The sequence below is a fragment of the Schistocerca serialis genome, chromosome 2, assembly GCF_023864345.2.
Source record: "Schistocerca serialis cubense isolate TAMUIC-IGC-003099 chromosome 2, iqSchSeri2.2, whole genome shotgun sequence".
Taxonomy (NCBI): Eukaryota; Metazoa; Arthropoda; class Insecta; order Orthoptera; family Acrididae; genus Schistocerca; species Schistocerca serialis.
This window is the reverse complement of record NC_064639.1, coordinates 1,161,681,241-1,161,969,598: the sequence shown is the minus strand read 5'-3', so window position 1 is coordinate 1,161,969,598 and position 288,358 is coordinate 1,161,681,241. Positions and strand designations below refer to the sequence as shown.

Sequence of the window (288,358 nt, the reverse complement as noted above, 5' to 3'; positions counted from 1 at the left end):
TTAGTTACTACATGTTTATCAATAAAAGGTACCTTAATTACTCCGGTTATCGGCAAGACCATTTTTAACTGGCTTCTTTCAAAGTCAACAACACTCTGATATTTCGACAAGAAATCTACGCCAATTAAAACCTCAATACTGAGATTGTTTACAATTAAGCATGGATGATCAGTTATATTACCATTAATATCAAAGGGCAGCAAAGCTTCTTGCTTTACCGTTTTTGACACCTTGCCATAAGCACCAATTATTCTTAGTCCTGATACCCTCATTACTGTAAGCTTGTCTGTACCAGGTAATGCATCAAAGAAGGTCTGAGATATCGCACTCACCTCACTTCCACTGTCTAAGAGACAACGTACATTGATACCCAACATATTCACTATTATTATAGGGTGGCTTATTCTAGGTTGTACAGGTGGTTCCTCAAACTCATCCAATAGTTCCTTTTGGATTTGTCTCCAACTAAAGTGATCGACATCTGTCTTCATTACATTTAGGTCAAAGTGTGTAGGGGTTTCCTGAATTACATTTTCAGCTGCCTTTTCCAGTCGGTCTATTAATTTCAAATCGAAACACCGCACGACTTCATTACATTTAGTTTCCTGAACATGACCCAAATTACTGTAGTCTGAGCGATTCTGCGCCTCCAGACCGGGCATAACACCAGTTACAGCTAAACCATTTTCACTATTACCGTCGGGTTCCTTCTCAAGTGACAACTGGTCACAGCTACTGGGTTCATCGACCCCCAACAGGCTACCCTCTACATCCTCATTTACCTCCTGTCCTAAATCTATTAGTACAGTATCAACATCCTGCACAGGCACTTTAGATAAGAGCACATCATCCTCATGGTAAATATAAGCATTAATTTCTTCTGCTTCTTCACCTGACAATTCAATATTTTGTAGCTCTTCCCTACCGTTACACTGCTGCGCCTTCTCTTTCTCTTCCCACTTAGAAAGCGTCTCTAGCACGGTATCTATCAAATACTGTGAGTGATCTAATATTTCTGCTGTATCCTTAGATGCTACCGACCCCTCATCTACATGTTCAGTCTGAGTATTCTGATCTGTCTTATCAATTACTGTAATTACTATCTTAGGAAAAGTAACCGCCCAGTGAGCGCCAGTGTCCTCATAGACGGGAACTAGTTTTCCTGCCTTGGCCTACTACTGTTTCCTTTATTTCCATTGTAGTTAACTGGCACAGCATTGCTTTCCGCACTGTTGTTTACCTGCATAGTTTTGTTCAGAACAAAATTACTATCATTTGGATGCCATTGTTGGTTCTGATAATTATTTCTCCAATTCCTACCTCTCTTAGGATGGCGAACACCTACTGTTCTGATGTTTACATTGCAATTCTGCTCGTTCTTAAAATTACTACTAGTGTTATTAGCATTTCTGTTGTCACGTGCTTGCTCCTCATTGGCAGCAACACGTTCTACACGTTCCAAATATTCAATGAAACGATCCAAATTGTCTCTAGGGGCAGATATAATTCTAGTTTGCCAGTACCATGGCAGTTTGGCTTCAAGACCTAGTATTATCATTTCAGTGTTTAGCTTTTCGGCCAAATGTGACAAACGTGAGATCCATGACCTAGCAAACTCTTTAATAGATTCCTTGCCTACATTGAAGCGTTTTCCACTCCAAAAGTCTCTCAACACTTCATTTTGCTTATTGCTAGACCAATACTCATTAATGAAAGCTGTTTTAAATTCCGCTAATGTTTTACACTTCAGCATAACATCAGCTGACCAACACATGGCGCACCTGCTAAATGGCTTCTAATAAATGAGATTTTCTCTCGTTCAGACCAAGTTGGTGGAATCACATCTTCAAAATCGTTCCAGAAATCTAGCAGGTGGATATTTTTATCTGGATCGAACCGCAAGAACTGCCGACACCCGATAAAAGCGGCGTTTGCAGCTACAACTTGTTGCATACTACCATAACCAGAAGTTACTGAAGCTACTTTACTCTCAATGTTATCAATGTTAGTACTAATATTTTCTACTCTCATTTCAACATTATCTACTCTTTGCACAATATGAGTAGTATCAGTTTTGATTGCGTCTACTTCTGCTTGACATATGTTTACTTTTATATTAACATCTTTAAACCTATCTGAGCACAGTTCAGATTCCGCCTCAATCTTTTCTGTTAACTTGTGCTCCAGCTTCGCATCTTCCATTTGGAAGTCTCTGCGAACCTCAGCAACTTCGGATTTTACTGTTTTATACATTTCAGAAAATTGTTGAGCAACCTTTTCTTAATATCCTCATGGTTGTAATCAATTTTATAATTTAAACTGTCCAGATCCTCTTTCAACTTATTGCAGCCAGTCTTGAAGGAAGTTTCTAATTCAGCTTTATTGGATTCTAATTTATTCTCCATTGCCTTAAACCGTTTAATAAAATTGGTTTGGCTGGCCACAATCCTGTTATTTACCTCAATTATAACAGATTTTAACTCAGCTGTCATTCTAGCATTACTGGCTGACATTTTTGCATTACTGGCAGCTATTGCTTGTAATATTACATTTAAATCAATAGCCCCAGTATCTTTGGGTTGCTCACTAGCTGGCTTTTTATTACACTCAGGTGACGAAAAACTAGCTCCAACACCAGAATCATCAAAACTGAATGAAACTTGTGATTGATCAGTCATATCTAACTTCTCCTTTTTAAACTCTACCATCTCTGATGACTGTTTCGTTTTTAACTCATCAGATAAACTATCATCCAATAAATTAACAATTTCTAATGTCTGCTTTACTACAGGGGTCTCTATTATTGAATCATTGCCCCTTTTCACACTACTGTCAGGAGACAATACTTCATATTTCACTTTAACATTACTGCTTTCATGCATATTTACACTTGAACCATTGTCTGGATTTACAGTTCCCTCACCAGACATAGGTTCTGATTTAAAGATAACCTCAGCTTCTTTTGGCGGTTCCATCGCCGACAGTCTTTTAGTGCAGGTTACTAAAATTTTTAACAGCTTTTCACTTAACTTAGTTCCTTCTGCACGACGTATGGTGTTGCCAGCGCGGCGTACCGGGATTACTGATGCGACGCGGCGTGTTGAACTGCAGACGGCACTCCGACGGCTGCTGTGTGTTTGCTTGGCCCGCAACTGCAGGCGCGGCTACGGCTGCTCCGGCGGACGACTGTGGTGCGGCGAAACTGGCTTCTCGCGATGCCGGCAGCGCCGCTAGACTCAGTGCCAGCTCCGTCAATCCAGATGTGTTGTTAATCCAATTGCGTCGTCCACATGCACACATAACACTATCACTGTTCTATTACTCAGTTGCGTGTCGCATTTCACTCCCGAATCCGAATATTTAAAATCATTTTCACTTACTCAGTTTCTTTCCTGGCCGATGCACCATATGTGGGTGGCAGGTGGAATAGTTTGCTTTTTAAAAATGTTCCTACTATTTATTTATTTAATGCTACTGTTTGCCGTTCTCAACACTGGCTCTCTAACTACAATATTGGCAACCAGAAAGTGATTAGCAAAATGTAAAGCCTGTAATTAGAATTCCTAGTGCCCACTTCATCTGAGAAATACATTTTTAGCTACAGCTTATAGTTCTGAGGAATGAGGGGATTGTCTGGGATTCGTAATCAAAAACCGATTTTCTCTAAAATGTTCACTACATTCTGAAAGTCACAGACCAAAAAGAATCCACACAATCCAACTACCAGAGCAGTTCAGAGTCTAATGCGCTGATGCAACTATAAATGTTCGAATTAAATGTTTAAGTGAATGCTCGCCATAATTTGATGATAATGTTCATCAAACGCTAAGCTAAACAATGGTAGAATGTCTGTCCCACGGTGGCACATGAAAATACGACATACGCAAACTGAAGATAAATCATTAAAGTCATCCCAAAATCAACACTTCACTCGAAAACGATTTCATGGTTACGCGTATCCCGAGTACCTTATTACGGCATCCGAAGCTGTTTATAGCAATGATACCGACGCGACGCGACTCCCGGCACAGGTGGTGCGCTAATCAGCGTCTGGAGACAACTGGGGCCTTCTTTCCTCGCGCAGGATTCTTGTATATAAAGCCGCGGTGCGGACGGCTAAGGGAACGTCTGATCAAATCCGCTCTCCCGACTAGCCGCTGGGCTAGTAATGTACCACTTTAAGTTACTGGATAAATCATTGCTTCCTTTGCTGATGGTCAATGAAGCTCTCAATTTAAATGTGCAACCAGCACACAGGTAAGTAATCATACTAAAAGTCTGGCGTGGCTAAGTCAAATATTTTAGCCGAGAGAATTAATTTAATTGCACTACACGCAGTAGACGAGCTCTGAACTTGCCCTTTGGAGATACGCTATCACTATAGTTTTATAGTTATTCAGTTGAAACTTCTCACATCTTTATGATTATAACGGATCTCCCTTCTACTTAAATTTAAACATCCTAGCTTTATTTATTCGCCTACTTAATCTACCTTGCTTCCTTAATTTTTAAGACAAAAACCAGAATATCATGAATTTCAACTAAAATTTTACTTTGCGAGATCCAGAATACTGTTTCTGCTAAATTATTATGAAAAAGGAATCTAAATATAAATTTTTAAGTTTCTAGCTCTTTTCTGTTGCGCCAATGATTTTTACAGAAAACATCCAAATTTCGAAAATGGTTAAAGTTATTGAACTGATATTCAACACATATTGATTTAGTATTACTCCTGACATGCTAGAAATGTTTCAGGTTATTTACTTGATTTTTAAAGTATTGCGCAACATTTATGACATCAGAGCTAGTTACAGTGGACTGGTTGGCACACAATGGAAAGACTGATGTGAATTTTATACGGCGTGAGTAGGCTGCTTTCCTACGACTCGTTGACAAAAAACCTTTTATTTTTACATTTGAACCAACCTGCAAGGTTCGCAGGAGAGCTTCTGTAAAGTTTGGAAGGTAGGAGACGAGATACTGGCAGAAGTAAAGCTGTGGGTACCGAGCGTGAGTCGTGCTTCGGTAGCTCAGTTGGTAGAGCACTTGCCCGCGAAAGGCAAAGGTCCCGAGTTCGAGTCTCGGTCGGGCACACAGTTTTAATCTGCCAGGAAGTTACACAATGGAGACTGACGTGAATTTTATACGGCATGAGTAAGCTGCTTCCCTACAATCAGTCGCCTCTTTCGAATCTACTCTGGTAGATAAAAACATGAAATGAGCATTTGTTTGGCAACACTTGTGTCAGTAGACAAGCGTCAACACTTCGAGCTAATACATTAAAGGAATAGAACGACATGGAAGTTTCATTCTTCTCATTGCGTAAGATAGCCGGGTACCTAACAATTTCAGCGCCTTCAGTGCCCTCCAGGTGTTTATTTCCAAAGGCAGACTACAAATGGCTCTAAGCACTATGGGACTCAACATCTGAGGTCATCAGTCCCAAGGCAGACTACACTTTACCGAAGACACCTAATACACTCCTGGAAATGGAAAAAAGAACACATTGACACCGGTGTGTCAGACCCACCATACTTGCTCCGGACACTGCGAGAGGGCTGTACAAGCAATGATCACACGCACGGCACAGCGGACACACCAGGAACCGCGGTGTTGGCCGTCGAATGGCGCTAGCTGCGCAGCATTTGTGCACCGCCGCCGTCAGTGTCAGCCAGTTTGCCGTGGCATACGGAGCTCCATCGCAGTCTTTAACACTGGTAGCATGCCGCGACAGCGTGGACGTGAACCGTATGTGCAGTTGACGAACTTTGAGCGAGGGCGTATAGTGGGCATGCGGGAGGCCGGGTGGACGTACCGCCGAATTGCTCAACACGTGGGGCGTGAGGTCTCCACAGTACATCGATGTTGTCGCCAGTGGTCGGCGGAAGGTGCACGTGCCCGTCGACCTGGGACCGGACCGCAGCGACGCACGGATGCACGCCAAGACCGTAGGATGCTACGCAGTGCCGTAGGGGACCGCACCGCCACTTCCCAGCAAATTAGGGACACTGTTGCTCCTGGGGTATTGGCGAGGACCATTCGCAACCGTCTCCATGAAGCTGGGCTACGGTCCCGTAGACCGTTAGGCCGTCTTCCGCTCACGCCCCAACATCATGCAGCCCGCCTCCAGTGGTGTCGCGACAGGCGTGAATGGAGGGACGAATGGAGACGTGTCGTCTTCAGCGATGAGAGTCGCTTCTGCCTTGGTGCCAATGATGGTCGTATGCGTGTTTGGCGCCGTGCAGGTGAGCGCCACAATCAGGACTGCATACGACCGAGGCACACAGGGCCAACACCCGGCATCATGGTGTGGGGAGCGATCTCCTACACTAGCCGTACACCACTGGTGATCGTCGAGGGGACACTGAATAGTGCACGGTACATCCAAACCGTCATCGAACCCATCGTTCTACCATTCCTAGACCGGCAAGGGAACTTGCTGTTCCAACAGGACAATGCACGTCCGCATGTATCCCGTGCCACCCAACGTGCTCTAGAAGGTGTAAGTCAACTACCCTGGCCAGCAAGATCTCCGGATCTGTCCCCCATTGAGCATGTTTGGGACTGGATGAAGCGTCGTCTCACGCGGTCTGCACGTCCAGCACGAACGCTGGTCCAACTGAGGCGCCAGGTGGAAATGGCATGGCAAGCCGTTCCACAGGACTACATCCAGCGTCTCTACGATCGTCTCCATGGGAGAATAGCAGCCTGCATTGCTGCGATAGGTGGATATACACTGTACTAGTGCCGACATTGTGCATGCTCTGTTGCCTGTGTCTATGTGGCTGTGGTTCTGTCAGTGTGATCATGTGATGTATCTGACCCCAGGAATGTGTCAATAAAGTTTCCCCTTCCTGGGACAATGAATTCACGGTGTTCTTATTTCAATTTCCAGGATTGTAGATTATTACTGAAACAACTGTATGAAGTATTGTTTTTGAGTGTCCACGCGGAAGAAGAATGGGAAGTTTAGATGAAATTTAACGTATTTTCTTTTGGATGCAGTTCAACGGTTTCTTCAGGTTCCCTACTTTAAAAAAAATTATTTGTAATGAATATGAAAAATATTGCCTACCTCTTACATTTTTATAATTGCAAGTAGTGAAAATCGTCTGTCTGTTGTAGAAGGATTTTAAAAACAGAGATGGAGAGATTGGAATCGATAGAGAGTATCTGTTGTTGTGGTCTTCAGTCCTGAGACTGGTTTGATGCTGCTCTCCATGCTACTCTATCCTGTGCAAGTTTCTTCATCTCACAGTACCTATCTAGCGTAATGTATTTGTCAAAGATAAGTATCTACACTTCAGGCAACAGACAATTTTGTTTAGGTAGTTACATGAGTACGACACTTAAAGAGTACTACTCATAGATAAATTTCTGATGCTTTCTGCTCGATACTGCATATCTACAGACGAAGATATAAATGCGTTACGCTAACATAAGATTGGCGAAATTCCGAAACGCGTCTTGATATGAATAAAGCTATACAAAACAGTGGCTGGTTACTATATTTCGTCTAGTTATCCAATAAACAGCCACAAAGATCAACCAAGATTGATGTGGATGAATTAATCTTACATTGTCGATCTAAAAGTTGCCAACCATAAGCTGTCACGTACTTAACTGTATCGTTCAGCTCCAACAACCAGAGCGTAGACAGACCATCTGACCAAAAGCCACCGGACGTCAAATGTAATGCGGAATTTAACACTAGATGTCACCAGAGGCGGACCCGCCAGTATAAAATGAGGCGGGTAGTATTGTGTAGCCCGAAAGCAAACAGTAACAGCAGAATGGGACGGACAAGAGAGCGCAGGGACTTAGAACGTTGAGTAGTGACTGGATGTCACCTAAGCAACAAATCCATCAGAAACATTTGAGCCCCTCTGAAACTGCCCAGGTCGGCCGTTGGTGAAATGACTGAGAACTGGACATGCAAAGGAACAACTATAAATCAGGGAATGGGTTAGAATAGCTGAGCAACTCCTTATAAGCCACACGTATCTTTAGACAATGCTAAGCGACCCTTGAGGTGGTGTAAAGAGCGAAGTCGATAGTGCATGTCTGGATTGAGTGATATGGGGTGATAAATAACGCTACTCTCTAAGCGCCTTGTGACATTCGCTATTTTTGGCTTCATTAAAACAGCAAATAGTTAATACTTTCAGCCAGAAGGCGAATACTTGTTTATAAAGAGTGATTAATGTATAATAAGGCGTCGCATAGCGACGGTGGAATTTCCTAAATAATGTAATCCGTCGTCTTTGGGCTGAAATATAAAGAGAAGAATACGGATCGATTTGCGATCCTTCACTATTTTGTTCACCGAGAACAAATGAAGCCTTGAGCGCTAAACACTTGTACTGTTTTTCTTAAGTAAGACGGACGCAGATTTGCGGCAGTCTGATCTAATTTTTACTAAATGTATAAAAACGTGTTCCGTCTAAGTTTGAGTGAAGTTTAAAAAGAAGAACTGTTATAACTTATCGTGACGACGCACGAGCGACTCAAGAGGACAATGGCTATCTACGAGGGCCGTTCAGAAAGTAACCTCCGGTTGATTTAAAAAAATACACCAAGTTAAATAAAAATATTTTAATATATACATCTTACAACTACATCTTTGCACTATTTTTCTACGTAGTCTCCATAGCGATTGAGGCACTTATCGTATCTCTTCACAAGCTTTGAAATTCCTTCTGCATAAAAATCACCCGCTTGTGCCTGGAGCCAGCCTGTGACCGCATCTTTGAGCTCTTCGTCGTCATCAAACCGCTGTGACCCGAGCCATTTCTTCAAATGCATGAAGAGGTGATAATCACTTGGCGGCAGGTCTGGGCTGTAAGGTGGATGGTTGATAACGTCCCACTTGAAGGACTCAAGAAGGGCCGTTGTTCTGCGAGCAGAGTGAGGACGGGCGTTATCGTGCAAAAAAACGGTACCGGAAGTCAGCATACCACGGCGTTTGCTCTGTATAGCCCGTCGTAACTTTTTTATTCTTTCACAGTACACGTCTTGATTAATGGTCGTACCACGTTCCATGAATTCAACCAACAACACCCGTTTGGCATCCCAAAACACCATTGCCATCAGTTTTCTGGCAGAAAAATCTTGCGAGGCTTTTCTTGGTTTGGTAGGCGAATTTGAATGAGCACCACGTCTTTGAATGTTCTTTTGTCTCAGGGTTCACGTACTTAATCCAGGTTTCGTCACCGGTCACGATTCTGTTTAACAATGGTTCTCCTTCGTCCTCATAACGTGACAGAAAGTCTAATGCAGAGGCCATTCTTTGAGTTTTGTGGTGGTCGGTAAGAATTTTGGGCACCCATCGTGCACAGAACTTACGGTAACCCAATCTTGCTGTCACTATCTCGCACAAGAGAGTCTTAGAAATCTGTGGAAAACCAGTAGACAACTCCGACATTGAGAAACGTCGATTTTCACGAACTTTTGCATCAACTGTCTGAACGAGTTCGTCAGTCACCAATGATGGCCTACCACTCCTCTCTTCATCATGAACGTTTTCTCGTCCACTTTTAAATAAACGTACCCATTCACGGACAACTCCTTCACTCACAACTCTTGGTCCGTACACGGCACAAAGCTCACGATGAATAGCTGCTGCAGAATATCCTTTGGATGTAAAAAACCTTATGACAGCACGCACTTCACATTTGGCGGGGTTTTCTATTGCAGCACACATTTCAAACTGCCACAAAAACTAAACTAGCGCAGGTACGACGTTCACTCGACCACGGCTTGATGCCGACTGACCTGTTGAGTGCGTGAACGCACAGATGGCGTCGCTACTCCCCCCACAACCCGCACTGTGACCAATCGGAGGTTACTTTCTGAACCACCCTCGTATATAAAAGAGCGCTCAAGGGACACGAAACGGACATAAAAATCGACCGTCATTGTTGTACTAAGCATAAAAATTTACCGTCATTGTTGTACTAAGCACAAGCTACGATATATGTTTTAGTTATAATAAATATTTGTTCTGGAAATAATGAATTATTTAGCAGTGCTCATTCCTATCATCTCCTCAGTATTATTTTCATTTTAATTATGCGTTTTGCTAAGATTACAGACTCCAAGATCAGCAGTCCAATGCGCGTGTTACATTGACAAAAAGAAAACTATTTTATCGTCTTCTTGCATCAGCTTCAATATTGAATTTCCCTTTTGTGTGATGTTACAGTTGTTTTTGCGCCCTTAAGAACTTTCTGGTCCCTTAGGAAATTGTTTTGTCATAACAATAACTTCACAAACGGGTATGATCGTATCTACGATCGTGAAGTAATTAGAAAGACCATAATGCAATTTCTTAATCAATAGCACGCTAGCTGTGACTGCCTTAAGGCACGCGAAACTCCAAGTTAAGACTATTCACATTTCGTAATGCAATATCTTATGACAATGGTCAATCCATGATTCTTACGAATATTGTGATTGACAAAACGGTAAACGAAATCTCAAATTCCAACTTTTCCACAGAATAACATCACTTTTATTTTATTACATCACAGCCTTCGACGTTACGTGAGTGACGCCATTCCAGGACGTTGGACTGGAAGACAAGGAGCAGAGACGAACTTCATCGCCGGTGGCCTCCCAGGTCTCGAGACCTCACACCTCATGACTTCTATCGGTGCGTTACGAAAAAAAAAAAAAAAACTCGTTTTTATCCACTCTATGCCTGAGACTCTTGCAAGTCTGCGATATCGCATTGTTGAAGCTGTGAATTCGATAACGAGAGACCAGCTGCTTAGTGGGGTACGAAACGAGCCACCGTTTCGATATTTGTCGTGTAACACATTGTGCTCACATTGAATGCATCAAGATTTGAATTATTCTCTTTCCAGAAACATTGCAACTGTGTTTCTATCTTTTGTAGTTTGGAAGCGATAATTGTCTGAAATCTGTTCCTTCATTTGAATAGTGCTCTGTTTGTATTGCAGCGCCGCCCGCAGGGAGGGGGAGCGAATATCCGTTTACTACTGGACTGCATTACAGCGCGATCGCTCGGTCACTGTGTGTTGCAGGGCTGGTGGACAGCACCCGCTCGTTGCTGCGAGCGTGCCGCCCCTTTCTGTGGTGCTGTACCGTTCTGGGACTGATGCCAGCCGCCATCAACGTCGACGGCGACACCGGCGAAGCTACACTCCAGAGGAGTGTCTTGGCGACAACGTACTCGTCCACCGTGCTTCTGTACACACTGACCATGTGTGTACTCGCAACTTTCCACATTCTGCACGAGAACGTGTACACACTAGCAGCGAAGGGGTACTGCGTGGCACACATCCTGAGGTTATTCTTACCTGTCGAGGCGATTGCGGCCGAACTGCTGTGCAACGTCGCCAAATACCGTCGTGTTTTGAACCTCGTAAACGAATTCAACGCCGCCCTCGGCTGCCACACCGGTCGGCGCCAAACAGGAGCGATTGCAGCCGTCTCGTGTGAGCTCATCGTAATGACCTGTATTGCGGCGTATTTCTCGCTGACGATTTATCAGGGCAACAGCGGTGAGCGGCGATTTTTCTTGACTGGAGGGTTATTCGGAACTTTAATTATAATCGGCAACGGCATCAAATTTGTAAATATGACGCTGATGCTCGGAGGAGGATTCCGGAGACTGAACTGCAAGTTGAACGAGATGTGCCGGTCACAGCAGCACAAACGTGAAGGCTGGACAGATTCTGCGAGGCGGAGAGAGCCGTGCGCACCTGCCTGCACAGACCGCAGGCGCCCCAAAATCCTAAACAAGTCAGGCCCGTGTACGCTGTCTGGCCACGCCTTACTCCGTGCTTACAGCCTCCTGTGCGAGCTGGCCGAGGCTGTCCTTTCCGCGCACGAGCTCTTCCTGGCGCTGTACCTCCTTATGGCCGTGAACACGGGCATCTGCGCCACATTCGTTTTGGCGACGAACGACACCTCAGATCCGCTGAGAGGCTGGGCCTCGGAGTACTACCCGGCGCTGGTGTTGGAGCTGGTGCTGGCCTTCGTGGGCACCCTGGTGCTGGTGGTGGCCGCGCACTGCGCCTCTGGGGAAGCCGCCCACACGGCCGACGCCGCGCTGCGGCTGCTGGCCGCCACGCGACCGCCCGGTGAGCAGGAGGACCTGCTGCACCTCAGCCTGCTGGCCACGTCCGCGGCTCTCCGGCCGCCCGCCTTCCGCCTCTTCAGGACTGTCTGCCTCGACCTGGGACTCCTCCTCAGCTTCGTGTCTCTCCTCACTACCTATTCGGTGCTTCTGCTGACTTTCCGGTAGATTTTCGGTGTCGTAATCTACAGTCGGAAGACTGTCTCGATAATAACTTGCTAGCGAATAAAATAGCAACATTAGGAAGGATAGCAATTAACTAAATTATAGTTGTACGCATGTGGCTTGATACACAGACTACACGATTAAGTTTCTAGATGATGTGGTGGTGATAAATGTGATACACAAAGCTGCCACCTCTGAACTGACCTTGGATTATTTTTTATTTTATTTTTTATTATCGTATGCATCAATTACAAAAAATGGCTCTGAGCACTATGAGACTTAACTGCTGAGGTCATCAGTCCCCTAGAACTTAGAACTACTTAAACCTAACTAACCTAAGGACAGCACACACGTCCATGCCCGAGGCAGGATTTGAACCTGCGACCGTAGCGGTCGCGCGATTCCAGACTGTACCGCCTATAACCGCTCGGCCACCCCTGCCGGCCATCAATTACAGCAATACATTTTTAGCAGAACAAAGAAATATATATAAAAATGAACATGTGAAATTATATCCAGTACACAAGTTTTAAGACGGCTCAGACTACACTCGGATGTTGATGGACTCGATCCACAGGAGTGCCTCGTGGGATGCTCGATGGAGCTTCTCAGTGCCACCAGGGAAGCGTCTGATTGGACAGTCATTCACAATGTGGCTCATTGTTTGGGTGTCACCACAGTCACATACAATGTCACTCGAAATGCCACACTTGTGCATGTTGTATTTGCACCTACCCTCTTCAGTCCGATATCTGTTTAACTGCACCCACACATCCCTCGCTTGGTGGAAGCCTTGAACTGGAACTGTTGGACTGTCTACAAGTTGGTGGTTTCGGGTTCTTGTAGTTTGCTTCTCACGTTTCCACTCTGCGTCCTGGTCTAATCCTGTGGATAGCCTTTGGACTCCCATTTCATACGCTGCTCTTCTATATTTGAGGTGTTTCCTGGGCAGCGATAGCAAATCGTCACGAAGAGGGATCTAGTTGTTTTCAGAAACTTGCTGACAGAGGTTGTAAAGAGCAGCCTTTCGACGGAGGTTTGGTGGACAGATGTTTGAAAGGACTGGTAGCCAGCAAGTAGGTGTAGACCGGACTGTACCACTAATTACTCTCATAACTTAGTTCAGTTGCACGTATACTTTCACTACCTGGGCGCTTTGGAGCCAAAATGGTGCACAGTATTCTGCTGCAGAGTACACAAGTGCGAGGGATGCTCCTCGGAGGACTGATGTGGTTGCTCCCCATGTACTGCCTGCCAGCTTTCTCACAAGGTTCACTCGTGTTTGTATCTTCTTGCCCAAGTTGGAAAGGTGTTTATTGTATGTTAAAGTTCTGTCCTGAATGAGTCCCAGGTCACTTTTTTCGCCTTCGAATGCATCTTCATGTGCCTCGATCACTGATGGTGCTCCCTGGGAAACTAATTGGTCCTGTCCAATTAGGCTAACTCTCGCAGAAGGCAATTTAAAGATAATTCCAACAGCGCTTACGAAATTAACGACAATATGAAACACTATGCAAACGGCACTGTTCAGAGCCAACCTGGAAACGTGCTCAGAATGTTGAGCTTGGACGACACATGCAGATGCATCGTTCAAAGCTGCTTCAACAGTATACCACAGAGCATCAGTTCTAGTGGCTCGGGAGTGCTGGGATGCCAGTCTCTCGACAGGCCACGGTCGTATCTGTAATGTGTCTCAGAGCTTTGTTGTTCATGCTGACTAGGGCAACAGTATCGAGGTGGATCAGGACATCAGGAGCTACATGTCGTCTTGTGTTATCTTGTTGAAAGATAATAAATAGCACAGGGATCTAGAAGATGGGTCACGGCCACCGACCTTCAGTCCAGAAATGTAACGAATGTTGTCAAAATTACCGGCTATGTGAACCAGCTGTGACTATGTGTCCAATAGCACCCCTATCATGCTGAAACCGAATAACCGTGACGAGTGGAATCTGGAATCGTTCGTTGATATGTACATTGTAATTCTGTACGAAGAACTGTTTATGTTCTGGAACGACGATATGCTGCAGGTTTTATGCAACCTGCAGCGGCTTCAATTACCACAGGTAGGATTTTTGTAATCGCTCACTCGCTACGTGCAAACTGTTGGTCGTACAGAAAAAATAAACAGGACCGTTCTACAGGGAATTTAATGTGCGGAAGCTTAGCACTGGATACGTTTTCACTAGAGGCCGTATTTTTCGAATTATTCCAGAAAAACGTACAAAAGTGACCTACAAACATGCTTTTCTCGAGTAAATCGAAAACCTTGGCCTCCAGCGAAAACGTATCCGAGTACAAAACTCAACTACAGTACATTTACTACAAAAAGGTCCTGTTCATTTTCTCTCTAGGACTAATAGTTTGCATTTAGCAAGCAAGGCATTATAAAAATATCACGTGTGGATTTTGAAGTCGCTGTTAGTTGCATAAAACCAGTCGGTGGGAGCAGCCGAATCAGCCTGTATATTTCTGTAGATGGCTTCAGCCCTGTGCACTTTGTGTGGCTGGGCTGAAGTAATAATCAGTTGCATATCCAATTATGTAGCACACTTCATTTCCTTTCGACGTTTGTAATATGGGCATTTTTGTGGTTATCCAACTTTAATGGCTAGTAGCACATATCCTCTGCGACTCTCTTCATCTCTGCACTACTGAAACCTACGTCCACATGGCCCTCTCCACTGCATTCAAACGTTGGTCTCCGACATTTTTGAACCCCGATCCCTTCAATCACTTGGCTTCATTAGCTAAGTAACTATTTCTTAATATCACAGGACATTTCCCTTCAACCTTTTGTTAATCAGATGTGTCACACAGCTATTTTCTCACCGAGTCGATTCAGTGCTTTCTCATTATTATCGAAAATGCCCATTTAGTCTTCAGCAGTCTTCTGTAACACCACATTTCAAAAGCTTGTTTTCTTGTCTCTACAGTTAAGCGTTTTCGTTCCATTTCCATCCAAGAGTTTACTTCAAACAAACACTTTCAGAAAGTTCCTACCTCTTTAGTTTATATTCGGTGTTATATTATTTCTCTTTACCAGAACCGCTTTTATTGAAGTTGCTGGTATGGATTTCATATCGTATTACCTTCGATCTACGTCAGTTATTTTGACACCCATTTAATACGACTACATTTCCTTGGTTTCCTTTCATACACCATAAAAAAACACAACACTCCTATGTCTCCTTATACTGACTACATTCTGACAGTAGTTCTGATTGGTAACAGTATTTTTGTTGCTATTTAACCAAGTTCTCAATTTTAGTAACATGATCCAACTAACCATTACATTTCATTTGGCTGTGAATGATGGCCTGGTTGATACGGATAAATGTTTCCCATAAGTTTCAATGTAACCTTTAATTACCTGTTACTAACTGATTTTGGCTATCATCTATGATTGTAGAATACCTAACATTAGTCTTGTTCCATAGGTTCTGGAATGTGGGAAGTAGTCGAAAACGTACATTTTATTTCATTTAAGTGCAGTTCAATGAAATGATTAGTATTACAACAAACAGTCGTATTGTAATATTAAAATACCTAAATCATTAAATTTAAGAGATTCTCTGACGATTTTCTTCAGTGGAGTAGCAGTTACCGAAAAAAAATTCTGTAATTCAGTTTCAATGACATTACACATATATTTAATTGGTTTTCTGTTTATTGCGTTATGTGTGTCTTTGAACTTCAAATCTGGTTTTCTTACTGCTAAAAGGTCATTAAGTGACGGACTTCGGATGGAATCTTGTAATACCCCACCTTTAAATAGTTGGCTGATGACTCATACCTAAATAAACCTCTCTTTCCTGTTGACAACCTTCGTTTCCTGTCTTAAAGCTATGATTCGAATCGTTTTGTGGTATTTTCTGTTACGCTACAGCATTCCAATAGACTTAAAAGGATACTGCGATTTAGTTAGTCAAACACATTTGATAGGTCACACAATACGCCAATAGTTTTTAATTTATTGACTAACAAATTAAATGCTTTCTCACTGCATTTTTAAATAGCCTTTTTAGTATTGGAACGCTTTAGAACTCCAAACTGTGATTTTGACCGGATACTACTTGTAGTTATATGGTTAAGAAGCCACTTGTACATCTCCTTCTCTAAGATTTACGCAGTGCTGGCAAAAGTGAACTTGGATGGAAGTTTGATGGTATTATTTTATCTCTGTTCTTATAGAGGCGCTTAATGTCAGCACATTTCAGGCAATCAGAAATTGTTCCAGTGACACATGACTGCTTACACAAATAAATTAATGTGTTACTAAATAGAGAACAAAACTCTTTAATCAACTTACCAAATATTTTATAATAACCGCTAGATTTTCTTATTTTAAAGATTTTAAGGTAACATTATGTCTTTTGACATTACTGAAACTGAAATGGCTGGTCTGTAAAATTCCATGATAGCATCTGTTAATCCTGTAGCTTGTTAAAAAGTTTTGTGACACTGCTGACATCAAATGTGCAATTTACTCTGAAAGGTGAGAGCTTCTTCTCATCTCTAGTTCTACAAGTCACCTGCTTCACTATATTCCGTATTGTCTTTTTTTTGTTGCCCAATGTAAGTATCCATTTTATCATAATGCATTTCTTTGATGTATTCAGTATTTTGCAGTGTGTATTGTAATGTACTATGACTCAACATAAGAATGGTATCTGAATTACAGGTAAAGTTATCTCTTTGTTCAGAAGAATATCTTTATTCCTTGAACAATGTGTGGTTTTTTGTTAACTCTGGTCTAATCATGTTAATTTTTGGGGTAAACGGTTTTCATGTAGGGGAAGGACTTTATTAATAAGTGTATTGTATCTTCAGTTCATCTCCTGAGCGCTGTATGCATCACTCCATTACAAGTCCTTTTAGGAGCACCCTAAAAGAATTAGATTTTGACTTTCTGACAACTCTCCTGAACTCAGATTTAGTACACTGCATATCCTTTTCAGCATCATCGTTTCTATAAGGAATTACATGTTACGTCTCAGAAACCACTGACTGTTGATTTTGTAATACAATATTGTTCATTTAGCATTTGTGTTGAGATATTATTATTGACTGTTTTCAGCCATTAGCTACTTGTGAAGGTTGCAGCAGGAATTAAGTTGGGCTATAGTTTAGTGAATGCAATAAATTTGCACTGGAAGTGTCTCTAGGAGAATCCGTATTATAATCACCAACAACATCTATTTACTTGTCTTTTCACATTTAAATAATCCAGTAGACATTTTAGGTGATTTATGATAAGATTAGATTAAATTTACTTTCAATCCAATTGATCCATAGTGCGGAGGTTCTCCAGGATGTAGATCATGTCAGAAAAATAACAATACATGACAAATATTTACAACTCAAACAAATAATCTAATGTACCATTACACAGGTCCCAAGTGGCATGGTTGTCATTTTTTAATGAACGCTGTATAAAAGAACCATTTTACAAATACTAAAGCACTGAATTTAAAATAAAAAAGCTTTTTATTTATTCGTAAGGTAATAAACATGTAATACAACTACTAAATACTTATTTACAATGAACACATTACTCCACTGAACTGGTGCAGAGGTTAGATTGTACTTATATATATATACACACACACAAATCAGTTGGTTCTACTGAGAAATTCATCAATGGAGCAGAAGGAGTTGGCCACCAATAAATCCTTTAGGTTTCTCTTAAACTGAATTTCATTGGTTGTTAAGCCTTTTATGGCTGCTGGCAAGTTATTGAAAATGTGTGTTCCTGAATAATGCACACCTTTTTGTACAAGACTAAGTGACTTTAAATCCTTGTGAAGATTATTCTTATTTCTAGTATTGATTCCATGAATTGACCTGTTGGTTTGAAAAAGTGATATATTTTTAATGACAAATTTCATTGAGGAATAAATATATTGGGAAGCAGTAGTTAGTATCCCTAGTTCCCTAAACAGGCTGCTGCAGGATGTTCTTGAGTTCACACCACATATAACTCTTACTGCACATTTTTGTGCCCAGAAAGCTAGAGCTTGGCTTGATGAATTGCCCCAAAAAATAATCCCATATGACATTATGAAATGAAAGAAAGCATAGTACACCAGCTTTTTCATTTTTATATCACCTATGTCCGCCACAATTCGCATTGCAAATAGAGATTTGCTAAGATGCTTCAGCAGTTCTGAAGTGTGCTCCTCCCAGTTGAATTTATTATCAAAGTGTAATCCCAAGAATTTAACACTGTCCACTTCTTCTATCATCGTATGTTAGGCATATACTTGCAGGACACCCCTTACAAGTTCTGAACTTCATGTAGTGTGCTTTTCAAACATTTAATGACAAAGAATTGGCTAGGAACCAGTGATTAATGTCCACAAATATATTATTAGCTGACCTTTCTAAGACTACACTTGATTTGCTATTTATTGCAATGTTTGTATCATTGGCAAACAAAACGAACTTGGCTTCTGGTAATGTTACTGATGAATGGTCATTGATATACACAAGAAAAAGTAAGGGTCCTAAAAGGGAATCTTGTGGGACCCCACATGTAATTAGATCCCAGTTGGATGATGCCTGAGAGCTTGATACATATCTCTTTCCTAATAACACCCTTTGTTTCCTGCCAGAGATATAAGATTTGAACCATTTTGCAGCATTCCTGTTACATTATAATATTCTAATTTACTTAAAAGGATATTGTGATTTACACAGTCAAATGCCTTTGACAGATCACAAAATAAACCGCTTGCCTGCAATTTTTTGTCTACTGAATTAAGCACATTTTAACTGTAAGTGTAGATAGCCTTCTCAGTATCAGAACCCTTTCGAAATCCGAACTGTGGCTTTAACAGTCTGTTATCTGATATAAGATGGTTATAAAGCCGATTGTACATTACTTTTTGTAAACTTTTTGAGAATGATGGCAAAAGTGAAATTGGACGGAAATTTGATACTATTTCTTTATCTGCATTCTTAAACAGTGGCTTAACTTCAGCATATTTCAACCATTCAGGAAATATTCCACTGATAAATGACTGGTTACACAGATAGCTTAATATGTTACTTAACTCAGAATCACATTCTTTAATTAACTTTGGTGATATTTCATCATACCAACTAGATGTTTTTGATTTTAAAGATTTTATGATGGATATTATTTCTGCTGGGGTAGTGAGGGTCAAATTCATATTATGGAAGTTACTTGAAATGTCTGGTCTGAGGTATTCCATAGCAGCATCTACAGAACCTGACAACCCCATCTTGTCAGTAACAGTTATAAAATGTTTGTAAAAAAGCTCTGCAACATTATACACGTCTGTCACCAATGTATCATTTACTCTTAATGCTATTTGTCCCTCTTCATGTCTGGTTCTACCGATCTCCTCCTTCACTATATCCCATATAGTCTTTATTTTGTTATCTGATATGACTATCTTTTCCTTGTAATATATTTGCTTTGATGTCCATATTACAGTCTTTAATATTTTGCAGTATTTCTTGTAACATGCTATAGCATCAACATTGGAACTGATTCAGATTGACAGATACAGTTTTCTTTTTGTTTTACAAGATACCCCTATTCCTTGAGAAACCCATGGCTTCTCTGTAGAGTTGGCTCTAACCTTGGTACGTTTTGGGGGAAAACAGTGTTCGAATAAGGTAAGCACTTTATTAGCAAAAGCGTTATATTTTTCATTCATGCCATGAGTACTGTAAACATCAGTCCAGTGAGTGTTTCTGAGGAGTGTCCTAAAATAATCCATTTTTGGCTTATTGATTACCCACTTGAGCTCAGATTTAACAGTTTTCATATCCTGTTCAGTATTAACATTTAACAGAAGGAACTGCATGTCATGGTCCGATAGGCCATTGACTATTGGGTTTGTAATATAATTTTGTTCATTGGACTTTTCTATAAAGATATTATCAATGGCTGTTTGTGAGCAATTGGCTACCCTAGTGGGGAACTTTACAGTGAGAATTAAGTTGAATGATAGTGATACTAACTCAAATAAGTTCTTATTGGGAAAGTCTGTAAGGAAATCTACGTTGAAATCACCAGCAACCACTATTTCTTTGTTTTTGGTTGTTAAATGGGCCAGTACAGCTTCAAGGTGGTTTACGAACAGATTAAAGTTACCTGTAGGTGCTCGATATACAGTTAATATTATGAAGGATTTTTTGTGAAATTCTACTTGTTGCACATACTTCCATGTGCTGTTCTAGGCAAAATTTATGAATGTCTATGTTCTTAAATTTATGAAAGTTCCTGATGAATGCGGCAACTCCTCCTTTCTCCATTTCTGATCTACAAAAGTGAGATGCTAACCTAAACCCTGTAACACTTAAAATTTCTATACCAGTGGTCACATGATGTTCAGACAGGCAGATTATGTCAGCTGGGTTTGAAGACTAATTCATCTATGCAGATAACTAATTCATTAATTTTATATAAGAGTGACATTTTCTGTGTGTATTTGGTACACAAATGTTATCATGAGGGAACTGTTCTGAAATTGACCGTCTCTTGCTCGTCCTTCCATTTACTACTCCAAGTAAAATTTATTGAAGTCTATGTTATTACATGTATGACAACTCCTAGTGAATATTTATGTGTTGCTCATTTAACTTGCAAGCGGACTGCTAAAAGAAGATTTAGAATTATAATAAATGTTCGTGTCATGTACAGTTTAAAATACTCGTGTAAATTTTAATGTATTTGACATGCCCATCATCTGTAGTATTTGGTACTATTACAGAAAAAAATGACCAATAAATAAGCAAATAACAGTAAATATGCGAACTTTCCTATTGCAGTTCAAATACTTTTTGCTGGAAACGTGGATTACGTAACAGAAGTTAATTCTCATACAGATTTGTCAACATATACGTTGTCTAGCACGTTGCGTGAACGGCTGTTAAGTCACAAGGGAAATAAAACGAAATTCGACTGAAATTTTTTGAATTCCGGTTAGTGTAGATTTTGCCATAGAGCAGCACATATGTGATGCGCAAGTGAAACATTATTTAAAAAATACAAGTCAGAAAATGAAATGTCCAGTTACCAGCTAGACAAGACATTAATTAATTTACAAAGAACAAAATTACCTTACATATGATATTTGATGCTCATGAAAAATGACCTTATTTGTGCCAGATAATCACAACAGATTTACTCTTTCAGAGATGTTGCATCGTCTTCCAGATATTAGGATGAGTTAACCTGATCACGAAGCATTAACATCTATCGTGCGGTAGAATTGTCGTATAGCATTGCAGAATAATTATTACCGAAAATAATGTTAGCTGTTTGCCTGCTCATATATTGGACTCAATGCATTGTTTTCAGACACTTCAGTCTGGAGAATAAGACGTCCCAGTTGTCCAAATGTAGGATTTACATAACACAATATGTGTGACATAATCCCATCATTAGATTGTGTAAAGTTATATAACTTCGAAGTCACGGTGTATTTCAGAGCCCAATTACATTGGTGGCAGTTGCTACAAAGGCAGAAATGCTAGCAGCAACACTCGACCATAAATCACAGAACTAGACACATCGCAGAAGAAGTAGCAGATTACTACATAAAATCTTTCACGTCATCCAACTCATACACGGAGGTCGAATCGAATAGGGGACGTCCACAGGCGACTGGAAGCGCACCAGACAGGGAGTAGACGAAGGACCCACCGTACAATTTAGGTACGGTGGATCGTCCTTATGTCTCATTGGCATCAGCGCTATCATTTAATCCAGCATGTGAAAACCCCACTTAGTCCGTACGTCGAGAAGTGTCACGTGACTTTGTGTGGCAACCCACCATCATAGTCAGCTCTGACATGGTGCCTGGCCTCACTGAAAGTGACTCTTGAGAATTTTATTTCCAGTAATTTAGTCGGTTATACTACACAGGATAAGCAGGGTACACAAACATACAGTATTAACGATATCTTCCACCCAGCACAATGAAGTGACAGGAGTCATGGGATGGTAATACACACATGCATACCGCAGAGACAGGCTGGAAAGTAAAGGGGGAGGCGTGTTTATAGCGATAAGAAGTGCAATGGTATCGAAGGAAATTGACGGAGATCCGAAATGTGAAATAATTTGGGTGAAGGTCACGATTAAAGCTGGCTCAGGCACTGTAATTGGATGTCTCTATAGGCCCCTGGCTCAGCAGCTGTTGTGGCTGAGCACCTGAAGGGTAATTTGGGAACTATTTCGAGTAGATTTCCCCACCATGTTATAGTTCTGGGTGGAGATTTTTATTTGCCAGATATAGATTGGGAGACTCAAACGTTCATAACGGGTGGCAGGGACAAAGAATCCAGTGAAATTTTTTTGAGTGCTTTATCTGAAAACTACCTTGAGCAGTTAAACAGAGAACCGACTCATGGCGATAACATATTAGACCTTCTGGTGACAAACAGACCCGAACTATTTGAAACAGTTAACGCAGAATAGGAAAACAGCGATCATAAAGCGGTTACTGCATCGATGATTTCAGCCGTAAATAGAAATATTAAAAAAGGTAGGAATATTTTTCTGTTTAGCAAAAGTGACAAAAAGCTGATTTGAGAGTACCTGATAGCTCAACACAAAAGTTTTGTCTCAAGTACAGGTAGTGTTGAGGATCAGTGGACAAAGTTCAAAACCACCGTACAATATGCGTTAGATGAGTGTGTGCCAAGCAAGATCGTAAGAGATGGAAGAGAGCCACCGTGGTACAACAACCGAGTTAGAAAACCGCTGCGGAAGCAAAGGGAAGTTCACAGAAAACATAAACATAGCCAAAGCCTTGCAGACAAAAAAAAAAAAAACAAAAAAAAAAAAAACACGCGAAGTGAAATGTTGTGTGAGGAGGGCTATGCGAGTGGCGTTCAATGAATTCGAAAGTAAAGTTCTATGTAATGACTTGGCAGGAAATCCTAGGAAATTTTGGTCTTATGTCAAAGCGGTAGGTGGAGAAAAACAAAATGTCCAGACACTCTGTGACCAAAATGGTACTGAAACAGAGGATGACAGACTAAAGGCCGTAATACTAAATGTCTTTTTCCAAAGCTGTTTCACAAAGGAAGACTGCACTGTAGTTCCTTCTCTAGATTGTCGCACAGATGACAAAATGGTAGATATCGAAATAGACGACAGCGGGATAGAGAAACAATTAAAATCGCTCAAAAGAGGAAAGGCCGCTGGACATGGTGGGATACCATTTCGATTTTACACAGAGTACGCAAAGGAACTTGCCCCCTTCTTGCAGCGGTGTACCGTAGGTCTTTAGAAGAGCGTAGCGTTCCAAAGGATTGCAAAAGGGCACAGGTCATCCCCGTTTTCAAGAAGGGGCGTCGAACAGATGTGCAGAACTGTAGACCTATATCTCTAACGTCGATCAGTTGTAGAATTTTGGAACACATATTGTGTTCGAGTATAATGACTTTTCTCGAGACTAGAAACCTACTCTGTAGGAATCAGCATGGGCTTCGAAAAATACGATCGTGTGAAACCCAGCTCGCGCTATTCGTCCACGAGACTCAGAGGGCCATAGACACGGGTTCCCAGTTAGATGCCTTGACTTCCGCAAGGCGTTTGATATAGTTCCCCACAGCCGTTTAATGAACAAAGTAAGCGCATATGGACTATCAGACCAATTGTGTGATTGGATTGAAGAGTTCCTAGACAACAGAACGCAGCATGTCATTCTCAATGGAGAGAAGTCTTCCGAAGTAAGAGTGATTTCGTGTGTGCCGCAGGGGAGTGTCGTAGGACCGTTGCTATTCACGATATACATAAATGACCTTGTGGATGACATGGGAAGTTCACTGATGCTTTTTTCGGATGATGCTGTGGTATATCGAGAGGTTGTAACAATGGAAAATTGTACTGAAATGCAGGAGGATCTGCAGGGAATTGACGCGTGGTGCAGGAAATGGCAATTGAATCTCAATATAGACAAGTGTAAAGTGCTGCGAATACATAGAAAGATAGATCCCTTATCATTTAGCTACAAAATAGCAGGTCAGCAACTGGAAGCAGTTAATTCCATAAATTATCTGGGAGTACGCATTCGGAGTGATTTAAAATGGAATGGTGATATAAAGTTGGTCGTCGGTAAAGCAGATCCCAGACTGAGATTCATTGGAAGAATCCTAAGGAAATGCAATCCGAAAACAAAGGAAGTAGGTTACAGTACGCTTGTTCGCCCACTGCTTGAATACTGCTCAGAAGTGTGGGATCCGTACCAGATAGGGTTGATACAAGAGAGAGAGAAGATCCAATGGAGAGCAGCGCGCTTCGTTACTGGATCATTTAGTAATCGCGAAAGTGTTACTGAGATGATAGATAAACTCCAGTGGAAGATTCTGCAGGAGAGACGCTGAGTAGCTTGGTACGGGTTTTTGTTGAAGTTTTGAGAACATACCTGCACCGAGGAGTCAAGCAGTATGTTGCTCCCTCCTACGTATATCTCGCGAAGAGACCATGAGGATGAAATGAGAGAGATTAGAGCCCACACAGAGGCGTACCGACAATCCCTCTTTCCACGAAGAATACGAGACCGGAATAGAAGGGAGAACCGATAGAGGTACTCAAGGTACACTCCGCCACACACCGTCAGGTAGCTTGCGGAGTATGGATGTAGATGTAGATATGCAGGTGGCGGTAGTATCGTGTACACAAAGTGTAAAAGGGCACTTAATTGGCGGAACTGTCATTCTTCCTCCAGCGATTCGTGTGTAAAGGTTTCCCTCGTGATTGTGGCGCACGACTTTGAACGCGGAATGGTAGATGGAGCTGGATGCATGAGACATTCCATTTCGAATACATTAGGGAATTCGGTATTCCAAGATCCACAGTGTCAAGAGTGGGCCGAGACTACCAGACTTCAGGCACTGCCTCTGACCACGGGCAACGCAGTGGCCGAAAGGGCCTCACCTCACTTAACGACCGAGATCAGCGGCGTTCGTGTACAGTTGTCAGTACTAACAGATAAGCAACACTGCATGTTATAACCGCAAAAAAGAATGTGGGACGCACTACAAACGTATCCGCTGTGACAGTGTGGCGAAATCTCGCTTTAATGGGTTATGGCAGCAGACTTCAGCCTTTGCTAACTGCACGATAACGTCCGCGGCGCATCTTCTGGTCTGGTGATCAGATCGATTGGAGCCTAGACGATTGGAAAACCGTGAAGCGAACCGGTGAGTCCCGATTTCAGTTGGTAGGAGCAGATGGTAGGGTTAAGAGTGTGGCGCAGACCCAAGTTATCAACAGCGCACTGTGTAAACTGGGGTGGTGGCTCCATAATGGCGTGGGCTCTGTTTACACGGAATGCTCTGGGTCCTCTGATCGAGCAGAACTGACCACTCACTGGAAATGTTTACGTTCGGTTACTAGGAGACCATCTGCATCCATTCACGGACTTCATGTTCCCAAGCGATGGTGGAATGTTTACGGATGACAATGCGCCACATCCTCGGACCACAATCGTTCGCGATTGGTTTGACGAACATTGTGGTTAATTCGAGCGAATGAGTTGGCGCCGACGTGAATCAGCATCGGACATTAACCTGGAGGTCATTTCGCGCACAAAATCGTGCACCGACAACACCTTCACAATTGTGGACTTCTATAGGGGGCAGGGCAGCACGGCGCAGTATGTCTGCAGATCACTTCCAACAGCTTGCTGAGTCCACGCCACGCCGAGCTGCTGCGCTACGCTGGTCAAAAGAAGATCCGACACGATATTAGGTAGTATCCCATAACTTTTATCACCTCAATGTAATTATCATCAACGAACTATTTATCTGAAACAAGCTTACATTATAAATCATGTAAATTATGCCTTATATTGGATAACCGTCTGTAACTAATTAAATCAACAACAATGTATAATGTGGTCGGATGACTGTCAAACTTTTAAACTCGTAATTAACATCCACGAGACTTTGCAGTCCCAGTGTTTCCGGCCTACACATTCCTACAGCATTACTGCAGACTTTGGGCAACTGCACAACTGTAATTCAATGAGAACAGAATTATGACGCTACAGGGAATAAAATATACCTGTAGACAAGAAAAGTGATGGTTAAGAAGGACAACGTCGTAGCTGGCGCAACTTCTCGGTGGTGGATGCAACCTAACTAACACAACTGCAGGACACGACGTTGACACCCGTCGTTTAGGCAGCCGGCAGACATGTTTGATGGAGAAGGAATCTCAGCGTTCGGGAGTTCACTAGCACGTACAGGTAAAAGTTACAAACTGAACGCCAATTGCGCTAGAGGGGATACTGTTAAGTAAGCACTGTGATGTTAATGCTCGCCACGTTAGTATCATTATAAAGCCTGGAGTCGTACGACACGTTATGCAAAAGGCTTACTGTAGAACGTTGTAGCCTTAAATTTAAAGCCCTGTAAGACGAAAAAGATAGAGGAAACTAGTATAACTTGACTTCAATTTCACCAGTGTTCTCAAACATTTTAAAATGATATATGATAAATGGTTTCTTAGTGGTCTGGAGAAAATATTATATTACGCAAATCATCACTCAGATTTATAAAGATTTCCAATGAATACAATAAAAATTAAAGAACAGAGTCTTTCTGAGACGTAAAGGGCGTCATTAATTTACAGTATGTGGTTTCTCAACACATTACATTTAAGGAGTATAGCCGTAGAGACGCTGGCACCCTTTGTTTACATTTTCGACGTAAGGTGAGCAGGTCAGCGTCATCCTCATGACGTCACAAGTCACGCCCCTTATAAATCACGTCATCATAGCGATGTCACAAACCATAACCTTTTTCAATGACTTCACGTTCGCACAAATTTAAAAAAAATGCAAAATGGCACTAATGGAAAATTTTTACATCTACCTCTACATGGATACTCTGCAAATCACATTTAAATGCCTGGCAGAGGGTTCATCGAACCACCTTCACAATTCTCTATTATTCCAATCTCGTACAACGCGTGGAAGGAACGAACACCTACATCTTTCCGTACGAGCTCTGACTTCCCTTATTTTATCGTGGTGATCGTTTCTCCCTATGTAGGCCGGTGTCAACAAAATATTTTCGCATTCGGAGGAGAAAGTTGGTGATTGGAATTTCATGATAAGATTCCGTCAGAACGAAAAACGCCTTTCTTTTAATGATGTCCAGCGCAAATCCTGTATCATTTCAGTGACACTCACCCACATTTCGCGATAATACAAAACGTGCTACCCTTCTTTGAACTTGTTCAGTGTACTCCGTCAGTCCTATCTGCTAAGGATCCCACACCGGGCGGTGGTTTTCTAAAAGAGGACCGACAAGCGTAGTGGAGGCAGTCTGCTTAGTAGATGTGTCACACGTTGTAAGTGTCCTGTCAATCAAATGCACTGTACGGTTAGCCTTCCCCACAACATTTTCTATATGTTCTTTCCAATTTACGTTGTTCGTAATAGTAATACCTAGATATTTAGTTGAGTTTGCGGCTTGTAGATTAGACTGATTTATCGTGTAACCGAAGTTTAACGAGTTCCTTTTAGCACTCATGTGGATGACCTGACACTTTTCGTTATTTAGGATCAACTGCCACTTTTCGCACCATTCAGATATCTTTTCTAAATCGTTTTGCAGTTTGTTTTGATCTTCTGATGACTTTATTAGTCGATAAACGACAGCGTCATCTGCAAGCAACCGAAGACGGCTGCTCAGATTGTCTCCCAAGTCGTTTATGTAGATAAGGAACAGCAAAGAGCCTCTAACACTACCTTGGGGAACGCCAGAAATCACTCTTGTTTCACTCGCTGACTTCCCGTCAATTACTACTAACTGTGACCTCTCCGACAGCAAGTGACAAATCCAGTCACATAAACGAGACAATATTCCATAAGCACGCAACTTCACTACAAGCCGCTTGTGTGTTACAGTGCGAAAAGCCTCCCGGAAATCCAGAAATACGGACTCGATCTGAAATCCCTTGTCAATAGCACTCAACACTTCATGTGCGTTTCACAAGAACGATGTTTTCTAAACCCGTGTTGATTGTGTGTCAATAGACCATTCTCTTCGAGGTAATTTACAATGTTCGAAAACAATATATGTTCCAGAATCTTGCTGCATATCGACGTTAATCATATGGGCCTGCAATTCAGTGGATTACTCCTACTACCTTTCTTGAATATTGGTGTGACCTGTGCAACTTTCGAGTCTTTGGGTACGGATCTTTCGTCGAGCGAAAGGTTGTATATAATTGTTAAGTTTGGAGCTAATGCATCAGCATACTCCGAAAGGAACCTAACTGGTATAGAGTCTGGACCAGAAGACTTGCTTTTATTAAGTGATTTAAGTTGCTTCATTACTCCGAGGACATTTACTTCTACGTTACTCATGTTGGCAGCTGTTCCTGATTCGTATTCTGGAATATTTACTTCTTCTTTTGTGAAGGCATTTCGGAAGGCTGTGTTTAGTAACTCTGCTTTGGCAGCACTGTCTTCAATAGTATCTCCATTGCTATCGCGCAGAGAAGACATTGGTTGTTTCTTGCTGCTAACATACTTCACATACGACCAGAATCTCTTTGGGTTTTCTGTCAGGTTTAGAGACAAAGTCTCGTTGTGGAAACTGTTATAAGCTTCTCGCATTGTAGTTCGCGCTAAATTTCGAGCTTCTGTAAAAGATCGACAATCTTGGGGATTTTGTGTCTGTTTGAATCTGGTATGTTTGCTTCGATGTTTCTGCAAAAGTGTTCTGACCCTACATCGGGGCAGGTTAGGGATGATTCGTTCGTCGTAAATGTTTGATCACTGTCTCTCGGCGTACTGTTCGCTACAAAAGTTCCACCTACCTCAGCATGGTGTCAGATCACCTGCCCGTTTCTCTGCATACGTAGATACTGTCCAGACGATGTTAAAAGCAACGTTGAAGAAAAACACCGTCGATGCTTGCGTTTGCTCTGGCGCGTAAGCTCTGGCGGCAAGCTATCCTGTAATATCTTATAACACAATTTTCGGGTGGAGGGCGACTGCGTCATCTCATTAGAAAAATGACAAAATTCTGCGAGTTATTTTATTTGTTTAGGTTCAAAATTAAACACTTTCCTTCAACCCGAATTTAATTAACGAATAATATCACTGTCCTCAAAAAACGGTACAAATGGCTCTGAGCACTATGGGACTTAACTTCTGAGCTCATCAGTCCCCTAGAACTTAGAACTACTCAAACCTAACTAACCTAAGGACAGCACACACATCCATGCCCGAGGTAGGATTCGAACCTGCGATCGTAGCGGTCGCGCGGTTCCAGACTGTAGCGCCTAGAACCGCTCGGCCACCCCGGCCGGCCCACTGTCCTCAGCTCAGTTCATACAACCCAGCACACACACACACACACACACACACACACACACACACACACACACACACACACACAAGGCAGCCCGGAATTATAGTCATTACTCTGCTACAATATACGAGTTTCACATTCGGTCCTTTTTCAGTGGTTTTCTAATAAAGAAATTGCTCGCCAAATATTCCATAGACGAATATGAAACATGCTACGTGTAAATTTACAAACGCCGAAAGTTCACAGGCGGTTCTCTTTCCAAGAAAACAATCCAAAAACTTCCAAACTTTACAAAACTGTCCGTAAATGCAACTGCTATTACGGCAACACAATCTGGACGCGAAATTCCAATAACGTCTTCATTTTACACATTATGCAGACGGACACGTTCAACATGACCTGCACGTTCAATAGCTGCCCAGCGACTCGGCAATGCTGCTCCTTCCACAGCCTATAACTACCTGGCAGTTTGTGGGAACTACTAAATTTTCATTAGTTGATCAAAATGACTAGCCAATCAGAAAAATTGTTCGAAATCATTCTCGAGCCAAAACTGGCCTGCGCTAATAATTATTCACAGATGCGTTTACGTGATTCCAACAGGCAAATACTAAAATAAGATTTAATAAAACCAAACGAAAAGAAAATTAATCTTGGAATAAATTTAGAATACGATTTTATTTTCAACCGTTATTCTGGATGCCTCCTAACAGAGTACACTTAGAGTACACTTTGACATACATCATCAGCAAAGTGGGCACAAACATCTTTCCCACGCTATGATTGCGAAATGTATTACATATATTTATTCTTGAAATTCAACGTATGACCAACATACACACTCTCACTCACTCTCATTTACTCCCACAATATTAGACACAAATAATAATTTTGTCTGATTTTTATATTACGAAAATGTGAAGTAGTTAGCGTTTTTAATTTGAAAATCCAAATAAATTGACCTGAGATTTTGTGAACTTCAGTAATGATTCCAAATGATACTAAAAGACAAACTGTTATGAATCCTAACTGAATACTACAAGTGTCGGTTTGGGGTCTTTTAGGTAATTTTCTCTAACTCTGAAAGTATGCCAGCTAGAAAGCTGAGATTTTTACACTATCTTCTTTATAATAAAAAAGGGCCGTATATTGACTTTTAACTAAATTGAACAATATTGAATATAGTTTATTTAGATTCTTATGGGCTTGAACATTCTGTCGCTCGAATTGACAGGTAGCGCTTCCCACGGCTAGGCTAGCGACAGGTGCGAATGAGTGCCGCTAAGATACAAGCGGCTGTTTCTGTCACCGCCAACGGCTCCAAAGCTACGAGCCGTACTGAAAAGAAGTGCAATAAATGCAGTTGCGTATTGACTCGCGACGTTACAACCCGTTTTGTGTACCAAGGAGGACCAGTTCTGTCGTTTGTTAATTTATTTGGTATAATCTCTCAATTGCTGTCGATAATATTTCTTTGAATTCAAGCCACATCTGGTCTACACTTTTATTATTAACTTGGGAGAAATGGAGATTGTCTCTCAGGAAGGCATCAAGTGAATTTTTATCTGCTTTTTTGAATAGGTATATGTTTTGTTTATATTTGGAGGATTTGGGGGTTACAATACTCGATCTCGCTACGATAACCCTGTGTTCACTAATCCCTGTATCCGTTTTGATGTTCGTTATTAACTCAGCATTATTTGTTGCTAAGAGGTCAAGTGCCTTTTCACAACGATTTACTATTCGCGTGGGCTCATGAACTAACTGCTCGAAATATTTTCAGAGAATGCGTTTACCACAATTTCGGATGATGTTTTATGCGTACCTCCGGAATTAAACATGTATTTTCGCCAACATATCGACGATAAATTAAAGTCACCAACAACTATAATCGCATGAGTTGGGTACATGTTTGAAATCAAACACTCAAGTTTTTTTAACCTTGCAGCAACTGTATCATCTGAATTGGGATGTCGGTAAAAGTATCCAATTATTATTTCATTCCGGTTGCCAATGATGACCTCTGGCCACACTAACTCATAGGAAGTATCTACTTCAATTTCGCGAGAAGATAAACTACATAAATACTAAGATAAACTACTTCTAACAGTAACAAACATGACACCGTCAACCGAGTTTAGCCTATCCTTTCGAAACACCGTTAGGTTCTTTGCAAAAATGTCGGCTGAGGTTGTCTCCGGATTTAGCCAGCTTTTGGTGCCTATAAAGATTTGAGCATCAGTGCCATTTTGCAGGGTGTATACGTGGACAAGGAAAAAAAATTCCCGGATTTACCGGTTAAAAATACACTTTCTCCCGGGTGAAGATACACTTTTTCCGCGTTAAGTGACAGTATACTCTTATTCGGCACTGTAAGACTCACCAATCCTTTGAATATTTATGGTTTTAAATACCGGAGTAGAATTTCCCGGCACTTTAGAAAACGAAACTCTGGGAGGAAAAACACGTTTTGAAAGACCTTTCGCCGGCCGAAGTGGCCGCGCGGTTCTGGCGCTGCAGTCTGGAACCGCGAGACCGCTACGGTCGCAGCTTCGAATCCTGCCCCGGGCATGGATGTGTGTGATGTCGTTAGGTTAGTTAGGTTTAACTAGTTCTACGTTCTAGGGGACTAATGACCTCAGCAGTTGAGTCCCATAGTGCTCAGAGCCATTTTTTTGAAAGACCTTTGATGTGCAGCATATGTACGCTGCATATTTTCGTATTACGAAAGTATAAATTCGAATTCACCAAACACTGCATGCCACTTTCCGAAGCACTGAAATCGAGCTTGCGATGGGCTTTTGTAAGCCCGTCATAGCTAATGTCACGTGATCTCGCCAGCTGATGACACCACAGGACACGTGATGTTGTCAGCAAATAGCAAGATCACTCTTAAGTAGCGCGAACACACAAATAAGAAAAGTTAATGGTTTAAATTAATATACATAGCTTTCACATATAATATTGGTCTCGAAGATTAATAAGCTGGAAGAGAAGCTAAGCTTCTACATATAATGTTGATCTTTTTTGCGCTTGTTACACTTTAAGATACATCACACAAACGTGCCAGTAAAATTTTTAATGACGACGTAAATGTCTGATCTTCTGGGCTCGAAATTCATCTAAATGGTCGTCCTCAAAGAGTTGATTTTTAAATGAGAGTCAAACGCTTTGTGATTTAAGAAATCCATCGTACATTCTCGCACATAGCTCATCTTAAGTAAAAGGAAATCTGCTTTGAATGTAACGCTTTTCAAACCACCATTCGTAATATTTTCGTTCGTTTCTGCAGTTGCAAGAGAGCGCCAGATAACAAGCGTCACTGCCCTTGCGCACCTACGATGAAGCAGGGAGCCCGTATGTTCGTACGTGTAAAACATTAAAAGATCTTACATTATGTCATAACAGAAACAAGACACCAGAGGATACTTCCAAGAGCGTCGGAATTTCGTGACCCATACTAAAAGCATAATTCAGCTTAAAATACACATTCGTATGTAAATTTTCTTGGAGTACCAGTACTGTATTATCTCATGTTTGGTTCTTTGTTATGGTATAATGCCATACGCGCACTTGAAATGAAGTGAACAGTTGAAACTAACCAATAGTTTGAAATTAAACACGTAGTTTCAGATAAATTGACTGCCTCAACAGAAAAGGTTAATAACAGCCAAATCTCTCTAGCAAACCGGCAAAAATAACTTGATTGTTCTGTAAGACGATTAATGTTTGACTGTCAGAAAGGTGAAAATAAAATCTAAAACTAATAACATATTTTAACCTTCCGTAATAACGCGAACGTATTTTCATTCATTTGATAGCTCCCGGCCACAAAAATCCGTTTTGTTATCATTTAACGTGAGAGCAACAAACGAAGAGAAAACAACAAAATCACTGAACGTAAACACAGGTCACGTGGAGACGACCCACCTCCCCACCACAACTCAGACTGCTCTGTGCATCAGCCCCAGAGTTACTGTATTTCCGAACCGGGGCAATAATAAGTAGTGGCGCCCAGCCACACTTCTGTAACCAGAAGCGGGAGAGGGTACTACCCATACGCGACTCAACTGCGCGTGCGCAAGAGTCCGCACGCAACTGCTCAAACAAATCTAATTTAGACAGTTGTCACGCCACGCTCATCGGAGGCAATTTGTTGTTACAAAGCATTGCATAGTCTTCCTAAAGCCTTTGACACACTTCGTGTTGGCAGACGCTTCTATGAGCACCCATTTGTTGTTGTATACGGCGCATTTCCTTTCAAACTCAAGTTTTATTTTCGTTTTTTTTTTCTCTCGTACATGTTTTGTTGCTGCAGTATTATTCTGCAGTAGCGGTATACAGTAATATCCTTTGTTAGAGTATTGGTTCTTACCAGTCAAAATCACAAAAATTTAACTGAAAACTAAAACAATGAAAATTTCCAGGAATTCTAAACAATTCCCGGGGTTTTCCCGGTTTTCTCCCGGATGAAAAAATTCCAGGGATTTTCCTGGATCTCCCGGTTGTCCCGGGTCGTATACACCCTGTTATCAGCACCTGGAGCTCTGGTACTTACCCAAGACAGCTACGACAATTTACAACTGTTATTCCGATGGTTCCTGTATCTACGTTCTTCCTGTGTTCGGCCTGCACCCTTTGTGACTGAAGCCCTTCTTGTATTTTCCCGAGACCCTCTAACCTAAAAAACCGCCCAATCCACGCCACACAGACCCTGCTACCCGTGTAGCCGCCTCCTGCATATAGTGGACACCTGACCGACTAGTGTGCATTAAAGCGGAACAAGTAACTACACTACAATATTTTTACGAGGCATTAAAACGAAAAAAGAATGACAGGTGGGAAATTAAAAAAAAATAGTTACAGAAAACAGACAGCACCAGTGCAGCGTTTTTCACCAAAAACTAAATAGCCAGTCTGTGTATGTAGCCTGCCAAGTGTCCAATTAATCGCAATGCTCCCTTAATTCCAAAAAATTACGAAAGCTTCTTCACCTGATGTGCGTAAATTCGCATCACTCATACACACACGCACACGCACAGCATCACATTCCACCTCTGTACCCTGTATTTCATGTTTCTGTTCCTTTCTGCGCGCGCGCGCGCGCGCGCGCGTGTGTGTGTGTGTGTATTTGTGTGCGTGTTTACGTTAACTAACATACTACCGTACCATCAACTCTCATTTCACTTGTGTGCTCACAACACCAAAAAATTACACATGGTATTTCAACATCTGCGTCCTCATCGTCATCACAATTCAAGTTTTGTAAATGGTGATTACATCTTATGCATATTCAAGGAGTATCATAGTTAATTTACTGCTTCAGTGAATTTTCTCTCTCTGTAATGCCTATTTTAATGAGGCATCAGCATCATAAAACAATGAAGTCAGAATGGGAGAAGAGAAAAACAGAGAAAAAAATCATGCATTTTCATGCAGTAAGTCACATTTGCACACATACACTAAAATCACGGTTAACTTTGACTTGCAGCACGAACTACTTGCAATCACACAGTGGAAACGTCCGAATATAAGAGATATTCTAATTCATCTTCAACACTTTTTAGAAAATCACCTGCAACACAGTAACTTGTTACAATTCGTGTAAATATGTGAGACATATCCACCAGCAACCAAGTTTTGAGAGCTGTCTCCACGTTAATAGAAACGAGAGGACACGGAACTGCATTTGGTGGACAAACTGTATAGAATAAGAACACACATGGATCTTTTAAGCTCTACCCTTTTGTGGCGATCAGCTTGTAATATTGGCACTATTATTCTGCCTGTATGTTCCATTTTCCTTTGAAATCGAATACGCTCTCTCACCACCTGCTTCCAAGATATGAAGCGCACTGTCTGACATGCGAAATCCCCTGCAATAATCAAGCGAACTGTTTCAAAAGTTTGTGAATTTTCTCAATGCACCTTTTGTCGATATCTTTCAACTGACTTAAGGTTTTCATACTGTGAGAGGTCCATATATGAGTCGCATTTTCATTGGGAGGTTAGTCACTTTAATATTGAGAGGTTACGGAAATTATGTATTGGAAAGATACACTTGGTGACAGCTGGCCAGGATTGTATCTTTTGTGAATTTCTGAGAAGTTATATATCTGCACTTATTTATCTAATGTTAAATGTAGTTTGCATCTGGCGCAACGCATTTACTAATTTGTCTTCTTTCACAGATCATCGGCAACTTATTGCTCTTTGTTGTTATTGTATTTGTTCCATTTTTGCTTTGTCTTTGTTTGATTTTATGCCTACCTTTGACTAGTGAAAATGCCGCGAAAAACTGCTAACAGTAAATCGCGATGCGTAATGAGTGAAAAAGCCGACTTGAATAATTTGACTGCTAATACTAGCGACACTCAGTGTCATAATGATAATCCTCCAATTACTCAGTGCATGCCGACCACCAGTAATGATTCTAATCTAAATGATGAGCAAACAAATTCAATTATGTCCACAGCAAATCTAACGACAATTGATGACGCGGCACGTTTCGCTACAATGAACGCTGCCCAGTTTGACACACCTGATTTGCAAAATTTACACAGTTAACAGATAAATGTTTCCAACGAAGACGAACACTGTACTCAAAATATGTCAGATTTATTTGATTCCAGTTAGTAAGCCTTTTCATGAATCAGACAGTGACCAAATAGTTACAAAAAACGTGACAAATGCAGATACACCATCACACAGTACAGAGAATAGAGTCCCTAATTTTGCATGGATTAAGTTGTGGCACTATTGCTACAACTTAATGAAAAACATGACAACAATTACAAACAACTTAGTGAACAGATTACAGCCGTTGTCGTGCAATGTCATGATACCAAAGAACAGTTACGTGAGGAAATGAAGGCTTGTGGTAGGAATAGTAGTGAAGAAATTAGATCTGTTGCACAAGAAAAACATAATACACATGCAGCCACAACAAAATTACTTAGAGATGAAATCAGTACAGTTGCTAAACAATGTTCAGAAAATGCAACACAGTTATGCGACGAGTTTAAATTAATGTCAGCATATCTTTCACGCACTATGGATGCGAAAGTCGACAAGAAATTTGAACAACAGAACAGCCAAATTGAAGAACGTTTTAATCACCATCTACAAAAAAGTGAAACGAGTTACCGTAAATTCATACAGAAACAGAAACGACAGAAAGACAAGCATAAGTTGTTTACAAAAGCAAAAACGTACATAGACACCAACATTGTTAAAGTATCAGACGAAATCAATACTATCAAACAGTTTAAACTGAATTGCATGGTGAAATCTCCGATCTAAAAACAAAAACAAACTCTAATATCCAGACTTTGGAAAATAAGTACACAGTAGACTTTCAAACAGTGAGCAACAGACTTGAACAACTGGAATTAATATAGGATCCCGATGACATTAAAGCACACATTAAGAAATTAAACAAAACCACACGTAAATGCAAAGACGTGACACAAAAAATGACGATCAGGTAAAAGCACTGACTGAAAAATTTGATGAATTGGCCAGTCATATTGACGCTATCGAAAATAACAATGACACCAAATCAGACGATACGTCACCAGTTTCGTTCAATCGAGCAACCGAATTCCAAAATATACAGCAGACAATCAGTGAGATATGTGCGTCCAATAATAACATTACGTAGAAAATTGTCATCTTTAAAGCAAGAAGTGACAGTAATGAAAAATGTTTCAGCCTCTAACACGTCACAGCATACGCCACATTCTCAACGTTTGCCACACTCACACAGCCAGTATAACTTAGGTAATTTACAGAGAGTAGGTGACTTAGATTCCGAACAGACACAGAAAAACAGATTCTTATACAACCCTGATCTTGCTCCAACATTTAGAGACGATAATTCTGACTACAAGAACTTTTTATCCGTTAGGAAATTTAAGTTATTTGAGAATGACAGAACACAGATTCACCCTTTGGACTGGATACAACAATTTACTTTTGCATTTCCAACAAGTTGGCCTCTAACGCAGAAACTAAAATTTATTTGCAGATTTTGACCTCAGGGGATTCATTACACTTCGATGAATATGGGCCGTAGCGTGATCAGGACCCCGAGCCGTAGTAGTGCTATTTATTCTTTAGTTTTCTGCACTGCTGCCTTCTCTTTTACTATCCTTTATATCTATCAAAACAGCTCTTCAACTATCGATCTAGCTAGGATTAGGAATGAGTAAAGAAAACCTGATATGACAAGTTTTACATGAAAGTTTTCATTAGACTCTCCAGGAATGACAACTACCAGAACTTTAATTTTAATTATCAGTATCGTCAAAATTATCACAACAGCAAACACATTTTGGCTACAATAGAGGCTTTCCCCACAAAAACAACAAAACTAGCTGGATAGCATACCTAACCAACAATGTAATGTGCAAAGTCAGCCAAGCATTAATGTCTCGCCGCCTACGCGTATAGCGTCGGCTCCGCCAAATAGCAACAAGGTACTCACTACGTACAGAACACACATCATTTCAACTCCTATCGCAACGCGCCGTATTGTATCAGCGCAAATTTAATAACAGCAGGTTTTGCCAGCAGCAGAATCATCCACAACCACAGATTATCATGAATGAACCAGACAGTCGATATCATCCCCAACCTAATACGTCAGTACGAAGTAACAGAACAGCATAGATAATTGAAACGCCACAGCATCCTCCCGTAAATAACAGCACGTCAGAAAGAATGTGATTAGATACAGTGCAGGCTGCATCTTCCAGCTACGTAAGCAATACTTGTGATACACAGAATCTTTTTCATGAAAATGTTATTACTTTTGAAGACATCAGAGACACACTTTTACATGAAAAACGAGTTATACAAAAGAACCATTTCCCACCCTGATATTGTAGTAAAGATTGGATCATCCACAATTTCAGCAGTAATCAATTCTGGATCACCTATGTCAGTTATAAATGAAGAAACTTTCAACGACTGTAACAAAGAGAACACCTATCCTACGTTACCATTAGGTAAAAATAAAGTAAAAGGAGCAGTATCTGGTAAAGGAGTAGAGGTTAAATTACAGATACACTTATCGTTTTGTATTACAGGTCATACGTACCACACAAAATTTTGGATTGTTCCCTTATTGACAACAGACGTTATTTTAGGTACGACGCAATTATTGGCTTTCGAAGTTCCTACGTAATGTTAAAGGATAAAAATTACAACTGGCGTTAGAATTTCAGCGTTCTTTACCAGCAGAAGAACAGGCAATCAATCGGACAGAGGTCATTTCCACATCGCGTAACACAGACTGTCATTCCACATTGTTCACAGATATGTATGTACACAACTACAATACACAAGACGAAGCCGATTTCTGAGAAAGTAAGACAAAGCAATGCAAATACAGATGACGAACGTACTCAACTACGCAATATTCTTTTACAGCTGTCACCAGTTTTTGACAACATCCCTGGTACTCTGTCCGGTTTTATGTATGAATTTCAAGTTAAACAGCATGACAAATTTAAATCCAAACACTATCCCATTCCATATATCCACAGAGAATAGTCAAGAAAGAATTGCAAACTATGCTATAACAAGGTATGATGAACCGGCAGTTTTTCTGGACATAAATTCGCTCCATATTGTTAAGAAAAAGGACGGCTCACATCGCTTCGTACTTGTTTCGCGTCATGTCAACGACATTGTTATTAATGAAACAGATCGCCCACAGACACTAGAAGAACTTCTACAGAAACTTCATGGTACTCCTATTTATTCAACATTAGATTTAAAATCGGGATTTTGGGAAATTCAGCTCCATACGAACTGCAGAAAGTACGCAGCATTTCTCTGTTTTGGTGATTGTTGTCAATTTTGAAAATTGCCATTCGGTCTAACAATTTCTTCAGCAGCATTTATTCGTGGTTTGAATAATATACTTCCGACAGAACTTAAAGACAGAATCACAACGTATGTAGACGACATCCTTATCGCAGAAGCTAAGTGGTCTGAACATAATTTGATTCTTGAACAACTGTTGCAAACTTTTCGTGCGCAATGGCTCACAGATAATCTTAGCAAATCGCAGTTGGCAAAACTTCCATAACATTTTTTGGACATGTAATTTCAGCAGAAGGCATTGCGCCTGACGCCGAAAAACTTCAAGCTTTACGTGACATTAGTGTAACCTCCCAACAGATAATTTCCGTAACCTCGCAATAATAAAGTGACTAACCTCCCAATAAAAAAGATAACTGATATACAACCTTTCAAAAGAAAGCTCGTAATGCAACCTTTCAATAATTAACTGACTGTGAATCTAAACTGGTAAATCTGGACGTCAACAGTGATGCGTCATGGCCCTGAAAAATCATTCTGAATAAATTCTTACCTCGATGCTGTCGCCGGGTTACGCGTATCTATCTTCTCCTATAAGAAATTTTTTCTGGCACAGCCCAGTGCAATACTGGCCACTAGATTTTGTTATGTTAATGTATGAAAAACAACTGATTTACTTTACGATAATCAGCATGACTATGGATGGGAGAAATTAGTAAAAACTTTAAATTCAGATGAATGACTGTCGAAAGCTATTTTTATAAGAAAGATTATTATTGAAAGGTTTTTGAAAACATTTACATGGGCTTTGATATAACAATAGTACAAAAATCAGTTGTAGCTATTAACATATGCGCGCGGTTTTTGCTTTTACCTTATGCTACATCGCTCAGGCACCGCCATCGTTCTCCACGATCGGCCTTGATAATTCCATAACTCTACTGCTGTTCTCGGGCCACAAAACACCACTACTGGACTGCATTGTCCGAACTCCAGGACACAAGTGCTCCCTGTGCTGCGCGCTACTACTACTACTGCTGCCGACACTACTCTGTGGTGTGCGATTCTATTGTAGCTTACATATCGCAGGGAGAGCGTGAGCAATCCATCGAAGTTACATCTGCTCGAGTGCGCTAGCAATAAATTCCTCAGTCATGGACCTCTTACATAAAATATTATTGTTCTTTATTGCCGTGCGCATATGTTAATTGCTACAACTGATTTTTGTACTATTGTTATATCAAAGTTGCAAGTAAATGTTTTTAAAAATCTTTCGATAATAATCTCTCTTATAAAGATAACTTTTGACAGTCATTCATCTGGATTTAAAGTTTTTACTAATTTCTCCTATCCATAGTCACGCCGATTATCGTAAAGAGAATCAGTTGTTTTTCATACATAACAAAATCTAGTGGTCAGCATTGCACTCGGCTGTGCCAGAAAAAATCCTGATAGGATCAGACATGTATACGCGTTACCCGGCGACATTATTGAGGTAATAATGTTCAGTTTATTCAGAATAACTTTTCAGGGCCATGACGCAGCACTGTTGACGTCCAGATTTACCAGTTTAGATTCACAGTCTGTTAATTATTGAAAGGTTACATTACGAGATTTCTTTTGAAAGCTTGTATATGAGTCACACTTTTATTGTGAGGTTAGTCACTTTATTATTGCGAGGTTACATAAATTATCTACTGGGAGGTTACAATACATTCTGCAATTGAGTCTTTCACTTCATTTTCTGCAACCATTGTAAACCTGAAGCAATAACAATTTACGTGTGCAACAATAAGAATGCAGTGAGAATGTATTTACATCTGTTGGACGAATGTTACGAAAACAAACACTCCAAACCAACGTTTCACGTAAGTCACATGAAACGAAAATCTGTAACGCAACCATCCGTCTGTGGCGTGTTTATAATTATGTATTATTTATATTTTAGGACAATTAATATGTAAAAAACACACCACATGTCATAAAGAAAGCGTGTAAACCGTCTGAGGATGAACCACAACGATTCGAAATCGGTAACGGTACCCTTTGAATAAAGAAACTGAAAGTAAATTTGTGGCTGGTTGCTGTCCTAACACCATCAACAAAAAATAACAAGTGATTCTCGAAGTTCCTCTTCGACTGATATTATTTCATTACCATGTGAATTATTGCCTACCAATTTCAAAGCTAGCTAGAAAACTAATCTCTCTAGTGATTAATGAGGGTTATTCCAGTGGGCATAGTCGATATATCTTGATGATTTGTTGAGCAGTGTATTCACATCTTGAATGTCAAGTTTATTTTTAATGTCGCCATACCCGTCCATCCCCACGCCAATATATATGTCATCATCTCTCAATAATAATCCAACACTTTTATCTATCATGTGTAACGACATTGGTATACTTATGGCCTCTGTCGGAATTCAGTGGCCTATGGGAGAGATAGATTTGCTTACAAGCGTTTGTAGTCCTGACAGTTTCACCATAATTTCGAAGATCTCGTGTTGTTTTACTCTGTTTACTGGGTTTAATTGTAAACGATGCATTATATAATCCTCTCGTTCCCTGGTACCTTATATTGAAAATTAGTTAATAATATTCGGCACTATTTACCAACGAATCAGCAAGCTTACAAGCTTCTGATAATAGGCTAAATCTGATGTGCATATTGTCTACTGCTTTACTAAAAAAGTGATGCTACAACACTATCTGTTTTCCCTGCTATAATTTTTTTCTTAACTATTCTTTATTTCCATCATCAACATCATCATCATCATCATAATCATCATCACCCTCATCGTATTCACCTCCTCCTTCTCCTCCTCCTCCAATGTCTCCTGCTCCTTGTCTGCCCTTTGCTTTCATAAGTACCTAGTTTGCTTCGGCTTTAAGGTATCTGTATTCTTCTTTTTGCTCTGACCTCCCCTTTCAGAATATTTGTCCTTGAATGAATTTCTCTAGTAGTTGAAAAACAGGTCTGATGGGAGGATGAACGTCATGCTTGTTGGATCACCTCTTCAAAGACAGGTGTGTTAACATGATCACCAACAGCTTCTTTCGGTGCAGTAACTTTGGTTAGATTCATTTCCTCTCTTTAATATGCCATGCAGACTGATAAAAGGCTTTTCAAAAATTTCAACAGCGTTTATAATCAGTAAACGTTCAGGAACAAGTGAGTTTGCTTTCTCTTAAATCTTCTGCAATTAATTTAGCTTTGTTTGCCTTCCTTACATATTTTCTAACGATGTGATCATTATATACAGGGTGTCTCTCTTGACAGTTGTCAGGTATATTTTCTCTGGTGTTTCGGGAGGTATCTGCTATTTCGTTTTTCCGTCGTGTAACTGAAGTCAGCCCAAACAAGTACTGCTCATCACGTCTTTTGTACGACACCCAACATCGATGGAAAGCGTCGATTTGTTTCCCATTACAAACAAAATTATTTTTGAAGAGGAATTTTAAGTGCCCGTTCGGCAGAGCGGTCCCAAATTAGTCTAGCGGGATATTCGTTTTATCGACGTGTGTTAAGAAGGACAGTAAATAACCAGTACTGCCACGGCGACAACACAGCCCTCTCACTCGCTGGCTGATACCGCCATGCAGAAACGCGCTGCTCAATCTGTGCTGGAGTACTGGTTATTCTTCTAGTCTTACTGTCCCCTTTAATAATCATTGTGCTGGTAATGGGAAACAAATCGACGCTTTCTGACGAAGCTGGACGTCGCATTAAAGACTTGGTGAGCAGAATTGGTTTGGCCGAATACAGACACACGTTGCAAAAACGAATTGCATTGCAACTATCTGCCGAAACACCAGAGAAAAGGCGGCTCACACCCCATAGTAGAGAAACCCCCTATATATATATATATATATATATATATATATATATATATATATATATGAACTGTAGATTAAAACTGAAGAAACTGCAGAGATGTGGGAATTTAAGGAGATGGGACCTAGATAAACTGACAGAACCAGAGGTTGTACAGACTTTCAGGGAGAGCATAAGGGAACAGTTGACAGGAATGGGGAAAGAAATACAGTAGAAGAAGAATTGGTAGCTCTGAGGGATGAAGTAGTGAAGGCAGCAGAGGATCAAGTAGGTAAAACGACGAGGGCTAGTACAAATCCTTGGGTAACAGAAGAAATATTGAATTTAACTGATGAAAGGAGAAAATGTTGAAATGCAGTAAATGAAGCAGGCACAAAGGAATACAAACGTCTCAAAAATGAGATCGACAGGAAGTGTAAAATGGCTAAGCAGGGATGGCTAGAGGACAAATGTAAGGATGTAGAGGCATATCTCACTGCCTACAGGAAAATTAAAGAGACCTTTGGAGAAAAGAGAACCATTTGTATGAATATCAAGAGCTCAGATGGAAACCAGTTCTAAGCAAAGAAGGGAAACCAGAAAGGTGCAAGGAGTATATAGAGGGTTTATATAAGGGCGATGTACTTCAGGACAGTATTATGAAAATGGAAGAGGATGTAGATGAAGATGAAATGGGAGATACGATACTGCGTGAAGAGTTTGACAGAGCACTGAAAGACCTGAGTCGAAACAAGGCCCTGGGAGTAGACAACATTCCATTAGAACTACTGACAGCTTTGGGAGACCCAGTACTGACAAAACTCTACCATCTGGTGGGCAAGATGTATGAGACCGGCGAAATACCCTCAGACTTCAAGAAGAATACAGGGTGATTCAAAAAGAATACCACAACTTTAAAAATGTGTATTTAATGAAAGAAACATAATATAACCTTCTGTTATACATCATTACAAAGAGTATTTAAAAAGGTTTTTTTCACTCAAAAACAAGTTCAGATATGTTCAATATGGCCCCCTCCAGACACTCGAGCAATATCAACTCGATACTCCAACTCGTTCCACACTCTCTGTAGCGTATCAGGCGTAACAGTTTGGATAGCTGCTGTTATTTCTCGTTTCAAATCATCAATGGTGGCTGGGAGAGGTGGCTGAAACACCATATCCTTAACATACCCCCATAAGAAAAAATCGCAGGGGGTAAGATCAGGGCTTCTTGGAGGCCAGTGATGAAGTGCTCTGTCACGGGCTGCCTGGCGGCCGATCCATCGCCTCGGGTAGTTGACGTTCAGGTAGTTACGGACAGATAAGTGCCAATGTGGTGTCGCTCCATCCTGCTGAAATATGGATTGTTGTGCTTCTTGTTCGAGCTGAGGGAACAGCCAGTTCTCTAACATCTCCAGAGAGTGTGGAACGAGTTGGAGTATCGGGTTGATATTGCTCGAGTGTCTGGAGGGGGCCATATTGAACATCTCTGAACTTGTTTTTGAGTGAAAAAAAACCTTTTTAAATACTCTTTGTAATGATGTAGAACAGAAGGTTATATTATGTTTCTTTCATTAAATACACATTTTTAAAGTTGTGGTATTCTTTTTGAATCACCCTGTATAATAATTCCAATCCCAAAGCAAGCAGGTGTGACAGATGTGAAAATTACTGAACTATCAGTTTAATAAGTCACAGGTGCAAAATACTAAGCGAATTCTTTACACACGAATGGAAGAACTGATAGAAGCCGACCTCGGGGAAGATCAGTTTGGATTCTGTAGAAATGTTGGAACACCCAAGGCAGTACTGACCTTACGTCTTATCTTAGAAGGAAGATTAAGGAAAGGCAAACCAACGTTCCTAGCATTTGTAGACTTAGAGAAAGATTTTGACAACGTTGATTGGAATACTCTCTTTCAAATTCTTAAAGTGGCAGGGGTAAAATACAGGGAGCGAAAGGCTATTTTCAATTTGTACAGAAACCAGATGGCAGTTATAAGAGTCGGGGGGCATGCAGGGGAGGCAGTAGTTGGGAAGGGAGTGAGACAGGGTTGTAGCCTCTCCCTGATGTTATTCAATCTGTACATTGAGCAAGCAGTAAAGGAAACAAAAGAAAAATTCGGAGTAGGTATTAAAATCTATGGAGAAGAAATATAAACTTTGAGGTTCGCCGATGACATTGTAATTCTGTCAGAGACAGCAAAGGATTTGGAAGAGCAGTTGAACGGAATGGACAGTGTCTTGAAAGGAGGATATGAGATGAACATCAACAAAAGCAAAACGAGGATAATGGAATGTTATCGAATTAAGTCGGGTGATGTTGAGGGAATTAGATTAGGAAATGAGACAGTTAAAGTAGTAAAGGAGTTTTGCTATTTGGGGAGCAAAATAACTGATGATGGTCGAAGTAGAGAGGATATAAAATGTAGACTGGCAATGGCAAGGAAAGCGTTTCTGAAGAAGAGAAATTTGTTAACATCGAGTATAGCTTTAAGTGTCAGGAAGTCGTCTCTCAAAGTATTTGTATGAAGTGTAGTCGTGTATGGAAGTGGAACATGGACGATAAATAGTTTGGACAAGAAGAGAATAGAAGCTTTCGAAATGTGGTGCTACAAAAGAATGCTGAAGATTAGATGGGTAGATCACATAACTAATGAGGAGGTATTGAATAGAATTGGGGAGAAGAGGAGTTTGTGGCACAACTTGACAAGAAGAAGGGATCGGTTGGTAGGACAACAACAACAGCACACACACACACACACACACACACACACACACACATATATATATATATATATACATATATATATATATATATATATATATATATATATATTTGTGTGTGTGTGTGTGTGTGTCTACATTACTGAAGCAATGATGGTCAGTTTACACTATGATTGCAATAACCTCTTCCGATATTAATGGGTGACTGCCATTACTCCTCTGGATAGTAAGAGTCAACTGTTCCACTCTGTTTCTCGAATACGTTGCTAATTTATGTAGAATTTGGGGCAATATGGACAATTTAGAGTGTGACTGCCATTACCAATAGACACTATTTGGTCGGATAATGATTGCCATTTTACAGGGTGAGGAAACGATAGCCAGCTTGCAAAGTGACTGCTTTTACCCAGATGTTAATGGGTGAGAGCAGTATGGTCTGTTAACATGGTACCTGTCTTTAACCAGCAATCATGGTGATTACCATTGCCATCCATTTATTCAACAACTAAGAAATTAATATGACTTGAATCCTTAATAATTCGATATGAAGTAGGCCTAACCTTGATGCTATGTAATTGTTAGTATTTCAGCAGAAGCTGTGAAACAGGCGATTAATTGTGACCTGTGCTATGGCTTTGCTTGCTTCAAATACTCTCTCTGTCTCAACATCCTACCAAAAACCGTCAAGATGGCCAGAATGCAGCGGCGCTGTGTTCACCATTGCAAATGACGGTCATTTGTCAGGGTGACCACCGTTATCCTATACACACTAGTATGATGGTTAGTTTACAGTGTGAGCACCATTACTCCAGATACTTCTGGGTGGGGCTATGATGTTTCTTTGGCAGGGTGTCTGCCATTACCCACTGGATACCACTGGGTGCGCAATAATGCTCAGTTTACAGAGTGGCAAGTATTACCCCCTTTACAGTATTGGGTCTGACAGTGATGGTCATTGATGGGGTGGGAGAATAATAGTCAGTTTACAGGGTGACCGCCATTACGCCCTCATCATGCTAACTACCATTACCCTGACACAGGTTTTTATTCAACAGTTAACTCCCTAATAAACAACATGTGATAAAATGTATGGGTAACCTTGATGCTGCATAATCATTAGTATGTCAGCAGAGGCAGTGAAAGGGGCATTTTATTGTATCATCGAAGCAGTAGCCAATAGTCGTCTTGGGCAGACTAGTTTCCTTTGCATAAATTAGCATCTTGCCCAAAAGTATCTGATTAATCTGTCAGATCTTCAACCCAGAGGCCACTCTGCTGCAGTATGAAAATGCGTTTTTCATATGGTTGATGTTTCCATATGACTACATTATTTATTACACTGCATGTGTTAAGCATGTGTGTTACCGATACATCTGATGTGGACAAAACAATGTTTGGTGTATCTGTAACTATTTCATTATGTTACATGGCTCAAGCTTCTTGCTAATGCATTTGATTCAGCTCGACAAAACATCACATGATACTGGTTCCTTAGAAGACAAGCATCAGCAGATCTGAACTCGCTGACCAAATACTTTGCTTGTTGGAAGAAGCTGCAGCTTGTCTTGGCTTGTCTGTCTGAGAAGGCACACACACATTTGTGTTGAGTCAGCAGAATATGGCTTGCTTTGATATTGCAGAAATATTAATTTGCTGACTATGCAGAAAGATAGGCAATGAAATGATGTAGCTACTTTGCTACTAATAGCAAACTGTTGATATTGAGCCATTATAGGAGTTGTTAAATGCTTCCTTCAGATCCTCACAACTCTAAAAAAAAAAAAAGTATGACCTATACTATCAATATTCTCACTTCACCCATGAACAGATTTTATTTTTGTTTTTATTTTACTGATTTCTGTAGAACCACTCTATCTGTTTATATAATGGGTCATGATATTACCATTTTTGAAGTTGTAACATGTTTTGATTTATTACAATTATATCTCAGCATAGTAATAGAATAATATTAATAATTATTATTATTTTTATTATTGTTAAGTAATGGTAAAAAGAAATGTATATTCATGAGTGTGCTCTGTATCAGTATCAACATTAGTTGAGAGACTACATAGACATGTATTGACTAAAGGTAAAGAAAGTGGAAGTTTAACGGGAAGAATGAATACTGAACATATGATATTTAATAGAGAGGGCTAAGCCCAAAGAGAAAGAGTTGAAATGAATACTTCCTCTTATAAAATTATTGGTACAGTTATGTATACATGTGCATATGCTCTGTAATAGCAACAGAGCTTGTTAGTGTGCCACATCAGTCACTCTTTTTCTTGGTTTCTTAATATTTGGAAACAGTCTCTTCAGAAAAGCACTGGCACTGTTCACAGCATTGTATTACACATCATGTTTTATGAAACTATATACTGATTACTTGCTGTAACTGAGGGATACTTGTTTCTGATTCAGTGATGCAGAATATGAAGTAGTTACTGGGAGTACAAAATACATGCATCAGCAGCTGTCTCCTAAAAATATGTAATTGTGACAAAATTCAGAGCAGCTGTCATTGCTGTCTACCTTAAGGACTGCAGAAGACTGAAGATCGACTTGAGTTTCCAAACTCTGGACAAGGTGCAGTAGGCGAACAACATGGACATTGTGGATATTTGAAATCTACTTCTAACATGTACCTTATTTCAGAATCATGTGGTACATGGTCATAAGGAAACACACCTTTTTATCAATCAAATTAAACTACTCATTGAGGCACAATTTTCTAGAGCACATACCCCAAAGGAATCTATAGACTTAAATTTTGTGTCACTCTAATATCCCACTGCGATAGATTTAGTGGATGATCTATATTCCTCCACACTTGCTATAATCTAGAATCTAGTTTGCCTAGATTCATAATTATAAAATGAACAGCATATTTCATTAGACTGTGAAACACAATTGGCAATGAAAAATTTGGTATATAATTTTAATTACATCTATCACATTTTGCTCTGTGAAATCTGCTTGTAGCATGGTAGTGACCTTGTGTTCCACTTTGGCTTACCTGAATGTTCCTTGCAGATGTGGCAAATTTCTGACATTTAGAACGATTTATCCTCTTCAGGAGTAATAATCATTTACATATTTTGCAGCAATTCCATTTTAATGCACTCTGCAGTGAGTTACATCTGTTTGGTAAACCATTCCATAATTTCTGCAGGTCATTACAAATGAAACTCAGAATATGAAATTTAGTTTAGTAGGAGGTTGACCATTGCTCTGACAGATTATAATAGTGATAAAAACATCATTCTGAAACATTTGAGCTGACCTGTGTGAAATTATACTACACACATGAAGATCTTCACCGAGAGAGTAAGGCACAAAAGGTAACAAAAGCAATGCATTTTCATGATGAAGTTACAATATTTGACATAAAAATATGTATTATATATATATATATATATATATATATATATATATATATGTGTGTGTGTGTTTGTGTGTGTGTGTGTCTGAGAGAGAGAGAGAGAGAGAGAGAGAGAGAGAGAGATTAATTTATGAAATGGCGCAGGTTTATGCAGTTCAGGCAGCTTAAGTATTTTTTTAACACTGATCCTTCAGAAACATTTGAACACAGCAAAAAAATTCAGTGTGTGTATGTTTATTTGTGTGATAGTAATTTACACAATTCAGGCAAAGAATCTTGTGTAATTTTTTGGAAATACTGTAGTACTGTGGTAAATAGGAAGATGCTTTTAAACATTGGGACTATATATACTTACTGGCTGTTTCGTTTTAAATAAAAAATAGTACACTGTGACGGCTATTTCATATTAATGAATGCTAATTTAATTTCCAGTAGCACCATCTTTGTTTCATGTTAATATCCAGTAATAAAAACTGCAGTGTGATTGGTTGTTTCATTTTAAAGGACAGTAAAGTACATTTTATTTCCTACAAGCACCAGCTTTCATTTTTTAAAATTTCCTGCCAATGTGACAGCTTTCAAAAAGGGCACAGTTTGTGATATTATTATGACGTAGTAAGTAAGGGTCCATGTTTTGCGACGTCATGGGTATAGCGCTGATCCCGAACTCCACGTCACAAACGTGCTGAACCCTCACTCCACATCACAAACGTAAACAAAGTGTGTCATAATCAAAGTAGCTAGACTGTTTTATTGCAGTGTGTTGAAAAACCTTATACTATAAGCTAATGATAAGAAGCTTGTTATATGTACTTGAGAAAGACTCAGTGCACGGAATGCTTTTTGATTATTTACGCATATTTCGCTTTTAGTAGGTGTTAAAATCAGTACAACCAACCATTTTTGCAGGACGAAAGGCGTAATTTATCTTTATAAGCTACTATAACTTTTAGGCGAGAAATACAACAGCTATTTTCACTACATCCAGCATCTTGTCAAAAGTGTTCCATAGTAATTGGAGACTGGTGTAGGAAAGGCTTGCAGGAGCACTGTAAGGAGAAGAGAGTAACTGTTGATCATTTCAATAAGTAATTGTTTCTTCTCCTGTCAAATGACGCAACTGGATTCGTAACACCAAAACTTCCCTCCATCATTGTGCTGCATATGGTTTGTGCTAAATCGTAAGTGTTCCAGAAGTGTGTACCGGTCTTCAAGTGAAATTTTGTGGTGTAACACATAATCAAATTATAATACTTTTTATTCCAAGTGTACATACAGATACTTACTGAACGATCTTGAAACTTTATTTCAGTGGTTGTGTCTTTGGTATAGAAAATATGTGTGCAACTGTGACACATAGGCAAGATTATACAGAAAAAAGAAAGAAAATCTGTTAGATCCGACTACGTTATTCGTGCTGCCATCAGCTTTGTGGTGGGCGTACTGCTTCTTTTAATGTCCGGATCGTCGTATTCAGCATATGGTACTTCAGCCAGCATTTCGAAACCAATTCGTTCAGCCAGTACCTGTGAACAAAGACCCAATTACAATGGTATCCAGATCCCAGCCACCCGAAATCGCAGTTAGTGCTGCATGCCATAAGCAAGAAATGAGTTTTCGACAATAATGTATGTCGAGGATGGTGGAGAGCTTAAAGAAAGGCATATAAGATAAAGAATCTCCAATCGGAAGAGTCCTATTGAACAGGTTTAAGCCAAAGTAACTATAAGGTAAGAAGACAGAAAGTAGGACTTTATTTCATCCCTGATCTTTGAAGGTCATGAAACCGAAAAATCGCTTCCATAGCTATTCCCTTTTCCCTTCCTTATCTTGTGTAACAGAAGCACGTCGATGATATTTGAATCTTATTGGCCATGAGGATGAGATACTCTTGCCAAAGATGGAGAAGAGCTTTCTGTCTTTAGTATCTGAGCTTAGCCATATCAGCTGCCCTCAATAAATAGAAATCTCTGTGTGTATAAAGCATAAAGTCTATTATGCAAACAGTAATTCAATATTCCTTTATAAAATTGTTAATCCATTGTGCTTATTGTAATTTATACTTTTTTTTATATATCAGTATCACAATCTGATGAGTCGTGGATACACTGAGGACCATACTCTCCTCTCTATTCATATTATATAATTCTGAAGGTTTTGATTTTACATTTGATGATAGAAAGTGACAGAAAATAACTAATTATGTGTTAACATTGCCAGCAATTACTCGCCAATTGAGAAGAAACAAACAACTGTCCATAGATCTCATTGTGTGAGCAAATAGAAATCAAATTCAATACGATTAATTAATGTTATTGAAGACTGCTGCAGTTGTGAACAGTTGATAAATTTTTCCCTTTTTGTTGATTGATTTTCTTTGTTTGATTCGCGAAATCCGAAATTTAAAATTTAAACTTCTCACAACAGAAACATACGTTACACATCACCTCGTTCAACATGAGAATCAAATAGCGCATTAAACTATTTGCACCTGTGGGTCCAAAATACATTGTGTGATTTAATAAAACATGGAATTTTTCTGACTGAAGGCGTTGTTATTCACACTACCTGTGTTTTAAATGTTTTGCTGTGACCCAACTTGTCCCATTGATAATTTCCTACTATTTCCCGGACACAGCGAACGTACTGCAAATCACCTAGCCTGACGTATTCCGATGACCTAAGAAATTCTTAAAGGTTGACAGCGCTTGTCTCGAAACGCTTTGAGTATAAAGTGAAGCTGCTGACCATGAAACGAAAACTATGACGTGGCTCAATGTCCAAGTGACAGACCATCAATCCAGAGGTATGCAGTCTTGGTCCTGGGATTATTTCGGTTCTTACCGCTTCTTCCATCTCTGGCAAAGATTTGTTGATGTGAAAAATTCCACACTGCACCATTATCCAAAGTCCACATTGAACTTTAGATCCTTCTGTATGTGAAGATAGCCCAAAACTTTTTTTTTTTTTTTTTGAGACAATAGTCTTCTGATTGATTCGATGCGGTCTGCGACGAATTCATTAGAGGCAACCTCTTTATGTCTTCATCTCAGCGTAGCACTTGCGCCATACATCTTCAGTTATTTGTTGGACATATTACAAGCTCTATCTTTCGCTATAGTTTCTACTCTCTAGTGCCATAGAGGTAATTCTGTGGTCTCTTAATTCAGTTCCTACGAAATGTTTCCTTCTTCTTATCGGAGTTTCCCATACGCTCCTTTCTTCTCCGAACCTGCGGGGAGTCTCTTCATTCCTTATCAGTCACTCACTCTTCAACTTCCTTCCACAGCACCACATCTCCAATGCTTTGGTCATCTTCTCTTCTTGTTTTCCCACAATCCATGATTAGCTACCATACAGAGCTATGCTTCAAACGAACTTTCTTGAATATTTCTTTTTAAAATTAAGCCCTATTTTTGATAATACTAAATTTCTTTTGGTCACGAAAAACCTCTTTTCCTGTGCTAGTTTACTTTATACATCCTCCTTGCTTTGTCGGGCATATGTCACTTTGCTTCCAGGGAAGCAGACTTCCTTAACTTCGTCAACTTCCTAGTCACCAGTTTTGATGTTAAGTTAATCGCAGATCTCGTCTCTACTATTCATCATTACTTTAGTTGATCCTCGGTTTACTGTCTAACCAAGTTCTGAACTCATCTGACTGATATTTCCATTCAACTTTTTCACTTTTACTGATGATAGCAATCCCAGCACCGAATAATATTATTAATATTATTTTGCCTCGTATTTTAATCCCGCTACTGTACTAAAGGGGCGAAATGCAGCATTCCTTACACACTTTTTAATCTGAACACTACGTTCTCTATCCAAAATTCTTATTGCACCGACTTGGCTCATGCACACAAAGTATACCATCCTATTCCTATATTTCATTACTATCTTCCTCAAAATATCGAATGCCTTTCACTATTTTACTTTGACGAACGCTCTTTCTAAATAGACAAATCTTACGAACATGTCTTAATTTTTCTTAAGTCTTGGTTCCAGCACTGCCTCTCTGGCGCGATTATCTTTCCCAATGCAAACTTAACAGTTTTCTAACAAATGCTCAACTTTCATTCCATTCTTATGTATATCTTTCTTGTCAGCAACTCAGATTCGTGATCTGTGATGTCGATTGTGTTATAGTTCTCACACGTATCTGTCTTTGCTGTCTTCGGGATTGTGTGGGTGATATTTTTCAGAAATTCTCATAGTATGTCACAAATCCCATAGACTATACACACCAAGTCGTGTGTTTGCTAATTCTCCAAATGATTTCAGGAATTCCGAATGAATGTTACCTGTCCCTTTTACATCAAAAGCTCGGTTAAACTCTGACTCTAATACCGTATCCTCTGCGTCTTCCATATTCACTACCATTTAATCTTCTGTCACGTCATCAGACATGTCCTTCCCCCTCGAAGAGGCCATTTACGTCCTTTTTCCACCTATCCGTTTTGTCATCTGTGCTTAACAGTGGAATTCCCACTGCACACTTAATGTTGACGTCTTTGAATTTAATTTCTCAGTAAGCTGTTTCGATTTTTCTTTGTGCTGAAACAGTCCTTCCGATGACAATTTCTTTCCGCTTTCTTGACATTTGTTCTGCAACCATTTCGCTTCAGCTTCCTTGCACTTCCTATTTATTTCATTCCTTAGTGAATTATATTGCTGAATTCCTGTCTTTCGCTGAATATTTTTGTACTTAGTTCTTCAATCAATTGAAGTATTTCCTCTGTTACTCAAGTTTTCTTCGCACTTATGTTCCTTGTCACTACATTTATCTGTCCAACTTCAGCGATTGCAATTTTTAGATATGTACATTCCTGTTCAGCTTAACTGTCTACTATGGAATTCATTACCGTAGCATCTACACCCTCTGTCTGATCATTATGTAATCTACCATGGAATATCCTTGTATCTCCAGGGCTTTTCCAAGCATAACTCCTCCTCTTGTGGTTTTACAAACTAAAATTCGTTACAGAACGCAGTTAGCCTTTCTTCTGTCTCATTTATAGTACCCAGCGAATATTTTTTTAAGCTCTGTCATCTTTTCCGTTCCCTACAACCGCATTCCAATCTCTCGTAATTATTAGGCTATCATCTCATTTTGAAAACTGTATTACCCTTTCAATATTCTCATATATTGTCTCTATCTCTACATCTTCAGCTTGTGATGACGGGATGTGTACCGATATATTGTTGTCAACATTTGTTTGCTGTCGGTTCTGAAGAGAACAACCATTTCCCTGAACTGTTCGCAGTAACTCAGTTTCTACCCTAACTTACGAATACTACTCGCTTTATACGCTAAACATTCGGTTTATGCTGATGCTGATATTACCCTACGTTCGCCCTAGGAGAACTCGTCATCTTCTTCCCATTTCTCTTCAGTGACCCCCACTATTTCTACACTGATATTTTGCCTTTCCATTTTCAGATTTTTCTAGCTTCCCTATCACGTCCAAAATTCTGACTTTCCGCGCTCTAACATGTAGAACGCTATTTTTAAATTTGTTATTAAGTTTTTTTGTAGTGGTTTCATCATCCATGGCAGTTTTAATAGGCAGAGGTAACAGTTGCTACTCATTAATGTTCTGATTGTATCATCCAACTATTCACACGAATCAGTCCTTCTTACGCAGCCGGTTTCAGCGTGGAATTGATCACCATGACAGATTGTATGTTAGTTCTTGATATAGTTCAGAACATGCTGTTCACTGGTCTGCGTTTTTAAATTATTACGAGATCAGTCCTTTGAGTAACTGAATTCAAAATACGACTACTATTAGACTCGAAGTATTCAGTCAAATATGTTGGATGTTAGCGTGATCTGATGACAGTAACTTTCAGTCGGTAACTGGCTGTGTAACATAGTAATTTCCTCAGAACAAGTGGGCGAGAGAAACACGCCATTAAAACAAAAAGGCTATGTGATAGTTTGCGTGTTTGATGGGCCCTCATGATGGACTAGCGTGCGAGAAAGGATAGGAGGCGGGGAAGGAGTCGTACATGTCAGCTTTATTAAAATTTATAATTTTTCAGTGCGTCTGGTTTGGATAGCTGAAGAACATCCCCATCAGTATTATCTGAGGCATCTCCAGAAAGAAAATAAACAGGTTATGCAGTGAAAGATGTTCTCTTAGACACTACCTGATCAAATGTATCCGGACGACTACTAGAGTACATTAACGTTGGACGTGTCCACCATTCGCTTTCAAGACGACCTGAAGTCTTCTGAGTGTCTTGACTGTCTGCGGAGGAATGGTGGCCCCTGGTTTCTCAAAAGCCAAAACCAGGAGGCTGACGTCTGGACGTGATACAATCAGTCTCCAAACTGTTCATCTACAGCACGTAGTAAACAGTGCCGTAAAATGTCTTCATATCTTCCGTATTTTGCGTTTTCTTAATCACTGTAAGGGGACCGCTGTCTAACCGCGAAAACCAGCCGCACTACCCCCTTGTGTTCTTTACTGGTCGCACTTCACACGATGGCATGTACGTACTCCAGGTATTCTCTTAAGCCGAAACCTTCCCTCGTCCTGCCACGGGGTATTACAGCACCTGAAGCGTCCTTACCGTTGACTACAGATGTCTGTGGCTCATGACGAGCTGCTCGACAGTGTACTCGATTCTTTTCACTCCCCACGCACAATCATTGTGCTAGCTGCATTGTTTGTAATTGGATCTCAATTCCCAATGGTCCCCCTCTGTCATTATAAGGAGCACGCATGGTATCGCTTTAGCTGTGCTGGTTCCTTGGCTTCTTCACTTCACTGTCACATCACCAACAGTTGGCTTGGATAGTTTAAGAAGGGCTGAAACGTCCCTGAGGGCTTCGTTACTCAGGTGACATCCAGTGACTAGTCTACGTTAGAAGCCACCGAGCCCTTCCGGCCGGGCCAGTCTGCAGCTGCTGCTACTCTCCTGTCTTTCATACTACGACACTGCAATGCCTGTGTCGCTCAGAATTACAGTGCAATGTTCCTTGAGAAATGCATGCATGTCCAAAGGAACAGCCATTATGGTTGTTATGTAATACATGAAGTGTATCCACACTTGTTAGTATGGACAACCATCAGCTGTATGATGGAATGAAAATTAGTCTCGAACCCTGATTTTCCACGGTCACCTTGCCATTAGGCTACACCTGAGCACGATTCACGACCAGACCCAACAAACGTGACAAACGTGGTTCCGACATATGGAAGTAGAGTTTTATACTGGTGGGTCCACCTCTTGTGACACCTAATGGTCAGTTGTGCATTACATAGGAGTGTCCTGATACTTTTGATCACATAGTGTATGAAAACGGAAAATATTAAAAATCGTGTTCTAATGTGAGAACTGACCCGCTCCACAAAGGTTTCACGCGGGATATTAGGTACTGGGAGACGGCAGCTTTCCCCTCTGGGCTGGCGTCGGTAGCGGACTGAGAGCAGGGGGCGGTGCTTACCTGCGACGCCGTGGCGGTGAACCAGGTGAGGGTGAGCGGAATGCCCAGGGCCCTGCACAGGTCCCAGCGCGCCCTCAGCAGCTGTTCTCCCACGCCCTGGCCCCGGTACTCAGGCCGCACGCACAGCCCGAGCGCCGTCAGGTAGCAGTCCACGCCGTAGCGCGTGAACACGTCCGGCTGCACCAGCGACTTGATGTAGTCGTACGCAGCGAATGCTCTGCGCGACCTTGTGCCCTCGTACTGAAAATATTTTATCGTAGTGAGCGTTACGTCTTACATGTGAAGTCAGTTACCGTACCGATTAAAACACCCATTGAGTTATGTTTACACCCGTGACCCCTGAGTGTAGTCGCCCTGCACCTGTGCTTGCCTCACACGCAAGTAGAGGGACACATACAGGTGCATGAATCTTTCTCAGCATGTGCACGTGGTCGATCTCATTCACACCCAGAGCGAATCATGCACACTACTTCAGTGATCGAGCTGCAACTGCAGGTAAAATGCACACATATGACTGTCCAGTGCACGGTGTCCTCCTCTTTTTTATGTAGACTCAGCAACATTGAAAACAGTGCACCAAGAGGGGAACATCTGATACAAATGAAATTTATTAGACATAATGAGACAGATTACAGATTCACCTGATCTCAAAATCAAGACATGTTGTTGAGTGGTACTTAAGATAGGTAAATAAATTAGTGAAATCAATGTGAAGTGAAGTAGAAATTAGAAAATAAATGTAAACTTAGTTTAGTTTAGAAGAGTTACACACTGGCAAACAGCGGGCAGAGCAGCAGTGGCAACGGCCGGTGCTTGCAACTCAGCACGTTCAGGAGAAGCCATCGCCCTCCCCACATAAGTGGAAGCTGTCGATTCAGCCGTCAGGGCATCGCCCGACCGGCTCACGTGTTTCTCAATTGTCGCATGTGAGCAAAGGTCCTCGCCTACATTCCAAGAGCCAATGACCGACGTTAAGAAGATTCTTCGAAAAGCTTTTAAAGGTGACAGAAGAGGCAGTGACCGTGAAGTCGTTCACCTCCAGTGAACTGAAGTGAATGAATACGCGAGACGCAGTGGGCCCGACAGTAGTCCGCAGTTCAGTTTCGGTTCGAGTTCAGTTCCAGTACAGTTCAGTCAGTGCTGAAGACCATTATGTAGGAAGAGACTACATCGTACACAGAAGCACCAAGTCGGCCGCTGTAATGAAATAGCAAGCAGCAGCCTCGCCGCCAGAAGACAGGAGTCAGAAGGTATTTGAAGACTGATTTTTACGTACCCAGGTGACTCGTGAGGACGGGAAGGAGACGGCCTCATATCAGCAGTCACCTGTGAGCTGGTGATGAAGATCTGACAGCCGAAGACTGGCAAGCTGGAGTCCGTTGTTCGAGTCCAGGATACTGGCCTTCCCCCGCCGCGCCGCTCCGCTGGCCGACGCACAACACTGACACACGCGGCCACATAGAGAAGAGAAACACTGGGACACCACATCCAAGGTATCACCATCCGATGCACGACTTCGTTCTCAATAATTAAACAGGCCACCTCACGATGCGCATCTCCAGTCAACTGGACAAAACAGCGACACGAGATACACACCACCACGCTTAATCAGACGCCGCTGCTCACGCAAGCAGAAGGCTTTAGAAACGACACAGCTGCCGCTCTCCCAGCCAGAGCAATCCAGTGAGGAAACCATTGTACAAATCTTCAATAAAAGTTATCTTATGTAAAAATTCTGTTTCATTCTACCTCATACCCGAGCCAAGGAAGAACCCACCCTGCCCACATGTTTTTAAGAGAGAAAAAGTAATTTATTTAGTGTTTTTCACCCCCGCTCATCCTGACAACTGACTAGCATCAAAAGAGGTTACCCAGTTACAATGTAAACAAATACAGCGAGTACAAGTAGACAAATACAGTGCAACTTGATAACACGTTGGATCAGCTGTTGCATGCAGTACATGCCGGAATACAGTCCGGCATCTGATGTCCTGAGGCAGAGAGGCCCACTAATCTTGAACAGTCATCTCCAAATCATGCACAGAGTGACACGGTGGCATCTCGCGTTTCAGCTGGTCTCACACGTGCTCTATAGGACAAGTCTGGAGAGCAGGGTGGAAATGGAAGAGTCGGAACATGGCATAGGAATTCCTGAGCAACTCCAGCTGTATGCAGACGAGAGTTATCTTGCGGGAGAAGTCCCGCTCGTAGATCGTATAGGCAAGGTCCCTCATGGGGTTGAGGAATGTCATCAACATAACTATGCCCCGTTAAGCTTCCACGTACCACAATTAGAGGGCGCCGGCTACGATGGACCTCGCAAACCATTCGGTGGAACAGTGGCCTCCACCAGGCTGCCTCCACAATCGTGTGCATTTATCATCCCTCCCCAAAATCAATCTGGATCCATCACTAAAAACACCACGTTTCACCAGTCTGTGGCTTGTTATTACTGCCGACAGAGATGCCGATGTCTCGGTGTTAACGTGAGCGCACGACAAGGACGACTCGAATGCAAATTCGCATCCGCAGGGCTTCTTCAAATGGTCTGAGGAACATCTGGCGGCCATACATCTGCTAGTATCGTGGAGCGAGTCACTGTAGGATCCCTGCTCGCTTGCCACACGCTCCTTTGATCCTCCCGCCTCGTCGTCTTTCTGGCCGCTTCAAACCCCATTCGTTGCACTTGTGTGCCGTCTTGTGTCCATTGTACCCAATAGCGTCCTAACTCTTACCCTGCCGAACCACACGACGTTTTGACCAGCCGGCAGTTTTCATGCCAATGATCAGGCCCCTCTCAAACTGGCTTAACTGTGAGTTATGTCGTCGAATACGTCTACCTGGCTTTCTCCGCCTATTGACGTCCCCCTCGAGTCAGGATGTGATCGTCACGTGTGTGACTCGTCCACTTTGCGCCGCTTAAATAGGGTCTCCTACCCGACTGCAGCGACACTGCCCGTTCTGTGAACATGGACATTGACGCTTTTATTTGTATATCAGACATCACTATAGTTATTTACAAAGTTTCGAATTTGTACCTTTTTTTCCCCTCTGGGTGCGCTATTTTCGAAGTTCCGGAGAGTATATCAGAGCCAGCCATATGTGCTGCCGATGTGCATGCCCTCTGAAGGCAGGCTGAAGACCTAATAAAGTTACTTACTGCGAGGAACAAAGCACGTGCTAGATTCTTCTAGGAGCATGCCTCCTGGTGCTGGAAGACAGCTCCTCAAAGCCTTAGATGGTCCCAGATTCAATGCCATTAAACGTAACGCAGTACTCTGCTGCGACTGCAGTTGCGCTGGAGCAGCGGAGGCGCGGGCATCACCGGTGAAGCGAGCTACCTTTGCTCGGCCAGAAGAAGAGCCGTGGAGCCGTGCTCGGACTGTGGCGTGACACTAATGCAAATTGTCGTGAGTCGTTACTACCATACAGCAAAACTGTCGCGTCCGCGCGTCATAGGATGGGCAGAAACGGGCACCGCAACCCACCAGGAATGCGCAACGAAAGCGCGAACTGTCCCCCCTCTGTACATTAAGTGCTGCAGAGGGTCGTGGGCAGAGATGTGTGATATCACAGCTAACTGGTGCAGGGAAGAAGTAGGCGTAGAGTCCCTGGACTCAGACGCCACCCTGCAGCGAGCGTGGCTGACCACCGCTGTGGCCGCCCACATTGTTGATCCACCCTCTGTGCAGAAGACGACCGCACCGAAACAGCGCGAGAAGCAATCCAAGGGCCTGGTCAGGAGGCTGCCTTGGATTTTTGATGACAAGACGGTCCAACGGGGGCTTTCATGTGCCGGATTCTGGGGTGCAACTACTAAGCTGCACAACCGGACGAGTAAGAAGAGGCCGCGGCTGTACATCGTCGTAGTGGAAACTGCGACAGATGGTGGCGACATCTTCGGGATGAGGAAGCTCTTAGGCTTTCCTGTCACCGCCGTAGCTCTCCCCCTAGGCATGGACCCTAAGCCACAGCCAAGCTGAAGGGCTTGTGGCCAAAAACTGCCACAACGCGCCGCGGTGCGTAAAGTGGAAGCCGCTCCTAGCAGCTCCTACCAGCTCTGCTCCGACGAGTGGGCTACCACGGCGATCAGGACGCTCAAGGGCATGGGCTACGCAATCCGCTACACAGGGCAGACTCAGCCACGGCCATCGCTGAGCCTGTCAGCGCAGCCAACGAGCGAGGAGCGGTGCCGCTACGCGGCTGCACGTCTGCGATCGCTCGGCTTCGACGCTCCGCTCGCGCACCAGACACCGATGTGCCAGCTGGGCCTTCCCCAGCGCCAAGTCACTACTGACGCAGCGCGGCAGGGCACTCTCACAGCCCAAACTGCAGCACGGACTGATCTCTTATGACACGCCATCTGCTTGCATGATACCCGCTTCTACCTTGACCCATCCTTGCACGACCTATCGCAGTCAGCAAGACATCCGCCACTACTCTTACTACCCGACCTAACTATCGCAGAGGTTTTTTTTCCCCCTTGGCGCTTGCCTTCGCACCTTTTTCCCTCTGCCCTTGAAACAGCTACCCATCGTTCGGCTTTCGACCCAATCTATCTCGAGATGAGCGCGTATAAATGGTTAACGTTAACCAGACGTATCCAAACATCGCAGTACCCACACCCTGCGACACTTCACTTTAGTAAATACTAACCCTTATGCAGAGATGGCAGTAGACCTTTTGAGTTGGCCATCATGCCGGTGCGGGCGTGCAGGGGCTCCACCTCTTACAGAGTTCTGCTGTGGGTCGACTCACTCTCCGAAACAGCCGGATGTTGCTGAGGAGAAAAGCCTCCACTACATCTGGGATGATAATCGAGTTATATCGAAGAGTACATCTATCGCCACGTGGTATCGTGAATCCACCTTGGATGCTATGCTGGCCCAGTTTTCCGAGACAGAAATGAGAGAGTCAGCTAAAGCACACAGCTGAATACCACACCTCGACATCCGCGCTCATGATTATGATCTGTTAAAAGGAGGGTCCAGTTATACGAAGATCCCTAAGGATATAGCTGATAACAAGGCGTGTATTAAGTCCAAAATGAAAAGCATAATGCTTCTTTTGCATGCTCAATCACGCTTGCAAAAGTAAAATTAAACAGATCTCCTGTGCAGCAAGCTACGTAAATGTAAGTTTAACTGTGTTTCTTACTTGTCACTTCTTTTTCCGCGTGTTTTTGCTTTTAGGAACCTTCAATTTTCGAGTACTAGTGATAGTGTTCGATAGATTTCGTGTTTGTTTTGAATTCAGTCCAGAGACAGTTAGTGCTTATTTTCATTGTTTCCAACAAGAAGTGTATAGTACCCACAGTTTAGACAGCTATCAGCCGCCTTTAGTGAATTACCAGTGTAGTTAAAAGTTGATTACTTAACTTTCTACAGTAAATTGTTGATTTATTAGGATGGATAGGACGTGTGACTGCTGTGTACGGACGCAAGAGGAGCTGGCCACTGTTCGCGAACAGCTGAACGTGCTGATGGCTGCAGTCAGCCGTCTTCAGGCTGCTGCCTCGGAGTGTAGCGGCAGTGGGGAGTCTGGTGCGTCGCATGGTACACCCCAGGTGTTACATGCTTCACCCACTGTCCCTGCTGTTAAGACATCTTCACGAGTACCGGGCACAGTTGGGCCATCCTCTCCCCAAAGGGAGTGGCGGGTTCAGCGGCGTTCGCGTCGCACGAGGCGGAGGGTCAATGTGGAGGCTGGCCGTGTGGCATCGCCCGCTCTGCCTTTGAGTGGACATGTGGCCGCTCCTTCAGCAAGGTACGAGCAGGCACACGGCGGGAGGGGTTTATTAGTTATTGGGAGCTCCAACGTTAGGCGGGTGATGGAGACCCTCAGGGAAATAGCGGAAAGGTCGGGGAAGAAGGCCAGTGTTCACTCTGTCTGCTTGCCGGGGGGTCTCATCCGAGATGTGGAGGAGGCCCTGCCGGCGGCGATAGAGAGCACTGGGTGCACACGACTGCAAATTGTTGCTCATGTCGGCACCAATGACTCCTGCCGTCTGGGTTCAGAGGTCATCCTCAGTTCGTACAGGCGGTTGGCGGAGTTGGTGAAGGCGGAAAGCCTCGCTCGCGGGGTGGAATCTGAGATAAATACTTGTAGTGTCGTTCCCAGAACCGATCGCGGTCCTCTGGTTTGGAGCCGAATGGAAGGCTTAAGCCGGAGGCTCAGACGATTCTGCGGAGATCTGGGGTGCAAATTTCTCGACCTCTGCTACCAGGTGGAGAAATGTAGGGTCCCCCTGAATAGGTCAGGCGTGCACTACACTCAGGAAGCGGCTACAAGGGTAGCGGAATACGTGAGGAGTGCACATGTGGGTTTTTTAGGTTAGAGAATTCCCTCCCTAGGCTCGACAAGACGCCTCCTGAGACGCGACAAGGTAGCAGTAGGCAAAACACAACAGGGAATAACAATTTTAATGTGGTAATAGTAAACTGGAGGAGCGTCTATAGAACGGTCCCAGAACAGCTCTCATTAATAAACGGTCACAATGCCCACATAGTGCTAGGGACAGAAAGTTGGCTGAAACCAGACGTAAACAGTAATGAAATTCTAAACTCAGATTGGAATTTATACCGCAGAGACAGGCTGGACAGTGAAGGGGGAGGCGCGTTTATAGCGATAAGAAGTGCAGTAGTATCGTAGGAAATCGACGGAGATCCGAAATGTGAAATAATTTGGGTGAAGGTCACGGTTAAAGCAGGCTCAAACGTGGTAATTGGATGTCTCTATAGGGCCCCCTGGCTCAGCAGCTGTTGTGGCAGAACACATGAAGGAAAATTTGGAAAATATTTCGAGTAGATTTCCCGACCATGTTATAGTTTTTGGTGGAGATTTTAATTTACCAGGTATAGACTGCGCGACTCAAACGTTTATAACGGGTGGCAGAGACAAAGAATCCAGTGGAATTTTTAAGTGCATTTTCTGAAAACTACCTTGAGTAGTGAAACAGAGAACCGACTCGTGGCGATAACATATTAGACCTTCTGGTATCAAACAGACCCGAACTATTTGAAACAGCTAACGCAGAGTAGGAAATCAGCGATCATAAAGCAGTTACAGCATCGGTGATTTCAGCCGTAAATAGAAATATTCAAAAAGGTAGGAAGATTTTAATGTTTAGCAAAAGTGACAAAAAGCAGACTACAGAGTACCTGACGGCTCAACACAAAAGTTTTGTCTCAAGTACAGATAGTACTGAGGATCAGTGGACAATGTTCAAAACCATTGTACAATATGCATTACATGAGTATGTGCCAAGAAAGATCGTAACAGATGGAAAAGAGCCACCATGGTACCACAACCGAGTCAGAAAACTGCTACGGAAGCAAAGGGCACTTTACAGCAAACATAAACATAGCCAAAGCCTTGCAGACAAACAAAAACTACACGAAGTGAAATGTAGTGTGAGGAGGGCTATGCGAGAGGCGTTCAACGAATTCGAAGGTAACGTTCTATGTACTGACTTGGCAGAAAATTCTAGGAAATTTTAGTCTTATGTCAAAGGGGTAGGTGGATCAAAACAAAATGTCCAGACACTCTGTGACCAAAATGGTACTGCAATAGAGGATGACAGACTAAAGGCCGAAATAGTAAATGTCTTTTTCCAAAGCTGTTTCACAGAGGAACACTGCACTGTAGTTCCTTCTCTAGATTGTCGTACAGATGACAAAATGGTAGATATCGAAATAGACGACAGAGGGATAGAGAAACGATTGTACTGAAATGCAGGAGGATCTGCAACGAATTGACGCATGGTGCAGGGAATGGCAATTGAAACTCAATGTAGCCAAGTGTAATGTCCTGCGAAGACACATAGAAAGAAAGATCCTTTATCATTTAGCTACAATATAGCAGATCAGCAACTGGAAGCAGTTAATTCCATAAATTGTCTGGGAGTAGGCGTTAGGAGTGATTTAAAATGGAATGACCATATATAATTAGTCGTCGGTAAAGCAGATGCCAGACTGAGATTCATTGGAAGAATCCTAAGGAAATGCAGTCCGAAAACAAAGGAAGCAGGTAACAGTACACTTGTTCGCCAACTGCTTGAATACTGCTCACTGGTGTGGGATCTGTAGCAGATAGGGTTGATATAATAGATAGAGAAGATCCAACGGAGAGCAACGGACTTTGTTACAGGATCATTTAGTAGTAGCGAAAGTGTTACGGGGATGATAGATAAACTCCAGTGGAAGACTCTTGCAAGAGGGACGCTCAGTAACTCGGCTTTTGTTGAAGTTTCGAGAACATACCTTCACCGAGGAGTTAAGCAGTATATTGCTCTCTCCTACGTATATCTCGCGAAGAGTCCATGAGGATAAAATCAGAGAGGCATACCGACAATCTTTCTTTCCACGAACAATACGAGACTGGAATAGAAGGGAGAACCGATAGAGGTACTCAAGGTACCCTCCGCCACACACCGTCAGGTGGCTTGCGGAGTATGGATGTAGATGTAGATTCCAGAGCACACATCTTGATATGGAATAGACCTTAATATTCGTGGATGTTATAACATAGACAGTAGAGAGTTCCCTGTAAGGATTCAGAAAATACCTAGATTTGAGGCACGAAATCATAAAATATTAGTGCATGTCTATGGCCTGAAGAAGAAGAAAAGAAAGCCAGATGAAGGTTATGATGGTGATGTTGATAATCAGCAAAAGAAGAAGTACAAGCATATTGTAGTGAGACCACTCCATTTCTCTAAATATGCAGGTTAGCGTGATCTTGATGTAAACATGCTGCTCTGCTCTGAAGGTGATAGTCAGCAATACATATGGATCAAAGACATGTCTCGCCTCCTTAAGTCCCAACTCAATAAACACAAGTGTAAACAGCACATTTGCTCCAGGTGTCTAAATACCTTTTCAGAAGAAAAGTGTTTAAAAAGAGGACTGTGAATGCATGAACCTGGTACACGTTGTTATACCTTCAGAAGAAAACAACTTCATTAAATTGAAGAATACTCAGCACCGGGAATGATGTCCGTTTGTTGTATACACAGACTTCAAATGTCTCCTTGCTCCTTTCACCCACTGTGAAGGGAACCTCTTGGCCTCATGTACTACCTTCAAGCAAAAACACCTACTGTATGCAGCAACATACCAAGTTGCATGCTCATATGATTCAAGTATTAACCACTATAAATCTTATGTTGGAGATCGTCCTGCAGTTTTATTGCTCACTAAGCTTGAAAAACTCTCAAGGGATGTTGATAGGTGTTACAGCAATAATGTCCCCACGACCGAATCGGAGGAGAATAAAAAATTATACAATGATGCATTTAACTGTGAGATATTTGTGGGCTGCCGTTAGACAGAAAAGCTGAAATTCCTCGTAGGGACCACTGTCATCTTATGCGGAAGTTCTGCGGTACATTTCACAGTGCATACAATTTGAAGCACCAGTTACCACGACACATACCCGACTTCTTCCATAATTTAACCGCGTATGACCCTCACTTTCTAGTTGAGCAACTGGCCAATTTCGTTGTGAAGAAAGATCAGGTCAGTGACCATGCCTGACAGTGTGGAGAAGCATAATTTTTCTCAAAACGAATTACACAAAAATTACGCTCTTCTTCCTTGACTCTTAACGTTTCATACAGATTTCACTCCAGAAACTTGTTGACACTCTACCTTCGGAGAATATGCATATCACCTGATCTGCATAATCTGTTGAGGAAAAGTTTCAGCTTGTGACTAGGAAAGTTTTCCTTTACGCTTGTCAGGATAGTACGGCAAAACCCTATGAAACCAGGCTACCCGACAATGGCTGTCCATCTATCCATTGACTCAAGAACATGTATCAAAAAAGTGCTACTGTATCTGCTTAAAACTAGTTTTAAGTTGGATGAAAAATAAATAATTTTTCTTCCCTAACGATCCTGGTATACTTTTTCTTTTTGACACCTGCGTCGTTAGTATCTAAGTTTTAACGACGATACTATACCTGCATTCCACTGGAACTGTCTGACTCGCGTACCACAGCCTTTGCACGCTGTCAGCGCAGGAGTAGGGCTTCCTGTGCTATTAATAGAAGTGCTTTCACCTCACCCACAGTGAATTCGCTTTCTCTATTTGAAATTGTGTCTTAAGGGCAGCACATCTTCTAGACGCATGCAATGCAGATCTGAATGCAGTCAATTCTCTTAAATTGTGTGTGTGTTAAATGCACCAACTCTTGTAGACTTGTACTGTGCAATAAAGATGTAACTGCAGAATGTTCAAACATGTATATTTTTTAACAAAAACATAATGATTAGGGTGTGTCCATAGACACGACAGTGTGTCCATAGATACACCAAGACAAATAATCCACTACCGAGAGCGGGGTTCAACGCATCCCTTGATTCAAGTTTTATTCTGTATTTAGATGTGGATAACTTATTCAGGACACCATGCATGATGTAGCCATTACCGATTGGTGGGTTTCAATGAGTGCCCAAAAAGGAGTTAGAGAGATTAGGTAGAAAAATGATGGATTTGGCGGGTGATTCGGATGTAGGCTATTGGATATGTGGTGGAAGCAGACCACATATAGCCTGTTAGTATGCATGAAATGACAAGCGACATTCCATTGTGTACAGAGCAACAATTTTTGCAAGGAAGCACAATCCCTTAAACGATGACAACTGTTGGACATAATCAAAGGTGCATAACTCATTATCGTAATCTCCAGCAGTGCGTCAGTTTAGAGAGGGAACTGCGTAGAATCACCTGGCTATCTCCTTCGGTTAGTCCCCTGAATGAAGGAATACATTGAATTAAATACCCAGAAGAGGGTGGGTGTGATTAATGACTTCGAAAAAGATTTTTATAACTTAATGACTAATTCCATTTTCGGTAAAACCATGCAGAATATAAGAAATGGATGCAATACTTTTATTAGGACCCAATGGGATGGGCGTTTTCGTTGGGACGTAAGAAATTGCATCACCAGACCAAGTTTTAAGTGAGTCGCTATTTTCATGAGAACTTTGTTGCTGTGGAGATGTCGAAGGTTTCATTAGTGTTTATGAAACCTATCTATTTCGAAATGTGTACAGGACATCTCCAAACTCCACATATACCGATTTCACTAGGAGTTTGCTATGATCCATTTTGCGGAACCAAAGTTACTTTATACAGATACATTTAGCTTCATCTATTGGGTAAAGAACTGCAATCCATATGAAGTGATGAGGTGTCACAATAATGAATTTGACACTCATGATATTCAACCAATAATACTAATGGTATTGCTCCTCAGAACAAGAAGGTTATCAGCTTTAGGGGGGTAGGACGTCAACCGGGCTGACTTGCAGCAGGAGAGGCACCACAGGACATTTTAATTTCCACTGTCTATACTTTTACAAATAAATTCATAAAACTTTGTCAGCATGACCAGGAAGGATTCAGAAATCACACTCATGGCAATGGAAGTTCGAAAACATAACGAAGTATTTTTTTTTTTTTTACATGTGAAATTTCATCATTTTTTTCACTTACTAATGGAAGCATTTGTTGTTATAGGTACACTTTTCTTCATAAGTAAGAGAGATTCTTCTATGAATTTTGCACAGCATACAAACCATACTTAAAGGTGTATGGAACTCTAGAATTTTCTAAATCTATTAAAAACTGTGGTAAAAATTGTGGTAATTAACTATAAAATTTGTGTTTTTTCTAAACATTAAGTTTAACATATAACAGTTCATTCGTTTTTTCATAAATTAAATAAATTCTACAGTTTCATACACCTGTCAGTATGGTATGTATGCTGTGCAAAATTAATCGATAGTCTCTCTAACTTATGAAGAAAAGTGCACCTCTAGCAACAAATGCAGCCATTAGTAAGTGAAAAAATTATGAAATTTCGCACGTAAAAAAATTATTTTGTTATGTTTTCGAACTTCCACTGCAATGGGTGTGAATCCTGAATCCTTCCTGGTGATGCTGACAAAGTTTAATGAATTTATTTGTAAACGTATAGACAGTGGAAATTAAAATGTCCTGCGATGCCTCTCCTGCTGCAAGTCGGCCCGTTTGACGTCCTACCCCCCCCCCCCCCCCCCTCTCTTAATGAAAGACGTGGTAGATGAATTGCCGATTGTGCAGTTTGTGAGTCTAATATCCGAAATATATGCATATCATACAACAGATGGGGCCACCGAGAGGCAAAGAGTGTGCAATGTGCAGCATCACATGACCTCACGATCGAAGACTACTTACAGCGCCCGTATGGTGATGTTCGTGGTGCTCCACAGCAACCTCCGCATATGGTACAGCAATATTCGATCATGAGGTCATGAAGTGTACTCTGTCCTGCAGTCTAAAGTCAGAGTGTCACCTCATGACGATAAAAGAGCCATTTGTAATGACGGGATCAAAACCCTCCTACTGCTTACTGGAAACACGAGAGAGGGTGAGGGACTCTGATGATGTGAATGAGAGAGACTGGGTGACTAGTTGAGTGAGAGCTTGTACCCAATGGCGTGGCTCTTTTATCACAGTTCATGAAGCAGTTTGGGATAAAGATTTTAGGGTCACCCAGTTCAGTCACCCAATTCATTGTATTATTAAATTATTTCATATGCTTCAGGTGGAAAATGTTTAGAATCGCCAGTTAAATGTATAAATTAAATCTTCTGTTTGGGTGGAGTTTTACTAGAAATAGTAATGGTGTAAGAGAAACTGTAACCTCTGCAATAGCTATAATCAGTACTGCAATGTAATGCAGAAATTTTCACTCAGCACTGCTAGTGATGTAGGAATATTCAATAAGTGCTGCAATGTAAAGTAAAAAATTTTTCATCCAGTACTATTTTTTGTAAGACCAAGAACTGTGAATAAAGGACTATCAAACAACGACAAGAACTGTGAATTTAAAAGCAGTATTACTTCGTGTATTGCAAAAAGAACTCGATTTGTGAATGGAAAAAAGTATTACTACTGTGATGTGTATGTCTCAATTAAAAATTGCTATTTATTACCATACTTCTTTGTTGTTATTTCACCAATCCCTACCCCCACAAATGTATATAGTGGCTGTGCAAAACACACAAGATTTTAGTATGAAGCATGAGGGAGGTGCTGTTTAAGATGGAGGAAAACAAAATACATGTAATGACTGAAGGGGTGTCGCCTTTCGTGCTGCAGATATAGGTTCTTGGGAAAAGGCGGCAAATGATCGTGTCCGCTTCCAAAGACATACAGCAAACGTGTCTGAAATTATATCACCTGTGCTTGAACAAAACCACAGATGTAGGATCTGGGCAAAGCTACATACTACCTAAGTGAGAGCTAGGTAGAAAGAAAGAAAAACATAGAGAATGTGAGGTAAAAAATTCATTTATTTTCATTAATCCAACTTGAAAGCAATTTTACGTTTTCATAAGCAGACACAAACTATTTTCGCACATCTTCTTCTTCTTGAGCTGATGGATAGCAGGGTACCCATAGAATTCCAGATCTTGAATGGATGCAAACTTGAAGATTCTACGGAATAGATGCAAACTTGAAGATTCGATGGAATAGATGCAAACCTGAAGATTCGATGCATCTTTGTGATTTTCTACTCGTCTTTGGCGTACATGATGATATCAGGATGACTGAATATTCTAAGCGACGTCATCATAACTTTATGAGGTATACCAGGATCGTCCCAGTGGAGTCCATGGAAGAAACATATTAGCCACTTTACACTCTTCTGTATTTTAGCGCAATTCACATCTTTGAAAGGCCTCGGCGATGTAGAACTTGCTGACAATGTATCTATTATACCAGCATCTTATATGTATGCTACGAGTGCAACATCTTTAAATATGAATTGTCTTTACTCATCATGATCATAGAACCCTTGAATGTCGGCAAAGAAGTTCATACTGCAAGTTGCCATTGTGAAATGTTCTGGGTATGCCGCAGCACTTGGTCATTTATACAGCACGCTGCACAACAATAGTAAGTGGGCAATAGGTCATGTAGAAATAGAGCATACTGTGCAGTGTGTTCTGGGAAACTTGATGAGGATTCAAATTCGATTCGTACGTCTATTGATCCTAATTTAAGTATCTCATTCTGCTTACAACAGTTTATTACGCTGATTGGTGCCAGATCGTTAAATTTATGTGAACTGAGTAGGCATCCTTCTTCAACACCTTCATTGTAAGAAGCACTGAACCTTGCATACATGTCAAATGCTAGACCATATACACTGGAGGTGTGAATTAAAAAAGTCATGTTTTAATTCACACCTCCAGTGTATTGAATACAGTCACGTTTGAAGCTACGAAATACGGATAGAATTAAGTAGGCTGTAAACATTATGGTCTCATTGTAGCATTAAACTGTCATACAGACAGAATTCTGTATTCAACTAGATTCTGGTATTAGTTAAATTACAGTTATCAAGTACGGTGGAGCCATTTGCTAAACTCCCACTTCTATTGGTCTGAAATACAAGTATGATGAATCTCAATGTTTCCAGCTGCACGGAGGTTTTAATAGCCCATTTTTTCCTGCTCGCTGTCGGTAGCACTGGTTACTCACAAACCTCCCATGAGCGGGAAGTAAAATAAAAAATGGCAGGTATGTACCGGTGTTCAGAACTTTTAAAAGCTTCAAACGCTCCTCGTCCGCCACAGTGATGTGTGACTTTTCCGTATAATTTTGTTGATGATGATCGGATTCTCTTCTTGATATAGTTGAATGTATGAATTGCTATCCGTTGCACTACATACCTGAATAATTTCTAATAATTTGCTCCGTATCCTCAAAGTACCCCATAAGCATTTTTAGAGATCGGCAGTGCTCTTCTGCTGTTCCACACACAAGCTCGGCTATGAACCATCCGGCATTTACTAAACCATTTAAACCTAAACTGATGATGAGACATATGTTTTAAGGGTTGATGCAATGCCTACTTTATGTGTACCATCAGTGTCTACCCCATTAAGTTCATATCGTATTTCCTAGAACAGTAATGCCAAAGCATTATGCGTAAGTTCTGATCCCCCTGCTTGACAGCCATCCTTTTCCTTAAACGATGCATCCCAATACATGAAAATCTTGCATGAAAAAGATGAAGCGTCTTAATGTAGGATGACAGTAATTCCATCTTCTTGTTAAATGTCGTTCAAACTTGAGGTTTTTGTGAGAAGTATTCCTGTCATATGATTCGCTCATCATAATCCACTGGATGTCATCTATTGAGAGACGACGCCGTTTCATGCCCACTGATTTAAGAAACTTGTAGTTCGCACGTGTTATCATCTTGCGGTTATTCTACGAAATGCTGTGCTGCGCATTGTGTACGCTGGTTGTATACCTTACGCTCATCCTGTCTTAGATATAGTTGTACAATGGTTTCCTCACAACGAAAGTCAACAGGTTGGTTATTCTGGTCCACGAAACGCAGCGGCACGTAGTCCATTGTATGAACTGTCACTGGAACCTATATAGCATTGGTGGAAGTCTCAACAATCATATACCCTGTTGCGACTGATGGGAAGAATCGGTAAATTGAATGGATCAGTCTATCGTTCAATTATAAGTTCGTTGCAATCTTACACTCAACATGGATTGTATTGATAGAGAGAATATCCACTATCTGATCAGACTTGTAAAATTTACAGAATGCGACTTCAAAACCTGTTCCTTTGTGAAACCCAGTAAGGGGCCTACTGAACCTTTCTGCTTAAAGTCAATCGATGCATTCGCCGTTGTTATTTCAGATTTAAGTGTACTGGTGTTCACACAGAGCTCAATCCATTTCCACACCAATTTAAAACTTCGTTTAAATCGTCAATATCGTATGCACCAGGTTCAGTTTTCAGAATTTTGCCTTTGCCATTAATTTCAGATGCACTTTATTTGTGATATTTGGGATTTAGTTGTATGTCTCCAGCCCAATCAGCACGAAACTTCAACCTCCAATGCTTAAATCAATTGGTGGGAAGTAATTCGCACGTAATACAGACGGTCGTTCTTTTAAAGTCAGGGTGTGTGACATTGCAACTAAACATCAACTGGTGAATGGATGCTTAATGCCCATCCTTATAGATCATTCGGTGTAAACGTCAGTAGGAACATGATGCATAGATGACCAAACACGAAAGTATTAAGGTCTTGGTGGCGTCGAAAATTGTAGAATATTTGTCTTCTGCCTGTGAAATATCGTTGCAATTTTTGTGAAGGTTTCAGGACGCCAAATAAGTCGAAATAGTAGACGTCAATTGTATTTTATTTAACATATGTGTATTCCGCATAAACACACCTCGGAATCACGGAATATTGAATTTCTTTCTTCTTAACAAACTTAATCAGATGTGTATTTGTAAGCGCCCTGCTGGTAGGACTGCAAGGGGGGTTATTTCTGTTTATAAAGAGACCTCGATCTTTCATTTATAGTCCTTCTCCGATGGCTGCTGCCTCCATCGTGCCCGCTGTAGTTGCTACTGAGAGTTTTGTGCATTCTTGATTGTCCTGGCAGTGAACCCACGCCGAGAGATTGGTTAGGGCAGGAATGAGTAAGGGAATAATTCCACCCGACATCTTGGGTATTGGTAGAATCCTGGGTGGTTCAAACGATCTTCTTTTTCTCGGTCCTTTCTGCTTCAGGGTGCTTTTAGCTGCATACGTCGCTGTCAGTATGCAGTTTTTCACGCACCCCTTGGTTTTCTTCTTCCTTAGCGCGCGACGTGCAGCCCTAATAACATGGCTGAACTTCTTCACATCCAAGCCCAACTTAACTTTACCACACACTCATTGGTTTTTCAACTGAAATTGCTGCAATGAGTTGCCCTATACCCATAACCCTTCTCGCACGTATTGCTCTAGCTTTATCAGCTAAAATTCGATCGGTGGTGTGACGATCTTTATTCACCGCATATGCCATGTCGTGTTCCATACACGCTTCGTCGAGCAGATTTATCCCCTTACCACCGCGTGCCAATCGTTTTTGAAGTTTTGTTTCAGGTCCAGAGCAGTTATATTCAGCAATGTGTAATTCGACTGGTTGTCTGTCGAAAATACCACCTCCTCCTCTAATGCATCTCCTATCACACATGTTATGCTGCTGAGGTGGGTGTGGTCTATGCACTCTGTTAAATAGCAAGTCACCAGCGTCGATCCAGCTGTTTTGTGATGCAGGTAATCCAAGCCATTTAACTAACGTTCTGTTTCCTTGACGCCGATTGACCCTCTCTACGAGATACACATCTTGTTCTAAACTCTTCTGTAACATTTCTGTGATAAGGCATCCTGCAGTTTCAATACCACTGCTGTCCTTTAACAGACCGCTACGGTCGCAGGTTCGAATCCTGCCCCGGGCATGGATGTGTGTGATGTCTTTAGGTTAGTTAGGTTTAAGTAGTTCTAAGTTCTAGGTGACTGATGACCTCAGACGTTAAGTCCCATAGTGCTCAGAGCCTTTTTTTTTTTTTGTCCTTTAAGAGGGAGGTTCTAGGATTCATTCTGTGCAGTCAGGAAACTGTGAATATCTCGATTGACCAGTTTGGCATGTATGGCTTCTCAAATGCTGTCTTGCGTTTTGAAATATGTACTAAATCATCTACATGAAATTGCTGCTTGCGTGGATAAAGCATTTTAATACGATTGTGTATTGTATCTAGAAGTCTGTCATCACGAACATCCACTAGTCTCATTTTTATTATGCGATGTTTGGTTCGATTATACTGTGCATTCATTTGTGGCAGGATATCGGTTTATTTGTGTGAGGCAGGAAGATTGGATAGCATCCACTTTTGGGATATCAGTGTTCTGTTCAGACATTCCATGATACTTGCCTTCAGGTGGGTGACCGTCGAGTAGTGATGTATTCCATACCGCTCCGTCACAGTCTTCAAATATCTATTGTAAAACTCGCCTCCATGATCTGTTTGAAGGTTGTCTGGGCTTCGATTCGTCCCCGTCTGCAGCAATCGCTCAAACACATGCGTGGCATCTTTCCCTGCTTTCACTTTCGCGCGTAATGCCAAGGAAAATTTAGAATAAGCATCAATGACCATTAAACTATACCTGATGCCGTTATTTACACGTGAATATTCCCTCATGTTAACAAGATCTGCCTGACACAGATCGTCCAAACCTTTAATCGTAAAATATCTACGAACGAATGTTTTGCACGGCGGTTGGTGCGTTTCTCGAACTACAGTCTCCATACTTATTCGATGGCACCTCTAAGCTCAGAAATTATTCAGACAACTTCATTCGAATGAGCTGTATTACCAGCACCGACTAATGCCATGAGTAAATGTAGCCGATCAATACCATGACGTGCGGTCTAAGGCACCTTGTCACGGTTCGCGCGGCTCTCCCCGCCGGTGGTTCGAGTCCTCCCTCGGGCATGTGTGTTTGTGTTGTCCTCAGCGTAAGTAAGTTTAAGTTAGATTAAGTAGTGCGTAAGCCTAGGGACCGATGACCTCAGCAGTTTGGTCCCATAGTCCTTACCACATATTTAAATTTTTTTTTAAATACCATGGCCGCTGCTATTTTTTTCACCATCCAGTACAGATTTTATAATGGATTTGTGTTTCCAGTTTCTATGGCTTTTCGCATTCTGAAGCAGATGTCAAACGCAATATTTCAAGGTACATTTCCAGATCTGTAGGCGTGTGGGTCTCACGAAAATAAGGTTCAATAGATGTGTATTGTGTCCTCACTTACACTTATAGGCTGTATGGTTTGAGTCAGCTGACACCAAATACTTTGTCTATCCTAGCATCATGTGATGCTTAGTGAAGTCGGTAATGGCATCGCTATCATCGTGTAATTCTGCTGAGAGTTGACAGAGAGATTCTGTAACTGGCTTAAAGATTTCTCCCACTTCAAATGCCCTAACCTCAGCAGCCGTAACTTTTCCATGACTCAATGACTTTATGCTTAGTCAACATCTCGTTGTATACCAATCGGACTTCTGTGCAGCGTGAGGTTTCATACATACGCCCTCCTTCTTATTATGCTGCTCCTCATTTGGTAACAGATATTTTCCCTTCACTGAAGTCGCCCAATTTCTTTTCAGTTGTATTAACCCGTTCGTACCATAGCCCCTTCTCAGCAACAGATATTTTACCTTCAATTAACTCGTTTACTTTCTTTTCGATTGCATTAACCCGACCATTCATTGTACGGTTCAGTCTCAGAACGGTACAACAAAATGTCTCTAGTTCCTTGTGTAATCCTTCAACTTTACATTCGAGAGTTTCGCGTCCCTGTACAAGCAAATGTTTCGGCTATGCACACCCATCCTATAAGACTGAGCTCCAGACATACATGCGAATTTATCCATGGTGATGCATATACTGATGTAAGCACATGTTTCCATGGCTATATATATATATATATATATATATATATATATATATATATATATATATATATATATATATAGGAACTCCTGGATTTTCCGTCTGTACCAGCCATCATTCAGTTTTCTTGTTTTAACAATAACGAGAAACTGCGAGTGATTCCAGCAATCTGCACATATCGTTACAAAATCATTGAACGGCATATTGATTCCCACACGAGCCTGCCTGGTAAATGTGTTTTAAATTCAGATTGCCCGTTTGAATTCCGTAATTAGGTTTGCATTATCCCTCGCCAGCTGTTTTGAGATTCTGGACTATGCCAGACTCAGCTAAAATACATCAACAGCCACAAGGAGACCAAAACAGAAATTTCGTCGAATTTGATCTTGGTTTTCCACATCAACATCGTCAAATATGAACACTGTGTTTGGTTTTACTTTTTCCTGTAGAGGCATATCACCGCTCACACCACTTACACCCTGCAATGTCTCCTGTCATATTTGATATTTGGACTGAAATACACATACAAGCTCAAAGTGGACACCATCCCGATGTGTTAGCAGTGACATGAGAACATTTGTCTTGCCACAGTTGGATGGACATACAATTACTGCATATTTTCAGGAAGGAGTTTGCCATTCTTCTTCCAGTTGCCTTGCATGCCATCAAAGTTACAGTCGCTTACAACAAAGTCTTCATGCTTCACCCACCCTGCCACGATACCTACTACGTCAGATACTGGAATGCATTGGGTTTTTATAGATAATAATGAACACTGCACCCTGCCCTAGTACTGAGTATGTCAAGTAGTGGCGTGGAATGGGCTTTTGCAGAGAATTTAGTTATATGACATAATTTTCTGCTGTTGCACGACTGCAGTAAAAATACTGCTAGCAATAGCTTTAGTACTTCCAATATAATGAGAGGTTGTATACACTTTTATTCAGTAATCTCAAATGGGATGCACTACATGAACAGGTTGTTTCTTTATCTTAACGCCGGTACAAAATATAAAAAAGAAAGCCTTCTTGTAAGTACAGAATTCAGCACGTATTTCTCTCAAACTTATTGACCGACAGTTTCTGTTGGCACCATACTGACCCACTGTTCAAAGTCGTCTACATGCACACTGTTCGTATGGAGATACAGTGCAATGTCCGTGTACACAGCTTTAACACAAGGCACCCATTTGTTCAGCCTTTCCAACACAATGGACAGCACCATCTGTAGACTGAACGAATTTATCGTGATGGTGTGCTGCAGACAAATGGACGTGTCACCCAACTTCACACAGAGTTCAGAGTCACCATACACTGTTGTGACGGATAGAGTTAGAGCACCACAGTAAATGTCCAGTGGAGGACAGCTTGGATGATACTAGACGCTCAACTACTGCTTGATGTAGGCTTTTACACAACACAGTTCATCCCATTCCACCTCTGTAAGCCACACTTTAACAATTTTACGTGCATTCTTGATCTCTATCACAACATACTAGTCCGTGTCTGTGGACGCTTCTGTACCAGTATGTAAACACTTTGAGCCACTAGCGGTTAAATTATACACTGAAGTGAACAGTAGTGGTGCAGAGGCCACAAGTGGTATCTTCCCACCCACTGCGTCCTCACTTTGCCGACACAGTATCGCAGGAATATTGTGCAACGACGTGTATGATGGGGTCCAGTACCGCCCTTTGTCATGCTGGTTAGGGCTCCCAGTGCGCTTCCGCGAGTCAGACTGTGGCTGGGTGTCTTCGACTGACAATAACAGCTCACTGTCCTGTTCCAACATGCTGACCAGGTGTGTGGCAGGGGCCAAGGGCGCAGCTGCTGCTGCGGGCCCAGATGGGCTGGGCAGGGACATGTCACTGCTGCAGACCCCGGCTGACTGGAGGATGTACAAAAAAGAAAAACCGGTACAAGCGATAATGCCAGCACAAAGACTTCATCTTCCTCACGTGACAGTAAACACAGACATTAAACGAGGGGTACTCACTCTTCCGTGGCTTCTGTCTGTTCTGCTGATGCCGCGGCTGCGAAGCACTGGACAATCTTGGCTCATGCTTCATGCTGGCTGACTGACTGCGACTGAGGCGGCAGAGCTGCTGTGCCAGCCTTATATTCCCAACGTGGTCAGGTGCTGTGCTCCTATTGGCTTCTGCCAGTTCTGAGCGCCTATGGTGCCATAATTGTGAACTAGACCAGTTGCTTGGTCCTCTGGATCATAGTCAGTTTTCCATCTCACAAGTGATGTCTATCTCTTGTGAGGTGGAAAACTGACTGTGAATTGAAAAATGGCGACAGCGTCAGTCTTCATGATTTGCAGAATGCATCTTGATACCATTCAGCTGCATAGCCATTACCTCCTGGACAGTATTCCTCTTCTTCTTCAGGGATTTATCCAATATCTTTCCATTCTGCATGTAGGAGGCTATGGGCACAGTCCTCGGCTATGTGCTTACAGGCAACATGGCAGTTAATCTCCTCCTGGTGAGACACCACCAGCTCTTCAATAGAACACATTCTGCACAGCAGCAAGGATGGTGTGTGAGTGATGATAGGATGAGAGGATGGGTTGGTAGATGGGGAAATGGATGCAGATGAGCAGTTAAAGCACTTCAGTGATATATATCACATACACAAATATGCTTCAACTGAAGCAAATTAGCATCAACTGTCTGCCTCTTCCATTTTGGAAGGGTGAATACTTCATGTGAAATATCTCATCTACATCTACATCGTCTTTCTCCTGAACACTTCCATTATCATAATAGTGAATTGTGGCTGCAGTTCTCCCTTTACATCTACATCTTTATCTATATCTACATGGATACTCTGCGAATCACATTTAAGTGCCTGGCAGAGGGTTCATCGAACCACCTCCATAATTATCTATTATTCCAATCCCGTATAGCGTGCTGAAAGAACGAACACATACATATTTCCGTACGAGCTCTGATTTCCCTTATTTTGTCGTGGTGATCGTTTCTCCCCATGTAGGTCGGTGTCAACAAAATATTTTCGCGTTCGGAGGAGAAAGCTGCTGATTGGAATTTCGTGAGAACATTCCGTCGTAACGATAAACGGCTTTCTTTTAATGACGTCCAGCCCATTTTAGTGACATTCTCTCAGCTATTTCGCGATAATCAAAACGTGCTGCCCTTCTTTGAACTTTTTCGATGTACTCCACCAGTCCAATCTAGTAAGGATCCCACACCGCTCAGCAGTATTCTAAAAGACGACGGACAAGCGTAGTGTAGGCAGTCTCCTTAGCAGATCTGTTACATTTTCTTAGTGTCCTGTCAATAAAACGCAATCTTTGGTTAGCCTTCCCCACAACATTTTCTATGTGTTTCTTTAAATTTAAGTTGGTCGTAATTGTAATTCCTAGGTATTTAGTTGAATTTACGGCCTTTATACTTGACTGATTTATCATGTAACAGAAGTTTAACGCATTCCTTTGGGCACTAATGTGGATGACCTCACACTTTTCGTTATTCAGAGTCATCTGCCAATTTTCGCACCATTCAGAGATCTTTTCTAAATCGTTTTGGACTTTGTTTTGATCTTCTGATGACTTTATTAGGCGATAAAGGACAGTGTCATCTGCAAACAACCTAAGACGGCTGCTCAGACTGTCTCCCAAATCGTTTATATAAATAAGGAACAGCAAAGGCCCCATAACACTACCTTGGGGAAAGCTGGAAATCACTTTGACTTTCCGTCAATTACTACTAACTGTGACCTCTCTGACAGGAAGTCACAAATCCAGTCACATGACTGAGACGATACTCCATAAGCACGCAATTTCACTACGAGCCGCTTGTGTGGTACAGTGTCAAAAGCCTTCTGGAAATCCAGAAATACAGAATCGATCTGATATCACTTGTCAATAGCACTCAGCACTTCACGCGAATAAAGAGCTAGTTGTGTTTGACAAGAACGATGTTTTCTAAACTCATGCTGACTATGTGTCAATAGACCGTTTTCTTCGAGGTTATACATAATGTTCAAACACAATATATGTTGCTGCATATCGACGTTAATGATATGGACCTGTAATTTAGTTCATTACTCCTCCTACCTTTCTTGAATATTGGGTGACCTGTGCAAGTTTCCAGTCTTTGGGTACAGATCTTTCGTCGAGCGAACGGTTTTATATGATTTACTTCTTCGTTACTCATGTTGGCAGCTGTTCTCGATTCGAATTTTGGAGTGTTTACTTCGTCATCTTTTGTGAAGGCATTTCGGAATTCTGCTTTGCCAGCACTGTCTTCGATAATATCACCATTGCCATCGCGCACAGAAGGCATTGATTGTTTCTTGCCGCTAACATACTTCATATACGACAATAATTTCTTTGGATTTTTTGCCAGGTCTCGACACAAAGTTTCGTTGTGGAAACTTTTATAAGCTTCTCGCATTGATGTCCACGCTATATTTCGAACTTCTGTAGAAGATCGCCAATCGTGGAGATTTTGCGTCTGTTTCGTTGTTTCTGCAACAGTGTTCTGACCCGTTTTGGGTACCAAGGAGGATCACCTCCATCGTTTGTTAATTTATTTGGTGCAAATCTCTCAATTGCAGCCGATACTGTCTCTCTGAATTCAAGCCACATCTGGTCTACACTTATATCATTAATTTGGAAGGAGTGGAGAATGTCTCTCAGGAAGGCGTCAAGTGAATTTTTATCTGCTTTTTTGAATAGGTATATTTTTCGTTTATTTTTGGATGTTAGAATATACAATCTCGCTACGACAACCCTGGGTTCACTAATCCCTCTATCCGTTTTGATGCTCGTTATTAACTCAGGGTTATTTTTTGCTAAGAGGTCAAGTTTGTTTTCACAACCGTTTGCTATTCGCATGGACTCATGAACTAACTGCTCGAAATAATTTTCAGAGAATGCGTTTAGTACAATTTCGGATGATGTTTTATGCGTACCTCCGGAATTAAACATGTATTTTCACCAACATATCGAGGGTAAATTAAAGTCACCACCAACTGTTATTGTATGAGTCGGGTACATGTTTGAAATCAAACTCAAGTTTTCTTTGAACCTTTCAGCAACTGTATCATCTGAACTGGGAGGTCGGTAAAAGGGTCCAATTATTATTTTATTCCGGTTGCCAACAATGACCTCTGCCCACACTAACTCACAGGAAGTTTCTACTTCAATTTCGCGACAAGTTAAACTACTTCTGACAGCAACAAACACGTCACCGCCAACCGTGTTTAGCCTATCCTTTCGGAACACCGTTAGGTTCCTTGCAAAAATTTCGTCTGAGCTTATATCCAGCTTAGCCAACTTTCAGTGCCTACAACGATTTGAGCATCAGTGCTTTGTATTAGCGCTTGGAGCTCTTGTTCTTTCGCAACACAGCTACTACAATTTACAACTGTTATACGAGTGGTTCCTGTATCTACGTTCTTCATGTGTTCGGCCTGTACCCTTTGTGGCAGAAGCCGTTCTTGTGTTTTCCTGAGACCCTCTAACCTAAAAAACCGCCCCGTCTACGCCACATAGCTCCTGGTACCCATGTAACCTCCTCCTTCATATAGTGGATACCTGATGTATTCAGGGGAACACGAAACCCAACCATCCTCTGGCGCAAGTCGAGGGATCTGCAGGCTAAACTGTCGCAGAACCATCTGAGCCTCTGATTCGTACCCTCCACTCGGCTCTGTATCAGAGGTCCTCAACCGGTCCTGTCGACTATGCTGCAAATGGTCAGCTCTACTTTCATCTTGCAAGCAAGACTGTCAGTCTTTACCACTTCTGTTAGCCGCTCGAAACCAGAGAGAATCTCTTCTGATCCAAAGTGACACACATCATTGGTACCAACATGAGTAATCACCTGCAGTTGGCTGCACCCTGTACTCTTCATGGCGTCCGGGAGGACTCGTTCTACATCTGTCATGACTCCACCCGGTATGGACACAGAGTGCACACTGGTTTTCTTTCCCTTCTTGTCAGCCGTGCCCCTAAGGGGCCCCATAATGCGCCTAACGTTGCAGCTCCCATCTATCAATACTGTCACCTCTCTGGATCTTGCAGGCTGAGAGGTTTCCTCCGAAACAGGACAAGCGACAGCATCTGGCTCAGTGACAGCGTCGGCCTCAGACAGCGCATGGAACCTGTTTGTCATACAAACCAGGGAGGCGTTGCGTGCAGCCTCCTGGGAAGTCTTTCGCCGGCTGCTTCGCCCCGGGGCGACCTCCCACTCGACCACAGGTGGGGGTCAGCCTCAGTGCGAGCAGTAACTGGGTTGGCCACTGGTGAGGACCGATCAGAGGACTCTGAAGCGCTGGACGTCCGCTGGATCCCCACAGCCGGCCCACAACAGTGGTGCCCATCCACTGCAGCCTCAAGCTGTGTAACTGAAGCCATCACAGCCTGAAGCTGAGAGCGAAGTGTCACCGACTCTGCTCGCATCCGCACACAACAATCGCAGTCCCTGTCCATACCATAGACCGTGGAAAACTAAACTATGCAAATAAACAGACTATCAGCACGAAAACGCAAGAACTGTGTCCAATAAATTTGATTAACACGCTAAGATTCAAAAACCTAACTACCGAAGCACTCAGAAGAAACTAAATAATTCGCCCTGATTAAGAACTTGTAATATGTCACAAAATCGATTCACTTTCCGATGCAAACGAAAACGCGTGAACTGTGGCTATTATATATTAAATAAACACACAGAAACACAAGAAACTAAACTATTTGAGCACAGAGATGATATTAGATAATTCACTCCTGATTAGGAACTTGTAAAAGGCACAAAATCGGTTACTTCCCTGCTGCTGGTTGTGTCTCGGTCGGCTACTGCTGCATATCAAATGTGTACGTGTAATACAGCTACTGAAAGCCGCTCTGTCCCCCACATTCATCTTGTTGATCGAACACGTCACAGTGCAGCCACAACAGCAGCTCAGCATAGACTGAGCCTCTTCCACCAATTCTGGTAGTGTGAGCAGAGAAAAAAAAAGAAATTCCCACCCAAATTGAAATTTTACTGCAATTTCTGTGGGAGGTGTTGGGGATGTGACGTCAGCAGAGCCCTGGGACAAAGAAATTCAAGTCACTTTTGAAATTCCACCGTTTTTAAATACCCACCATGTTTTGAATTTCCAGCCAAAATTCGAAATTCCTGCCAGTAGGACAGTTGGGGGAGGGGGAGAGGGAGTGGAAGGGGAGGGGGAGGGGCTGGAGAAAACACTTGATGTTATCTGTGGGTGGGGGGGCTGGGGTGTAATTAACTGATCAATGTAATTAATTTGCATATCAGTTTGATACCAAACGTGCACCAGAAACCCCATTATCCTACCACTCCTCTCTATATAGTCACTGCTCCTACTTAGACATCTGTCATAGAGTTGTATCTTGTAATACCCTCGTCATAAAAGGCAGCCGCCTGTGCTTTCCGTCATTTTTCTATGCTGGTCTACAGTACACTGTCGTAGCGAATTACTGGCTGTATTGTGGGTGATAATCGCTCCACATTGAAAAAAATAAAAGAAACGTTGCAAGAGTAGATTGATTGTCCCTGCAGAGTGTGGCCGAGAATTACCATGAAGAAGCAAACACGTGACAGTTAAGTTGTGTGCGCTGCGTGACGGCTTGTGAAACCTCAGCAGGTGCTCGTACTTGGTGGGGAGACACTGATCTCTGGGCATCTTTACGTGCTCACTGTGCACTGAGAACTGAAAAGAGCTACGTGGTGCGAAAGTTGGGCATACTAAACACATTAGCCAACACATCTGCGCAAAGTTTCATCGGATTTTCGTGACCTGTCAATCCTTACATCCCGAAAAGCTCTCGTAGTATATAATGTTTCTCGTGTTTACCTCTGATGTTTGCATTTAGAAAAGAACAGTACCATCAAAGTGTGCCGTGCGCCCTGTTAACTCAAAGCGACGCCTTACGCACCTCCTCCTTCCTGTCCTTGTCGGCGAGGCACTCGAGCGACGTCATGTTGGCGCCGACGACGCGGCCGTCCTCCAGCAGGGCGACGAGCACCGTCCGCTGGTCCAGCATCCGGCGCCACAGCCGCTCCATGTCCCGCACGGCGGCCGCCTCCCCGGTCAGCTCGAGCGCCCCGCACACCGGCTCGTCGCGCAGGAAGTGCGTCGCCATCAGCTCCAGCACGGCGTCGTCCAGCTCCGGCGTCGCGTCCTGCACGACGAAGCGCGGCCGCTGCCCGTCCGCCATGGGGCGCCGGCCCTCGAAGCGCCGCCACACCGTCGGCACCGGCTTGTCGTCCGGGCGCCTCCACGGCCTGCTCTCTGCACACATCTGCGGCACGTCCAGTACTGAAGTTATAGGCAGAGGGCTGTGTGTATTTGGATACACAGAGTAATAACCGCTTTCTGAATAAAAGCCTGCACCAATGCTAATATGCCCAAGTCAATCTGCAGTAAAAACTGATTTGTTTTCAAATGTCAAAGGGCTTGATTAGATTACATCAGATTAGTGTTTCGTTCCATAGATCCGTGCTGAAGAGATCCTCGTGGATGTGGAGTATGTCAATATTTTTTTAAGCTGAAATATCAATACTAATAGTATGAATATATACAACACATCATTTGTTTCTATTAAAAAATTCGTCAATGGAATAGAAGGAGTTGGCCACTAGTAAGTCTTTCAGGCTTCTTTTAAACTGATCTTTATTTGTAACCAAATTGTTTATGTTTGCTGGCAAATTATTGAAGATGAGTGTTCCTGAGTGCTGGACCCCTTTTTGAACTTAAGTCTCTTTTAAGTCCTTGTGCAGATCATTTTTGTTCCTGGTATTGTATGTACGAGCTCAGCTGTTTGTTGGAAAAAGAGATGTATTATTTAGGACAAATTTCATTAAGGAGTAAATATACTGAGAGGCAGTAGTTAGTATACCCAATTCTTTGAAGAGGTTTCTACAGGACGTCCGTGAATTTACTCCACAAACAATACGTATTACACGCTTTTGGACTCTGAAAACTTTTGTTTGACTTGAAGAGTTATCCCAAAATATTATACCATATCACATTATGGAATGAAAGTAGGCAAAGTATGCAAGCTTTTTCACTTTTATGTCGCCTATGTCTGCTAACACTCGAATTGCAAATACAGATTTGTTAAGGCGTTTCTGCAGTTCTGTGGTGTGCTCCTCCCAACTGAGTTTATTGTCAAGTTGTAATCCCAGGTATTTAAGACTGTCAACCTCTTCTATCTGCTCTTCTTCGTACTTTATGCATATGCTGGGTGGAAACCTCTTACAGGTTCTGAATTGCATATAGTGAGTCTTTTCGAAGTTTAAATGTTAGTGAGTTGGCTTTAAACCATTTATTAATATTCATGAAAATATCGTTAGCATATCTTTCTAGAACTACACTCGACATACTATTTATTGCAATACTTGTGTCATCTGCAAGCAAAACGAACTCTGCTTCTCACAGTGTAACTGATGAGAGATCATTAACATGCACAAGAAAAAGCAATGGCCCTAAGATGGATCCTTGTGGGACACCACATGTAATTTCTTCTGTCTAAATAGTAAGATTTTTGTTAATTTATGTTGTGTACAACTTTGTACACAGTGATGAGGAGAGGTGGTTATAGATTGGTGTGGCAGCTGTCGCCATAGGAAAGTTGGACAGGAGCAGAAATGATTAGCGAACAATTTATACAACAAACTGGAGATTTACTTCACTTGTCTATCTCCAAGCTAACGAAGACTCATTGCAAACAAGCAACAAACGACAGGTCCAGCTATCACAATGTCAACTAGGATGAGGCTCCCTGAAGTAAGCGCAAATGATGAGATCGGAGACGTGGCTAGGCGGCATCCAAAAACTGTCAGGTATTCCATAACCTGGCTTGCACAAGAAAACTTCGTTTTCACATGTCTTGTCACACTGGCGGCGTGCAGAGTTCACATATTTTACTTCAATCTTACTTTGTAAGGATGACTACGTTGTAAGCCACGCAACATCACTCTTGTGCAAGCCAGGCTACGGAAAAGCTGATAGTTTTTGGGGCCATTGCATACAGTTCTCTCACGATAACACGTGTTATACTATTGCGAGTAGTGAGCTTTTGATACAGCTTCTACACATGCAAGTAGACAATTTCCTATATGACCGTCAACCTGCGAAATTACCGTCTACAACCTGGCTTGCTCACGGCTACTGTTTCAACTACGTACTGTTACTGTTTTGGCGTCCACCCGCGGTAGCTGTGTGATCGGCCCAACAGAATGTCACTCCTAAGCGCCCGGGTTCGATTCCCGGCTGGTTCGGAGATTTTCTCCGCTCAGGGACTGGGTACTGTGTTGTCCTAATCATCATTCTTTCATCCCCATCGACGCGCAAGTCGCCGAAGTGGCGTCAAATCGAAACACTTGTACCCGGCGAAATGTGGGCCTAGTCACACGATGTTCATTCACTGTTTTGGTCCTTATGAATGCATGTTGCTGCATGACTACAGCTAACAATGCTTTCCAATGCTTATTCAGCGACTTTTCATATTTTGAACGATCTACAGATGGTTGCAGACAGCAACTGAAACTAGTTCTCGAACTTTAATAGTGATAGCAAAATTATGGTCTAGGCATTAAAAGTTTTCACTCTTAAAAGTTTTTTATTTAATAAACACAGTGGATGATTTGTCTACACGTTCTGAGACACATACATCTGTCTTACACTACAACGTGTATTACGAATCGATCTTGGGTAGATACTCTATCCAACTGATAAATGTTATGTTCCTGTACATCTTGTAGTTTTCTCGCAGTCGTCTTCTAAAACGCCAGAGGTACTTCTGAATAAGCATGTATTCCATACACGTTAACAATGTTCGATGTAAAGTCAGTTAGTCTTCCAACGTTTCCCTTAAATATATTTACAAGTACCCTACACAGATGCTTATTAGATTTTGAAGTGTAGCTCTTGGAAATGATTTAACTTTATGGTGAAGCAACATGGGGAGATTGGGAGATAAATGCAGATATTCTGATCATTGATACCTTAATACGTATCCACGTCAGTGCTTTAGTTTTTTTTTTTTGTCTGCATCCAATGCACATCAGTGTTTTAGTTCTTTTTTTCTCTGTGTCCAACACTTATACCGCCAACACGTCACACAATTTACTACCCGATTTTTTCGTCCAACACTGAACCCACAAAGGCGTGGGACCGATGACCAAGCAGCTTGGTCTCTTTTCCCCCATTCTAAACCAACCAGCCAACCACAAAGGCGTCCTATAATTTACTGCCGGCACAGGCGTAACTGCACCACTAAGTGGGCTGCGCCTTTCAATATAGACTAACCATTTTGCATCCACGTGATCACACTTCAACAGCCAGAAGAAAATAAGCATTAATGGCTTACTCTTGCCGCAAGTACTTGGAGGTACTAACCAACCTAATAACATATTACTCCTACCGGCTATAATTATTACTTTGTAAGTGAAGTAAATAGTGATTTAATGTTCTTCAGTACACTGCGCTGTCACCAACACAAATGTCTGCACTTACACTCCTAACGCTATGTATCTAATTATACGACTAGCATTTAGCATTATGCAAAATGTAACAAACTGTGGCATGACGTCTTTTGACTTCCCACAATAAGAGAAATATTCCAAGAAAATCTGATTAAATTCATTTCAGTAATTATGATATAAACTTGTAACTTATGGAACATATCAAAAATATAACAATTATGTTATATTCATTATATGATCACCTTCTACTTTTTCAGTACATGAAACGTTAATTACGAGGTCCGACTTCAGTAGTTGAAATTTTGAGGTAAAATGCGAGTCTACAATTTGAGCTCTCACGAACTGAAAAGTTTAAAATGGTTAATAAAATTTCAATATCTACGGATGAAGATAATAAACTTGTCCCTGATGTGGATTAGAATATGAGGCTTAAGTATGCAGTGCATTTGCGGAAATTGTTACTCTTATCCACGCAGCCCTCTAGTTATAGAGGATACTTCCGACAGGAAAACGTATACGCTACTTGCACTGAGTGTTGCAAAACTGGCGTACGAAAAGTTAAAAACATCATTGATTTCCTCTCTGGCTAACAAAAGTTTCTGACAAAGCACGTCTTTTCATCACAGACATGGTCACTTATTCTGTCGCGAGATGGAATTGCATACGCCAGAGTGTTACCTTTTTGTAAGGAGGCTAACTTTACTTACGCCAGCTTTGAAATTTTTTGTTATGTCACTTCTGTTGACGTTCTTGCGTGACAGTGTATGATGAATTTCTAGGCCAGAGATTTTACTCAAGTGTTTGTGGAATGCGACATAAAATGTGCATGCAGACTACCTAGAGTACTGGACCAATTATACAGCCAGTAGGTTCAACTCAAGTACGGCTCATCTTATGTCGCAAGTTAGTGACCTGTGCATGATCCTATACAGGTTAGCAAGATATTAAGCCTTCGACGTACTTTAGTAAACACACAGTTTAATTCATGTTTTACTTATAATTCTCAAAATACTTGATTTGCCCTAGGACCAATATCACCGCTTGGAGACGTCATTATGCAATAAGTCTACGTATGTGAAACTTCCTGGCATATTTGTGAGATTCGAACTCGAAATCTTCGCCTTTCGCAGGCAAGGGCTCTACCAGCTGAGCTACCAAGCAGAACTCCCCAGCGATCAGCACAGCATTACATCCGCCAGTACTTCACATCCTACCTTCCAAACTTCACAGAATCTCTCCTGCGAAACTTGCAAATCTAGCGCTGCTGGAAGAAAGGATATTGTGGTGATGAGGCTTAGACACAGTCTGGGGGATGTTTCCAGAATGAGATTTTCACTCTGCAGCGGAGTGTGCGCTGATATGAAACTTCGTGGCAGATTAAAACTGTGTGCCCGACCGAGACTCGAAATCGGGACCATTGCCTTTCGCGGGCAAGTGCTCTACCATCTGAGCTACCGAAGCACGACTCACGCCCGGTACTCAAAGCTTTACTTCTGCCAGTATCTCGTCTCCTACCTTCCAAACTTTACAGAAGCTCTCCTGCGAACCTTGCAGAACTAGGACTCCTGAAAGAAAGGATACTGCGGAGACATGGCTTAGCCACAGCCTGGGGGATGTTTCCAGAATGAATTTTCAGTCTACAGCGGAGTATGCGCTGATATGAAACTTTCTGGAACATTAAAACTGTGTGCTGGACCGAGACTCGAACTCGAGACCTTTGCCTTTCGCAGGTAATGCTCTACCAGGAAATTTCATATCAGCGCTCACTCCGCTGCAGAGTGAAAATATCATTCTGAGAACGTCCCCTAGGCTGTGGCTAAGCCATGCCTCTGCAAGATCCTTTCTTCAAGGAGTCCTAGTCATGCAAGGTTCGCAGGAGAGCTTCTGTGAAGTTTGGAAGGTACTGGCGGATGTAAAGCTGTGAGAAGGAAATCTGAGTCATGCGTGGGTAGCTCAGTTGAAAGAGCACTTGCCAGGAAAAGGCAGAGGTTACGAGTTCGTGTCTGGGGTCCGGCACACGACTTTAATCTTCAGGAAGTAATGACGTTGGTTAATTTCTTCTAGTGCCTCAACTATCGAAATTTTTGTTTTTTCAAAACAAAAATCTTTACTTGCAATGAATTTCTTTAGCAAATATCTACATTGTGTAGGCCCAATTGGAACATATCATGATCATTTCACCTTAAATTTATGCTGGTAGAGTATAGGTGATGGCTGTGACCGATTCCGCTAATTGTTTGGCAAAGCATGAGATATTGCTACATTTATGAGCACAACATTACACTTGTTTCTGTTGGAGCAACTGCTAGTCTTTACACTACCTACTAATAATTTACTGATCATCCAGCGATATGCACGATTTTTATAATTATTTGCATTGTGAAAACAAAAATCGGCTAGGAATAAAATTTAATGTCTCCTAATCTTCCACATGAGCCAACAGCTACGTGGAGCTTACAGTACTAATCGAAACTGAAGAACACTGGTCATTGGGTGTTAACGATTGTTCCTAACCTACGAAAGTCCTCATTACTGCAATAATGGACCAAGGCATACCAAGTAATACAATGGCTTTGCTTGGCTGAAATATTATGAAAACTATTAATGAATCAACAGATGTGACTAACCGAGGAAAGCTAAAGATTATTAGCGTTTTTACATTTTTTTTAAATTTTAAAGACCATTTACAATTACATTGCTGCGAAGATAGAAGCAATGGTATCAAGCGATATACTCCTGAATTCACTGAGAAATGATCATAAGGATGAAAGGTCTTAGAAATTCAGTAATATCTACCCTCTGTGCCATTGTATATAATAACTATGGGAAAACAAACACACACACACGCACAAAACTGCATTTTGTGGATAACTTAAAACGTTACGATTAGGAGTGGTGCTGATATTTAAATGTAACGAATGGGCTCCAGTTTTATTGCAGTATTACGGGTGCTGAAGTATACATGATAAAAAAAGTCATTATGAATTTGACTAGTATCGAAAACAGAACGCAACAATACAGAAACGTTAATCACTCTGTGTACTTTTTACAGTGTTGCCACCGCGCTCTGATGGTAGCTGAAAATTGTAAGGAGGTACTCGGAAAAACTACAGGCAAAACGAAAAACAACAAAATAGTTATACGAATATAATAAATGAGGTACAGCTATTATAGTGCATTTAAGTTTCAAAAGTATTCTACATTAACTTAAGCCTGTCTATACACCCGGGGATTACCAACAATATGGAAAGAGCAGTATGTTAAATCGCCTTGCACGGGAATTGTTAAATGTTCAGCTTGTAGCACAGCGACTTTGGATAAACGAGGAGGAGGTCTGGGACTAACAAACAGCTGCAGAGTGTAGGTACCTGTAAAAGACTGGGCACAGAGTTCGTTGTTGCCAGATTTCCAATCATATCATCGATGAAATCACGTTAACATATTTCATTTTGTGTAATTTTTATAAGTGATCGCTCAAGACAAAAGCTTAAAACTGTAAGGAGAAACGCAGAAAAGTTGAAATGAAACCCTCTGACATAGATCAGGTACCCTGTGTATAAAACAGTTCAAATTCAAAAATTGTCAGGAAATTAGAACACAGGTTACTTGTGCTGCAGGGTTTCCCACCGCTCCTCTGTGGAGATGGCCTCCAGGTTTCTCCCTGATGACGCTGTGGATATACACCTGTTGTCCCAAGTAAAAACTGGCATGAAATCCTAGATAGGGCAAGGTTACATTGGTGGAAGTATGTAATATGTGTTAAGTATAGTATCCAAGATGGCCACCGTATTTCCCCTTGCCACAACCTACCTGAGGTACAGGAAGTTAGTTCCCCCTACAGGACCAAACCTATGAATAAGAGAACATACTTTTGCAATTTAGGTAGTAACCGGTCTGGAATTTCCTGCTGGCCTACTTAACATGTTATTACCAAGCTATTATTCACTCAGACAAGTATGGCTATTTATAGCAGGCAGGTCACTTATAGACTTCAAGATGGTCACTGTGTTTTCCTCCTAATACCACACATACTGTTTCTTGTGGTAAGTTAAAGTCCAACTCCCCTCTGATGTCACACTTCATTTCGAGCTGACTTGTCCTATTCCCACTGCAGAAGTAATACGACTGTTTAACTTAAGTCTTTATTTCAGACAAATACTACATGGTGTAACGCCGGAAATGCATATCCTCCTATTTCCATCTATTGTACTATTAATTTTTTTCCTTGTTTTGTTACCTCAAGATATGACATTTCTGTCTCTTTATATATTGTAATTGTTTTACTGTTTGTATATATATATTTATGCACTCATGTCGATGTATAATTGGTTTGTTTCGTAAATATTATTTGTATTTTTACGCTGGGTCTTGCCTAGGGAAAACTGCTATCGAACGATTACATCGATAGGTCGTGTGAAGACTCAAAGTGTGTAGGATCTTTGGTAGTGTTAACTCTGCCGCGTGGGGCGCGGGCAGTGAGAGTCTGGCGGGAGTAGCGAGTGGAGCAGGTGTTGTGTGACGCTCCCGCGAGTTGCCGCGCTTTCGGGGTTTGGCAGCATGTAATTGCGCTCGACTCGCGATGATAGTTTCTGACATGGTGTCGCGGACGGGAAGCATTAGCTGGCGCACATCAAGAGCCCGTTTCGCCTGGTGACCGTGTCGAGAAGAAGGCGCGCCAACATCCAGCTTCTGCAACAGCGACGGCCGACAATGAGTGACTGTCGCCACCTCCTCGATCGACGGCTTCAAACCTTCAATCAACCAACAAGGAAGACTAAAAGCACGTAAAGTTTCAGAACTGTATGGCAGACCTCAGCTTTTCAAATTGTTCCATTTGCCTCGCAAAATTACAGCAACTTAGCATGAACCTTTGTTGCTCATTGTCCCAATTGCATTGCCAAGCAGGGTCCCTTCCTTTTCCGAAATGAACCCGAGTGTCGTTGAAATTCAAACGCCAGCATTAAAATAATATAATTAGATTTCACTGCTTTAATTTCAAAGTTCAGTAGCTGGCTACAATATTTAGGTTACACGAGCACAAATTTAGAGTGCGAGTTTTGTTAGCATATTTTAGCTTACCTGTGACTGCAGCTCAGCTTGGTACGTACTAAATTTTACTATTGTTAATAGTTCAGAATCATTTAATTCAAGTTCAAAGTTAAATCTCTTGTTTCTAAATTGCGTAGAGTCAAGTTGCTTTTGAAATGATTGTTGAGGTAGTCCAAGACTAACCGTATTTTACTGGATTTCGATGTGCTTCAGAAAGAAAGCTCACTATTAACTTCAGTCACTAAATTAACTTTCGATTTTCCGGTTTTATTAATTCTTTTGCTAAATTAAGTCAGAGTGTAGCGAAATTTATTACTTCTGACAAACTTTCAGTTTTCACACTACACGTGTCAACCTTCAGTTGCCACGCTTCTAGTGTTAATTATATGTGTAATAACCTTTCTTTTTCAGTTACTATAGTAATTGTCCTTAGGACTGGCGACCGTGATTTCCCCCAAATCTCAAATATCTAATTACCGCTAGTTAATTGTTAACGTAACGTCCGCACATTTACTTTCTTTATTAACTTTACCCCTTTTCAAAATTAATTTCCACCAGTTTCATTTGCATTTTTCCTTTCAATTAGATGTAACCCTTTCCTCCCTCTTTACCGGTAGATTAACTTCGGTGACGATTGCTATTCCCAAATTTCCATTAGGTACACGCGGTTTAATTTTTCACTGTCATTAAGGTCGATAAGTGAGGGGGGAGGTTACACGTGGCGACCTGGTGACAGGACAATCTTCAAATTTGAGGTTGTTCTGGGCACGAATTTTGCATTGTGCAAATCTCGTAACAAAGTACTGGTTACGAAATGGTCGATACGTCAGCGAGAATATTCGTGTGAGGAATCCTAATTAGAGTTGAGATTTTGCATTTATATTGAAAATTATTAAAATGAGTGAAGGCAACAATTACCAAAATTTGGTAGACTTAGATACGGAACAATTGGTCGAACAGTGGGAAACGCGCACAGCGGTACCCATTGTTCCGGGGCAGGCGGCTAGCATGAAAGATGCGACCGCCGAAACGCAACAAAGAGCAGAAATGGAATTCCAGTCTTTAGAAAATGTTTCGGAATCGGAAGTGAAAATAAAATCTGAATCCCTTGATGACGAATACGGGGGGACAATGAAAGAGGAAGCCGCTACGGAAGTAAAACCGGTGGTTTCCGGGAATTTAACTGATTTATTGAATGTTTTGATTAACGAAATCAAGAGTCAATCGGCAGAAATTAAAGATCAGGCTGCCAAGCAAGAAGCTCAGGCTGCCAAGCAAGCAGCTCAGGCTGCCAAGCAAGTAGCTCAGTCTGAAAAAATTGAACGAATGCTAGACAATCAGAACAAAGCTATTAATGTTGTTAACAACAATGTTGAAGTTGTTAACACAAAAGTTGATAAAATCAAAGACGATATTGTCGTGATTAATACCGAAATCGGTAACCTTAAACAGGAAATGATAGGCGTTCAGGCGGAAATTGCGAGCATAAATACTCGTTTTGATTCCGAAATTAGCAGAATCGAGAAAAGTGTAGGAGACGCAGTTGCTCCGATCATAGAGAATAAGGTGACGGAACAAATTCAATTAGTGAGAAAAGAGGATCAACAGAAGGTGGAAACTTTAAAGGCTTTAGTATCCGAAGTAGATACCAAAGTGACGAAGCAGGCTAACACCTGCGAAGAGAAAAAGAGGGAAGTGGAAACGCTTGCGACAACCACTTGCCAAGTGATTACGAGGGTGTCGGAATTAGAAAGGAAACTTGACGAAAAACAGAGCTATGTGCCAATCTGTGCACATAGTTCGGAGTTGTTGACGAAAGAGGAGCGGTTCGACCCCTTGAAAAAAGGCGGTATACACCCGACGGATTTCATTAAAAATTGTGAAAGAGTTTTACCCAGATCATGGACTAATGAGAGAAAAATTAATGCGGTTATTGATGTGTTGGCTGGTGATGCCAAGCGTTGGCGCCTAAACCTCAACATTACGAACCTGACTTTTGACGAGTTTAAAAATTTGTTTCTGGCTGAATACTGGTCAGAGCAAAAACAGCAAAGTGTCTGGCGCGAATTTGTCGTATCGAGGCCTTTCGATGCGAATTCGCGCGGCTCGATGAAGGAGTTTTGTGAGGGCTGGATCCGCAAGTTGGAATATTTGCGTGATCGCCGCACGGAATCCGAAATAGTCTGGGAACTCTACAAAAAGCTTCCAGATGATACAAAACGCTACGTAGGAAACAATTACAGGACAATAAATGATTTCCTGGAAAGAGTGGAGGACGAGGACAATTGGCGCAATAATCGCGACAGTGGTAGAGGCCGTGGTAACAACAACGGGTACCACAGCAACCACACCAACGATAACCATGGGAATAATGCATACCGCAACCATGGCAGCAATAACAATAATGGTTCGGATCGTAATAACAATCGGTACAATGCAAATAATAACCGGAATGACGGAAACCAGTATCATACTAGCGTGATACGGGCTGCGCAGAATAGTAATAACGCCAGAGGGTGTGACCAGCCGCCTCAGCAGTATCCGGGGAGCGTATCTGCTGGGACGAGACAGGGAAACCATTAGCCGCGCCGGTGAGGGGCCGACCGGGCGTGGAGAAATTTTGGCGGCCCAATAACAGGAGAAAACCCAGGTGTCGTCGTTATGAAAATTCCGTATGGAATAATCAACGGCGGGAGAGTGTGCCAGTGTTAGGAGAAAGGAGTGCGCCCACAAGTAGTAGATCAGCTGTATACACGGCAGTAGAAAATACATTCACTGTCAGTGAGAACAATTTAAGTAGTGTTCCGGAAATCGATTATAAAGTGGCAGCTGTAATACCCACAGCGGAACTGGAGATTGAGTTTAAGAATGATTCGCAAGTGTTGAAAGAAGATCAGATGTCGGATAAAACGTCCGTCATCGAGCGAGGAGATGCAGAGAGGGATGAGGTCTGGTTAAGGCAGTTCGGTCGCTTATACGACGAACTAAGAGATTATAGGGGCCTGTACGGGAGAAGTGTTTATGGGGAGCGCGGGCAGGATTTGCCGCGTCTCGTCCCGCAGGAAGATAGTGATTGTGAAGTGATAGAACGTTCTGGCCCTAACCGGCAGACTTTACTAGAAATAGTTGATGTTAATGGGGAGCACGAGCAAGATGCGTCGTGTTTCGTCCCGCAGGAGTTGAATGTTGAAGTAGTAACGGAAAGTTCTGGCCCTAACCGGCAGACTTTACCGAAAGTTGTAATGGTAGAAGTAGCCGACCCATCCGACGCGAACATCCAGTTTAAACGTTGCGAGAGTATTAAGGAGAAAGATTACGAAAATTTTAGTGATAGCCGGACACGATTGGTAGAAAAGCACATAGATTACAGCGTGTATGAGGTTAGAGCTGACATTATACAGTCAGACGATAGCAGTGTGGGTTGCGCAGATCCAGAGGAAGTAATTTCAGATGCTACTGGGCACATTCCTCCAGGTACATTGGCAGATGAGATCAATCTGACCAAAGTGGAATCAACGAAGGTGACAATTAGTGAATTGATAGCAATGCAACACTCACTAGTTGACGAGTTACAGGAAAAGGTTTCGGTATTGGAGGCGAAGCTACAGACTAAGCCTCAGGACAGACGTGTTGAAATTAATACTGTATGTGAACAGAGGCTGAAAAAGCCGCCAGATAAACCGGATTTAGGATCAAAGCCGGATGGTTTTTTCTGGAATGACCTGGATATGGACGAGGATTTACTGTGGGAAAATAAAGAAACAGTCGAGGACAAGTGTAGACAGATAGTAGTGTCTGTTAATATGCACGACCTACAACTAAACGTGTTGATTGACACCGATGCAGAATTGAGTGCTGTATCTGGGAAAATATTTGAGTTACTGAAAGACAGACCCGGCATCGTAGTTATGCCAGCAACAGGAGTGAAAATTGTCGGTGCTACTGGGAAGGCCAGTAAACCGGTCACAAAACAGATTTTTGTCAACTTCGAGATATGTGGGGCACGATTTGAGCAAGAGTTTGTCGTCGTGCCAGACTTAACTACGGAAGGAATTATCGGGTTAGATTGGCTATTAAAGTACCGTGCAGTGATTAATTGCGAAAGCAAAACTTTGACATGTACGTCACAACATAAAACAATAGTAGTTAGCTTTGACGAGGCAGGAGACGGTGTGCATAGGCAATACCAGCCTATACACATTGTTAACTGGCCGAATGGTATTGATGTAGGTATCAATTTGAACTACTGTAATGTGAGGAATCTCGGCATTGACAATAGTGTAGAAACTGAATTGGAAAGTATTGTAGACGGTGTGTCAAACGTAACACACGAACAAAGACGAGGCCGACTTTCCCGTACCTATTGCCATCACAACCATAGGGCATGGGGCAAATATGTAGCAGTATTTGAGAGAATTATGAACACCTTGAGACATGAATCGACGGGATTTTCTCCAGAGGAAATCCTGTTGGATGACAGAAGTAAAAGTTTAGTGGAAGAGATAATCAAATTCCCTCCACGGATTGACATTAGTATTGGTGTGAAAAAAGATCGTTTGCGAGAAGTAATGAAGCTAAAAGCTGATGCTCGCATACGTCGTCATGACGCTAAAGCGCGTTTTGCTAAGTTTGCAATCGGAGACTTAGTACTTGTAAAAGCTCATGAGAAATCGAGCGAGATAGACAATGAAATCTCTAAATTTAAGTTTGTTTATAATGGACCATATAAAGTCATTGGTATACCTCACACAAATGCTTATTGCTTAGAGTATCCAAGCTCTGGAAAACGATTAGGTATACGGAATATAGTAGACTTGAAATTGTACCAACCTAGGATCGATTAATACCACACAATGCGTAATTTGTACAATATGTAAATATAGAGTGTAAGATTTAAGGTTTGCTAAATTGCCATGCTTTTGCCTGACCAAGAGGACATTAAAGAAGTTGTAATTAATAAGTAATTAATTTTGACTAAATGATTTAAGAGAAAGTTATTATTTATCAATTGAAAAATCCAAGCTGCTAGTTTAAGTTTTCAGCTGAGTCACAGTAGATTAAGCAATGTAAATATGATTTTGTAACTAGCTGTAAGATTTCATGAATATGTGTTTTACTAGTCATTGCCGATGTACTTAGACGGTGTTTTAAGTTTCAGGCTAATACATGCTTGTGATGATGGACAGTGTTGAGTTATCCACTGTGATAGTGTTAATGGACTCCTTGAGATTACTCGGGAGTGAATTTTTCCCAAAGAATTCAGTGAAGCGGACGTTCTGGAAATGCCGTTAGACAGGCGAGTGAGATCAAGCGTGCCGCACAGGCGGGCGCAACAATACTGACGAGGCGGAGCCGCTGTCGGGTCTTGTGCCGCCGTAGGCTCTCCGTGCCGCTCTCGGCATTCTTTGTACTTGCGGGTACGAAAGGCGGAATAGTTTTTCTTCCCGGACAGCTGATGTGAAAGAATTCTGCTGTCAATATTTATGTTTTTTTCGATCTACTGAATATTATTTTCTTGTTTAGCGTTAGGTAGATTTTCGTGACGAGAATATTGATTATGAAAAGGTTATATAAAATGTGTAGTCTATTTAATTATTTATTTGCATATTTTGATCTACCTGTTTTTATGACCATGCAATCTAATTAATTTTGCAAATAGTATTCCATTTCTCATAGTGTTACGAATTTTAATGATTTTGGAATAGCTAAACCATTTTCTATATTTTCTATGAATTTTAATATGTTGTCAACCTGTTTTATTTTGTGCAAGGTGACAGAGTGGAATAAGATTAGGAGTGTCTCCACTCAATTATTATGGTCTAAAAATTGATTTATGGTTAATTAGACGAATGCCAACTTTTGTTGATGTTTTGAGCATATGCATTTCCGCTGTTTCTTTTTTGGGACATTATCTGAGTCTGTTTACGTTACACGAACATCCTCAGACAATGTGGGGCACGTGTAACGCCGGAAATGCATATCCTCCTATTTCCATCTATTGTACTATTAATTTTTTTCCTTGTTTTGTTACCTCAAGATATGACATTTCTGTCTCTTTATATATTGTAATTGTTTTACTGTTTGTATATATATATTTATGCACTCATGTCGATGTATAATTGGTTTGTTTCGTAAATATTATTTGTATTTTTACGCTGGGTCTTGCCTAGGGAAAACTGCTATCGAACGATTACATCGATAGGTCGTGTGAAGACTCAAAGTGTGTAGGATCTTTGGTAGTGTTAACTCTGCCGCGTGGGGCGCGGGCAGTGAGAGTCTGGCGGGAGTAGCGAGTGGAGCAGGTGTTGTGTGACGCTCCCGCGAGTTGCCGCGCTTTCGGGGTTTGGCAGCATGTAATTGCGCTCGACTCGCGATGATAGTTTCTGACATGGTGTCGCGGACGGGAAGCATTAGCTGGCGCACATCAAGAGCCCGTTTCGCCTGGTGACCGTGTCGAGAAGAAGGCGCGCCAACATCCAGCTTCTGCAACAGCGACGGCCGACAATGAGTGACTGTCGCCACCTCCTCGATCGACGGCTTCAAACCTTCAATCAACCAACAAGGAAGACTAAAAGCACGTAAAGTTTCAGAACTGTATGGCAGACCTCAGCTTTTCAAATTGTTCCATTTGCCTCGCAAAATTACAGCAACTTAGCATGAACCTTTGTTGCTCATTGTCCCAATTGCATTGCCAAGCAGGGTCCCTTCCTTTTCCGAAAGGAACCCGAGTGTCGTTGAAATTCAAACGCCAGCATTAAAATAATATAATTAGATTTCACTGCTTTAATTTCAAAGTTCAGTAGCTGGCTACAATATTTAGGTTACACGAGCACAAATTTAGAGTGCGAGTTTTGTTAGCATATTTTAGCTTACCTGTGACTGCAGCTCAGCTTGGTACGTACTAAATTTTACTATTGTTAATAGTTCAGAATCATTTAATTCAAGTTCAAAGTTAAATCTCTTGTTTCTAAATTGCGTAGAGTCAAGTTGCTTTTGAAATGATTGTTGAGGTAGTCCAAGACTAACCGTATTTTACTGGATTTCGATGTGCTTCAGAAAGAAAGCTCACTATTAACTTCAGTCACTAAATTAACTTTCGATTTTCCGGTTTTATTAATTCTTTTGCTAAATTAAGTCAGAGTGTAGCGAAATTTATTACTTCTGACAAACTTTCAGTTTTCACACTACACGTGTCAACCTTCAGTTGCCACGCTTCTAGTGTTAATTATATGTGTAATAACCTTTCTTTTTCAGTTACTATAGTAATTGTCCTTAGGACTGGCGACCGTGATTTCCCCCAAATCTCAAATATCTAATTACCGCTAGTTAATTGTTAACGTAACGGCCGCACATTTACTTTCTTTATTAACTTTACCCCTTTTCAAAATTAATTTCCACCAGTTTCATTTGCATTTTTCCTTTCAATTAGATGTAACCCTTTCCTCCCTCTTTACCGATAGATTAACTTCGGTGACGATTGCTATTCCCAAATTTCCATTAGGTACACGCGGTTTAATTTTTCACTGTCATTAAGGTCGATAAGTGAGGGGGGAGGTTACAATGGGGGAGAGCACCCTTTCTGCAGTCATGAAGTTCACTGCCAGCCACATGCCTGCTCTCCAGGCACTGCTAGACCAACAAGCAATGAAAAGCCACCACCACTGCAACCTTTCGTTCACCCACCACTAGCAGGGAACCTGGACAGACGCAGCTGTCAGCCATCAGCCAGGACTGGGACGAGCAGCCAGCCAGCCAACTCACCTGTGCCACGCCAGTGACTAACGCCACAGAGGTAGCACTGTGTCCACTCATCTGTCTGACATTTTTAAGTGTAGGTGTTCATATGTCAACACTTTCAATGAATTCTAAATGCACCCATACTTATAGAAAGAATATGTGGGGTGCAGATATACTCAATACTGCCTACAGTAATAAAATTTGAACATTGACCTACCGTAAAAAACTGAAGTTTAAAGCATCTATTCTTATGGAAGACACATTGGCCTGGTCACCTTTAACAAAGTAGAATTATATGTAATACACTTTCTTCAAATTGGTGTTACATGACTTTACCCATCAAGCAGGACCATTTCATACATTTTACATTTCGTATGATATGTCGTGTAGGGCCGAAGAGTATTGTTCACCACTTAAAAAGTAGCAGAGGGCCATACAATTGACCTGCATACTATAGACAACACATGGTTAAGTAGGGGAGACCACACATGTTTAAACAATACACTCAAGTTACCTTGAATTTAATTAAAAATATGTAACTCATATGTGCTGTTTAAACATTTACAACATATGTTGTAGCATGGGATACAAGCGTTTATTTATTTGCTTTAAACAGATGTGGGACAAACCTATGAACAGTCCACACTTCAACAATGGGTAAGTTATATTTAGCCCATACAACAGTATATCACACCCTACCTCATCCACTCACCTGTCCACAATAGAAGCCTAACTCTTTACTGCTAGCTGAAAGGAATTGACAAATTTGCCGCTAGCTTGAATGCAACATCATTAGACTTGGAATTTAAACAGATAGATTACTCCTCTCTCCTGCCATGAACTTTGCACAACATCTGCCTGTGAAACTGTGTGTATCCTGCAGCTAAGTACTATGAGATACTCTCCTATTGCTATCCCTGTCACAGTAAATGATCACATACTTCAGTGAGGAAGGGCAAATGTGTATCTTTTTAACTAATTTCTAAATTATTTTAACGACTGTCACCACACCTACACCCAGCTGAATATAGATAGTACATTAAACTCCCCTCACAAAATTCTTACAAAGAATCAGATTTGAGCCACAGCTACATACAGACTGAAAACTGCTCTATTATTCAGGATAGTTCATTTCCTATAACCCACAGTGAATAAGCAAAGAGAGTGACCTATTTAGAATAACTCATCTATAATTTACGATAAAAACATAGGTTATTTCAACATACATTTCAGAAAAGACAGTATGACATCAGAGCAGTTTATATGTTAGCACAATGAATGGTGTAAGAAATTCAATGCCAAAATCCCACAGACTGTTGTTGATGAAGAGTAAATGGCTCTTTTGTTTTTGAAAGATTCATGCAATGTACACTATCTGCCAACTGTCTGGTCATCAATATCTATCCAAGTGTCACACAGTCCAAAGTTTCCTGACAGTATCACTCACAGAAATGACTAGCAGTTAGGACTTCTACAAAAAAATCATGAGGGACTGTATCAGGTGCTGTGTATCTCAACAGTCTGACTGCAGTGCTAAAACAGTCCAGTGAGTTGGCAGTACACACTGGCTGACAGACACAACACACATAGCTCAGACAAGGCAGATAGCTTTAGAAACCCCTGAGAAGCTGCCACCAAGCATAGTCTAACTCAGTCTAATATGCATCTACAAAAATCTTAATCTTCAGTGTAAATGTGTCATCAACATAGCGAATGAATAAGGAAACTAATTGCCAGATATGTAAGAAATTGTTAATATATAGCCAGTTTATTCACTGTGCAGCTTTAAAGCTTGTATACAGCCTTTAAACTTACACGTTAGAAACTGACGATAAAACAATAACATCATCACCATCAACCTAAATATCGTCACCCTTGATATCACTGAAGCTACTTTTTACAACAATACAAATAACAAACTTTAACCATCTCTGATCACCAATGAATATGCAAATATGCACTTCAGAAAAAAATATTATTGAATTCTCATATCATGATGAAGAGGTGCAGGACACAGCAATATTGTTGCATAGGCGTTCTATGATACTTGTAAGTGTGGCTCTGCCATATGTATAAGGTACCTAAAACTCAATAGCATGCAAACATAGTTCTGGAGCTCTGAGTTTAGGCCACCCAATAATAATATCTCATTGTCTTCATTGTCATCAGTAGAATCTGTGAGAGTGTGCAAAATGATTAGATCAAAACAAAATTCAGTTAGTACATTCACGTAATACTATTGCATGGGTGCATTGACATTGACAACACTTGTAACATTGTAGGTAATAGCTCGTAAAGCCTTTGGATCAAGAATGTTTACACTACACTTATAAATATAAAGCACCCATGACAAAATATAACATTGTACAGTCACATTAGGGAGATCAGACGTTGGCATCAGATGATATGCAGATAACCTCCTCACTCACAATTGTCAGCAACTGTGAAAATAAGTAAATAAATAATATATGTCAACACCTCTCAAACATTTGGTATGTACCAAATGTATGTGCAGAAATGACATACATAACATTATAACATACGTTAACACACACACACACACACACACACACACACACATATATATATATATATATATATATATATATATATATATATATATATATATATACAAGAACATGCGACTGAGGCAGTGCTGGTATCAGGACATGGACGTCACTAACAGCATCTGCAGACACTGCAATAACTGACTGCCACTCATCTGATGATACAGCAATAACTACCCTGCTGCTGAATACACGAGTAGCAGCTAAGGGGATAATAAATCAGCAAAATTCATTTATAACTTCATCATATTTATTAGCCACTATGGAGATGAATAATTGAGTAGTAAACATTAATCACTCTTGTGTCAAATGAACTCAATTATCACATTGCACTGGCTGCATATACACATCCTCTCCATCACATGATATATCAATAAAATCTTCCATATCCCCAAAGACAACAGCAGCAGGCAGTCGATACAACCTACCAACAGTAGAGACCTCACCATCAGGAATAACAGAACTCTCCATTTTGAAAAACAATGAAAGGTCTGAACAAGCGACAACTGGAAATGGTGACTTATGTGATAGCTTAGCTAAGGATGAGAGGAAATACCATTATCGCTCCTAACAAGAGGAAACAAAGCAGAGCAGTAGCTTCATCTCGTTAGGGGCCATCTACCACGTTTTTGAAACAATGCAGCCCTCTTAGCCGTGGTAAAATCAAAAAGCTGTAAGTTTCCCACTCGAGGTATTGTGGTACAATCTTTCCAGAATTCTTTACACTAACGTATGGAATACAAGGGTGCCGATTCGTTCCATGTATGTTGCTGACAAAGGTGTCAAAACTTTTTCATACCACTGGGAAGCATTAGCGCCACAACCAAGTCATCCACCTTACATTTGAAACAATGTAGTGCTCTTAGGCTATGGTAAAATCAGAAAACCTTACGCTTCCCAAATTTTTCAACCATTTTTACAGTAACTTACATGAAAAAAGGATGCCAAAACGTCCTTACGATTTTGCTGACTACAGTTGCAGAACTATAACGTCGCATTAGGACGTATTAGCGCCACAAAATAGTCACCAAACAGTGGAACCCCCCTCAGACGATAAAAATCAGAAAGCCACAGTTTCGCAAGTCAGCACACTAGAATCTGTTAAAGCGTCAACCAATGCCTCTGCATACTTTTAGAACAATGGAAACTTCTTAGATGATAAAATCAAAAAGCAGGCTCCTTAATCACATCTCAGTTTTAGAACAGACACTTCCAAACATCTCTTCAATGCGATCATAGATTGGCGTGATAGTCTGTTGGACTTTGCTTATGCTGTGGTATCAAGGCACTGCAACGAACACTGCTCACAAGCCAGGGGGCACGGTATTTACCACCTTCACTGTGCTGTTCTACTTAAATGGAATGACAATGCAGTTCTCGCAAAACCGTGTTGGGTGTAAGAAAATGGACTTCGCGATGGAAAGAAGGTAACACCAGAAATCAACACAAATAACTGCAATGTTCAGCAGTCAAAGGGCAGCAGTGTTACTGGATTGCCATACAATATGTGTGAGAGACTACCTAAGAACGGTGAAAATATTCTACATCAAGAAAACCGAGCAGTGCATTCACTTTCAAGAATCTACACTTCAGAAGAAGGAAACGAATTTCAGTGAGTGTCGTGCATCAGCAAGCAGTATTATGAATGATGTCATGGTCTCAGCGCCTGGCGATAGTGTAGAATTACGTGCATATTTACAATTATAAATATTAAACCAAATTACAATGCATGAATGATTGTCTCAGTAAATGCAATAGCTCTCTCATACATAGGAGATGAAATCAAGTCACTACTCAGATGTTTTTCTGAAGCTGTGCACGAAATCAAGTTAGCCCGCATGACTGTGCCAGACTTCGAGTTTCCATTATCACCAACATCTGCTGCATTCATCAAATTCCTAGCATTGCATAGTGCACCAATGAATAGGTATTGTTTCTGCAGTGTGAAAGCTTAAGGTAGTTTGACAGTAAATGTATTGTTACTGACTTGACATCAGATCAACAGAGTAGTGCTAATTTTTGAAAATTCACTATTTATTGACATGAAAGTCGTGGTACCATTCTATGAATGATATCAGTTACGTCAAAGTTCAGCGCAAATAGTTGCAATGTTCAAGCCAAGCTGACCATCGTCTCAGGTAGCAACCCAACGTGTATGGATTTCATGAAAATGTCTGGCATGTATTTGCAGAATTTACCCATCAGAACGGTTCAGGACAAGTCTTTGCTACGGATTTTGATGTGCGTTCTGCTTCACTCAGCGGCATATATAATAAATCTGTGCCACTACCTGACGTTGGTGTAGAATTACGTGAATAATTGTGTTTATTTGTATCATCAACTATAGTAACCAAAATTTTAAAAAGTGAAAATAAATTATTGTCTATATCTTTAAATTGTGTTTCATTTTATTAGAAACATCAAACATATTGAATAAACTATGCCGTTAAGATAACTAAAGTACAAATAACAAGTAGAATGATTTAGATGTTCAGTATTCTAGATAAAGAGGCAGTCGAAAACTTATCTGAAGTAGGGACTGGGAACTTTTACCTGTGGGCAGGAACATATAGAACTGTAGCTCAAGTTTAAACGAATAGTTATCCATGCACAGTGTACGTACATATCTAATAGTACAGTTGTTGATGTGAGGGTCCAGTTATTTCTATGTCGAAGGGACGTAGCACATTTTTGTATGAGGTAAAACTTAATTGTTGAGCTTTTAGAGAGCGAGACAGACTTAATATTTGAGACAAATTATACCCTATGTTAAAGTAAAATTGTAGCAAAGTGCTTCTTGTTACGTCATAAAAGTTAACAGAATGCGTCTTAATATACATAAATGATATATAGCTTTACATAGAGAGCTGTCAAAACAGATATCTCAGATGTACGAGAGCAAAGCACTTCACCTAGAGAGGGAGTTTACAGTTCAGCACTGTTGCTACGCTGACAGAACCTTCCACGTTTTTACATGAGATGAGACTTAACAGTTCAACTGTTACAGTGTCAGAGGTAGACTTAGAAGTTCATACACTTTTATTATTTGTTGCTGTGTTACAGATTCACAGCAGTTAATCCATTTTAGCTGTTAGTAGGCGTAGTAGTTCATTATTATTAGAAGAGACAAAATGTATGTAGAATGTGGTAGCTCAGAATTTAAATTATGTGTAGATGAAACATGCATAATGTCTGTGGGAAAGAGGAAGGATGGGTGCCCCGTCATGAGTACCAGAGCACTATCCCATTCCGCACCCCTCCAGATATCATGCCTCGGTACAATGTTGCATATTGCATCATCCGGCTATCCCATACATTGCCAGGTTTTGCATCCAGATGTGACTTTGTGCGTTGTATAGCTCAGGTACTGCATCCAGTTTTTCGCCCTTCACGCTGTATAGCCTGGGTACTGTGTATGAAGACTCACAATGCACATCGCACACACGCGGTAGTGCGCCAGGAACTATATGTATGTACAGTGCCACGTTATGCTACCCCACGTGGCTATCTCACGGTACCATAACACTTGTTAGGGTGGCACTCACGAAGGTGCGGCCGCTTCTCCTTCTTCCAACAGACATTTTGCATGGTTCACCTGTCGATATTTAAATCTTCAGCAACATCATTCAACACATGCATTATGTCTCTTCTAGTGATAATGAACTGTCTTGTCCAACAATGGCTGGAACAGGATGAAGTGCTAAGATTCTCTAACACAACAACAACTGAAAATGTGTAAACCGTTAAGTCTTCCTATTACACCCAGCAACAGTTGAACTATTAAGTTTCATCTTGGGTAAAATATAGTATGTCACGTCAACACAGGAACAACTTGGACTGCAAAGAGTCCGACTCTAGACGCAGTCACCTGTTGTGCACTGGATGTGCGTGGCTCTCGCTTATGAGAGTACTCTGTGTAAAGCTATAGAACACCTATGCATATTGAGAGGCGTTCTATTACGATTTCTGTTGTAACACGGTGCATTCTGCTACAACTTTACTGCAACACATGGTATTTCTTGCAATAACTGTTAAGTCTGTCTCACTCTCTTACAGATGATCTATTAAGTTTCGTCTTATGTAAAATGGTGTTAAGTCCCTTCAACGAAGCAAGAACTCGACCATAAAATCGTGGTCCTTCACATCATGAACTGTCCTACTAGATATGTATTACTCTGCCCATGGATAACTATTCGTTTAAACTTGATCTACAGTTCTATACGCTCCTGCTCATAAGTAAAAATTCTCATTTCCTACTTTCGATATGTTTTCGATTGCCTCCCTGTCTAGAGCATCTAAATCATTCTAGAAGTTATTTGTACTTTATTAATAATAACTGCATAGTTTATTCACTATGTCTGAAGTTTCTAAGGAAATGAACACAGTTTAGAGAGATAGACAGTCACTTTTCTTCACGTTTTTATATCTGTGATAACATGGCTGTGAATATCAATAAGCACAAATATTCACATAACTCTGCACCATTGTCAGATAGTGGCACCGATGTATGATACATATGGTGTACTGAAGTACAGAACACATCAAAATTCTTAGCAAAGATTTGTTTAACACATACAAGTACAAATATGTACATAATTCTGCAGCAACGTCAGCCACTGATGCCATGACATTGTTCGTAATACTACTTGCTGATGCACAATACTCACCAAAATTTGTAGCAATGAATTCTTCTTCTTCTGAAGTGTAAATTCCTGAAAGCGACTTTACTGCGAGGCATTATTGGTGTTGTATATTTTCACTGTTCTTGGGTAGCACCCCCACATATTCTTTGGCAATTCAGTAACACTTCTGGCATTTGACCATTGAATACTGCAATTATTTGTTCGGAATTCTACCATAACTGATACAAATCATTCTGATAGCGCAACTTTTATGTTGCTAAATGGTGGATTTTCCAAAATTACCACTACATCAATCTTGTGATGTGATTCCATACCTATAAAAGGTTAAATGCCCCCTGCATTGAGCTTGTATATGTTGTAGAGAGTAAAAACACAACCTTCATAGATGGAGAAGAGGTTGGCTACAGTCATCTGTTGGATGAAACTGTACATGAAAAAATCTATCACCTAGACGTTTAGTTCCATAACTGTGCACATATATATACAAATATTGATAATAGCCTCTTCTGCGAGTTCTGTACATAGTGCTATACGATACCATTGCAATTGCCGACTAAATACTATAAAGTTTCATAAATTCATAGCAAAACTAATATTATACACTGTACTATGTACATCATTTCCTTTACAAAGACTGGAGTAACTGGTGGTATCTTCCTTCCATCCTGATGTTTGTCTCTCAATTTGCGATCAGTGGTCGAATTCCAAATTTATGAGTAAAATACAGAATATCACATCAGATTTAAGATTGTATTGAAGAGTTTATAGGAGGCCTCTATTCTAAAATTAATGTCTGCATAAGGTTACTGCTTTCTGATTTTTTCACCATCTAAGAAGTTTGCATTCTTCTAAAAGTTTGGTACACACATTGGTTGCAGCACTAACAGTTTCTAGGGTTCGAGCGTAAGAAATGTGGGGTCTCTGATTTTGTCATTGTCTAACAGGATTCCTTTATTCGAAAAGTAAGGAAGATGAAACGTGGTGCAAATTTTCATTTGTTGCTTCAGTTTGCATACATACATCATAGATGTTTGGGACTTGAAAAGGTCTGTGAAACCATATAGTTTCATTTCATTAAAGCACATATGCCTGGGTTTCAGGCATCATCGTGGACCTTGGTCCATGCTGAAGTCCTATTCCAATATAGTTGGAGAGCCTGTGCAATATTGTTCGACTTTTGGGGAAAGCCAAATGGGCTGAGGCATGATTGGGTAATTGAATTAATAATGGAGGTATGATAGTGTAGTTCGTGCAGTTGTGCAAACTCACTGTGCCAGGGTGGCAAAGTGGTCGGTGCATCTGCCTAGTGAGCGGGAAACTGTTTACGAATCTCAGCCTTGGCACAAATTTTCATTCGTCACCTCAGGATGAATATGTACAGTATGAAAGGTGACTCAGTTGTGGCACTAACACTTTCTTATTCCATGTGAAAATTCTGTGAACTTAGTCAGCAGCATCATATTAACTTTTTTATGTCCTCTTGTTATTTACTTTAGCTAAAGACAGGAGCAATGTTTGGGATACATAAGGCTTTCCGATTTTACCACTGACTAAGAGTACTGCATTGTTCGAAAAGTATGGCAGATGTCTGCTAATGAGATGTGAAACAAATGGTCTGTTTTGCTTCCCTTATAAGGAACGCTACGTCTAAAAGGTTTTGGATGCATAGCAGTAATGGTCATAGCAATGCCTCTCTTCCTTATCCTTGATGACATATAATTCACTATCTGCATGGTTGGTTTATTCAGTCATTGCACTGTATTACAAAATGAAGCATTCTATTAGCTGTTATACAGAGGCCACTACTGGTGTTAGACTGTGTTGGCTGTCTGCTGCTGATGTGTTTGGGAACCTGGAATATTTCATTAATGAAGTATCTGTTGAAGAGGATGTGGATATCCAGCCAATGGAGTGTGAGTATTGAGTTTAGTTGACACAAGAGATATTAATGTTTATTACTTATTTATTTATCTGCATGGTTGCTCATAATTATGATGAAGTCATACATGCTTTTTGATGAGTTTTTATTCCCATAGCTGACACTGGTATATTCAACAGTGCGGTAGCTACTGATATATCATCAGATGAGTAGCAATCAGTTATTGGTGTACCTGTAGATGTTGTCATTGAGGATGATGTCGTGATACCAACACTCCCTGATGTAACTATAGAACATAACATTCTGTCATAGGTGCTTTGTATTAGTAAGCGTAATGGAAATATTCATGATCTATCTTTATGAGCTACTACCTACCATGTTTCAGGTGTTGTCAATGTCGATGCACCCATGCAATGTTACTGCATGAATGTAATAGTTTAATATTGGTTTCATGTATCATTTTGCACACTCTTGCAGAGTATAATGATGACAGTGATGACAATGAGATGTTATTATTAGGTGTCTTAACCTAAGGACAATCTTTGCATGCTGTTGAGTTTTAGTTCTACATGTGACACTGCTATGTTTACATGTATCATAGAATGCCTGTGCAACAATACTGCTGTGTGATGCACCCAAGCATCACAATGTGTGATGTGAACAACATTTTTTCTGGCGTGTTGTATATTCATTGCTGGTCAAGGGCAATGGAACCTTGTTATTTTTATTGTTGCAGGAAGTGACTTCAGTGGTAACAAGTGTGAAGATAATGATTATGATGATGATAACAACGTTATTGTTGTAACATCACTTGCTGACATGTAAGTTCAAAAGCTGTATACAAGTTTTAAAGGTGAACAGTGAATAAATAGGTACTATATTAACATTTTTACATATGTTGTAGTTATTTTTCTTATACACTTGCTATTTTGATGTCACATTAACTCTGAAGACTACGTTTTTTGTTGTTGATGTGTATGAGGCTGAGTTCAACAATGATTGTTGGTGGAAGCTTCACAGAACTATGCAAAGTGATCTGCCTTGTGTGAGCTATGTGTGTTGTGTCTGTCAGCCAGTGTGTGCTACCATCTCGCTGGACTGTTTTTAGCACTGTAGTCGAACTCTTGAGATACACAGCACTTGATAAGTTCCTGCATGATTTTTCGATAGAACTCATAACTAATTTTCATTCGTATGACTGATACTTGCAGAATACTTTGATACTTTGAGCTGTATGGCACTTGAATTGAGACTGATAAATGACAAAATCTGTCATTATTGTATATTGCAGAAATATGTCAAAAAGAGTAAAGATTTTTGCACTTCTTTAACAGCAGTCTAATGGCGCTGTAGAGTTGAGTTTCTTACACCACTCATTATGTTGACATATAGAACAATAGAGCAGTTCTTGGTGTATACATAGTTGTAACTCCAATCTGATTGTTTTTGAGAATTGTGTGAGGGGAGTTTAATGTACTGTCTTGATTCAACTCGATATAGGTGTGGTGACAATCATTAAAACAATTTAGAAATTAGATCAAAATATATGCATTTACCCTTTCTCACTAAAGTTTGCAATCATTGAGTGTGATGGGGATAGCAATGGTGGAGTATCTCACATTATGCTAGCTGTGGAATACACACGGGCACCACATGCAGATCGTGTGGAAACCCATGGCAGATGAGAGGACACATCTATCTGTCTAAACTCCAAAAGTTATGATGTGTCATTCCAACTAACAGTACATCTGTGGCTTCCATTGAGCTAGCATTAGAGAGTTAGGCATCTGTTGTGGATTGGTGAGTGGATGACTGAGTGTGGTATGGTGTGATACCCTGCTGTGTGGGCTAAATGTAGCTTACCCACCAGTGAGGTGTGAGCTGTTCATGGGTGTGTCCCATTTTCATGTAAAGCAATTAAATAAGTGCTTGTATCCCATCCTACGCCACATGTCATTAACGTTTAAGCAGCACACTTGAGTTACACTTTTTTTTTAAAGTAAGGGTAAGTGGAGTGTGTTATTTAAAAATGAGCTGCCTGTAGTGTTCAGGTCAGTTGTGTGACTCTTGGGAACTTTTTGAGTGGCGGACAGCCCTCTCCAGCCCTATACAACACGTAAAGTGTAAGAACTAGTCCAGCTTGAGGGGTAAAAACATATAACACCAATCTGAAGAAAATTCTACTTTATTAAAATTCTACTTCATTAAATGTGACCAGCCCAGCGTCTTTCCTACAGGAAGAGATGTGTTACACTTCAGTTTTTGCAGTGGGCAGGTGTTCAAATTTTATTGGGCAGGCACGAGTATATCTGCACTACACATGCTCTTTCTATTAGAAGCGATGTATTTACACCACACTGAAAGTGTTGAAATGTGAACAACTACACTTAAATGACAGACAGACAAGTGGACGTAGCCCTATCTCTGTGAAATTAGTCATTGGCATAGCACAGGTGATGTGGTTGGCTGGCTGCCCAGCCCTACCTTGGCTAGTGACTGGTGGCTGCAGCAGTCCCAGCTCTGTGCTAGCACAAGTGGGAGGTGGCAGTGGTGGCGACAGCGGCTTTGCGTTGGTCTCTGGTGAAATGCTGCCTGGCGAGTTACTGTATGGCTGATGGTGAACTTTGAGACTACAGAAAGGGGGCTCACTGTTCTAGTATTTGTTTAAAATAAAGACAAAGACACTCGTGATGTCATGGGAGTAGAGGGAAAATCCTGTAGTACAACTGGATTGTTTCTGAATTTCCCACCATTTCCTATGTAGGACAATTCGCCTCTATCAGCAGGGTTGGGGGCTAGCAATGAATGACGCTACTGACGAGATCATCAGAAATCTGGCAACAATGTATTCTTTGCCAGAACTGGTGCAGCCTAACTACTATGGAGGAGTACAGATCTATGCTTCAAGAAGACTATGGTATATTCCACATTCAGCTAGAAAGAACTGCATCTCTTCCGCAAACATTACTTCGAAAAAGGTCTAAGGTCAGACACATAAGTCTGCATTTCACTGAAATAATCTCCAAGGAAAGAATACGTCAAAAATGTGGGATGTTTGAGAACTCTTTCTAGTTGTGAGAGCCTAAAAGGAGTGTGACGAGGAACAGATTTGAGGCAAGGAATATGTCCAAGGATTGGAAGATATGTTGTAGGACACCAGCAACGAAGCCGAGCTGAGTGGCGTAATAGTTAGCACACAGGACTCACATTCGGCAGGACAACGGCTAAAATTCGCTTTCGGCTAGCCTTGTTTACGTTTTTATGATTTTCCTATATCGCTTCAGGTAAATGCCACGATGGCTCCTTTGAATGAGCGTGTCTGATTTTACTTCCCCGTCCTTGAAACAATCCGAGCTTGTGCTCCGTCTCTAATGACTTCGATGTCGACGGCATATTAAACTTTAACCTTCATTCCTTCATTTTGTTAGCAATAAAGTGTTGAAAACCGTTTCAGGTCATGTAGGATAGCGTTGTAATAAAAATGTTGTAGCCACAAACAACAGGTTGCACTCAGTAGGAATGAATGATACTTTTCAGTTTTGTTGTATTCCCAGAGCTGAGGTATAATACAATGATGTGGCTACATGGCAGTTTTTGAACCTAAATTATCCATAAAAAAGACAGAATAATACCAAGAAATAAATGCTACTCCGTTTTTGGTATTATTACGGAGTAGCGTAACTTGGAAATATCATGTGAGGGAGAGTGGCAGTAAGCCTATGTCGAAATCGCGTATAACATAAAGTGAAAACACAAGACCTGAGATACGAACATTTTTTCGTTTTTCGCAGCACATATAACCTTCAGACTTTTTTTGTGTTGTGCGGATACTTTGTGTGAAGCTATAGTTACAAATTGTTACTTTTGAACGTAAATGGGCAGTTAAAAATAGCCTTTCTGCGTAAAATTTTCATAGACTCAAAAATTTGTCCACTTAGAAATTTATTTAAATGTGAGTGTATGTGGGAGTCAAACGGAGCTTGAACAAATATGACTTTTCGTTATTTTACAAAGCCAAGTGTCTTGTAACGCTTTTTTTCATCCAAAATACTTTCACAATGTTCACCTGTTAGTGGTTTACTTTTTGTTAGGCAGTCAAAAGCAGAATATTATTTGCATGCAAGGAAACTCTGACGAGAACCTTCCCAGTACATGAAATCATCATCATCTTGTGGTGCAATGTCGGAGGCTTCCATATATTGTTTTGAACGGTGTTTAGTTTTTGACATTAATTGTTGAATCCTTGTCTAAGAGACTGCAAAAATTAGTGAACATAAGCATCTGGGCTCTAGAAAAGAAACTGAAACATTTCTGAAAAAGTTATGTGGCATTTGCGTTTGCTCATTATGTAGTAAATGAAGCATTTGGTTTTGCTCAGCGTTTAACAAATGCAACACCCACTTTGCACAGTGCTTTCTATTCCTTCTTTCTCCATGTCAGATGTATCATACACTTCCCTGCCGAGCACACTACTTCATACACCTTTGACCACTAATAGTCTAATAGACTCTGAAGCCCTTTATAGACGCTTTCGCCTGTGGTTTTAGTCTTGGGATGCCTTCGCGTTTACGACGTTCAAGCGGTATGTGATTCATCTGACCATCAGATTCTCAGCTCTTGAAAGTGACGGATATGATTCCTTACAATTATTTACTAACTTTGGATTTCCAACCGGCGAATGCGAAGCAAACAGCTATATGGCTGATAAATGTTCGATTTTATTGATTTGTACTGCGCAGTACCGCTACTTCAAAAGGCCCACATAGAGTAACGCACTTACGTTTACACTTGACTTCTGTTATTTCGCAGCATCAAGCAGAGTAAGGAAAAAACTCCGAAATAATGTCTTTCCCGCGCATCATTTCTAGAGGTGGTAATGAAGCTTTGCACAATCGGCATAGCTAGCAATATCTCGTTAAGGTGGGACGTAAGCGAAAGCAACCAAAACTGTGAAAAATATTTTATTGGATCTTCATTTATTTCATGGTACTGAAGTCTGATATTTTGAATATTACGTTCCTCTTCAGTTTCTAAGTATGACAGAAATAATAATCAACGGAAGCTTGCACGGGGTCACGCCCCTCTGTTGTTCTGTATTTCCTCATATTATTTATTCCTGTTGTGTTTTCTTCCAGGATGAGGAATATTTCGGTGTTTAGCAGATCCAGAACTTCTACAAAGGTGTGAGCACGGAGAAGCTGAAAACCCTAATGAAAATTACAACTGTGTGACAGGAAAACCACGCCCCAAGACAACTATTGGTGAAGTTGCATTGTATGATGCGCGTTTAGTTTTTGAGTGTGCTAATCTTGACAGACTACGAACTGTAAATAGGCTGAGATTTGATCCACGAGCTTTCACGCTATCGATATTGAAGGAAATCGAACACGAGAATTGATGCAGCTGTGATTATTGTTACTCAGTTTGAAATTCAGGTTAACCTTAGAGTACAAGCAAAGAAAAGGCTGCTAGAGGATGGAGATGATAAAGCATATGGTTTGCACTAGCTCACCCAGATAAAATAAGGCCTAATCCGAACATGGAGAAACCTTTGATTCACGTTGGACATAGCTTACATTTTGGAAACTTTATGTACCTTTCCCTCAAAAAACTCTGGCATTACAGTACTTAAATTTGGCATGAAGTTAGTCAATACTACAGTGGAACATTCTGTGAAAGGAATTTTCATTTACTACAATAGTAAGGCGTTTACGTAAGAGAAAAGCCGTAAGATTTGGTATACTTTTTTCACAGAAATTTGGAGAGCTGTGAAAATCTAGCAAAAGAAGATATCAGTATTATGTTCCACAGATATTTGTAATTCGTTCTAATAGATTTTTCGAAAAAGGAACGTTTGGTCTCACCTTGTAGAAAAAATTTCAGTTGTTTGTAATTGAAAACGTGTAACTTCAATAAGCATGAAAACGTATTCTTTAACAACTGTGCCAGATTTAGTTATATTGTCTTTAAAGCCTTGGACTTTATAAGGATTTTTTTTTTCAAGATATTGAAACTTCGCATACGTCCACCTTAAAGAACAGGAATGTGGGATGGAAACTTCAAAGTGCGTGTCCTATATAGTTAGGTATAAAGCTCTCTTCACAGTGACTGAATGACTGCAGGTAACTCACCTCTGCTACAGATGATTCGGGCGGTGCAGTAGCCAGAGGCAGCTGTCGCCGCAGAGCCAGCAGCCTGTGTGAGGCCGGGGAACACACTGCCCCCCTGTCCCCCCCCCCCTGCCCCCCCCCCCCCACCCCCGTCCACGTGCCTCGCTAACCAACGTCCTTGTGGTAATCATAGGTCATTGGTGGGGCACAGTCTCAGCGCGCCAACAATTGACTGCATAGCAGCTGCCGACTCACGAGGCAAGGTCAGGGAAACGTTGCCGCACAAACTGTATTCATACATAGCGCTGCTGATAGTGCAACCTAATATACGTACACCATAAAAATTGTGGCTGCTATGGACTATTACAGCAGGAGAAATCAATCGTCAAAGTTACGAAGAGAATATTGTAAGTATGAATGATTTATTGCACAAATGTATTATTTGAGACAAACAGTCAATGCTACGGCATGAAACATTCTATAACAGAGTTTACTTGCTTAACTACACTATTGGAGGCAGAAATGTGCAAGTCAGCTATAACAGCATGGCCAATGCATAGACAGTTCTCGCGGTGTGCACTTTTGATGAAAGCAGGTTGCTCAAATTTCTCATGGAAACACACTTCCGTTAATCGTTCTTCGAAGAAGTACTCCAAGGGTGTTCAAACAGGAATCTCTTTGGTGTATCCGCATTGAAAAAACTGCAAATTTGATGAAGTTGGAAAATCTTGTCGCCGGGAACTGGAAATACACAAACGAATGAAGGCGTAAGAAGTGATCTTTGCCGCATGTTAAGTCATTCTCTGAAGATACCATAATTGTATCTATGATAAATATCACGAAATTTTTGTATTGGTGGAAGTTGCAAACGTCGGCAGATTGCACAATACCTGTACACTTTGCTGGAATGAGCTGTCCAGCAGTCAACCAAAAGAAAGGCTTTAGTTGTTTCTTGTATGTCTGGTCACAATACTCGTTCTAGGAAGATTTTTAAATCTCTCTTCGTCATATTAGCAAATGTGTTAGCAAACCGCTAGCTGTTCGGTAAATTTATATTTATATCTGCAGTAAAATGGCCGTTGGGCTCCGCTACAATGACACACAAATGAGGCAGGAGCGCACCATTCATAACAAACCCAGGAATTATCATATATCAGTGTGTGATTGCCGCTAAGGATCTAGCCGCACCAAAGACATGCCTACTTCCCTTTACTGCGAGAATCCGTCCAGATCACAACTCGATATCACATCTTGATTGGTCAGCATTAATTACTTGGTCTGGTGACAGACGTTTTTCCTCAATGACAGACATGATTTCTCTAGGAACTGATAAGCTTTTAGGTGAATATCGGCATCCCCTTCAACCAGAGGCTCGCTGACTTTGTAGCTTACTTTCGACAGACATTGCTATTCTTACAATCAAATTTTCTTACCCACTAGTTAGAAGCTTTGAAGTGGTCAAAAATGTTCAAATATGTGCGAATTCCTAAGGGACCAAACTGCTGAGGTCATCGGTGTCTAGTCTTACACACTACTTAAACTAACTTATGCTAAGAACAATACACACACCCGTGCTCAAGGGAGGACTCGAAACTCCGGCGGGAGCGGCCTCGCAATCCGTGACACGGTGCCTCAAACCTCGCGGCCACTCCGCGCGGCTTTGAACTGCAGTGAATTGTGAGGGTCAATTCTCTTCTTCATTTTCAGTGCCCAATGGCTCTTTGTGCGGGCATGTATTATTTGCGTTTTCCTGTCTCTTTGCTATAAAATATTAACGTAATTCACAATGTATCATATCCTGCAGAATTTTTGGGTTTGCTGAATGACGTTGTTCCAACTTGTTTTCAAAGATTCGTAACACAGACTTGCTTTTATTTTGCTTTTTTGTGTTAACAAAAGTTGTAACGTTCAGGTGCGGCGCCATATTTGCAATTCAGGACTACACAGACGGAGAGAAGCAACATTCCCATCCTTTTCCTTGGTTGTTTTGCCCAAATCTTGTGCGTATCAGCCATATGTCCTTCTGGAAACTTAGTTCGTTTTCCAGGAGGTGATGGCTGATAAGATGAACCGCTGCTTCCCAAGAAATCGGCCACTGATGACACTGCTTCATTCCTCACTGCCGTGGCTCTATCATTTTCTTCATCTGATATCTCTTCATCCGTTAAAAGTTTAGTAACTTCTGCTATTACAGTATCCTCATCTGTCAACTATTGCTTTACTTGTTCGTAAATAACAAACTCTTCTTCTGCAGTACCAAAATACTCCACCAGCAGTTTCACAATTACCACCTATCTCACTGTTCAGGGTGAAACACTTACTAACTCCGTAAACGCACTTCCACACCACAAAGATAATCTGATCTACTCTAACAGCAAACAGACACATCTGACGTATCCTGAACACTACGCTGCTTACAGAGCGACACGAAAATGGAAGACTTGAGTAGAGAGGGTAAACCTGTTAGAGTCCCACTTGTTCCTCCTTCTTCTGTCAGTATCATTAAAACACGACAGCGGCAACTACCGTCACAGAGCCTTGTCAGCTGCCTATTGCAGCTTTTGGAAAGGGCGGGCTTATACAGCATTAAAAATCACAATCCCTTCTATCGAAATTTTAGAACTTTGTACAAATACTCTTGCTTAGGTTCTCCCTCTCTGTCCTGCTGCTTCTTGCACTCTTTATCATTCCTCTTTTCCTGTGTCCGTCGCAACGAGGAAAAAATAGAGGCTAAGGGGTTCCACCGTAACATAAATACACAGCATTATAGCAAAAAATCGGTTCAAATGGCTCTGAGCACTATGGGACGTAACATCTGAGGTCATTAGTCCTCTAGAACTTAGAATTACTTAAACCTAACTAACCTAAGGATATCACACACATCCACGCCCTAGGCAGGATTCGAACCTGCGACCGCAGCAGTCGCGCGGTCCCGGACTGAAGCGCCTAGAACCGCTCGGCCACCTCGGCCGGCGCATTATAGCAGATCAACATATAGATGCTGATTGACGCATCTCCGTCTCAGGAGCTGATACTTTAATTACACAAGACAAAATTAGTCTCATTATTATACTGTTTATTGGTTCCTACACAGTGTGAAACTATTAAAATCTAGAAAAGATGAAAGATATTGTTACAAGATTTTGAGTAATTGATACTATGAAAAAGAGAGAGTTTTTCACTGTATTGTTAACACTTAACATGAAATAACTATGTCTTGTTTAATGAAACGATATCATTTTTAAGGCCATTCATTGGCGTTTGGAAAGAGGCACACGGTTATATGGCCGTGGTTGATGTTCATCGTCAATGGTCTCTTGACACTTGCTGCAAAATAACGACCTCCTCCAGACTTTTCCACGCTTTTCGATCTTTAACGATACGCAACATTGCTGATGTTCAAGGGTTTCTAACAGCACCCACTTTCAAATCGGTATCCATCTCTCTCTTTCGTTATCTCTTACAATTTTAAGGCGCTACTCCGTATCATTTGTTGATTTATACTTGATTATTACTTATTATACTGTGACTGGTTGGAATATTAGGCGGCGGACATTCATAAGTAGCCAGTGTTAGGAGGGCGAACTTATTCCCAATGTATATGCGCCGATAACTAAAGTTCTGATCGTGTGTATACGACGCATACCTTCTCCATTCTCCCACACTGAAATGTAACTTGGTCCTTTGCAAAACATTCTGATAATAATGAAGAAGTTTGGAATAGGTGAACACTTTTGTACGATTTTACATTAATTTCAAGTATCACGCCTCTACTTGATCTGATCTCATTCGCACTCCAATTACATCCACTCATTTATCACCAGTTTAAATGAGTATACCATTGCCGATTCGTTACAGTACGGTGGCGTTACAATTGTATAACAATGCCACTGATACGATATTAATGCTCTGCTTCAAAATTATCACTTTAACTACGATCGCTTTTCTCACATTCATACGCCATCTACTCGCTTGATGGCTCTGCCGCAATTCACCCCATTGCACGAAACTGTGCGTTCTAGGACTATAGGGCACCCCCGTCAGCGACGCCTCTGCACTGTAGCGAAGATGCGCGAGGGTAGCTTCGATCCGTCAAGTACGGGATCGATATCGGCACCCTCACTCAATCCAGTACAGAACTTCTTTGGACTGTCATATATTCAACTCGTTGTACGCCGCACTCCCCTCCATTCCATTTTCGTTAGCCACAACTATGTCCTCCACTTCAGTCGTAACGGGACTACACGACACCTCACACGCTTCTAATACAGCTTTATATTTGTTTTGTGAAATGTCTTTGTACTTCTGTTACGACATATATTGTATTTACCTATTCTGTAAGATTGTCGCAATTTTATTGCTTTACTGTTTTGCTACTTTAAACATTATCAGTAGAATTGTGCTGCAATAATATCAAAGAAACTGTAATTGTCAAAAGGAGTGTGTAATCTCAACCTAGTTAAGCAAACAACCTGTAAATCTTTAGCTATAGCCAGATGCAATAACTTGGGAAACTCCCTCTGAGATAGAAACCTGCTGCTGAATGGCGCGCACGCGAAAAGCTCAGTTCATAATAGTTCTTAGTGGTGTATGTTCGCGGAAAGATACAGCTGTTACACATTGCATGCGAGGCAATCAGAAATCTTAGGGCAGATGATAATGTGAATGCTTTCTGCTCAAGATTGAGACCATCACCAACAGATAGGTTTTCTGTATTAAGTACAGCTGTTGGAATCACAACTGCTCCTAAAAAGGCGTACAAGAAAGCTGTACAAAATGTCGCAGCCTTTCTGACAAGGGAAGTGTATGGGTTCGACCAAAAATTCTGTGTTACAGTTGTGCTTAGAAGTTTTACGTACCACTGTAATGGTGAAAGCATTCGACTGTGTTACCGTTAGTTTGCTCACTAACGAACTTTAAAAATATGCATGAAATTCCTCAACAAAATGCGTGAAACAATATGCAGACTCACACAATAGGCACATTTGGCGAAAGCCGTATGTTAACAATCCCCAGACTCGCAAGTTCCACTTGAATCACATTCTTGAATTCAGCAACATGTGAGGGAGTACTGTAGCCGGACAATTGTCGGGCATAGGCTGATACACTGGAGCAGAGAGCTGTTTTTGAATAACTGAATGCATTTTCATTAAAAAAATTTGACTCCCTAATTTTGTGTCGAAGTCAGTGCAGAGGGTCCTTGTAGAGGCTGTTATCCATCTTGCATAAATTTTATACTGTCTGAAGGAATATACATCCAAAGGCAGTACATATTTTGTTGCTTTTGGTGGAACGATCATGCGTTCAGTATCTCTATCCGCAAATGAATCAATGAATCATTTCCTATTGTTGTGTCCTTGTGAGCACTCCAAGATCACAAAGTAGTATACACTTCTGGTTATATGCGGCACTGTCTCTAACAATACTCACGATAAAGGACTTTCTAATAGTATTTTAACGTTTTCCCACTTGTGGTAGCCTCCAAGTCTATGTTTGTTGGAAGACTGTCTTCAATAGCCTTTTTAACTTCCAGGCCGAAAGTTTTTTTCTGAAGGTAAATTTACAGTCATTTTTAGATGTCCACTCACTGAACGTTAACCACCTTTTGTATAACAGTGAGTTGTGTTGTGTGCAGACTGGGCCAAGGCAACTGTTGATTTTTCTCTTTGTTTTACAGAGTGTCGCACCAGAAAATAATTCATAATTAAGTCCATTTTGATCAGTGTTCCAAACGCAGTGTGGCTATGTCTGAAAACCTGTAGTTTACTGGTTTACTTCTTCGACAAAACGGGCCCGGGACACGCGAATTCTTGGCCTTCCTGTACACTTCTAGCTGTCATGAATGCAGTGATGTGTCTATAGTACATTCTGTATCCTTTCTAGAGACGTTCTATGAAAGCTGCAAGTCGCGCGGAGTGGTCGCGAGGTTTAAAGCGCCATGTTAGGATTATACGGTCCCTCCCGCCGGAGGTTCGAGTCCTCCCTCGGGCATGGGTGTGTGTGTTGTTCTTAGTATAAGTTACACTACTGGCGATTAAAACTGCTACACCAAGAAGAAATGCAGATGATAAACGGATATTCATTGGACAAATATAATTATTATACTAGAACTGACATGTGTTTACAATTTCACGCAATTTGGGTGCATAGATCCTGAGAAATCAGTACCCAGAACAACCACCTCTGCCCGTAATAACAGCCTTGATACGCCTGGGCATTGAGTCAAACAGAGCATGGATGGCGTGTACACGTACAGCTGCCCATGCGGCTTCAACACGATACCACAGTTCATCAAGAGTAGTGACTGGCGTATTGTGACGAGCCAGTTGCTCGTCTACCATTGACCAGACGTTTTCAGTTGGTGAGGAGATCTGGAGAATGTGGTGGCCAGGGCAGCAGTCGAACATTTTCTGTATCCAGAAAGGCCCGTACAGGACCTGCAACATGCGGTCGTGCATTATCCTGCTGAAATGTAGGGTTTCGCAGGGATCGAATGAAGGGTTGAGCCACGGGTCGCAACACATCTGAAATGTAACGCCCACTGTTCAAAGTGCCGTCAATGCAAACAAGAGGTGACCGAGACGTGTAACCAATGGCACCCCATACCATCACGCCGGATGATACGCCAGTATAGCGATGACGAATACACGCTTCCAGTGTGAGTTCTCCGCGATGTCGCCAAACACGGATGCGACTATCATGATGCTGTAAACAGAACCTGGATTCATCCGAAAAACTTACGTTTTGCTATTCGTGGACACAGGTTCGTCGTTGAGTAAACTATCGCAGGCGATCCTGTCTGCGATGCAACGTCAAGGGCAACCGCAGGCACGGTCTCCGAGCTGATAGTCCATGCTGCTGCAAACGTCGTCGACCTGTTCGTGCAGATGGTTGTTGTCTTGCAAACGTCCCCATCTGTTGGGTCAGGGGTCGAGACGTGGCTGCACGATCCGTTACAGCCATGCGGATAAGATGCCTGACATCTCGACTGCTAGTGATACGAAGTCGTTGGGATCCAGCATGGCGTTCCGTATTATGCTCCTGAACCCACCGATTCCATATTCTGCTAACAGTCATTGGATCTCGACCAATGCGAGCAACAACTTAGATAAACCGCAATCGCGATAGGCTTCAATCTGACCTTTATCAAAGTCGGAAACGTGGTGGTACGCATTTCTCCTCCTTGCACGAGGCATCACAACAACGTTTCACCAGGCAACGCCGGTCAATTGCTGTTTGTGTATGAGAAATGGGTTGGAAACTTTCCTCATGTCAGCACATTGTAGGTGTCGCCACCGGCGCCAACCTTGTGTGAATGCTCTGAAAAGCTAATCATTTGCATATCACAGCATCTTCTTCCTGTCGGTTAGATTTCGAGTCTGTAGCACGTCATCTTGGTGGTGTAGCAATTTTAATGGCCAGTAGTGTAGTTTAAGTAGTGTGTAAGTCTAGGGACCGATGGCCTCAGCAGTTTGGTCCCATAGGAACTTACACACATTTGAACTATTTTGAAAGCTGCAAAACACTTGAAATTTGTGTGCCCAATTTCTCTTGATTTTGCATAGATCAAAACTTACGGTGCTAGTAATGGGCATATTTTCCTTCATTCCTTGATATGTCGAATTGGGGAGGAATGCGTTGTTTTATCTGTCGTTGTTTGATTACCTTGTTTCCTCGAAATGAATGTTCGTCAAGCCTTTTTTCCTTCACCTAATCAAATATTCCTATGATGTTCGATGTGCTTTTTATAGCTGGATATCTCTTCGATAACGAGGTAGGGCTCGCAAGTTTACGTGCAGATTTATGATAATCATCAGTATCTTCAAGACGTTCTTCCTAAAATTTTGTTAAAATGCTAACTATATTATTTTTAACTATATACACTGCTGGCCACCGTAAATGCAACACCCTGAAGGAAGCATCCGAATCAAGTGAAATTTACACCATGGGTTTGCAGCGATGAGATATGCAACTGATTAGAATTTCAGCGCAGACGCACATCACGCGCGCCTGTGGCGCCACCTCATAGCGCCATTTAAGGCTTGGCGATTTCGACGAGTGTACGTTCGGCACGTGTGTTTACCTTGTGGTTGTTTCACAAGGCGATCAGTTATGGCTCGTAGACAACAGCGAACATCTTTTGATCAAGTATCCGAGTTCGACAGAGGAAGGATAGTGGCTTACCGAGATTGTGGATTATCATACAGAGAAATCGCTAGTCGTGTTGGACGAAACCAAACAACTGTAATGCGGATATGTGACCGTTGGATGCAGGAGGGTACGACGGACAGACGTGGTCGATCGCATTCACCTCGGTGCACCACTGCACGTGCTGATAGGCAAATTGTGCGCATGGCAGTGACGGATCGTTCAGTGACATTCCGAACCATAGCACAGCACATTGCGTCTGTAACGCATCATCCAGTGTCTGCGCGTACCGTTCGACGCCGTTTACAGCAGAGTGGTCTGTCCGCAAGACGTCCATTGCTTCGTCTACCATTGACGCAGAACCGCAGACGTCTCCGTCGCCAATGGTGTGATGACAGACGGATGTGGACGGCAGAATGGAATGACGTTGTCTTTACTGACGAGGCACGCTTCTGTCTGCAGCACCACGATGGTCGGATTCGAGTGTGGAGACACCGTGTAGAGAGGATGCTGGACAGCTGCGTTATGCACCGCCACACTGGTCTTGCACCGGGTATTATGGTATGGGGCGGTATTGGATATTACTCTCGCACGCCTCTAGTACGCATTGCCGGTACTTTAAATAGCCGGCGCTACATATCCGAGGTGCTGGAGCCAGTTGTCCTTCCTTACCTTCAGGGCTCGGCCACAGCCATATTTCAACAGGATAATGAGCGACCACACGTGGCACGCATTGTCCAAAGGTTCTTCGTCAATAACCAGATTGAAGTGCTTCCCTGGCCGGCTCGGTCTCCGGATCTTTCGCCGATATAAAACATGTGGTCCATGGTTGCTCAACGAGTGACCCAGATTACATCCCCAGCTGCCACACCAGATGATCTTTGGCAACGTGTGGAAGCTGCTTGGGCTGCTGTACCCCAGGAACACATCCAACGTCTCTTTGACTCAATGCCGAGACGTGTGGCAGCGGTGATCTCCAACAATGGCGGCTACTCTGGCTACTGATTCTGGCAGGAACCACATGTCACAGACGTCTGTAAACGTAATCATTTGATACTTGTTCAACATGTTATCTACAAAATAAATTGTGTTGTGCTACCTCTTGTCTTTCTTGGTGTTGCATTTACGGTGGCCAGCAGTGTATGACGGTAGTATCTGTTCCCGAAAGAACAGTTACCGTGGATGACCATGCAGCTTTGCTAGAAATCAAATGATAATTAAATGGACACCCTAGCTGCAAACAGGAGTTGATGTACTTCATTGGGGACATGTTGAAAATATGTGCCCCGAGCGGGACTCAACCGAGGATCTCCTGCTTGCATTGTTTTTCTTTTCCGGTGAAGGTTCACAGTCACCAGAACTGGTAAAGGAGTACTGTTTCTTCCATACCCTCTAGCATTACGATCTTGGACGCCATTAATCGCCTTATCATCTATAAATCCGTTTTCTTCATCCTATGTCCTATCCAGCGTGATTTCAGCAGCCTAATGAATACTCGTGTTTCTGATTAATCAGATTCACCAAAATCGTTGCGAAAGTGTCATCATTGCGTCCACACCGTCTCCCGTTTGATGAAGCCTTCTTAACTTGGATGCCACATTATTTTTAACGTTCCAAACAATAATAATTTCGTTTACTTTTGCTGTATGTGGGTAACAATAATAACACACGTATACTAATCACGTCAACTACTTGCTCAGATAACTGATTGGCTGGCGTATTAAGCCCCTTTCCCCTCCTCCAAGACTACAAGTGCTGTTATGTGCAAACAAATGGCAACATAAGTACACGCCCACCAGTCGTAGACATGCTTAGAAACGTGAGATGCGTCTGTATACAAATGCGGAAATTCCCGTTCGAGCTGAAAGAAGTTCCTTGTGAGCGCCTGTTAAATGAGCTTGAAATTCACCATCATCGACCACAAATTGCAAGAGCTGATATTTGCTTAAATTTATTTTTGTAAGAGGACGACAGTTAGTGTTTTTCCTAAGATAACGTAGCACGTTCAGGATGTCCAACTGGCTTCAAACTGCCGTGTTGTCGAAGGTTTAATGAGCACGAAAAAAGTTCATTGAGCATTCATTAACTACAAAGAAAAATGCTAAGTTACAAGTGCTGCGTAACAGCTATGAAGATGAGTGTGCATTGCTAAAGCTGCTAACTTATGTTGTTCTTTTTGGACTGATTAAAAACAGTAAGGGCCTTTAGCCGTGCATTATTGTGACATATTGCTAAAATTCACTGAAGGAATCATTTCCAGTACAAATGTGATCTATACTGGTAGTAAATGGAGTGTTCCTGCTTTCTCAGACTTCATTCGTGGGCCAGCATTTGTATTCAGACTGCTTTAAATTTTCAATCCAGAGTTTCTACAGTATTTTCAAAAATATAAAACTTTCAGGTGAATTGTTTAATTGGAAGTGCAAGCTTCTGTCTTACACTTAGACTACTGCACTAGCACAAAACTGTAATAATGTTAAAGGATGCTAAGCGCGTAGGGACTTTAACAGCTATTGTTCGGTGTGTAATTGTCTCCTCAGATAGCGCTTGACTTATTGTTGATTTAGGACTGTTGATTAGGTTACCGTTTAGACACACCACAAGTGTTTCAGTAGTTAGCTTGTATGCTATTTCATAGCTAATGTGAATTGGTTCTAAAAACCATCTTAGGCTACCGCACAAATGAAATGAAAACAATGAATTAAATAAAAGAATAATTGCACAGTTGTAACAGCGTGAAAAGTTTGAATAGTAGTTTCAAACTGACTGTCCAAAGGCAACCGTCTCAAGTCAAATGTGTTGAATAGTAGTTTCAACTGATTTCAATTAAAACGGATGCCGTTGCACAGTCTGTTCCTTAACCCGTAAGTTTGTTTATTCGTCTGTCTCAGTAGTTTCCAGGATGTGTCCATTGCTCTCTGTGTAACTCGTTTTCAATCGTTTTCGGATTTAAAGGCCTTGATTCACTAGTATACCTAATACAGACTACTTGTAAACATAACTTTTGAGACATGACGGAAGCTTCATTTTGAGAACTTCATTTAGTTACCAAATGTAATCCAGGCCGTGCCGAATTTCATTAATTTTAGTCATAATTATCTTCAAATTTGTACTGCTAAGTGTTTTCCATTCGTTCCTGAAGTTTTTCTGCACTAAACGCAAGCACAACAGTGCCGTCACTGAAACGTTGGAGGTTCAGAAACGTTAACACCTGCTATTTCTTCGTTCTCCCAGTCTAAGGATCAGAAGACTTCCTGCATGACGGCTGAAAATAATTTGACGAATGGTAATCTTCTTGTCTGACTTCTCTTTCAAATTTGGCTTTCTCATTTTCGGCATTAAGTCTAGTGGAACATTGACAGTATACAAAATTATTTTGCATCCGTGTCGTCTTTCTCAGTGTCTGCTGGTACAGACTCCATTTGAACTGAGTCAAGTGCATGAATCCCAGACAAAAATTGAAAATCAAACATATTACTCTGGGTGACGTCGAAAAACCACCGTCTTCCAGAATCTTTGTATTCTTCATACATCCATATACCACCTGGTATTAGCTGCGGAACGTTATTGTTTTCATTATTATCTACCTGGATTTTAGGTTCATAGCTTGAACTATAAGAACACTGAAAGAAATCTTGGAATGTGTGTACAAACGCAAGAGGTCGATCGAGCCTTCGCGCTCCCCAGTGGAACAGCACGTAACTCCCGAAAATTTGTTCCAATTTATACGCCCTATCGTATAAAATAACTGGTTCGTATCTAACATACTCTACTGATTTATCAATTTAAGGGAAATGTGAGAGCTATTTACAATTTAATGAAATTATGAAAATCTGAAAGATTCAGAATTTATTCTATTGTAGGTTACGTTAAGCTAAATCACATTCATAATACTATAACCTTCAAACTCCCCACTTACTGCACGAGCAGAAATAACATTAACACATTACATCTAATAATGGTTCATCTGTGGGCGGAAACATCGTTGTATGGCTCGATTATTCACGCCTTTACATAGAAATAACTGTTCTGGTCATTCTGCAGGGAGAGGGGGAGACACGCAGCAGAATTTAATGGTGCCCTACTGGAGATAGGTTGGGTAGTAACTTTTGTCTTTACTACGCGGGTGAAAACATAAAGAAAACACCACAAAAAATTACATGAGTTTTTAACTGTGATTGATTGCAACCGATCTCTCACAAAACCAAAAAATTAAGCGAAGAATCCAGTGCAATGACTCGGTATCGGCGTTACACGACATACAAATCCATCTCGTGTCACGTGTGTCAGTTGACAGAAGAAATTTCAGTCAGATTTAAAATAAAAAGATCTCTAGAAATAATTTTCAAATGTTGTTTTAATCAGTTTCAGAAAGCAAGGAAACGGCGGGGCTCTATGTGGTGCCAAAAACGACTCGAAACATAATTTCATGCCACGTGTCACTTATCACAAAGAAAGCATATCTCGCCCTAAGGATTTACGTATGGATATCACTGGTAACTTAGAAGAAACGAACGAGTTGCTTTAAATACGGGGAGGAACACGATGGGACGATTTAACTGGCCCGAACTACGTTAGACCACAACTAGCACCACATGGAACCACACAAACAAAGGTAGCTTGGTTAGACTGTGAAATACCAGAAATGTTGTACAGACATTATCTAAATGCATATGCTACATGTGGAGCATTCCATGTGCCTGTTTGATACAAATTGATATCACAAAGCCCACGTGTCACCATGTGATGCAAGCACAAACACTCATTGGAAAAGTAACACAAAAATACTAAGCAAATTTAAAGTGGAAAAGACTACAAAATCGATAACTGCACATAGCTGACCCCTCACGGTAACATTCTTTAACCCTCATGAACGTTCACAGCTCACGTGCTTCGTCCGGCCTGGAGAAGGAGGGTCTGTCCCTCCCAGCCCGCCAGTTTCTTAACGGTCACTGGGAAACACGTCACCCACGCGAGCCTCTGCTCTTCAGAGGAAAAAAACCCTGTGAGCCTTCTGTCAGTGATTCCTTTACCTATACTGAGCCAAAAAGTCACGCGTCCTTACGCACATTGCTAAGTGGGGGGAGTTTGAAAACTGCTGATTGGTTGACATAACTACTGCTACTTTAGATCTTCAGAAAGGCAATGAGATGAAGGTGCTATCTACTAGCAAGAATCAGTTATTTCTATTATTTTTCAATACTTTTATTATCTTTCAGACAAGAAGAAAATTAAAAAAAAAATACGAAACGACCCAGCCAAGATCTCGTTGACGCGTATCACAATTTGCTGTTTGTTGTTGGTTAACGTGCTGGTTGTCATCTGAACTGATGCAATTTGTTGTCTATCTAACGTAAGTTCCTGTTTTTTTCTTATGTTTATTATTTTTTATTGTTCATGTCACAAAATTTTCTTTGTATCATCTCACGTCATTCGGGAGCGTTTCTGCATTGCTTTCTTCTTTGTTATTATATTGATTCTAAAGCTGTCCACAGCCACAATGCATTGTCTAAATGATAACATTTTATCGCACTGAACGTTACTGGACAAAATAAAATTACCATTTATTTTATTTCCATTATTTTATATAGTATTTTTCTAAGTCTCATGTGAAAGAATTGTGTTAACGGTTATGGCAGGAAAAAATATTAGATTTTAGCGACTCACCTTGTGCATCAGGGGGCGACGGAAAATGAGTGTCCCGGAGGAGCAGAGATCAACCTTCCGTGCGATGTGTGCATCACACTTCACAAAATGGACATTGTCGACATTCAAGAAATGTTCATAGCAAACCATTAACTTGCACCAATGACAACGAATGAAAAGTGTCGCGTCACAGTTATAACAAAGGTTCGCACAGTCAATATCGAAGGTGAACGCCTTGGGAGCTACAAACCGGGCAGGACATTCAGATAGGTGACCACTCTTGAAGATTGCATAGAGAATCGTATTGAGGGTGATGAGAACTGATGGGATGTGATGGCATGCAACCGAATGCGAAACAGTCTGTCATAGAGCTTACCATGAAAACTACCTACGCCTTAAAGCGCAGCTGCAGGTAGTGCGATAATATATATTACATACGCGGAAAAAACAAACATGCAGAGTCCGAATTTGTTCAGTGGTTCCAGGTGGCATGAACCACAGTGGCAGACACTCTTCGGCAGGGCTAATTTTTTGCTCTGAAGGAGTATGATTTTAGTACACAGACCAATAATCAAGCAAAAGCAAGTTATTTTGACCAGCTATTGCGCAAAAGCAGCGCTCGTACCATAGTAATAATTCTATTACGTTCATTTTCCCACTCTTGCTTGCTGTGATGTAAATATTCCCTATTGCTCTAGTAAAATCACGCACACGAGAACGAACCGTAGGGGACAGAGCACCTCCAACTTCTCACAACACACTTAATCAGTCCAGATTAATAGTCGACATCATTGTATACAAATGCGTTAAGGCAATGATGTCAGTTGATCCTGATACAAATGTCTTGGGACCTCTAATTTCTACGATTCGCGTCATATGCATTTCCTCTTCAAATACCGAGTGGTCGAAGTTGAAAACAAATTCCTTTCTGAACGATGGCATAAGTTTGCTTGTCTCATCTACAAATTTCCGGGTTGATTCCGCAGTTTGCTGTCCATCATCAATTTGAAGCTTCATTTGAAATTTCGTTGTCTTACGTCTTCCAGTTCTGTAGCACTGTTCGAAGTTATGCAGTCATCCACTGCTTTCCTTGAAATCAGTGTAATCTACGTCCCGCGCGATTTGATGTACATAACGCATTAGGTTACTATCACTCACAGCCTTTAAACTGTATACGGAGCATCCATGAAACGCGCGAATACCAGATTCTGTAACAAGTTTTTCTTATTCACTATACAGTCATATTGCTATGGACTAATTCGAAATATGTTCATAATTATGTTTTTACTATTCTGCGGATGATCTTCCACGTACGTAGTTACGCTCAGTACCCGCTCCTTGGACAAAGATAGTTCTTTATTACGCTTCACTGAAGACGGGATCCGTGATTCCCTGTCCGACACGGATGATGAACTAAATGGTTCGACGCCTTTTTCTGTATCACTTTCACTTGTTAAGCACATATCGTCGTCATTGTACTCCTCATGTAGTCGAACATTGTCCGCACAGTCGAGCATGTACGGCAGCACACACTCGACTCACTCACCTTGCAGAAACACTGATGTTTCATCTGCCACTTCTTTCTTACTCTGCGAAATTCGTCGGGTTCCTTTCTGACGGAATGTCAACTTCAGCCACTGTCGTGGATATAATGCAATCTTTGCTTTGTTTATCTTCGCCATTGTTCTGCTTTGTATCAACACAACTAGCTTTGTAGCACTGTTGTTGAATTACTGCTTTTTCTTCTGTACATTAATGATCTCTCATCACTTACACTGCCAGAAGCAGAGTTCGTTTTGTTTGCAGATGACACAAGTATTGCAATAAATAGAATGTCGAGTGTAGTTCTAGAAAGATCTTCTAATGATATGTTCATGGATATTAATAAATGGTTTAAAGCCAACTCACTGACATTAAACTTCGAAAAGACTCACTATATGCAATTCAGAACCTGTAAGAGGTTTCCAGCCAGCATATGCATAAAGTACGAAGAAGAGTAGATAGAAGAGGTTGACAGTCTTAAATTCCTGGGATTACAACTTGACAATAAATTCAGTTGGGAGGAGCACACCACAGAACTGCAGAAACGCCTTAACAAATCTGTATTTGCAATTCGAGTGTTAGCAGACATAGGCGACACAGAAGTGAAAAAGCTTGCATGCTTTGCCTACTTTCATTCCGTAATGTCATATGGTATAATATTTTGGGGTAACTCTTCAAGTCAAACAAAAGTTTTCAGAGTCCAAAAGCGTGTAACACGTATTATTTGTGGAGTAAATTCACGGACGTCCTGAAGAAACCTCTTCAAAGAACTGGGTATACTAACTACTGCCTCTCAGTATATTTACTCCTTAATGAAATTTGTCCTAAATAATACATCTCTTTTTCCAACAAACAGCTCAGTTCGTACATAGAATACCAGGAACAAAAATGATCTCCACAGGAACTTACAAGCACTTACTTTAGTTCAAAAAGGGGTCCACAACTCATGAACACTCATCTTCAATAATTTGCCAGCAAACATAAAAAATCTAGTTACAAATAAAGATCAGTTTAAAACGACCCTGAAAGACTTACTAGTGGCCAACTCCTTCTACTCCATTGACGAATTTTTTAATAGAAACAAATGATGTATTGTATATATTCATTCTATTAGCATTGTTATTTCAGCTTAAAAAAAAGAAAAAGTGACATGTTCCACATCCACGAGGATCTCCTCAACACGGATCTATGGAACGACAAACTAATCTAATCTAATCTCGTCGACTAAGCAGTTCAGCTGCGCTCCGCAGCCTCGGCAGCTCCACGCTGTGCTCACTATTGGGCAGCTCCAGTTGCGCCCCCGGTTGCCATCAGCAGCCGATGTTGTGGTTGCTTGGCGTCGAATGCCGTGAACATCACTGTCCTTTTACGGCCTCGCACTCAAGGGTTTCCTTTCAAGACAATGCAATTCTCTCGCTTGTTCCTACATTTTTTCCGAAGCCTCAACTGATCTTCCAAATCGGCCTCTGCCAGACGTTCTACCCTTTAACGGATAATTTGTGTTAATATTTTCCAGCCATGTCTTCTCAACCTCATGGTCCCGTAACATTGACAACAGTCAGCGTCGCCCTGCTTTGATATTGGGATTATCACTTTATTATTGTAGTCCGAGGATATTTCGCTTATCTCATACGTCCTGCATAACAGATGGAACAGTTTAGTGGTGGTTAATTGTCCCGAAGGCCTCAATAATTCTGAGGGAATGGCGTCTTCTCCAGGTTAGTTTTTCCAGTACTCTGTGAAATGTTTCTCGCATTATCAAATCCATGTTTTATCTTCATCTACTTCCTCTTCCCTTTCCATAATACGGTCTTCACATTTCTTTCCTTTATATAACCCACCCAATTTTCAGACTTCACTTCTCTGATTGGAACTGACGTGTCCTTTGATGTCTTGGTGTTTTTTCAGTTGTTCGTATTTACTCCAAAGATTTTCTTTTTTTATTTTAAATTTCCTGTATGCCACGTCTGTCTGTCCCACGGTAATACAAGCTTCTACAACTTTGTATTTCTCCTCGCATTTCCTGCTATGCCAATTTTCAGTTTATGTAAATCTTTTTTTTAGATCTCTGTATTCCATTCACCTACTTCATTTGCTACGTTTTTATATTTTCCCCGGTCATTGGTTAAATTTGGTATCTCATGTGTTTTATAAAGTTTTTCCACTGGTTCTTGCCTTTTGCCTACTTGTTCCCTTGTAGTATTTCGTGTATCATCTCTCAGAGCTACTCATTATTCGTTTATTGCGTTACTGTCGCCTATTTCAACCAGGCGTTGCCTAATAGTCCCTCTGGAACTCTTAACATCCGCTGCTTCTTCCAGATAAGTCAGATTCCATCTCCTTAATTTCGTACCTAACTGTAATTTCTTTAGCTTAAATACGCATATCATAAATCATAAATTATGAGCGGGGTACAATTTCGCTTGTGGGAATGTTTTAAACGTTAACATACAGTTTCTAAATCTCTGTCTTACTAATAAATAATTTATTCGAAACCTTCCAATGTTTCCAGGTGCCATTCACGTATAAAGCCTTATTTCATGATACTTAAACCAAAGAAGATACGGACTTCTAGTCAGATGGATATGGGATAATATCAGCAGCAGAAAATAGTAGAACGAGAATAGAATTCGTTATGCAAAGGAAAGAATGGCGGAGAATGAACTACGCTGAACAGTTTAGTGATGGGATTGCTCTCATCAGATCCAATAGCAAACCACTGCCGACAGTGATAGTTCAGGTATACGTGCCAATCTGACAGTTGGCAGATGATGAATTAGAGAAATTATATGAGGATACTGAACTGGTATTTCAGTACGTAAAAAGGGACGAAAATCTAATATTCATGGGGGATTGGAAGAAGCCTGTAGGGAAAGGAATCGAAGAAAGAGCTGCAGGAGAATACAGGAAAATATGGGCTTAGCAGTAGTAATGAGAGAGCGGAAAGACTAATTGAGTTCTGCAATAAATTTCAGCTAGTAATAGCGAATACTCTGTTCAAGAATCACAAGACGAGGAGGTGCAACACGAGAAGATACCAGCAGGATTACATCACGGTCAGGAGGAGATTCCGAAACAAGGCATTGGATTATAAGGCTTACCCAGATGCAGATATAGACTCACGTCACAATTTAATAATGATGAATAGGCTGAAGTTTATGAGAATCATCCGAAAGAACTAGCGTGGAAGGAGGTGGAATACTGAACTACTGAGGAATCATGAAATACTTTTGAAGTTTGCTATTGATTTGAATGCTGCGCTAAGGAACAGCAGAAGAAGTAGTTCAGTTTGAAGAGAAGTGAACATCTCTGAAAAGGACAAACAGAGATGTTGAACAGACTAACATAGGTACAAGGAAGGTAACTGCGAAGAAACCTAGGATAACAGAATTCGATGGACGAAAGAAGGAAGTAAAAAAATGTTATGGGAAAGGCAGGAATACAGCAGTGTAAATCTCTTAGGAATTAAATTAATAGGAAGTGCAGGAGAGCCAAGGCGAAATGGCTGCAGAAAAGACGTGAGGGATTCGTAATAGAAATGATCGTTTCGGGACTGACTCTGCACATAGAAAACTCGACAGAGCGTTCGATGAAATTAAAAGCAAGTGAGTAACAGTGAGAGAGCAATGGGCATTCCACTGTTAAACGTGGGAGAGAGAGAGCGGATAGGTGGAACGGAGTACGATGGAGGTCTCTGTGTGTGGGAGGATCTGGCTGATAACGGGACAGAAAAAGAAATTGGAGTCGCTGCGGAAGACAGGGATTTTAGTGTTAGCGTCAGAATTTAAAAGACTTCTAGAAGTCTTGAGATCAAATATAGCAGAAGGGGAAGATAATATTCCATCTGAATTTCTAAAATCACTGGAGGAAGTGGCAACCAAAGACTATTCAAGTTGATTCAGCCTACCACCATCCACACAATCCCGAAGATAGCTTCACAGCTCACGCATCCCAATTGCTGACAAGAGTAATATACGGAAGAATGGAAAAGAAAACTGAGGATCAAGTAGTTGACGAAGAGTTTGGGTTTAGGCAAGATAAAGGCACCAGAGATACAGTCCTCAGGTTGCGCTTCGTGATTGAAAAAAAGATTTAAAAAAAAATCAGTACACATTCACTAGTCGACCGATAAAAAGTGTATGACAGTGCGTTGGAAATGCTGAGAAAAATAGGGGTAAGCTATAGAGAAAGACGGGTAATATACAATATCTCCAAGAACCAAGAGGAAAAAGTGAGACTGGAATACCAAGATCGAAGCGCTCGGATTAAAAAGGGTGTAAAACAAGGATGTAGTCTTTCCCTCCCTACTGTTCATCCTGTACATCGAAGAAGCAATGTTGGAAATAAAAGAAAGGTTCAAGAGTGGGATTAAAATTCAGGGTGGAAGGGTGTCAACGATAGGATCCGCTGACGACATTGTCATCGTCAGTGAATGTGGTGAAGGACCACAGGATCTGTTGGACGGGATGAACTTTCTGATGAGTACAGAATCTGGACTGAGAGTAAACGGAAAAAGACAAAGGCAATGAGATGTGGCAAAAATGAGAATAGCCGGAAACGTAATATCAAAATAGGTGATTTCGAAATAGACGACGGTAGTTAATTCTGCTACCATGAAAGCAAAATTATCGATGACGGACGAAGCAAGGAGGACATTAAAAGCAGACTAACGCAGACAAGGTGGCATTCCAGGCCAAGAGAAGTCTACTGGTATCAAACATAGTCCTTAATTTGAGGAAGAAATTTCTGAGAAAGTACGTTTGAAGCACAGCATTGTATGGTAGTGAATCATGGACAGTGATAAAATTGGAGCAGAAGAAAATCGAAGCGTTTGAATGGTGGTGCTACAGAAGAATGTTGAAAGTTAGGTTGACTGATAAGGTAAGGAATGAGAAATATTACGCAGAATCGGCGAAGAAAGGAACTTACGAGGAGTCCTGACAAAAAGACGGGACAGGATGATAAGATACGTGTTACGACATCAAAGAATACCCTTTATGGTAGCAGAGGGAGCTGTAGAGGGCAAACTCTGTAGTACGGAAGACAGAGTTTTGAATGCATCCACTAAATAGCTGCGCTCACGGGGTACATATGCTACTCTGAGGTGAAGCGGTTATTGCAGGAGAGGAATTCACGGCGGGCCGCATGAAACCAGTTTTCTGGCTCAAGGAAAATCAAAAAGTGAGCAATGATTACACTGTGCTCGGTTCAAAATTTTTCTCGATTTCCTATCCTATTGTTCATACCCCACGGTCCATTTTCGTCTGCTCTTCCTTCTGCTACTATCGAATTCCAGCCATCTTATTAAATTAAATCTTTCTTAACAAACTTAGTATTATATTTTTCTCGTTACACCGTTCCACATTTCTTCCCCAGCTGCAGAATTAGGCATCTACTCCACAAGCAGTACTGTGGTGGTTCGTGTTTTTTTGTTTTCTTAGCTGTTTTGTTCAAAGTAGTTTACGTGCATTCCTGTTTTCTCGTTTATTATTGCTCCTACTTTTGCATTACCTTCATCCGATTTACTGTTGATAACTCTGTAATCACCTGATAAGACAAGCTTTTCTTCCTATCACCGATCTTCACTAGTTCCTCAGCATGCAACTCCAACCTAACCGCTTAACCTTTCAAGTTCTCTAACCTGCCCAAGCAATTAAAGTTTCGTTGTCCGACCTGTACAACCTCAGAGAATTTCTATTCCTGATAACATCTTTCTAAGTAGTCTCTGCCCAGTAGTCTGAATGGGCAACTATATTATTCCAGAATGTTTTGCCGAGGACGTACTATCATCATTAAACCATACAGTTAAGCAGCATGTGCCTACTAAATGTAACGGCAATAGGGTAAGTAAAGTGCCCATTAACTAGTTATATGTTGAAAACTTGTGAAACTGAAGCCTCTGCTCAAATACTGTCGGGATGATTGTAGGCATCTAACATTTGACAAATGACGTTTGATCCATTAGCTGTATAGTCTATTCGATTTCACGGAGACCCTGAAAGGAGCCTAACTTAGTGACTGGAGTATTATAGTAATCGCATTATTCGCCAAGATACTGGCATCAAATTTTCCATTGAGGTACGTTTCTTTTTCTCTCCAGAATAGTATTTCCGATGAGTAGAAGCAATGATATGGTTATCTGATGCTCTGGCAAAATGTTAAGACCAGAGTTGCAAATACATTTTTTTTTCCGTTATCGTTTGGTAGGTTTGGTCGACTGAAGCATAAGTGAACCAACATATGAGTGAATCAGATATGTTGAGCGGTATGCTGGTCTCCATTTGCAGTGTGTTTTCAATAGAACTTTGACGTTATGGAATCTTTATTAATTTTAAATCCACCACATATGTTGTTATATTCCTTCACACGTCAAGTGAAAAGTCACATAGCCGAAAATGAAGGTCAGCGTGTGGGAAACAACTTCCACTTGCACTTGTTTCGCATGATATAAAGGATGATTCAAAAGGCTGCGCACATACTTAAGGAGCTGACAGAGGAGTCGAATTACAACTATCGAACAGGAACTTGTGGTTTTGGAAATAATTCTCGTTTAGTTGCATCCATGTTAAGTGGTACATCCCTCAACAGTTGCTAAACTTGCAGCGTCTTTGTAAGTGGTAATGCTATGGGCAAGCTGGAACACAGTTCAAGTTTCTGCCGGTAGGTGGCACTACAATCGCGGTGATTCAGCCGCTTTTGGTGGGAAATGAAAAAAAAAATCGGAGATGGAGGCCGACTGGTAATTCAAAAAATGACCGAAAACTCAAAACCGTCCTGTGTGTAAAATGTTGGGAAATTAAAAAAAAAAAACATTGTCAGGAAATTTAAAAAGCAAAGATGGCAGATGGTGAGAACTTTTCTAAGAAAAGGAGATAAATTAAAAAATCAAGGAAGGCATTAGTGAGAAATTGTTAAAAATTGGTGGAAAATTTTTGAAAGTCCAAAATGTCTCACCCCCCAAACAATAAGCTCCATGGCCCAGATGGGTCTACACTTTTAATTAATACTTAATTTTTAATTTAAATACTAGCCTCTGATTGAAGGAGAGGTTGAAGATATGGGGAGAGGAGGGGTTAAATTTTTTCCACTGATGCAACTGGACTATTTCCCCAGTTTGGTCTCTTTAATGTCACACTATGAGTGGCTGGAGATAAGGGACTGGGGGAGGAAAGAGGAATAAAACTCAATATGGCTGTTTTCTTTTTTCAGTTTGGTTTGTTCTGATTGGACGGCTTCTTTGTTGGTTGGTTGAAGTTGCATTGAGTTAGGATATGCACAGTGTGTAGGGGTAGGGATCGAGGAATTTGTTTGTGAAGGCGTGAAAGCATACCAGGGTTGGTGATCAGAGGGGAGACATTGGGGTTATTGGAATCAAGTTTGCGGATAGTACAGAAGATATGGAGGTGTTTGATCTGGATGAGGAGGGGCTGGAATTTGATAAGATTGTAAAGGATCCATGTGGGGGAAGAAAAACAGATGCAGAAAGCGAGACAGAGCGCATGGCGTTCAAAGATTTGGAGGGACTTGCAGAACTTTGGTGGGGCAGAGATCCAAGTAACATTTGCACTGCAGAGAATGGGTTGCATTGGGATTTTATAGGTGTGTAGAATAGTAGAGGGTTGTAATCCCCAATTTCGACCTGCTAGTAGTTTTAGTGGTATTCGTCTATTGTGGGTTTTCATTTGGTTGGTTAGTTGCCAGCCGACGGTTAGTCCAAGATATTTTCATGTGTTAGGTAACCAGAAAGGACTGTCATGAATGGTGAGGTAGAAGTCATGCAGGCGGGAGGTAAGGGGGGTTTTGTAGGGGAGCCGTTGGTTACACCAGGAGATAAACTGACTGTGGTGGATGTAGAGGGATTGTTGGGATTTATGAAGTGTGTGGTAGACAGCGAGGAAAGCGATGTCATCAGAATACTGCCGGACGTTGACTGGTCAGGGGGGTTTGGAGATATCAGCAGTGAACGAGACAAAGAGGAGAGAGAACGGATCCTTGAGGCACTCCTGCAGAGGGTTGGAAGGTACGGTAATTGGCATTGTTAATAGTGAGAAAGGATGGGCAGTTAGGTAGGAAGGACATAAAGCAGAAGAGGTGCGTATGTTTGAAGTTTGAGTAAGCGCGGCCGGGGACGGACGGAGGGACAGTGCTGGTGCAGATGCGAAAGTGGACAGTTCGGCTGCAGACACCAAAGGGTACAGTTCGGATGCAGACGCGAAAGCGGACAGTCGGTCTTTAGGCAGCTAGGGAGTGAGACGACTCAGAAAGTTTCGCGTTGTGTGGCATCGCGGGACTTAAGTCTCTGAGCGGTGAGCAGCCGCGCGCCTGGTGTGAACTCTAACTTCTCGCGTAGTTAACGAGGTGGAGTATTGGACTTCTAATTCGCGATGAGATTGTGAATGATCGAACTGCGTCAAATGGAATGCACTTTAGTGTAACAGTAGCTCTGAATAAACATTATACTAACCAAATTGCAGATGTGTGGCCTACATCATTTACGGGTAGTTAATTTAGTTCCCGATGTTATTATTACTGTTGTAATTCGCAAAATTTCGATCAGCCAGACAATTTAACCAGAGGGTCACAAGTGTGTAATTGAGGGCGTGTAATGCGACACGTGCGGTTCAACCCCTAGACGAGTTTGGGCTAAGACGTTTCGACGAAGAGGAACCGCATGTGAGCCCGAACATCTTTGGGATGTTAGCTCGTACCTGTAGTCAAACATGTGCACATCTCGATATTGGATGAGAAAGAATTAATATTTTATGTCTTTTCACAGCTATAAGCCAATATCTAAAGGTGCCGGGTTCAAAATCCTGTTAGGCAAAAATCGTTTGTATCGTCTTTCAGATTCCAATATCACGCTGTGAACAGATTTAGCTTCTAATATCTGCTTAGTTATCAATTAATATAGATGTTGGATTCTTCTGCGTGTCCATCACCACAACTTTGAGTCCTGCCGTTTCACTTTTGTGCACTGAACTTAATTACATACCCTTCGTGGTTACTTCTCAGGGGCAATGTAAGTTTCATGGGGTTCCTGGTGCAGTGCTAAACGTATCGTCATTTATTTCCATGTTCGGACATTCGACCTCGTAAACTGATACTGGCGAAAACTTCGATATTTTACGTCTCTTTATGCCTAGTCGAGTCTCGATCAGAATACTCAAGCTTTGATTGATAACTAACAAAAACTCGTTATGTCATGTAATCGGTATGATAAGACTTACGTAGTGTCACTTATTGTGATGAAGTTTAATTTACAAGCGTTAAGGACTGTCTCATCTCTAATATTATGTTTTCTAATATTTTTTGTATTGCAGTATTAGTCTACATCTGGACTGGCTGCCATAATGAGCAGTGTTCTCTAGTGGTCTCTTGCGTAACCATTGTGTGCAGTCGAACTACAGTACCGTACAGGGTTTTGGTGTTTAGAGGACCTGCGCCCCAACTACGTTATGTTGGTTGCATTCAGCATTGGCCCACATTTATTGCTGCCAAGAGTACACGTAAGGGGTGAGGGGAGAGAGAAGATAATGTATCATTAGAAAAATATAATCAACAGTAGCACTGCATATGTTTGGGACCTAGTTGAAGTTAAATACAGAAGAAAGTACGTAAGGCTCAAATTAACGCCTCAAAGAATGGAGTGGTTTCGCTGACGCTCTGTATCCCACACTCGCACTCTGAGGGCGTTTCACGTCGGTTCTAACCAGCGGTGTGTCTGAAACCTTTTCAAAAAAATGGTTCGATTGGCTCTGAGCACTACGCGACTTAACTTCTGAGGTCATCAGTCGCCTAGAACTTAGAACTACTTAAACCTAACTAACCTAAGGACATCACACACATCCATGCCCGAGGCAGGATTCGAAACTGCGACCGTAGCGGTCGCTCGGCTCCAGACTGTAGTGCCCAGAACCGCACGGCCACTCCGGCCGGCAAATCTTTACCCCGGCCATATGAGAAAACCGCGTGATTTGAACTCTGGTTGTCACCGTTCTGACCTCTATCGCAGAGGCGTCAAAAGAATGGGCGAAATGTGGGTAAGAGGGGCTGTGGCGACTTTGCCATCGCGTGACACGCCCACCGTGGCTCTGGGCAGAACTGAGGTGCGGCTTGGTGACGTCATCAACCCACCTTACTACAAGTCACACGAAATTCTGAGCTGTGGCTCTTTTTTCGCGTAGGTCAGCACGTCGCTGCCTGAAGCGTTGTCGAGCCCCTGTGTGGCGTTGCCATGTCCTTAGACCATTACAGATGATGGTTGTATGCTCCTTTGAGTCAAATTTCAAATTTCTGCGTCGCAGTACAAGATAATTACTAGGTCTCGGCAATGTGATACGTCAATCTTTGGCGTCGTGTAGTTGCAGGGTGTCAATGATCTCAGCTGTCTAGGTAATTAAAGTAACCGAATCAATTACGAATTTTAACTAGTGATAAAATGCTGTCAGTGTGAAGGAACAGAAGACTATTTTTTTTTAAAAGAAGCGAGTACGTTCAGGTGTGTTGTTTAAATGCGAGTATCTATTACTTAAACAATATTCCATGGTCAATCATTGAATCTTTTAGTCTACAGAAACTTTTTGCACTCGTAATGTTCCAAAAATTCATTTCTGGAATTTATAAGGTATGGTTTTCAGTAGGATAACTGTCCAAGATGTTACCTAATAGTCAGTAGCTTGACCTAATGATTTCATAATAGCGTAGTGTTAATTAACATACGTAGCTCAGGCCGTAATGAGTGCTTCACGAAATCTACAGTTGAAGAGAATAGGAGAAATAATGAAATAAACAACCTAAAAAGGTACGGAAATTAAACAGCAAGGCTACACGTGCCGTCAATTCTTATCGCTGCGCTGCAGGAACTGCCGTTTATCTCTGGTTGACGTAATAAGCTGTTACGAGAACGACTTGTTCCTGAATGCGAAATGTCTTGGGAAATGTCCAGTCAGCATGGAGCTTTACAACACGCTACGTTACAGCAATTAATGCCCTGGGCCGTGTAAAACACAGCAAGTACCTGCAGACAAGAAAGCAGAAACAGGAATGAAAGGCAGTATATCACTGACGCGAAGCACGTGACAGAAGAAGTTAACGGCGACAGGTGCACCATCAGTAGCCTCAGGTCACCAGAGCGAATATACTGACATTCAACACACGAATTTATTACAGCTGGTTTCATCTGCGCCACTTATCGAAAATTTCGCGGAATCCAATGTGCTCCGTCTACACCAGTGGTTCTCAATCTGGGAGTAATTATCAACGGAATGGCAAAACGCAATTTTCTGAAGGTTAAAAACAAAAGAGTTGAATTGTTTTCGAGTCACAAAATTAACGCTTGAAACACTGTAGTGGACATAGTGTTACTGTAAGTGATTGTTATGTGCTACGCCGTCCGTCGATACTTTTATGCTCCGGTCACAGTTCGCCTTCTTTTGATTGTCCCAGTGGGTGGTTTTTTTGTGTGCACTGCTTTTTTACGGTTTTTATCTCCATTTTACAGTCTCCCCCATTTTGTCCATCGTCTCCCACAAAGATCGTTCCTCTTTTGTATCAGTTGTTGTTGTTGTGGTCTTCAGTCTTGAGACTGGTTTGATGCAGCTCTCCATGCTACTCTATCCTGTGCAAGCTTCTCCATCTCCCAGTACCTACTGCAACCTACATCCTTCTGAGTCTGCTTAGTGTATTAATCTCTTGGTCTCCCTCTACGATTTTGACCACCCACACTGCCCTCCAATGCTAAATTGGTGATCCCTTGATGCCTCAGAACATGTCCTATCAATTGATCCCTTCTTCTAGTCAAGTCGTGCCACAAACTTCTCTTCTCCCCAATCCTATTCAATACCTCGTCATTAGTTATGTGAGCTACCCATCTCATCTTCAGTATTCTTCTGTAGCACCACATTTCGAAAGCTTCTATTCTCATCTTGTCCAAACTATTTATCGTCCACGTTTCACTTCCATACATGGCTATACTCCATACAAATGCTTTCAGAAACGACTTCCTGATATTTAAATCTATACTCGATGTTAACAAATTTCTCTTCTTCAGAAACGCTTTCCTTGCCATCGCCAGTCTACATTTTATATCCTCTCTACTTCGACCATCATCAGTTATTTTGCGCTCCAAATAGCAAAACTCCTTTACTACTTTAAGTGTCTCATTTCCTAATCTAATTCCCTCAGCATGACCCGACTTAATTCGACTACATTCCATTATCCACGTTTTGATTTTGTTGATGTTCATCTTATATGCTCCTTTCAAGACACTGTCCATTTCATTGAACTGCTCTTCCAAGTCCTTTGCTGTCTCTGACAGAATTACAGTGTCATCGGCGAACCTCAAAGTTTTTATTTCTTCTTCATGGATTTTAATATCTACTCCGAATTTTTCTTTTGTTTCCTTTACTGCTTGCTCAATATACAGATTGAATAACATCGGGGAGAGGCTACAACCCTGTCTCACTCCCTTCCCAACCACTGCTTCCCTTTGATGCCCCTCAACTCTTATAACTGCGTTTCTATAGAAATTGTAAATAGCCTTTCGCTCCCCGTATATTACGCCTGCCACCTTTAGAATTTGAAAGACAGTATTCCAGTCAACATTGTCAAAAGCTTTCTCTAAGTCTACAAACGCTAGAAACATAGGTTTGCCTTTCCTTAATCCAGCGTCTAAGATAAGTCGTAAGGTCAGTATTGCCTCACGCGTTCCAGTATTTCTATGGAATCCAAACTTGTCTTCCCCGAGGTCGGCTTCTACTAATTTTTCCATTCGTCTGTAAAGAATTCGCGTTAGTGTTTGCAGATGTGGCTTATTAAATTTTTATATCTATGTACACCATATTTTCTCCTTTATGTTATTTTTAAATGTCTTCTATTGTGTGTTCTATGTCTTTCGGCTGAAGAGCAGCGCATATGCTGATGCCAGCCCTCCTCGATGGGGAATTGAAATGCAATAAAGAACAAAAAACCTTTGTGGAAATTAACTCCTTGTGAAACGTATGTATGAGCATCACCTTTCTCACAGTGTGCATCCAGTACACACATATTTTATGCTTTGTACCCTATGGTAAATTTGAGACATATATATCACATGTGCTTAAATACCTCATGAAAATGCCTTCTCCCAGTTGTAGCGAGTTCCTTCAAAGGACAAGAAATTGCTTTGTTATTCACTTCGCAATAAAAAAGCGCACTAATTGACAACACAATAGTAATTATGTAATGGCTAGTATATTGCTGTAGGATCTACACTGTTTATTATTATTATTATTATTATTACTACTGTTACTAGTAGCAATAGTCAGACACAGAGAAGTGGCAGTATAAAGTCTTCCAGTTACTTCCAGTTTATAAGTGATTTACAAGCAGTAGGCCTAAGTATAGTTCTCGTATTTTAATTTGGTTGACGTATAACTGGAGTGCAGGATGTGAATGAAGCAAGTGTCGCTTGGTAGAGGAGCAGTACAGGGGAAGCTGATACGTGCGTTCCGGGTACATATCGTCCCTATCGTCGGTCAGAGTGTTTACCTCGGGCTGTCAGTGGCGGGCGAGTGGTCCCTTTGGACTTTGGCGGAGCGTCGCGGGCCCGAGCGGGACCAGTGAGTTTGGAGCGGCCAGTTGCGATCGGAACGCCTCACAGAAGCAGCGCGTCGTGTTGGAGACCTGGTTGTCGCCTGGCCGTTTTGTGCCGTCTTACGGAGTTATTTACAGTACAGAGTCCGTGTGAGCTGCTCTGCTAGCCATTACCCTTCTTGGCGAACCGCTGTATTTGAACGTTACCAGCCTGGAAGTTGTTTTTCGGTTCTCCCCTTTAGTGATTACCGTTAAAGCTGCTCTGTCCGCAGTAAACAGTGTTTTCTTGCACCACATCGGCGTAGTTGTTGCTTGGTTTGGCTTGACTGTGCCCGCGTTTTTAGTCACCTCCATAGTGCCACGCTGTATGGAACTTCCGGCTTGCTAATTAACTGTTCATAATTCTCATCTGCCTCTAAATTGGGGGAGGGGGGAATACCGATGTTAAACTGCTCGCCCTCTGACAGTGGCCCAGTGTAAACTTAGTATTGTGAATTTGTTTAAAGTATGAAAGATTTTTTTCTACCGCTCAAAGACGGCTAAGTGTAACCTTAGTACGGGGTGACACAGAATAACGGGAATGCTTCAAACGAGTAGTGGCAGCCATGGTCAGGTGGCAGCACTGCGGGTTCGTGACAGTTAGCGAGTAAACAGTCCGCCATTTCAGTAATCGTCGATCAGTGAAACGGACGAAAGCGTGCTTTAGCCATAAAAATGTTTTATAAAAACAATGATAGTTTGGTGACGGTGCAGAGGGTGTTCCGACGTTTTTATAATTTAGGACGTCATGATGCCGTTCCGTCGAAACACGCGATAAAATGTTAGAGTAATAACTTTGAAGAGACTGGATCTGCCCTCAAGAAGAAACCAACAGGACGACCAAGAAGTGTCCGTTCTCCAGCGAACATTGATGTTGTTTGCGAGTCTGTCGTACGGAGCCCATGGCGTTCAATTCGTAAGCAAGCAGCAGTGATTGGAGTGTCCCGGGAGAGTCTTCGCAGAATTCTTCATCTTCATTTAAAATTTCATCCGTACAAACTACAGATGGTGCAACAACTGAAGGACAACGAATACCGGTTAAGATTAGGATTCTGTCAACAAATGATAACAAAATTAAACAATGACGACGAATTTCTAAACAAGTTGTGGATGTCAGATGCACATTTTCATCTCACAGGTTATGTGAATAAACAGAACCACTGTTACTGGGCAAACGCAAATCCTAAAGACGTTCATGAGCGCCCTTTACATGCTAGTAAAGTGACAGTATGGCGTGGTGTTTCATCACATGGGATTATCGGACCGTATTTTTTCGCAAATGAACAGCGAAACACGATAACTGTCAGCCCCGATCGTTACGTGGTGATGCTACCAACTTTTGTTACACCTGCATTGAACAACTTTCCAAACGTTCAAGAAGCCTGGTTCCAACAGGACGGAGCGACATCACGCACAGCACGGCAATCAAGGGCATACGTGCGAGAATTGTCTGGCAACCGTGCGATCTCACGATTCGGTAACATTCCCTGGCCCATAGATCGCCAGATTTACCCGTTTGTGAATTTTTATTGTGAGGCCACCTCAAGAGCGAAGTCTGCACGACTCGACCAAGAACATTGGCTGAGTTAAAACAGAGAATTCGGGATTCAGTTCTCAGTATCCCAGCTGAGATGTTGCAGCGGTCAATGAGGAATCTCAACAGCAGATTTCACGAATGTATACATACAGGAGGATGCCATATAAAGGACGTATTTTAAAAAAATGATAAATGCCATCAATGTTTCCTAAATGGCAAAGTTGTAAGGTTTCAATTATTATGAATGCAATTTCTTTCTTTCATCATTTCTAGTTTTATGGATTGTTGAAATGTTTCTGTTTTTCTGTGTCACCCTGTCTTTTCCCAATTGTGAACTTTTGTTTAAAGGTTTATTTCCCTCTTAAAAATTTGCTTACGTTTTGAAGAAGTTTTTAAATTCATCAGAGTAAACTTTTATTGTTTTAGTCCACGCATTGAAGGTGGTTTCCAGTGATTTGAGTTTAATCTTGGAAGAGGTTTTTATCCACACATTAAAGGTGGCTCGGTTTCAATTGTGCTCTTTTGTAAGCATTGGTTTAGACTAAACTTCAACATTCTCCTCGTACTGTGATTGGTGGTAGTGTGCGGCTAATCGTAAGTCTTGATCACTTGCTGGCAGCAGGGTATGACGTATTAATTGCCTTTTGGCGTGTTTAGATGTGTGTAAAAATGTGGGTAACAATGCTGAAGTTATTCCGCGCATAGCTGGCGCCTAGGTCAGCTGGAGAACCAACTCGCGATCGCTGTGTTATAGGCTTTTCTTGAAAGTTGAAAAATCTATATAAATCCTTAGTAAACCTACGAAAGTTCTGTGCACGTTTATTGTCATGTATCTGAAATTTCTCAGTTTTATTGCGTTGGAGAACCTTTAGCGTTTTTAGATTTCTAATCAAATTTTGCGTTAGCTAAAGTTTCTCTGAACATTTGTTTTCAGTCTGCTTTGTTAATCACATTGACGAGCCTTCCTGTGACGTCATATACTGCTTAATCTTTGCCTTCGTTACAGTCTGTTTAAACATTTGTTCCGAATCTCGGTTGTGCTACTGAGACTGTTGAGCTTGTCTGTAACACCTTAAGTTGCTTGGTTTTAGTTCTATGCATGCTATCATCGTACTGTGTATCGGAAAATAAAAGAAACAAATTGTAGTTTTACTGTATCCTAGACTTGGATTTGGTTCTTCAACTCCAGTAGCCCGTTTCCTGCTATCCTACCATATCAGAAATATTTTCTGTAACAAATGTCTATAGCCAGCTGCTGTGACCGAGCGGTTCTAGGCGCTTCAGTCCGGAGCCACGCTGCTGCTACGTTCGCAGATGCGAATCCTGCCTCGGGCATGGATGTGTGTGATGTCCTCAGGTTAGTTAGGTTTAAGTAGTTCTAAGTCTAGGGGACTGATGACCACAGATGTTAAGTCCCATAGTGGTTAGAGCCTTTTGAACCATTTCTGAATAAGTCTCTATCCTCAGACTGGGTAGTTTAATGCTTTTCTGTGAGAGTTACTTTTAGGTAACACTTTGAATGCTCTGACAATTACTTCATCATTCTATAAAAAAGTTTTTACATCTACATCTACATCTACATCCATACTCCGCAAGCCACCTGACGGTATGTGGCGGAGGGTACCTTGAGTACCTCTACCGGTTCTCCCTTCTATTCCAGTCTCGTATTGTTCGTGGAAAGAAGGATTGTCGGTATGTCTCTGTGTGGGCTCTAATCTCTCTGATTTTATCCTCATGGTCTCTTCGCGAGATATACGTAGGAGGGAGCAATATACTGCTTGACTCCTCGGTGAAGGTATGTTCTCGAAACTTCAACAAAAGCCCGTACCGAGCTACTGAGCGTCTCTTGCAGAGTCTTCCACTGGAGTTTATCTATCATCTCCGTAACGCTTCCGCGATTACTAAATGATCCTGTAACGAAGCGCGCTGCTCTCCGTTGGATCTTCTCTATCTCTTGTATCAACCCTATCTGGTACGGATCCCACACTGCTGAGCAGTATCCAAGCAGTGGGCGAACAAGCGTACTGTAACCCACTTCCTTTGTTTTCGGATTGCATTTCCTTAGGATACTTCCAATGAATCTCAGTCTGGCATCTGCTTTACCAACGATCAACTTTATACGATCATTCCATTCTAAATCACTCCTAATGCGTACTCCCAGATAATTTATGGAATTAACTGCTTCCAGTTGATGACCTGCTATTTTGTAGCTAAATGATAAGGGATCTAGCTTTCTATGTATTCGCAGCACTTTACACTTGTCTACATTGAGATTCAATAGCCATTCCCTGCACCATGCGTCAATTCGCTGCAGATCCTCCTGCATTTCAGTACAATTTTCCACTGTTACAACCTCTCGATACACCACAGCATCTTCTGCAAAAAGCCTCAGTGAACTTCCGATGTCATCCACAAGGTCATTTATGTATATTGTGAATAGCAACGGTCCTACGACACTGCCCTGCGGCACACCCGAAATCACTCTTACTTCGGAAGACTTCTCTCCATTGAGAATGACATGCTGCGTTCTGTCATCTAGGAACTCTTCAATCCAATCACACAAGTGGTCTGATAGTCCATATGTTCTTACTTTGTTCATTAAACGACTGTGGGGAACTGTATCGAACGCCTTGCGGAAGTCAAGAAGCATGGCATCCACCTGTGAACCAGTGTCTATGGCCCTCTGAGTCTCGTGGACGAATAGCGCGAGCTGGGTTTCACACGACCGTCTTTTCCGAAACCCATGCTGATTCCTACAGAGTAGATTTCTAGTCTCCAGAAAAGTCATTATACTCGAACATAATACGTGTTCCAAAATTCTACAACTGATCGACGTTAGAGATATAGGTCCATAGTTCTGCACATCTGTTCGACGTCCCTTCTTGAAAACGGGGATGACCTGTGCCCTTTTCCAATCCTTTGGAACGCTACGTTCTTCTAGAGACCTACGGTACACCACTGCAAGAAGGGGGGCTAGTTCCTTCGCGTACTCTGTGTAAAATCGAACGGGTATCCCATCAGGTCCAGCGGCCTTTCCTCTTTTGAGCGATTTTAATTGTTTCTCTATCCCTCTGTCGTCTATTTCTATATCTACCATTTTGTCATCTGTGCGACAATGTAGAGAAGGAACTACAGTGCAGTCTTCCTTTGTGAAACAGCTTTGGAAAAAGAGATTTAGTATTTCGGCCTTTAGTCTGTCATCCTCTGTTTCAGTACCATTTTGGTCACAGAGTGTCTAGACATTTTGTTTTGATCCACCTACCGCTTTGACATAAGACCAAAATTTCTTAGGATTTTCTGCCAAGTCAGTACATAGAACTTTACTTTCGAATTCATTGAACGCCTTTCGCTTTGCGTAATTTTTGTTTGTCTGCAAGGCTTTGGCTATGTTTATGTTTGCTGTGAAGTTCCCTTTGCTTCCGAAGCAGTTTCCTAACTCGGTTGTTGTACCACGGTGGCTCTCTTCCATCTCTTACGATCTTGCTTGGCACATACTCATCTAACGCATATTGTGCGATGGTTTTGAACTTTGTCCATTGATCCTCAACACTATCTGTACTTGAGACAAAACTTTCGTTTTGAGCCATCAGGTACTCTGAAATCAGCTTTTTGTCACTTTTTCTAAACAGAATACTCTTCCTACCTTTTTTAATATTTCTATTTACGGCTGAAATCATCGATGTAGTAACCGCTTTATGATCGCTGATTCCCTGTTCTGCGTTAACTGTTTCAAATAGTTCGGGTCTGTTTGTCACCAGAAGGTCTAATATGTTATCGCCACGAGTCGGTTTTCTGTTTAACTGCTCAAGGTAGTTTTCAGATAAAGCACTTAAAAAAATTATCTGGATTCTTTGTCCCTGCCACCCGTTATGAACGTTTGAGTCTCCCAGTCTATATCCGGCAAATTAAAATCTCCACCCAGAACTAAAACATGGTGGGGAAATGTACTCGAAATATTTTCCAAATTATCTTTCAGGTGCTCAGACACAACAGCTGCTGAGCCAGGGGGCCTATAGAGACATCCAATTACCATGTCTGAGGCCGCTTTAACCGTGACCTTCACCCAAGTTATTTGACATTTCGGATTTCCGTCAATTTCCTTCGATACTATTGCACTTGTTATCGATACAAACACGCCTCCCCCTTCACTGTCCAGCCTGTCTCCGCGGTATACATTCCAATCTGAGTTCAGGATTTCATTACCGTTTACGTCTGGTTTCAGCCAACTTTCTGTCCCTAGTACTATATGGGCATTGTGACCGTTTATTTTTTTTATGTATATATGCCGCACCAATTTTCTCAGTGGCTCATTACTTCACGGTTTTACACAACACCTACAAAAAACTATATATCATTTATCTTCCGTCATTTTAACAATGAAAGTGTTCAAATACAATTCATTTTCATTCCATAGTTTAGTTAAGTGCTAATGTTGATACCGATGGAGGGAGGGATACTAACTAATATCTGATTGAACTCAGGGGTAATGATCACATAAAGGTTGGGAACCGCTGATCTAGATATAGGACAGACAAGCCTAATAAAGGAAAGTATCGAGGCCGAGTGCAAAAACCGAAGACTGAAAGTTTGAGAAGGCATTTATGATAACACTACGTTAAATCTGTGGTCGCTACGACGACCAAATGGACACAAAACGTTTTAGTGTCTCGAGGCGTGACAAAAACAAGAACGAACTGCTCTAGGTAGTTCCACGACTGCATCCATATAGCCAGAATGCTAAGACTCCTGCCTCCCGACACAATACACATAACCTGAAATCTGCCTGAAGGAGTCACTCCAAGTCTCTCCTCTGTGTGCTGGCCTCCTCTGACTGCCTAGGTGAGAGAAAAGGCGAGACAGTGGTAAAAATAATCACTGAGATGGTACCACTACCACCATCGTGCTCTAGCATCGATTGTATCTGCCTTTTGTTCGTCTCTGGCCCATTGCTGGGAGACCAGGGGACGATTGGCTGCAAGAGGGAGCATATAAACAGCGGCGGTCGAAAATATAGGGCCATGCTCGGCTAGCTAGTGGAAGGCACTTTCTGGCAGCTGTGGGCACTTGCAGGTCCATGTTTACAGAGGATGTGTGAGCGCGCTTTCATGCCAAACGTAGCGGGAAGGCTGGGGCTTGGCCGTAGAGTGTGTTTGGCGCCTTGAGACCTTTCTGCAACGGGCAGAGATTTTGTTCTGAGACTGTGTGCGAATCACTGCATCCTGGTTCCTTTCGGACGTACATGATACTCCACTGGTCTGCTGTTGTGAGCTACAGGCTCTAGTTTGGGATTTGACACTGGGCTGTGTCTGGCCGATTGGCTGGACACATATTCATGATTTGTGGCGAACTTGTATTAAACTTCAAATTTTGCTGTCTACTCGCCACGTTAGTGAGCACCGTGGTTGGCTTGTTGTGTGCGCAGTACACGCTCTCTGTCATGTCATTCTATACTGTTACCTGCCCTGAATCTTTTGTTCAATGCTTGCCAGCCTTGTTTAAAATATCTTGTATTTCATTAAAGTAGTGTTCAAGGTACTTACTCTTAAGGTTAACTATTAACTACTTGCTTGGCATATTACCTAGCGTCTTTATGTTTGGCAGCCTTTAGGTCATCGATGGTTTTGGCATCTTATTAAGCACACTGTTAGGCTTCCCTGTTTAACTCTTTGAGTGGTTCTCAAACTTATTTTATGCAATGCTTTTATATTTAACTAAAACATTGTTCAAAAAATTCTGCCTACAAGTGTGCGCCAAAGAGCAGGTTAATCACTATTTAATTCATTACTTATCAGGGGCCTCATTTTATGATTTTATCGATCTGGTGACATTCACCAAACGACTTTGTACTACACATCTTCGAAAGATACCTGTTCTGCTAAGGATGATTACAACAAGTTCGTATTACTTGTGATTTGGTTCTTTCCGAACTAGCCGCCTGCTAGATAATTATCTTGTCATTTGTTTACTTACCGTTGCTGCCCACCGGCCTTAGTTGATTCTGTCTGTATGTTTGGTCGCCTACTGCCACAGTTTATCTTCCTGTGCCCTCTGAAATTAAGCGTTTGGCTCGCTTTACTGTTTTACATGTCAATTATAGATGATTTAATGCATCTGATTTTTTTCCTGTAAACCCCGTATGAGTAAATCTAAGTGACACTGTCTAGAAGGGGCCTTAAGTATAATTCTAACCTAATGTTTTGCTCGGCGTTGCACTTCAAAGTTCTCTGTATTCAAACTTTAAATTCTGCAACACAGTTACTAATTTCTGTTTTACTAACCACCCGTCATTAGTTCTGTTACGCCCATATTTGTCGTAAGTGCTACTGAAGTTCTGTGAGGCATAGTTGTGTCCACAAATGGACAAGGAAACATGTTCCTTAGTGACAAGTCTACGTCAGATCGTATTACTTGAAATGACTTCGACATGGTAGACACTTAAGCCGTTGCAGCGGTTGTGAAGTATAGTCAGTTGATGTAACGAGCAATGCCTCAGGCCGGTCAACAGTTTTGTAGCTGCTCAGACCTTGAATTACTTCGTAATTTCATTTTTCCCCTCCAACGTGCGGAAACGCTTGTTGTGTTTAATTATCAACTTACTTTCATGCATTTCAGCGATTGTTTTTAACTACGTACCTTTTCACATTATAAAGTTTAGTTTTTTTCAATGACATTCTGATCCAGTACACTTTATTTTGTGGCCGCGTTACCTTTGTACTCCCAACCAGCTCCCTACAGCTTCAAATATAATACTGGAAAATTTGTGAATCATGGACACTTTAATGAAATGAAACTCCTCTGAACAAAAAGATTCCTGTTACATGTGTCTAAAAAAAAAGCTAAACTTCAAGTTGTGCTCACCAGCCTTCAGATATTTAACGAAAGGTACCTCGCCGCAGAAGATTAACAAAGCCTGCTATTTTCGGATAACGTTTAATGTTAGGACTAGTTTAGGTAGACTGCCTGACGTTCGCCAGACAAATATCCTAATCTACTGAATTTTTTTATTTTGTTCCTGCAACATATCTTGTAGACTGAAACAAGGACAGAAATATAAGATTGCTCTAAAATAGCACCTGTGATCGTTTTTTCAGCAAGGAGTCATTCACTGTTCTAAACTAATTGGTAGCGTAAGACGTTACAGTTTTCATTCGCCGAATGCTAGGGCACAAAAGTTGATTGTATCTCTTATAAAATGATTCTGTCCCCCTAGTTACAGTTCAGGGGTAGCCTCTTAATTCCTTAGGTCTTGCACTGTAACATTATACTTTCTCCAGCTGCTGCTAAAATATAGTGCAGGCTATGAGTCTGATAAGTTTCATTAGTTCGATTTACAGGCATATATTGCTAAATACCCTTAAAATCTTAACAATTAAGTGTACTGAAATTAATAACTGCCCATGAGAAAGTTTAATACTACGAAATATGTTCCCATTTTATCGGCAATTGCGACTATAATTACCAGCGTGACGTATTGAATGGTACTGTTAAAATTTTGCGTAAGCTAGAAAGAGCTCTCTGACCTTCCCAAAATTAACTGTCAGTAATTTAATGTGACGTCTATTTGCTTCTAAACGTATGAATTTTCAGCATTACAGTGTTGCAATTACTAATTTGTGCGACAGTTTGAAGCACCGTTTTAATGATGAGGACGATATTTAATACTATTTTAAGCAAACTTTAATATTATTATCTTCATCTTTTTTTTTTTGTTGCAGTTGCCAATTTACGTGCTGTCATGTCCCGAAGCCGTGCTATCACAATTTCGAGAGATTGTCAGAAATTGCATTCATTCAACAACATTCTTTATCTTCTTCTTGTAGATGACTTTTGCAGGTTCAACTTGCAGCCACTCTTTAGCACGAGACGCCAACGAAAACTGCTCGAGTTGTTAAGAAGCCAACTTGGACACACCTACCGGTTTAAAAATGTTGCTCTGGGGCTGTAAGTGTATCTGTTCCAGCGAAATGTTTTTCCATCCACTTTTGTAGACAAATTTATGTTTTTCGGCAATATCTTAGCTAGTGATAATAGTTAGGAAAACTGGAGGCAGCAGCATATCTTATTTTTTATATGTACGAGAACAACACATTTTCCATTTATTCAAATAGTTTCAAAATCTTTGTCAGTTTGTGTTTGACGTGCTTACGCATACAGACTTGAAAAAAAAAATCTAAAAATGGTATAACTTAGCAAACTACGTGTATGAATACACTGCCCTTGATGCCACTTCTCAAGTCTCAGCCATAGTAAGCTGTCAATGCCAGACGTAAACTGAGAAAACAGCCGAATATCACATCACGTTATACGGGCAGCCATGATCTTCATGGTAGGTGTGGTGCTCTTCTTGAAGTCTGGCTCCCCGTATTCCTCATAGGACACTTCAACCAGGGTCTCAAATCCCACTCGCTCCGCCAGGATCTGCGAGAAAAAGAAAATTCTATCGTCAAATTCTGGTCTAAGGTACTGACACAGCAAGCACTTGAGTAACTCCCGTCACTTGTCATATACAGCGTACGTCAAAAAGAATATACGTATTACCAAGTACTTGGTTGTCAAAATTATCGATCACTGAGCTCTGTTCGATTATTGGAGGGAATGAATAAATCGACTAGAGTATATTCATTGCCACTAGACGTTGGTTGTCTTCTGTTTGCTTTGTTATCGTCACATGTTGCAAAATGGCTACTCCGCAGCAGAAATCATTTTGTGTTCTCGACTTTGTGTTCCGAAGGGATGAAACATTTTTTTCTGTAGATATGGGATGCGCGCGCGTGTGTGTTTGTTTGTGTGTGTGTGTGTGTGTGTGTGCGTAAACGAAAGAGTCCTGGCCGTCTCGTGTATCCGACACAAAATGTCGCACTGATTCAAACCGCTTTCCGGCATAGGCCTACAAAATCAAGTCGTCGTGCCAACCGCGAACTAGATCTATCTACAACAGTAATTTGGCGTGCTTTGAGACGTCGGTTGGTTATGAAGTCGTACAAGCTCCACAACGCTTTCGCACAACGCATCGTGTTCAATGTCGACGCTGCTTTTCACCTTAGTGGGAAATGAAACAAATACATTGTTCGAATTTGGGGTCTACAGAACTCACATGCACATATTGAACATGTACGATATTCCCCCAAAGTCATCTGTTTACGCCGCGCTCTTTTTTAATGGAACACTGTTAACGGTTAGCGGAATGTTAAAGAATTCTTTGTTTACGAGACTGAGCAAGGACAACGTCAAACGTCATTTTTCAACAAGAAGCTCCCCCCCCCCCCCCCCACACACACACACCTCCCAATCACTGGAGTCTTCAAGCGCTTGAATATCCGAATGAAACTGCACCGAGCCGTTGAATTAGTCGTCAAACAACCCGCAAGGAAGTACTTTTCAGCAGGTCTCCACGGTCATCGGATTTGACGCCCTGTGACTTCTTCGAGTAGGGTCGTATTGAGGACAAACTTACAATAAGGACAACACACACACACACACACACACACATACCCATGCCCGAGCGACGACTCGAACCTCCGCGACGGGGGAAGCCGCTCGGACCGTGGCAAGGTGCCCGAGACCGCGCGGCTACCCGGCGTGGCCATTTTTGATAAATGTGTGCATTCAAATACGTATTTTCTTTTTGAAACACCCTGAATGATGCAAAAGACAGTCATTTTACAAATGACACGACGGAAACCTAACTATCAAACAGACATCGATTCATAATAACCACTGGAAGAATAGCTTGAGGACAAAGTGACCGTATAAAACGAATGGTTACTTCAACATTTTCACAGCACTGATTATGAGATTAAACAGTGCTTAACTTACCTTATTTTAGCCAGTGCAGTTGCTGCTGAATACAGACTAGCCTCAGGTGAAAGATAATCCCTAAGGAAACCGCCATTGCAACTAAGCTTGAAATGTTTTCTCCATCCAAACATTTTATATTAATCTTACGGAAGGATTTAGTATCAAATTTGTGTGTTGTCCAGTCTCATAAATTCATTCATAAATTCTTGGTCACCACACAAAAAATTTTTTAAAAAAAGGAAGGATTACGATATACACTAAGTAATGTTGTAGTTAATGTTGAAATATGGAAGTCAACTATGGAGACTGGACGATACCCATCAGAGGCAGCACATTATGGAAAAAACCGTAGCAACTAAAGGATTTTGGAAAGCTCAGTCGATGAAATGATCATTTCATTAAATAACGACACTGGCAGCGACACTTCAACCACCTGTAATTGCGATAATACGTAGTTAATTCTTTGGAATTTTATCACTGTCACTATAGAAATGATGCACATGCAGATTCTGTTAAATGTCTGAAGCGTCTATTACGCGGCATCAGCCGTACAACAAAATTATATTAGACCAAGTTTTGACATTTTAATAAGAAGCCCAGCTGAAGGTCACGTCAGGTGTTCACTCGTTATTATACAATACAAATTGCTTTCACTGTTTACTTTACTGAGGTTGTGTTTTTTGTATTGCTGTTCTCCTTTTCCGTGACATCGGCAGGCTTGTTTTAGATATGTTTTCTCACCTCGATTGACACTGTGAGTTAACGAGCATTGCGCTCTCATTTAACATATTAAACATATGGCCGAAGGAGTTAGCCTGCAGGAACTGTGAAACGAACCCTTTGGTCGAGGACCGTGTGGCACAAAGGGCGCAGATTCACCACGAGATGGGGAAACTCAGAGGAGTCTATTTTCTATTGAGGCCTGAGCGCTGTAGTGTGGGAGTGAGACAGACGAGAGCCTGCGTCATAGGGAAACCCAGTAGAAGCCGTTTGTGGCCAAGGAGACGTAGCAGTGTTAAATGTGGCGGACCTAAGATCGGCCATAAAGGAAAAGTTTTGTAAAAATTGTTTAATTCTTTAGTAATGCACGTAATCAAGCCACAGTAATTGTAATCCGCTCTCCTCCATAAAGTTTCATGGTGATTCCAATAAAACTTCAATATTGATCATATCTATAATAGTTTAGGATTTACTGTTAAAGTGAAATTAAAAAGTTTTGAAGCAAAGACCTGAATGCTAAAATCTGAACGCTTTGGTCGATCTTAACGATCAACATTTCATATAGAAACGCATCACTAAAGTGACAAATGTTGTAAATATCAACTCTGTAACTTTATTTGTTTAAAAGATGTAGTAAGTTTGAATTATCAGTATTTTGAGTTAAGCATCAGATCATCATTTCCTCTACACAATACTCAATGAACGATGACAGAATGGCACTTTATTGATTCATTAGGTAATAGAATACTTGTTGAAAAGTTTAGTGTATAATAGTTACTTCTATTCTTTATTTATTCATCAGAAAGCACATTGGTGCAAGGCTACTCGCCGTGACATTCAAAGTTAAAAGAATTTAACGTTTATTATGTAGTGGATATTATTGTCACTTTATTTAGAACGTGAAAGTGGTCAAGCTTTGATTATTTAAATGAGTTAAAATGTGAAGTAATGTAGGATAAGCTGTAGCTAATCAGATGGACGGCTTCAGGAAAGGGAACTGCCCTAGTCAGTTGAGCGAAGGTGTTCGGCGCGCGGGAAACGCTGTCGGAGACGGGCAGAGGGCAGTTCTGGTCGAGACACCAAAGAGTACAAAAAAATGGCTCAGAGCACTATGGGACTGAACATCTGAGGTCATCAGTCCCCTAGAACTTACAACTACTTAAACCTAACTAACATAAGGACATCACACACATCCATGCCCGAGACAGGATTCGAACCTGCGACCGTAGCGGTCGCGCGGTTCCAGACTGAAGCGCCTAGAACCGCTCGGTCACACCGGCCGGCGCCAAAGAGTACAGTTCGGCTGGAGACACCAAAGGGTACAGTTCGAATGCAGACGTGAAAGCGGACAGTCGGTCTTTAGGCAGCTAGGAAGCGAAACGACTCAGAAAATGTCGCGTTGTGTGGTATCGCGGGACTAAGTCTCTGAGCGGTGAGCAGCCAAGCGCCTGGTGTGAACTCTAACTTTTCGTGTAGTTAACGGGGTGGAGTATTGGACTTCTAATTCGCTAAGAGATTGTGAATGATTGAACCGCGTCAAATGGATATACGCTCGAGTGTAACAGTAACTCTAAATACGATCACTATCGCTATTAGTTTGCTTTCTGAATAAACATTATTCTAACCAAATCACAACTGTGTGGTCTACATCATTTATGTGTCGTTAATTTAGCTCCCGATATTATTATTACTGTTATTATGTGTTATGTTAACTTTGTATTTTGCAAACTTGCCATCAGCCACACAATTTAACTAAAGGCTCACAAGCCTGTAATTCAGGGCGTGTAATGCGACACGTGTGGTTCAGTCCCTAGACGAGTTTGAACCAAGACGTGTCGACGAAGAGGAACCGCATGTGAGCCCGAACATCTTTGGGATACTAGTTCGCAACGCACACAAATTTCAATTTTTTTGTTATATTACAGATAAGAAGAGGGTGACAATTATTGAAGTATATTAAATAAAATCCTCATAACTTCTGAACGGTTTGCGTTAGGACGTTCAAAGTGGCCGTGGGGGATAATGGGAATTAATATGCGCATGCGCACGCTCCTTGTTGTTGACAGCTATTTTCATTTCGATGGTTTCGTCAATAAGCAAAATTGGTGCATTTGGGGGACTGAGAATCCGCATTTCGCGATCGAGAAGTCTCTGTGTGGTGTCCAATGTCCAGTCACGGAATAATCGGTGCCATAGTCCTTGATGGCACGGTGACTGTCGAACGGTACGTGAAGGTATTGGAAGATAATTTCATCCTCGTTATCCAAAGTGGACGTGACATCGAGAAGATATGGCAGAGCTCGACCCCATGATATCCTGGAGGAGCACTTTGCGGAGCGCATTCTGTCTCTGGGCTTGGGCACGGGCATCGATTGGCAGCCACATTCTCAGGATCTGAACACATGTGACTCCCTTTTGTGGGGTGCTATTAGAGACAAGTTGCATAGAAATAACCCCTAAACGATTACTGAGCTGAAAGCAGCCATTCAGGAGGTCATCGACAACATCGATGCTCAGACACTTAGCGGGTCGTGCAGAATTCCGCTATTCGTCTGCGCTACATGATCGCCAATGTCGGCAGGCATATTGGACATGTCGTAACCTAAATTCGAATATCTGCAGTGACGTTTACACGTTGAATATAGACTGTGCACACCGTAGTTTGTTACTAATTTAAGTTTTTCTTCATATAGTTCAAGAATGATGACCCTATAGGTGTGGTAACAATAGTTTGATTCCAGACCTAGTGATCAGTTGCCCTTAATGAAGAAGACCGCTCAACTCTTGACGCATAAGTGCAGTACACACTAAGAGAGAGAAAACGACGCACGACGAAGGAGTTATGCAAATTGATCACGATCGATATTCACAGAGGTATCGGCGGAGAATTCAAATTGAAACGCTTGTAAGAGGTCCGAGCAGATGTAATTTCGATGTATTGCTCATGTGCTGCCTGCGATATGCAAGGTATAAGAGAATCTCTGACCAGAGAGCAGTGTTGACTGCATTAGGAACTGTGTAGCAGTAGCAGTAAGTTGTTGCTAGTCTGCAGTCTGCTCTGCTCTGGTCTGGTGTATCGTGTTGGCTGGCCCGGTCGCGGTGCAGCTATGCCGGAGCCTGAGTATTATTGTATAAGGTAAAAAGCAGCCTCGCGCATATGTAGTAATGTTATCTCAAGTCCCATGTAAATGTTTTAAAAATCTCGTAATAATAATCTTTCTCATAAAAAGTAACTTTTAACAACCATTCATTTCAATTTAAAAAATTTACTAATTTCTGAAATGGTTCAAATGGCTCTGAGCACTATGGGACTCAACATCTTAGGTCATAAGTCCCCTAGAACTTAGAACTACTTAAACCTAACTAACCTAAGGACATCACACACACCCATGCCCGAGGCAGGATTCAAACCTGCGACCGTAGCAGTCCCGCGGTTCCGGACTGCAGCGCCAGAACCGCTAGACCACCGCGGCCGGCTTACTAATTTCTCCCATCCATGATCATTCCGATTGTTACAAAAGAAAAATCACTTGCTTCCTTTCATAAATGACAAATCTATCGGCCAGCATTGCACAGGGCTGTGCCAGAAAACATTATTTTAAGAGAAGATATATATACACTCCCGGAAATTAAATTAGAACACCGTGAATTCATTGTCCCAGGAAGGGGAAACTTTATTGACACATTCCTGGGGTCAGATACATCACATGATCACACTGACAGAACCACAGGCACATAGACACAGGCAACAGAGCATGCACAATGTCGGCACTAGTACAGTGTATATCCACCTTTCGCAGCAACGCAGGCTGCTACTCTCCCATGGACACGATCGTAGAGATGCTGGATGTAGTCCTGTGGAACAGCTTGCCATGCCATTTCCACCTGGCGCCTCAGTTGGACCAGCGTTCGTGCTGGACGTGCAGACCGCGTGAGACGACGCTTCATCCAGTCCCAAACATGCTCAATGGGGGACAGATCCGGAGATCTTGCTGGCCAGGGTAGTTGACTTACACCTTCTAGAGCACGTTGGGTGGCACGGGATACATGCGGACGTGCATTGTCCTGTTGGAACAGCAAGTTCCCTTGCCGGTCTAGGAATGGTAGAACGATGGGTTCGATGACGGTTTGGATGTACCGTGCACTATTCAGTGTCCCCTCGACGATCACCAGTGGTGTACGGCCAGTGTAGGAGATCGCTCCCCACACCATGATGCCGGGTGTTGGCCCTGTGTGCCTCGGTCGTATGCAGTCCTGATTGTGGCGCTCACATGCACGGCGCCAAACACGCATACGACCATCATTGGCACCAAGGCAGAAGCGACTCTCATCGCTGAAGACGACACGTCTCCATTCGTCCCTCCATTCACGCCTGTCGCGACACCACTGCAGGCTGGCTGCACGATGTTGGGGCGTGAGCGGAAGACGGCCTAACGGTGTGCGGGACCGTAGCCCAGCTTCATGGAGACGGTTGCGAATGGTCCTCGCCGATACCCCAGGAGCAACAGTGTCCCTAATTTGCTGGGAAGTGGCGGTGAGGTCCCCTACGGCACTGCGTAGGATCCTACGGTCTTGGCGTGCATCCGTGCGTCGCTGCGGTCCGGTCCCAGGTCGACCGGCACGTGCACCTTCCGCTGACCACTGGCGACAACATCGATGTACTGTGGAGACCTCACGCCCCACGTGTTGAGCAATTCGGCGGTACGTCCACCCGGCCTCCCGCATGCCCACTATACGCCCTCGCTCAAAGTCCGTCAACTGCACATACGGTTCACGTCCACGCTGTCGCGGCATGCTACCAGTGTTAAAGACTGCGATGGAGCTCCGTATGCCACGGCAAACTGGCTGACACTGACGGCGGCGGTGCATAAATGCTGCGCAGCTGGCGCCATTCGACGGCCAACACCGCGGTTCCTGGTGTGTCCGCTGTGCCGTGCGTGTGATCATTGCTTGTAAAGCCCTCTCGCAGTGTCCGGAGCAAGTATGGTGGGTCTGACACACCGGTGTCAATGTGTTCTTTTTTCCATTTCCAGGAGTGTATATATATATATGCGTTATCCGGCGCCTTCATTGAGGTAACAATTTTTCTCTTTTTTATTCAGAATGATCTTTCAGGGCCATGACGCAGCACTGCTGACGTCCAAAATTTACCAGGTTAAATTCACAGTCAATTATTGAAAAGTTATAAGTGAGCGACAATTTAATTCAGAGGTTTTTTACATTGAATTATTACCAGGTTACTGAATTTATTTTTTGTTGTTGGGACGTTACACTAAATGTGAATGAATTTTGTACGGAGGTTAAATGTAAAGGAATTTTGTGGGGAGGTTAAATGTGAAAAAAAAGAAAAAATTCGTGGGGAGGTTACACTAAATTAGAATATTATTCATATTATTCACATAAAAGAATTTTGTGGGGAGGTTACACTAGTTAAAATTTTGTGGGGAGGTTACACTTGGCGACGACCGGCCAGGATCGTATTTTTTTTGTGAATTTCTGAGAAGTAGTCGTATATCTGCTCATATTTACTTAAATGTAGTTTGCATCTGGCGCAACGCATTTACTAATTTGTCACTCTTTCTTTCACAGGTCATCGGCACTTTATTGCTCTTTGTTGGAATTGTATTTGTTCCATTTTTGCTTTGACTTTGATTGATTTTGTGTTTAATTTTGACAGTACATCGCGATGTGCAATGAATGAAATAGCCGACTCGAATAATTTGACCGATAATACTTGCGACACTCAGTGTAATAGCGATAATCCTCTAATTACAGATAATCAGTGCGTGCCAGTCACTAGTAATGATTTTGATCCTAATGATGAACAAACAAATTCGGTTATGTCCACAGTAAATGTAACAATTGATGACGCGGCACGTTCCGTTACAATGAACGCTGTCCAGTTTGACACACCCGGTTTGCAAAATTTGAATTGTGAACAGATAAATTTTTTTCACGAAGATGAACAATGTAGTCAGAATACGTCAGATTTATCTGATTCCGGTGTAGTGACCAACAGTGCACATCCAATTGGCGAACCTTTTCAAGAATCAGAAAATGACCAAATGATTCCACAAAACGTGACAAATGTAGATACACCAGCACATAACATAGAAAATAGAGTCGCTAATTTTGGCTTGGATCAAAAAATGGCTCTGAGCACTATGGGACTTAACATCTTAGCTCATAAGTCCCCTAGAACTTAGAACTACTTAAACCTAACTAACCTAAGGACATCACACACATCCATGCCCGAGGCAGGATTCGAACCTGCGACCGTAGCAGCCCCGCGGTTCCGGACTGCAGCGCCAGAACCGCACGGCCACCGCGGCCGGCTGGCTTGGATCAAGTTGTAGCATTATTGCTACAACTTAATGAAAAGCATGACAACCTTAATGAATCGAACAAACAACTTAATGAAAGTCTCAAGCAGTCGAAGAAAGAACAAGACAACAATTACAAACAACTTAATGAAAAACTAGACAGCAATTCCAAACAGTCGAATGATAAACAAGACAAGAATTTCAAACAACTTAGTGAACAGATTACAGCCGTTGCCGTCCAATGTCATGATACTAAAGAACAATTACGTGAGGAAATTAAGGCTTATGCTAGGAATAGTAGTGAAGAAATTAGATCCGTTGCACAAGAATTAAGTAATACACATGCAGCCACAACGAAATTACTTAGAGATGAAATTAGTGCAGTCGCTAAACAATGTTCTGAAAACGCAACACAGTTACGCGACGAGTTTAAATTAATGTCAGCAGAACTTTCACGCACACTGGATGCAAAAGTAGACGCGAAATTTGACCAACAGAGCAGCCAAATTGACGAACGTTTTAATCACCACCTACAAAACAGTGAAACGCGTTACCGTAAATTTATACAGGAAAAGAATAAAGTAAAGCAACAAGTCATGGAAACAATTACTGCACAGAGACAGGAAGATAAGTGTAAATTGTTTACGAAAGCAAAAACATACGTAGACAACAATATTGCTACAGTATCAGACGAAATCAAACAGTTGAACACCGAATTGCATGATGAAATCTCCGATCTTAAAACAAAAACAGACACACACATATTAGACTTTCAGACAATGACCAACAGACTCGAAAAGTTGGAACTAATACAGGATCCCGATGCCATCAAAGCAGACGTTAAAAAATCGAACAAAACCACACGTAAAATACAAAAACAAATTAATGCTTGTGACACTAAAAACGACGATCACGTAAAAGCACTGACTGAAAAATATGATGAATTGGCCGGTCGTATTGACGTTATCGAAAGTAATAATGACACCAAATCAGACGATACGTCACCAGTTTCGCTTAATCAAACACCCGAATTCCAAAATTTGCAGCAGACGATCAGTGAGATAGGTTCGTCCAATAATACGTTACGTAGAAAATTGTCATCTTTACAGCAAGAAGTGTCGGAGGTGAAAAATATTTCAGCCTTTAACACATCACAGCATACGCCACTTTCCGAGCATTTGTCAGACTCACACAGCCAGTATAATTTAGGTAATTTACAAAGAGTACGTGAGTTACATTCCGAACAGTCACAGACAAATAGATTATCATACAATCCTGAACCTGTTCAGACATACAGAGACGATAATTTTGATTACAAGCAATTTTTATCCTTAAGAAAATCTAAGGTATTTAAAAATAACAGAACACAAATACATCCTTTGGACTGGATACGACAATTTGCTTTTGTATTTTTATCAGCTTGGCCTGTAACGCAGAAACTAGAATTGGATTGGATACAACAACTTGCTTTTGAATTTTCACCGGCATTGCCTGTAACACAGAAACCAAAATTTATTTGCAGTGCGTAATAGACCTCAGGGTATTCATTACACTTCGATGAATATGTGCCGTAGCGTGCACAGGGCCCCGAGCCGTAGTAGTGCTGTTTCATCTTTAGTTTTCTGCACTGCTGCCTTCTCTTTTACTATCCTTTATATCTATCAAAACAACTCTTCAACTATTGATCTATCTAGGATTAGAAATGTGTAAAGAAAATCTGATATGACAAATTTTACCGAAAGTGACAGTTTTCTTTAGACACTCCCGAAGCGACAAGAACTGCCAGCATAATTTTAATAACAGACAAAATTTTAATCATCAATATCGTCAAAATTTTCAGCTATCGCAGACGCATTTTGGCAACAATAGAGGTTTTTTTCCCAACAACAGCAACAAAACCATCCGGTTAGCATACCTAACCAACAATGTAATGTGCAGGGTCAACCAAGCTTCAATGTTTCGCCGCCTACACGTATAGCGTCGGCTCCACCAAATAGTAACGCACAGCAACAAGGAAATCACTACGTACAGAAGACACATCATTTTAATTCCTATCGCAACGCACCATATAGAAATGACTATCATGACAGACGTAAAAGTAATGAGCACAATTTTCAGCGTACGCTTAATAACAGTCGGTCTTACCAGCAGCAGAATCATCTGCAACAACAAATTATCATGAATGAACCAGACAGTAGATATCATCCCGAACGTAATATGTTAGGAAGAAATAACAGAACAGTACAAATAGTTGAAATGCCACAGCATCCTCCCGCGAATAACAGCACGTCAGAAAGAATTTGACTAGATACAATACAGGTTGCATCTTCCAGCAACGTAAGCAATACTTTTGACACAGAGAATCTTGTTCACGAAAATGTTATTACTTTTGACGACATCCGAGACACTCTTTTTCAGGAAAAACCAGTTATTCAAAACACCATTTCCCACCTTGTCACTGAAGTAAAGATTGTATCATCCAAATTTTCAGCAGTAATCGATTCTGGATCACCTATGTCAGTCATAAATGAGGAAACTTTCAGCGAATGTAACAAAGAGAATACCTATCCTACGTTACCATTAGGCAAAACTAAAATAAAAGGAGCAGTATCTGGTAAAGGAGTAGATGTAAAGTCTTTCACTCAAATTTTTGGATTGTTCCCTTATTGACAACAGACGTTATTTTAGGTATGAATTTTTTTGTACAACACGACGCAATTATTGACTTTCAAAATTCGTATTTAATGTTAAAGGATGAAAATGTACAACTGGCTTTAGAATTTCAACACTCTTTATCTGTAGAAAAACAAACAATTAATCGGACAGAGGCCATTTCTGCATCACGTAACATAGACTGTCATTCCACATTGTTCACAGATACGTACGTACACAACTATAATACTCCAGACGAAGCCGACTATGGCGTTATGCAAATGATTTCTGATAAAGTTAAACAGAGCAGTGCAAATACAGACGACGAACGTTCAGAGCTACGCAATATTCTTTTACAGCAAGCTCCAGTTTTTGACAACATCCCTGGTACTATGTCCGGATTTATGTATGAATTTCAAGTTAAACAGCACGATACATTTAAAGCCAAACATTATCCTATTCCATACATTCACAGAGATCAAGTTAAGAAAGAATTGCAAGCTATGCTTGACCAAGGAATTATTGAACCGGCAGTTAGTCCGTACATAAACCCGCTCCATATTGTTAAGAAAAAGGATGGTTCACATCGCCTCGTACTTGATTCGCGTCACATCAATGACATTATTATTAATGAAACAGATCGCCCACAGACACTAGAAGAACTTCTACAGAAATTTCATAGTACTGCTATTTATTCCACGTTAGATTTGAAATCGGGATTTTGGCAAATTCAGCTCCATCCGAACTGCAGAAAGTACACAGCTTTTCTCTGTTTTGGTGACTGTTACCAATTTTGTAAATTACCGTTCGGTTTAACGATTTCTTCAGCAGCATTTATTCGTGGTTTGAATACTATACTTCCGACAGAACTAAAAGACAGAATCACAGCGTATGTAGAAGACATTCTTATTGCAGAAGCTAACTGGTCTGAACACAATCTGATTCTTGAACAACTGTTGCAAACTTTTCGTGCACAAGGACTCACAGTTAATCTTAGCAAATCGCACTTTGGAAAAACTTCTATAAAATTTCTTGGACATGTAATTTCAGCACAAGGCATTGCGCCTGACCCCGAAAAACTTCAAGCTTTACGTGACATTACTGTTCCTACGACGAAGAGACAACTACGCAGATTTTTTAGATTAATTAACTTTTTCCGTAAATTTATTCATTACTCTGCTTTAGACACCCCTAGATTATGTCAATTGACAGGTAAAAACACTATTTGGTCCTGGGATAGCCAAGCGCAGTCTGAATTTGTCAATCTGAAACAAACTTTGTCGAATGCACCACTTTTATCATATTCAGATCTTAGTAGAATTTTTTCCATTGCCACCGACAGTTCTAACACCTCTTTAGGCGTACACATTTTTCAGGAAATTGAAGAAGACGGTAATACAGTAATTAAAAACATCGCCTTTGTGAGTCGCATTCTGTCACCCGCTGAACGCAATTATTCTGTTACAGAACTTGAAACATTATGTGTTGTATGGGCATTTACGAGATTTAGGCATTTTCTTTATGGAAGACATACGACCGTTTACACAGATCATAGAGCTATCCAGTTTTTACTTTCAGCAAAATTTACACATGACAGGTTAAGCAGATGGAAACTTTATTTACAGGAATTTAATTTTACAATTATTCACATTCCCGGTACACAAAATATTGTAGCAGACGCACTATCCCGTTCTCTCAGGCAACAATCAGCAAGACATCGCAACCAACTTCTGCAAAGCAAATTTCAGCGTCATGTACTGTAAATTCAACAAGGTGCTTTTGAAAATTTCATTTCGGCATCGTTACGAGACATAGCACAGGAGCAGAGCAAAAACAACATATGGAAAGAAATTAAACGCCTTTGGTAAGATAGGAATAGTGTTACCATCAGTAACCATTACACTGTACGCAATAACATTCTGTTTCGCCGCTCTCACCCTGACAGCAACAACTGGTTACTATGCATTCCTGACGAACTTTTTAACAAATTAATTTGGTATACTCATTTAAATTACGCACATTATGGAGCCTGAAAATGTTCTCTTATACTGAGACAGAACTGTTATTTTGTCAACATGGAGAAACGTATTCGACGAGTTTTAGCGTCATGTAAAATTTGCCAGAAAGCTAAGTCAGACACGACTTCACATATTCCTCCGTAACATCCCATTGTACCTGTTAAATTGAGACACATGGCCGCTGTAGACATTTTTGGTCCGATTCCCAGATCTAATAGAGGTTTTTGTTACATCTTTGTCACTGTTGAACTCACTTCAAAATTTGTAACCTTCACTCCGTTACGCAAAGCTACTGCTAAATCTGTTTCGAAAGCATTTGTAAAACATTTTCTATTTCATGTAGGGCACATATTGAAAGTAATTTCCGACAATGGACCACAGTTTCGATCTGCTATATGGACACGTATGTTACGAGTAAGAAACATTTCCCCGATTTATATATCCAAGTATCACGCTTCTTCGATCCCTTGTGAACGACTAATGAAAGAAATTGGTAAACTATGTAGAATATACTGCCATAAAAAACATATTCATTCTGACACACACATACTCTCATTCCAGGATGTAATTAACTCCATACCAAATGAATCTACTATGGTATCTCCGACTGTTGTATTGAAAAATGTTGAACCACCTAACAAAATTAAAGAACTAGTATCTTTTCCTACATCTCGTCGACTACGCCTCCATGAAATTATTAACATTGCACTCAACAACATCAAACGTGCCGCAGAGCGCCGGAGAAGACAGCAAAAACAGGTTTGTACACGCCGTGACTTTCACGTTGGACAGAAGATATTGGTATGCACACATTATTTATCCAACAGTGGAAAGAGTAGATGTAGTAAATTTGAGCTTCTATACGCAGGTCCATATCGAATTCGTAGCATTCCTAACCCCAATGTAGTACACGTCGAAACTTTGAGAACCAGAAAAAGCAAAGGCAATCACCATGTCTCCAATATTAAACCCTTTATTGAATGAACATACTTTATGATTTGTCACACTGTAATGCCATTTCCTGAATTTTATATGACCACTTATGCAAATATATTTATATGAACACTTACTGATGATTATCATATTTTTTCTTGGCAAGTGCCCGGCAAGGTAAGGTTAGCAGGTCGCTTTTCTTGTCGTTATATGTCAGACCATGCACATTTTTCATTTTTTGTGTATGTATGATTGTTTTCCTAACGAAAGTAGAATTTTTGTCTGTATGCACTATGAAATCTTTAAGATGTAACGAACAACAGTTGACTTTGACATTTTTTCTTATGATATCTCAACATCGTGACTATTTTACATTTTTTTGCCACTAGATTATGATACTGTGTGTACATTTTTTGCACTTGAAAACTGTTTATGTTTTTGACCTAATACGTTTTCTGTCATGCTATGCTGTATGCTTAATTATATCACTAGAAACAAGTTTTTATTTAATGAGTATATGATTTAAATGCAAGATATTAATCCTTATTCATCATTTTCAGAAAGCAATAACGTGTAAAAGAAATAACTTAAACAAACCACACTGGATTACTATGAAATGGGATTTCACCTTCGGAATGAACGAAAGAAAATGCAATACCATGTCACGAAGAGTAAATGGATCAGAATTAACAAGCATTAACAAGAATATACTATACACATCGTATGATAGCAGTCCTAACTAATTATTTTTCTTTCAGAATACGAGGCGATTGATGCAGGCTGTCAGACAGAACATCACATCTTAGTTTTAGTGATGAAATATGCTAGAAATAAGAAACTCTATACTATGAATAGTTGTATGTAGTAAATGGTAATATGAATAATGAATAATGAAGTGTCTTTTTTGCAGATGATAAAGAATGATGATGAATAGTTATATGAAGAATATGCTAATATGAATAATGAGGTTTCTCCTTGCAGGTGATGATAGTATGAAGTTATGGTAATATGAATAATGACGTTTTTCTTTGCAGATGAGGATAATGATGAAGTTTATATATTTACTGTTAGTTAAGAAATGCTATGTAGTTATTTAAGTATTTGTTGCAGTTCGTTTTGACAGTATGTCTTATGTCACATGGTATAATGACTGAATGTTTTGGAAAGGACAGCTAGAGTACATACATATTGAGTACATGTTTCATTACCTGTTAATTCGAAGTTCACTACTTTTCAGCATAATATTCGTTTCTTCTTTCAGCTCAATAATCCATTTTGTATTTTTTCTAGGAGAAGCTATTCATGAAATTAATGTGCTATAAGCAGTTAGTCATTAAACCTGTTCAAGTACTTGCATTTTTTTTACCCATTTGTGTGTGTCATTCATGAATGTGATCACATATACTCTACTTGTTTCATAACCTAGCTGCAGCTGACTCATGACGAATGACGTTATTAATCCTTATTTGTAGCAATAAGTCAATAGCAAATATTTTCATGCCCCAGCAATTAATTATCGGTCCCAACGCAATGCATTGCTAGCACAAAAAAAAAATACCAGTCCCAGCTATTACCAGCATGCAACCAATTAATGCTACTAGTTTAAGATGTATTTCTAGTTCTAAATATAATGCAAATTTCTCAGATGTATTAAACCCATTATATCTATGTATTATTGGACCACAGACCTTGAGTAATAGTTACAGTGTGTTACATTTTAAATACGTCCTATATCACTTAAATGATGACTTCTGAGCAATACTGAATGATGTTTTGTAATAATGCATAAATGCTATGCCAATAATTTCTGTAAATAATATTTTTGTTATACTCTATAAATGCTATGCCATTAATTAACTCTTGTTTTGAATGATGACTTCTGAACAATGCATAAAAATGGTTTATAACTGGCCAATGAGTGCCAATGATTACTATAATTAGATGAATTATGTAAATGCTATGCCATTAATTAACTCTTGTTTTGAATGATAACTTCTGAACAATGCATAAAACTGGTTTGTAACTGGCCAATGAGTGCCAATGTTTACTGTAATCAGATGACTTATGAATAATGTTCTGTAATACTCCATACATAGTACAGAAATGTTTAGTGACTAAGCAATGAGTCCCAACAATTACTCAAATCGGTTGATAGACTAGTGTAATTGTCAATGATGACGAGCGTAAGACTTAATGCCCTTCACCTTCCGACCTAATTACCAGAAATTACTGCAATATCCGTTTGTCCTGTCCATCCTCATGATCATGGAGCACTATATTTGGATTTTGCGCTAATTCTACGTTGGTGAAAGAGTATGGATTCTACAAGAATGTGGTGCTGACACATCATGCTGTCCACCGCCTTGAACAATGGAGATGTTATTATGGTCCCACTGTTTGGTGTACCTAATGTACTACCAAAATGATAACATTAAATATTAATACAACATTTCAGTGTCTTGGCTACACTGATTAATACTTCAGGGAAGAGAACTTCAGATTGTCTCACTTGGTGTTGTGCTTCTGTAGAAAGATATGGACTTTCAGTGCAGCTACGTGCAACCTACTGTGCTATAAACATAATGCAATCCTTTCCTTTCCTTTCCTAGTTCTTGTAAAATGGTAAAAACATATACAGTGCGTGTGCACTTCATGTCATTTGTTAATATGTTTTGTACTCATTGCGTATCCTAGTTCTCGTAAAATGGTAAAAATATATACAGTGCGTGTGCACTTTCTGTCATTTGTTAATATGTTTTGTACTCATTGCGTATACATTTTGTCATTTCTTGATATGTTCTGTACTCTGTGCATGTGCACTCTATTTCATTTCATGTTCTGCACTTATATATATATGTATTTACTCTGTGACTGTAGACTTAGTTAATTAAGTAGATTATAGAAAAATTTGTTGCTCATGGCAAGTCCAATTGACTCACCATCGCTGCCAAATTTCCCCCCCCCCCCTCCCCCCCCAGTGGAGGGTTATGTAAGAGGTCCGAGCAGATGTAATTTCGATGTACTGCTGATGCGCTGCCTGCGATATGCAAGGTATAAGAGAATCTCTGACCAGAGAGCAGTGTTGACTGCAGTAGGAACTGTGTAGCTGCAGTAGTAAGTTGTTGCTAGTCTGCAGTCTGCTCTGCTCTGGTCTGGTGTATCGTGTTGGCTGGGCCGCTCGCGGTGCAGCGATGCCAGAGCCTGAGTATTATTGTATAAGGTAAAAAAGCAGCCTCCCGGATATCTAATAATTTCATCTCAAGTCCCATGTAAATGTTTTAAAAATCTCGTAATAATAATCTTTCTCATAAAAAGTAACTTTTAACAACCACTCATTTCAATTTAAAGAATTTAATAATTTCTCCCATCCATGATCATCCCGATTGTTGCAAAAGAAAAATCAGTTGCTTCCTTTCATAAATGACAAATCTATCGGCCAGCATTGCACAGGGCTGTGCCAGAAAACATTATTTTAAGAGCAGATATATATATATATATATGCGTTTCTGGCGCCTTCATTGAGGTAACAATTTTTCTCTTTTTTATTCAGAATGTTCTTTCAGGGCCATGACGCAGCACTGCTGACGTCCAAAATTTACCAGGTTAAATTCACAGTCAATTATCAAAAAGTTATAAGTGAGCGACAATTTAATTGAGAGGTTAGTTACATTGTACTATTACCAGGTTACTGAAATTATTTTTTTTGTTGGGACGTTACACTAAACGTGAATGAATTTTGTACGGAGGTTAAATGTAAAGGAATTTTGTGGGGAGGTTAAATGTTAAAAAAAAATATTTTTTTGTGTGGAGGTTACACGCTGCAGTGCAATTTCACCACGTAGCTGTCAACGGGAAACGCCGATACGATGCCAGAAAGTCTTTTGAGAATTTCATTTCGTGTATTCAGTTGTACAGTATCTGTGCGTAGCAGAGATGTACGTCAGCTACATATGCAGGTATCAGCATTTGAAAGAGGACGTGCAGCTGTGCTCAGACAGGCCGGAGGAAATGGCGAATCGCTTGAAATTTGAATGAGAGCGATGCCGCTATTCGACGATGTTGGCAAAATGGATGAACGATGACCGAGTACACCGGCAAGAAGGAAGTGGTCCACCTAGAGAGACGATAGAACGAGAGGGACCGAGCAGTCGTTAGAGACTCAGTCAGAGCCCTGGCTTCATCGTTATCATAGATCCGACGTGCTGCTGGCCTTTCAGTGACCACAAGGCCCATCAATAGGTGGCTCACAGAATGGGAGCTGAGCCCTCGGTGCATCCTGCGCCGACTGCGATTGGCCTCTGTACGCCAGGAAGCCCGTTTGCAGAGCTGTCGGGCACGCTCGGCCTAGCATGTCACTGACTGCAGTAGGACTGTCTTTAGTGGTGAGTCCCGCTTCGAACTGAACCCCGATGAGCAGCGATGCCGAGTCTGTGGACGCCCCGGAAGCAGCGGGCTACCCACTACACTGTCGCCCGCCATACAGCCAGACAACCGCGGTCTGGGGTGACATTTCTTTTCATCCCACGACGGCTTTGGTTGTCATCCGCAGCACACTCACAACAGAGCGCTAAGTCGACGATATTTTACATCTACATCTACGTGATTACTCTGTTATTCACAGTGAAGTGCCTGGCAGAGGGTTCAATGAACCACCTTCAAGCTGTCTCTCTACCGTTCCACTCTCGAACGGCACGCGGGAAAAACGAGCACTTAAATTTTACCGTACGAGCCCTGACTACTTTTATTTTATCGTGACGATCAATTCTCCCTATGTACGCGGGTGCCAACAGAATGTTTTCGCAATCGGAGGAGAAAACTGGGGATTGAAATTTCATGGGAAGATCCCGTCGCAACGAAAAACGCCTTTGTTTTAATGATTGCCACTCCAATTCACATATTATGTTTGCGATACTATCTCCCCTATTTCGCGATAATACAAAACAATTCGCCCTTCTTTGTACTTTTTCGATGTCATCCGTCAGTCCCACCTGATGCGGATCCCACATCGCACAGCAGTGCTCCAGAATAGGGCGGACAAGCGTAGTGTAAGCAGTCTCTTTGGTAGACCTGTTGCACCTTCTACAGGGTGTTTCAAAAATGACCGATATATTTGAAACGGAATAAAAACTAAACGAGCAGCGATAGAAATACACCGTTTTTTCAATATGCTTGGGACAACAGTACATTTTCAGGCAGACAAACTTTCGAAATTACAGTAGTTACAATTTTCAACAACAGATGGCGCTGCGGTCAGGGAAACTCTATAGTACGACATTTTCCACATATCCACCATGCGTAGCAATAATATGGCGTAGTCTCTGAATGAAATTACCCGAAACCTTTGACAACGTGTCTGGCGGAATGGCTTCACATGCAGATGAGATGTACTGCTTCAGCTGTTCAATTGTTTCTGGATTCTGGCGGTACACCTGGTCTTTCAAGTGTTCCCACAGAAAGAAGTCACAGGGGTTCATGTCTGGCGAATAGGGAGGCCAATCCACGCCGTCTCCTGTATGTTTCGGATAGCCAAAAGCAATCACACGATCATCGAAATATTCATTCAGGAAATTAAAGACGTCGGCCGTGCGATGTGGCTGGGCACCATCTTGCATAAACCACGAGGTGTTCGCAGTGTCGTCTAAGGCAGTTTGTACCGCCACAAATTCACGAAGAATGTCCAGATAGCGTGATGCAGTAATCGTTTCGGATCTGAAAAATGGGCCAATGATTCCTTTGGAAGAAATGGCGGCCCAGACCAGTACTTTTTGAGGATGCAGGGACGATGGGACTGCAACGTGGGGCTTTTCGGTTCCCCATATGCGCCAGATCTGTTTATTGACGAAGCCGTCCAGGTAAAAATAAGCTTCGTCAGTAAACCAAATGCTGCCCACATGCATATCGCCGTCATCAATCCTGTGCACTATATCGTTAGCGAGTGTGTCTCGTGCAGCAATGGTAGCGGCGCTGAGGGGTTGCCGCGTTTGAATTTTGTATGGATAGAGGTGTAAACTCTGGCGCATGAGACGATACGTGGACGTTGGCGTCATTTGGACCGCAGCTGCAACACGGCGAACGGAAACCCGAGGCCGCTGTCGGATCACCTGCTGCACTAGCTGCGTGTTGCCCTCTGTGGTTGCCGTACGCGGTCGCCCTACCTTTCCAGCACGTTCATCCGTCACGTTCCCAGTCCGTTGAAATTTTTCAAACAGATCCTTTATTGTATCGCTTTTCGGTCCTTTGGTTACATTAAACCTCCGTTGAAAACTTCGTCTTGTTGCAACAACACTGTGTTCTAGGCGGTGGAATTCCAACACCAGAAAAATCCTCTGTTCTAAGGAATAAACCATGTTGTCCACAGCACACTTGCACGTTGTGAACAGCACACGCTTACAGCAGAAAGACGACGTACAGAATGGCGCACCCACAGACTGCGTTGTCTTCTATATCTTTCACATCACTTGCAGCGCCATCTGTTGTTGAAAATTGTAACTACTGTAATTTCGAAAGTTTGTCCGCCTGAAAATGTACTGTTGTCCCAAGCATATTGCAACAAACGGTGTATTTCTATCGCTGCTCGTTTAGTTTTATTGCCGTTTCAAATATACCGGTAATTTTTGAAACACCCTGTAAGTGTTCTGCCAATGAATAGCACTCTTTGGTTTGCTCTACCCACAATATTATCTCTGTGATCGTTTCAATTTAGGTTATTTGTAATTGTAATCCCTAAGTATTTAGTTGAATTTACAGCCCTCAGATTTGTGTGACTTACCGCGAAATCGAAATTTAGCGGATTTCTTTTAGTACTCATGTGAATAACTTCGCACTTTTCTTTATTCAGGGTCAACTGCCACTTCCCCCACCATACAGATATCTTATCTAAATCATTTTGCAAGTCGTTTTGATCAGATGATGACTTTACAAGCGGGTAAATGGCAGCATCATCTGCAAACAATCTAAGACGTCGAGTTCTGTTACCTTTCATGGTACGCCATGTTGGACTTATATTTCAGCAAGATATGTCCGCTCGGACACGGCCAGAGTTTCTACCTCTCGTCTTCGTGCTTTCCAAACTCTACGCCAGCTAGAGAGATTGCCGCACCTCTGTGCAATTGAGGACATTGGAGCGTTCAAGACACTGGCCTCCAGTCGTACAGGGATTCTGACGGACTGACGCACCACTGCGCAGAATTTGGCATGATATCCCACAGGGGGACATTCAACGATTCAATGAGTCAGTACTTAGTCGAGTAGCTGCTTTTGTAACTGCCAGAGGTGCACCAACGCATTGTTCACTTGGTCTGTTTGTGAAGCTCTTTCTCTTCAATAAATCATGCAATTTTTCTGAAACTGTAATTATTTGTTTGTACGCAGACCTACGCAACATCGACCGATTTTCGTCCCTTTCAGATAGTTCCCTAGTTGTGCGTCGTTTTATTCTTTCTCTTAGAGTTTAAACAGAAACACTCACTGGAGTGAGTGCGTGCGTACGGAACGATTTGAAGTGAAATGATCATCCAAAGAAGAGCGGCGCGTTTCCTCACAGGGTTATTTGGTAAGCGTGATAGCGTTACGGACATGTTTTGCAAACACAGGTGGCAGACTCTGCAAGAGAGGCGCTCTGCATCGCGGTGTAGCATGCTGTCCAGGTTTCGAGAGGGTGCGTTTCTGGATGAGGTGTCGAATATATTGCTTCCCCCTACTTATACCTCCCGAGGAGATCACGAATGTAAAATTAGAGAGATTCGAGCGCGCACGGAGGCTTTCCGGCAGTCGTTCTTCCCGAGAACCATACGCGACTGGAACAGGAAAGGGACGTAATGACAGTGGCACGTGAAGTGCCCTCCGTCACACACCGTTGGGTGGCTTGCGGAGTATAAATGTAGATGCAGATGTAGAGTGATCAAATGTACCTCGACGCACAAACTACCTATCTGATACATTCGACAAAACATCCAAATATAGATGTTTTCCGTTTTCCTCTCGCCGCCTCACACTGTGCACTTGTATGTGTTTACCTGCGACGCCCTGGCGGAGAACCAGGTGACGGTGAGAGGAATGCCCAGGGCCCTGCACAGGTCCCAGCGCGCCCTCAGCAGCTGTTCTCCCACGCCCTGCCCCCGGTACTCGGGGTCCACGGAGAGGCCGAGCGCCGTCAGGTAGCAGTCGACGCCGTAGCGCGTGAACACGTCCGGCTGCACCCGCGACATCAGGTAAGCGTAGGCGTCGAACACTTTGTGGCAGGCAACGCCCTCAATCTGGAAGAAAGAAAAAAATACCAGGAGAGGTCAGCGTCAGTTGTGACGTCAAGATATTGTAGTTGGCTGCTTGTACCCACTATAGGCACTCATGATCTGTGCTGAGAATAAAAATTCTGTCTCTTGTTTGCTGTTTCTAAAAACTGAAAGTAAATAAAACTCACTGTGGAGGACTCAGCATCAATATCTAAATCTCTAATGTCTTACGGCGTAGTGCTACGAAACTGAAGTGACGAATCAAAAACATAAAAAATAAAAATAAAAAGTGAAAATGTGGAAAAAATTTACGCTAAATGATTCTGAGGTCTCGACAGAGTGCTGTGTGATTTCGTATTAGCCTAACAGATGGAACTGTAGATCCGACCATAGACGAGCTACGTTGGAACTTCAGCAGGTAAGTTACATATGCATCTGCTTCACATTCTTTCACTCTGGGGGCGATCTAGATTAATATGAAAACGGAAGTAACAAACTTCAAAATGCCACGGTGGTTCTTGTTGAGCATTTATTCAGGTAACTGGTTTCGGCAAGCTATTTTGCCGTCTTCGGATTTATGCACTACACTTCACGGAATGTGGACAATAATTTGAGTTACATAACAAAAAGACATTCCAAGAACAGGCAGGGCATAATATATCGGCATTTCAAAGATAATAATTTCACTGTACGTGGCTTCTAAGTGAGTATGAGCATGTATATTCGCTGCACTGTGTATGATATTTTATTTAACGGTTGTTTTACTTTTGACATATACTATGCCGTGCATGTTCTTCGAATGTCTTCTTATTATGTGACACAAATTATTCTACACATTGACGAGATTCCTTAAAATGTAGTACATAAAATCTGAAGATGGCAACGTAGTTTTCCGAAAGTGATTATCTGAATAAATGCTCCACAAAAGTCATACTGGCATTTTGAAGTTCGTTACTTCTATTTTCGTAAGTTACACATGTCGTCCCACGGTAAGGCCAATGCGTAAGAAGTAGCGCATAGTCAGAAGAGAGTACATGTTTCAGATTTCCTGCAGACATAGTTCCGCTGCAGTACGGACAAGTTCGTAACAGTGTGGGAGTGAAATGGCCCAACAAAGGATAACCTAGTCCAGATTTGAAGTACACAAAATGTCTTTGCTGCGCACAGGTTCGCCGTCAAATTCTGGTGGTGTGTGGAGCAAAAGCAACGTCGTGTACAGCTGTCGCGAAATGGCGCCAACAAACTGACCCGAGGACGCACAGCCGTGTCGTGGGTGATGCCGATCAGCAACACAGTCCACATCCTGCACCGTGCGATTTCCATACTTTGGGCAAACTGAAGGGACGTCTGGTCAGAAAGAGATTTTGGAACCACGAGGACGTTCAGAAAGAGGATTCCGAATGGCTTGTAACACCATAACTCTAGTGCTCTGCTGATTTATTTTGCTTTTGTTTCATTTAATGTTACATCGTTGAGCATCTAGTAAATGTGTTTGATTGGATCGATAACACAAGATTGTATACCCCTTTCTTTGTAAAAACTTTGATGTCACGGTTTGATTCTATGCAATGTAGTATATCTGTCATTTAAATTCTTTGTCTCAAATGGAGGGAGACGAAACTTACTGTATACATTTGGAATTTGGGTGAATAATTTTTTTGTAGAAATACTAATTTGTGCAAGTGTTCTGTTTTATTTAATGTGTTTGGTTGCTGTTATGTAAACTTCTGATCCTCACTTAAGGTTCTTAGTTATTTTGTTTAAAACGTCTTGTGGTTCCCCTCGGGAACGGAACTGTCTAGCGCGCGCAAATTGTGGTTGGCCTAGGTGGAAAAGGTGGAACCAAGAGTCAGTCGGGGACGAGCTACCAAACTGTGCACTGCCATGTAAAGGTTTGTATTGTGCTGGTTCCGAGAGAGGCTTTTTCTGGTACTTTCCAATGCCTCGGATGGATAGATAAATAGCTGGAACGATTCTGGAATTGGTATTCATCATCGCCACCAAGAAAGGCCAGAGTCCAGCAATTCTGTCTGCAAATCCGCCTACCAACATGCAGTTGCCACCACATTGCCCAATCACTGTACGGGAGTACTATAATAATGTACAGAGAAGGATCAGCTTATTTGGTGATTTAGTGTGCACAAATATAAGGTAACCTATAACTGAATTTATGTACGTACCTTGATTTTTCCCTATCACAACACCTTTCAGGTCCCTCTCCATTTAAATTATAATTACCGAGTCTCCTAGTTTGTGGAAAAAAATGAAATCCTCAGAACATTAAATAATGTTGTTTGATCTTTGGTAAGAAGGGAGTGTTTAGATTTACTGTGGATTTAATGAAATTGTGGGAGGTAGTAAATGTAGTCTTGTGAAAGCCTCCCAGGGCTGGAAACAGTCTAATTTAAAGTTTAGTGGAGTTTCAAAGTCACCTATTTAATAATTCACTTGAAAATAGAAGACTGTAGTAATAAAGACAATTTGCTGTTTCTTTTAAAAATTAAAGTTCTTAAAATTGAGGCTTATAAAGTTTTGCTTAGTTAATGATCATAGTGCTGCCTGTAGTAAATGTTAAAAGGTGATTCAGTTTCTTGTAAGTTTGTCAACATAGTGTCTCACTGCAGCAAACGTCGTGAATTGCATTTGTGGAAAGTTATATTGGATTGCTAAGCACTTGTTTCTTTCGGGTATTGAAAGTGCATATTAATAGTGTCATAAGATCCACAGGTTATCCTTTACCACTATTTATAAAAACAATAATATCTTTATTCAAAAGACAGTGAGAAGTAACCTGTTAGTGAATTCCAACTAACTTTCATTTTAAATAGTAAAGTATTTAACTGAGAGAGACTCAACCTATTACCAGCTCATAATTTTGCAGTGAACAACATTTATAATTCTATGTCAACTAGGAAAGTGTTTGAAAAATAATACTTAACCTGTGTCCAATTAATGATTCTGCAGTGAATAGTAATAATAACGTTATAAAGACCATTCAGTTTGAATAAGCACTGAAAGTAATAGTGTGTTTCGCTATTTGTTATATTTATGCAAATAGTTTATGCCGCTCTAGCTGTTAGCTTCAATCTTACCGTAAACATATGTATGTGTCAGAGTTAATTGCACTCGCGTGTGGCCAAGTATAGGTTGTGTTTATCCGTTAAAGTTACTCATACCTACTTTCTTAAACGAGAACCTAAATCTTTCTCTTGCCTAGTTAGGGTGGCGACCGTTTTCCTTATTGTTTAAACAGTATAGCTAGGCAAAAATATTGTTTGTACTGTTCGAATATTTACGTAATTCTGACCTTCATTTCCGATAAGTCATTTCCTACACGGTCAACCTAGCAAAATTCCTCTCAGAGGGTAACACTGTTTTGTTGCGTTATACCATAATTGCTTTAATAAGATAAGTTTTATTTCACAACCTGCCTCCAGCTTCGAGGTTATGGTATAGCTGTAGCAGACGGAAGTGTTATAGGCTCCATGGTCAACAAACGGATTTCTATTTTCGAGGAACTAAACGAGCGTTGTATAGACACTTGATGTTATGCTGAAAAACTGTCACGTGTATGGGTGTCTAGCGAAGGAACCGCGATTTCAAATTTAAAATTCTCGAAAACTAAGATCGATAGACGAGTGCAACAAACAGTGTGTTTATCGTGAAAGCCTTAAGAATTTTATACAGAAGCTACGTAGAAGTTTCCAAGAGCTGCTAACAGATGCACCTGTAATCGCAATATGTAGTCTATGAACAGTGAGTTCACAATGATCATTTCCGCGGTTGAAACGTGAAAGGAACTTAGCGAGTAGAAGGAAGTGCTTGAAATCATGTACTCCAGTGAACAACTCTTGATTTTCTGGTAGTGTAATACCATCACCGCCCTACAAGGCACAGTTGTCAAAATCATGAAATTGAGGCCACAGTTTTTCTAGAATTATTCCTCAGTTCCAATCAAGAACAATTGGCAAGATGAGAAACATGCAAATAGATATCCTCGGTGTGGCAAAGCAACTTACATCACTTAATAAAGGCAAGGCTTCTGGTACAGACTGTATACCGGTCAGGTTCCTCTCAAGAGTATGCTGATACAGTAGCTCCATATTTAGCAATTATATACAACCACTCGCTCACAGAAAGATCCGTACCTACTGGACTGGAAAATTGCTCGAGTCACACCAATACCCAAAAAAGGAATTAGGAGTAATTCGCTGAATTACAGGCCGATGTCATTAATGTCGATTTGCAGTAGGGTTTTGGAACATATACTGTATTCGAACATTATGAAGTACCTAGAAGATAACGATTTATTGACACGTAGTCAGTACGGATTCAGAAAATATCGTTCTTGCGAAACACAACTAGCTCTTTATACTCATTACGTAATGAGTGCTATCGACAAGGGTGTCAAATTCAGTCCATGTTTTTAGATTTCCAGAAGGCTTTCGACACCGTTCCTCACGTCTTCTAACCAAACTGTCTGCCTACGCAGTATCGCCTCAATTGTGCGACTGGATTCGTGATTTCCTGTCAGAAAGGTCACAGATCTTAGTAATAGACGGAAAGTCATCGAGTAAAACAGAAGTAATATCCGGCGTTCCCCAAGCAAGTGTTATAGGCCCTCTATTGTTCCTGCTCTATATTAACGACGTAGGAGACAATCTGAGTAACCGTCTTAGATTGTTTGCAGATGATGCTTTCATTTACCGTTTTGTAAAGTCATCAGATAACCAAAACGAATTGCAAAATGATTTAGATAAGATATCTGTATCGTACAAAAAGTGGCAATTGACCCTGAATAAATAAAAGTGTGAAGTTATTGACATAAGTACTAAAAGAAATCCGCTAAATTTCGATTACGTGATAAGTCACACAAATCTGAAGGCTGTAAATTCAACTAAATACTTAGGGATTACAATTACAAATACCCTAAATTGGAACGATCACATAGATAATATTGTGGGTAGAGCTAACGAAAGACTGTGATTCATTGGCGGAACACTTAGAAGGTGCAACAGGTCTACCAGAGGGACTGCTTACACCACGCTTGTCCGCCCTATTCTGGAGTATTGCTGCGCGGTGTGGGGTCCGCATCAGTTGGGACTGACGGATGGCATCAAAAAAGTACAAAGAAGGGCTGCTCGTTTTGTATTATCGCGAGAAAGGGGAGATAGTGCCACAGACATGATACGGGAATTGGAGTGGCAATCATTAAAACAAAGGCGTTTTTCGTTGCGGCGAGATCTTCTCATAAAATTTCAATCCCCAGTTTTCTCCTCCGATTGCGAAAACATTCTGTTGGCACCCACCTACATAGGGAGAAATAATCTTCACGATACAATAAGAGAAATCAGGGCTCGCACAGAAAAATTTAAGTGTCTGTTTTTCCCAGCGTGCCGTTCGAGAGTGGAACGGTAGAGAGACAGCATGAAGGTGGTTCATTGAACCCTCTGCCAGGCACTTTATTGTGAATAGCAGAGTAATCACGTAGATGTAGATGTAGATTCACCAAAATCCAAGGAAATCCGTCCCAAGAACTGCAGCAGAGTACGGTTTGAAGCGTTCCGGTACGCAGAAAATACCGCGTTAGCCTACACAAGTTTCCATTCAAAATCCAGAGCCATTAGACTATACCTGTACAAACTGTGTGACGGAGGGCTGACTTTGCGAACGAGGTTCTCAAAATGATTAATAAAGAAAGATTTGGTGTTGGCAGCATCTAGTTCACAGATGAAGCACACTTCATACCGAATGGCGTCTTGAATGAGCAAAACTTGGTTACCGGAAATCTTTATTTGTGTGAAGTGAAGCTACTGTATTCTCCCATAGTTACTGTTTGGGCTGCGGTGTGCAGCAGAGGCATTACTGGCCCTTTTTTCAAGAGACAAACGATCGCTAGTGGACGTTACGTTGCAATACTGGAGCAATTTTTCGACGTATAGAGGCTCGGCCAGGCACCGAGAGATTCATCCAAAATGGGGTCTGACCGCATCGCATCGAACTGGTGTTTTGGATTATTGTAAATTTACTGGCAGAGGGATGGCTTGGCCTCCGTATTCGCCCGATATGACTTCTTGTGACTATTTTTTGTTGAGCCCATTGAAAGACCCTGTCTATCGGAATCATTCCACCGCGATGGACGAGTTTGAGTTGGTGATCTGCGTGGTGTGCGACTCATTTTCCGCTGAGACGCTAGAGGATGTGATGAGAGATTGCATTGCTCGTTGGTGACACAGCCGTACTGTAAGTGGTGGACGTTTGGAAAAGACTGTGACGTGACTGCAGATCCTGCTTATGGAGGACGAGTTTTATTACGCACGCTTATACTACACGAGCTGCACAGCAACTTTTGTTAGCAGCTTTTCGAACTATTTCGAAACTTTTGCATTACTTCCGTAAAGCAAAATTCTGACAGCTTCACAATCATCACTTTTGTTGCACTCGTTATCGATCTTAGTTTTCGAGATATTTAATTTTGTTATCAGGAACCCCTTCACTGAACTCCCTGTATCTGTTTTTTACTTTGAAGCGTAGTGCTGCGTTCAATAAAATTTACTTTCGTTCCCATAACACTGTGCAAGTTACTTTTCAAGTTCACTTGTAATTTGGTCATCTGGATAGCTACAGCCACGTGCCACTTCAAAGTAGTGTGCCTTTTTATCTCGTGCAGTAAGCACGGAAAATGACAGCGGAGAATGTCTTCACTTGTGGTGCGACAGGTTGCTTTTGAAGATAAGAAGGAAAAAGGGATCGCAGTGCTGGCGGAAAAGAATCGATAACGTGCAGGCAAAAAGAAGTTGGGTAAGTGATATAAGTGTAAATTAGGACAGGAGGGACAAGTTGCTGAGCAGAGTGGAATTCAAATATTTGCCCAAAAGAAGCAACAAAGGAGACACGATAAGTATCCTTTCGGAGTTATTGACAAACTGGCTGCTAGACAGACGTTTCTGTGATATTATATGTCGCGCAAAGAAGTGCCAGGTTTGCGAAAACTTCACAGGATTATCTTACTGAACTGCATTTCAACTACAGCAAGTGGACTCTGAAAAAAATCTGTTTGTGGCACTTGGTCTTAAACGATGTCAGAATAAACAAATCGGCATGTATAAAGCAGACGACAGGGGGTCAGAAAGACGTATTACATTAGATTACGAAAGAATGCAACATAAGAGTTAAAGCGACAAACGGATTACTCAGGGGAGATAGATTGATACGCAGTTCACCGTGAATGCATGACGATTTGATTCACGGATCCAGTTATATGGCTCCTTCCGTGTATAGCGATTTTACGACTATGACGTGTGGAGCCTGAAGATGGCATCAATGTAATGGTCGAAATGGCTCTGAGCACTATGGCACTTAACATCTGAGGTCATCAGTCCCCTAGAACTTAGAACTACTGAAACCTAACTAACCTAAGGACATCACACACATCCATGCCCGAGGCAGGATTCGAACATGCGACCGTAGCAGTCGCGTGGTTCCGGGCTGAAGCGCCTAGAACCGCTCGGCCACCGCGGCCGGCATCAATGTAATGCCGAAACTGGTAGCACATAAGAAGTTCGTAAAATAAATTTCTATAATACATAAGGCTGTTGGTAAATTATTGCATCAAGTAATACAGAGTTGGCCGTTAGCGGTGCTGTTACGCACATCTCACATTATGAACACATAGTAAATGTTGTGGGGAAGACTAACCAAAGGCTGCGTTTTATTAGCAGGATACTTAGAAAATGTAACAGACATACTAAGGTGACTGCCTACACTACGCTTGTCCGTCCTCTTTTAGAATACTGCTGCGCGGTATGGGATCCTTACCAGGTACGACTGTCGGAGTACATCTAAAAAGTTCAAAGAAAGGCAGCACGTTTTGTATTATCGCGAAATATGGGAGAGAGAGTCATAGAAATGATACAGGATTTGGGCTGGAAATCATTAAAAGAAAGGCGTTTTTCGTTGCGACGGAATCTTCTCACGAAATTTCAATCACCAACTTTCTCCTCCGAATGCGAAAATATTTTTTTGACACCGGCATACACAGGGAGGACGATCACCACGATAAAATAAGGAAAATCAGAGCACGTGCGGAAAGACATAGGTGTTCGTTCTTTCCGCGCGCTATACGAGATTGGAATACTAGAGAATTGTGAAGGTGGTTCGATGAACCCTCTGCCAGGCATTTAAATGTGATTTGCAGAGTATCCATGTAAGGTAGATGTAAAAATTTTTCATTAGCGCAATTTTGTATTTTTTTAAATTTGTACGAACGTGGCGTCATTGAAAAAGGTTATGGTTTGTGACATCGTTATGATGACATGATTTATAAGGGGCGTGACTTGTGACGTCATGGGGATGACACTGAACTGCTCACCTTACGTCGAAAATGTAAACAAAGTGTGCCAGCATCTCTACGGCTATACTCCGCCCATTATGCGTGTCGGGGGAAGCGCTGTAGAAAGCTGTCACTGCCTCGCATATGTGCTACAGCTCTACTTATCTGTGACTACAGGCAGCAAACAGGGCCACGCCGACCAGGTGCGCCAGGTCTGTGGAAACTGCGCTAGCAACCTGCCTAAGCCTGAATAAGTGGCACACGGCCACAGAAAAGCCCGGTGCACAGCCGGTTGCCAGAGCCCTCTAGCCTCCTCTCGGCTCACGGGCCGTGCATGCTGACGTTGAGCGTCCCTAGTTTTTGACGTCACACCGTAGGAAAAGCATATTGAGGTCTCTGTCCGGACGCGCATAGCAATATCAAGACTGTCACACATTCTGAAAGTGCACATGAACATGACCTAATGCGATGGAAGAACGCCAGCTACGTCACTTACGTAGGCCATTTGTCCATTCAATACTATGAGAAATTCAGAAGGAGAGATACGGCCGCTCTAACAGGCGACGAATTGTGCGTGTTGATAGACGCGTTCATAGAAGAACAGTGTTGATACAATTGTTGTTGTTGTGGTCTTCAGTCCTGAGACTGGTTTGATGCAGCTCTCCATGCTACTCTATCCTGTGCAAGCTCCTTCATCTCCCAGTATCCACTGCAACCTACATCCTTCTGAATCTGCTTACTGTATTCATCTCTTGGTCTCCCTCTACGATTTTTACCCTCCACGCTGCCCTCCAATGCTAAATTTGTGATCCCTTGATGCCTCAAAACATGTCCTACCAACCGGTCCCTTCTTCTAGTCAAGTTGTGCCACAAACTTCTCTTCTCTACAATCCTATTCAATACCTCCTCATTAGTTACGTGATCTATCCACCTTATCTTCAGCATTCTTCTGTAGCACCACATTTCGAAAGCTTCTATTCTCTTCTTGTCCAAACTGGTTATCGTCCATGTTTCACTTCCATACATGGCTACACTCCATACAAATACTTTCAGAAACCACTTCCTGACACTTAAATCTATACTCGATGTTAACAAATTTCTCTTCTTCAGAAACGATTTCTTTGCCATTGCCAGTCTACATTTTATATCCTCTCTACTTCGACCATCATCAGTTATTTTGCTTCCCAAATAGCAAAACTCCTTTACTACTTTAAGTGTCTCATTTCCTAATCTAATCCCCTCAGCATCACCCGATTTAATTTCACTACATTCCATTATCCTCGTTTTGCTTTTGTTGATGTTCATCTTATATCCTCCTTTCAAGACACTGTCCATTCCGTTCAACTGCTCTTCCAAGTCCTTTGCTGTCTCTGACAGAATTACAATGTCATCGGCGACCCTCAAAGTTTTTACTTCTTCTCCATGAATTTTAATACCTACTCCGAATTTTTCTTTTGTTTCCTTTACTGCTTGCTCAATATACAGATTGAATAACATCGGGGAGAGGCTACAACCCTGTCTCACTCCTTTCCCAACCACTGCTTCCCTTTCATGCCCCTCGACTCTTATAACTGCCATCTGGTTTCTGTACAAATTGTAAATAGCCTTTTGCTCCCTGTATTTTACCCCTTCCACTTTCAGAATTTGAAAGAGAGTATTCCAGTTAACATTGGCAAAAGCTTTCTCTAAGTCTACAAATGCTAGAAACGTAGGTTTGCCTTTTCTTAATCTTTCTTCTAAGATAAGTCGTAAGGTTAGTATTGCCTCACGTGTTCCAACATTTCTACGGAATCCAAACTGATCTTCCCCGAGGTCCGCTTCTACCAGTTTTTCCATTCGTCTGTAAAGAATTCGCGTTAGTATTTTGCAGCTGTGACTTATTAAACTGATAGTTCGGTAATTTTCACATCTGTCAACACCTGCTTTCTTTGGGATTGGAATTATCATATTCTTCTTGAAGTCTGTGGGTATTTCGCCTGTCTCATACATCTTTCTCACCAGATGGTAGAGTTTTATCATGACTGGCTCTCCCAAGGCCATCAGTAGTTCTAATGGAATGTTGTCTACTCCCGGGGCCTTGTTTTGACTTAGGTCTTTCAGTGCTCTGTCAAACTCTTCACGCAGTATCGTATCTTCCATTTCATCTTCATCTACATCCTCTTCCATTTCCATAATATTGTCCTCAAGTACATCGCCCTTGTATAAACCCTCTATATACTCCTTCCACCTTTCTGCCTTCCCTTCTTTGCTTAGAACTGGGTTGCCATCTGAGCTCTTGATATTCATACAAGTGGTTCTCTTCTCTCCAAAGGTCTCTTTAATTTTCCTGTAGGCAGTATCTATCTTACCCCTAGTGAGACAAGCCTCTACATCCTTACATTTGTCCTCTAGCCATCCCTGCTTAGCCATTTTGCACTTCCTGTCGATCTCATTTTTGAGACGTTTGTCTTCCTTTTTGCCTGCTTCATTTACTGCATTTTTATATTTTCTCCTTTCATCAATTAAATTCAATATATCTTCCGTTACCCAAGGATTTCTATTAGCCCTCGTCTTTTTACCTACTTGATCTTCTGCTGCCTTCACTACTTCATCCCTCAGAGCTACCCATTCTTCTTCTACTGTATTTCTTTCCCCCATTCCTGTCAATTGTTCCCTTATGCTCCCCCTGAAACTCTCTACAACCTCTGGTTCTTTCAGTTTATCCAGGTCCCATCTCCTTAAATTCCCACCTTTTTGCAGTTTCTTCAGTTTCAATCTGCAGTTCATAACCAATAGATTGTGGTCAGAGTCCACATCTGCCCCTGGAAATGTCTTACAATTTAAAACCTGGTTCCTAAATCTCTGTCTTACCATTATATAATCTAACTGATACCTTTTAGTATCTCCAGGATTCTTCCAGGTATACAACCTTCTTTTATGATTCTTGAACCAAGTGTTAGCTATGATTAAGTTATGCTCTGTGCAAAATTCTACAAGGCGGCTTCCTCTTTCATTTCTTCCCCCCAATCCATATTCACCTACTATGTTTCCTTCTCTCCCTTTTCCTACTGACGAATTCCAGTCACCCACGACTATTAAATTTTCGTCTCCCTTCACTACCTGAATAATTTCTTTTATCTCGTCATACATTTCATCAATTTCTTCATCATCTGCCGAGCTAGTTGGCATATAAACTTGTACTACTGTAGTAGGCATGGGCTTTGTGTCTGTCTTGGCCACAATAATTCGTTCACTATGCTGTTTGTAGTAGCTTACCCGCACTCCTATTTTTTTATTCATTATTAAACCTACTCCTGCATTACCCCTATTTGATTTTGTATTTATAACCCTGTAATCACCTGACCAAAAGTCTTGTTCCTCCTGCCACCGAACTTCACTAATTCCCACTATATCTAACTTTAATCTATCCATTTCCCTTTTTAAATTTTCTAACCTACCTGCCCGATTAAGGGATCTGACATTCCACTCTCCGATCCGTAGAATGCCAGTTTTCTTTCTCCTAATAACGACGTCCTCTTGAGTAGTCCCCGCCCGGAGATCCGAATGGGGGACCATTTTACCTCCGGAATATTTTACCCAAGAGGACGCCATCATCATTTAATCATACAGTAAAGCTGCATGTCCTCGGGAAAAATTACGGCTGTAGTTTCCCCTTGCTTTCAGCCGTTCGCAGTACCAGCACAGCAAGGCCGTTTTGGTTAATGTTACAAGGCCAGATCAGTCAATCATCCAGACTGTTGCCCCTGCAACTACTGAAAAGGCTGCTGCCCCTCTTCAGGAACCACATGTTTGTCTGGCCTCTCAACAGATACCCCTCCGTTGTGGTTGCACCTACGGTACGGCCATCTGTATCGCTGAGGCACGCAAGCCTCCCCACCAACGGCAAGGTCCATGGTTCATGGGGGGTGAAACTAACGCGATAAAGATTCATGCTCGGAGGCTCTACGTAGAGTGTTTGACGGGGTTAACAATGTTGGGCCGCAGTTATGGAACCAAAAGAAGAGCGAAACAAAAGTTTCAAACATGAAGAACATGTGTAACGTTGAGAACAACAAGAGAAGAGAGAGTATGAAAACTGGATTGTACGTATCTAGTTGTTACTAGCGAAATAAATCACTGCACGTTGTTACTTTTGTATAATTTAGAGAGAACTACATAATTCACAGCACGTTTCTTCTTTTTTGTTAATAGAATTTACTAGCGATCTAAATAAATCGATGGGTGTTGGTTTTTTTTTTCAGCTTTACGCACCAAGTTTGTGGTATTTTAAGAAAGTGAAATTTTTGGGAGGGCATTATGTGCCACAGAAAACAAAGGCAGTAGAGTTGCCATTCGTGGCAGTGGGCCACGATATCCAGGTTTGTGTAGCTACTTGTATGTGTAACTGTTTCTGCACATTTTGGGGTTGAGAAAGAACTGTTAATTTATTGCAAAGAAATTCCTCGCTTCAAAGAAGTTACAAATATGAAGTACTGTCATCATGTGGAAAAAAATTAGTTGCAGTTAATGTATGTATTTATGCACCTGGCCACCTGCGGTGTGGGGGTGTGTTGGTTGGCATTAAATATATTATTATAATTTTGTATGGATACAATTCAAGAATTGTGTGTTATGCCTGTAAGTGTAAAGGCGTAGATGGGAATATAAACTTTCAAAGAAGTTTCACCCACCCAGTTGTAATGTCTTTGTCTTCTCAAGGAAAACTTGTCACATGTGCATAAGATTTTTTTACACCTAGAAGAGCAATGTTTGTCACATGCATCAGTATCTAGACCGTATAGCATTAGTACGGTTACTACTACTACTATTACTTATCCGGTGAGTTGCTGTTTGTGTAGAGTCCTTATTTCCATACACATTTCACTTTAATTGTATTGGGACAATTCACATACTATAAATACATATTAATACCTATTTTCCAGTCATTGCTTGTGGTGCTGCAGTATGGTACTGAATAAGAGTTCAGAAGAAACTACAGTTGAGGTTGAGCATACGGACTGCTCATACTAACTGAGCTTACCTCTCATAACGTTTTATTTCTGTACATCGCAATTTTAAGTGAATCATTTCCGTATAGTCTTCCCTAAAATCAACCCAGACATTTTATGCAAAACTTTGTTTTCTGTTTCAGGTAGATGCTATTGGCACATCAAAAGAGTGTGATCCAGTCCCAACATAGTGCGAACTGGAAGTGGAGCCTGTAAAAAGCGATGTGGAGGACGTATATAAAAACAGTAGCAATACATCTATTGTTAATGAAAGTCCAGCAACCTCACAGACAGTTCGTCAGTCAGCAGACATTAAGACATCCACTTCCTTGTCCTTCACAACGAAGAAAAGGAAGGGAAATAATGACTATGGGTCTACAGTTGAGCTGATTGCAAAGGCACTGGAAGAAGAAGAAGAAAACGATGATGATGGCGAAGCAGACCTTTTGTTAAATTGTCGGTAGCAGAAATAAAAAAAATTAAGTACAACAACAAGAAAAGAGAGGTAAAATTAGAATTGATGAAAGTATTGTATCTATAACTGGATGAATAAAATTGGTTTTGGGATGTAATTTGCTTCTAAACTATGGAATTATATGTACCCACTATCTGTATTTTAACATTACCTTCTGGAAGAGAGAAATATGGGGCATACATGTTTCAGGCCACTCTTCCTTCATATGATCAAACTGCCTGCATTTATTCACATGCAGTTGTAAATAATTAAGTGTATGCAGCAAATCTCTAAATCTGATCAAATGGAGAACAGACCAGTTGAGTGAGAGTTGTATCAATACTTTTGTGGATTATGACCACAGCTTGTTCAGGTAAACGATTAACTATTGTAGTCAACCATCTAATGAGCCATTCTACAGGAGTATGTGTAATTTTGCATTATGACATATCTCACTCTACAACCTGCTTTGTGCAGGATTACTAATTTCCATGTTAGTAGTGAATATTGTTATCTCACAATTATGCACTTTGGTTTTGCGTTATTGCATCTAGTGTGTGAGTGTTGCATTATTAAATAACATCTCACGGCACATCCTACTTTGTGTAGAACTGCTAAATTCATCGTTAATAGCAGCATGATACAATACTGTTAGACCCCAACTTTATGTAGTTTGCTTTTGTATCATATTATCCTTTCAGTGAAGTCAAATTTGCCTGCTCTTTTTGAGTACCTATTTAATTGGCAACAGTGTGAAATAATCAGTTTGGTAACTTGTAGAATTAAAGGATTACATTTGATGTATTACCATTTAAAGACATCATTGTCTATGTGAAGGCAATGTGCTGTGTAACTTACACTGAGGAACCGAAAGATTCTGACCACTGCCCACCGCGTGGTTCAGTGCCTCCTGGTGGTGTTGCGGGCACGCGACACAGTAAGGGAAGAATGTAAGCGGAAGAATGAAGCTATGGACCGAAAATCCGGAAATTCACTGATACAAGTGGTTTTGACAAGCGGCATGTACTTGTGGTGCAAACGGCTGTAAACGAGAATCTCTGAAACGGTGAAGCTGGTCGCCTGTTGGCGTACTATTGTCGTGAGCGCCTACAGAAAGTGGTTGAAGGATGATGGAATAACGAGTAGGCTGTATGGTACTGGACGATCGCGTCTCATCGCAAAACGCAGACGTCGCAGGCAGCGATCTGTGGCAGGTCTGACAACAGAGTACAGTGCTGACGCCGGCACAATTGTTTCGGAACACACCGCTCAAACGCCATTGTTGAACACAGAGCTCCACATCATACAACCCTATGTGTTCCTGTGTTGTCCCAACGACATCGTCATTTATGACTGCAGTTGGCACACCATCACTGAGTTTTCACCGTGGGTCAGTAGAAACCTGCAGCCTGTCGAATGAATCGCATTTCGTGTTACACCAGATCGATGGTTGGGTCCTTACAAGCCTTCATCCAGGCGAACTGCTACACGAAACGTGAGCTGCGTCACAGATGGAGGCCGGTGAGGACAGAATCATATTATGGGGTAGAATGAGTTGGGGTTCCATGGGTTCTGTGGTGGTAATCGAAGGTTTCATGGCAGCAACAGCAACGAGCTACGTGAACGTCATTGTGGACGACCTGCATCGCTTCACACTTGATGAGGCTCTCCCCCTCCCCCCCCCCCCCTCCCCTACAGCGATGACGTCTTTCATCAAGACAACTGTCCATGGTGCTAGATCAGAATCGTCTTACAGTGGTTTGAGGGGCATTATAGTGGACTCGGTTTAATGTCTTGGTCAGCAAATGTGTCTGATCTGTACCTGTTGGGACACACATCCATCGGACGCCAGCTGCATGCCCGTAAACCACCATACCATAATTTGTGGGAATTGCTTGACCTGGTGCCACATACTTCTGGAATCCTGTCAAGGACTTGTAGAATACATGCCAAGCAGGGTCTCTGCTGTACTGCATTTAAAAACTGGAACGACAACCTATTAAACAGGTGGCCATAATGAAATTTTCACTCTGCAGCGGAGTGTGCGCTGATATGAAACTTCCTGGCACCGCACACTCCGCTGCAGAGTGAAAATCTCATTCTGGAAACATCCCCCAGGCTGTGGCTAAGCCATGTCTCCGCAATATCCTTTCTTTCCGGAGTGCTAGTTCTGCATGGTTCGCAGTAGAGCTTCTGTAAAGTTTGGAAGGTAGGAGACGAGATACTGGCAGAAGTAAAGCTGTGTGGACCGGGCGTGAGTCGTGCTTCGGTAGCTCAGTTGTAAGAGCACTTGCCCGCGTAAGGCAAAGGTCCCGAGTTCGAGTCTCGGTCGGGCACACAGTTTTAATCTGCCAGGAAGTTTCAGGTGACCATAATGTTTGGCTCATCTGTGTATTTTCGCAGATATATGGCTTTCTATTCAGCTAAATAACAGGAAACGGCAGTTAGTACTACATACATGTTATATGCCAGACTGTTGCAGCTGGTAGTATCTCATTCACCATCTCCTTGTTGTAAACCGATGAGCGAACCCACCTATTGATGCTGTACGCACAAGCCGCGTAGTTTCTGAGCGTTCACCAGCCTGGTAAACTCAGCACGCTCAACGTTCGAAACACCGTCTGCGTGCCAACGGCTTAACGAAATCCTTAGCCAAGGCTCAATAGTTCTGGTCGCTAACCACACAGATTCACTACCGAAAGATACGTTACCAAACAGGAATGGGTAATCTCTGCAGTCATCATTTCTGCCCCATATCAATCGACCATCACATTACGTACATCGTCAATAAGGAAATTTACTTATCATGTTAACGAATTAATAAATGTGCTTAATCAGAATGAAACGTCTAACTGGCTACAGCAGGATGAGTTTCACATTCCCTGTCGTATGAAACCCAAGTGCAAGCACTAGCGGCTGACGCACCCATGTCTTCTCATACAGAAATAGAGACTTGACACAGTAGCCTACAAAAGCCTGCTGTTTGCACGACTTCGAAGATAAGATACTTCAACTCCCTGGCTCTGATTATTTGAGCAACAGTAACTGCAGTGATAGTAAGTTCCTTCCACCGCATGTAATTCGAACTGCTTGTTCGAGGCCGTGATAAGTATTGTACACCACCTGATCTCCTGCGTTGACCCATTCTATACCAAAGCAAATAATTTCTTTTGACTCTCTCTAAGTATTAATGTGATGTTCGTGTTTTTCTGCAAAAGAAACAAATTACGATTATTCATCGGCAATACTGCTAACTAATCACGTAAAATTTACACACGATCAGTCCTTCGCAAGGAACTAATAATCTGTGACTTAAAACTGCTGAAAATTGATCACATGTCACGGAAAAGGTCTGAAACGAGCTTAGGATAGTCACTGTTCATGAATAATTAATAACTACAGGTGTAGTGTTGCTTCAGTACATACTACAGGTTCTCACAGTTTCCATTTCTCTGTTAAAACCAACCGTTCCATTCTGTGCTGTCCACAGAACATTTAACAGCCATTCACAGGAAAACACAGATTCTTATAGAATTAATGAATCCTAAGCCATTTTCGATTGTTAAAGCCTCTAACTCAGTTGGCAGCAGTCTACGTACTTGAAGTTCGCAAGGATATTAAATATGATCTCATATGGCTCAAAGTTATGAACAAACTATGACTTTCAATTTCAAATCCACTGCATGTCTCTGTTCAGCTTATGATCTGAGTCTACCATTCTTGCACTGCGACGCTAAGTGGTGCAGTCGAGTCGTTGAGGCTGTGGAAGGGTACTGGTTCAAATCGCCATTCAACTGCACAGCTATAAGTTTCTCCGTTCAAAACGCTTCAAATGGCTCTAAGCACTATGACACTTAACATCTGAGGTCATCAGTCCCCTAGACTTAAACCTAACTAATGTAAGGACATCACACACATCCATGCCCGAGGCAGGATTCGAACCTGCGACCGTAGCAGCAGAGCGGTTCAGGACTAAAGCGACTAGAACCGCTCGGCCACAGCGGCCAGCTGTTTCTGAGTGGTTTCCCTGAATGGCTTAAGGCATGTGCCAGAACGGTTCCTTTTGACAACGATATGGTTGATTTCCTTCCTCATCCATCCGCTGTCCGAGACAATGTTAGCCATCTCAGATAACATCATCTATAAGACCTTAAGCCTTAATCCTTCTTCCGTCGTTTTTCTGATTTCTTATCGCAGTCAGTAAAAACGGAACCCTTATAGGATCATTTGTTGCCCGTCTGTCTGTCGGTCCGACTGTTAAATGCCTCTTTCTCATGAACGGTTAGACGTATCAAATTGAAATTTGTCCCCTATTGATGTCTATGGCCCCTTAGTGGCGTAATAAATATGACGTTCTTAGTCAATCAAAAGATACGGCTAATTGTGTCATATATTTTGACACTCGCAAAGTTGCTCACCAAAACCTATAAGCTACTTCCCATTGGCCTAGAATCATGAAATTTTGAAGAAGCAAGGTTTCACTGAACCAGTAAAGGAAAAACTCAGAAAATTTTAAATTGTTGTTACATGCAACGAGAAAAAAAGTTCTTTTGTCATGTGTTATCCGACTTCAAACTTGAAATTAAAACATTCTTGGAATTGGACTGATATCTTGCCAGTTACAATGTCAACAACAGGCAAAAGTCGTTGAAATTCTCGATTCCTGGGATGGATGAACTACATACATGTAAAATTAAGCTTGTACGGAACGCTATGAGCGCGAGTCCTACTAGCATCTGGTCATTTTTTACTTCTTGTGCGCGGTTAATAAGCTTGTATTTCTCTTCATCAGGCAACACTGGGAGCAGTAAATACTTCTTTCATTCAACGAGTGCACCAGTGTATCTGTGTCCAGGGACACCACTTTGAGCTCCTTTGAATATTCTACTCCTGGGCAATGAGACAGGGTTGTCGAAGTCAATTTTGTGTTATGTTTTCATTTATTTTCTGACAACTCCATCAACTGGACGACTTTGTAAACCTGGGCTCAAAGTCAATGCTGTGTTATGTAATTAATAACGTTACAGTGTTACAGTGAATGATACATTGTGATACATTTTTGAATAAGTATTTACGAGAAGAAATGAATTATAGAGTAAAAAATACAGGGTGACATTTAAAAAAGTCATACCGCTGTTCACATCTTTGTAAAAAACAATGTTACAACGAAGGCAATCATGCTGATTGATGTCCCCCTCACGGGTAAAGAACATTTTCTTGAAACATTTTTTAATTTGCATCTGGACAAACAGTTATTTAGGGTGGTCAAGATAAGTGGGACAACCTGTATATTGAGAATTCTCATCCGTCTCTCCTGCCATTCACCTTTCTTTACAAAGATCTGAAACGATATATCTCTAAACTGCCTTTGGTGCAACCATCCACTGTACCTCGTCGTTCGTATCACTAACAAATAGCAAAGGGTAAACAGTGCTGACACCACGGTTCTGCCGTACTGGAAAGAGATTAGCAGACCGAAAAGTACCACAGCGCAGTACCATGTGTCGCGCTGTACCGCGAGAACTTCAGCGAAGGAACGAGCAAAGCTGAGCCGCGACCTGCACGCGGCCCACGCGCCAAGTCTGGCATGCCGCTGCTGGCCCTGGCGTAAGCCTTCACTTCGAACTCCGGAATCCGTTGCAAAAATTTTGTTGAATTACTGCAAGCAACGAAAAATCGTCAGACAGCTTTTGAATCTAACTGGGTTAAATGTACACCTAGCTATTTCGAAGCCTACGGCCTTGCCGCAGTGGTAACACCGGTTCCCGTCAGATCACCGAAGTTAAGCGCTGTCGGGCTGGACCAGCACTTGGATGGGTGACCATCCGGTCTGCCGAGCGCTGTTGGCAGGTGGGGCGCACTCAGCCCCTGTGAGGCAAACTGAGGAGCTACTTGACTGAGACGTAGCGGCTCCGGTCTTGGAAACTGACGTACGGCCGGGAGAGCGGTGTGCTGACCACACGCCTCTCCATATCTGCATCTGATGACACCGGCGCCCAGTCGGCGCCGTTCGACTTTCCAAGGCCTGTTCGGACGGAGTTTAGTTTTTGTTATTCCGATAGTCCTTACACCTGAAAGCTTATGGAGGTTCATGTGTTCATACGTTATTTAAAGATAATTGACTTGACACCAAATTTTGTTGAATGATGGAGCAGCGTTTTACCTTTCTAGCGATTTGAATAGCCACAGTAAGCGTTTATGGGGCATCGAAAACACTCACACTGAGCAACAAATTTCTCTTTACGGTAAAAAATGGAGTGCGGTGTAAGGTTTCTCGCACACGAAATATTGGCACGATGTTCTTTGAAACCACTCTCAATACACACATTTATCTTCAGATTATCGCGAAGTTCTGCTCTCAATTAAAGGAACATGAAAAGATGCGCCACTTTTTCCACCAATGTCGTCCACTCGTCATCCACTGTCTCTAATGGATGAATCCTTTACAGAAGAAAATAGAATAAGCAAAAGTCTGTGGCCGCCTCTTTCACCAGACTTCTGTCTTAAATGAAAAGCGTACTAAATACCCTCAGAAAGATAGACCAATTGAAGGAAAAATACGCCATAGTATTGAACCAATCGGTGGTGGAGTTCTGCGTAAAATGAGTTTTTAATACCTCACTAGCACAACAAAGCTTAAAGACTGACGGGCTATCATTTCCAGTGTACACTCCAAGGAGGGGGGGGAGGGGGGGGGGGGACGATGTACTACGAAGGAATTATCCGAATGGGACGGATGATGATAGATGTGATGTACATGTACAGCCGAACAAATGGCTACAATTTCAGAAAAATTGGAAGTTTTGTTCAAGAGAAATGCAAGTAGTTTTTCGACTTGGCATTGATTGATTGCTGAATGTCCTATTTATAGTGGCAAATTGTGTCTAATTGACGCGCTAGAACGCCAAAAACGCGAGCTGATTAGAGGGTCCTAACTACACACATCAAAAAAAGTTTTGCATCGTCCTGGTTCCCAGAACTCCTGAAGATAGACGTTGACTCTGGATGTTGTATCACAGACACATCCCCTTTGACTATTCAGAGATGTCACTAACGCCGCCCAAAGATGTAAACAACCATGCATGACCAGGGCCCATTAGACAGAGGGAGCCCGACAGCCGATCAGTTCCAGTCATTCCACCAGGAAGGAGGTTCTCGGCTCATGTTGCCTGTAATTCACCCATGCCTAGACGGTCAATACCGCGGTTCGATCGCGTCCGCATTGTTACTTTCTGCCACGAAGGGCTCTCAACAAGGGAAGTGTCCAGGTGTCTCGGAGTGAACCAAAGTGATGTTGTTCGGACATGGAGGAGGTACAGAGAGACAAGTACTGTCGATGACATGCCTCACTCAGGCCGCCCAAGGGCTACTACTTCAGTGGATGACCGCTACCTACGGATTATGACTCAGAGGAACCCTGACAGCAACGCCACCATGTTGAATAATGCTTTTCGTGCAGCCACAGGACGTCGTGTTACGACTCATACTGTCCACAATAGGCTGCATGATGCGCAAATTCACTCCCGACATCCATGGCGAGGTCCATCTTTGCAACCACAACACTATGCAGCGTCATACAGATGGGCCCAATAACATGCCGAAAGAACCGCTCAGGATAGACATCAAGTTCTCTTCACAGATGAGTGTTGTAAGGGATCAGTGATCCCACGAACATAGATGCTAGTATCCGACACCCAGGTCGAAAGCAGACAGGAGTCGATTGCCGAGCGCTGCAGGAGGCAGTGAGACGAGTGCCGAGTGAGCAGTGGTACTGGAGAGACGGGTAAGGATGGTCGAGTGAGTAGTAAACGGTAAATTCACAGGAATATGACAAATGAGCGCGTCTCCCTGATCGTCGTGGGGTGGATGCTCATCAATACCGATTCGCGAGTGATATGAGACCAAAAGTGACAAGTGCCGAATTACGTGTTGCGTGTCGACCAGCAACAACCATGGATTGCAGTGAGTATTGTTGTGTATGTTAACCATCATCATTGCGTGTGACGAAGTACTTAAAATTAGCAACCAATAAAAGGATATAACTGTAATTAAATGTGTAAGGCGAAGGTAGCAACTGCCTCAGAATTTGTGTGTTATAGAAAATACACATCAGTTTATACATCGCAACCTTTGTGGTCCTTAATAATAGACAAACTCTGAATCATTAACTATTCTGTCTCAGAACAGCCGCACCCAGTTGAAATACCCCCGAAACCACAGCAGAAAAACCGATAGCCTTTCATCCGTTAAGCACACGGTCATATAATCATAATAATTAACTGTTTGGCGGCTTCGGTAAATCGCTCAAAACCCAATAAAGGACAAAATGGGGATGTTTCATCTTGGCTCCCGTGCCAAGGACAGTTGCAATCTTCGGATCTGAACAGTGGTTTATTAAGCACCATTTTTTTGTTTCAGTGAAAAGTCATTGGCATTTATCGGATGATTTTAGTGCAAGGATAATCCGGTATTGTCGTTACCGTGACTAAAATTACAGTATTTTAACTACGAACAGTGTAATATAACGTATTTATGGTGAAACTAGAAATCGCGGAACGAAGCACATTATTTAGACAATACAGTGCAAAAGTGACTGAGATACAGTAAACAATTTGTTTTTACGAGTTTAAGTGACAAAAGCGGCGTTAATAAACAATGTATTGAACTATGGATATGCCGGCTGAAGTGGCCGTGCGGTTAAAGGCGCTACAGTCTGGAACCGCAAGACCGCTACGGTCGCAGTTTCGAATCCTGCCTCGGGCATGGATGTTTGTGATGTCCTTAGGTTAGTTAGGTTTAACTAGTTCTAAGTTCTAGGGGACTAATGACCTCAGCAGTTGAGTCCCATAGTGCTCAGAGCCATTTGAACCATCTGAGCTATGAATACGAAAACCTGTGTGAATTACTGTAAAATTCCTACTCTAAGGAAAGGCGCGTTCGTACATAACCGCGAGTGAACCAGCCAAAATTCCGTTACGAAAGTATCAGGAGCATGTTCTCAAGTGACTTTGTATCCGAAATTATCTTTTGAACGGTGTAAATCGCTCAATTTGATGTGGACCCATAAACTGTTACCGCGTTTGCGAGTGTTTACTGTGGCGTAATTGTTGGATGACGTCACCCAGACTGTGAGGGGCTAGCCAAAGCAATTGAAGCAGTGAAGAAGATCCACACACCGCGACAGCAAGGATTAGGATAGCGGAGGTGTACCACACTGACCAGTGACTATGGCGGAGCCAAGTGGCTGAAAAAGAAACAACTACGACGCGGAGTTCGACATCTAGTGGCGAACCCTCGAATTATACGACGTCTGCGCCACCTACCCGCCGATCAACGAAATACGTGACAGCAGCTCAATCCCGTCGCCAACCACCGAACTACGAGACTGCATCAGCGCGTTTCGCCGCGAGCTTCGCTTTGCACACGGCACCACACACCAGCTACAGCGACGCATCGCCTGACAGCCGCCGCGCCGGAGGAGCCAACGCCAACACGACTAGCAGCGCGACTTAATAGTCAAAACATCGCGACTTCGTCGAGAGGTGAGTGAAGACGATTTGCTGGCACGAGACTAATTAGTATTGCACTGTCTTCAGAGCGCGGAAGGAGCTTCAAATTGAATTTGTCAATTGCAGAAAATATAAAAACAATGTCTTTTAACATTTTTTCACGAATTTGCTCTGAAGCATGGTATACTAATATGGGTGTGTTTTCATGCTGTACAGCACAGAATAGTGCCTCATTTGCATTATTTATAGTAAACTACAGGTTGTGTGTATGTTACTTCGAGATGCTCCAAGGAATCAACAAGCATATAGAAGTAATGACCAAAGGAAATGAAGAACTCAACAAACGTATAGAAGAGATGTCCAAAGGAAATGAAGAAATCAGGAAAGGAAATAAAGAAATCATCAAGCATTTAGAGGAGATGTCCAAAGGAAATAAAGAAATCATCAAGCTTATATAAGAGATGTCTAAAGGAAACGAAGAAATCAAGAAAGAAAACAAAGAAATGCTAGACAAACATCAGATACAACCAATTGCAATCTCAAGAAATAGACAGGCCTCCAATCCGGCTGAACAATCGATGAAGGAATTAAATCGTTTATATAGGACATAATGTCACAGGAAGCACAGGTCATGGTAGGAGTACCTGGGAGGATTTGAACGTATCAGGAATCATCTCCCACATGACTTGATGGGATTTGCCCCATGTGAGATCTTACTTAACCAAGGACTTGATAGTGTGTTTCGTGAGCTATTGGATTATCTGCCTGGAAATGACATAACATATGAGAAGAAATTAGAGTTAGTGGAACTGAGTATGAAAGAGAAAGCAAAGAGGAGAGAGGAGAGACATGATAAATTGGTAAAGCCAATAACTTATCGAGTGGGGGATCTGGTGCTAGTAAAAGTGCATGTCAAATCGAAGAAATTAAATTCTGAGATACATAAATTTAACCAAGTTTATAAAGGACCATATAGGACCACAAGAATTGATCACCCGAACACAGTTGAATTGGGATATGTGCAAACAAAAAGAGCTCATGGTAGGGAACATGTTGAGAATATAAAATGATACTATCCACATAAGCATAAGAGCAACCCAGATAATTGAATAAAATCAGTTTAAGGTGTAGGGAGCCGCAAATCTTTTGCTGGTATACCAAGTGGTGACTAGTACACTTCCAGCTGGGTGAACTTTATTTCTTGTTTCAAGTTTCACTCCTCTACCATCTTTTTCTATTCTTAGATTAAGAAAGTTGGTGTATAGTAGTTAGAATAGGCAGTGGTCGTCCAAATAATTCAGTCAGGAACCATGTAGCAATGAAATGAGAACCAGATCAGAAAGCCAATGTTTATAAAATGTGGTGAGAAGCTAATTGGTGAAACAAGAGTTTGTGTAATCTTATAGAGTTGTTTTATGAGGTATGAAAAGGTCAAGCAATTGTAAGAGAATTGAAGTAATGTATCGGTTTGTAAGTAGGAAGGCATATAGAGAAACAAATACATGATGAGATACTTGTTCGAATAAATTATGTGAAATATGATATACTGAGAGGCCAAGGAGCCTGGAGTAGTATTTTTATGTAGTTATTGCAGCGAATATGGAGGGTTGATGTAGGTTGAAGATGTACATATATTTTCAGTTGAAGTTGCTGTTAAGTTGAGGGAGTTATGTGTAATAAATTGTATTCAATGTGAAATGTTCGAAATATGTCATTTAGCACAAAAGCAAAATCTGTTCTAGGTATCTGGAGGCATACATATTGATCTAAAGTATACTGATAAAACAGAAAGTGTAATTCATGAATAATGAGTAATTCATGTATCCAATTAGCTATCAGAATCAATTATGGTTATACTTAGGTCAAGCTTTAGAAGCAGAATTCTGGCACTGTGTTATGAATAATAAATATCCATACAGCACATCTGAATTAATGTTAATATAACAGGAAATATTGTACCTCTCATCTGAGTATTAGTGACAACAAATCACATATGGCAGCATAAATGTTTGGCATAATAAAATGCAGAAATTTTAAAAATTTTCGTTGGGCGACCTCATCAGTTATAGCGAATGGAGGGACGAATGGAGACGTGTCGTCTTCAGCGATGAGAGTCGCTTCTGCCTTGGTGCCAATGATGGTCGTATGTGTGTTTGGCGCCGTGCAGGTGAGCGCCACAATCAGGACTGCATACGACCGAGGCACACAGGGCCAACACCCGGCATCATGGTGTGGGGAGCGATCTCCTACACTGGCCGTACACCACTGGTGATCGTCGAGGGGACACTGAATAGTGCACGGTACATCCAAACCATCATCGAACCCATTGTTCTACCATTCCTAGACCGGCAAGGGGGCTTGCTGTTCCAACAGGACAATGCACGTCCGCATGTATCCCGTGCCACCCAACGTGCTCTAGAAGGTGTAAGTCAACTACCCTGGCCAGCAAGATCTCCAGATCTGTCCCCCATTGAGCATGTTTGGGACTGGATGAAGCGTCGTCTCACGCGGTCTGCACGTCCAGCACGAACGCTGTTCCAACTGAGGCGCCAGGTGGAAATGGCATGGCAAGCCGTTCCACAGGACTACATCCAGCATCTCTACGATCGTCTCCATGGGAGAATAGCAGCCTGCATTGCTGTGAAAGGTGGATATACACTGTACTAGTGCCGACATTGTGCATGCTCTGTTGCCTGTGTCTATGTGCCTGTGGTTCTGTCAGTGTGATCATGTGATGTATCTGACCCCAGGAATGTGTCAATAAAGTTTCCCCTTCCTGGGACAATGAATTCACGGTGTTCTTATTTCAGTTTCCAGGAGTGTAGATGCTAGTATCCGACACCCAGGTCGAAAGCAGACAGGAGTCGATTGTCGAGCGCTGCAGAAGGCAGTGAGATCAGTGTCGAGTGAACAGTGGTACTGGAGAGACGGTAAGGATGGTGGTTGAGTGAGTAGAAAACGGTAAATTCACCGGAGTATGACAAATGAGAGCGTCCCCCAGATCGTCGTGGGGTGGATCCTCATCAATACCGATTCACGAGTGATATGAAACCAGAAAGTGACACGTGCCGAATTACGTGTTGCGCGTCAACCGTGTCGGCCAGCAACAACCATGGACTGCAGTGAGGATTGTTGTGTATGTTAACCATCATCATTGCGTGTGATGAAGTACTTAAAATCAGCAACCAATAAAAGGATATAACCGTAATTAAAGGGTAAGACGAAGGTAGCAACTGCTTTAGAATTTGTGTGTTATTACAGAAAATACAAATCAGTTTATACATCGCAGCCTTTGTGGTCCTTAGTAATAGACAAACTCTGAATCATTAACTATTCTGTCTCAGAACAGCCGCACCCAGTTGAAATACCCCCGAAACCACAGCAGAAAAACCGATAGCCTTTCATCCATTAAGCAAATGGTCATATAATCATAATAATTAACTGTTTGGCAGCTTAAGTAAATCGCTCGAAACCCAATAAAGGACAAAACGGGGGTGTTTAGTGTCACATGTGATTTCAACCAGACAATCGTCGGAGATGTGTTTGGGGGCAACCCAGTCAGGCTGAACGCCTTAGACACACTTCCAGCGAGTACAGCAAAGTGGAGGTTCCCTGATGTTTTGGGGTGGCATTATGTGGGGCCGCCGAAAACCGCTGGTGGTCATGGAAGGCGCCGTAACGGCTGAACGATACGTGAATGGGATCCTCTGACTGATAGTGCAACCATATTGACAGCATATTGGCGAGGCATTCGTCTTCATGGACAACAATTCGTGCCCCCTTCGTGCACATCTTGTGAATGACTTCCTTCAGGATAACGACATCGCTCGACTAGTGTGTTCAGCATGTTCCCCAGACATGAACCCTATCAAACATGCCTGGGATAGACTGTGTTTATGGATGACGTGACCCACCAACCACTCTGAAGGATCTATGCCGAATCTCCATTGGGGAGTGGGACAATGTGACCAACAGTGCCTTGATGAACCTGTGGATAGTATGCCATGACAAATACACGCATGCATCAATGCAAGAGGACGTGCTACTGGGTATCAGGGGTACCGGTGTGTACTGCAATCTGGACCACCACCTCTGAAGGTGTCGCTTTGTTGTGGTACAACATGTAATGTGTAGTTTTAATGAGCAATAAAAAGGGCGGAAATGATGTTTATATTGACCGCAATTCCAATTTTCTGTACAGATTCCGGAAGTCTCAGAACCGAGGTGATTCAAAAGTTTTTTTGATGTGTGTAAAATGCTCCGAAGATTCTCAGCTGGGGAGAGACCCGGCGACCATGCTGAACAAGATATCGTTTTGCAAGCGGAAAGGCGAGCGCTGGAAACTCTCGCTGTGTAAGGGCGCGTTACCTTGCTGAAATTTCAGCCCAGGCTGGCTTGCCATGAAGAGCAACAAAGCGGGACGTTTTTGTCGACGTAGCGATGTCCTGTAGCCGTGCCGCAGATGACAAATAAAGGAATCCTGTTATGAAAAGAAATAGAACCCCAGATCATTACTCCTGGTTGTCGGATCGAGAGTTTGTACTAGTCGTCTTCATGCTTGCTAAACGCTATCTATTAGTCAGTGAGATCGCCCGATATCTCCCAAATCGTAAATGTTTGGAGTGTTATGGAGAGGATCCTCTAACCACGTCGGGCATTTGGTAATCTAGGGAGGCAATTGGACACAGTTTGGTACGATATCCCTCAGGAGTCTACCCAAGAGCTCTGTCGATCAGTGCTGAACGAAGTAACTGCTTGCATAATGGCCAGAAGTTGACAAAAGCATTATTGACTTGCTGAGTTCATGGAGTTCTTTCGCTTGAAGAAATCGTGCAATTTTTCTGTAATTGTAATGATGTGTAACTGTAATCACATGTACAATACATTTTACGATTTCTGTCTCGATCGGATAATTCCTTCATCGTTGTTTTTTCTTTGTGCCTTGGAGTGTATGGTGTAAGTTTGTTTTGAATTTAAGTAAAACTATGTTTTAGCATAGGGTCTTAGAGCAACAAAGAGTATGAAGCCACTGGAGAAATGCGCAGGTCATTCTCATTTGGAAGAAAGGTCGGCAGACAGAAGCACAGATGTCATATGCCACTCGCATCAATCTGTTACAGAGTTGGGGAAAATATTGTACACTAGTGCATTATGACGTATGTAGGGTTTGAAAATGTCTTCTATAAAAATGAACAAGGTTTCTGCGAGCAGAGATCTCGCGAAACATAGTTCGCTATGTACATTGGTGATAGTCAGATTGGTGTAGAAGAAGACATGTAGGAACGTACACACCTTCACCAGGAAGAGGCTAAGAGGGCTTGCAGAGTGTAGATGCAGAATTCAGTAAAGCTTATTAGACTTGTTCTAACCATACACCATTAGCTAATAGAACAGGAAAGATGTACGCCCTACGACACATCGTAAAGTGTTTTGGAAAGGCAAAGGGGAAGTGGCACAGCTACATGAAGTACCCTCCGCCACACACCGTGAGGGCTCTTGCGGAGTGTAGATGTAGATGTCAATGACCTTTATCGGCAGTTTTCTACCTACACACCATTGGTAATGGAACAGAAAAAACGTAGGCTCCACCCCACATTGTAATGTGTCTTGCTGCTGTAGACTAGAGATACTAAACGGCGACCTCGGCTGCCGCCACCCGCCGCGCACCTGCTCCTTCTTGTCCCTGTCCGCGAGGCACTCCGGCTTGGTGAGGTTGGCGCCGATGACGCGCCTGCCGACGCCGTCGTCGTCCTCGACGAGCGCGACGAGGGCGGCGCGCTGGCGCAGGTAGGCCCGCCAGATGGCGGTGAAGCAGCGCAGCGAGTCCGGCTCGCCGCGCAGCCCGGACAGCGAGCACACCGGCTCGTCGCGCAGGAAGTGCGTCACCATGTGCTCCAGGACGGCGTCGTCCAGCTCCGGCGGCACGTCCTGGATCACGAAGCGCGGCTTCTTGCCGTCCGCCATGGGGCGCCGGCCCTCGAAGCGCCGCCACACCGTCGGCACCGGCTTGTCGTCCGGCCGCCTCCACGGCTTGCTCTCTCCAGACATCTGGAACACAGCATGTTGTTCTCAATGGAGAGACGTCTACAGACGTTAAAATAACCTCTGGCGTGCCACAGGGGAGTGTTATGGGACCATTGCTTTTCACAATATATATAAATCACCTAGTAGATAGTGTCGGAAGTCCCATGCGGCTTTTCGCGGATGATGCTGCAGTATACAGAGAGGTTGCAGCATTAGAAAATTGCAGCGAAATGCAGGAAGATCTGCAGCGGATAGGCACTTGGTGCAGGGAGTGGCAGCTGACCCTTAACATGGACAAATGTAACGTATTGCGAATACATAGAAAGAAGGATCCTTTATTGTATGATTATATGATAACGGAACAAACACTGGTAGCAGTTACTTCTGTAAAATATCTGGGAGTATGCGTACGGAACGATTTGAAGTGGAATGAGCTCATAAAACTAGTTGTTGGTAAGGTGGGTGCCAGGTTGAGATTCATTGGGAGAGTCCTTAGAAAATGTAGTCTATCAACAAAGGAGGTGGCTTACAAAACACTCGTTCGACCTATACTTGAGTATAGCTCATCAGTGTGGGATCCGTACCAGGTCGGTTGACGGAGGAGATAGACAAGATCCCAGGAAGAGCGGCGCGTTTCGTCACAGAGTTATTTGGTAAGCGTGATAGCGTTACGGAGATGTTTAGCAAACTCAGTGGCAGACTGTGCAAGACAGGCGCTCTGCATCGCGGTGTACCTCGCTGTCCAGGTTTCGAGCGGGTGCGTTTCTGAATGAGGTATCGAATATATTGCTTCCCTCTACTTATATCTCCCAAGGAGATCACGAATGTAAAATTAGAGAGATTCGAGCGCGCACGGAGCCTTTCCGGCAGCCGTTCTTCCCGCGAACCATATGCGAGTGGAACAGGAAAGGGAGGTAATGACAGTGGCACGTAAAGTGCCCTCCGCCACACACCGTAGGGCGACTTGCGAAGTATTAATGTACATGTAGATGTAGATGAAAAGCGTGACAGTGGTAAACGAATGAGGAAAACTTCTACATTGTTGCCCTTCCGAACTCTAACCTACGAAACTACACTCCTGGAAATGGAAAAAAGAACACATTGACACCGGTGTGTCAGACCCACCATACTTGCTCCGGACACTGCGAGAGGGCTGTACAAGCAATGATCACACGCACGGCACAGCGGACACACCAGGAACCGCGGTGTTGGCCGTCGAATGGCGCTAGCTGCGCAGCATTTGTGCACCGCCGCCGTCAGTGTCAGCCAGTTTGCCGTGGCATACGGAGCTCCATCGCAGTCTTTAACACTGGTAGCATGCCGCGACAGCGTGGACGTGAACCGTATGTGCAGTTGACGGACTTTGAGCGAGGGCGTATAGTGGGCATGCGGGAGGCCGGATGGACGTACCACCGAATTGCTCAACACGTGGGGCGTGAGGTCTCCACAGTACATCGATGTTGTCGCCAGTGGTCGGCGGAAGGTGCACGTGCCCGTCGACCTGGGACCGGACCGCAGCGACGCACGGATGCACGCCAAGACCGTAGGATCCTACGCAGTGCCGTAGGGGACCGCACCGCCACTTCCCAGCAAATTAGGGACACTGTTGCTCCTGGGGTATCGGCGAGGACCATTCGCAACCGTCTCCATGAAGCTAGGCTACGGTCCCGCACACCGTTAGGCCGTCTTCCGCTCACGCCCCAACATCGTGCAGCCCGCCTCCAGTGGTGTCGCGACAGGCGTGAATGGAGGGACGAATGGAGACGTGTCGTCTTCAGCGATGAGAGTCGCTTCTGCCTTGGTGCCAATGATGGTCGTATGCGTGTTTGGCGCCGTGCAGGTGAGCGCCACAATCAGGACTGCATACGACCGAGGCACACAGGGCTAACACCCGGCATCATGGTGTGGGGAGCGATCTCCTACACTGGCCGTACACCACTGGTGATCGTCGAGGGGACACTGAATAGTGCACGCTACATCCAAACCGTCATCGAACCCATCGTTCTACCATTCCTAGACTGGCAAGGGAACTTGCTGTTCCAACAGGACAATGCACGTCCGCATGTATCCCGTGCCACCCAACGTGCTCTAGAAGGTGTAAGTCAACTACCCTGGCCAGCAAGATCTCCGGATCTGTCCCCCATTGAGCATGTTTGGGACTGGATGAAGCGTCGTCTCACGCGGTCTGCATGTCCAGCACGAACGCTGGTCCAACTGAGGCGCCAGGTGGAAATGGCATGGCAAGCCGTTCCACAGGACTACATCCAGCATCTCTACGATCGTCTCCATGGGAGAATAGCAGCCTGCATTGCTGCGAAAGGTGGATATACACTGTACTAGTGCCGACATTGTGCATGCTCTGTTGCCTGTGTCTACGTGCCTGTGGTTCTGTCAGTGTGATCATGTGATGTATCTGACCCCAGGAATGTGTCAATAAAGTTTCCCCTTCCTGGGACAATGAATTCACGGTGTTCTTATTTCAATTTCCAGGAGTGTATTTAACAAACTTCAAACTGGCGCAAGGTGTACAACTAGCGGCATTCAGTAAGTAATGCAGCAAATGTATTTCTCAGCCAACTTCGGTTGAAAAAATGCTGAATTTGTTGTGGGACTTTAGTTTCACCAACTTTCGATAGGTGGCGGCGCTATGTCTTGCCTTCAAAATGGTGTCTATAGCGGAGATGAATTCCAAACAAAACATTGAGTTCTTTTTGGCGGGAAACCAGAGCATCACAAATATTCACAGGAGTTTGCAAACTGTTTAAGGCGACTTGACGTAAACCCCATTGAGCATACGTGGGACGTGATTACCAGGCGTGTTCGTGGTCGTCCCGGTCCTACAGACTAAACAAGAAGACCCAAGGCTGCGGTACCACTTATCAGTGTCACCCTACTGGTGCCAAAGTTGGTAACAGAACTGTGAGTTTCCATGAGACGCCGGCAGCCTTAACGCGGAATCCGGCGGTCCCAGTGCTGCAGGCCCACTGAGCCAGACCTCCAGCAGGGCTGCACTGTGGATCTCCGCCGCCACAATACGGCACTGCCAGTGGCAACCACTCAGCCAGCCACACGTAATTGGAGCCTCCTCATTGTGGACATTGACAACTGGACCCTATTTCTTGCTGTATTATTTGTAACGAGTTGTTGTACACTTGGAGAAATACAGGTTCAATAAATCTTCTGCGTATTGTGTTAATTTCCTCAGTAATCATTTCTGCCTCTGTCCAGCTTTTCCCACAATGACAACTGCTTCACCAATTCCGTAGACCGCCTCTCCTTGCAACTGTGTGCGAAGTCGTACACAACAGAGGGCTCTCAGTGAAGAATGGGGACGAATACCGCGGGTTGACCTCTGTAACCTTATGCAGAGCGTACCAGGTAGGTGTCAGGCGGTGACAAACACACACGGAGGGCGTACACATTACTGAAGCTCTCAAAGTCCACCTGGGAAGACAGGATGAATGATTGCTTCCGCTCTGTTTTCGACACGTGTCGGAGATTTCACTTCTTGTTACGTAGATGAATGAGGTCGTAATGACGTTTTGTTGTGTACTCCCTTTTTAAAGATAGAGGTATAACCTGGTAACATACTCAGGCCTCAGTTATTGTTCAGTGTAATAAGGCACACACCCAGAGTCACGTTTCTATAGTTATTTTGAACGGTGTATAAGGACCCATAACACAGCAGATTTATCATCCAAATATATGTGATATGCCACATGTAAGAAGTGGAAACGACTACCAGCATTTGTTGCATTTCGACTGAGAGAGAATTTTGGCCTATCGGCATAGCAGTTTATGGTCTGGCGATGTTGCTGCTCGAATCGGTCAGGGTCCCTCAACTATCATACCAAAATGGAATAGATGGGTTCAGTAGGGCCATACTCAACACTGGAGAAACATATTCTTCTCTCTGGTGTGAAGGCTTAGACATACACACCATGTGCCTTGAGTCATCAAATGGGCTTATTTGGAGACAGTCAAGTGTCACCATATCTGGAGCACCGTGGCCTAAGAATGGCGACTATCGTCACATCTCCCCTTGGCGCCAACGAAGTGGCCGCGCGGTTTGAGGCGCCATGTCACGGACTGTGCGGCACCTCCCGTCAGAGGTTCGAGTTCTCCCTCGGGCATGGCTGTGTGTTGTTCTTACGTAAGTTAGTTTACGTTAGTTTCAAGTAGTGTGTAAGTCTAGGGACCGATGATCTCAGCAGTTTGGTCCCTTAGGAATTCACACACATTTGAACATCCACTTGGCACAACAACAGGTAGAGGAACACCGAGATTGGTACGACCAACAACAACCCTAGACACAGAAATGACGCCACATGGCGTTTTCAGACGGTCTGCGTGCAGGTTTATGATGGATGTATCAGTGCGTGCATACTCCAAGGGCAACGAAGGTTGCCAGATTGCAATCATCGTTGCCAGAGCAGCCTAGCACCTAGCGTGGTTGTGTCGACTGGCGTTGGGTGCAAAAACGACCACCTCCGGCTTGCATAGTCGGAAATCTGGACAACAACCGTTGCTTTCCTGGTGTGTTGAGGCTGGCACCAGAGCCCTGTTTTCTAGGCCTCTGTGTCATTATAATGGGCAGCTGTAACTAAACTTTCGCTACTTGTGACGGCTCCCATGAGAAACTAGCGATCGTAGGACAATGAAACTTTGTGGAAACATTCGTAAGGACAAGCGGAAGAGAAATAATGAATAAACCATTGAAGCAAACACCTTTTAATTTCCAAATGAGAGGACAACATTTGTTAATTGCGTACAATGTTTATGTTTCTGGTTGCAAATGTTGCCCAATATGATGACCATCTGCACCCATTATAGCCTGGAACCACACTAGAGGTTGATCTGCTGCTGCCTGAAACTACAGCGGACCACGGAATGTTCAGCTTTCGTGACACAGCTCTTGCACAGCTTGACTATCGCATATTCCATCCAGCATTCTCAACCACGGCAACAGTGAATTCAACAATTTGTAACGCAATTGGCTGTCGACCTTTCCCAGGAGGAATTCACAAATCACCAATTAATTCCAAGTTCTGTATCATGTTCTTTAACCCCAGTGTGGAAAGAGGGCCTCTTCGTATTCCTTTAGTTGGTGGGCACTCGTCAAGAGCACCAGCAATGTGTGCAGCTGTTGTGATCAAACAGCTTTACGAACAAAGTCCTACTCACCGGCCAGCGCCGGCATTTTGCTACCGTGATGCACACGGACGGTTGTGTTTCAGCCCTACTTCGCCGTACCAGTACCGGCACCTAGCGGCAAGTCATGACGCGAACACCACTAACAACGAAAATCCAGCAACGCATTGTCTGAATATTATTCCTGTAAAGTTTGGTTACCATATGGTACGTAGTTTTCTGTGTACACTGACTCAAGTAGAAGAAGTTTAATTACTTCCACATTGTATTTCAACAAGATAATGCAAGATCGCATCTTGCCAATACTTTCCTGACGTACCCCTGCACAGACAATTTCGACTGTTTTCCTGGTCAACATGTTCTTTACATCTGCAACCACTGAAAACATGCCGTCATAAATTTTACAGGAAAAAAAAAGCCAGTCATACAGGTTCAGTTCGTCTCGATGCCAAGCCGAGTTAGCGTCATTCTTCCTGGCAGATGCTACAGCTCTGAATACTAAATTTCGCAACCTGTACATTCTCAAATTATTTGGAAGTTTACGTAACGACGGCATGAGTTGTTTTTGGTACCAGTGTGGGAAGGCTCGATAAACAAGGACAAGGACATTTTTATTTTCCAGTCTTGTCGTCTCCCTGCCTATTAAGCTATTTCCTGTTTTTCTTCACGCAACCTCACACAAATTGAGAAGGCTGCATACTAGTTCACGAGCTTGTGTCTTGTCTGGCTGACCTCGTGCTGGTTGCTGCAACGCTTTATTTTCTCTGCGTAAACTTGTTCGTGTTGTGTTGTCCGTCGAAACTTGTTTCTTGATGAGCGTGAGACAGCTACAAACTGGTAACACTTTTTGCAACGTGCAGTGCACGAGTTTGAGCAGCTCAATACTAATGAGTAAGCTCTAAAGTAAGAACCCCGTTCACTTCTCTGCCCACAAAAGCTCAGTGCTGCTGTCGAAATTAAGTTTTGCCGTCACCTGTGAAGCTTCTTCTCGAAACACATGGCAGCTCTACTAACGTTGTCATTATTCTAACACTGTTCTTGTTTAAAAATCTAGTGAAGCAATCTTTCAGCAAGCGTATTACCATTAACAGTTAGGCACCGAGTTTGGGGAATTTGCATGTTAGTCCCAAACACCTGTGTTCGATTTCCTCCCGGTACAAGTCTCATTTCGTATTTTACCACCAGTGCCGACCGCAAGTCTAATGCAAGAACAAGGAAGCACTCACTCTCTCAGCCAAAGGGCACGACAAAAATTATTAAATACAGACATAAGCCCACTCATGTAGAAAGAAAAGTTTGGTATAGGAATGAGTTGTTCACAGACTTCATATGATAACAGATACACTGACGAATTGGATACGACATGAGAAGTAGCTAATGGAGTCATGTACTCCTCATTATTTAAGAATAAAGGTTATAAAAATATTCGTCGATTCACTAGTCTCAGATGTTGTACTTGTAGAATCTATGTGATACGTTCTTTCATTGGCGTGGTAGACACAGAAGGTTTAGTTTAGCGTGCAGTGTTTGACACAAAACCTGGCCTCCTGCCATCCACTGCAGAGAATGTCAGAGTCATTCGCTTTAAAGTGCCAATAAAACCGGGCTCCTCTCAGAATTATTGTTTTGTCTTGCAGACAAAGGCAGAAACAGATGAGAGAGAGAGAGAGAGACAGAGAGAGAATGACTGGCTTTCTGACGTCCTGATGGCCAGCTGGTGTGTAGCACTGTGCATATACGCTCTCGGTGGAGAAGACAAATGTCTAAACTTTCAATGAGATTGCTTTCAGCATACTCTTGTTAAGGACTATGAGTCCTGGTTGTAACGCCTTGTTCTCCTATTGGAAGCCCCTCGACCTTCGAAGAGACGCAGATTCCATCATATGTATAGCATATCTCAGTACCTGCAATCCTGCATCCAGGTGTGAGGTGCAGGTAAGTGCTATTGAGACCCCATCATCCATGTGTATTATACAGAAGTGTTGCATTAAAGCTAGGGAAGTCAGACGCTCATGAATGTGTGGCTCTAAGTTAATTGCTGGAATTCTTTGCCCAATATTGTTTACCCGAGGGAGAATTTGTAACATCTATTTCTTTAATACGTACTACACAGTAGCTGCCCTGAGAAATAAACATGTGCCCGCTCCATGAGATGGAGGTGGCTGCGTGCATTACCTTCAATTGGAAGCTGCTGGCAGTCGCCATTGCTGTCTGTCGTCGTGGCAAGGCCTACTAATCGTTGCCACAAGGTCTCTGCGGTTGGTGCGACCATAATTGTTTGCACACGACACGGTCGCCAGAGGATTGACACACGCACATATGCTTGAGATGACTACACGAGGCAAGCTTTAGAGCCACGGCTGCCGCCGGAGAAGCGTTGCACCCTTATGTGGATCACGCAATTGAATGGACTGTTCTAAACAGTGCTGTTATTATTACTATTAGCCTTGCAGCTGTGACCCGACACTGGCCGGAGTGGCTCAGTGCTCCGAGTACACAACTAAAGGGAGCGTGCGGCCAAGCCCGTCCAGGCTGAACAGCTGCCGCGTTCACGCTGATGTCCCAGAGCGTAAACATCTGAGCAGTATGGCCAGGCGATGCCGAATTGCCGCACATAAAAACTGGCGGTGAAGCGTAACTGTAATTATTAATCCTAATTACAATCTGAGACAAAAAAGACGCATCTTGAAGGAACTGTCCGAATGGGGCGGAAGTCGGTATATGTGATGTACATACACAAGCAAACGAATGGTTACAATTTGAGAAAAATTAGACGATTTATTTAAGAGAAACAGCTTCACAAATGGAGCACGTCAATAACACACTGGTCTGCCTCTGGCCCTTACGCAGGCAGTTACTCGGCTCGGCACTGATTGACAGAGTTGTACGATGCCCCCCTGAGGGATATCGCGCCAAATTCTGCCCAACTGGCGCGTTGGATCGTCAAAATGTCGACACGATTGGAGGGCATTGCCCTCAGTGCTTCAAACGTTCTCAGCTGGGGAAATATTCGGCGACTTTGCTGGCCAAGGTATGGTTTGCCAAGAACGAAGATGATCAGTAGAACCTCTCGCAGGCATTATCTTGCTAAAATGTAAGCCCACGATGGCTTGCAATGAAGGGCAATAAAACGGGGCGTAAAATATCGCCGGATGGACGACTATGCTGCATGGATGCCGCGGATGAGAACCAATGCAATGAAAACAAGTGGCACCCCAGAACACCACTCCTGGTTGTCAGGCTGTATGGCCGGCCTCAGTCACGTCGGTGCCCCGCCGCTGTTCCAGATGTCTCCAGCCATGTCTTCACTTGTTACTGAGGTTCAGCTCGAAGTGGGACTGGTCACTGAAGACAGTCCTACTGCAGCCAATGAGATGCCAGGCCGAACGTCCCCAACGCCATTGCAAAAGGGAAGGTAAGAGGCAGTCGGCGTAATGAAAACCGAGAGCTCAGCCCCCACTCTGTGAGCCAGGTATCAGCGACCCTTGTGGTCACTCAAGCACGAATGGATGATGGGGCTGTGAGTGCCTCTCCATCGGCTGCCTGGTGCCTTTGTTCTGTCATATCTCTAGGTGCACCACTTCCTTCTCATCGCTGTGTTTGGCCACGGTTCACCCCCTTCTGCCAACGTAGAGTAGTGGCGTCGCTCCTATTCAAATGTCGAGCGATTCGCCAGGTACGTTTCTTTGAGCCCAACTGCACGTCCTCTCTCAGATGCAGACATCTGCATATATTGTTAGCGCGTCTGTCTGTGAGGCACAGTTTCTGTCCAACTGAGTACACGGAATGAAATTTGCAAAGCTTTATCTCCTGTATCGACTTGTCTCTTGTTTATTATCCTTGCCAGTTGCTAGGTGAAATTGCGCTGCAGCATCACACATTCATCCATCAGCAGCAAAACTTTCCATTTTTGCGTTTCCCATCCATACCTGTATGAATATCAGTTTGTGACCAGTTTACATAACTATTTTGTGGCAGTCTTTTTTTTATCTCTTAGAGTACAATCCCATTATGTTGACCTGTACGCCATTTCTCGCATCCCCATGAAATTCTGGAGGAGCACCCCTACTTTTTAGGTGCCCCTGACGTCATAGAGGCAACCATCTTGGATCTCGATATCACACAAGTTGGCAGAACTCCTACAGTGCCCAATTATGATTAACTGGGGGCCCAACTATTTTCCTTTGTTTGTACACTCCCATAGTGTGTAATTATGACTAATTGGGAGAGCGGCAGCATATCCACAACCAAGTTATTAGCTCTGTTTTATCCTTTCCGCCTCACAATGAGAGGGTGGTGGGAGGGCGCATTCATCAGTCATTCTTTTGTGTTCATATCCCCCAACCAACAGGAAAATTGCCCAGGTGGCCTAGAGTAGCCAAGACACAATTATGATTAATGGAGGTGAGGTAGGAGTTGGTGGGTAACAAATCGTTTTCTTATACCCATATCCCCAACCAACAGGACAATTGCCCAACAGCCGTCCTATGGAGGAAGGAAACAGGAGGGGGGGGGGGGGGGGTCATAAATCATTCGTTTGTGCTCATATTGCCAAATAAATAGGACGATTACCTGACAGTTGAAGTACAAGCGAGAGATGAGGGGCTCAGAAACCAGTCGTTTGTATGGTGATATGTTGGAAACGGGAGTAATAAATCAAACTGCGCCAGAACCTGCAAACCCTTACTATTCTAAACCAACAAATGTGGTGACGATGTTAACAGTTCCAGCACTCAGTGAGATAAGTTAGCAGGAGTTCCCTGCGGTTTCCTTAGTTCTCAAACAAGTTTCTTCATTATTTACTTTAACATAAATGGCTTTTCCCCTGAAATCATATGGAAAACCTAGAACCTCATTACCTCTCAATTCAGTTATATCATAAAAGCAAATATCCACGTCCAAAGCGTTAGGTCGTCCACGAATTTGAAGGTTATCTTTTTACCCAACTCGTCCATGCCAGAATTAGACAATTTACTCAGTCTATCATCTATATCAGACTGGCAGCCGGCGTATTTTGCTGCAACGAGGAGCAAGCTGCTGCTCGCATCTACTCACCACCACGTCCACTCTACCGTGAACAGGTTCAGCACTGCAACAGCTCGGGCATAAGGCAACACTTTTTGGCAGCCTACAGTGTTGCAGATTGTGCAGATGGCCGGACTTCGTATTCTGAGGACTGGCCAGTTTTATTGTCACGCTGAATGAACGCCTTGGACTTAATCTGGATGTCGAATACGGTTCTTTAATATTGTGACAGACTGAAAATTAGCTTGGATCGAATGAAAAAATGGACAGGAATCCTGAACACACTCTCCCACTCCCAAAATGAGGTCTCTCAGTATGGCAGAAGCCTATCATTGTGTTGGTGTCTAGGACTCCTCGCATACACGTATTATATCTTACGTCTTGCATTGCTGCAGGAAGAGATTATATGCAATATAATGCTTAGATTTATAACAAATGTGAGCAGTAGACTGCAGAGCACAATCTGACCACACTAGGCGAGAAATTATTTGCAAGGCTATAATGGTAAAACCTTTGAATCCATAGAAATATCATTGCGCTTAAATTCAGATAATCAATCCTTATATGCGAGAAACAGAGAAAAAGTGAAAATTATTGAGATGTGAAACAATAGCGTGAAGAAATCTTTTCGAAAGAATTATCCAAAATTAATATTATTCGTCGCGCAACTTCACAGTTTTATAGTTTGCTGAAGAGCAGAGTCTCTAGGAGAATGATGAATATCAAGTCAAGATAGTGGTGTGCGAATTAAGTCATAGTGCTTTTAAAACGTGGAATAAAAATTTCCGTTGATGAAATCGTAGAGTAAAGCCCAAGAATCCAAATTTACAATGTCATATGGCTAAGGTAATTAAACTGTCTTCAGTGTCATATAATTTCACGGATCCGGAGGAATATCGAAATTCTAGCTTTCTACGCTTTTGCGGCATGGTTGAATGATAATCTAAACTAAACCATATCTTCAGTCTCTGACCTCTCCTTATTTCACTACAAATAAGTAATTTTTTATTGTTCCTCGTTGATTGGGAGATTATCAGAGGAGCTAAAGAGAACATCTTTCATATGTTGTGAGATACACAGTAGTAAACTGCAGTGGTTTTTATGATTCTATGCAGCCTGTACTTTGCCCACAGTACGCCATACACCGTGTTTGAGAATTTTATGATGCTGTGCAGATTAATCTGACTCTCTGTCTAGTGGACTGCAAACCGTTTCGTAGATTAATTATTATCATTAAATGCCGACATTTTTTATAAATTTTAAGTTGGTTATTTTATAGAGCTTTAACAATGCCCAGTTGCTTCCTAACCACATTTGTACTATTTTCACACTGTAAGCTTTCATTTCAAAAGAGGCTGAAGCCGTCGTTAAACTCTGGTCATAATTTGTGCAGCTGTTCTGCTTCCCTCATTTATTCCAGGGTTAGCACCACTAGGCAAAGGGACACATTAATCTATATAGAACCACAAAATTCTCTAACATCGTGTACGATGTACTGTAGCCAACAACAGCCTGTGTAGGTAGTTGATTCATCACTTATTACGCTCTAGTATTGACATTCTTTCTTTGAATCACAAATGGACAGCCGGCCGGAGTGGCCGAGCGGTTCTAGGCGCTTCAGTCTGGAACCGTGCGACCGCTACGATCGCAGGTTCGAACCCTGCCTCGGTCACGGATGTGTGTGATATCCTTAGGTTAGTTAGGTTTAAGTAGTTCTAAGTTCTAGGGGACTGATGACCTCAGATGTTAAGTCCCATAGTTCTCAGAACCATTTGAACCATTTGAACAAATGAACACTAACTGTAGGCCTCAAAAACTGTATGCACGTAATGTAACAGGATAGTAAAACTGACTTAAAATGAATAAATCTCTGTGTTGCGACAAAACTGGGGCAGGGCACATCTAACGTTCAACTAATGTTATGCAAAGTGACCAGTTAATCTTTGCAATGTAGCTTCAAAGAAAAGCGATGCATATATACAAAGATGTATTCAATGATAATTTTGGGGCGTGATATACTTAATTTGAATAAGTTATATGGATTTTAGTTAGTTATTTTAGATTTGCTGTAGTCAGTTTTAGTTATTTATTTGCTTTTCGTAAAATTTTTTTGCTTAGTTTTATTTTCAGCTAGTTTCAGTTAGCTGCATGTTCCAGGACCCATAAATAATCATCTGTAGCTACATTGTGGAACTTAACAGTCCACAAATGTATGGCATTTTCTTGTAACCGTCTTTTTATTTCATCTTGATTTAATTTCACCAGTCCCACGTCCGGCCATCCTGATTTAGGTTTTTCGTGATTTCCCTAAATCGCTAAAGGCAAATGCTGGGATGGTTCCTTCTAAAGGGCACGGCCGACTTCCTTCCCCGCCCTTCCCTAATCCAATGAGACCGATGACCTAGCAGCCTGGTCTCCTCCCCCAAAGCAGCCCAACCCTCAATACAGTCAGCTGTCACTTGCATAAAAAGTCCTCTCAGGAGAGAATCCTTCTGATATGTAAAAATAAGGTGCTTCAGACTGCTTTCAACCAGCCAAAAATAAATTGGAGAAGAAATTACTAAGAAAATGTTTGAATAATACATCTTACAATTCTAGAACAACCCGCGGGGGATGGTGTACTTCACTTGAGAAAAGTTACGATTACCATTACCTTACTGGACTGCTCCCTTATTTTAGTTGTATTTACCCAGCCTAAGAGGTGATATTTACGTATTCAGCCAACTGTCTGCGCATACGCTGCATATTTGACCTGGCTGTATCATCATCAAAAGAATGAGATACTTCCCGTAGAAGTGGCTTGCGTAGGAGTAAGAAAGAGCCTGTATGCACCACATGCATTCGTAGATTTCAACAGCCTTCGGTGACTCTGGAACGTGCGCCTCGCCAGTACCAACTCCTGCCGTTAACTGATACCACTGACGGCATAGACCAATACAGTTGACAACAAAATTCTAAAACAGAAACGACAGAGTGGAGTGTCACAGTTAACCTAACATTATGGGGACTGTAGCCATCAAAATTTAAGTTCGAATAAACCAAGAAATAAGTCATTCTACTAATTTACAGAAGATTTAATGATGCTCAAGGTTGATTTAGAAACAAGCGTGACAAAAAAGAATCACATCGGTGTTTCAGTCAATGTGTTCTACTAACAAAATCAGCCTATGTGGTGACTGTATTTATTTCTTACACAGCCATATAGATACATGGGTAAATACAAGAAAACGTCAGTCCAAGCTCTTGTGTAAAGTGATGTACTGCGTTTACTGTAAAAAGTTTTTGTCAAGACCTTTCAAAGTGATTCTCTCTTCTGACGAGAAAGTAAACAATTTCTGTTTTACTTAAGACTGAAGGCTTTACTTGCCGTTGTCACTGGTGATAAAATCTTCCGAGTGATGTTATCACGCGACCTAACCACTCAGGTTTTATCACCAACCTTCGTTTCTTTTATCTCCGTTTCTCGTGACAGACGCTGTCCCGGCGAAGTAGGTCGTTCGGTTACAAGACTTCCTGAAGACATGGGGCAAGGTGATCGGGTGGATGTAGTAGATCTCGACGTTGGAAAAGCATTTCACTTGGTACCACGTTAACGCTTACTAACGAAAGCATTATCTTATGAGGGATCAGATAAAATTTGTGACTGGGTTGACGATTACTTGGTAGGTAAAAAGCTGTGTGTTGTCTTAGATGGAGAGTCATTAATATGCTATATAGAAATAGCTTCAAGAATGGCCTATGTAAATTAATTGGTTGCTTGGCGTTTATGTTATACATCAATGACCTGTCGTATGTTATTAATGGCAACCTTATACTTTTTACAAACTATGGAGTTATCTGTAAAGAAGTATATCTGAAAAAAAGCTCAAATTTTCATTCAGTTATTGATTAAGTTTCAAAGTGGTGCAAAGACTGGAAACTTACCTTCAATTTTCGCAAATGTAAAATAGTGAATGCAACAAAACGGAAAATGTAATGTCCTATGAACTACAATACCAGTGAGTCACAACTAGAATCAGCCAAATGATGCAAATACCTAGTACTAACAATATGAGAAGATATGAAATGGAACGATGACATAGGCTGATGTGTAGATACGGTACACTGACTGACAAAAGATGTGAAGCACACGAAGGAGGAGGAGGAAATTAAATGAAATTTCTTGAGTTGGGAGGGTATTTGATGACATTTCAGTGATTACAATAGCGAGTCAAATTTGCGAAGAACTTTTCAGCATGAGCTCACTTATCAGTGTGACGTTTCAACTGCTCTGGCCTGCATCCATGCACTGATTTGGCTGGCGAGGCAAATGTGTGCACTCCTGAGCCGAACTGGCCCACAGCTGTTCTAACTGGTCCTTGAGATTCTGGATACTTGCACTTGCTGGTCCCACACGTGCTCTCTCGGAGACACATCTGGGATCTTTCTGGCCTGGGAGTGCATCGACATCACGCAGACAGTTCACAGAGGCCCCCCTCCAAGTGTGGATGGACAGTATCCTGTTGAAAAATTGCATCACTACACTGTCTCATGAGAGGTAAAACATAAGGAAGTAGGACGCCTGTGACTTTTGTGTCATCACAGTTCCCTCGTTCGCTATCAGTCATTGCGTGAGGTCAAATCCGATGGTTCCCCACGCCATGAAGCCTCAGAGTCTCTCCAAAACACTGGAAGGTAGCCACCAGACTCGACGACGGTGGTCATCCGGGGTAGCACAGAACCGTAATTCATCGCTGAACACACTGGACCCCCTTCATCAGCAGTCCACGCTTCCCCGTCACGGTACCACTCCTGACGCAGCCACTGGTGTTTTTGGCGTTGACAGCAGAGCCCACACATGGGACGGTAGCCCCCTAGTAGGGTGCTGCTAGTCTCTGACCAATAGGGCGTGATGACATAGACTATTGCAGGGAGTCATTTACTTATTCTCAGTTGACATGCACAGATTTTAAGGGACTACGATGTGCCTGGTACAAAATTGGGCGATTCTCCCATGTGGTGGTCAGACATGGCCGACCAGAATCTTGATGACGAATATATCTGCCATAATGTTCCCGTCCGGCCATTGTCACATCCAAATGTCCCAAAAATTTGGACTGCACAATTCAACCAGCTGGCCAAATGTAGACCCAAAATGAAACTCCAATTGTAATGACAGATGTTGATGACGCTGTCTCCCAGAAGCATGGGGCGTCTTCGTGCCCTTCACAGCGATCACCCAGCATTTGAGCACTCACACTCCTTCTATACCTCATCAGTGCTCGCAACAATAACAGACATCAACTGCACTAATGGACTGTGTTGGTCATTCTACCTGTGACAGAGAATTCCACTCTTATCATATCGATAGCCGCCGATGATGTGTACATTTACGGTGTTACATCGATGTCTGAGCAAGTCTTCTTGACGCTTCACCTTTTTTTTTTTTCAGGCAGTGAAGGTGACAGGGTTTGATTCACTGGTAGAATACAGAGAAAATGTTATGTCTGCAAAAGGAGACTGCATACAAAACACTCTTTCGAACCATCTTAGATTGTTGGTCGAGTGTGTGGGACCAACACCACTGGGAAGAGACCCCCGTGGGATGGGACGGGGCAGCTGGAGACTGCATAGTTTGAATAAGCCAGTATTCGACCCGAGTCACCACACCCAAGTGACAGCACATAAAAGTTTTACGCAGAGATTTGAATGCGCGAATTTATTTTTTGGCCCTTATGCAAGGCCACTTGAGTTGGTTAAATCGGAAACAAAGAAAGGAGAAAGAACACGTTTATAATATGTATATGAGAACTGGGTGTACTTCCTAATCTCCTTCTCCCCCCCGTCTCTGTGTGTCTCCTCCTCTTTCTCTCTCTGCTCATCTTCTCCCGCCCCCTCTCTGTCTGTCTTCATCTCCTCCTGCCCTTCTCTCTTCCTCTCTATCACCTCCTCCCCCTTTCTATGTTCTTCTTCTCCTCCCACCTCTCTCTATCTCCTCCTGTGTAAGTACTACGGTTTTAATAAACCTTTTTTTTAATCTCAATCTACATCTACATATACATGGACACTCTGCAAATCACATTTAAGTGCCTGGCAGAGGGTTCATCGAACCACCTTCACAATTCTCTATTATTCCAATCTCGTATAGCGCGCGGAAAGAACGAACACCTATATCTTTCCGTACGAGCTCTGATTTCCCTTATTTTATCGTGGTGATCGTTTCTCCCTATGTAGGTCGGCATCAACAAAATATTTTCGCATTCGGAGGAGAAAGTTGGTGATTGGAATATCGTGAGAAGATTCCGTCGCAACGAAAAATGCCTTTCTTTTAATGATGTCCAGCCCAAATCCTGTATCACTTCTGTGACACTCTCTCCAATATTTCGCGATAATACAAGACGTGCTGCCTTTCTTTGAACTTTTTCGATGTACTCCGTCAGACCTGTCTGGTAAGGATCCCACACCGCGCCGCAGTATTCTAAAAGAGGACGGACAAGTGTAGTGTAGGCAGTCTCCTTAGAAGTTGTGTTGCATTTTATAAGTGTCATGCCAATAAAACGCAGTCTTTGATTAGCCTTCCTCACAACATTTTCTATGTGTTCCTTCCAATTTAAGTTGTTCATAATTGTAATACCTAGGTATTTAGTTGAATTTACGGCTTTTAGATTAGACGTGTAACCGAAGTTTAACGAGTTCCTTTTAGCACTCATGTGGATGACCTCATGCTTTTCGTTATTTAGGGTCAACTGCCACTTTTCGCACCATTCAGATATCTTTTCTAAATCGTTTTGCAGTTTGTTTTGATCTTCTGATGACTTTATTAGTCGATAAACGACAGCGTCATCTACAAACAACCAAAGACGGCTGCTCAGATTTTTTATTTATTTATTTATTTATTTATTTATTGTTCCGTGGGACCAAATTAAGGAGAAGTTTCCATGGTCATGGAACGAGTCAATACATGAAATTATAACACGATATTAGAAACAGATAAAATGAAATATAAAAAAAAAACATATTCAGGTGACAAGTCGTAAGTTTAAATGAAGACAAATCAACAATGTAACACTGGAATTTGCTTAATTTTTTAGCTCTTCCAGGAGCTCCTCGACAGAATAGAAGGAGTGAGCCATGAGGAAACTCTTCAGTTTAGACTTAAAAGAGTTTGGGCTACTGCTAAGATTTTTGAGTTCTTGTGGTGGCTTACTGAAAACGGATGCAGCAGAATACTGCACTCCTTTCAGCACAAGAGTCAAGGAAGTGCATTCTACATGCAGATTTGATTTCTGCCTAGTATTAACTGAGTGAAAGCTGCTAACTCTTGGGAATAGGCTAATATTGCTAACAACAAACGACATTAAAGAAAATATATACTGTGAGGGCAATGTCAGAATTCCCAGATTTTTGAATAGGGGTCGACAAGAGGTTCTCGAACTTACACCACATATAGCTAGAACAGCCCGTTTTTGAGCCAAAAATACACTTTTTGAATCAGAAGAATTACCCCAAAAAATAATACCATACGACATAAGCGTATGAAAATATGCGAAGTAGACTACTTTTCGTGTTGAAGTGTCACTTATTTCAGATACTGTTCTAATGGTAAATAAAGCAGCATTTAGCTTCTGAACAAGATCCTGGACATGGGCTTTCCACAACAGCTTACTATCTATCCGAACGCCTAGGAATTTGAACTGTTCCGTTTCGCTTATAATACGCCCATTCTGTCTGATCAAAATATCGGTTCTTGTTGAATTGTGAGTTAGAAACTGTAAAAACTGAGTCTTACTGTGATTTAGCATCAAATTATTTTCCAAAAGCCACGAACTTATTTCATGAACTACATTATTTGTTACTGTTTCAATATTACACACAAGATCCTTCACTATCAAGCTGGTGTCATCAGCAAACAGAAATATTTTTGAATCACCTGTAATACTAGAAGGCGTATCATTTATATAAATAAGAAACAGCAGTGGCCCCAGCACCGACCCTTGGGGAACGCCCCACTTAACAGTGCCCCATTGGGACTGAACATCACTACCACTCTCAATATTGCGGAGAATTACCCTCTGCTTTCTGTTCTTAAAGTAAGAGGCGAAGCAAGTGTAAGCTACTCCCCTTACTCCATAATGGTCCAACTTCTGCAGTAATATTTTGTGGTCAACACATTCAAAAGCCTTCGTTAAATCAAAGAAAACACCTAGCGTTCGCAACCTTTTATTTAATCCGTCCAAAACCTCACAGAGAAAAGAGAATATAGCATTTTCAGTTGTTAAACCATTTCTAAAACCAAACTGAACATTTGACAGCAAATTATGTGAATTTAAATGCTCCAGTAACCTTGTATATACAACCCTCTCGATAACTTTAGCAAACTCCGATGGCATAGAAATAGGTCTAAAATTGTCAACATTATCAATGTCTCCCTTTTTAAAAAGTGGCTTCACTACCGTGTACTTTAATCGGTCAGGAAACCGACCACTCCTAAATGAAAAGTTACAGATATGGCTGAGAACTGGGCTAACATACATAGAACAATACTTCAGTATTCTCCTAGATACCCCGTCATATCCATGAGAGTCCTTGGTCTTTAGTGATTTAATTATTAACCCAATCTCCCTCTTGTCAGTATCATGGAGGAGCATTTCAGGTAACAGTCTCGGAACACTTTTTTCTAAGAGCGCTATATGATTCCCTGTTGGGACTAGGTTTCTATTTAGTTCACCGATATATTCAGAAAGTGATTATTAAATACTGTACATATATGCGACTTATCAGTAACACGGACATTCCCACTACGCACTGATTCTATATCCTCGACCTGTCTCTGCAGACCAGCAACTTCCTTTACGACTGACCATATGGTTTTAATTTTATCCTGAGACTTAGCTATTCTATCTGCATACCACATACTTTTTGCCTTCCTAATAACATTTTAAGCACCGTACAATACTGTTTGTAATGGGCTGCTGCATTTAGATTTTGACTGTTTCTAACGTTTTGATATAATTGCCACTTTGTTCTACAAGATATTCTTATCCCTTTAGTCAGCCACCCAGGCTGCCTGTTTGTGCTAGTACCCTGTTTTAAACGTTCTAACGGAAAGCAACTTTCAAAGAGCATGAGAAAAGTCTTGAGAAAAGCATTATATTTATCGTCTACTGTATCAGCGCTATAAACATCTTGTCACTCTTGTTCCTTTATAGGGTTTACAAAGGTCTCTACAGTAACTGGATCAGCTTTCCTGAACAGCTGATGACTATATTTAACACGTGTTGCAGCATAAAAATCTTTTAAAGTTAAAATTTGCGCATCATGATCTGAAAGGCCATTCACCTTTCTGCTAACAGAATGCCTTTCTAGTAATAAGGAATGAACAAAAATGTTGTCTATGGTTGTTCTACTGTTCCCTTGCACTCTCGTTGGAAAGAATACGGCTTGCATAAGATTATATGAATTAAAGAGGTCTACCAGCATCCTCTTCCTTGCACAATCACTTATACAATTAATATTGAAGTCACCACATATAACTAACTTTTTGTATGTCCTATAAAGTGAACGAAGAACCTCCTCTAGCTTTAGCAAAAATGTTTTGAAATTGGAGTCTGGGGATCTGTAAATAACAACAGTTACAAGTTTAGCTCCGTTAAATTTAACCACACCTGCACAACATTCAAACACCTTTTCAGTGCAGTACTTTGAAACATCAGTTGACTCAAATGCGATGCCGTTTTTCACATACATGGCTACTCCCCCACACCGCAAAGAGCTCCTCGAAAAGCAGCCAGCCAACCTGTATCCTGGTAAAGGAAGCCTCTGAATTATCTCCTTATTTAAGAAGTGTTCAGATATACCAATAATTTCAGAGTCAACATCTATAAGCAGTTCACTAACTTTATCTCTAATACCTTGTATATTTTGATGAAATATACTAATTCCCTCATTACTCGGATACCTAAGCTTTGTCAAAAGTGATTCCCTTGTTAGAGAGACTTCCCTTAAGCAGGAATACCTATCAGCTGACTTCAGTCTAAAAAAGGTGCAGCTCTAACACCCACTACTGCAGGAATTTTCCCATGAGTGATCCCACCAACCCCACCTATGCTGTCACCTATAAGCTTTGCCAACCTCCCCTTCCCATACCTGTCGAGGTGCAGGCCGTGTCTAGTGAAACCCGTCCTGCTGATAGACTCCACTGACACCACTGAAATGTGACCCATGCTTTCTGTCATCAGTGCACCCCCAAGTCTCATGTTATTACGCCTGACGGCTGTATTAAGATGAGGCCGATCGTGACGCTAAAACAGTTCCACGAAATGCACATTCGTGTTGCCAGTCTGAGTGGCTATCTTTTCCAGGTCACCATCTATGTTATACTCCCCATCCCTATCAAAACTATTACCAGCCCCACCCACAATCACTACCTGATCCTCTTTAGTAAAATCCCTACATAGCCCCCCCTATGTTAACAGTCACCTGAGCCAACCCTGCATTAGGCTTCACAATGCTGGTGACCTGGTACTCACTCCCCAGCACTTCCTGCAACTGCTGGCCTACACCTCTGCCATGAGAACTACCTAACAGCAGAACCTTCTTCCTCTTCGACTTTGCAACTGTTCTAGCCACCGTAACTACTGAGGTCTGCTGCATACTTCCTACATCTACAGCTACTAGAGATTCCTCTCCACTAGACTCTGACAGTTGGTCATATCTATTGTAAACACCAATCGTAAAACTATCTGAAAATCTTCTTCTCCTAGCAGATCTCTTGCCAACAGCCAGCTCCCATTCCCCAACCCCCTTCTCCCTCCTCATGCTATCTAGCTCCTCCTGTGTGTTTTTCAACTGCACCTGAAGGGCACAGATCTTACGCTCCTGCTCCTCTATCAACTTACTCTTGCTACATAACCTGCAGTTCCAGGAGAGGATCTCACCAGAATGCCCACTGGCTTCCCCACTGCATTCCCCCCAGTGAAAATACTTCGAACAAGTCTCACACCGCAATCCACTTCTCACGAACCTACGGCAAAGCCCACACTTCTCACTCATGGTAAAGTTTTACTTTTTCTAAGTTCCGCTACTACAATAAGAAGATGTTAAAAATCTGACTACAATAATCACAAACTTGCTCTACAAGGGAAGTAACTACTATTATTAACAGTATTAATAAACAACAAATGTGAATAAAACAATAGACTAATACAGAAAGAGAATCAAACGTCTAATGACACTGTAACGAAGCTGTAAACAGTTCCTAAAAGGTTCTTCTGAAATTATTTCACCAGAAAACACCAAGAACACCGGTTGAAGACTACTAAAGTTCCTAAATAAACTACTATACACAAACAATTAATTAGTACGTAGCTTTCGATGCGCCGCTACAGCTGCAACTGGTCAGCGCGGAATGTAAACACGAGCAAGAGGTTAAGTTGCTCGATACGAAACACTCACAAATATCGGGTCACAACACAAGAAAGGCAGAGGTGAATGAAGAAACCACTAATACGTCACTTATATAGTAAATACTATCACAAAAACCGTTAAAATATATATCTGAAACCTAAAAAATATATGAAAACTTAGAGAGCGATCTCACACGCAGTCACTCGCTTATGACGTCTCCCAAATCGTTTATATAGATAACGAACAGCAAAGGGCCTATAACACTACCTTAGGGAATGGCAGAAATCACTTTTGCTTTACTCGATGACTATCCGTCAGTTACTACGAACTGTGACCTGTCTAACAGGAAATCACAAATACAGAACATAACTGAGATGATATTCCATAAGCACGCAATTCCACTGAGAGCCGCTTGTGTGTTACAGTGTCAAAAGCCTTCCGGAAATCCAGAAATACGGAATCAATCTGAAATCCCTTGTCGATAGCATTCAACACTTCATGTGAATAAAGAACTAGTTGTGTTTCACCGGGACGATGTTTTCTAAACCCACATTGACTGTGTGTCAATAGACCGTTTTCTTCGAGGTTATTCATTGTGTTCGAACACAATATATGTTCCAAAATCCTTATAGTTTTCTCCTCTGAAGATAGTAGTTGTAACTGAAACCGGTAGAAAATATACAGTTGTACAGTTAATGATGCACGTACGCTTTTTTAAAAATGCGTATCAGCCGTAGACAGCCCCCTAAGGAAACTTTTTCTTAAAACGAGTGTTTGTAAAATAAAGGTTCAACCTGTTGTCCGTGAACCAGTTTCAAACCTGTTCCATTATTCTCCTCCCTTTTTTTGTTACGGATGTCTTCGGACTCTTTATCAGATTACATGTGTCTCAGTGAACACAATAGGATATCAGGTATTCTGCAATGTCCCTGATGAATTATGAGCGTTGGTCAACAACAGCAATCGGCCAAGTACTGAACCTTGCTGGGCACCATATCTAACGTCTCTACTCCGAATTTAGTTTTATTTCTGTGGTATAATTTGTTAATGTGACCCTGCGCTTTCGCCGGCCGGAGTGGCAGAACGGTTCTAGGAGCTTCAGTCTGGAACCGCGCGACCGCTACGGTCGCAGGTTCGAATCCTGCCTCGGGCATGGATGTATTTGATGTTCTTAGGTTAGTTAGGTTTAAGTAGTTCTAAGTTCTAGGGGACTGATGACCTCAGAAGTTTAGTCCCATAGTGCTCAGTGCCATTTGAACCATTTGAACCTGCGCTTTCTAGTGTTAAGTTATGACTGTGTACGTGCAAGGGAAAGGGTTTTGAAGCCTTATCATTTTCATATTTTTACTGCAAAGAAGTACATGAACTCCAGTACTGGTAAACACGTTACACGGTACTGTCTCATTAAATACCGGTTTTAAATTGTACTGCCTATTTAGATTGACGTACTGTTCCTGTAATTTATGGTATTATGATTTGGTGTGAAAGCATCCGAAACTAACTGTCAGCCAAAAGTGTACTGCCACTGTCACATGAAAGAAAACTAAGTATTTTGCATGACTGACTCTTACACAGCCAAAGAAAAAAAGAAAAAAGAAAAAAACTGTTGGCCTATGTACCTTAAAAATACGACTGTTCGTCCGCTCTCTTGATGGTGACCTTATTCAGCAGCTTAAGAAGCGTTAGGGGTGTTCAGAGGCAAAGAACGCCACATTTAAATACGGTGTAGTTAATGCTGCATCATATTAACTTCTTACTCTAAGCTTCGAAACGTGTGGTCTGGAACCCAACGACATGTTAATCTGTTTAAATATTTCGTTAATGCAATTATCGGCTTGTAAATACTTCATAAAATGCATTACACACAATTGCTGACTTTTCTTATGTTTCATTTTGACCGGTTTCGGCCATAAACCATATTCACGGTCCTGTACGAAATACAAAACAAAGATTATATCAAAATGCAGAAAAGACATCACGTACAGTGTCACAAAAATTATTTAGAATGTAACAATCATGCCATGGGCTGGCTCCCTAATGGGCCATAGCTGTTCTTATCATGGCTATGGTAATTTGTGGCTGACTTTACTGAAGATGATTCATATACTGGGGTGTTTAATAGTTATTGCTTTACTGGACGGTACTTTTCCCAAAAAAAAAAAAAAAAATCTGTAAACTGATTTAATACCTTTTAGCTATGTATGTTAGCATGAACTGGATATTTTCTGCATGGTATTTACCCCATACTGATAACTTTTTATATTTTACTGTAAAGATTTCATTCTTTAGTCTTTATGAAGACAAAGGGTATTGTTAGCGTAGTGTAATTATGTATGTGTAAAAAAACTTATGAAATTTTGTTTTAAATGTTTATTTCTTTTTTGAAAATGTTCGGTTGGAATATGTTTGGTTAGGAGACGTATGATTAGTGTTATCTTGATATTGACTACGAATATACTATCTCTGAATTGTTGTTTACTGTGAGTTATGCCCGTGTGATGCCAGTGTATGTCTCGTGTTAGTTCTCTTCAGTTACTTGTTCTTCACACAGGTGGCGTACTTGTAATGGTTCGAAATGAACGATACTCTTACTTCTGGTATGTAATGTTGGTTGCAGACTCAATTTTCGGCGTAAATAATTTTTATGTTATTACATTCGAAATAATCTTGTGATCTTATAGATCATATCTTTTCTGCATTTTGACACGATTTTTGTTTTATATTTCGTACAGGAGCGTGAACATGTTTTATGACCGAACTCGGTCGGAATAAAATACAAATTGAGTCAGCAACTGTGTGTCACGCGTTTTATAAAATGTTATATTCATCAGGTTACCCTCCATTCAGAGGCTCTCGCATGCAGCGACCGTTATTGACTTGTAAATAATAGATTTCAGCTATCAGTCGTCCTTTTCAATTTTTATTGGCAGATCTAGATTTCAGTTAGAAACTAGCCATTCTCAATGCACTATCATTTTTGATCAATGCATGTGATGCCTGTTGGGCAGGCTTCATCCACAGTTCCTTGAATGCTAATGTATTGAATACTAATGTGTTCAATGACCTGTGGATGAAGCCCGGCCAACAGGCATCACATGCATTGATCAAAAACGATAGTGCATTGAGAATGGCTAGTTTCTAACTGAAATCTAGCTCTGCCAATAAAATTTCAAAAAGGCGACTGATAGCTGAAGTATTATTTACAAATGTTATGTTGTTTGTAGAAACACGTCGGGAACAACGCCTCAAAAATCAACAGTCTCGCACTCTGCCACTAGACCCGCGACGAAATAGCGCCTAATAGCGAAGTACCACTGCAGTGTCCTCCTAGCGTTATTGAACAAAACCGGAAGTACGCCATACAATTATAAATCACCGTTAGCTGACATAGTAACTGAAACAGCGAACACTGCTTTCTGACGCCATAAGGTTCTAGCCAGGTAAGTCTTTGCACAGGTCGTGACCCCCTCGTAACTAATTCGTAACCAACATAAAACTCAGCCGGATTGCGCTGAGGACTCACTTTTGACGAGGATGGCAGAAGTGTAGGATGCCGGCGCTGAACCCGCGGCCGTTCTTCGCTGGAGACTCCGGCTTCGCTTCTGGCCACGACGTCAGGTGAGCTCGCGTCCCGGCGCTGAGCGTCGACGGGCGATCACGTGGTCCTCCGCCCCACCGCCGCAGCCGTCTACCTCCGTTGGCGCGCTGCGAATCGTCCTTGGTGCGAATCTCCGCCAATCCGGGGCTGCCTCCTCCCATCGCCTACCGCGTCGTTTGCTGGTCAGCTGGCTGCTGCGGAAAAGCCGGTACGACGAGAGGAACGAACGAGTCATCGCTCGAGTAGACTTCAGCTGAGAACTACACGAAACGTGTAAACTTACTAAGCCCCGTTTATACGCTTCCACTTACCTCTCCCGTGCTGCTGCCGTACGGAATATCGAACATACAGGAACCAGCGGAAAAATTTTCCTATCGGAGCACGGAAAATACGAATATCTTCCTGTTTGCTTAAAAGACTTTGACTGAATGTTGTATCATTAAAAAAAGCGCGAATATTTCGCATGCGAAAATTTTTGGGGAAATTTTTAAAGTACATCTCACCTCATACTCCCACGAGTTCCGCCAACCGTAGCTCCCTCACACCCGCTAGTCCACCGCCATAAGTCGCTCATACCCATCGACTCCCACTTGCCCATCCTCTCTCACTCATTCACCCCAACTCATTGTCATTATCTCTTTTCGTCTCTCTGTCATTTTTTGCCGTGCCACATTCACGGTCTCCTTCGTTGTGTCCTAATAGTGCTGTCTCCCCCTTGCTCTCTTCTACTGCTAGTATCTCATTCACTCCTTCCCACTGTTGCTATCTCGTCTCACTGTCACTGCCCCTCTCTTCCTTGTTGTCACTTTCATAGACTCCCTCTTAATCAGTAGCTCTCACCCACTTCCAATTTCCCTTTTTCTTTATCCCCTCCCCATCACTGTCTCCTTCGCTCTTTTCCTAGCACACTTCTGTCACTGTCAAGTACGTTCCACTGCCACTATGTCCCTCTCTTTCTCTCACACTGTAGTTGTTTCCTTCACTCTTAACACAACCACTATCCACTATCTTCCGGTATTTATTTCTTTTCCGTCTCTTTTCCACTACCACTGTCTTCATCTCTCTCAGGATAAAAAAGCACAAATACCATAATTATTGGGAAAAATTTTAAAGTTGCTGAGGAAGGTAGAATGAGACTGCTGGCACCCTACTTTTCAGATTCCTTTAAATGAATCGAAACTTATACCCTTTCTTGTGCCCGATGGGAGCATTTTTTCGCTGGTTTCCTCCTTTTCACTGCTGCAGCAGGGCTAGTAACTCATTTGAAAAGGTATTTCTTGGTCAGTGAAATGTAGACAGTTCACCTATGTCCAACTGAAATAACGAAAAAATAATTTTACGTCTCCGGATTTCAAGTGCAAACAATTTTGTAATTGCGTTATTGAAGCAGATGAAGTTCCTAGATAACAATGTAGCCACTATACAGGTTATTTGTTCTTGGTATTCTAACAACCCTACCACAACAAAGGTCAAAAATTAATTATGATTATGGTGTTGCTCACGCTGCTAAATACTGCATTTTCGGGCAACAACAAAGTTATATTATGTGGCAGGTGTCATTAGAGCACAGTTAATAAAGTCATTTCATGAAATAATGAACAAACTAGGCACTCATCTTTCCGTGTTTCCCACGCTGGTCTCGTTGTGAACTCATGGCTCAAACGTCGAAAATCTAGGTGGTGATGATTCCAAGCTCGGATGCAAAGAGGCCTAGGTGCTATTCTGCGATATTCAAACGTTTTATAGATGTTTTGCACAAACCATTCTTGAAGATGAAACCTTTGAAAGTTAGAACAATGATGATGTAGAAAAAGTAATCAGCACTCCGAATTTAAGTTACACTTCTTTTTTATTACTTTTGTTGCAATATCACGTAACACACAAAACATCACTACACAATATAAAACATACTTGAAAACATCTTCCTCACTATTGAAGTTCACATTACATAAGCTTTTCAACATGACAACCAAGACTTGACTCTCTAATAAGCGCTTACGCGCCCAAAAATCAGAGTTACAAGTACGTCAAAGATCATAGTGACAAAAGAAAGAATACACATAAAAATAATATCATTGCAATATAAACATATAGATGTATCAAAGTACCTCTACATTAATGAAATCAAATCTGAATGTTGTCTCAGAAATATGTTAACTACTTTACAGAAACACAGTAGAATATTGCTGGTATCGAGAGGTTGAGGTGAGGTTCTGTAATGGTTACGTAATTCAAGTGCCATTACAGTATGTCACTTTATAAACTACGTTTTCGCGTCACTTCGGATTTTACGTGTACAAGTAAGGTAACTTTTGCCTCTGTAGCTCGGTAATGGATAAAGGTATGAAGAAAATTTTCTACGTTGTTAGAGCTCGGTATCTTGGGAATGCATTGTAAAAACTACTGTCTTTGCCATGCATAGGCGTCCAGAAATCCGCGGTTGAGTTTTGGTAACCGAAAAACAAGTTTTTGCTGTGTTTCTCGGCAACAGATAAAGATCTTGGAAAACGAGGAGATGGCTCTTTTAGTCAAATGCCTAGAGAATACACCGTTAAAATTTGAGAACTTGATGCGTTTATTGGTCATTTAAATTTCGCCACATATTGGATTTTACGTGTAGAATTAGAGTAACTTTGAACTTCTCTGTCTTGGAAAAGGATAAATATATCAAGAAAATTTTAAAGGTTGTTCGAAATCCATTTGCTGTGCGTAGCCGCCTTGGAATCCTCTGATGGGCTTTGGGGTAGTAAAAACCCATTTTGTGGCAGTTTCCGAGGAACAGCCCATGAATTTATGGCGTCCGCAAAAGCCTCATCAAGGTCACCACAGACCACATAAAATGTAAACACAACTAACCGATTTTGTCCATTTGCCTAAGCAGGAGGAAGTGTCTAATACTCATACTTTGACCCTGTACGGTATGGTAGTGACACTAAGATGATCCTTCCTAGCCCAAGGACTATACAAAACACTTGACCTTATCTTCTTATCACCCACAGAAGAAGAAGTATGATCACGAGAAACTCCCGTTTTTATGCGCAGTGTTTTGGGACATATTAGGTATGCAACTGAGCGAGGTGGCGCAGTGGTTAGCACACTGGACTCGCATTCGGAAGGACGACGGTTCAATCCCGCGTCCGGCCATCCTGATTTAGGTTTTACGTGATTTCCCTTAATCGCTCCAGGCAAATGCCGGGATGGTTCCTTTGAAACGGCACGGCCGACTTCCCTACTCGTCCTTCCCTAATGCGATGAGACCGATGACCTCGCTGTTTGGTCTCTTCCCCCAACCAACCGAACCCAACCCATGCTGTCGCATGCATACCGAGTGCATCCGAGTCATTTCAGCAACAGCCGCCTCTGCACAATGGGTCCGCTAATGTTTGCTGACGCACTGACGTTCGACGGTGGGGTAGTTGGTTTAAACGCTGGTAGTGCGAGAAAGTTTCCATCTTTTTTAGTGAAGGAGACATGGTGGGGTGCGGTCCCCGATCAGCAGCCTAGGCGGTGTCTCGTGTGGTGTGGGCATGGTGACTGCCAACGGGGACGCAAAGCTTGGTACACAACTGAGAGTTTACCCATGGTCAGAGAGTTTTGGCGAGTAACACGTGTCGTGTAAGAAGCACCGGCAGTCGGCTAGCCGGCAGTGTCTCAGAGTGCGGCAACAGCTCTGATAGTTGTGCCCTGCGAGTTTAGACCTCTCGCGTTCACGGTATCTGGAGAGCTACTCGCAGTAGCTCTAAGACAAAAAAAAAAATATATCGGCACTGTCTGAAGATGCTGAGAGTACTCGGAGAGTGCTCAGAGGCCATACTGCGTCCATGATTTATGTCGAATTTCACAGGTTGTATACTACAACATATTTGTAATATATTTATCGTACTCATGCATACATTACATGAAACTACCCACAAAATTGCCTGTTTTGAGCCATAATACATGGCCGTGGTATACTTCTGAGCGAAGGAATCGCTCGTTCTACCTCCTAAACGAACGCCACGAGCAGTTAGCCTAGTTAGAATGTTCCAGATTTAAACAATGCTACACATGACAGACATATTATATTCAATTAACAAACGAAAATTTAAAAATATGTAGTTGTAGAGACTTGATCTGACTTTCACATGAAAATTAGAAAGAAAAACCTCCGTGCTATTCACTGCGCTGGTACAACAACGCAACGAGGTGCTCTATAAGAATGTGCTGCCATTTTAGGGACAGTTGGAACTTGTCATGATGGATACACACTATGAGGGAATGCTAGCGGTGTGTCGACAAAAGAGGTAATGAAGAAAGCTTCCAAGAAGTGAACTCGAAGGAGGCAGTTTTGAATTAATTAATTTGTATCAGGAAAGGCCAGTGTTATGGAATGTACAGTTACTGGACCACAGGAACTGAGATGAAAAGCAAAGTTTGTTGAGTAAAATGGCTAAAGTTTCTAAAGCCTGCACAGAATAAATTTACCAGACTATCCACAATTCAGCGAAACAGGCAAAGTAGTTTTACAACACAGATTAATTAAAATACAGAAACAAGCGAAGTATGTTTGAAAGTAATCATTATGAAACTCGAAAAATTGCCATACAGCTGCAGTTATAATTTTATATGACGTGATGTTTATAGATTATATTATTATATTGGGCGTTGAAGAACAGACTTGCAGGAATTTACAAGTACTTCTTAAAGTTAATGAAAGTAAAAACGTTCTAATAAATGTATGTCTGTAAATGCTTCATTTATCATATATCTGCCCTACGTGGCTTTTGAACTGCTATGCGTATCGAGATGAGATTCGTGTAATGTTATTTCGTCATAATTATTACTTCGCCAAATATTACAGAGAATAAAATTAGCTAATGCTAAAAATTTAGTGTGCAGTCTCCAGGCTTCAAGACTCTGTAACTAAAAGTCGAAAAAGCCGACCTTGCCTAGGGCATTGCGTGGGTGAACGTTCCATCAGATATGGCGGACAGCTGCGAATACAGAATAAGCAGTCCAGGACAAGGCAAAATAAAACCAAACCCACAGTGGGTCTGTCTTGTAGCAAGTGGCAAAGTGATCAGTGTCTGTACACCAGGTTTGCCGCTGAAATCCATACACTGGAACCAGCCCTTTTAGTTTTAATACTGTGAGCTCATTCAGTGGGTCTGCTCGAACCCACCTGATTCCAGGTACAATCATCATGGAGCATTTTGATAACCACAGCATTACCCCAGGCGGTCAATCCACAGCCAGTATTACTGGCGCAGCTGCTCTTCCGGATTCTGGGGCTGCCAGGATGATATGCAGTGAGATTCAGACTCCTCTGGCCAACTTAAAACCAAAACGAATACATTTAACACGTAAGACAGAGACACTTTAAACTTCATAAATTGGGCGATACATTAAAAGAACAGAAGAATCAAATTTTGACACTACAAGAAACACGAATGACAGACAATAACATCATAGAATTCGGCAATTATCGTCTTTTTAAAAATAAAAGTGATGGAAGAATACTTAATAATACACCACAATAATGACAACAAAGTAAGAGAGATTAGGCCGCATACAGTGGCTTAGAGATCATTCTTCCCTCGCTCAGTGCGTGAATCGAATAGGAAAGAAACTCTACAACACTGGTACCGTTTTCTCCCCGTCTTGCACTGTGCAGTGGCTTACGGAACTTATACATAAATGTAGATTCGAATTAAGACAGAGATTTGTAAAATCTGTACTTGAATGGCCGTTGTATACGCTTGTGAGTCTTGGACATAAAGAAAGAAAGAGGAGAAATACTGGGAAAGTTTTGAAATCTGGCAGTTGTGAAGAAGGAAGAAAATGAAATGAGCAGATAATGTGAGGAACGATAAAGTGTTCGAAAGAACAGGAAACGAGAAGAAAAAGAAGAACACCGATGCAGTTCTACAAAAGGAGGAAGCGAAAAGTGCTGCACACATTCTAAGGAAAAACTGTTTTCAAAAAGTTAATTGTTCAAGGAAGAATATAAGACAAAAGTAGAAGAGGTGGGCGATGATGTTGCATGCTGACAGACTGAGGAAAGAGATGTCGTACCAAGAAGCAGCAAGGGATAGGAGGAGGCGCTGTGGAGGTCAGAGTTGAGCTGCGACCCATCTTCTGACAGATTTGTGTACGTCAGTACTGAGTATGGAATCCAACAGTTTAAACTTTTTATTAATAACGTGATTCCCAAGCTTTCTGTAAGGTCATGGACTGCTGCATTTCAGCCATTCTTGCTTTTGTTATCTACGGGGCAACAGTTTCACAAGATTTTTGGTGCATAGGAAATGTATTCACAGTTACGGCTATGGACAATCATCAGCTGTACAACGGAATGACGACAATGAAAATTTGTGCCGGACCGGCACTGCATCCCGGATTTCCCACTTATCCCCCTTAGGCTATCCGAACTCTGCCCACGGCCCGACTCAAACTGACATACGTCGTCAACCATGAGTCTACAACCCGTGCTCGTGCGTCCATTCCCGTACCGCGGAGACATTTTACTTGAAAGTCCGATGTCGGCGGATAAATACGATATTACACCCTATCTCTCTATCTATATCCGAATCCCGCTCCAGCTACTGCCGGGTCTGGGTGCTGACGAATCCTCTCCATTTGGCTCGATCCTCCCACCACTTTTCTTCCTCCACTTGCTGCCAGGTTCCACCTCTCCTTTCTACAGGTATTCTCACTCCCATTCTTGGGCGCCCTCTAGGTCTTTTCCCATCCATCTTTAGTTCTTCCGCAATTTTGGGGAGTCTCTGCCCATGCATCCTCTTAATACCTTTTTTTCAATTTCTTCTCTACACTACCTGTGTTATTCCGAATTACAATTCAACGTTCCTTCGGACGTGCGTGTACCACAAGCACGCCAAATGGTGCCAGGCAACAGAACAGTTCAAACGGTCCAGAGACTCCCAAAACTATTTGTGCGTACGGGGTACGTTCAACATATTTTTTCTGAAAGCAGGTTGGTGTTGCCGGCCTCGGTGGCCGTGCGGTTCTAGGCGCTCCAGTCCGGAGCCGCGCTGCTGCTACGGTCGCAGGTTCGAATCCTGCCTCGGGCATGGGTGTGTGTGATGTCCTTAGGTTAGTTAGGTTTAAGTAGTTCTAAGTTCTAGGGGACTAATGACCACAGCAGTTGAGTCCCATAGTGCTCAGAGCCATTTGAACCATTTGAACCAGGTTGGTTTTACTCAGGATTAAAATACCGCTTCCCAGAGCCTAGTCTTCAACGTAATCTCCTTCAAGGCGCGCCCTCACGCCACCTTACGGGGCAGAGCCTGTACGGCGGGCGGCATGGTACCACTCTACTGCTCAACGACGGAACCGACGTCTTGCCACTTCGATAACCCCCTCATCGTCCACGCACTGTTTCCCGCGGAGTGCGGATTTCATTGGACCAAACAGATAGTCTTTGGAAGGTGCGAGATCTGGGCTGCAGCGTGGATGAGGGACAGCGGTCCAGTGGAATTTTGCGAGCTCGTCTCGGGTGCGCAGACGCGTGTTAGACTTCGCTTTGTCATGGAACAGGAGAAGTTCGTTTGAATTCTCTGGGCGACGGACACGTTAAAGTCTTTTCTCCAGTTTCTTGAGGGTGGCACTACAAACTTGATCGTTGCACCATGAGAGAAGACTTCATCAGACTGAATAGCTCCATTAGAGTCCCAGAAGACCATCTTCATGACGTTACAGGCTGAAGGTGCAGCTTTGAACTTTTTCTTCGGAGGAGACGTGGTGCGGAGTCACTCCATGGATTGCCGTTTTGTTTGCGGTTCGAAGTGATGAACCTATGACTGAGCGCCTGTGATTATGTTCGACAAAAAGTTGTCTCGATCAGCCTCGTAGCGCGCAAGCAATTCATCTCCGACGAGGAACATACCTCTGAGTACCATGACTGGTGGACGGGAGTGTCAGCACTGCCATCGGAGATGTCCAGTTCAGCAGCGTGGTGTTTTGTTGTGATTCGTCGATCACCTCGAAATAGAGATTGCGCACGGTCCAACGTTTCGGGATTCGCAGCTGTGTGCGGCCAGCCGGTATGCGGGAGGTCGGACACGCTTGCGCGACCTTGTTGCGATGTTGACAGACGCCTCACCCACCGACTCGCCGTGCTTTTGATCACTGTCAGGTATCCGTAGACATTTTGCAAGCGCCTATGAATGTCTGAGATGTTCTGATTTTCCGCCAAAAGAGACTCAGTGACAGCCTTCTGTACAGAACACACCTCCGTTGCAGTCGCCATTTTGGAGACTACGTATAGTGCCGCCAAGTATCGGAACTTTACGAAACTACAGGGGCTGAGGCGGAAATATTCCATGATGCCGCACAACAAATTTCGCTTCTGTGAACGAAAATTGGGCGAGAAAAACCTGTAGCGTTACATACTGAACGCCCCCCGCTGTTGTCTAGTTACAACTACAGGCGTAGTAATGTCAGTGCTCTACGCCATCGTTCAGTGATTCATTCGCTTATTATGAGCCTGAATCGGAGTAGCTGCATCCCACGACAAAACGTGCAGTAACTCCGCACCAGTGCAGAAGTTAGGGAAAGCGGAATTCCAGAACTACAAAAGTTCGCTAATGTACATTCGCGATCACACGCCGATGACTAAAATCTCATCAGAGTTACACGAAACCGTACCACGCTTATTGGTATGTGTTTCTACGCAAAGGCTTAATTATTTTTCTTTCTGTACTCTACTGAACGAGATTACCAAGATTTTGTTATTTTCATTTTTTCATTCATAATTCATAATAAATTATTAAATTGCCTTGTTAACATTAAAGAGTTCTTGAGAAGTGGGTTAAAGTGATATAACGCATATAAAAGTATGTGGAGACCATTATTTGCTGTTTGCAGTCTGATGCAGATGAAGCTGTCTCGTTTCTCACATTGAGATAATTTGTGGGAAGAGTCACTGAAGACATTAAGAAACACGATATTGTTCTGAATATTCTTTCAAGAAATTTAAAATTCTGTTATTAAATTGTATGTTCTATTTAAGTATAGTATGGTTGTTTCAATACCCCAGTGGCTAAACAGGTAATTATTATTCATGTACTCCAATACACAGAGTTATAATCAATGATTCAATTGTTTTCAAAGTTCTGTATTATCCGAAGTATTACATGTACAAGTGTGACTGATGCGTCAAGAGAACCTAGTTTGTATCATGCCCACCAGTTGCTGTTACGAGTGAAGTGCCTAGACAAAATGGCGACAAGGTAAGAGGGTGAACGTTTCACCTCCAAGCTGATGTTCAGCGATGAAGTAACTTTCCAGTTATCTGAAAAGCTTAACAGCAACAACGTGACAGTCTGCGGCTCTGAAAATCCTCATGAAATTATGGCACATTAACGAGTTTCGCGGAACGTTAATGTTTTCCGAGTAGTGTCGCAGACGAACCTCTGTGGGCCGTTTTTATTCTGTCGGAAGACGGTGACGAGTACCCCTTACCTTGATACGTTGCAGTTGTTGTTGTTTTCACAACTTACTGCTGATTACGAGGATTTGATTTTGCAACAAGACTAGATACTCACTCATTTCAGCATCGGTGTTCGGGATTGGGCGTAGTGGTGAAGATGATGTGGTTTTGTTCCCTTGCCCCTCCCCACTTCCCCCATCTGGCGCCTAATGCCTTGTGACTTTTTCCCAAGTGGGCACATTGAGGTCGGTGTTTACGTAAATGCCGTGCCGAGAACACGGAAACAGCCGCGCGGGGCGGCCACGCGGTTTCAGGCGCCATGTCACGGACTGCGCGCCCCCTCCCGCCCGAGGTTCGAGTCCTCCCTCGGTCATGGGTATGTGTGTTGTTCTGAGCATAAGTTAGTTTAAGGAGCATAGGACGTCAACGGAGCAGGAGAGGCACCACAGGACATTTTAATTTCCACTGTCTATACTTTTACAAGTAAATTCATAAAACTTTGTCAGCATGACCAGGAAGGATTCGGGATTCACACTGGTAGCAGCGGAAGTTCAAAAACATAACAAAATAATTTTTTTACATGTGAAATTTCATCATTTTTTTCACTTACTATTGGCTGCATTTGTTGCTATAGGTACACTTTTCTTCATAAGTAAGAGAGACTGTTCGATAAATTTAGCACAGCATACAAAGCATACTTACAGGTATCTGAAACTTTAGAATCTATTTAATTTATGAAAAAATGAATGAGCTGTTACGTTTTAAACTTTATGTTTAGAAAAAAATCAAATTTTGTAGTTAATTATCTCAATTTTACCACAGTTTTTAATAGATTTGAAAAATTTTAAGAGTTTTATACTCCTGTAAGTATGGTTTGTACGCTGTGCAAAATTCATCAAAGAATCTCTCTTACTTGTGAAGAAAAATGTACGTATAGTAACAAATGCAGCCAACAGTAAGTGAAAAAATGATGAAATTTCATATGTAAAAAAATATATATTGTTATGTTTTTGCACTTCCACTGCTATGAGTGTGAATCCTGAATCCTTCCTGGTCATGCTGACAAAGTTTTATGAATTTATTTGTAAAAGTATATACAGTAGAAAATAAAATGCCCTGTGGTGCCTCTCCTGCTCCATGTCGGCCCCTTTGACGTCCTACCCCCCTTAAGTAATGTGTAAGTGTAGGGACGGATGACCTCAGCGGTTTGGTGCCTTAGGAAGTCACACACATTTGACATTTGACAACACAGAAACAGCCCCGAGAACGGATCAGCGCTCCTGCGGTGACCGTTGACAAGATGTTGCTACGTAAGGTAGGCAACGAGCTATACTACCGTTTGGATATGTGTCATGCGACCAGAGGAACACTCATTGAACATTTGTAGAGTGCGAACTTGGTGAGTTTGCGTTCTGTTCACGCTACAGTCTTACTTGTGCTTGTAATACTTTGGAAAATACACACTGTGGTGACAAAAATCGTGGGATACCGAATGCACATATGCAGATGGCGGTAGTATCGCGTAAACAAAGTTTGAAACCGTAGTACATTGGCGGAGTTGTCATTTGTACTTGTGTGAAAAAGTTTCCGAAGGGATTATGGCCGCGCGACGGAAATTAACAGATTTTGAACGCGGAATCGTACTTGCACCTAGACGCTTGGCACATTCCATTTCGGAAATTGTTAGGGAATCCAATATTTCGAAATCCAAGGTGTCAAGATGTGTCCAAGATACCAGATTTCAGGCACTGCCTCTCACCACAGACAACGCAGTGGCCGGCGGTCTTCACTTAACGACCGAGAGCAGCGGCGTCTGCGTAGAGTTGTCAGTGCCGGCAGACAAGCAACACTGAGTGAGATAACAGCAGGAATCAATGTTGGACGTACGACGAAGGTATCCGCTAGGACCTGGGCGTTAACGGACTACGGCAGCCAACGAATGACGCGACTGCCTTTGCCAACAGCACATCTCCTGCAGCGACCCTCCAGGGCTCGAGATCACATCAGTTGGACCCTAGACGACTGGAAGACCGTGACCTGGTCAGATGAGCGCCGATTTCAGTTGGTAAGGCCTTGTGGAAGGTTTCGAGCGTGGCGCGGACCCCACAAAGCCGCGGCCCCAGGTTGTCAACGAGGCACTGCGCGAGCTGGTGGCGGCTCCGTGGCGCTGTGGGCTGTGGTTACGTGGAGTGAACTGGGTGGGTCCTCTGGTTCAGCTGAGCCGATCACTGGCTGGAAATGCTTACGTCTGGCTACTTGGAGACCATTAGTAGCCATTCGTTCACTTGATCTTCCCAGACATGTCACCAGGACACAGTTGTTCGCGATTGGTTTGAAGAACATTCCGGAAAATTCGAGCGACTGATTTAACCACCGAGATCACCGGACATGAATGTCGTCGAACATCTGTGGGACATAATCGAGGGTCAGATCGCGCACAGAATCCTGTTCGACCACTCTTCCGCAATTATAGACGGCCTAGAGGCAGCACGGCTGAGTATTTCTGCAGGGGACTTGCAGTAACTTGTCTGACTCCGTGCCATGTCGAACTGCTGCACTATACGGGGAAAAAGGAGGTATCGAATGGCCTCTGTCACCTCAGCGTACAGCTTTGAAAACGAATGAATCATTTATAGTAACTCCGTAGGGCCATAGACACGGGTTCGCAGGTAGATGCCGTGTTTCTTGATTTCCGCAAGGAGTTCGATGCAGTTCCCCACAGTCGTTTAATGAACAAAGTAAGAGCATGTGGACTATCAGACCAATTGTGTGATTGGATTGAAGAATTCCTAGATAACTGAACGCAGCATGTCATTCTCAGTGGAGAGAAGTCTTCCGAACTAAGAGTGATTTCAGGTGCGCCGCAGGGGAGTGTCGTAGGACCGATGCCATTCACAATACTGAGGCTTTTTGCGGATGATGCTGTGGTATATCGAGGGGTTCTAAAAATGGAAAATTGTACTGAAATGCAGGAGGATCTGCAGCGAATTGACGCATGGTGCACGGAATGGCAATTCAATCTCAATGTAGACAAGTTTAATGCGCTGCGAATACATAGAAAGAAAGATCCCTTATCATTTAGCTACAATATAGTAGGTCAGCAACTGGATGCAGTTTATTCCATAAATTATCTGGGAGTATGCATTAGGAGTGATTTAAAATGGAATGATCATATAAAGTTGATCGTCGGTAAAGCAGATGCCAGACTGAGATTCATTGGAAGAATCCTAAGGAAATGCAATCCGAAAACAAAGGAAGTAGGTTACAGTACGCTTGTTCGCCCACTGCTTTATAGGGTTGATAGAAGAGATAGAGAAGATCCAACGGAGAGCAGCGCGCTTCGTTACAGGATCACTTAGTAATCGGGAAAGCGTTACGGAGATGATATATAAACTCCAGTGGAAGACTCTGCAGGAGAGACGCTCAGTAGCTCGGTACGGGCTTTTGCCTAGAACAGCATATGGAAGCATGTGCAACAGAATTAGATTTTCACAATAAATCTTTCATAATATTAAGTGTATATCGAGCACCTGCAGGTAACTTTAATCTGTTTGTAAACCACCTTGAAGCTGTACTGGCCCATTTAACAACCAAAAACAAAGAAATAGTGGTTGCTGGTGATTTCAATGTAGATTTCCTTAAAGACTCTCCCAATAAGAACCTATTTGAGTTAGTAACACTATCATTCAACTTAATTCCCACAGTAAAGTTCCCCACTAGGATAACCACTTGCTCACAAACAGCCATTGATAATATCTTTATAGAAAAGTCAAATGAACAAAATTATATTACAAAACCAATAGTCAATGGCCTCTCAGACCATGACATGCAGTTCCTTCTGTTAAATGTTAATACTGAACAGGATATAAAATCTGTTAAATCTGAGCTCAAGAGGGTAATCAGTAAGCCAAAAATTGATTATTTTAGGACACTCCTCAGAGACATTCACTGGACTGATGTTTACAGTGCTCATGGCATGAATGAAAAATATAACATTTTTGCTAATAAAGTGCTTACCTTATTTGAACACTGCTTTCCCCCAAAACTTACCAAGGTTAGAGCAAAGTCTACAAAGAAGCCATGGATTACTCGAGGAATAGGGGTATCTTGTAAAACAAAAAGAAAACTGTATCTGTCAATCCGAAACATTTCCAATGTTGATGCTATAGCACATTATAAGAAATACTGCAAAATATTAAAGACTGTAATACGGATGTCAAAGCAAATATATTACAAGGAAAAGATAGTCATATCAGATAACAAAATAAAGACAATATGGGATATAGTGAAGGAGGAGACCGGTAGAACCAGACATGAAGAGGAACAAATAGCATTAAGAGTAAATGATGCATTGGTGACAGATGTGTATAGTGTTGCAGAACTTTTTAACAAACATTTTATAACTGTTACTGAAAAGATGGGGTTGTCAGGTTCGGTAGATGCTGCTATGGATTACCTTAGACCAGACATTTCAAGTAACTTCCATAATATGAATTTGACCCTCACTACCCCAACAGAAATAATGTCCATCATAAAATCTTTAAAATCAAAAACATCTAGTGGGTATGATGAAATATCAACAAAGTTAATTAAAGAATGTGATTCTGAGCTAAGTAACATATTAAGCTATCTGTGTAACCAGTCGTTTATCAGTGGAATATTTCCCGAATGGCTGAAATATGCTGAAGTTAAGCCACTGTTTAAGAAGGGAGATAAAGAAATAGCATCAAATTTCCGTCCAATTTCACTGTTGCCAGCATTCTCAAAAATTTTCGAAAAAGTAATGTACAGTCGTCTTTATAACCATCTTATCTCAAATAACATACTGTCAAAGTCACAGTTTGGATTTCTAAAAGGTTCTGATATTGAGAAGGCTATCTACACTTACAGTGAAAATGTACTTAATTCATTAGACAAAAAATTGCAGGCAACTGGTATATTTTGTGATCTGTCAAAGGCATTTGACTGTGTAAATCACAATATCCTTTTAAGTAAACTAGAATATTATAGTGTAACAGGAAATGCTGCAAAATGGTTCAAATCTTATATCTCTGGCAGGAAACAAAGGGTGTTATTAGGAAAGAGACATGTATCAAGCTATCAGGCATCATCCAACTGGGAACTAATTACATGTGGGGTCCCACAAGGTTCCATTTTGGGGCCCTTACTTTTTCTTGTGTATATCAATGACCTTTCATCAGTAACATTACCAGATGCCAAGTTTGTTTTGTTTGCTGATGATACAAACATTGCAATAAATAGCAAATCAAGTGTAGTCTTAGAAAGATCAGCCAATAAAATATTTGTAGACATTAATCACTGGTTCCTAGCCAATTCTTTGTCACTAAACTTTGAAAAAACACACTACATGCAGTTCAGAACTTGTAAGGGGTGTCCCAAGAGTATATGTCTAACATATGATGACAAGAAGATAGAAGAAGTGGACGGTGTTAAATTCTTGGGATTACAGCTTGATAATAAATTCAACTGGGAGGAGCACACCACAGAACTGCTGAAGCGTCTTAACAAATCTCTGTTTGCAATGCGAATTTTGTCAGACATAGGGGATATAAAAATGAAAAAGCTGGCATACTATGCTTACTTTCATTCCATAATGTCATATGGGATTATTTTCTGGGGTAATTCATCAAGCCAAGCTAAAGTTTTCCGGGCACAAAAACGTGCAGTAAGAATTATATGTGGTGTGAACTCAAGAACATCCTGCAGAAGCCTGTTTAGGGAACTAGGGATACTAACTACAGCTTCCCAATATATTTATTCCTTAATGAAATTTGTCATTAAAAATATATCACTTTTTCAAACCAACAGCTCAATTCATGGAATCAATACTAGAAATAAGAATAATCTTCACAAGGATTTAAAGTCACTTAGTCTTGTACAAAAAGGTGTGCATTATTCAGGAACACACATTTTCAATAACTTGCCAGCAGCCATAAAAAGCTTAACAACCAATGAAATTCAGTTTAAGAGAAGCCTAAAGGATTTATTGGTGGCCAACTCCTTCTACTCCATTGATGAATTTCTTAGGAAAACCAACTGATTTGTATATAAGTACAACATAACTTCTGCACAATTTCAGTGCAGTAATGTGTTCACTGAAAATTTGTGTGTGTGTGTGTGTGTGTGTGTGTGTGTGTGTGTGTGTGTGTGTGTGTGTGTGTGTGTAAGTATAATCTAACTTCTGCACCATTTCAGTGCAGTAATGTGTTCATTGTAAATAAGTATTACAGTAGTTGTATTACATGTTTCTTACCTTATAAATAAGTATAAAACTTTTTTATTTTAAATTCAGTGCAATAGTATTTGTAAAATGACTCTTAGTGTTCATTAAAAAATGATGATCATTCCACTTGGGACCTGTGGAATGGTACATTAGCTTATTTGTTTTAGTTTAAATATTTGTCATGTATTGTTGTTTTTCTGACATGTTCCACATCCTGGAGGACCTCCTCACTACGGATCAATTGGAATGAAAGTAAATCTAATCTAATCTAATCTAATCTAATCTTTGTTGAAGTTTCGAGAACATACCTTCACCGAGGAGTCAAGCAGTATATTGCCCCCTCCTACGTATATCTCGCGAAGAGACCATGAGGATAAAATCAGAGAGATTAGAGCCCACACAGAAGAATACCGGCAATCTTTCTTTCCACGAACAATACGAGACTGGAATAGAAGGGAGAACCGATAGAGGTACTCAAGGTACCCTCCGCCACACACCGTCAGGTGGCTTGCGGAGTATGGATGTAGATGTAGATGTATTTATCCCTTTTTGCGGACAGTCACACAGAAAAGCCTTATGCCGGTGTGTTAAAGCTTCTGTAAAACAATCGGAGAGCCTGCTTTACGTCTGATCCTCTATACATGTATTTCCCAAAATGTTATCGATAGCGTCCATTTTATTGGAGATGAAAATGTTCATAGGGATATCCTCATGTACAGACATCTGGACGTTTAATCTAACGTGAGACTAGGAACAGTCATTTTATCTGGTCTTGCGATATGAGTTTAAGGGCAAATAAGATGAAACGGTAATATCTTTCGTTATCTGGACACTCACTTCGCATGTCGCTTTTGTGATAGCACAGCCGGGGTCGAAAAGTTATCTCATGTGATAAGGAAGGTTGCGGTGTACCTTCAGAAGGCAGTCACCGCCGATAAGACGTCGTACCCTAGTAGATACTGAAACGTTTGGTGGACAGCTGTAATTGTCAAGCAGGAGGTAGCTCGTTCGAGCTAGGATGCCACAGCGATTTGTGGTCATGAAGGTGTTTATGCACCAGTATCATGGGATAAGACGTAATATTTCCTCTGCTCCCCACCCCCAACTGCGCCGCGTGGAATGAAAAAGCCCTGTAGATGAATTTCTCTCCGACAGCTTTCTTGATACTTTTCGGTTATAAAATGGCGCTTCCCTTATCTGCGTTTCGCACTTGAATTCTCTACACTCCATACCAGTCCGCCATAAGAAGAACACGCATTGTAAACTAGTAGTGCTTGTAAATGCTCACCTAAGGCGCTGACATGACAAAGTTACTCAGCTCTCCTTAGAACGTTACAAGATACTGCTTTCAAGGAATTATGCAGCTTATTTATTTCATTTTATTTTACATGTCCAAGACTTAGATACGCAAACTAATTAAAATGCAGCATGATAATTAAAATTACAGAACAGTAAAACAAGGTGCTGAAAGTATTACGATAACACAGCAAGACACACATGTTTTTCTATTAAGTGCATCGCAAGCTCCCGAATTCCACGGTTTTGATGGCCTCACCACTTACTGCATAAAGATCTTCTGTGGTGCAAGGATCGGGCAGGTTTCTGCAGACCAGGAGATGTTGGATGTCCTGCAGGTCGCCACACTCTCGTAATTCCTCCTGAGTGGCGTAGCCCCCACTTCCTGAGGTTCCCCTTGCATCTCAATACTCCTGTCCTCAGCTGGTTTCGAGCCTTCCATGTCGCTTGTGGCAGGTGAAAACCTGGGGCAGGTTCGTCTTTCACGTTCTTCCTATCGCTTTCAGCTTTGTTCGACGAGTTCCGGAGAATTGCTGATGTTGTGCCCGTGGAGCTCCTTCTTGACCTCAGCCTATGTCTTTGTCCTTCATGTCCGAACATGGGCTGCCTAGGATCAGTTTCCTGCTGCTTTTTCTCAGTTTCTGGTGCTGTTCTCCGCGAATGCCAGGTGGCGCTATGCCTACAGTTTCACAGGTTTCGGTGATAGGAGTTGTTGTAAGCAACCAGTCACTACACCTCCACTCACATTCATCCAGCTGTTTAGCATATGTGGAGTTGCAGCAGACTGGTGTTACATATGCTGCTCCAGAGAAGCATTGCGCCACGGCAGAAGTACGGGGCACTTTAGGCTGCGATCCCCAGTTGCTGCAAGTAAGTTCACGTATGATGTTGTTACGAGCAGATACTTTCAGCTCAGTTTCTTGAGAATGATCTTGGAATACGGGACTACCATCCAGGTTTACTCCCAGGTATCTTGGAGTATCGCAGTGGCATAATTGTTGCCCTCTCCAAGTAATACGTAACTTCCTCCTGGCTCCCGGTTTCCCAGATGAAAGGCACAGAAGTGTGCTTTCTGGAATTTGGCTTCAGGTGGTTATCATCATAATACTTGCCGAGATCCTCGAGAACTGCTCTCAGCTTCGTCTCCACTTCCTCAAAGGTATTGTCTTCTGCTGCAGTACTTGTGTCATGTGCATAAATAAATGTTCTTGTTCCAGCGTTCCCGTCGTTGGTGCAGATGTTGTAAGGCAGGGTGGCAGGACGCTAACTCGAGGAGGACCATTATTCGAGGTCACCCAACGGCTCTGCCTGTTATGCAGAGTGTGAGGTAACGGCCGAGGTGCGCTGCCCTGGAGATATTCCGTGTTGAGAGCTGGGGCGGCCGCACAGGACGCTCGTCAAAGCCGCGGTCCGGCAGCGACCACGTGGTGCTACCTACACGTTAGCCTAGCAACCGCGTGCTGCCGCACAACGGCCGGTCCAGCCGCGTGGCTGGGAATTCCGCTGTGACGAGGGCGGCGCTCTGTGTCGATGAAGGAGGCACTCCGAGAGTGCCAAAGATGGCGGGATTTGTGGAACCAACATGCCAGACATTTCACAGTTCGTACAGAAATTAATAATAGCCAGATGACTCATGATACCTCAAAGAGAAACATGTACACTACTGTTATTTGCACGACGATTCTGATGGTGTGATCAGATTTTCAATGTCTTTCCTAGTTTAAAGTTTAATATCTGACGGTAAATTATACAAGTAACACCCAGCAACGAATTTCCGAAATATAATCGCTTCATCCGATTTTGTCGATCGCCGTGTCGTTAGAAAGCTATTAGTGTAAACGTAAATTGGTATCAATTACAGGCGTTTAACTTGAATAGTACATGAGTTATTGGAGGTCAAAGTGGCAGATTACTATCGATCACGTCAGGCCATAAGTACTCCGCAGTTACACGGAAGAACGGTGGCAGCAAGCTTATAAATATATTTATTCATCTATGTCTTTGTTTATATCCGAGATATACTATTCGTGAAGAAATTGGTTAAATATTTACTGTGTGTTAGAAAGCACAGACACATTAGGCTCCTGACCAACCTTTTGCTTGTTTTCTTTTGGTATACGTTTATTTAATTGTTTATGTATTTAATAATGTGTGTTAGAGCGTGTTTATTGTCCACCCGTAGGAATATTTATTTAATTTCAAGTATTTAAATGTAGATCCAGTATTTCGTATGTGCTTAAATGTGTTTGTGGGTGCGTTAGCTTGAAGACATGGAGCGAGCGCTCTAGCCAATCACAGCGCTCGTGAATGGGGAGACTGGATGGGAGCGCGAGAAGAGCATCGTTTCGAGAGAGGACACGGGGGCAGTTCTGGAGGGTGCGGCAGACGACACGACACGGGAGTGAGTGAGTGCGGAACGCCGACAGGACGGCACAGGACACGGAAAGTGCTGGACGGGACGGCGCGGCGGACCTGGACAGTGGAGCAGTTTGCGCGTAGTCGCGAGAGACAGAAATATTTCGGAGTGCCGACCTGTGCTCTTGTGTGATTTCCGTGGCTTCTGTAGTGAAGACGTAGTGTGCGTTTAGAAGTGAATTTCTCGCGAGCTGTGTTGTTGTTCATAACTAATAACGTGCAGTAGGAATCAATTGTTTCCCTGTTATTCAGCTTATATTTTATTTAATTGCTGGACCATGGACACCAATAAGTGTTTTGCAGAAATATACCGCATTCTCAAAAGTACTTTTACTGTCGTACTCATCATTTAAAGTCGTTAAGATAGTACCTGCAGATTTTATTTAATTGCAATCTTTCATTTATAAACGTCTATGTTACCTTCAAAATTCGCAATTGCCGAGTGATAGAAACCTTCGACCATTCCATACATGTGTGTGTTCTTATCGCATACTGTAGACTCAGCAGTATTTGGCTTGTAATTCGGCAACTACGTATCCCAGCCAAAACATTTAATATTGCAACTCTGAGTCAGAGGGTGCGTATTTACATTTTGGAAGGCCGCACGGTGTCGTACGCTGCTGACGGATCTGTGAATGCCACTCCTGTGATTTGTCCTATTTCGTGTCCACTTTCTATACACTGAGACAGCTTGAGGATTTGACCTCAGCATGACGTTTCTGTGCGGAAACCCGACTGCTCATTTATAAGGTTATTATCAACATGTTGGGAGGTGCGAGCCTTTCCTGGACTTAAAACTAGAAAGAATGCCTAATATTTCGTTCTTGCTGGAAATCAGAAATATGGTACAACCTGAAATATAAATTGATCCTTTACAGAACATAAAAATAATAGTAGCTCACGCAATAATTCTTTTCCTTAGGCGGAAACAATAACCTATAAACTAACGATAAACATCCTTTGGCCACACTCCTTATAGCGAACTCCAGGGATCACAGGGTGTTGAGGAACGACAGCAGAACTGACACGTTTATTGTGCGTCGCCGTCTAAGGTATTCGAAACAACTCTCCATGCTACCCTATCCTGTGCAAGTTTCGTCATCTCCCAGTACCTACTGCAACCTACATCCTTCTGAATCTGTTTAGTGTATTCATCTCTTGATCTCCCTCTACGATTTTCACCATCCAATACTAAATTGGTGATCCCTTAATGCCTCAGAACATTTCCTACCAACCAGTCAGTTCTTCTAGTCAAGTTGTGCCATAAATTTCTCTCCTCCCCAATCCTATTCAATACCTGCTCATTAGTTATGTGATCTAGCCATCTAATCTTCAGCATTCTTCTGTAGCACCACATTTCGAAAGCATCTATTCTCTTCTTGTCCAAACTATTTATCTTCCATGTTCCACTTCCATAAATTGCTACACTCCATGCAAATACTTTCAGAAACGCCTTCCTGATACTTGTGAGGTAACAGGCGAATTGTGGCGCCCTGAAAAGTTGGCGTGGCCGGCCGGGCCGCTCGGCCAGCCGGGGCCCGGCAGCAAACACGTGGCGCCGAAGGTTAGCCGGACGAGAGGGGTGGGTAGGTAGCCCCAGTGTGCGGTCCAGGCCGAGCACGTGGCTGGGAATTCCATTGTGACGCTGTGTTGATGGAGACACCCCGGGAGTGCCAAAGGTGGCGAACGTTGTGAAACCTTAATGGCAGACATTTCGCAGTTCGTATAGAAACTAATAGTAGCCAGATGAATCATGATACTTCAAAAAGAAACATGTACATTTATTTGCAGGACGATTCTGGTAGTGTAATCAGATTTTCAGTATCTTTATTAGTTTAAAGTTTGTAAATTATACTAGTAACACCGAGCAACGAATTTCTAAAATATAAACGCTTCATCTGATTTTGTCAATCGCCGTGTCTTTAGAAAGCTGTTAGTGTAAACCTAAACTGGTATGAATTAGAGGCATGCAACAGTACATGAGCTGTTGGAGGTCAAAGTGGCCGATTACTATCGATCGCGTCGGGCCATAAGTTCTCCACAGTTACACGAAAAAACGGTAGCAGCATGCTTATAAATATATTTATTCATCTATGTCTTTGTTTATATGCGATACATACTATTCGTGAAGAAATTGGTTAAATATTTACTGTGTTTTAGAAAGCACAGAGACACTAGGTTACTAGCCTGCCCATTCTATTTCTTTTGATATATGTTTATTTAATTGTTTATGTATTTAATAATGTGTGTTAGAGCGTGTTTATGGTCCAGCCGTAGGAATATTTATGTAATTTCAAGTATTTAAATGTAAATCCAGTACTTCGAATGTGTTTCATTATGTCAGTGTGGATACGTTCGCTTGAACACATGGAAGGAGCGCTCTAGGCAGTCAGAGGGCTCGTTACAAAGAGAGAGAGACGTAGGGAGGCTGGGCGGGAGCATCGCTTCCGGAGAGGACAGGAGGCAGTTCTGAGGTGCGCGACAGTGATCCGAAAACCTAATGGCCGATGTTCCTAGCAGCGTTCTTACGACGAATTGCTCAAATATGTCCCATATTTCCCAACTGCAGGAGTACGACGTTCGTCACTTGTCTCCGTCAACGGCCAAGTATCGCATGCTTAAAATATCCTTCACCCTCACATTCACAATAAGATGAATCCATTCCAGAGTGGTTTTTTTTTTTTTTTTTTTTTTTTTTTTTTTTTTTTTTTTTTTTTTTTTTTTGATGTCTGAGATGAAATTTCAGACGTGTCACATCACACAAACCTTACAGTGGTACGCTATGTTTAGAACATGGCTGCGTGGCTAGGTCACAGGGACAAGCGCACGAGACTCTAGAGGTTCGCCAATAGGTTTCGCATTGCTGTCCGCCTGCTCAGCTGGCTGGTAACGTGCTCGCCTGCCATGCAAGCAGCCTCGGATTCGATTCCCGGCCGGGTTGGAGATTTTCTCCGCTCGGTGACTGGGTGTTGTGTTTTCATCCTCATTACCGGCACGCAAGTCACCCAATGTGGCGTCGAATGGAATAAAACTTGCACTTGGTGGCCGAACTTCCCCGAACAGGGGCCTCCCACTCAACGATGCCATACGCTCATAAAATTTTGCATCGCATTGGTTTCTTCGTGATGCTTTCAAACACAAAATAAATTTTAGGATCTAGTCGAAATCATGACTGCCCCTAATGATCGTACTTTTGCCAGCCCATCGCCTAGTTTATTGCGTCGAAAGCCGCTGTGGTCTATAACCCAAATAAACTTAATTTCGAAATTATTCTGTAATATCCACAATAAGGCGCGCGCGCTTGCGCGTCTGTGTGTGTGTGTGTGTGTGTGTGTGTGTGTGTGTGTGTGTGTGTGTGTGTACGTGTTTGGACGACATCGAGAGAAATTGTAAGATGCGACTTTACATGAATAAAGCTATGTAAAAAGTGGGTATTTTCTTTATTTTTTTCAAGTAATTCAGTTCCCTTATTTGATAGTTTATCAGAAAATAGACATCAACAGTATTGAATTTTTTTATTTCCAAATATCTGTCAGTTTCTTTTAGCAATTGGCTTTCAGTCGTCACTACACAACGAACGCCTAATGCGAAGGTAAGATAAGCACTTGTGGCATAAAATTTGTAATTATTGGACCCAGTTCATGTTGCACAGCTCAAGAACTAATATTTTGATTTGTGTCTCGTTCGAACTTCATTAGCTGAATCTCTGTTAATGTGTCACAAGTTATAGCGAAGCACGTAAGAAAATTTTCTCATGAGTGAGCCCCACAGTCTGGATAAATTTGACGGAAGACGTAATTCCACCGAACTGTATTTCAGCCGGCCGAAGTGGCCGTGCGGTTGAAGGCGCTGCAGTCTTTGACCGCAGGACCGCTACGGTCGCAGGTTCGAATCCTGCCTCGGGCATGGATGTTTGTGATGTCCTTAGGTTAGTTAGGTTTAACTAGTTCTAAGTTCTAGGGGACTAATGACCTCAGAAGTTGAGTCCCATAGTGCTCAGAGCCATTTTTGAACTGTATTTCACAGTATTTTATTGAGCACAACTACTTTCGGTCATGGCTGATTTTCAATGCATTTATAACAGTTGCGGATATATCGTCCTTGTCTCATCATACAGAAACCGAGTGCTTTCCGTAATTGTGACTAGCACGCTCGTCAGAGCAGACAATCTAAATTGTAAACTGCATGAAATGATAGTGTTTGTGAAAACAATAGAATTATCAGAGTCTTACTGCTACTGTTCTCACAAACACTATCATTCCATGCAGTTTACAATTTAGATTGTGTGCTCTGACGGGCTTGCTAGTCACAATTACTGAAAGCACTCGGTTTCTGTATGACGAGACAAGTGTGATGTATCCACATCTCTTGAAAATGGGCCATGCCCGAAACTGGATAAAGTATTTTGAAATACAGCCCAGTGGAACTATGTCTTTCCTCACGTAAACGGAGTTTTCTGTTATGTCCGTGTGACCGTGTCAGGACCTATCCTCCCCACATGGCGAACTCCTAAGTGGCTCCAGCCAGCTGTAGCTGCTCTCTCCGCTGTCACGCGACCAACGTCCGGTTCTCTGCCGGTCGGCACGCAACTTGTAATGAGAGCCGCCGTCGGCGAAATTGTAAATTTCCGTCCAGTTCACCAGTGTGATGACGTTCTCAGAAAAAAAATTTCCCATTGTTACACTACTTTAGTTGCGGTTGCCACAACATGATGTTTCACTACTCCGAAAAGAGCTACTGGAAGTAGGTAGCCATACCCGGGTAGGCGAAATTAGTAAATACGACGACAAGTGACATCATAAGCGGCTTTATAAGCCGTGAGGAATCCGTGTACAACAACGTGACTGCGTGTGTAGTTCACTGATGCTTGGAGACCTTCATCCGAATCGGCAGTGGATTCCTAATTGAGTTACAAAATAGCCCGTGCACAGCGAGCGACAGAAAATAATGTTTTGGAAGGCGAGAATCATTTCAAGCAATTACGTTCCTAATTTCTTAGACATTCCCGGCAATTCGTTGTCGTCTCGTAGACTCGCTTGTGTTGTCAGTGTTCGGCACCTTACAAATACAATATATTTCCACCAGAGACGACCAGGCTTAAACGTGGGACCAGGTCAGCAAGGCGACCAGTCTCAGGGAACACCTCATGAAGACGTCCAATTACGACGTCGAAATATCGTACACCCGATTCTACGAGATGACAACAGTGTTCGTGTTATCAATTTTCATTTTTTTCACAAAAAAGTCATTCATTTTGACTTTTAATGTGAAAAACATGAAAATATGGCAATTGGCATAACTCTTTTCTATTAGGCTTCATCATATACTTTCGCCTGTTGCAACTGAATTTGTGTCTACCAAACATGTGTCGCCTATTCATTCTAGGTATCATCAATGTTATTCATTTTGATGTATTTTTCATGTGTCCATGTGTTATGGTCTAGGGGCTAGATGCACATAGTACATGTTGCCAATTGATAGGTCAGAATTTTAAACGTGTAATATGTGCATCAAGTACGTACAAAAGACAAATCGATAGATGAAAAGGACATAAAAATTTACACCACTGATAGTGCCTAGTATGAATAAGCGAAACATGTTTAAATGTTTGATAGGCATAAATAAAACATTCAGTTGCAAAAGACAGAATGTTTTCTTCTCTGTATGTCTACATCTACATCTACATTTATACTCCGCAACCCAACGGTGTGTGGCGGAGGGCACTTTACGTGCCACTGTCATTACCTCCCTTTCCTGTTCCAGTCACGTATGGTTCGCGGGAAGAACGACTGCCGGAAAGCCTCCGTGCGGGCTCGAATCTCTCTGTTTTACATTCGTGATCTCCTCGGCAGGTATAAGTAGGGGGAAGCAATATATTCGGTACCTCATCCAGAAACGCACCCTCTCGGAACCTGGACAGCAAGCTACACCGCGATGCAGAGCGCGTCTCTTGCAGAGTCTGCCACTTGAGTTTGCTAAACATCTCCGTAACGCTATCACGGTTACCAAATATCCCTGTGACGAAACGCGCCGCTCATCTTTGGATCTTCTCTATCTCCTCTGTCAACCCGACCTGGTACGGATCCCACACTGATGAGCAATACTAGAGTATAGGTCGAACGAGTGTTTTGTAAGCTACCTCCTTTGATGATGGACTACATTTTCTAATGACTCTCCCAATGAATCTCAACTTGGCACCCGCCTTACCAATTACAGAAGTAACTGCTATCCGTGTTTGTTGCGCTATCATATAATCATAGAATAAAGCATCCTTCTTTCTATGTATTCGCAATACATTACATTTGTCTATGTTAAGGGTCAGTTGCCACTCCCTGCACCAAGTGCCTATCCGCTGCAGATCTTCTTGCATTTCGCTGCAATTTTCTAATGCTGCAACTTCTCTGTATACTACAGCATCATCCGCGAAAAGCCGCATGGAACATCCCACACTATCTACTAGGTGTTTATATATATTGAGAAAAGCAATGGTCCCATAACACTCCCCTGTGGCACGCCAGAGGTTACTTTAACGTCTGTAGACGTCTCTCCATCTATTAACGTGACATATAAGTAATATATGCCTATCGTTTCTGTTTCACAACAGTTGTACGAGTGACGTACTATTGCGACGGCAAATAGTGGGCTGGTGCATAAGTTAGTAACGTTTTTGTTTTGCGTCTTGGCATTCCGTCTGCTATGCGTTTATTTATTGATTATGATTTTTTGTTTGTAGTTCACTGTCGCTATTTGAGTTTACAAATTGTCATTTTGATATTTGGGGATACTGAGTGGAGTTGCGGAGGTTAGAAAACCGAGTGCCAAGTGACGGAATCGGAACATTCCCGACATATTCTTCTGTTTGAGTTCAGTAGAGGGGTGACAGCAGCGGAGGCAGACAGAAACATTTGTGCCGTGCGTGGGGACAGTGCCAGTGGACAGAGCACGGCAAGAAAACGGTTTTCTCGTTTCAAGGAGCATCGCTTTGACATCAGTGACTCTCCACACTCAGGAAGACCTTCTGGGATTGGTGGAGATCGTTGAAACGCATGAACACAACTGTCCACGTCAGTGTACTCGAGAACTGGCAAATGTGACGAATTGTGGCCATTCCACCGTCTTGCGGTATTTGCATGCAGTGGGGAAGAATCAAAAATCTAGCGTATGAGTACGGCAAGCTCTAAGCCAAAATCGCAAAAATCAGCGGGTGGCTATGCGTGTACCTCTGCTTGCTCATCTTCAGTTGGCCCGTGAATAACGCCAACTGTTCCTATCCTGTATCGTTACTGGTCACGAGAAGTGGCGTGTATGAGTGTATGAGCCCAAACAAAGCAGCGAATCTCCATACAGACTTGCGCGCATCCACGAAAGACAATGTTATTCTTCTTCTGGTGGAACAGACAGGGTGTGGAGTACTGCGAACTGCTTCGCCGAGATGTGACCACCACTGTTGACATTTATTGTCCTGCAGACGGAATTCAAGACAATGAGGACTGCGTGCAGCTATTCTACTCCACGATAACGCCCACCCGCAGTATGCCGGACACAAAGAGCGCTACACAAGAGTTGCGTTGGGAACTCATTCGCCGGCCATCTTTTTCACCTGATCTTGCACCCTCAGATTTTCCTCTCTTCCGCTCTCTACCGAACAACCTTCAAGGGACTTCCTTTCGGGATGAAAACGCCCTCCGATCACGGCTAGACGAGTTCTTCCCTTTACAACTACGCGATTCCTATAGTCGCGGAATCTAAAATAAACAACAGCTTTGGCAGACGATTGTAAGTAGTGAAGAAGAGTATATTAGTGATGATTAAAGTCTCTGTATTATTCTTGAAAAATGAAATTTGCCAAGATCGCTAGTAATAAAAAGAATTACTATCGTGCTTGGCGATATTGATTCTTCAAGAATAATGTAACCTCCAGATAGCCCCCAACGACTGAGGCAACGTAAAACATGTATTGTAAAGTGTCTGTTACGTGTATCTGTTGTGTTTATTAAACTTATGGAAAAACGCTACGAATTTATCCGCCAACCTAATACTTTTGCTGCAGCAGCCGTATAAGCTGAGCCGGCCTTATGCAACACGCATTATGCAACAGCCAGCGAACACAAGAAGGTACCGTGCCGACGTTCAGAGTTGCAGATTTCTGATTTAGCTGCGATACTTACATTTCGATTTTAATGAAAAGAGATAAGTAAACAACTAATCAGTTCTTTCTCTAGACCAAATGTGTACTGATTTGTCGTATGTGTATAGGAGGGGCGTTTGAAAAGTCCGTGCAAAAATAAAAACTACTTACGTGTTAGGGGTAAACCATTTTTATTTTTCGACAGTCTCCTATTAGATTTACACACTTTGTCCAACGATGTTCTAATTTGTTGATCCCTTCCGAATAATAGGAATTGTCCAAGTCTGCAAAATACCTATTACTTTCTCCAATCACCTCCTCGTTTGTATAAAATCTTTGTCCCGCCAGCCATTTCTTCAAATTGGGGAACAAATAGTAGTCCGAGGGAGCCAAGTCTGGAGAATAGGGGGGATGTGAAACTAGTTGGAATCCTATTTCCAATAATTATGCGACCACAACTGCTGACGTGTGTGCTGGTGCATTGTCGTGATGGAAAAGGACTTCTTTTGCGGTCCAATCGCCGGCGTTTTTCTTGCAGATCGGTTTTCAAACGGTCCAATAACGATGAATAATATGCACCTGTAATAGTTTTACATTTTCCAGATAGTCGATGAGGATTATCACTTGCGAATCCCAAAAGACAGTCGCCGTAACCTTTACGGCCGAAGGAATGGTCTTCGCCTATTTTGGTGCAGATTCTCCCTCGGTAACTCATTGTTTTGAGTGTTGTTTGGTCTCAGGAGCATAGTAATGCATCCATGTTTCATCCACAGTGACGAAACGACGCTTAAAATGCTGTGGATTCTTCCTAAACAGCTGCAAACCAACCTTGCAACACTTCACACGATTCCGTTTTTGGTCAAGCGTGAGCAATCGCGGAATGCATCTTGCGGATAGCTTTCTCATGTCCAAATGTTTATGCAAAATATTATGTACCCGTTCATTTGGGAATCCCACAGCACTAGCAATCTCTCGCACCTTAACTCTTCTGTCATCCATCACCGTATCATGGATTTTATCTGTGACTTCTGGAGTCGTAACCTCCACAGGGCGTCCAGAACGTTCAGCATCACTTGTGCCCATATGGCCACTCCCAAAATTTTGAAACCACTTATAAACTGTTCTAATCGAAGGTACAGAGTCACCGTAATGTTTATCAAGCTTCTCTTTAGTCTCCTGAGGCGTTTTGCCTTTCATAAAGTAATGTTTAATCACCGCACGAAATTCTTTTTCGTCCATTTTTTGACAGCCACTCGATTTCCTTGATTCACACGAATGCCAAACACAAAGAAATAGACCAATATGGCTGAAACCTGGTGAGCGTTCTTTCCAAAGATGCTACTAACTAAACACGACCTCTATAAGCGCCGGTGGTGCCATCTCTCGGACTTTGCAAGGACTTTTCAAACGCCCCTCATATATATATATATATATACATATATATATATATATATATATATATATATATATATATATATATATATATAAAACTGTCTGAACAAAAGTGCCCGCACACCCATATGTAATACAGAACTGACCACTAAACACTGATCCACTGATCAGCCAGAATATTATGACCACTGATCTAGTATCGATATAAACCCGCCCAGGGGAGAGCAACGACTGCTACTCAGAGACACGCACGGTGCGTGTAGGATGAGTGAGCGTGCTGTCCTTGTGTGGAACAGGGAAGGCGAGCGATCTGTCTGAGTTTGGCTGAGGGCAGATTGTGATGGCCCGGAGGCCTGCCACGAGCATTTCGGAAACTGCAGTGTTTGTGGGGTGTTCGATGAGTGCTGAGTAGCGAAACAAAGGTTAAACCGCGTCCAGACGTCGTAGGGCGGCAGCCACCCCTCACTGCAGATGGCTAAAGCCGTAGACTGGGCAGACTGGAACGAGGGTCACTCCAAGAGAGATGCACACTATTTTTGTAAAACTACAGTTTTTATTCTGCATGTATGAAAGTTTTACAGTGTGTAGATACATCCTCCCCGCTTGTTTTCAAATTTAGTTCAATATGTTCCCGTGAGTGGCGCCGTTACAGAATGTCTTCAAGATGGCTGCTACACTTGACGTTCGTCAGAAGCAACGCGCTGTCATAGAATTCCTGTGCTGTGAAAACTAGACAGTGGGAAACATCCACAAGAGGTTGAAAAAGATGTATGGACATGCTGCTGTCGGTCGCAGTACAGTTAGTTCGTGGGCAAGCAGGTTACGTGACGAAAGCGGGCACGGCAATATTGAGGATTGTCCTCGCAGCAGCAGGCCTCGTACCGCACACACTCCAGACAATGTGCAGAGAGTTAACGATTTGGTGACTGCTGACAGATGCATCACAGTGAACGAATTGTCACGCTACGTTGGGATAGGGGAAGGAAGTGTTTGCAGAATAGTGAAACTGTTGGCGTTAGAAAAGGTTTGTGCCAGATGGGTTCCCACGATGTTGATAGTGGCTCACAAAGAAACAAGGAAAACGGTATGCAGCGAACTTTTGGAACAGTACGACAATAGTGGAGATGAATTTTTTGGAAGAATTGTGACAGGTGATGAAACTTGGCTCCATCATTTTTCACCAGAGACGAAGAGGCAATCAATGAAGTGACATCATGCAAATTCACCCAAGAAAAAAAAAATTCAAAAGCACACCTTCTGCTGGAGAAGTTATGGCTACGTTGTTTTTCGATTCCGAAGGACTGTTGCTGGTGGACATCATGCCAAGTGCAACCACCATAAATTCTGATGCATATGTAACGACACTGAAGAAACTTCGAGCTCGACTGAGTCGTGTTTGACCACATCGGCGAAAGCAGGATGTTTTGCTGTTGCACGACAATGCACAGCCCCGTGTCAGTCAAAGAACCATGAAAGCGATCACAAAACTCGGATGGACAACACTGAAACACCCGGCTTACAGTCCTGACCTGGCTCCATGTGACTATCATCTCTTTGGGAAACTGAAAGACTCTCTTCGTGGAAAAAGGTTTGAAGATGATGACTCTCTTGTGCACGCTGCCAAACAGTGGCTCCAGCAGGTCGGTCCTGAATTTTACCGTGGGGGTATACAGGCGCTGGTTCCAAGACGGCGTAAGGCAGTTGATAGGGATGGAAATTATGTGGAGAAATGAAAATATTGTTCCTAAAGGATGTATCTACACACTGTAAAACTTTCAAACATGTAGAATAGAAGATGGATTTTAAAAAAAAGTAGTGAGCATTTCTCTTGGAGTAACCCTCGTAAAACAGGACAGGCGGCAGGCTGCGGCGGAACTAACAGCAGACTTTAATGCTGTGCACAGTCAAGTGTGGACACACAGCGCACCGAACACTCCTGATGATGGGCCTCCGCCGACGACGCATGCATGTGCCGGTGTTGACACCGCGCGCGGCACCAGCAACTGTGATTGAAGTGGGCACGTGACCATCAGCGCTGGACTTGAGGCAGTGCCAGAGCGTTGCACGGTCTGATGAACCACCTTCTTCTTCATCACCTTCTTCATCTTGCCGACGGAAGGGCGCGAATCCGTCGTTTCCCAGGGGCACAGCTCGACACCTGTCATGCGGCGGCTCCATTACGCTCTGGGGAACATTCACATGGACATCAGTGCGTCCAGTGGAGCTCGTGCAAGGCAGCGTGACTGCCAAGTAGTATAGTAGACCTGTTGCAGACCGCGTACGCTCCTTCATGACGATCATGTTTCCTGCTGGCAGCGGCATTTTGCAACAAGATAATGCCCCATGTCACAAGGCCAGGAGTGTAATGGAGCGGTCTGAAGAAAATAGTCGCAAGTTCCAGTTGATGTGCTGACCCCCCCAACTCGTCAGATCTCAACCCTATCGAACACATGTGGGATGTGACTGATCGTGGCGTCAGGGCTTGTCGTCACCCTCCGCGGAATTTGCGGCGATTGGGTGACCTGTGTGTGCAGGTGTGGTGCCAACTCCCTCCAGCCGACTGCCAACGCGTCACTGCTTCCATGCCACGACGCTTCGCCGCTGTCATCCGTGCCAAAGGTGGACATACCGGCTGTCAGATAGGTGGTCATAAAGTTCTGGCTGATCATGGGGACACCGCTAGTATAAGAGGAGACGGGGAGTTCTGTGTTGTGAGTAGAGAAGCGTTAGCAGCAGAGTGGCTCGGCCAGGAGAGCTCAGTCACTTCGTGCGTGGACTGATCACTGGATGTCACTCGAGTAACAAATCTACAATGGACATGTCAAGACTTTTAAAGCTGCGCACGTCGACTGCTGAGGATGTGACTGTGAAGTGGAAACGCAGAAGAGCAACCACAGCTGAACGAAGACAAGGCAGACCTGATGTACTGACGGACAGGGACCACCGAGAACTGTGGAGGCTGGTTCTAAAAAACTGCCTGATAGCAGCGGAAGGAATCGCTCGGGAGTTGGAAAATACTACCAACAGTCTAGCTAGCACAATGACTGTGCGTAGGGAGTTTATAATACAGGGTACAAAATCTAGCTGCTGCTCACAAGCCATATACTTCTGTTGTCAATGCTAAGCAATGATTGAGGTGGTTAAAAGAGCAGAGCCACTGGGCAACGGATGGCTGGAAACGAATGGTATGGGGTGACGGATAACGACACAGGGTGTGCAACTCCAATCAAAAGCTTTGTGGTTCAGGAAAACCTGGAAGACGTTAGCTGTCATCCTGTGCAGTAGCAATAGTGGAGAACAGACGATGTTATGTTACGGTATGGGTGTGTTTTTTGTGGTTGGAGTGTGATCCTCTTACTCCGTTTAAGAAAATGCTAAGTACAGAAGGATATGAACATATTTTATAGAATTATGTGCTGCTCGCAATAGAGGAATAGTTCGGAGACGATGATTGTTTCAGCATGACAATACACCCTGCCATAAAGCAGCATCTGTAAGACAATGTTTTGCGGACAATAGTATTCTTGAAATGGACCAACCTGCCTACAGTCCCGATCGAACCGAATGGAACACATTCGGGATGCGTTAGAGCGTCGACTTCGCCCCACATTCCGTCGTCCAACATCACCGCCTTCTCTGGTTTCGGCTCTCGAGAAAGAATGTGTTGCCATTCCTCCACACATACACAGACACCTCACTGAAAGTGTCCCCAGCAAATTTTAAGCCGCCTTAAAGGCGAATCATTGACACATACCATATTACAAGCCGTTAATCAGTATCCGGAAACTTTTAATCAAATGGTTCAAATGGCTCTGACCACTATCGGACTTAACTTCTGAGGTCATCAGTCCCCAGGAACTTACAACTACTTAAACCTAACTAACCTAAGGACATCCATGCCCGAGGCAGGATTCGAACCTGCGACCGTAGCGGTCGCGCGGTTCCAGACTGTAGCACCTAGAACCACTCGGCCACCCCGGCCGGCAAACTTTTAATCAGCTGGCGCATATTTTGTGGTGAGTTTGCACGAGTTCAAAACTCAAGAAAAGATTGCCAGGTAGTGATAAAACAACAGAAACTTTGTTCCAATAGAAATCAAATGAAATAATTCACAGCCAATATCCATTGGGACGGAAAATCAGTATAACTAATAAGGACAAATTAACGATCTTCTTTCCCTGATATAAAGAGTCAATAATAGTCTCCTTTACTTCGTCAACATATACCAACACATAATGTAAATATATCTCTGTCAGATTTCTGTCACTGCAGTGTGTCTATCAGCACAGTTCTATGTCCAGTCGGATGCCTATCACTGACGATAGTTCCTGAACACGCTCATTGTCTGTTGGAGACTCATGTGGAAGAGGTGAAGGCTCTCTGACGCATGGCTGGCTACTCGTTGTAGCTGCCCTTTCGTATGCTTGAGATTGGTACTGCGTGTGGTACTGATGGCTCTGGGGCTGGGCGACCACCTAAGTACAACTCAAACGGGCACATGACAGGCGGAAGCATGTAGTACCATCTCAGTCGCGCCTCTAATCCAAGCGGATGCCTCACATTTTTGTGGTGTCGGCTGGAGTTTCACATGAAACCAAACCCGTGCTGAAACTGTCCGTCAGAATGTTTACGTGTGATCTCCTGCAGCAGCATCGCCTGCGGTACTGGCGCTTCGGCATCCCGCTGGACACACCTGTATTGCTAGGGACTGAGTGTTCCGACACGGCCTCCATAGGGGAGACATGGATGAACTGTCTCCACAGAACGGGAGTCACTGGTGTGCGGTGGAGGTGGCATCAAGGGTCCATCCCACCGATATGGGATCGTCTCTCCTGGCAGCTTCCAATAGACCACTGTCACACTGATAGCTGTGTTCCAACTGCGGCAACTGCTGAGACTGCGTCAGTGGAGTCACCAACTCGGGAACCGGACATGGCGTTTCTGGAACAGAGAAACTGGTTGAATCACTCAACAAAATGTCCGGGTCCCTTTGTGAGTGAAGATGATTAATGTGTTTTCGGAATGAGACTGGTCCCGTAGATGGACTTCCACCATGACGTTGCACGAACCACATAGAGGTGAGGATGTGACACTCACAGGGAGTCGTTGTGGGCTGCTATGGAGAGGCTAGTTCTCAGGGTACAGCCGCGTAATTTTTCCTCCAGGCCAACCAGATTTTAGATGTTGGGCAGCAGGACACGAGTAACAGCGTGATCGCGTCATCGATGTTGCAGTCCCGCTGCACCTTCGTCATTTACCTAAAGGTGTGTTCAAGGTGTTCTGCTACACCGCTTCAAGCTGGGTGGAAAGGGGCCGTCTGTATATGGAGAATGCTGTTGGACTCACAAAACCGCTGGAAGTCTGCAGAGGCAAACTGCGGACCACTGTCTGTCACCACCGTCGTTGGAAGATCTTCAATGGAAATGTTTCTAGCCAAGACTTGCATGGTTTCGGCCATCTTTGTAGACTGCATGTCGGTTACATAAGCGAACTTATTACAGGCATCCACTAGAATAAGCCGGTGTCTCCCAATGAATGGGCCTGCAAATTTAAAATGAAGTCTGGCCTGAGGCCAAGAAAAATATTACTGCACAGGACCTGCCTGATCTTTTTTGCACTGGCAGCACTGGGCGAGTGTAGGCTCAATATGTGTTTCTGTTCATCGCAATTCGATGCGTTTGGAGGCCATTCGTTTGGCCGACACCACGCTCCAGTCCAGGACGTATAGCCGTGCAGGTTTGGGAATGACCGGTCTTACCTTCCCATTGCTTCCTTGTAGGAGGAGGACCCCTCAAACACAGGAAGTTCATGGTAGTGGTGGCAGTATGCTGCCCCATTTTGGTTGCCTATTAATTTCCTCTCCATACGCCACCTGTGCTGAGTACACTTTATAACATCGCGCACAACTGCTTCCTCCAGAAGCCACTTGGTGATGGATTTGGCGTGGATGTCAGACTGTGTTGCTGCCATCTGGGTTGCAACGTTCGTATGGAAGCATGAATCTGGAGCATTTTCAGAACTCATCTCCTGATCTGCTGGCAGTCGAGAGAGTCCATCTGCATTTGTAACTTCGTGGTGCGGTACCCAATGTCAAAAATGGAAGTAGACACAAACGTGCCCCAACGTTGGAGGCACCTTGCATTTTCTGAGATATACTCGTGTTCACATTGAAAAGAAACAACAGTGGCTTGTGGTCAGTCAGTGGTATGAACCACTGGCTGCAGACATAATCATGAAATTTCTTTGAAGCAAAGTTGATCGCCACAGCCTTTTTCTCAACCTGGCTGTTATTTCGTTGCTCTGGCATCAATGTTTTGGATGTAAAAGTGATTAAGAGTTGCACGCCAGTCATTTTCTAGGACAGAACCGCTCGCGGCCCATAATCTCATATGTCAGCTGTGACTATGAACAAACTTCGTGGATCATATGTTGCAAGCATTATTGTGGCCAAGATAGACACGAAGCCCACGCCTACTACAGTAGTACAAGTTTATATGCCAACTAGCTCTGCAGATGATGAAGAAATTGATGAAATGTATGATGAGATAAAAGAAATTATTCAGATAGTGAAGGGAGACGAAAATTTAATAGTCATGGGTGACTGGAATTCGAGTGTAGGAAAAGGGAGAGAAGGAAACGTAGTAGGTGAATATGGATTGGGGGTAAGAAATGAAAGAGGAAACCGTCTGTTAGAATTTTGCACAGAGCATAACTTAATCATAGCTAACACTTGGTTCAAGAATCATAAAAGAAGGTTGTATACATGGAAGAATCCCGGAGATACTAAAAGGTATCAGATAGATTATATAATGGTAAGACAGAGATTTAGGAACCAGGTTTTAAATTGTAAGACATTTCCAGGGGCAGATGTGGACTATGACCACAATCAATTGGTCATGAACTGCAGATTAAAATTGAAGAAACTGCAAAAAGGTGGGAATTTAAGGAGATGGGACCCGGATAAACTGACTAAACCAGAGGTTGTGCAGAGTTTCAGGGATAGCATAAGGGAACAATTGACAGCAGTGGGGGAAAGAAGTACAGTAGAAGAAGAATGGGTAGCTCTGAGGGATGAAGTAGTGAAGGCAGCAGAGGATCAAGTAGGTAAAAAGATGAGAGCTAGTAGAAATCCTTGGGTAACAGAAAAAATATTGAATTTAATTGATGAAAGGGGGAAACATAAAAACGCAGTAAATGAAGCAGGCAAAAAGGAATACAAACGTCTCAAAAACAAGATTGACAGGAAGTGCAAAATGGCTAAGCAGGGATGGCTAGAGGACAAATGTAAGGATGTAGAAGCTTATCGCACTAGGGGTAAGACAGATACTGCCTACAGGAAAATTAAAGAGACCTTTGGAGAAAAGAGAACCACTTGTATGAATATCAAGATGTAACCTCCCCCTCACTTATCGACCTTAATGACAGTGAAAAATTAAACCGCGTGTACCTAATGGAAATTTGGGAAAAAGCAATCGTCACCGAAGTTAATTTGTCGGTAAAGAGGGAGGAAAGGGTTACATCTAAATTAAAGGAAAAATGCAAATGAAACTGGTGGAAATTAATTTTGAAAAGGGGTAAAGTTAATAAAGAAAGTAAATGTGCAGCCGTTACGTTAACAATTAACTAGCGGTAATTAGATATTTGAGATTTGGGGGAAATTACGGTCGCCAGTCCTAAGGACAATTACTATAGTAACTGAAAAACAAAGGTTACTACACATATAATTAGCACTAGAAGCGTGGCAACTGAAGGTTGACACGTGTAGTGTGAAAACTGAAAGTTTGTCAGAAGTAATAAATTTCGCTACACTCGGACTTAATTTAGCAAAAGAATTAATAAAACCCGAAAATTGAAAGTTAATTTAGTGACTGAAGTTAATAGTGAGCTTTCTATCTGAAGCACATCGAAATTCAGTAAAATTCGGTTAGTCTTGGACTACCGCAACAATCATTTCAAAAGCTACTTGAATCTACGCAATTTAGAAATAAGAGATTTAACTTTGAACTTGAATTAAATGATTCTGAACAATTAACAATAGTAAAATTTAGTACGTACCAAGCTGAGCTGCAGTCACAGGTAAGCTAAAATACGGTAACAAAACTCGCACTCTTAATTTGTGCTTGTGTAATCTAAATATTGTAGCCAGCTATGAATACATTAACTGAACTATGAAATTAAAGCAGTGAAATGCTATAAAATTACTTTAATGCTGGCGTATGAATTTCAACGACACTCGGGTTCATTCCGGAAAAGGAAGGGACCCTGCTCGGTAATGCAATTGGGACAATGAGCAACAAAGGTTCATGCTACGTTCCTGTAATTTAGTTATGAAAATGGAACAGTTTGAAAAGCTGAGGTCTGCCATACAGTTCTAAAACTTTACGTGCTTTTAGTCTTCCTTGTTGGTTGATTGAAGGTTTGAAGTCGCCGATCGAGGAGGTGGCGACAGTCACTCATTGTCGGCCGTCGCTGTTGCAGAAGCTGGATGTTGGCGCGCCTTCTTCTCGACACGGTCACCAGGCGAAACGGGCTCTTGATGTGCGCCAGCTAATGCTTCCCGTCATAGCAAGTCGAGCGCAATTACATGCTGCCCAACCCCGAAAGCGCGGCAACTCGCGGGAGCTTCACACAACACACCTGCTCCACTGCACCACCCCAGCCAGACCCCTCTCTGCTCTGCCCGCGTTCCACGCGACAGAGTTAACACTACCAAAGATCCTAAACACTTTGGTTCTCCCCACGACCTATCGCTGTATTCGTTCGATAGCATAGTTTTCCCTAGGCCAGATCAAGCGTATAAATACAAACAATATTCACAAAACAAACCAACATAAATGCATAAATATATATATACAAACAGTAAAACAATTACAATATATAAAGACACAGAAATGTCATATCTTCAGGTAACAAAATAAGGAAAAAAATTTACAGTGCAGCAGATGGAAATAGGAGGATATGCATTTCCGGCGTTACAAAGAGCTCAGATGGAAACCCAGTCCTAACCAAAGAAGGGAAAGCAGAAAGGTGCAAGGAGTATATAAAGGGTCTATACAAGGGCGATGTACTTGAGGACAATACTATAGAAATGGAAGAGAATGTAGATGAAGATGAAATGGGAGATACGATACTGCGTGAAGAGTTTGACAGAGCACTGAAAGACCTGAGCCGAAACAAGGCCCCAGGAGTAGACAACATTCCATTAGAACTACTGACGGCCTTGGGAGAGCCGGTCCTGACAAAACTCTACCATCTGGGGAGCAAGATGTATGAGACAGGCGAAATACCCTCAGACTTCAAGAAGAATATAATAATTCCAATCCCAAAGAAAGCAGGTGTTGACAGATGTGAAAATTACCGAACTATCAGTTTAATAAGTCACAGCTGCAAAATACTAACGCGAATTCTTTACAGACGAATGGAAAAACTGGTAGAAGCCGACCTCTTGGAAGATCAGTTTGGATTCCGTAGAAATGTTGGAACACGTGAGGCAATACTGACCCTACGACTTATCTTAGAAGAAAGATTAAGGAAAGGCAAACCTACGTTTCTAGAATTTGTAGATTTAGAGAAAGCTTTTGACAATGTTGACTGGAATACTCTCTTTCAATTTCTGAAGGTGGCAGGGGTAAAATACAGGGAGCATAAGGCTATTTACAATTTGTACAGAAACCAGATGGTAGTTATATGAGTCGAGGGGCATGAAAGGGAAGCAGTGGTTGGGAAGGGAATGAGACAGGGTTGTAGCCTCTCCCCAATGTTATTCAATCTGCATATTGAGCAAGCAGTAAAGGAAACAAAAGAAAAATTCGGAGTAGGTATTAAAATCCATGGAGAAGAAATAAAAACTTTGAGGTTCGCCGATGACATTGTAATTCTGACAGAGACAGCAATGGACTTGGAAGAGCAGTTGAACGGAATGGACAGTGTCTTGAAAGGAGGATATAAGATGAACATCAACAAAAGCAAAACGAGGATAATGGAATGTAGTCGAATTAAATCGGGTGATGCTGAGGGAATTAGATTAGGAAATGAGACACTTAAAGTAGTAAAGGAGTTTTGCTATTTGGGGAGCAAAATAACTGATGATGGTCGAAGTAGAGAAGATATAAAATGTAGACTGGCAATGACAAGGAAAGCGTTTTTGAAGCAGAGAAATTTGTTAAGATCGAGTATAGATTTAAGTGTCAGGAAGTCGTTTCTGAAAGTATTTGTATGGAGTGTAGCCATGTATGGAAGTGAAACATGGACGATAAATAGTTTGGACAGGAAGAGAATAGAAGCTTTCGAAATGTGATGCTACAGAAGAATGCTGAAGATTAGATGGGTAGATCACATAACTAATGGGGAGGTATTGAATGGAATTGGGGAGAAGAGGAGTTTGTGGCACAAATTGACGAGAAGAAGGGACCGGTTGCTAGGACATGTTCTGAGGCATCAAGGGATCACAAATTTAGCATTGGAGGGCAGGGTGGAGGGTAAAAATCGTAGAGGGAGACCAAGAGATGAATACACTAAGCAGATTCAGAAGGATGTAGGTTGCAGTACGTACTGGGAGATGAAGAAACTTGCACAGGATAGGGTAGCATGGAAAGCCGCATCAAACCAGTCTCAGGACTGAAGACCATAACAAGAACATGTTGCAAGCCGAATCCACCAGACAAAAGCTGCTTTTAACAAGATAAGAAACCTTTTCACATCCGGCAGCAAAGACATGCATCTCAGGAAAATCCTTATAAAGACGTTTCTTTGGAGTGTGCTGCTGTACAGAAATGAAACGTGGACACTCAGAGAAGCAGAAAAACATAAAATTACAGCCTTCAAGTTTCGGTGCTACCGAAAAATGCTCAAGATGTACCGAGTAGACAAGATATCAAACGAAGTGGAGGAAGAGAAGCAGTGTCGCCTGAAGGTAATCGAACATGGAAGGGACACACCGGTCGGTCATCTGCTAAAACATGATGGCACCGTTAAAAGTGTCACTGAAGGGAATATTTCAAAACGCAGACCGAGACTATAATAAATCAACCACATTGTGGAGGGTACCAGCTGCACCACGTATATCGCTCTCAACAGGAACGCCCAAGGCAGACATTCATGGCGAATTGCTGTTGACCAACGTGATGGTTGAAGACCTAAGAAGAAGAAGAAGAAGAAGATGCTGCGATACATGTATCCTGAATGAGAGTCTGCTTCATGTTCTGGGAGTTCTTCTGACGGGCAGGTGACCAGTGACACTTGACATCTTTGTGTAGGAGGTAGTCCAGTGGCTCCGTGATGACTGTAGCATAACAGATAATACCAGGTAGTTATACTTAAAGCGTAATATTTTGGAGGATCAGCCTCAGTTGCGCAAATTTTCCGGTCTTTACCAGATTTCGGCTAAATTAATCTAGCCTTCCAGAATGAGATTTTCACTCTGCAGCGGAGTGTGCGCTGATATGAAACTTCCTGGCAGATTAAAACTGTGTGCCCGACCGAGACTCGAACTCGGGACCTTTCGAGTCTCGGTCGGGCACACAGTTTTAATCTGCCAGGAAGTTTTAATCTAGCCTTCTTCAGAAGCATAAAATTACTATAACATGCCAGAGTAAGGCACAGTCAACACCAAAATTAAAACCTATAGTACCGTGGTACCAAGTCGAATTAAATCTACTTAGCTGTAGCCCAGCCCCGGCATCTCTTCAGCACGCGGTCGGTTGGCGGCGGCACTGAAGGTCACTTAGAGGGCAACTACTCACAGAGGTCCAGTGTGGGCTGTGCTTATCGTACGGCAGCAGAACTTGGTAGATATTCCAATGCGTTAATGTGGAACCGATTTGCGATGGACGAAATTAGTTCCAAGGCGCTGTGAAAGCAAGAATGACGTATAGGAATCCTTCCATATGTAAAGGGTTAGGTGCGTAGCGTGGGAAAAAAAGGTCAAACAATTGAGAAAGTCATAATGATAATACACTCCTGGAAATGGAAAAAAGAACACATTGACGCCGGTGTGTCAGACCCACCATACTTGCTCCGGACACTGCGAGAGGGCTGTACAAGCAATGATCACACGCACGGCACAGCGGACACACCAGGAACCGCGGTGTTGGCCGTCGAATGGCGCTAGCTGCGCAGCATTTGTGCACCGCCGCCGTCAGTGTCAGCCAGTTTGCCGTGGCATACGGAGCTCCATCGCAGTCTTTAACACTGGTAGCATGCCGCGACAGCGTGGACGTGAACCGTATGTGCAGTTGACGGACTTTGAGCGAGGGCGTATAGTGGGCATGCGGGAGGCCGGGTGGACGTACCGCCGAATTGCTCAATACGTGGGGCGTGAGGTCTCCACAGTACATCGATGTTGTCGCCAGTGGTCGGCGGAAGGTGCACGTGCCCGTCGACCTGGGACCGGACCGCAGCGACGCACGGATGCACGCCAAGACCGTAGGATCCTACGCAGTGCCGTAGGGGACCGCACCGCCACTTCCCAGCAAATTAGGGACACTGTTGCTCCTGGGGTATCGGCGAGGACCATTCGCAACCGTCTCCATGAAGCTGGGCTACGGTCCCGCACACCGTTAGGCCGTCTTCCGCTCACGCCCCAACATCGTGCAGCCCGCCTCCAGTGGTGTCGCGACAGGCGTGAATGGAGGGACGAATGGAGACGTGTCGTCTTCAGCGATGAGAGTCGCTTCTGACTTGGTGCCAATGATGGTCGTATGCGTGTTTGGCGCCGTGCAGGTGAGCGCCACAATCAGGACTGCATACGACCGAGGCACACAGGGCCAACACCTGGCATCATGGTGTGGGGAGCGATCTCCTACACTGGCCGTACACCACTGGTGATCGTCGAGGGGACACTGAATAGTGCACGGTACATCCAAACCGTCATCGAACCCATCGTTCTACCATTCCTAGACCGGCAAGGGAACTTGCTGTTCCAACAGGACAATGCACGTCCGCATGTATCCCGTGCCACCCAACGTGCTCTAGAAGGTGTAAGTCAACTACCCTGGCCAGCAAGATCTCCGGATCTGTCCCCCATTGAGCATGTTTGGGACTGGATGAAGCGTCGTCTCACGCGGTCTGCACGTCCAGCACGAACGCTGGTCCAACTGAGGCGCCAGGTGGAAATGGCATGGCAAGCCGTTCCACAGGACTACATCCAGCATCTCTACGATCGTCTCCATGGGAGAATAGCAGCCTGCATTGCTGCGAAAGGTGGATATACACTGTACTAGTGCCGACATTGTGCATGCTCTGTTGCCCGTGTCTATGTGCCTGTGGTTCTGTCAGTGTGATCATGTGATGTATCTGGCCCCAGGAATGTGTCAATAAAGTTTCCCCTTCCTGGGACAATGAATTCACGGTGTTCTTATTTCAATTTCCCGGAGTGTATTGTTATTGGGGCCCTACCTAAAAAACATTGAAAAATGCAAGCATTTATGACCTAAAACTTACACGAATATGGCCTTAAAAAATAAAATATGACTTAATAGAAGTTTTTTACAGCATTCTTGTTTGTTTATTTAATTTTTTATTCACCATAAAGTAATATAAAATTCACTTCTCAAAATATTGTAAGTATAGTTCTTTCTTTCTGTAGGGTTTGTGGCTAATTTGCACCTATTTTTTGGATGTCTGAATGTTTTATTCTCTAAACACAAAGTACAGTGATAAGATCATCTATCGAAACAGTAAAACAATGTTTTTATTTCTACATAATGTTTAAAGAGTTTCACATTATTTAATACCGTATGTCAATCTTCAGTATCTGCAAAGTTGCACTGGATCACAAGGTGCATTTTCAGGTTTTCCATTGTCAAAGACCTACGGTTGTCGCTGAGGATAGTTTTGTACCTGGAGAAGCTCCTCTCCACTTCACAAGACGTCACTGGAGCGTATTTGAAGGCACTGGAGTTCAGCTTTGTTTCACTATCTTCAAATGTTGTGGCATTCCCTGAAAGACTGTCACTAATTTTGCACAGTGTAGAATATCCAGCATTCCGTTGGAGAACACTTTGCAATTTGGTTTTCACTTTTGTCAGCCACAAGACCACGAGCTCGACCCAACTCACTCTGCACATGTTGCACAATACTCAGGGCCTCACATAGCTGAGTGCCAACAGCTTCCAGTCGTTTGATGGCTTTTGATATCACTGAAAAATTGGCGTTGATGTATGTCAGGTTTCGAGACAATGTATCTGTAAAAACTTCTTTCGCAATTTTGATAGCACTTGATTCATTACTATCAAGTTCACAGATGATTCTCTTTATTTGGGTGTAGTTGGTGCAGTAATACTCAGCAGCATTAAGCCAGGAACCTCATCGTGTAAGAACAGGTTTCGGTGAGAGGGGCGTTGAAGGTGCTTGTTCCTTGAATTTCTGCACCCGTAGCGGAGCCTTCACATAGATTTTCTTGCCACAGGAAATTAATTTGTCCACGTCAGAGTAATTTGATCGCACCTCATAGGCAACTCTGTGCAACACATGTGCAAGGCAAGTGGCGTACACCATACTGGGGTAGAGAATCTGTAGCCCTTTTGGTGCTTTAGCCATATATGAGGCACCATCTGTTACAAGCAGCAAAACGTTGTCTCTTTTCACACCATCCGGCCACAGTAGCTTCAGAGAGTTGTCAAACAAAATAGCAATTGTTTACTCTACCGAGAGCTTCACACGTTAGTAGGAATATATCGCCAGGGCCATCAACTTTTAGAACAGCAACAACAACGTTTGCAATACATCGCCCACTAATATCCGTAGTTTCATCTACCGACAGCCAGATCTTTTGCTCAACAATAGTAATTCGTATTTTGTTGAGCACATCAATGTAGCATACGGATAAATAGTTCTTTCTCAGTTGTAGATTCATCTAGAGCTGGATGTGTTGTGTACTTCTCCAAGAACCATCTGAAGTGTGGATTCTTCAGCTTTTCCAATGGGATGTTGCAGGACACCATCATCTCACACAAATCCTTGCAGAATGATTGCACGGTTGACGATTTACCTGTCTGTTCAAATAACAGCGTTTGCCTGCTGTTATTTTCAGCATTTTTGGCAAAAGTTGACACAATGTGACCTATTATATTAAAAATTAGCCGCAATATGATCTATTACTAATATTCGTTGAAATATGACTTGATATGCACAATCAAAATACAATTTTCGACACTAAAATGCCTAGATTTGTGTATAAATTGTTCTAAAATTCAGCCTATAGTTCAGAAAAAAATTTGACTTGTCATTAAAATCCGGGCCCTAATTATTATTAACCACCACTTACACAGTTTGTTCAATATGAGGACAGAAGATATCGACAATATGCTGCGTCCATAAAATGACGCAGCAGTTCCAGTAGAGTCTGAGCAACGTGTAGGTGTACATCGGCCTCCAACTGAGGCAGAGACCGAACGTGTCGCTGGTAAAGGCATTCAATTATACATCGGTAGAGCCGAAAGTCACGCGGATTCAGGTTAGTTGACCTTGCAGGCCGTGCATTTGGAAAACGTCTACAGATAACACATTCATGGAACTACATAAAGCAGGTCTTTCACCGGGCAAGCGATACGAGCTGTTGCCCAGCCTTGCATGAAAACAGTTCAGATGTCACAGTGCTCCTGACAGGTCCTCTAGGTATATTCTCCTCAAAGAACAAAGGACCGGGAATAAAGGTGCTTACGACTCCAGACCAAGCAGTCACAAACGGCGAGTGATGCGGTTCTTCGTGCGTGACGTGCGGTTTAATAGTATCACAAATTCAGCAGTTCCGTGTATTCAGTCCACCTTCTAGTGTAAAATGTGCCTCATTACTCCATAAAATATTGTCTGGCCTCATTTCATCGACTTCGATCCGTTCCAAAAACCGAAAATCAAATTCAGAATGTTGCTGCGGATCGTGAGGTTTCAGATCCTCTGGATCATGTGCAGGTAACAGCGTGTCGACTTGGACAGTTCTCTTGACACTACACTGACAACACCCAGGAAAAGTGGTGTATGGTCACTTAGAGCAACACCAACCCCGCAAATAACTTCCGCGTGAGTGTTGTTCGGTTTTAAGAGGTTGAATCTCGCGGTTTTGTAAGTGAAAATCCATCCAGCCTGTAGCGCAGTAGTTGCTCATTTCTTTTGTTTTGAAGACAGGCGTACGTTCGTTTAGCATGCCAGTCAGCCAAGTGCAGCTCTCGGTTGATACATTTCTTCAGAAAGTGTAAATGCGGGCAGTGTGTAGCAAAGTTGTCTTTTCTTCTGAACAGCCAGCTACGTAGCTCAATGAGGCATCAGCGTTCATTGGTTACATATCAGTAGGGTAGAAAGTTGCATATCTATAATATTTATCTCCTATTGAAATGATAAAACATGGCACACAAAAATTTTACTCCCTTTTCTAGTTGAGCTGAACTCTGCCTTCCAGCGTCGTCGCTACATCAGACCAGAGAGTGCGTCGGTAGACCACGTTGTTTGGAGGCCAATGTCCGATGTGAGTATTGCGCTGTTCGAAAAATAACATTGTCCGAATTCTGAGAGAAAACCATGTTCGCCCGTGACCACCAAACAAAATCCACAATAACACCACGTATAACATGAATAGCAAGGAAAGGAATCCTCAAACGAAACACGACTACTTAACATAAAATGAACGTAATTATTCAGCAAAAGCGTAAAAGTGACACACAGCTTCTCTGTGTAGCGGAAGACCAGAGAGAGAGAGAGAGAGAGAGAGAGAGGGCGAACAAGTCACATTAAGCTTTTTATATCGTTAGACAAATGAATGTGCCTGCTACGTTTTGTCTCAAAAAGTTTTCTTTGCACATTTTGACCATAGATATTTCTTTACAAAATAATTCATGAATAACTAAAAATACGTCATCTCATTAGTACACCGTTTCTTTTAATTAATATACAAATTAATTTTTATATGAAAAATTATTTATAATATCTCCAGACGTTAATTAAAATTGGGGCAACTTTTTTATATATTTGTGAAGTAACATTTCAAACGATTCTGTTGCCACCAACATACACTGGACGTAAGGACCATCAATACACGATAGGAAAAGTTAGGGCTCATATGGAGGCGTATGGATGGTCTTTTTCCCTCGTTCTGTTTGCGAGTAGAACAGGAAAGGTAATGAATGGTAGTGTGCACCGTAAGGCGGATTTGTGGAATATCGATGAAGATGTGGAGATGTCTGTGTAGGACCCCTTCCTTTTCCAAGTGCCACATGAAGTTCACCCATATTTTCTAATTTCATTATCATCTTTTTTAAACCATTTAATCACACCGGGCCTCTCCTCAGACTCAGTCATCGATACTCTCTCAATGCAGCATTCAAACAGCTGCCGTCCACATAAAACAGTTTCAGTAACTGCACACAGTCTCTCTAACCGAGAGCCATACTATTCACTAATGTTGTGGCTTGCGAAACGACAGCGTTTATGTCATACCATCATACAAACGGCTTGCAGCGCCTGATTTTCCCCTGGTTGCCAAAATTGGACTTACGGTTTTTCCAGATTAAATTGGCCTCGCCTTAATGCATTAGGACATCTACAAGGTTCACCGCCCTGTGATAATTACAGCCTACACCAGGCCTGTGTGGGTACCTGCACGTTATAACCACGCAGTATTTAAGTTGGCCGAGCACCAACTTTAATTTTTCCAAATTAATGCGCTGACTATGAATTAGTTGGCATCAGCCCTATTAGATATAGATCTACTGCCCTATTGTGACATGTGAAAATATGAGCCAGACCGTGACTCAAACCTGGATTCTCTGTTTATAGCAAGCGGTCACCTTAACCACTTTGGCTAGCCGTGCATGCTCCTTGGAGCGACCCAAACTTCCTTGTGTCACTCTGTCTATATCCTTGTATAACAGTCCACTAAGTGCATCACCTAAAGGTCGCTACATTATTTGAATTCCCATAACAGGGAGGATGTAGACAGTGCAACATACGGAAGTTCGGGTAGGTCTGCGGAGCGTATACAGGTAGCAGAGGTGTTTAAGGCGAGCGCTCACAATTAGCGGGAAATCCCAGTCGAGTCCCCGTCCAGCACTAACTTTCATATGTGACTAGTGGATAGTATATAACACAGCTGATGACAAGGAATTTGCTGTCAGCGAATTAATTTCGAAAAATAATTTGTACAGTTGTGAACTGTAAACAGTGCCAGTTCTTTGAGACATCCAAGTAAGCTGATTTCAGTAGTTGTGTGGGTGTCGGCGACGCTTGCACAGGTTCCACATGTCGAAGTGCTGGGCGGATACCTAAACCACTAAGTATGTGGCCTAGGTATCCGATCCATTTAACAAAAGAAAAACACGTTTTCCTTAATTGCAGTTGAGATTTGCTTTCACCAACACTTAGAAGGGTGCCTTCAAATTTTTTGATGGGTACCTTGAATCTCATCCCAGGACTATAACGTCATCCAAGTAGCTTGCAGTTCCCGGGACCTCCTGAGTCAACTGGTCCAGATAACCTTGGAATACCGCTGTTGTACTTGGAATCTCTAATGGGAAAGGACTGTACTGATATAGCCCAAACCGATTGTTTGTCTCCAAAACATGTCTGGACTCTGTGTCCAGAGATAACTAGTGGTGTGCCTCACGAAGATAAATCTTCACAGCAATGTCTTTAACCTTTGAAAGAGGGTATGTGTCCTACACTGCCTGGGCTTCCACGGTGCACTTAACTTACCAAAAATTCACAAGGGCCTGAGGTAGGGATAGCCCACAAACTGTTAGTCACTGGCGAGACAACCCCTTCGTCATATAGCTGTTGGAGCCCTAGCCACTACGTCTCTTAAGGCAAAATTTGAGAACCGCCAATGGTTGCAATGTGATTTATGGCTCACGGTTCCTTGCACATGTCATCTGACCGTTAAAAGTGGAGACATGTTTTACACAGAGGACATGGAGACGCATAGTCGAGGAGGAGTTTATCTTATAAGGTGGCAGAGTAAATGAAGGTCAACTGCCCACCCCACGTAAGATTTTTATACATCGTAAAGGGAATGTGAATATGACACGCTTTTTTGAGGTCTTTTGATCAGCGATTAAACAGGCTATACTGGAAGAGACAAAAAGTACGGAGGTGTCAATGGAATACGTTGTACTTATTGTCTTATTCTCATCCAAAATCCATTACGCTGCTGAAGGTGGTTGTGACTATCACAACAATTTCCAGAACCTAGCTGTTAACTGTGTATGAACTCCCAAGTGTTGTTATAGTGTCAGTAAGACAGTCACACCTTCCTTCTGCAGCGACTTCTGTTTTCTCCACTAGGCACAGCAGATAATGTCATTGGAAACAATGCCTTACATGATTAATGTCTAGATATTCGTGCGTCTTCGATGTAACGGAAAATATCTCTTGTTACAGTGTTATATTCACGAAATCAGCTTCGCCATGCTAGATGTATTTGCGTTAGTTACTTCATTTAAACAATGTTTTTTAAAACATAGTATTCAATAGAAGGTTGAAATATGTAACAAAAATTACCGCGAAAGTCTCTAATGAATCACGGTAAATTTTACCAAGCACGATAATTAACGAAAATAAATTTGACTAAGAACGATAATAAACAATTTTTGGCCATTTAACAGTTACCTAAAATAAAAAACGCAATAAATCAGTTTCTACCAGTATCTGCAATGCTACATACTATGAGGCCGTTTTGGGCCAGGTTTCTAGGGGCAATCTTTTTCGGCTGCAGAATGTAATATTTATTTCAAAATTAGTCACTAAACCATTCTCCAGTCCTGCATTTCTTATCTCAACACAGTACGCTAAAGTGACACTGCCGAATTTTCCCAAGAAGGAGAAAAGTACTGTCACACTGGACTTTCAGCTGGGTCACGATAAATTGTCGATTTACTTTAGTACATGTGGAAAACACAGATTAGAAGAAGGTCCAGCTTGATAGGACACTTCTTAAGACTTCAGGGAATAACTTCTATGGTTAGAGGACAAAAAAAAAATAGCTGGGGAACAGAGACGGGAATATAATCAAAAAGTAAATGAGGAAGCTGGTGTAACTCAGAGATAAAGCTGAAACTTCCTGGCAGTCGAACTCGGTCCTGCAGACAGCTTTAATCCTCCAGGAAGTTCCATATTTGCGCGCACTTTGCTACAGAGTGAAAATCTCATTCCAGAGATAAATCTATGCTTTAGGAGAGTCAGGCACGGCGGATCGCATCGAAATAGTGAGAAGAGTGAAGAAAAAAAAAAAATCACACATTCCGCTGATGGTAAGAGTTTCATTCTGGAATGCTCCATTTGATGCGAAGTCCCAGGTTCTCGGCAACGTCCCTTACGTCGGGAAGGAGGTACAGGAGAATATTTCATCTTAAAACCTGCTCCGGTCACCAGTCTTACGTGTCAGAATTCAGTTGCGTTCTCCGAGAGAGGAAACAAAGAAAGTACAGAATTTTCACTCTACTTGAAGGACGATAAGATGTATTTATACACAAGATGCAAAATTTTGTGGCACCACATCTCAATCTTGTAAGGCTGTTGCCGTCCAAGCCAGTGTACAGTACGTGCATGTATTGTTATGCAGGTTGACCCGTATGCAAACGAGGCCACGCTTCTTCTGCCGCTTTAATAGGCTTGGACAAGTAGCTGACCGTTCCGTTTTTAGAAGGGGCGATCCCCACCGACGCACTAGGTTGAAGATAGCCATTTGGTAAAACACGGTGTACTGCTGCGTGAAGTAACCCGTGAACTGCCTGCTACACGTCCTCCTGGCTCTTCAGGGCCTTTTTTAAGGTACCGAAGGCGTGATAGTCGCACGGGGAGAGATCAGGTCTACAGGGCGGGTGCTCCAGAGTGTCCCACTTCAATATGCGTAACTATTGCGTTACGACATTTGCGATAGGCAGGGTTGTGAAGCAGCTGAATGGGTTGAGAATAAATAAATCGCCAGGTCCTGATGGTACTCAAATTCGGTTTTACAGAGAGTACTCTACTGCATTGGCTCCTTACTTAGCTTGCATTTATCGCGACTCTCTTGTCCAACGTAAAGTCCCGAGCGACTGGAAAAAAGCGCAGGTAACGCCTGTATATAAGAAGGGCAGAAGGACAGATCCTTAAAATTTCAACCAATATCCGTAACATCGGCTTGTTGCAGGATTCTCGAACATATTCTCAGTTCGATTATAATGACTTTCCTTGAGACAGAGAAGTTGCTCTCCTAGTATCAGCACGGCTTTAGAAAGCATCACTCCTGCGAAACGCTACTCGCCCTTTTTCCACATGATATCTTGCGAACCATGGATGAAGGGTGTCAGACGGATGCCATATTCCTTGACTTCCAGAAAGCGTTTGACTCGGTGCCCCACTGCAGACTCCTAACTAAGGTACGAGCATATGAGATTGGTTCCCAAATATGTGAGTGGCTCAAACACTTCATAAGTAATAGAACCCAGTACGTTGTCCTCGATGGTGAGTGTTCATCGGAGGTGAGGGTATCATCTGGAGCGCCCCAGGGAAGTGTGGTAGGTCCGCTGTTGTTTTCTATCTACATAAATGATCTTTTGGATAGGGTGGATAGCAATGTGCGGCTGTTTGCTGATGATGCTGTGGTGTACGGGAAGGTGTCGTCGTTGAGTGACTGTAGGAGGATACAAGATGACTTGGACAGGATTTGTGATTGGTGTAAAGAATGGCAGCTAACTCTAAATAGAAATAAATGTAAATTAATGCGGATGAATAGGAAAAAGAATCCTGTAATGTTTGAATACTCCATTAGTAGTCTATCGCTTGACACAGTCACGTCGATTAAATATTTGCGCGTAACATTGCAGAGCGATATGAAGTGGGACAAGCATGTAATGGCAGTTGTGGGGAAGGCGGATAGTCGTCTTCGGTTCATTGGTAGAATTTTGGGAAAACACTAATACGACCTATTCTTGAGTACTGCTCGAGCGTTTGGGATCCCTATCAGGTCGGATTGAGGGAGGACATAGAAGAAATTCAGAGGCGGGCTGCTAGATTTGTTACTGGTAGGTTTCATCATCACGCGAGTGTTACGGAAATGCTTCAGGAACTCGGGTGGGAGTCTCTAGAGGAAAGGAGGCGTTCTTTTCGTGAATCGCTACTGAGGTAATTTAGAGAACCAGCATTTTACTGCCGCCAAGTTATATTTCGCGGAAAGTCCACAAAGATAATATAAGAGAGATTAGGGATCGTACAGAAGCATATAGGCAGTCATTTTTCCCTCATTCTGTTTGGGAGTGGAACAGGGAGAGAAGATGCTAGTTGTGATACGAGGTACCCTCCGCCACGCACCGTATGGTGGATTGCGGAGTATGTATGTAGATGTAGATGTAGACGTCCTTTGTCATGACGCAGCAGCACCCTTTGACGCGCACCGTTCAACAACTGTGATGCCCTTAGGCATTCTTCATTCTCCGATGCGCGTGTAGCGGTATTTGTCCTCCAGCAGTCAAGGAAAGAATACCAGCACGTTGGTCTTATTCGGATGCATTTGGTAGTCGCCGCAGTTCACGTTTCCGCATGTATCGCACGCACGTCTTAAAGCCACACTGACCCCTCGCCCACGTAACGGTGCTTACACACTCGCATCGGAGTCGCGCTACGTTACACGTAACGCTGCAGCAGCGCCGCAAACGGAAACTTTTTGTTCGCCCCTTTTACAACAGATTCATTGTATAGACTGAAACGTCCCCTTTGAACAATTATACATGACTGTGTGTAAACTGACACACAATATTTTTAGCGCAACGCAATCTGACTTTCAAAAATCCCTACAAAAGAATGGCCCTGACTAACATTAACCTATACCTTTCACAAATCACTTACCTCATCAAAAATCTTCGTTACTCGAACTACTGCAATACAGCGAGCGCCACTACTGCCAGCTAAATAAAAGATTCAAGCTACTGAAGGCACTAACTACTGATAGGCATAGTTAACAAATGAAAGATTTTGATAGAGAACAAACAATGTATTTACCTTACTAGTGTTCAAAAGTCATAATATATATAGCAGTTCATGACATCCAGCCTTACAAATTTCAAAACTCCGCCATCTCTCTCCCCACATCCACCACTGCTGGCGGCTCACCTCCAACTGCGCAACGCTACGCGCTGTTAACATCCATCTGCCCAACACTACAATGGCAGACAACAATACAAACCAGCCACAGACTGCACACAGCACAGCCAGTGATTTTCATGCAGAACGCTACGTGGCGTTACCAATATAAAAACCTAAAGAGCCTACTTACATAGCCCCCATGGACCCCACAAAAAAATTTACAAATTGTTTTGGGCACTGGCCAATACAGATTTGAAAAATTTTTTCATAATTACAATAACAAAGATATCAAATGCACACACTTATTGATGCAATGTTGGTCAAAAGCTAAAATTTTCTCACAGTCCATAAAGACAGTCCTCATCGTTCATCACAGTAAAATAGCAGTGTTTTTCACAAAGTCTGAGCAGTAAAAGAAAATGCACACGGAAGTAGTGGATTTCCATGCAGTCTTGAAGAAGTAGTGTTGTCCTTCCAACGGAAAGACAGTGCTGATGGTTCAAATGGCTCTGAGCACTATCGGACTCAACTGCTGAGGTCATTAGTCCCCTAGAACTTAGAACTAGTTAAACCTAACTAACCTAAGGACATCACAAACCTCCATGCCCGAGGCAGGATTCGAACCTGCGACTGTAGCGGTCTTGCGGTTCTAGACTGCAGCGCCTTTAACCGCACGGCCACTTCAGCTGACTCTTGACATGCTGACAGGTAATGGGCCACAACAGAGCAAACCCACCGCAGAGTCAGTCGAAGTTTTGAAGAATATTGGTAGGTAGGTCATCACAGAGCAGACCCACTGTAGTCCTGATAGAGATTACGGTATTGGTGGGCCACCAGAGGTGCAGACCCACTGCAGTCCTTGTAGAAATAATGGTATTGGTGGGCCATCAAAGGTCTAGACCCACTGTAGTCCTTGTAGAAATAATGGTATTGGTGGGCCATCAAAGGTGCAGACCCAGTGCAGTCCTTGTAGAAATAATGGTGTTGGTGAGTCATCAAATATGCAGACCCACTGTAGTCCTTGTAGAGACGGCCAGCAGCCAACTGTTGCGACTGTGCAGGTGCACAATCACCATCAAAGAGTCTTGCGGAGAATAGCAAGTCCGTAAACCACCACTTGTGCACTCGCAAAGTTTTTGGAATTGTCCTTAGAACCAGCAATGCTGTTAACCAGTCCCTTGCTGACTTATCAACACACGTGGGAGCACTAACAGTCCCCCTTTTTTTTTACATATTGTGCATATACTATGACCAACAGAAATGTGTGCAGTGAAATGAATGCTTTCAAGTTACTTAATTTGCTGAACTGGAGTCAATTACAATATTGTAACATGAGAATACAATAACAAAGGTACAAAATATATCATTAAAGAACATAACAATACAGATAACATTTGTAGTAATACGGGCTTTACAAAAGAATCGAACTAACATCTACATCAGTGTTACAGGAATTATGACATAAGTAAATACATAAAAGATCAGAATAACTTTTGAAACATCAACTTCACACATGAGCATTAAAACAAAACAGAATAAACAATGTCTAAGCATATTTACAAGGTAAATAACATATTATCAGAAAAATTCTACAACATAAATCTTATTAGCTAAACACATACAGACATGAAAAACACAAATTCACATAGTGTAATAACACAAAAATACAGGACAGGGTTTGTTTTCAGTGTAACGTTTGTTACTGCAGTCCAACCCAAAACTTCATTCCATAGATCTTTCGTCTTATTTCAACACTTGTCTCCACCAAAAAAATCCTATCCAAGCACGCTTTCTGTATTTATATGTTCACATATTTCATGCCTCATTATTTATTTTCCATTATCTTACCTCATCATTTATTTCCAAGAAAATCATACCTAAACCTGTTGTCCCTAAACCCTACTTTTTTGTTCATATCCTCTTTTAAATACTTTTTTGGCCAAACCATTTTCTTATAGTTTCTCAATGCGTTTCTTTCCATTCATCACAACTCGTTCTCTTATATAGCCTACCCCATCTTAAGCTAACTTAAATCTACTGAGCTCAGATGCTAAACTAAGGGACGAGGTAATGCAGCAGCGCAAAACAATTAACACAAACAGCAATGATAAAAAATGCAAATTTGCAAAGCAAGCAGCATAAATTAGCAAAGCAAATGCAATATTACAACTAATATAAGGCAATGTGCAGCAAACAAGATAAATAAATCCGTAGTAAAACTGGCTTAACAGAGTAATACAAAGTCAAATTCAGTAACTTTATGCCCGGCAAACAGCAGCAGCAAATGCAATAATACCTATGTCACATGGCTGTGCGGTTCTAGGCGCTTCAGCATGGAACCGCGTGACCGCTACGGTCGCAGGTTCGAATCCTGCCTCGGGCATGGATGTGTGTGATGTCCTTAGGTTAGTTATGTTTAAGTAGCTCTAAGTTCTAGGGGATTCAAATGGTTCAAATGGCTCTGAGCACTATGGGACTTAACATCTCTGGTCATCAGTCCCCTAGAACTTAGAACTACTTAAACCTAACTAACCTAAGGACATCACACACATCCATGCCCGAGGCAGGATTCGAACCTGCGGCCGTAGCAGTCTGGACTGAGCGCCTGAACCGCTAGACCACCACGGCCGGCAGTTCTAGGGGACTGATGACCACAGATGTTAAGTCCCATAGTGCTCAGAGCCATTTGAACCATTTGAACCTATGTCACATCTTAACACTAGAGTGATGAATCACTGTAACTTACTCTAGCAGACAAGTTACCAAGTCACTGACAAAAATTAGGTTTGCAATCCCTGTGAAGTGGAAATGTCTTTTTGCGCTCCCTCGTTTTTTTTTTTTTATTTATTTTTTTTTTTTTTTTGAAGTAGATCATAAAATTATTGTTTACTGGGTCTGTAGACAGAAAATATTTATATTAGTACATCTATTAAATTTCATTTTAACCAATGCTGCAGTGGAGCTAGAAACTAGATATTAAACAAATTGAGCAATCTCTCAACTAGAAAGACAGGAGATGTAAAAATGTTTCTCATCATTTCATTAAGCATTTTAGCAAATATCGTAAATTAAGAGCTCCACAGTGTAATCATATGTTTTGAAGTTTGAGCGTGTTGTATTTGCGATGCTTTCGACAGAGAAATGTCAATAGCGAGGATAATGGCCTCTTTTTTTTCACCTAATGGCTTTCTTTTGTCAGACGACTATCTCTCAGCTGGGCACCCAAAACGCATTACGTCAAGGCCACTTACCTTCCTTACTGAAATATTTATGACAGTAGTTTCCGCTACATGACAGTCTCATATAAAAATATTTTGACAGGTTGAGAATTTCCGTTACAAATGTGTAGAAAATAAAATCCTATAAATATAACAGTGTCCAAAAAATTTTCGACAGCATTGTAATACATTCACGCATGTACACACATGGCGCTTGCTGTATTGCAGTAGTTCCAGTAACGAAGATTTTTGGTGAGGTAAGTGATTTGTGAAAGGTATAGGTTAATGTTAGTCAGGGCCATTCTTTTGTAGGGATTTTTGAAAGTCAGATTGCGTTGCGCAAAAAATATTGCGTGTCAGTTTAGACACAGTCATGTATAATTGTTCAAAGGGGACGTTTCATATGACGACCCTTAGCCGAGGATACCTCACTGGAACCTTCTGATTTTTTCTTGTAGTTTGTGCAATTAGTGCAGCCTTTGTTTATTGCTAGTGCGTAATTGTAGAGAGAATTTCCTTTGTAGTTGTAGTTTTTCATTCTTGTACAGTAAAATAGTTGTGGCATGCATGTAGATTTGCACCAAGTATTTCGCAGCTGCGCTTGCAATTAACGAGATATTATTTTCAATGTTATGTTAATGTGTTTTCTTGTTTGCTCTTCAAATTGTGTTTTTCTGTGTTGTTGTGTGAAATATTGTGACAATAATGGCGTGTGAAAAACGTAATACTAGGCTCCAAAGTAAACTGAGAAATGACAGTGAACACGAAAGCAGTGTGTTAGCGCCGCCGAGTAATGAATTAACTAATTTTGCAAAAACAGACATAATGTCTTATGGGATAACAGCAATCAGTGATTTTATAATGTTACTTTAAATCCGTCTTGATTGCAAATTTTTTATTATTCATATGACCGGTTTCGGTTCATTCAGAACCATCTTCAGATCTGATATTTAAGTTACAGGAGTAACCCGTCCAATTCAGCAACTTTCACATGCTACATCACGTAACTTAAATATCAGACCTGAAGATGGTTCTGAATGAACCGAAACCGGTCATATGAATAATAAAAAATTTGCAATCAAGACGGATTTAAAGTAACAGAATTAACTAATGTTCAAAGTAGTAATTTGTTAATTGTGCATAGGGAAATGGAGCAGGCTGCAAATAATGGTGTAGGCAGTGAAACATTTACTGAACAGGGAAGCATTATCGATCGATCGCTCGGCAACAGCTAGCCTCAGGAATCCGAAATGACAGGACACAATCTTGCAAATACTGTAGATTCAGGTTTTGCGTCCTCGCCGTTTTCTCAAATAAGTCAAGACACATTTTCTGCTTTTCAAAATGCGAATATTGCCGGTTCAAATGCATTGCCGAATAGCACTGACAAGGGAACCTCCCCATCGCACCCCCCTCAGATTTAGTTATAAGTTGGCACAGTGGATAGCCCTTGAAAAACTGAACACAGATCAATCGAGAAAACAGGAAGAAGTTGTGTGGCACTATGAAAAAAATAAGCAAAATATACAAACTGAGTAGTCCATGGGCAAGATAGGCAACATCAAGGACAATATGAGCTCAGGAGCGCCGTGATCCCGTGGTTAGCGTGAGCAGCTGCGGAGCGAGAGGTCCTCGGTTCAAGTCTGCCCTCGAGTGAAAAGTCTGCTTTCTTTATTTTCGCAAAGTTATGATCTGTCCGTTCGTTGATTGACGTCTCTGTTCACTGTAATAGGTTTAGTGTTTGTGTTTTGCGACCGCACCGCAAAACCGTACGATTAGTAGACGAAAGGACGTGCCTCTCCAATGGGAACCGAAAACATTTGATCGCAAGGTCATAGGTCAACCGATTCCTCCACAGGAAAACACGTCTGATATATTCTATACGACACTGGTGACGGCATGTGCGTCACATGACAGGAATATGTTGTCGACCCACCTAGCTTGCACACTTGGCGAA

The 288,358-nt window shown here is 42.1% G+C and overlaps 2 protein-coding genes and 1 pseudogene across 2 annotated transcripts; 1 reads left to right on the top strand and 2 right to left on the bottom strand.

The window, feature by feature from the left end:
- Positions 1-50,597: 50,597 nt before the first annotated feature.
- On the bottom strand, positions 50,598-115,701 carry LOC126458624 (uncharacterized). Its single transcript, XM_050095791.1, has 4 exons — positions 115,629-115,701; positions 84,070-84,435; positions 56,817-57,056; positions 50,598-50,883 (listed from the first exon to the last, which is right to left on the bottom strand). The coding sequence occupies exons 2-4, from the start codon at positions 84,433-84,435 to the stop codon at positions 50,761-50,763; spliced, it is 729 nt and encodes a 242-aa protein (XP_049951748.1). The 5' UTR covers positions 115,629-115,701; the 3' UTR covers positions 50,598-50,760.
- A 38,449-nt stretch (positions 115,702-154,150) lies between these two features.
- Positions 154,151-231,311, bottom strand: LOC126458623 (uncharacterized). Its single transcript, XM_050095790.1, has 4 exons — positions 231,158-231,311; positions 205,717-206,097; positions 176,551-176,790; positions 154,151-154,509 (listed from the first exon to the last, which is right to left on the bottom strand). The coding sequence occupies exons 2-4, from the start codon at positions 206,095-206,097 to the stop codon at positions 154,387-154,389; spliced, it is 744 nt and encodes a 247-aa protein (XP_049951747.1). The 5' UTR covers positions 231,158-231,311; the 3' UTR covers positions 154,151-154,386.
- On the top strand, positions 196,272-196,389 carry LOC126459494 (5S ribosomal RNA; annotated as a pseudogene).
- Positions 231,312-288,358: the final 57,047 nt, after the last annotated feature.

Bases quoted from the DNA above. Each gene is read 5' to 3' on its own strand.
- LOC126458624 (XM_050095791.1), bottom strand. From the start codon at position 84,435: ATGTGTGCAGAGAGCAGGCCGTGGAGGCGCCCGGACGACAAGCCGGTG. The intron at 57,057-84,069 runs GTGCGTAAGGCG...AAATATTTTCAG, and splicing joins ACAAGGACAGGAAGGAGGAG to TACGAGGGCACAAGGTCGCG. The intron at 50,884-56,816 runs GTAAGCACCGCC...CTTTGTTCACAG, and splicing joins TCACCGCCACGGCGTCGCAG to GTACTGGCTGAACGAATTGG.
- LOC126458623 (XM_050095790.1), bottom strand. From the start codon at position 206,097: ATGTCTGGAGAGAGCAAGCCGTGGAGGCGGCCGGACGACAAGCCGGTG. The intron at 176,791-205,716 runs GTGCGCGGCGGG...TCTTTCTTCCAG, and splicing joins ACAGGGACAAGAAGGAGCAG to ATTGAGGGCGTTGCCTGCCA. The intron at 154,510-176,550 runs GTAAACACATAC...TTTTTCTCGCAG, and splicing joins TCTCCGCCAGGGCGTCGCAG to ATCCTGGCGGAGCGAGTGGG.